The sequence below is a fragment of the Cervus elaphus genome, chromosome 21, assembly GCF_910594005.1.
Source record: "Cervus elaphus chromosome 21, mCerEla1.1, whole genome shotgun sequence".
Classification (NCBI taxonomy): Eukaryota; Metazoa; Chordata; class Mammalia; order Artiodactyla; family Cervidae; genus Cervus; species Cervus elaphus.
The window spans coordinates 33415634-33703991 of NC_057835.1; the positions used below are offsets into that span (position 1 = coordinate 33415634).

The 288358-nt window shown below is 40.5% G+C and overlaps 3 protein-coding genes, 1 long non-coding RNA gene, 1 other non-coding gene and 1 pseudogene across 11 annotated transcripts; 3 read left to right on the plus strand and 3 right to left on the minus strand.

Moving 5' to 3' along the window:
- Window positions 1-1461: 1461 nt before the first annotated feature.
- Window positions 1462-25290, minus strand: ARMC1 (armadillo repeat containing 1). Of its 2 annotated transcripts, XM_043880000.1 has the most exons (7): window positions 25097-25290; window positions 20107-20327; window positions 17607-17698; window positions 9155-9344; window positions 4768-4884; window positions 4607-4681; window positions 1462-3644 (listed from the first exon to the last, which is right to left on the minus strand). In XM_043880000.1, exons 2-7 carry the CDS (start codon window positions 20287-20289, stop codon window positions 3453-3455), a joined length of 849 nt encoding a protein of 282 aa, XP_043735935.1. In that variant the 5' UTR covers window positions 20290-20327; window positions 25097-25290; the 3' UTR covers window positions 1462-3452. The 2 variants fall into 2 exon arrangements, with proteins under 2 accessions (XP_043735935.1, XP_043735936.1); XM_043880001.1 differs by lacking the exons at window positions 9155-9344; window positions 25097-25290 and having other exon boundaries at window positions 20107-20173.
- Window positions 25291-32677: 7387 nt separating this feature from the next.
- On the plus strand, window positions 32678-33836 carry LOC122679380 (annotated as a pseudogene).
- A 2267-nt stretch (window positions 33837-36103) lies between these two features.
- MTFR1 (mitochondrial fission regulator 1) lies at window positions 36104-93891 on the plus strand. Of its 2 annotated transcripts, XM_043879109.1 has the most exons (9): window positions 42637-42845; window positions 43693-43811; window positions 50425-50564; window positions 57292-57390; window positions 66938-67053; window positions 88322-88557; window positions 90509-90776; window positions 91385-91553; window positions 92325-93891. In XM_043879109.1, the coding sequence occupies exons 3-9, from the start codon at window positions 50502-50504 to the stop codon at window positions 92391-92393; spliced, it is 1020 nt and encodes a 339-aa protein (XP_043735044.1). In that variant the 5' UTR covers window positions 42637-42845; window positions 43693-43811; window positions 50425-50501; the 3' UTR covers window positions 92394-93891. The 2 variants fall into 2 exon arrangements, with proteins under 2 accessions (XP_043735043.1, XP_043735044.1); XM_043879108.1 differs by lacking the exons at window positions 42637-42845; window positions 43693-43811 and adding an exon at window positions 36104-36240.
- A 121-nt stretch (window positions 93892-94012) lies between these two features.
- LOC122678944 lies at window positions 94013-98733 on the minus strand. The gene is made up of 4 exons (XR_006336291.1): window positions 98690-98733; window positions 95349-95568; window positions 94999-95167; window positions 94013-94594 (listed from the first exon to the last, which is right to left on the minus strand). It is a non-coding gene; the product is annotated as an uncharacterized LOC122678944 (long non-coding RNA).
- Window positions 98734-99861: 1128 nt separating this feature from the next.
- PDE7A (phosphodiesterase 7A) lies at window positions 99862-204237 on the minus strand. Of its 5 annotated transcripts, none has more exons than XM_043879103.1 (14): window positions 203731-203895; window positions 202724-202843; window positions 142637-142697; window positions 139302-139385; window positions 122406-122557; window positions 120602-120665; window positions 114724-114819; window positions 112357-112457; window positions 110203-110334; window positions 109911-110002; window positions 106973-107117; window positions 105975-106071; window positions 105193-105273; window positions 99862-101685 (listed from the first exon to the last, which is right to left on the minus strand). In XM_043879103.1, the coding sequence occupies exons 1-14, from the start codon at window positions 203842-203844 to the stop codon at window positions 101477-101479; spliced, it is 1548 nt and encodes a 515-aa protein (XP_043735038.1). In that variant the 5' UTR covers window positions 203845-203895; the 3' UTR covers window positions 99862-101476. The 5 variants fall into 5 exon arrangements, with proteins under 5 accessions (XP_043735038.1, XP_043735039.1, XP_043735040.1 ...); XM_043879104.1 differs by lacking the exon at window positions 203731-203895 and adding an exon at window positions 203566-203682; XM_043879105.1 differs by lacking the exons at window positions 202724-202843; window positions 203731-203895 and adding an exon at window positions 203910-204237.
- Window positions 204238-211907: 7670 nt separating this feature from the next.
- Window positions 211908-211979, plus strand: TRNAY-GUA. Its single transcript has one exon. It is a non-coding gene; the product is annotated as a tRNA-Tyr (tRNA).
- The last annotated feature ends 76379 nt before the right edge of the window (window positions 211980-288358 follow it).

Here is a 288358-nt window from a genome sequence, read left to right on the forward strand (position 1 = left end):
GACCCAGCCTCACTGCTTACTAGTTCTGTGACCCAGGACGAATGAGTTATTAGTTTACAACTAAACTAATACTTAGTTCCTGTCTCATTTTCACCCATCTATAAAATGGAGACATAACTATCTACCTCATAAATGTTAAGGATTAAATGAGCAAATATTTGCAAAGCACTGAATGCAGTGTCTGGCACAGGACTCGTTTCTGTGAAACTCACTGCATGCCTACTGTGACCTCAGTTCTAAGAGGGATAAAAATTCTCAGACTGTACATTAGATAGGGGCAGCAAAGGAGAGGGGAGTCTCGGGTGATGATAAAGGAAGACTTAGAAGGTATCCACACAAAGGGACATGGAGACAGAGGTGAGTTCTTCCAGGGACTACCTTTAGACAAAAATCAAATAGCTGATGATTTAGCCTCAAAAAAAAAAAAAAAAAGTCACATAAAGTGTGACTAGAAAGGTATAGTGTTGAGAGAGGAAAATCAAGAAGGAGGGAATATGTGGATACTTATAGCTGATTCACTTTGTTGAAACACAACATTGAAAAACAATTATCCTCCAATTAAAATTTTTAAACAGCTAGAAACTTTTAAAAAATTTAAAAAATGTATGGTGTCTCACTTGAGAATCAAGGACAAGAAAAGAATCATGTTAACCTGGTGGCTCAGCAGTAAAGAATCTGCCTGCAATGCAGGAGACACAGGTTCAACCCCTGGGTCGGGAAGATCCACTGGGGAAGCAAATAGCTACCCACTCCAATTTCTTGTCTGGGAAATCCCATGGACAGAGGAGCCTGGTGGGCTATAGTCCATGGGGTTGCGAAGAGTTAGACATAACTTACCGACTAAACAACAATTTCATCTTATACTTATATCACTATTATATTTAACATTCTCCTAGAATAATTCTGTAAGAACACAAAAATCAAGATACGTTAACTTTAACTTCATTAAACAAAGCATTATACTCCTCTCCCGATTAAAAAATAAAAACCAAATAACAAAATAAAATGAAGGAATGTGCCTAACATTAATCTGTCAGAAGCAAACGGCCAGAAAAGAAAAAAAAATACAGCCTGACATTTTTCCTGTTTGCCCAATGAGTTAAACAGTACCTTCCATTTAGTTTTACTGATTTGAAAAGTTCTTTGTTCATTCTCTTAAATAAATATTTGAGCACTAAATACTAGCCAGGTATCTCTACAGACTTTCTTGGTTCTCAAGGGAGAGACACTGGTACATACCATTTTAATCTAATGTGACACATGCTACAATGCATGTATGACAGGAGCACTGATCCAAATGCAGGAAAAGGCAGGTGTGCTGCTGAGGAGATGAATGGAAGATGCCCAGGAATTAGTCAGGTAACACACCTGCAGAGCGCTAGGAGAAGGTGCCAGGCGTTCTGAATGCAAACAGGTTTTGGAGTAATCAGTAATGCTTATACCACACGAATGCAACATCCATTCAATTTTAATTATGTCACCTTTTATTATTTTACAGCATATTTCCAAAAAATGCCATTACAGTTGCCTTAACTGCTCTATAAGACCTGGAATCAAAGAACACTGAGAATTAGAACACACACATCAAGCTGTAATACCTACTTGTGCTGAACCATTACTACCAAAGGGATGTTGTTTCCTAAACAAGCAGATGTGTGGCAATGCAAAATAAAATACAAACTGGTTAGAACAGTAAACTTTGTTTCAATGGCTATAGAAAGGAGGTGGTTTTGTTGTGTTTTTTTTTTTTTAATACATCTGGTCTGGCAGCAAGATGTAATATGCATTTAGAGCAATACATGCCCTGAAAGCTTTTATTTTCAGTTGTGTGCATCACCTGAACTCAGAGCCCAGATGAAAAAAGTAATCACTCTCCACACCCTCAACACCCCTCCCTCCATAAGGTCACAATACTCCTAAACTTGAGTTTCTTGGTGAACTATTTTACAATTTTTTCTCCAGTGACACTGGATGCTTTTAGTTTTTTCTCTGAAAGAGAAGCAATGAAAATGCAAGGACACCCTCCAGGGTCCAATTTTCACATCACATTCTCCAAGTAGTAAAATAGCAGCTCTCTAACATGGATGAAAAAAGTTTTCAGTTTCTTCCTATTCCTCCTTCAGTTTTTAATCATATTGGCATTAAAATTTATCTGGAGTCAGTGGGCTTTCCCAAAGAAAATTTTTAGTTGCCAAGTATTTTCAGAAATTTATTAAAGCGTTACATATATGTAATTAGCTCTTATCTACCAAAAATATATATATGTATATATATTTGTATTTATCTTACCTTCACTGAAGTGCTGTTTTTTTTTTTTTTCCTGGCTGAACATAAGAACCTAGTGGACGGACAAATGCTGGCTTTATTTCTTTATAAGCAGTAACTGGAGTCTTTTTTCTTTTCATTCAATAGAAACTGCGTGTTCATAATAAACTCACAAAAGGCAATAATAAGGAAACACCTACTGAACAGGCATCTGCCAAACAAGTCATGTTAAGGTTGGACTCTACCAAGTAGCACTATGGCATTATAGGCATTCCATTTTTCTTTTTTCAAGTCTGTCAGTTCTTTGCTAATTCCCACCCCCCTAGCAGGGGATAGTGTGTAATCACAAAGTAAGGCCTAGAAACCATTCATAGTCACTCCCAATATTAGGGTGGACATCATTCTCAAGAGCTGATATAAACCAGACTGAACAGGAAGTACTCAACTAGAACCACATTTGGTCCCATTCAAATAGTCTCCACTAACACTTTGCTGATACACATGTTCCCTTCTCGACTGATTTTGTGTTAACCTTTAAAAACTTCTAACAAGTAAGACTGCAAAGTTTTCATAGAGTTGTAGTCTTAGGGGGACTGCTACATTCCAAAGAATATGTTTTAATTCACAAAATGTCATTGGTAACGTCTTGTCCATAAACATGGCTGGCAAAATTAAAAAAAGGCACAAAAGGGGAATAACGAGAAATGCTTTCCACTTTCAGTGAAGAGTACCAAAGCAAATATCTTTCACGAGAAAAGGCAGAGAAAAGTGTTCAGTACGTCATGCACAACTTGAGCTAAAAAAAAAAAAAAATTCTCTTCTAGGTCCTGAAGCTTGAGAAAATGAGTTTTCCTAATCACGTGCTTCATGTCAAATAAAATGTAAAGCTGCACAAATACATGTTTGGTTTAACAGTGGACCCTTTTTTTTTTTTAAGTGAGGCAATTAAACAAAGGACAACAAAACCAAAATACCTTCATCAACAAAGCAACTCCACCTGTCGCCTCTGTCCCTTTTACCACTTAGTGGGGTAAAATGTCCGGTAGAATGTAAAATGCAGCATTCTCAATCATGGGATCTAGAAACTTTTCATGATAACTTATTGCAAATTGCACTTGACAGTTCACCACGACAATGGAAAACTGGCCCCTTGTTCGCTTGTACAGTCCTTGAGCCCCAGAGGGAAGTCACCAGTAGAATGACCTGGATAAAAAGTTTGCAGCTGTGCTCAGCCAGCTAGCCCCGCCCTCCGGGTGGGAGCCCACCCGGGACACCGCCTTGTCCTGCTCCTTCGTGGGGCTCTCATCCTCGGGCAGGTAGTCAGGCAGCTCCGTGTTCTGCTCCACCTCCACAGGCGTGTCCTGGAACGGGACCAGCATCTGACACAGAGAACACGTGAAGAGTTACTGCAAAATCAGCCTAACTGATGGAAGTGCGTGTCACACACTGAAAGTCAACTTTACTTCTCGTTCTCATCCGTATTCTCGGAGGCTACATTCCTTGAAGAAGTATCTTTTTCTTGTCTGCAGGTAAGTCCAATTAAAGAGCACTATGTAGGCACAGAAGGAAGAACTGCACATGAAAATTCTCACGCTTTTCTCCTGAGGTTCCAGGAATAAATGTTCAACCTCTGTGGTATCTCAGACAGTAAAGAATCTGCCTGCAATGCAGGAGATGCAGGAGACTCGGGTTCAATCCCTGGGTTGGGAAAATCCCCTGGAAAAGGAAATGCCTACCCACTCCAGTATTCCTGCCTGGAGAATCCCATGGACAGAGGAGCCTGGTGGGCTACAGTTTGTGGGGTTGCAAAAAGTCGGACAAGACTGAGTGATTAACACTTTTGTTGATTTCAAGATGACAAAAACAAGTATCTGGCTGCAGTGGGCCCCTAAAGGGTCAATGAATCTCCTTTCTTTGGGAACTCAAGTGAACTAAAGAATCTTTTCCCTTATCACGAAGCTAGTGAAGAGTACCAAGAGGCAAAGATTTTCAAATACGTACTTGCCCAATGATGCAACTGGATCTTAATTTTTTTGGGTTGGCAAAACTAATTAAGGTTAGAAAGTATTTAAAAACCAATGCAAAGAAATTACATACCCTTTCCTTCCACATACAATCAGCAAGACACCTCCACGGAGATCAAGAATAGTCTGAAATCCACAAAATATCTCTCCATATTTCTAAAAGTGTTAAGTGTTAATGAAGAAACACCAGGATGATCTGACTCTGCCACATTCCTACATACTCAGTGGCCATTTGTCTAGAAATACTAGCCATCTGCCAGCCCCAAATAATAGTTGAGAAAGGGTCAAGCAGAAAGCAAACTGAACAGAGCTTTTACCTCTTCTCCACTTTCGCTCTTCACAACTTGCTGAGCCTTCATAACCTTGGTTGATGCTATCGCTGATGCCAACGCCTAGGCCAGGATAAAAAGACAACACTTTTGAACATGGATGTGTTTACCCATAACCTCAAGCGTATTTAGCCATTTGAGATACCAACCTCTGCTTTAAGGTCTGAACGGATTCGTACCACACATCTCTGAACGGCCATTTGAAAAGTAAAGCTAATAACACCTTTAATTTTTAACAAGGCCTCTTCACACAGGTTTCTCCGGGACTGAAAAAGTAAAGGCAAACTGTTATTAAAATTTTCAAAATAATGAATGGCAGTAAACCAAACACTGAACTAGTAACACTGGGGAGATAGGAGGGAACAGGCAAAGTAAACGTCCCTATTTCAATTCTACAATTGCATATTTGAAGGCACATAAAGGGTGGTATTTTAGTTAAGTTTAGGAAAACTTAAGGGCCTTTGCTGAAGGGGAGACATGGGCCTTAACAGAAGAAAATTTGAAAAATTCAGAAATATATGGAAATTAAACTCCTAAATAACCAATGGGTCAAATAAAAAATCACCAGAGTAAAATACTTTGAGATGAATGATATGAAACACCACATACCAAATCTGGGGGGGATGCAGAGACAATAGTAGTGCCTAGAGGGAAATTTATAGATATAATAATGACATTAAAGTAAAAGAGAATTGCAAACCAATTACCTAATACTCCATTCTAGGAAACAAGAGAAGAGCAAACTAAACCCAAAGCAAACAGAGGAAAGAAATATAAAGATTAGAGTAGAGAAAAAAAGAAATAGAGAATGGGAGGAGAGAGAAAAATCAATGAAATCACAAGTTGGTTCTTCAGAAAGAGTAACAAAGCTTGATAAAACTTTAGCTAGACTGACCAAGAAAAGAAAGAAGACTCAAATTACTACAAGCAGGAATATAAGAGGATATATATATTATGACCAACTTTACCAAAACAAAAGGATATGCAAATACTATGAACAACTGTATGCCTAACACATTAGATAACCTCAACAAAACGATAGATTCCTTGAAAGAAAAAACTGTAAAGTGACAAGAAAATATGAATGGACTACAGAACAATTAAAGAGACTGAATTTATAATCAGAACATTTTCCACAAAGAAAAGCCCAGAACCACATGGCTTTACTGGTGAATTCTACCAAATGTTTATAAAGATCAACACCAACCCTTCACAAACTCACCCAGAAACTTCCCAACTCATTTTATGAAGCCAGGATAACACTGATACCAAAACCAGACAAAGACAGCACATGGCGAAAAAAAGGACTACAAACCAATATTCTCTATGAATACAGATGCAAAATACTTCAACAAAACACCAGCAAACTGACTCTAGAAGCATATATGGTAAATAATGCCCATGTGTATTTTAAATACTACTGTTGAAAAATCTAATACGAATCAATAATTTTATATTATGATTTCATAAAATGTACTGGAATTACCTTTATTCATACAGTTGTGAGTTTCTAAAAATTCTGATACACTTTATGTTCCAGTTAGATGCTATTTTAGAACTCTTACTGTTAAACTGGCTATCATAGCACTGTAAGAGCTTAGAGAAAAATTCTGAGTCTGTGTACTACTCCTGATTTCCATTTTTTCCCCTGCCTCAGGAGTCTTAGAGGACAGAGTCCTCTATCACCAGCTTTCCAGCAATAGTTACAGAGTGAAAGTATCTGTGAAGATTAATTTTAGAAATAGTGGCTGGCTTGTATTATAAAAAGGTATATATGACTTTTTCTTTAACCCAAGGGGCTAATTAGAAAATGCTGCATACTTATTTGCAATTAAACATTTGTTCTTCCAACTTAATTTGTATCATTAAAAAGCTTCTAAGTTTTATATACATGTACCAATATTTTTTGAACATTATTAAAGGAATTAACAGGAAAAAAAAAAAAAAAAAGATTTTGCACCATGGCCAATTAGGAACTAGGAATGAAGAGTTGTTGGTTCAATATACGAAAATAAACCTGATGTAATACTTAGATATTAACAGAACTCAAAAACAGAAAGACAAATAATCAGCAATTTTTTTTAAAAATGGGCAAAGAATGAACATTCTTCCAAGAGAAAATCTATAATAAAGATGCATACAATAAACACTACTTAGTGGTATAGTCAACCACTAAAAATGGCCAATAGTCACATGAAAATATAGCACCACTGTTATTAGGAAATGCAAATCAAAAGCACAATAAAATACCACTTCACACCCCTTGGAATAGCTTTTTTTTAACAATGGAAAATAAATGTTGGCAAGGATGTGGAGAAACTGGACTCCTCATACATTGCTGATGAGAGAGTGTAAAATGGAGCAGCCATCGTGGAAAACAGTCTGGCAGTTGCTCAAAAAGCTAAACATAAAGCCCCCATATTATCCAGTAATTCTACCCTTAGGAATATATCCAAGAGAACTGAAAACATTTATTGACACAAAAACTTGTACATGTACGTTCACAGCAGAATTATTCACAAAGACAAAAGGTGGAAATAAGCCAAATATCCATCAATTGATGAATTAATAAACAAAATGCCATATACCCTTACAATGGAATATTATAAAGAGGAATGATGCACTGACACATGATACAATAGGGATGAACAATAGGGATGACAACATCATGCTAACGGAAAGCTTGACATGAAAGGCCACATCCTGTATGATTCCAGTTACATGAAATGTCCAGGAGAGGAAAAGCCATAGACACAGAAGTAGATCAGTGGTTACCAGGGGCCAGGAGGAGTGAGTGCTAACGGCAATAATCAGGCTTCCCAGGGGGCACTAGTGCTAAAGAACCTGCCTACCAATGCAGGAGACCTAAGAGACATCGGTTGAAGATCCCCTGGAAGAGGGCATGGCAACCCACTCCAGTATTCTTGTCTGGAGAATCCCACGGACAGAGGAGCCTGGTGGGCTACAGTCCAAAGGGGTGCAAAGAGTTGGATATGACTGAGGTGACTGAAGCGATTAACACACACACATCAATAATCATATGAATGGTGAATGACCCCAGCACTCCTGATCAAAGGTAGAAATTTTTAGAATTAAAATTTAAAAAGCAAGGTCCAATTACAGAGTGCCTGTCCATGTGAAATACAGACACAAATAGAAGATACACACTATAATTAAAAGAAACCTTGAGCACCTAATATTAAAAGCCGACAAGGTAGAATGAGTTGAGAAAAAACAACACTTTACAACTACTGTACAGTACTTTTAAAAACTGTATAACTGGTATTACTTTTTCCTTAAAACGTCTGGTATTAATAAAATTCACCAATGAAGACACTGAGACCAGAATGTCTTTATAGGAAGGTTTTTAACTGCAAAATCAATTTCTCTGATGGACACAGAGCTATTCATTCAGGTTATACATCTCTTTTAAAGGGAGCTTTGGCAATCCATCTTTCAAGAAATCTTCCTGTTTCATCTATATTATTAAATTTATTGGCATAAAGTTAGTCAAAATATTCACTTATTTTCCTTTCAATGTCTATATTAAAGGATCTATAGCAATGTTCCTTCATTTCTGAGACGGATAAATTTGTGACTTCTCTTTTATTCATGATAAGTGAGGTTTATCAATCTAATCAATCATGTCAAAGATCAGTTTTTTATTTCACGAATTTTTCTCTACGGTTTTCCATTTCACTGATTTCTGCTTTTTTTTTGTTTCTTCTGCTTACTTTGGATTTACTTTGCTCTTTTTCTAGTTTCTTAAGGTAGAAGCTTCAATCACTGAGGCCTTTTCCTTTTTGTATATAATATTCATCTGGTGCTAATGATTTCCTTTCTAAACTCTGTTTTAGCTGCTTCCCCCAAATTCTAACACTGTATTTTCATTTTTATTTAGTTCAAAATACTTCCGAGTTTCTCCTTTCATTTATTCATTGACCCATGGATTATTTTAGAAACGTGTTAAATTTCTAAAATATTTGGGGGATTTTTCAGGTATCTTCCTGTGATTGATTTCTAACTTGCTTTTCGTTGTGAGCAAGGAATACTTTGCTTGGTTCTAATTCTTTTAAGACTTGTATTATGAGACACAATATGGACTGTTTTCATCATTGTTTCATGGGCACATGAGAAGAATGAATACTATATCTTGCTGCTGAGTGGGGTTTTCTATAAACATTAATTAGGTTAAGTTGATTGTTAGTGTATTTGAGTCTTCTATGTCCCTAATGATTCTCTGTATACTTGGTCTATTCATTGGGAGAGTAGTATTCAAACCTCCAGCTCTAGTTGGAGCTTGGTTATTTCTCCTTGCATTTTTGTCAGTTTTTGCTTCACATATTTTGAAGTCACATTCTTAAGGCATACCTATTTAATTAACTGATCCCTTAAGCATAAAATGCCCCTCATTATCAGATAAAATACTGGTATTGGGACTTACTCTTGAAGATTGTTAGCAGGTGACACTGAGGTAACCAGTTAGCATGAGTTCTCTCTCCCATGTTATGAATCATGTGTTTATACAAGCCTTACCGTATCATCAAGACCATCTATATGCAAAACCACTGTTTTGGCACGTTTGTTTGTAGTTCCCAGGAAAAACTGAGCTTTCCTTCGACGTGAATTCATTTCACTGAAACTATCCCCATCTGCCATATTGGAAGATTGAAGAATGTCATAGATTTCAGAGGCTAGCAGTTTTGTTTCCCCTGGAGTTGTAGACCTTGAAAAGAAACATGTAAATTAGCAAAGTAGTCTTGTCATTTCTACTGATTCTGTAATTTTATTCCTCAACTTTGCAAAACCTTGTTTTCCTCATTCTGATGCTTTGTTCAATCTGAAAGAAATACTGGTGAATCCCAGAATAATCAATAATACAAAAAAAGCATCTAGTCTATAATAGTCTTCTAGTTTCAATTTAAACTCATGGTTCATCAATATTTAAAACTCATCACTAGAGTGGTATAAAAGCACATTTAAAGAAATCATTAACTAAACAGGAAATCAACTGAAAAAAAAAATCAGGATATAACATGTCCCTGGATTAACACTAACATTCAACACTCAGTTCAACTTCCAAAAAAATATAACACATAAAAATCCAAAAGTAAAAAGCAAAATTGGAGAGGATCATTTATATTAGTTATCTCAATACAGGGATTTGTGAGTAGAAACAAACACCATTTCTCAATTTACACTTTTATGTACCTTTTACAAAGCAAGTACGTATCATTAAACCACAACTCAGGCAATAGTTTTCATAAAACTTTCAATCCTACTATGGCTTCTCACATAAATGTCTAGTGCCATTCTGTCCAACAGAACTTTTGGCATTGATAGAAATGTCCACTCACCACATGTGGTTACTGAGGACTTGAAATGTGGCAAGCAAAACTAAACAATTTTATTTACTTTTAATTAAATAGCCACACACTGCAAGTGGTTACCATAGCTGGAAGCACACGTTTAATGGTTCTTATTAATCAGTTTAATTGAATAAGCAATAAGTACACATAACCAAGAAAATAATCCTCATTTCACCTATACCTAGGCTCAATTAGGGGGTCTTCCTTTGTAGCTCAGCTGGCAAAGAATCCACCTGTAATGCAGGAGACCTGGGTTCAATCCCTGGATTGGGAAGATCCCCTGGAGAAGGGAAAGGCTACCCACTTCAGTATTCTGGCTTGGAGAATTCCATGGACTATATAGATCATGGGGTCACAAAGAGTCAGACAAAACTGAGCAACTTTCATTTCACTTCACTTCAAACCCTGTAACATGCATCCCAAGGATTTTACAATCTGTCCCCTTTTAGCTTTACCAACATCAGCCAGAAGAGCTTCACCTTGACTGTATCCTTGAAGGCTCAGCTCAACCACCGTCTTCTTCATGAAGCCTCCTCACCCCAATATCCACATTCATTCCTCTGCATTCAAAGTACTATGCTTGTACTTAACACTACTAATTCAAATTTTCCATTTCTCTTCAAGAATAGGGATACAGTCTCTCCAGCCCTCCCACGGAGCCAAACAAAATTCTGTGTAATCCATTTGTTTACTGGATGGATTTTTCCTGATATTCAGACTGTACACATTCCAGCTACACAGACCATCAACTCCTGGGGTACTACTCTGGCAGTTTTCTGGGCCCCCAACTTACCATACCAAGTGTTTTTCTGGGCTACTGTTGACCACAGAGATCAATTACCTTGAATGATTTTGGCTTTGTATTCCAGGAAGCTACCAAAAGGACAATTTTTTTAGGAGATGTCTCAGCACATTTCAGATAGCTGTTTCACAGGCCACTGCAGTTGTGAGGTATTTTGAATACTAGCCAACCAGAAGTTGTAAAAAGTACGAGGATATGGGTAAGAAGCACCATTAATTTAAGTTGAAAAAAAAAAAAAAAAGTCTTTCCTCTCTACTATGAATACTGTTTCTATGCATTTGCATCAAATAAAAGAATCATCATGACATGTAATAGGAGATTATCTAATGGTCTTTCTCATAAAACTTTTTAAACACACACTATTCTAGAACTTTTTTATGTGCTTCCTAACCAATCAGTAGTTACCAAACCATTAAAAGACTAATATCAAATTATCTTTCTGTTCTGCAGAATAGGAACTAGAACTAGATAGCACTGGTTCTTAAACAAATGGGTCTACTAACCCCTTTGAGAAGCGGGTATAAAATAAATACTCCCACCACCACTATTTTTAACTTCCTTTATTTCATAGTTCCAAGTGTCATCATTTTCATACAGTAATAAATTCCTTTCTGGAAGATTTTCAATTTCGATCTACTTAAAACCAAAAGATTTTAAAAGAATAATACAGTCAAATCAACATGATGGTCTCAGTTTGTTTTGAAGCATGTTCTACTGGCATATCTCATAGGACTAATTTTATTGCTGCACTTCCTATAAAGCAGTTGCAGACTGTTTCTTCAGACACAGTTTGAAGAGACACAGTTTAAGAGACACTCTCTCTTAAATGGAGTAAAATTTTGTCTTAGGCAAAATGAACTCTGCAAAAGCATATAAGCAAAAATGAAGTAAAAATTAAGTTACTTCTTGATCTGGGCACTATATAAAGTATCACAAATATCTATGTGTATGTTGCTGTTCAATAAACTATAATTTCCTTTTTTTCCCCTTATTTTTAAAAAATGCTTTTAAAAGCAGAAAGAAAAAGTCAAGATCATCTACAGATTTGGAAGCAAGTAATTTAGTCTTTAAAAAAAAATTACTATTCAAATACTATGATTTAAAACATTCAAGTACAAGAAGTCTATAGAGTTATGTGGTACATTTGGCCATAAATGTAAGAAAGACTGTATAATTAAACAAGTATTAATTGCCCTAATCTTCTTAGACAAATGAAAACTGAAAGAGCTGATTAATGCCCTGGATTTAGTTCTTCAGTCTTTAAAATGTGACATCCAAGAAAAAGACCATCTTGAAAAACTCTTCAAATAATTGGAATTCTGCTCTCAGTAATTTACTGTTCCATAATGAAGTATACTGATCCTTCACCACTTTTTCTAAATAGTTATCTATATTGAAAACACTCAAAATGTTACTCATAAAACACTGAAAAGTGAATTCTGATCTTTATTATATATAAAAAATAATTTTCATTTTGGATATATTTCCTTATTGATCATAAACAGCAATTCACTCTAAGTCTAGATGCTGCAAATAACATTTTATATTACCTATAAAAGCAAGGTAAGACTTTCATATACTTCATGAAAGCAATGAAAATACTATTTCAGTATTAGAAGGCTTGCTATCATCTTTTGAAAAACTTTACAACTTTTCCTTTAGGAGTTGGTTTTACTTTTTTTTCCTGTGTTGCTCATTAAGAAAAAGTGTTCTCGTAGTATTTATGCAACACAGAAAACCATCCTCTATCTTTCCACGCAGAAACAATCCTAACTTAAGGCTTCTAAGAAGAAAGCCAACAGCTCTGCTTAGTAACAGTGAAGTCCAAAGGCAGGAAAACTATGACCCTAAGGCAATAGCCCATCATTTATGTATCACCTCTGGCTGTTTTGACTCACAAGGGCGGAGGTGAGTACCTCAACATACAGACTGTGAGCCCAATGAAGCCTAAAGTAACTACTATCTGGTTTGTTTTTCTTTTTTTACGAAAAATTTGCCAACCTCTGTTCTACACAAATAACATAAAAATCAAGGCAAAATGGAGCAGCATTTTCAAAAATCACAAGAAAACAAAAAGTGAGCCACGAATCTAGTTCAACTGTCCTGTTCAATTTTTTTTAAATGTTAAAAAAAACACACACAGGAAAAAGCATAAAGAAATAAAGCACATATTTTTCATCCAAGATTTTAGCAAGAAGGATAGTCCACCATTACTATGGCACTGTTTCAAAACTAGAATTTTAGGAAGTTCTCCAGATGAAATGAGATACTTTGAAGTTGAAATGCCACATTTTATTAAAGTGACTTATTTAGACCATATTTCATGTGAGATATTCACACATACTTTTATAAAATGCATCTTATATCAGAAGTATTACTCCTGAAATACTAATTAACAAATGTCTTAAACTGAATTTAGATGTTCTCCTAACTGATATTCTGAAACTTTTCTTCACAGAGAGATTCAGGGTTAAAAATAAAACATAAAACAAATTTTTTAATTAAAAAAATAAAAATAAAATGTAAACAGGTTCTAACCGCTAACGATGAGTTTTCATTTACGGAGAATTAAAATTAGAACACAATATGAGATTCATTTTGAGTGACAGAGAACTTAAAATTCTCTTCACAACTGAAGAACTGAACACAACAACGACTGAAGTCAATCCAACTGCTGATCTCTAAGCACCAAAGTGACCTAAACACAAGTCAAACCTGCTTTTGAGTAACATGTTAAAATCTCCACAATTCTGTAGCAAAATATAACTTGGTGATTAAAGGACAGAAATTATAAGATGCATAATTTTCCCTATTTTATAAAACATTCCTCCCTGATTCTCCCTGATTCTCATGGTAAGAACCACCTCTACTCTTCCCACCTTCTTCTGATTTCTGGTTTTCTCTTTGATCACTTAAGAGAGGATTCCTCTTCAGTCAACATGAAGTAGCAGCTTGCCACAAAAGATCTGTTCTGCGGGGTCTTACTAGGATATCAGGAGATCCTTCTGCCTCTTCCTGAGTTGCACAGATTCACAAAATCACAGCTCAATCTCCTCCTAACTCAGTGATCTGAATTCCACCCTGCCTGCCTGGCTGTCAAAGGGCAGCCACATCACTGAAAACAATTAGGGTATCTATATTATATGTGCTCCTGTGCTACGGCTACCAAGATGACCTACGTAAGAATCGAAGAGTGCGCGTCCCTGATGGCCCAGTGGTTAAGAATCCACCTGCCAAAAAAAAAAAAGAATCCACCTGCCAATGTAAGGGACAGAGGTTCAATCCCTGCTCTGAATAGATTCCACATGCCTCAGGGCAACTAGCCCCACAAACCCATGCACTGCAACTACTGAAGCTCCAATGCCTAGAGCTGGCGCTCCACAGTGAGAAGCCTACACATACCACAAGTAGAGAAAGCCCTGGCACAGAAACAAAGACCCAGAACATTCAAAAATAAATAAATATTTTTAAAAAAAAGAATACAAAAAAAAAAGAATACAAGAGTGATAGTCATCTGTACCTGGCAACACAGGTGTGAAAATGCAGAATAATGTCTAAATAACATATGTCTACAGTGTCAAAACAATTATGTATATATAAAGCTCACCCTGCTCTATATGATAAAAACTTTTCATTTTGATTTAAGAATATTTAACACAAGTACCCAAAAGAAAAAAGTAAATGAGAAAACAAAAAGCCAGAGCAATCTAATTTTTTTTAAAAAAAGAGAGAATCATGTCCAAGCCATGAGATAAGTTTACAACACTGAAATATGCTGAACCAAAACCTGATTCTAATACTTCACAGCTTTACATGTTGACAGGCCAAAACACATAGTTTTATCAGCCTTCTGATAACATTCACTGATAAGCTTCTAAAATGATTATTTCAGTAAGCAGAGGTGACTTTTAAAAAGCTTGAAAGCCAACCTTCAAATCTGCGATCTCCACTGGCCAAATGAGCTGAAAAATATATATAAAAATTATTACCTTGTATCTCGACTTTTCAGAGGGGTATAGGACCAAATTATAATGGAGTATGCAATGAGTGTGCATTCGTTTTACTACTGGAGGAGCCAGCAACGATCCCCACACTGTCCAAAAAAGTATACTTTATTTGTATTAAAAATAGAAGCTGCTTGTAGCAACCACGAAGACACACTGCTTGGATCTCCCTTTAAGAAGCCCCCCCTTCGGCTATACAAAGCAGAGTGGTAGAGCCGCCGGTAACAGTGGCCCTGAGATCTAGCACACCACGCAGTCCAAGGCCTGATCCCTCCCGGGGAGACCCACAGTGGGCGCACTGGGGCCTGGCCAGTTCTGCCCGGTGCAAGACTCACCTACAGGGTGACCCTGGCTTTGCACCTCCCTCCAGAGCTTTCTATCAGATCTGCACTGCAGTCTGAGACTCTCCTTGTCGCATCAGTTTCCTCTTCACTTTCCTTTAACAGAGGTCAGGTCTGTGTTGTAATCTAAAGACAACAGTCCGATCCTTCTTCATTCCCTTCTACCTTTACAGACCATATCTCATAGTGAGCTCTTCCAGTTCTAACTCCATCTCAAGATCTCCCTCCCAGATGATCTGTTGTTTAGTCCCTCAGTCATGTCTGACTCTGCCACGCCATGGATTGCAGCTCACTTCCCTGTCCTTCACCAGCTCCCAAAGTTTGCGCAAACTCACGTCCATTGAGTCAATGATGCCATCCGACCATCTCATTCTCTGTCGCCCCCTTCTCCTCCCAGAAGATACTGCAAGATAACGAGCTGACACAACTCTCCTCCTATAAAGACACTAGTAGGGACTTCCCTGGTGGTCCAGCGGCTAAGACTCAGCGCCCCCAGATACTGATCCCTGGTCAGGGAACTAGATCCCACCTTCTGCAACTGAGAGTTCACTAAAGATCCTGCAGGTCACAAACTAAGACTCGATGAAGCCAAATAAATGTTTATAAAAAAAAATATATACACTAATAGTCTCCTTACTATGTTATAGATGGGTCTCTCACATACACACACATACATATATACATATCAAAACCTTAGCCAACCAAGCTCAGAAACTGTTGTAAGTTAAATCTATGGTGCCTCGAAAACTTGCTCTAAAGTTCAAATTCAAAGTATATTTTAACAAAGAAATTTTCATTTCTTACATTTTTAAAATTTGTACCATGTATTTTCAGCTTCAATAAACAAACCTGTTAAAAGAATACACAATCTTAAGTTCATCATGTGAATAAAATAATTGTACAGAAGCATTAATTATTATGTTTAATCCTTTCACTGTTTCACAAAGAGTATGCCAGTTAAAAATAATTATATGGCATTAAAGCCTACTAAGAACAAGAATAATGCAACCTCATATTTTATATAACACTTTAAAATTTACAGAGCATTTCTACACAGATATCCCACTGAATCCTCAAGCACTTTAACCTCAAATCATGGGCAATGATTAATAAAATTAATGCCAGTCAATATTTTCTAATATTTATTTCTAACTGATCACCTGAATTTAAAAGAAAAGAAACCCTTCAGGTTCTAACTTGTCATTATCAAAGATCAAGGGACCTATCAGTGTAGCTCGATTTAAAAAAAAAAAACTATTAATAAAATAAAATTTATCTAGAAGCCAAGAACACTAAGAAAAAAAATACAGTTCCTTGGAAGTCAGTCTGGAAGATTTGCCACTGATATAATTTAACTTAATAGTGTTTGGGAATTATAGATAGAGAGCATTATAGAAATTTCGTGAATGCTCAAGCCAAAGAAATTGCAAATTTTAAAAGCCAGTAAATTAAATGGTTACCTATTACAGTCTTAAAGACAGTCATGTCTTAGGTAAGATCAAGATACACAGTAAACTAAGATAAAGCCTCAGAAAACATAGTTTTTTTGCTTTCAGACACAGGAGAAGTATCAAAACACTTCATCTTCAATTTCTATTCTTTTACAAGGAAATCAGCGAGGCCTGAGAACCGGACGTCCCAAGAGGCAACACAGCTGAAGGACTACAGATAAAAAACCTGGCCTCTAGGTAATTTTCTTACCCATAAAATTTATCTAACACACTTCAAATAGCAAAATAAGATGAATACAAAAATCTTTGTAAGATGAAAGGTACACTTAAAAAAAACATCCACTTGCTAAAATTCAAATTAAATGGCTCTGAGAATTTTCTGGGGGTCCAGTGGCTAAGACTCCACACCCCAATGCAAGGGGCCGGGGTTCAATCCCTAGTCAGGAAACTAGATCTCATATGCCACAAATAAGAGAGTTCACATTACCACAACTAAAGATTCTACATGCCACAACTAATACCTGGTGCAGCCAAATAAGTTAAAAAAAGAAAAAAAAAATTTTAATGGTTCTCAGTCTCTAAGAGACCTCTCAACGATGCTCAGGAAAATCTCACCTAAAGCCCCTTCAGTCATGATACAGATCAAGGTTCTTTTGAGTAAGACTTAGATGGAGTAACAAAAGAATGATGTAGTATAACATGCATATTTTCAAATGTCACTGTGTTGCTCTACTAGCAAATCAATAAACATTTCACAAAACCTCATACAAGGTAGGATCTTCTCTTCTTAGAAGAAATAATATTCATAAGCACAATGTGTATCAACATTTTAAATAAAATCTGAGCATTTTCGTAAGGACTACTGTTAATGTTTAAGAATAATCAGAACACTGCCCATCAGAACAGTTCTGGACATACAACCCACACAACCTACAAAGCTATGCCTTCATTTCTCCAATTTCAGTAAAATAACACGATCCACTTCTCTACCCTACTAGGAGACACTACCTACTGTACTTACTTCTGTATAACATTTTGCAAGCTTAGCATCATTCCCAGCTCTCCTTTCATCTTTTCTCTGTTGGCACGGCACTCTGCCAAGTATCGAAGAGCCTACAGCAAAAACAGGAATAGGTTAATTCACATGTCCAGACAACTCAAAGTGAAACCCTGTGCTCACTGACTGCAAGAGGAAAGAAAGTGGAAAAATAGGTTTTTGTTTTTAGAATCAACTGGTTTTGAAGTGTTTGGAAACTCTTCTTTAAATGTGATCAGCAGAGCAGTCCTCTAGGGGAAAAAAAATAATTCTGAGCTGGACGGAGCTGAATCTGCTCTTAGAAACAAAGGTTCCCAACTTATCTGCAAGGTCAAAATCAGGATGTTCCGGTTTTATTTTCACTTCATCCTAACAAAGATACAAGGAACTAAATTCCATTAATTAATTTCAGAAAGCAGTCCCAGTAGCCATCATTTCCCTAGGTGCTTTTTACATATTAATTAAAACAAACTACCGAGAGGGACAAAACATACAACCCCCTTTATGGAATGGGTGGTTTCTAGCTTTATAATTCACTTTTAAAATGTCTTTTTTTTTTTTTCTTTTCCTTTTTCTAACTGTGGAAAGCCAAACCTGAACTCACTCTCACAGATTTCTATCTTGTGAATTTCACTTTTCTAGGATGCTTCTCTCTTAAGATTTGACGTACATTTTTGCACGTTTCCTTCATGAGCTGATTCTTGGGGGACTGGGCTGTTCTACAGACCTCCTCCTCTCTCATCATATGCTGCAGAGTTCAGTACCTGAGTCGCAGGGGAATACCTCTGTGGACTACACCACCCAAAAGGGCCCTGTCACTCCACTGACCTTCACATTTCCTACCAGTCCTCTCCACAACATCTCCAAAGTGCCTGGTCATCACCAGGAACGGTACCATCTGTGAAATCACAAATCCAGCAACCTGGCTGTGACTGCAATCTCCTATCTTTCCTATAACTCCTTTCACCTAGATTTTTACTTGCACCAGGAGAGGGGTGCCCAGTGAAGGCTGGTGGTCTTGCCCAGTTAGGCAGGCAGAGAGCAGAGTTGGGGAGGTTAGGGTGAACAATATAATTTAAAAATATACATTTGGTCTTCATCTAGTTCCTGGCACAGAGCTCCTAACAGCCGTGGAATTTTCCGACAGGGGTTTGAAGAGGTCCTTTAGACCACACTTGGTTGAGTTTATGTGGAAGAAGTAAGGGAAGCTGGGGCCCCTTGATGGCCTCAGGCTGGGACTAGTCACCAGAAAGACCAAATGACTAGAGGGTGGCACCTTTCAACCCCACCCACCAACCTGGGCTTCCCAGGTGGCACTAGTGGTAAAGAACCCGTCTGCCAGTGCAGGAGACATAAGAGACACAGGTTTGATCCCTGGATCAGGAAGATCTCCTGGAGAAGGGCATGGCAACCCACTCCAGTGTTCTTGCCTGCAGAATCCCATGGACAGAGGAGCCTGGTGGGCTATAGTCTATGGGGTTGCAAAGAGTCGGACATGACTGAGGTGACTTATCACACACACACTGATCTGGGAGGTAGGGGGAGGATGGAAATTGAGCTCTATACAAAGTCCTGAAAAAGGGGATGCAGAGTTTCTGACTTGGTAAATACATCCACCTGGCAAGGTGGTGTGCCCCAACTCCACAGGGACGGCAGTTCTGGCACTCCCCTCCAGATCTTGCTACTAGAGAGGAGCCCCCACCTGCTGCAACTAGAGAAAGTCCGTGCACAGCAAAGAAAGACCCAGTGCAGCCAAAGACTGATTTTAAAAAATGGAAAAACTTAAAAAAAAAAAAAAAATGAAGTATTGACACATAGTACAATGTGGATGAACCCTGAAAACATTATGCTCAGTGAAAGAAACAAGTCACAAAGACCACACATTATATGATTCTATTTATACAGAAAATATATACGCACTTTTGCCAGAGACATCTGCAAATAGAAAACAATAGAGAGTCATGGCTGTTTAGGGAAAGGGCGTGGGGGCTGAGGAGCAATAGAGAGTAGAGCTTCTTTCCGACATGATGAAAACATTCTAGAGTTAATTGTGGTGAAGGCTGCAACTACGAATACACTAAAACCCACCAAACTGTACACTCTAAGTAGGTAAACTGCAAGGTCTGTGATTTCATCTTAAAGTTGTTACAAAACAAAAACAAAACATAAGTGCCTCTTTGAGTGTCTTTCTGTATTGATATAATATAATCCTTAAGATTTCTTCCTCTTCCTTGAAAAAAGGAAGCTGCAGAACATTCCATGCAGGTACTATGCTACCATTTGTGCCAAGAGTAAAAACAGTATTATATCCTACCATTTGTCTAAGAGGACTATACACATTCATATGTTTGCACATACAGAAATATAGTCACACTAGTATCTGCTCTACACTTTTAACTTCTTACCATGTCATCTGCTATTTTTCCAAATTTTCTTTAACTGCAAAATTATAACACTGAGACTAAAATTACTGTAGTCAACTTACGAGCAAAGCTGAGTGGACGACAGGGGGGTTGGGATGGTCCATAAATAAAATAAGGCCAGGCAGACATCCCTGATCCTGGACAATGGCTCGTCGGTTTAAAGGATCTGCGGCTAGGTCTCGGAGCTGGTTAACTACAGAGAGAGCGTCAGGTTCCTCATTCATGGTGGAGGAGGATGAATTCATCTTCTATGCCATACACGTGGACAAAATCTTCTTAAATTCTGTAGAAATGGTTGGCAAAATCATTTCTAGGCTACTGAGCTGTTTTACAGCATTTATTAAACCATCAGAATCACAACACCTTCAGAAAGAAATAGATGTATCTAAATCATATAAAAAACTTAAGAACTAGCAATTCCACAGTCTGGGAACACAGTCAAATGAACATAAGAAAGGCTAACTTAAAAAAAGTTATTTATGTGTGCACAATGTTTAAGGAACATATATCATCTTCATGATTCCAATTAACTTCTTTTTTAGCAATACAAATTTTAACACCAAAGTCACAATAAATAAGATCTTTACAGTTCAAGTTTATAACCCTTGCTACACTTCTCAAGGAGCACTGAAGAACTGATGCTTTCAAACTGTGGTGTTGGAGAAGACTCTTGAGAGTCCCTTGGACTGCATGGAGATCAAACCAGTCAACCCTAAAGGAAATCAACCTGAATATTCACTGGAAGGACAGCTGCTGACGCTGAAGCTCCAATACTTTGGCCACCTGATGTGAAGAGTCGATTCACTGGAAAAGACCCTGAAGCTGGCAAAGACTGAGAGCAAGAGGAGAAGGGGACGGCAGAGGATGACATGGTGGGATGGCATCACCAACTCAATGGACATGAATTTCAGCAAGCTCAGGGAGATAGCTGCAGAGCCTGGCATGCTGCAGTCCATGGGGTCACAAAGAATCAGACAAAACAGTGACTGAAAACACTTCACAAAGTGTAACACTGCCAGTGTTTTCTTCCTCTAGGATACTACTGGAGCCCAAGTGTCTCAGGGAAAAGCTGCTAGCTGACAGCTTTTTTTCTAATTCATCTGTGAACAAAACCAAGCTTACTGAGATTACAGCAGATAAAATCCTCTAAGGAAAGAAGAGAGTCAAAGAAGGCCATAAACACAGAAACCAAGAAGGGTACCTTGCCCTGTGCCTCAGAACAGTGGAGTTTGGGAGATCAGCGTGAAAGTGAAAGTCACTCAGTCGTGTCCAACTCTTTTTGACCCCAAAGACTGTAGCCTGCCAGGCTTCTCTGTCCATGGGATTCTCCAGGCAAGAATACTGGAGTGGGTTGTCATTTCCTTCTCCAGGGGATCTTCCCAGCCCAGGGACCGAACTCTGGTCTCCTGCATTGCAGGCAGATTCTTTACCAGCTGAGCCCCAAGGGAAGCCCTGGAAATCAGGGTGAATCTAAATCAAATCCAAGTACATCTGTCCATCCCTGGGTGGACCATGATCAGAAGAATGAAAGAGAATCTGAGGTGACGTCATTCATTTGATAGGTAGGGAAACAGTCTCTGAGAATTTAAATAATTTGCCCCAGGTGACAAAAGTTACATAGTATAGAACTGAGCTAAAATCTTATCTCGACTTGATGAAAACCAAGCTGGAAAGACTGCCTGGAGAAATATCAATAACCTTAGATATGCAGATGGTACCACATTAATGGGAGAGAGCAAAGAAGAACTAAAAGAGACTCTTGATGAACGAGGAGAGTGAAAAAGCTGGCTTAAAACATTCAAAAACTAAGATCATGCCATCCGGTCCCAACATTTCATGGTAATTAGATAGGGAAACAATGGAAACAGAGACACACTTTATTTTCTTGGGCTCCAAATTGACTGTGGACGGTCACTGCAGCCATGAAATTAAAAGACGCTTGCTCCTTGGGAGAAAAGCTGTAACAAACCAAGACAGCGTATTGAAAAACAGAGACATCTCTGTTTGTACCTTTGTACCTTTGTCAACGAAGGTACATCTAGCCAAAGCTATCGTTTTTCCAGTAGTCATGTACGGATGTGAGAACTGAACCACAAAGTAGGCTAAGCGCCAAAGAATTGATGCTTTCAAACTGACGCTGGAGAAAACTCTTGAGAGTCCCTTGGACAACACGGAGACCAAACCAGTCAATCCTAAAGGAAATCAGTCCTGAATGTTCATTGGAAGGACTGATGCTGAAGCTGAAACTCCTATACTTTGGCCACCAAGAGCCAAATCACTGGAAAAGTCCCTCATGCTGGGAAAGACTGAAGGCAGGAGGAGAAGGGGGTGACAGAGGATGAGATAGTTGGATGGTATCACTGACTCAAAGGACAGGAGTTTGAGCAAGCTCCAGGAGATGGTGAAGGTCAGGCAAGCCTGGTGTGCTGCAGTCCATGGGGTCAGAGTCAGACACGATTGAGCAACTGAACAATAACCATCTCCTAAACTGGTCAGCTCTTTCCACTTCCCATACCTTCCTTTGAAACCCAGCATACCTTTTTTTCCCACAAAAGTAAACAAGATTTCCAGATAATGTAACATGGTACACATACAAGCCAAAATACAATATATCAAGGAATAATCTTCACAAATCCAGAAAGTTAAAAACAGAAACTTCCATTAAACAAATTACACAGTATATTTCTTATTAGGAGAAATATAAAGGTGTAAATACTTACCACAAATTAATGAGTTAGTTTAATGTGAATTCCAAAAACAATGCCAAGTCGGGGGAGGTGGGCTGGGAACAAAATTATTCTGTTAACTCCAGGAAGCCTACTAAAGTTAGTTGGGGACTGGTTGGGGTGGGAAAAGGGAAGGTAATAAACAGCAATAGCCTTCCAAAGTATTGAAATACACAAAGATAGAGTAAAGCCATAGCAGTGGCTGGAGGGGTGGTGGTCAAGAGATACTGCTCCCAAGAAAGCTGTTTATACACCCAATCGCAGGCTCTGTGTGAGTCAATACCCAGGCTCCACCCATTGTTAAATGTGATTTTAGGCAGATCACTTGAACTCTTTGTCTCAGTTTCTTCATATGTAAAATGAAATTAATCACAGCAGCTCTTAAATGCTATATTGTCCAAATGAAATAACAATACACACTAAAAGGATCAGGGTACTCAGCACACTCTAAATGCTCAACAAAAATAACAGTTTTAAGTTACAAGGAGTCAAAAAGCAATTTTAAAAAATACAGTTATTCAAAAAATGGTACTGGCATAACTTCTAAGCAACTTTAAACCAGTGCTAAGGATCTTTAACTCTTAACATATTTTAAAATATCATACCCCAGAAAAAAATTTGAGAAGTTAAATTTCTGAAGTTTGCAAGCAAATACAAAATATAAAACTCAGAGAACACAAGGCCTTAACAGGATAGTACTTGGCAGATAGTTTTCTCATAATGAAAATATAGTTACTTCAGCAATTTTAAAAAGAATTTCTTTTTTTTTTAAACTATAGACTGAATACACATAAGACTAAAGGGTTTGCCTCTTACGTGCTTCTATTATCAACAGCATGAACATCCCTATTTACAAATCAACTTACGAATGAGCTTTATGCGCTGTCACCAGCACAAACCATATCCAAAAACCAAAACTGCAGAACCAACCACTGGACCAACGATCCAGGAACCACACTTAAGAACCAAATATGCTGGGTGATGGCCTTTGGCGTACAACACTGGCCTTGGAACCTGAACCCTCCATCCTCAACTAAAGAGTACTTAGAGAACCACTCAGTGGGAATGACTCGGTTTCAGTGAGCCTCCCCTGTTCCTTTGAGATGAACGAAAAAATCAGAAGAGTTAAGACTTTCAACTGTACCAGTCCATTGATAAAGAGATGGCACAAATTAGGATTTGCCCAGGAAAAGGTAGGAAATAACACAAGGCATACCTTTTCCTTTCTCTCATTTAGTTCAATTCGGAGAAACAAATCATCATAAGACAATGAAGGCACCCCAAACTTTAACATGCACTCTGATCCCCATGTTAAAAAAAGCCAATTCGGTAGGTGGGGTGAGGCCTGAGATCTGAATTCTATCCTGCTAGTTGAATTCTATCCTGCTAGTCAGGGAACCACAAAAAAACAGGAATTAGGTGATAGACGTGAAGCACCTGTAGCTAGGCAGCTGCCTGAAAGACTGTCTTTTCTTTCAGCCAAGACATACCACTCAACTCGAAGATGTATTTAACTCTCATATGCAAAGTTAAATATAAATACACAGAACTGTGGAAGAAACACACCCACACCCTAAATCCACATTCAGCTAAGTTGTTTTTTTTTTTTTAATAACCTCAGGCATTGACAGCAGATCTGGCTTTTCCTCTGCTACCACCTAACTGTAACTATTACTGTAACTATTAGAGAAGCTGGGTTACTACCTTTGAGCCTCAGCTTCCTCTCATAATAATCCTGAGTGGTTGTCAGGTTCAAAGAAAATAAGAACTTGGCATGGTGATGAGTACCAGCAATCACCAAACCACAATCTTTCATCTGTGGGGATTCTGTAAGGCCAAACGTTAGGGTACACACAAGAAAGGAGCCGCCTGTGTGCGCACGTGCCCCCAGCAACAGCTTTTAAAACACAGAGAAGTGAACGCTGGGCTCGCCTGAATGAAGCTGAACACAACCACCTCCTTCTGCCCCTGAAAGACAAGCGCGGGCACAAAACTAATAGAAAGTCGCCAAAGAACTACCTGGAGAGATGAAGTGACGACGACACCCATTAATGCTGCTAGGGTCAAAATAGTGATAATTAAACTAGGGTTTGTAAAACTGGCGTGTAGAGGACGGGGAGGAAGTGAACAAAGCTATCCTTTTCACAGGACACGTGGGAGCAGGACGCTTTACAGAGCCTGGAGGGACGCACTGCTGGGTCCTGCCTGACCTGAAGGTGGGCAGAGCACCCCCGCCCAAGAAGATTCGCCGCCTGGGTGCAGGGGACCGCATTCTGCGGCCTTCCCAGCCCCACCGCTTTGTCTGCCTTCCCCGGACACTACATACCACTCCAGCGCTCTAGGAATTCACAGCCTGCCGCACCATTAGGGCCACATCGACGATGAGGTAGAGGAACCCAGAGGCGCGTAGCAGGGTCAGCGACGACAAACGACCAAGCTGTCTTCTGGAGCCTAGACGCGAAGACGCTGGCGGGGAAAGGCTTTACAGACTCTCCCTCATGACCCAACCACCTCCGCCGGTTCTGCCCTCCTATTGGCTGAGACTATTCCAAAGCGAGGATAACCTATCCAATAAGAAACTGTCTTCTTAGACTAAAGCGTTCATTGGTGACCAAGGGAAATACCCAAAGTGTTAAACCGGAGGACCCAATGAGAACCCGGAAAGAGTGAATTGGCCTAAACGACTCTCCGTCTTTTAAGCGCTAAGACAAGAAAACTTCATTCCCCAGGAGAAACCCTCGCAGTTTCCCGACTACAAGTCCCAGAGTTCCGGCGCTTAAGGAACCTCTCCGCCCCTTCCTTCAGCAATTCAAATTGAGCTTTACTTCTCAAGCAACTCATTCAGTTCCAATAAAGCAGTTTTGTAATGCTTCATTCGTTTCTGTGGGTCTTAATTCAGAATCTTTTCAAATTTTTTTGTTTGTGCCTAAGAACATTTGCACTAGCTTCTTAGCAGCGCGAGGGTTTCAAAGGACAGGTTTTTTGTTGTTGTTTTAAAGGGAAGCTTCTTTTTGGAATGACTTTTTTTGGGGGGCGGGCTAAGGAAAAAGAGACTAATGATGAGATAATTTTCTCCAATTCTTGAGGAAGTATTTTTTTAAACTTTTTTACTATTTAGTTTGTCAAAGTAAGGATTTAAATACTTGTTTAATTCATAGATGTCACTGACATTTTTGTCTAGGTATATATTTTACATTTTTAAATATTTCTCTCAGTTCAGTTCAGTCGCCCAGTCGTGTCCGACTCTTTGCGACCCCACGAATCGCAGCACGCCAGGCCTCCCTGTGCATCACAAACTCCCGGAGTTTACTCAAACTCATGCCCATCGAGTCGGTGATGCCATCCAGCCATCTCACCCTCTGTCGTCCCCTTCTCCTCCTACCTTCAATCTTTCTCAGCATCAGGGTCTTTTCCAATGAGTCAGTTCTTCACATCAGGTGGCCAAAGTATTGGAGTTTCAGCTTCAGCATCAGTCCTTCCAATGAACACCCAGGACTTATCTCCTTCAGGATGGACTGGTTGGATCTCCTTGCAGTCCAAGGGACTCTCAAGAGTCTTCTCCAACACCACATCAATTTTTCGGCGCTCAGCTTTCTTCACAGTCCAACTCTCACATCCATACGTGACCACTGGAAAAACCATAGCCTTGACCAGACGGACCTTTGTTGGCAAAGTAATATTTCTCTAAGTATAATTTAAATCCCACAGGCCAATCTGAGTATAATGATTGCATTGCACTCAATAAACACATTGAATAAATTCTGAATTCTCTTTCACAGTTTCATTCCACCATGTACTAAATATATTAAAGTTCAAAGGAATTCGACAGGCCTCTAATGGAGAAAGTGTGAGTGAAAATAAATATCCCAAGCTGTAGTTTCTGCTAACGCCTCCAAAATTTAATTCGTCTATACATAAATTTAAAAGCAAAATAGATACTTCTGCTCAAATTTTTTTGCCTTCTCTTATCTTTGGTTAGGACTTCACAGATGGCACTAGTGGTAAAGAACCTGCAGGGGAGAAGGCAATGGCAACCCACTGCAGTACTCTTGCTTGGAAAATCCCATGGACGGAGGAGCCTGGTAGGCTGCAGCCCATGGGGTTGCAAAGGGTCGGACACGACTGAGCGACTTCACTTTCACTTTTCACTTTCATGCATTGGAGAAGGAAATGGCAGCCCACTCCAGTGTTCTTGCCTGGAGAATCCCAGGGACGGCAGAGCCTGGTGGGCTGCCGTCTATGGGGTCACACAGAGTCCGACACGATGGAAGCAACTTAGCAGCAGTAGCAGCAGCAGCCAATGCAGGAGACATAAGAGACCCAAGTTCGATCCCTGGGTGGGAAAGATCTCCTGGAGGAGGGCATGGCAACCCACCCTAGTAGTCCTGCCTGGAGAATCCAATGGACAGAGGAGCCTGGTGGGCTATAGTCCATAGGGTTCCACAGAGTCGGACACAACTGAAGCAACTTAGCAGGCATCCACGCATCCTTGGTTATTCTTCTCTTCCTTCTAATTAATTTGAGCAAAAGGAGCAACGTTGAGTAGAAAAAGTCTCTTTCACACCATTTGACCTATATCAAAAATACAAAAACATGTTTGGCTGGTTTCTGCTTCCCTAAGTCACAGAGGGAGTGGTGGTAGTAAGTAAACGTTGTTATGCTGTCGTGCTCAGTAGTGTCTGACTCTGCGGCCCCATGGACTGTAACCCGCCAGGCATCTCTACCCACAGAATTTTTCAGGCAAGAATAGTGGAATGGGTTGCCATTTCCTACTCCAGGAGATCTTCCCAACCAGGGATTGAACCCCAAGTCTCTTATTTCTCCTGCACTGGCAGCAGGCTCTTTACCACTAGCGCCACCTGGGAAGCCCCAGTAAGTGAATACTGAGTCTAAAATAAAAAGGAAACAAAAAGGATGGATAATGTCTGGTAGTAGAAGCACCAGCCTCATTTGTAACAATCAGCCAGACCAAGTAACAGCTAAAACAGAAAAAGAAAGAAACGGGGGAAAAAAGGAATTGTAAATGTAGAAAGATGTGAGAAACATATGTCCAAACAGCAGTCAGATTAAACATAGCCCATTGAGTGAGTAAATGAAATTTCATTTGGTATTGTTATTGAAAACAATAATCCAGGAAAATAAACTTGCTATTTTTGCTAGATTAATCTGCACATTTGAAAGGGGAAAGACATTTGGGGTATTCCCAACTAGTAATTGATATCATAGGTTTTTAGCACCATCCAGAATAAAATGTTTAATAGAGTCTTTGACTTTTTTAAAATCATACTTCTGATTTCATAGTATTGAAAAGATCAATTCTTCCTAGCAAACTGCCATTACGGAGGGAGGGTAGGTGACTGACATTAAAAGGTAGGGCATATAATCAAAAAAACAATTACTAGTTTCATAAGCACCTATAATCCTATAAGCCACAAGAATGTCTTTTGAGATTTTAAGAATTTATGTTCCCATGCTAAAAATGAACTCAACACCAGTGAAGTTATAGCACCTGCCATTGTGAGTCATAGCTTGTGTTTAACCTCAGATGTCTCGCCACAGGACACAGCTGGAATGTCAGGTTCCTCAATGGCTGTGTTGCTTAAGATGTGAATCACACAATGGCAGTTCTATTCATTTGATTCATTAACAACCATTTTTGGAACACATACAACGTGCCAGAGACAATCTGAGCAATGGATTCAAAGATGAGGACAATCATTCCTTTCAAATTGCTCAAGGTCAAATGCAGTGGTTTCTAAAACTTTTTGATCAAGCACTAATTTTTTTTTTGAGCACATAGCTCTGATGTATATATATATATGATTTATTTATAAATTCTATACACACACTATGAAACTACTGTGTAAGACTTAAAAACATGTCAAAATAGAAAAGTTTAAAGGATGAGAAATAAATAGAAGCACTGAAATATAAAATTGTATGAACATTAAAGAGTTAGCCATATATCATTTACCAAAGAATTAAATTCCAGATAGATTAAAAACTCAAATGTAAAAAATGAAATATTAAAAACCCTTTAGGAAAATCTTGGAGACTACAATGAACAAGGAGGGGGAGATCTTAAATAAGAATGGAAATCAAGAAGTTTACAAGAAGAAGAAAAAATGGACATATTTGACTTGTTTTTAAAAACTTTTTTGTATGGTAAAAAGATACATAAGCAAGATCAATAGGTAAGAGATTTGGGAGTAATTTGGTGAGCAAATAGAGAGTAACATTCAAAAACTGATTACCAACTGTCAAGAAGGGTGTTAACAACACTACTGAAATTGAGTGCACCTCTTCTAAACACATCCAGCTTCCCTTTAACTGTCCCTATCATGGGTGTTCATTGGAAGGACTGATGCTGAAGCTGAAACTCCAATACTTTGGCCACCTCATGTGAAGAGTTGACTCATTGGAAAAGACCCTGATGCTGGAAGGGATTGGGGGATGGAGGAGAAGGGGATGACAGAGGATGAGATGGCTGGATGGCATCACCAACTCAATGGACATGAGTTTGAGTAAACTCCAGGCATTGGTGACGGACAGGGAGGCCTGGCGTGCTGCGATTCATGGGGTCGCAAAGAGTCGGACACGACTGAGCAACTGAACTGAACTGAACTGACTGATCATGGGTACTTCACTGTCTTACCCAGTGGTCTTTTACCAGCTAGGTTTTCTTAGATTCTAAAATCAGGAACTCTTGAGGCCTGTTTCAATGTGATATTTTTTTTTTAAGACAGGCAATCAGAGCTGTCAAAAAAGCAAAACTAGAGAAAGGATCTTGTTTATCTATTTATTCATGTATTTTTGGCTGCAGAAGGTCTTCGTTGCTGCATGAAAGCTTTCTCTAATTGCAGTAAGTGGGGGCTACTCTCTAGCTGCAGCACGTGGGCTTTTCATTTTGGTGGCTTAGTTAGTTGCAGAGCCAGGGCTCCAGGCTTGCGGGCTCTGCAGTTGTGACACATGGGTTTAGTTGCTCCACAGCAAGTGGGATCTTCCCAGATCAGGGATCCAACCAGTGTTCCTGGCATTGCAAGGTGGATTCTTCATCCCTAGACCACCAGAGAAGCCCTGCCCTTGGTATTTTACAAACGTTACACAATTAGTCCTCAGGACTACCCTTTGAAGGTGACTCTTTTCCCCACTGTCAAGAAATTGAGGCCCACAGAGGCTGGCTGGCTTGCCCAATGCTGCATAGCTGGTAGTGGCAGGAGCATATTTGTATATAGGTCTGTCTGACTTAGAAGCCCATAGTCTTTCTATCAATACAACAGAATTCTGCCTTACCATCAACCAATATGAATACATAGGAACCTAACCTTTTGTTAAATCTCTACATAGAAACTGGCCCACAACTGGCCTTGGTCACTTTTTTATTCCGTAATATACACTTAATAAGGATAAATCTCCTTGCCTTAATAATGGCATTATAATCCTTTAGTTTCCTGTTAAGAATCTGGAGGCATGTAAAGGTCAAGGTACTTTTTCAAGGCTGCACATTGAGTAAGAATGAACTCTTGTTTTTTTTTTCTCCTCTATTCAATAAATACTTCAACTTGCAGATGAAATTTCAGTTATTCTGGGTTCTGCCAAGAAAGCAAAGCCATTGGGTCAAGAATTCCAGGATCAGATACACTAAAAAGAGGTCTATTTTCTTCTAAAATCCCCAAATGGATTGCCCTGTAACCTTCTACAGTTTTAAACTTACCTATACAGAGCAATCACATAAGAATCTGGAAAGGAGCTTCGGTATATGCATTTTTAAACAAATCCCTGGGAATTCTCTGGCAGTCCAGTGTTATGAAGTGTCCAACCTTCCATGGCAGGTGGCATGGGTTTGATCCCTGGTCTGAGAATTTTGAGATTTTTATCCCATGTGCCAAAAAAAAAAAAAAAATTCCACAGTGAAATTTAAGAACCACTGATCTTATGGAAGAGTCAGAAATTGTATTAGTTATCTATTGCTTTCTAACAAATTACTCAAAATATAGCAACTTAACAGAATAATCATTTATTATCTCGTAGTTTCTGTGCATGAAGAACCCATGTGTGGCTGAGCTGGATGTTTCTGGCTCAGGATTTCTCATGAACCTGCAATCAAGGTGTCAGTGGGGCTGCAGTCATATCAAGGCTCAAGGTGCAGAGGATCCTTTTCCAGTTCACTCACGTGGCTGTTAGGATTCAGTTTCTTAGGCTGATGTACAGGTGGTCAGAGGCCTCCCTCAGTTTCTTGCCATGTGGACCTCTTCATAGAGCAGCTCACATAATGGCAGCTGGTTTCTCAGAGTGACTGAAGGAGACATCAAGAGAGAGCAAGCAAGTCACAACCCTTTTGTAACCTAATCTTGGAAGGGACATCGCATCACTCTTGCTATAGTCTCTTCATTAGAAGGAAGTCATAGGTCCAACCCCACCCTCAAAGAGAGGAAATGACACAACAGCATGAATACCAGGCAGGGATCTTTGGGGGCCAACTTAGAGGTTGCCTATCACAGAGAGGTAAGCAAAGAATTCAAAAACAAGGCAGTAATATATGTCCACTAAGAGAGGCTAGTATCAGTGATATCTCGGGGCAAAAAGTACACCCAGTATCTAGATTTTGGTTCCTAAATACCATTCCAGGACTCCTGGAAGAAAGGGAGAGATGGCGACTCTAATGCTGGGGCAGGAAAAATACAAGATCAGCCTGGAGCTTCTTGTAGTGCAAGAAAAAAAGATGGTGATCAAAAAACAAAAAGGACACAAGAGCCAACCTCAAAGGTTTCAATGGTCAAGATGGAAACATTTGAACTACAAAATTAAAATCATAATATAAAATATAAAGTATTATAAAATATAAAATGAAGTATAAAATATATATGCATATTTATAATAAATGATTGGATATAAATAAGTGGGGGAAGGAGGAAGAGATGAATCTTCTTTACAGAAAAATTCCCAATAATATGCATAAATATTCTACTCCAGGAGGTGAAGCTTAATCTCCTACTCTCCTTCAGTGTGGGCTGGATTTTGTGACTTACTTCCAGACAATGTGAAAAGAAGGGAGAAAATGCTACTTTACAGTGTTGACACTAGCAAACACTACTGTGGTCTAGGTGGTCAGGGTTAAATTAACATCAGCATAATTAAATCATCATGGACCCCTCATATGATATGATGTGAAGAGCATCTAATCCATATGGTATTTTTCCCAAAGCTTATAATCCCAGTCTAATCACAAGGGGAAAAAAAATCAACAAATTCAAATGGAGGAACATTTAAAAAAATATCTGACCAGATTCCTCAAAACTGTCATGGTCATAGCAAGGTTATGAAAAACAAGGAAAGATTGAGGAACAGACCAGGGAGCCTAAAAAGACATGATGACTAAATGCAATGTGGCACCTTGGATTGAATTCTGGGACAGAAAAAGAGTTAGTAAAATCTGAAATAAGTCTGGAATTTGTACCAGTGTTGGCTCCTCAGTTTTATAAATATTTTATGATAATGTAAGATGTTAGCCTTAGGGAAAACTGGGTGAAGAGAACACAGAAACTTTTTGTACTATCTTTGTAACCTTTTCAGTAAATCTAAAGTTATTCCAAAATAAAGTTGATTAAAAATAAAAAATAAAGCACTCTGCTTATAATTTTGAAAACGTGATGACTGCACAATTTCCCCCTAGACTAGCTTCTGGCTGAGCACACTTCAAACCCTCTTTGTCTTCCATCAGCTACATACTTCTAATGGCAGTCCCACAGGACACATCCATTTATGAGAGAATAAAGCATGGTTGGGAGCTTTCCTGGAAGCCATTCCAACACCGGGAGAGTCAGCAATAACTTATCAGGGAAGTGACTCAAATTCATCTTTTTCCCTCACCCAGATTCCCTATGTGCCCAGAGCCACTTACGTGCATCTAGAATGAAGCCAAGTGTGAATGAAATAAAACTGGAATGGAAAAAAGTCTTAACCAATCCCCGTTGAGGAGGTCTTTAAGATATCTTCCTCGGAGCTGGTCGGGATGAGCGGTGGTGGGACGGAGACCCCGGTGGGTTGTGAGGCCGCCGCAGGCACAAGAAGAAGGACTCTCTGGGGTTCGCGGGCTTGCCGGTGCACCTCATTATCAAGGATCTTGGAGAAATTCATTCAAGGCTCTTAGATCACAGACCAGTTATCCAAGGTGAAACCCATTATTTTGTGAAAGAATTTGAAGAAAAATGTGGTCTTCGAGAAATGCGAGTTCTTGAAAATCTGAAGCACATGATCCAGGAGACAAATGAACATACTTTTCCGATGTGTAGAGCAATGCAAGACAACTTAAACCAAGTTCTCCAGAGACTGCAAGCAGCTACTGACTCGGTCTGTAGACTCCAGCAGAGGGAACAGGAGCGAAAAAAGATTCATAATGACCTTTTGATAGCTAGTGAGAAACAGCATGTGACGCAGTGGGAGGATTTCATGAAAGAGCAGCAGGGCAAGCAGGCAGAAGTGGACGGGGAGCACAGGAAGGCCCTGGAGAAGCTCAGAGAGCAGTATGCCGAGGTGGAGAAGGGCCTGGCCAGTGAGCACGTGAGCCACAGCAGTGAGGAACTACCGAGGAAAAACTGACCAAGAAACTGCTCCCACCCAACCAGTTAGCCTCTGCTTCACGCTTAGCAATATATTCAGTGGCACTCTTCTGTCGGAAGACGGAGCCCTCTCCTGGAGCCTTCGCTGTTTCCTAGAGGAGTGCCACATCTTTCCAGTTTCAAGTGCCTCTAAATGATCCTTCGAAGGGGAAGAAGTTGGAGGAAAGCGGTGTCCACATGCTCGTGGTTAATGTGGACCAGTCGTGGTTTCCATTGATTGATTATCTCAGAGAACTAACCGTAAGTACAGACTTCTTAGGGAAGTAATGTAATTCATCCTTCTGCAGGGTTAATGTTAGTTTATCATTGTGGCTTAGAAAGCAGAGATGGTGTCTGCCTGTCATGGCCTCCTTGGCTCTTGAAGGAATGTATATGGTGTTATTCCATGAGTAATGTAGACAGAAACAGCTGTCCCGGGAGCAGAGACCATAGTGAAGAGAGAGGAGCGTCAGAACCGCGTCTCTGCTGTGACATGGGGCCACGCTGGTCTCTGAACAGTTCACTGGGAGAAGTTGTCGTATAATGCCGTGTTTTCGCTGGACAATAAGACACGCTTGTTAAGATTGTGGCCTTCCAACACTTCATGTTTTCAGCTTTGTTTAAAACATGCTTACAAAGAAAAGCTTACCAGAAACACAGTTGACTTTGAACCTTTTCAAGAACCATAATCTTGCCCATAGTCTTTACCTTATTTTTATGTCTGTTTTTGCTGTGGGTAAGCTTTGTAAGATAAATAATGTCTCTACATGTTTCAGCCATTTAATGAGTAATCAGCAAATTCTGCCAAGGCCTCCCTCTGGAACCGTATAAAGATCCTGGCTCTGAATAAACCAGAAGTATTTGCCCACACAGCAAATGATCCATGTTAAATGTAAATCCTTTTTAGTGTTGAACGTCTGTCTGCATAAGCAGGTGTATTATGATGAAACATGTACCAGTTCTGTCATCACTATGATCTTTAAAAATCTGCATTTAACAGTCTAATTGAGGAACTAAATAGATTTTTTTTATTTACCAACCACCAAGCAGAATTTTATGCAATAATTTCAAGAGATTTATGGCAGATGAATGTGAGGTATGGGTAGACCTTTCAGGTGTTTTTCTCGTTGCTCTTCAGTGAAGAAAGGCACGAGGAGGAAAACACCCAGCTCGCTCGTGTTATCTCAGTGTTGCTGCTGCAGAAAAGTGACAATGCCTGCCTGTGCAAATGTATGGCTTACTGTCACGGCTTCATTCTTGGCTGCATGTTGAAAATGTGATTAAAGTTAATAGAGGAGAAAAAAAAAAGATATCTTCCTTTTAGAGTTGAAACTACATAGATCACGTGAACTCAGTGCTAGATGCCCTCCTTGGGTCTTGGAAAGAGCCAGTGCAAGTCACGGGGTTTGGGCAGAAGCTTCATTTGTCATTGTTGTTTACTCACTAAGTCATGTCCAACTCTTTTGCAACCCCGTGGACTGTATGTACCCCGTCCAGCTCCTCTGTCCTTAGGATTACTGGAGTGGGTTGCCATTCCTGTCTCCAGGGGAACTTCCCCACTTAGGAATCAAACCTGTATCTCCTATATTGGCAGGCAGACGCTTTACAACTGAGCCACCAGGGAAACCCTCAAAATGTATTAGCTTAGCACTAAATTCTCCATGGAACGATCTTAGAGGATACAGGTGAACGCTGTCAGAAATGATGCAAAGCTTGCCCCCTGCCCCTTTAGCTCAGGTGCTCCTGCTCTTTCATCAGGTCAGGTCCCAGCTCAAGCATTCAGTCCTCTCTATTGGGTTCCCTGAGAACCCAGGGCAGGTTTAGGTAAGTCTTTCAGGCCCCCTCCATGCCTCAATTGTAACATTTGATTATATAAGTTAAGTGTGTAGTTAGCCTGTAGGCTCACTGAGGGCGTGGTTCAAAGCTTTTTAAAAATCTTTGTACTGTCACAGAGGGCCCCCAACAATCCCTTGTTGAGTAAGTGAATTGATGCTCTTGTTGAAGGAGGGAAGCCCCACCAGGGAGAGACTTGGGCACCCGTGATAAGAACATCAAAGCTCTGATGACTGACCTCTGGGGTCAATTACAATGGGAGGGTAAGAGAAACAGCTCATCACCAACAGCCTCTTCAAAGTTTATACAGAAATAGGTTTCTCATTCTACAAATGAATCTTTAATCAGTCCTACACAGGTTACCAAGCTTAATATATTGTTAGCTATAAATATAATGCTATTTTCATGACAATGATTTGAAATCCAGTGTCCTAGGATATTCAACTATTGAAAACACACCTGTCCCAATGAATCAGACTAAGATGCTGGAACTGAAGACAGTAAAATCCTCATCCATCAGGCACTTTGTATAACCCCACACCCTCACTTCCCCTAAAGACAAACACACCCGAGATATGAAGGCACAACATAGGCTGGGTGAGGACACGTCCCTACAGCGAGATAAGAAAGAGCTCAACATCTGTTAGCTTAATAAGGGCTTAAGATTCACAGCTTCTTTCAAGGTCACCCACATTTGTGGCCACAATCAGAATGTGGGTCTTCCTACACACCTAGAGCTTGAAGTTTACAAAGCACTTCGCAGCGCAAGAAGTGAAGACAAAAAGCCAGGTTCTCGAGAAAGCGCACACGCTGGTCAAGCCCCGCGCGTGCGCACACTGCGAAAGACAGCCCCTGGCGCGTCCCGCCGTCACCTCGCCTTCCGCTCCCGGCTCTCAGTGCCCGCCTTCGGGTCACGCGCTGATTGGTCGGGCTGGCCGGTGCTCGGGGCGGAGACTGGGTGATTGTCAGCAACGCCGCGGGACAGCCTAGCTCCAAGCCTGAGTTGCCGGAGCAGGCTCCTGGCTGCCTCGCGGCCGAGGTAAAGTGGGGGCTGGCGACTCAGGAGAGCGGTTGGGGCTTGGGGGTCGAGGAGGTGCCCCCGGGCCTGACGGTGGTGGGGAGCCCTGGTGACAGTCAGCGTGGGAGATGAAGGAGCGCGGTTCGGGGTTGCGGGGAGGAGGGCGGTTCCACCGGCCGGTTGGGTGCCTGCGCCGCGGCTGATGGGAGAGGTTCTGGGGCCGCCGAGTGGCTGAGGGCTTGGGTGGGGCTGGAGCTTCGGCGGAGCGGAGGGACTTCGGCCGACTAGCCCCGAGGGCTGCCCCCCTCCCACCCGCCCAGTCACCCCCACGGCTGCCTCCTGCCTTCCTTCGTCTTCGGTCCGGTGTCCGGAAGGCCCTTGGCGGCGTTTCCCGTGGGTGTTGCGCGTCCCCCGGGATCGGCGGGCGCACCTCCCCAGCAGGCCTCGGGTGTCCGGAGAGGGCAGCGCACCTCCCGGGCGGCCCCGGGGCTTAACCAACTCAGCTGGCTGGCTTTTTACTGTTTTCGCTTTTCGCCCCCTTGGACTTTCCCACTGTGTGTTCTTGACCAGGGCTTGCAGTAATCCCAAAGGGGGACGGGGAGGGAAAGAATCGACCTTTTAACATTTAAAAACACGTTATATTATGGAAATCTAGTCGAGAGACTAGCGTGAAGAACGCGGTGTACCCATCACCCAGTTTCAACAAGTTTCAGTAAATGGCTAAGCTTGGTCCTCTCTCCGGATTGTTTTGACGTGTATCTGAGACATATCATTATATCTTTCTTACGTATTTCTCAGGATCAATAGTCATCCTTTTCCAGTCATTTGCTTCCCAGAGAGATTGAGTAAAAATAAGGCACGCTTTAAGGCGTAGACGGCGCCGATACATTTTGCGGTAGGAGAATGTGGGCAATTTTCCAACGGTGCAGTCTCATTTACCTGGTGCTCAGGTTTTCGAAATCACTGAAAACAAAGGTGCCAAATAATCTCGTTTTGTCTGTAGCTTTACTGCATTTGAGTGGTAATAATATTTGATTTTTATTTAATAAATTTTGTTTTAGTACTGATAATTTTATATTTACTGAGTCCTTGATGTGTATGAAGCTTTGTGAAATTGTTTTCACCTGTTAGTTCACTGAACTTTTACAACAGCTGTATGAAGTATTGATGGGTATTATCCCATTTTACAGGTGAGGGGGAAAAAGAGCTTTAGAGAGGTTAAGCAGTTTGCCTGAGGTCAGGCTGATGTAAGGGGCTTGTTGTTGTTTAGTCCCTAAGTGTGTCCAACTCTTTTGGGACCCCATGGACTGTATGTAGCGCGCCAGACTCCTCTGAGATTTCACAGGTAAGGATACTGGAGTGGGTTGCCTTTTCCTTCTCCAGGGATGGAACCCAGGGAGGATTCTTTACTGCTGGGCCACCTGGGAAGCTCTGTGTATGAAGCAGGGGGCTGTAATTTAGCTTGCTGACCCAGGTCACTGCAAAATTCTTGCTCTTTTAACCATTATTGAATGTCCTAAGAATTGTGGGGTAAACCTAACTGCTGTGGAAATTTCTGTTGGGCTACAAATCCATAATGGGAAAAAAACACACCTGGATATTTTGAATACAATAGTAAGATAGGTATTTTTTGTCCCTTTGAAGCAATAAAAGGTTAATACAATTGGTTTTAAAGTTATGAGCAAAGTATACAAGTGTAGTTCAATAAATAGAATTAAATTTTTTTCTATAGATATGGCCAGTTAAAGGGGGAATGAGAAGGGAAAAAAATATATCAAGGAATAGTCTCTACCTCTTTTGGCAGTTAGCATGTACTGGCTATGTATACTGGATACTTTAATATGTATCCCTCATCCTCTCAATTTGACACTACTTCTTATCCTCATCCAAGTATTGAATTGGCTGAAAACTTTGTTCAGGGTTTTTCTGTAACAGCCTTTGGAAAAAGCCAAAGGAACTTTTTGTCCAACCTGATAGTTTTTGAGTAAGGACTAGAGAGAGAGAGAGCTGGGCTTATTCAGAGGACAGTAGAGAAGACTTGCTGAGTTGGAGTTTAGGATTCCTACTGTAGGGGAGTAATTCAAAAGTCTAGAAGTAAGGTTAAATTCACACATGAAGGAACTTGAGTGCCAAATTTAAGAAATTTGAATTTTGAGCAAAGAAGTGACATGATCACAGTCTCCTAGGAATATAATGAACTGGCTCTGTCAAAAATGGCTTCACTTGAGACGTGGAAGCAATTAGTGATTTGACCTGGTGAATAGAAAGGAAATGGGCTTTCCAGGTCTTTCTAGCTGCAAAGAATCCACCTGGCAATGAAAGAGGCGTGGATTTGTGGATTTGATGTCTGGGTTGGGAGGATCCCCTGGAGTAGGAAGTGGTAATCCACTTCAGTATTCTTGCCTGGAAAACTGAAGGACAAAGGAACTTGGTGGGCTACAGATCCTGGGGCTGCAAAGAGTTGGACACGACTTAAAGCAACTCAACAACAACAAATATCCATGAGCCCTGTTCAATTTCAGGAAGAAGGAACTCAAGGCAATACAAAATGGCACAGGGAGGGTGGATATACATTCTGTCTAGTGCTCTGCAGGAAGGGGGAGTTCACCTCTAAGCGAGTCTGGCAATGAGGCAAGACTCACGGTGTATTCATTTTCCGGGGCTACCGTAATATGCTGAGTGACCAAGCACACACATATAAAGGAAATAGATTTTGGTTTAACTGGTGAATTTATGGACATAAGGAAAGAAATGGAGGGAAAAAAATAGTCTGTAAAAGAGTAAGAGACAGTGTGGTAGAGTGGTGCATGCAGTAGGTTCTGAAGTCCAGGTAAACTTCAGTTTCTACTCCTTTGTTTTCTTGGGTAATCTTGGTGATATGAGTATTATTACTGTATAGCTGCTTTTTGAATTGTTGACAACTCAGCTGTTCATCTGTTCTTTTATGTTTATTATGTACTGTTGATACGAATTGCACCACTTAGTTTAAGCAACAAAACGTGGCACTATAATCTCACTATGTAATGATACACAAGAAAGGTGGAGAATTCCATCACCTAGCCTCAGACACAGGCAATGTTAAGCTTTGGTATCTTTTCAGATCTTTTCTTCTGTGTATGCGTGTGCATAAAATAATTATTTCACCACCATTTCTATGCTTTATTTTTTAAAACAGAATCACATATATGATAGTCATTTAGATGTTTATCAGATATCCTTTCTTTTTGTTTTAATGGCCATAAACTTAGAATGGGTATGTTGAATTTAACTATTTCCTTATTGATGGACATTTAGTTTGCTTCTAGAGTTTCTCTTCTACAACTAGTACTTCAGTAACTAGGCTTCCCTCGTGGCGCAGTGGTAAAGAATCTGCCTGCAAGGCAGGAGACTGGGTTTAATCCCTGGGTTGGCACGATCCCCTGGAGAAGGCAGTGGCAACCCACTCCAATATTCTTGCCTAGACAATTCCATAGACAGAGGAGCCCAGCGAGCCACAGTCTATAGGGTCGCAACTACCCTTACTAGTTTTTAGAAACTCAACATCTTTTTTGAAACTGACACAACATTGTAAATTAAGTATATTTCAATAAAAAGTAAAAAGTATTGTTAATTTGAAAAAAAAACTTTAATTAAAAAGGTATAATTTATTGACTTGTTCCACAAGGTAATTTTATATATACATAATATGTAGAGGACAGTAATTATTACACAGCTTATCAAAATCACCTTTACAATGAATTTTCATCAATCTGCTTGGCCCAAGGAAGCAGTTTTAGTTAGTGAAAAATATTATTGACTTCCAAGTAATGTGAGTGTTTCTACTGGTGTCCAGGACCACTTAAGATATTTGAGCAGTCTTTTCAAAAGATTGTTTTAAAACTGATGCCAGAATACTTAATTCATTTGCATCGGAATGCTTAAAATAACACTTTAAGGAAATTCCTGTGTCATTCACAATAGGGTTATATCTCAGACTTACATGAAAATGACACATCTTTAATTCAAATGAAAACATACAATTACCTCTAACCTCTTTTATAACATAAGGAAAGTCATCCTCTAAAAATGTTAGTGAAAATGTCCCTCAGAAGTTTAGTTTCATATCTAAAGCTGTTTTAATTTGAAAGAACTTTCATCAAGTTTTAACTAGGTAATGTTCTTAGGCTTCTTATCTAAATAGTTTGTTGTTGAGAGATGTAGTACAGGTCATGAGATTTATTCATTTGTGGACTGAAAAAAGTTTAACTTATTATATGTCAGATTCTGTGATGGGTACTGGGAATGTAGCAGTATATTTAATTTTCTATGACTAGTATAGAATATTAGTTCTAAAATACTGCCAGTAAATCCCATACCCATAGGTTGAATACTATGTCATTACTTAATAGTGTGATAAAGTGTTCTTATTTAAAGTCTCAGCCCAGACTGATGTGGTCACTATAGCTGGTCTATAGCTATAGTGGTCTATAGCTGTGGTCACTAGACTTGAGTTTCTAAAAAGTAGGGTAGGGTGTTGACATATGGTAGACAACTTTTTATTACGGTAAATATTTTTGGGGGGGACGGGGGCTTCCCAGGTGGCTCTAGTGGTAAAGAACCCACCTGTCAGTGCAGGAGACAAGAGATACAGGTTTGATCCCCGGGTTGGGAAGATCCCCTGGAGGAGGGCATGGCAACCCACTCCAGTGTTCTTGCCTGGAGAATTCCATGGACAGAGGAGCCTGGTGGGCTGCAGTCCATAGGATTGCAAAGAGTCAGACATGACTGAAGTGAATTAACATGCACACACAAGCATTTTACGTATTTTTTTAATTAAAAAATATTTAGTTATTTAATTTTGGCTGTGCTGGGTCTTCATTGCTGGGCATGCTTTTCTCTCATTGCAGTAAGTGGAAGAGGGCTACTCTTCATTGTGGTACTCTGCCTGTCATTGCAGTGGCTCCTCTTGTTGCGGAGCACGGGCTCTAGGGCACATAGGCTTCAGTTGTGGCAAGTGGGCTCAGTAGTTGTGGCCTCTGGGCGCTGGAGTGCTGGCTTAGTCGTTGTGGTGCACAGGCTTAGTTGCTCTGCAGTATGTGGGATCTTCCCAAACCAGGGATCGAACCTTTGTCTCCTGCACTGGCAGGTGATTCTATCCCCATGTCCTAAAAGAAAAAGCATTTTCACACTAGAAACATAAGAAGGATATGTTCTCAAAGGACAATAACTTTTTTTTTTTGAGGGGCGTGGTGCCCTGCATAACTTTCGGGATCCTAGTTCCTCAACCAGGGATTGAACCCAGGGCACGACAGTGAAAACACTGAGTTCTAACCTTTGGACTGCCAAGGAATTCCCATCAAAATAAAGGACAGTAACTTTAAATTGATTAAGCTTTTGTTTTTTACTTCATGGCCCTTGGTTGTCTTTTTCATCATTGTTTGCACCCAGAATGTAGATTGTCCTTTGGGGTGCACTGATTTGGCTTACCTGACTTCTTAGTTTTCTGAAAACAGGAAACATTATTCCAGTAATTTAGCCAATGGAATAACTAAGAATGTTCTGTTAATCTTTTTAGGCTCCGGGTATAAAGTGTCACACTCTTCTGTTACATTGTAAAGATAATTAAGTGGCCATTTCTGTGAATAGTTCACAAAGACATTATAAAAATAAGCTCCATGTACTATTGTAGCTTTTAAAGTTTGTAGCATTTTAAATTTACTGATAACTTTGTAATCCCTGCTAGCAGGTTTCTTGTGAAACTGTTGCTAATAACTTTTTAAAAAGTCATAACTATCTCAAAAAACATAAACTGCATTACTTGAAACAATTTGATTTGATTGTGCAATAGCTCAGTTGGTAAAGAATCCCCCTGCAATGCAGGAGACCCCGGTTCCATTCCTGGGTTGGGAAGATCTGCTAGAGAAGGGATAGGTTACCCACTTCAGTATTCTTGGGTTTCCCTTGTGGCTCAGCTGGTAGAGAATCCCCCTGTAATGTGGGAGACCTGGGTTTGATCCCTGGGTTGGGAAGATCCCCTGGATAAGGGAAAGGCTACTCACTCCACTATTCTGGCCTGGAGAATTACAGTCCATGGAGTTGTAAAGAGTTGGACAAGACTGAGTGATTTTCACTTTCACTTCACTTTTAATTGGTCTACCTGTGTGCTATTATATATTTTTGTAGTATTTGTGGAGGGAAAAGAAAGTCTGTTTTCAGTGTTTATCTATTTCTCATTCAGTTTTGATTTTCTCTTCTACCAGCTCTCATCCTCCCCCCGACCCTGCTATAGTACTGCACTGTATTTCTATGTCTAGTCTAGCCAGATTAGATTATAAGCCTATACCATCATCATATAATTCTAGAAATTAAATTTTACACACAGAACCAAACCAACCAACCAAAACAAAGTGCAGTCTGATTCTTAGCCATCTTTTTTAAACCTTTTTTATTGTGAAGTGTAACACAGGAAGATGGATAAACATAAATAATACAGCTCAATATATGATCACAAAGCAAACATCCATGCAGTGACCACCCAGATTAAGAGCTAGAAAGTTGCCCGCCCTCTGGAAAACTCCTTTTGCTGCCTTGCACCTGCTACCCATCCCATCCAAAGGTAACCACCGTGGTAACACCTTACACTACAGGTTTGTTTTGCATTTTATGATTTTCTGCATGCCTTTAAGAGCTATAGTGATGTCCCCTTTTTCATTCCTGTTACTGGTAACGTGTGCCTTTTCTTTCCTCAGTAAATCTCATTTAGAGGTCAGTTCTTTTTACTGCTCTTTTCAAAGCACCGTTGGCTTGGTAATATTTCTCTGCCTTGATAGTTCTCCGATGCTTTCAAATAGTTAATTAAAAAATTTTATTGTTGTTGTTCCCCTAGTTTACTTGTTCTCAGCAGGAGAGTTTGTCTGAAATTAACCTAGTTCACATATAAATAGAAGTAAAATTCCTCTTAAGATATCTGTTTACAATTGAGACAGTATAGAAAAGGCACTGGCTTGGGGCTTAGATTAAAGCCTTTCATTTAATATTCAAGTATTAACTGAGCAACTGTTGTATTCTATGTAGTGTGCTGAGTGCTGGGGTCTTGTGATGAGTAAGCTAGTCTTTGCACTTTGGGTGATTACAGTGCTGTGGAGGAGATAGGCAGTCTAGATACATTGTTTTAATGTGCTGTGTAGGAGAATACACACAGGAGGGCCCCAGTACTGGTTGATCAGGAAAACCCTCTTGGAGGAGGTGAGAGCTAAACTGAAACAAAAGATTGGTAGAAACTAGCATAGTCCAGGAAGCATGTTGAATTTTTATTATCTATGGGACTGAATCAAAGATTAGATTATGAAAAATGCAGAGGATAGGGAAACAGATCAAATCATAAATACTTGGGCATTGAGAATGGATAGAAAGGGATAGTAGAATCAGGGGAAAGGGTGGTGCACATAATCTAGTAATGTATATGTATAATGTATATTTTTTTACAATATACAGACTCAGAAGAGCAGCAAGAGCAATAGATATGGAATTTGATATATACAGGAGGGAAAATAGAACTTGCTTGTAGGAAATGAAACAGAAAGAAAGAAGAACTAGGGATACCATTGTCTGAGGTAGGTACGAACACATTTAGGAGGAAAATTAACATGTTCAGTTTTTGCTTTCTTTGGTTTGAAAGAAAATGGGAGAAACCAGAAGGTAGCATGTGATTGCCATTAACAGGGAAAAGAGAATCCATGTAATACAGGGTATAGCTGATGTCATGAGACCTGTGAGTGGAGGGGTGGGTATGATCCTGAGTACTTGGTTGGAAGGAGGGATAGGAGCGAGTGGGGGAACAGGTTTAGGGGGACAGAACAGGTGTGGATACAGAGGTGCTGCGCTTGTGGCATATGGAGTGTGAGGTCGTTGAGGGATTTCCTGTCAGATGACTTTCCTTATTTGAATAGTAAGTTTGGTCATCTGAGAAATGACGGAGCTCGAATTAGAGAGATTTGGGTAGTATGGAGAATGCTAGAAATAGCTGCCCTGGAGAATGGAGGAGGGGAGAGCAGGAAAAGAAGGCCGCCCTGAGTGCTCGGCAGCAGTGAAGGCCTGGCTCTGTCAGCCCCTGAGTCGTGTCCGACTCTTTGCGACCCCGTGAACTGTAGCCTGCCAGGCTCCTCTGTCCGTGGGATTCTCCAGGCAAGAAGACTGGCATGTGTGGCCATGCCCTCCTCCAGGGGATCTTCACGACCCAGGGATCGAACCCTGGTCTCCCACATTGCTGGTGAATTCTTTAGTCTGAGCCACCAGGGAAGCCCGTGAATACTGGAGTGGATAGCCTATCCCTTCTCCAGGGGATCTTCCCCAACCAGGAATTGAACCAGGGTCTCCTGCATTGAAGGTGGATTCTGTACTAGCTAAGCTACCGGAAAAGCCCCCAAAGGCCTAGTTGAGACCAGAGGTAGTACATTTGTAGCAACTTCAAGATGTGAGGTTTAGTCATTTTTCTACAGCCCAATTTTCGGAAGTGTAGGCTGGTGTACTTACCAAGTTCTGGCTTGTTGAAGAAACAAGACAGTAGAAAAAGGGACTGAAAGTACTAGAAAGCAGTGGTTCAGATGTGGGGCTGCGTGAGGAAGAAGAAAGTGAAGGTGAAGGGATTGACTAGGATGACTGAAAGTTCAGGGGAAGGAGACTGAAGGTCTCCATATATGATGCAAGGCGTGTCTGAGTGAAAGCGGCGATATTTGGATTTTGTGATTTCTAGATTTTGTTTTTAAATGACAAGTAAAACATGCTTTGTAGCATTGTTCTAAGCAGCACAAACCATATAAAGAAAAAATTACTTCTCCCTGCTCTGGCCAGTTTTAAGAGTCTGATGTAAAGCTGGTTGGGTGGTGCTGAATTCTCTTAACATTTGCTGTGTGTGAAGCTTTTGATTTCTTCATCAAATCTGAATGAGTCTTGCTGGATAGAGTATTCTTGGTTGTAGTTTCTTCCCTTTCATCATTTTGAATATACTGTGCCATTCCCTTCTGGCTTGTAGAGTTTTTGTTGACAGATCAGCTGATAACCTTAAGGGTGTTCGCGTGTATTAATGTGTTATTTGTCATTTTTTCCTTGTTCCTTCTAATATGCTATCTTTGTCTTTAGTTTGGTCAGTTTGATTACTGTGTGTCTTGGTGTGTTCCTCCTTGGTGATTATCCTGCCTGGGACTCTCAATAAAACTTGAATCCAATTGTCTGCTGAGGGGTGGGGCTGCACTCCCTCCCTGTTAGTTTGGCCTGAAGCAACCCAGCCCTAGAGTCTATAGGCTCTGTGATAGGGACAGTGGCCACCATAACAAGGGCTCATGCCAGTGGGCATTTCCCAGAACTGCTCCTGCCAGTCCTCTGTCCCTGCTGTGGGCTGCTGCCCCCTCACGTTTCTGCAGGAGACCCTTCAACACTAGCGGGTGGGTCTGGTGTGTGCCCTCCAAGAGTGGAGTCTCTGTTTCCCCCAGTCGTGTGGAAGTCCACAGTCAAATCCTGCTGGCCTTCAGGGTCAGATACCCCAGGGATTTCCAATCCCTTTGTCAGATCTCCTGGCTGGGAAGCCTGATGTGAGGCTCAGAACCTTCACAACAGGGGGAGAACTTCTTTGGTACTATGAAGAATACCTAGTTTTGTGAGTCACCCAGCTGGTGGGTATGGGATTTGATTTTATCATGATTGTGCCCCTCCTACTGTCTTGTTGCAGCTTCTCCTTTGTCTTTGAATGTGGGGTATCCTTTTTTTGGTTGGTTCCAGCTCTGTCGATAGTTGTTCAACAGCTATATCCATGCTTTTGCAAATGAGTGCATGTCCTTCTGCTCTACCGTCTTGAACCAATCTCTGTCAATAGTTTGATGTATATCTTTCTATAAATGAAAAGGTTGAAGATTTTTGTCTTTTACAGAAATGAAATCATAGTATATTACTCTCCTGTATCATACTATCAAGTCATTACATAGACTGTAACTCACTTTTAATAGATGCATAAAGGTTTGTGATATGCATATACTGCAATTAACAGGTGTTTTATTGATGCACATTTAAAGCTGATCCTGATTTTGTGAATAGAAGAAGCACTGCAGAAAGTATCTTTGTGTATGTTCTCTGTGGGTAATGCTTTTATTTCTGCAAAAAATTCCTGAAAGTCACATAATTTAATCAAAAGCTATATGTGTTTTTAAAATTTTATTTGAGGCGTAACTTGCATTACGAGAAGTGTGTAAGTGTGCAGCATCTTGATAAGCATTCCCAGAGTAAACACATCCAGCTGTCTGTCTGTCTGTCTGTCAAGACATACAGCTAGGCCAGCACCCACTGAAATCCCTGTCACTACCTCTGTCTCCACAACAGTTAGAAGAAAAGCTTTGAAAAAGAATTCATAATCTGTGACTAGCTTGCTTTTAGTTTGACCTGTCTTAGATCTTTATGTAACTAGATTCAAACGGTGCTGTATTGGATGCATTATTGTAAATATTATAACCACTCAGCACTGGCAAGAACATGTGTTTATGATGTACTAGTGCTGAGGAGTCCAGAGTGCACAGTTCCATTTAGGGAAGGACTTGGAGAAGAGAGGAGTCAGCTGAAGTCATAGTTGAATGATAAGGAATGCTCACGCGTCCTTCAGTCAGTCCTCATGAGGAACAGACGGTGGTCAAGCAGTGCTTCCTAAGGAGAGCTGCTTTTGCTTGTTTCTTAAATGAGATACAATTTACATACAGCAAAATTCACTCCTTTTGGTAGATTTCTTTGAACGCAGTCATGTAACCACCACCACAATCAAGATAGAGACTATGTCCATTTTTCCAAAACTTGCCTTGTGCTCTGTTGTAGTTGTTACAGTGGAGCTGTTCCTCCACTGACAGTCCCTGGTGACCCCTGATCTGTTCTGTTGTCTCTTTAGTTTTGCCTTTGAGGGAGAGTTTTGAAAAGAACTTAGAGCAGTAATTCGGAGATGGTTGGATAGCATCACCGACTCAATGGATATGAGTTTGAACAAACTCTGGGAGATGGTGAAGGACAGGGAAGCCTGGTGTGCTGCAGTCCTTGGGGTCGCAAAGAGTTGGACGTGACTGAGCAACTACACTACCACCCCCACAAAGAGCAGTGATTGATTGGAAACAGCCTGGGTATAAAGGGAGCAAGAATAAGCAAGTACTGGACCCTTTGACACAGCATTCTACAGGGAGAGCCGAGTTTCAGTTCGGTGAGGGAGGAAATGCTTACCTTCATTCAAACAGGCTTCCAGAGAGCACAGTGGAGCGGTCTGGAGTAAAGGGTAGCTGTAGGAGGCCCCCAGCTATGTGACCTCTCTTCCATGTTTTCTGTTTAACAAGGACCATTCACTTCCCTGGTGGCTTAGACGGTAAAGTGTCTGCCTACAGTGGGGGAAACTCGGGTTCAATCTCTGGGTTGGGAAGATCTCCTGGAGAAGGAAATGGCAACCCACTCCAGTATTCCTGCCTGGAAAATCCCATGGACGGAGGATCCTGGTAGGCTACAGTCCATGGCGTCGCGAAGAGTCGGACACGACTGAGCGACTTCACTATTCTCCTTATTGAAAATTCCTTTTTTTCTTTTTGGTGACAATATCTCTCACATTTTTCGTTACCTCTTTTGAATATTTTTTCCCACTGACCTTTGCTTGATCTTCAGGTATTTCCTGAGATTTCTATCCTGGCTTCATTTCTTACTCTGTATGAGTTAGCCCATTCACTCTCAGGTTGCATTTTCTAAGCCACGCTTCCTAATCTTTCTCTCTAGTGCAGACTCTCTTCCTCGTAAGAATAATTTTTTAAAAAACCTTTCACTTAAAAAATTAGGAAAAAACTTCTCAATGGAAGGTATCAAAATATGCCCCCAAAACCTGTGAAGAACCCCCTACTAAAATTAAAAAGACTGACAGTACCAAGTATTAATCATTGACAGTACCAGGGATTGTTGAACAGCTAGAGCTCTTTTATTTATCTGCTTTTGAGAGTGTAATTGGTATAACAACCTCAGAAAAGTTAGTTTCTATTAAAGATTTAACCATGTATCTGTATATATTATGATCTGGCTATCTTACTCCTGGGTATAAACTCAAGAGAAATTAGTTCTTATGTGTACCTCGCTATGTTATGTGCATGAATTGTTTCAGCAACTTTATTTGTAACAGCTAAAAATAGAAACTACCCAAATGTTCAGGAACAGTAAATCATGTAACAACACTGTAAATTAACAATATACTTCAACAAAATAAAACAAGAAACAAAAAATCCCTATTAAATTGGGTAAGTTAAATTGTGGTAGAGTATCATAGCAAAATACTGCACATCAGTGAAAAAGAACTGTGGTTCCCAAATCATGGGAATAAATCTCGCAGGCAATGTTGAGTGAAAGAAGTCAGACCCAAAAGAGTACATACAGCCTGCAAATGTGATAGACTGCAGAAGTTAGAGTACTATTTAGATGGGTGAAGCATGGATATTGACGGGGTGGAGGCTCACAGGAGCTCTTGGCATTCTTTAAGTGTTTTATATTTTGGTTTGGATGGAGGTTCTACAGGTTTATACCTGGACACACTTACAATTTGTGCACTTTTCTGTGTAAGTTATATCTCAGTTTCTAAAAAAGCGGTAAGGGGAATTCCCTGGCCATCCAGTGCTTAGGACTTGGCGCTTTACTGCTGAGGACTCAAGTTCAATCCCTGGTTAGGGAACTAAGATCCCACAAGCCTCGAGGCATGGCCAAAAAAACCCAGAAAACGGTGATAGGTTTTCAAATCCTAAATAAAACCATCCTTTTTCTCTGATCAGGTTTTTTTTTGGCCAGTCATCTCCAGCTTATTTTTGGCCCTCTGCTCTTTTTATTCCCATTACCTCAGAGTATTCATTCTTATAAGCAATTATAGATGCTGGTAATATTAAAATATATTAATATCTCACCACTGTTGCAGTTGTGACCGTTTCTTAGTTACCAGTAAATTATATGTTCCTGTTAGTGCTTTCTCTTTCATTACATACTTTGATCTGTCATTAGGGCTGGTCTCTTTCTAGTTCATATTTCACCCAGTGCCTGGCATATTTATGTCATCTTTATTCTACCCCACCCACCTCCATTCTTTATAATTGTTCATCAAGTTCTTCTCAGAGTGTAGGCCACAAACTTTATTTCGGGTCCACAAGAGGAAAAACTTCTATCAGAATGTGAATCAAATATATCACAAAGTACACAGTTTTTTAAAGGCTTCCTTGAGAAGAAAGCAGCACATTGATTTATATCTGGTCTACAGTCCTTGTCACTTTGGAGACCAGCTCTTCCAGTAAACTGGTCTATGCCGTATGAGTTCATATCTGTGTCAGATATACAGTGTATTGATGGGGAGAGGAGGAGGTTGAGTGGCAGTGTCAGCGCCAGTGAGTGTGGAAGAACTTTGTCATTTTTTTGACCTTCTGGCATCTGAAGTCCTGCCTTATATTTATGGAGTTCCTTTAGGACTTTGGTGGAAGGTAGAATCTGCTTCTAACTGTAGCCAGGTGTACGCTCAGTCTCTGTCATGTCCGACTCTGTGACCTCATGGATTGGGGCCCGCCAGGCTCCTCTCTCCATGGGATTTCCCAGGCAAGAGTACTGGAGTGGGTTGCCATTTCCTTCCAGGGGATCTTCCTGACCCAGGGATTGAACCCATGTCTCCTGCATTGCCAGGCAGATTCTTTACCACTGCACCACCTGGGAAACCCTGTAGTCAGGTAGGTTTGACCAAACAGATGCCACTAGTAGGCCAGCACCTCAGGAGCCAGATGGAGAAGTGGGACCTGGTAGATTCTGTCCCGTCAGTAGTCACGGTAGCAGCTGTAGAGGTGTCTCCCAAGACAGTTTTGCTGTAATTTTGGATGTCTTTCCTGGTTGTGTAGCCTCTAAGTTTCTTCTAAGATTGTTATCTACTGTGTGTCTTTCCATAAATATATTTTCTGCTTAAGTCAGCCACAGTAGGCTTTCATCGCTTTCAACATAGAACCCTGACTGGAAAAGTTAAAAAATAGTTAGAAAAACAATTGTAATACTAGTTTATATAAAGCTGATCTCAAGCAAAAAACTTTTTTAATTTACACACACACAAAGATTTAAGATGTTGTAGACTAGACTGACTTTGTGAGACGTGTTATAGACAGTAAAGATTCTAAATAATAATAATTTCACTTTAATATTTGCATTTTCAAATTTCAGTTTGCTTTATGGACCATGTGCTGCTATGTATGCCTGAAGTACTTGAAATGCAAATTTGGAGAGACTTTGCCATCTAAATGCTTGGCTGGATTAAAGGCCTAATTAGGATGATTTTTCAACAGGTTGGAAGCATGCAATCGGTGAGTGCTCAAAATTCATTTTTAAAATCCAGACATTGATAATTTTTTTCTGGGAAAAATGAATCTATGTATGGCCAACATATGTAGTGTTTAATTTGCTTGCTATTTAAATCATGGAAATGAATCTTTATCCAGCATCCTAAGGGATGGGTTACATTGAAAACTTATTCAATATTCATGTGACTGTTAAAAGCGATGAATTTGTTATTAGTAAGGAAAAGGCTTAAATACATATATATATATAAACAAACCACTGAATAAAATATGTTTGACTAATGCTTGACAACTCAGTGTTGTATAACTGTTAATATTGGAATATTGAATGCTTTTATTTGGTTTATCACACAACTCTTTACAATAAAAGTCATGTCTGCTAAAATACAACTACAGATACAAAGAAAAAATTAGTGTAATATGGTTATTCTATGCCAAAGATGCTCTAATCTTAACATTTAAAAAATATATTCTACTGATACATAATTTTTTTTTCAGACCCAGTGTAAAGTTATTAGAACAATAGTTGTACCAAGCATATTTTGTGGAACATTTATCATTTTCAAATTCGGTGTTATTGGTGACATGGAATTAAGCTGTTTTCTTAAAAGATATAGGCAAGTTGCATAATTTGAGTATACTTTTAATTGCACTGCTTTTATGTTTTGCTTTTATTTTGTGTCTCTTCAAGTTGAGAAGGTTGAACTTTTATTTCCCCCAAGCTCCCAAAGTTAACATATATTTTCTTTGGAGATAAAAAGCAAAGAACCAAATAAAATTACCCTTTTTTATAGTTGCATAATTTTGAGATTATCATCTTGAGGATAAGCAATGGGAAGATGGTTTGTAAAGTTAATACTTTTGTCTTTTTCAGTTACATATTCTTATGTTTCCAACTTCACGTAGTGCAGCTATACCACCTTTCTTGTTTGCCGCTTACCACTATTTGGCTGCCTGGGGCAGATGAACATTTCAGTACTGACAGCAAGAGAATTTCTTTTCCATTGGGAAGTCAGGAAGCTTTTCTTGCTAATGATTCCCCCAAAGTGAAGCTTTACAGTTTGTGATTCCTTTTCATTTGCAGTTTTAGTAAGAAGTGTGGTTTAGTGGAAAGATCATATATAGGTCTTAGACTCACACACACCTCAGTCTGAAATGTATTTCTGCCAGTTACTTTCTTCATCTGCAGAGTACGGGTGGGAGGAACTGCTGCCGCACAGGGCGCCCGTGGGTTAAGTGGCAGGGTATGTGCAGTGCCTATCCGTGGCTTGTGTGTAGCGTCTAGTCAGTGATGGTCAACCTCCTACCATTTTGCTCTGTCATCCTCCTGCCCCCGCCCGAAGTCGGGCAATGTGACCAGGGCTGATTGAGGCCAAAGTGCAGAATTTTGTTTCAGGAACAGATAACACACTTCACTTAGTTTAATTTGCTTATTTAGCTTTATTCATTTTGAACTCTAAAACAAGTGCCTTTCATCAAAGAATGGACCAGGTAAGAGAGCATTCACTTGCTCCCAATATTTTAATAAAAACTGACAGCCCTTTTTACTAATGGCAGATGGAAATACCATTTTTTTTTAATGTAACATATCATCACCTTTAACCAGTTAACTGAAAGTCTATATAAAAATAAATTTTCTCCTAACATGAAGCAGTATGACCCTTTGGAGTTATTTTCTGTCTTTGTTTCCTGGATCTCTCAGCCTGCTACCTAAGAGTAATCTGAAAATTAAAAAAAAAACCAAAACCACTTTTTAGTTCCATTTTTCAATGATAAAATATGTATTTCTCACTGTTTTGATATACAAATGTACTGTGTTTGAATGTATTCAAGAACAAAAACTGCCTTCATCCTTTATGTATTTTATCTGCCTAAAAAAAAAGTGCAAGTCTGAGATCAGGATTTTGTTTTTGGTGATGATAACCTATTTGTATTTTATCACACAAATCAGCGCCATCATAATAGCTATCATTCATTGGCTTAGTATACCTAGTTCTTTTATGCATATTATCTGTGTTCACTAGGACAATGATTTGTTTTTTAAACAGATGAACACTCTTGAACGTCAGGTTCCTCAACTGAGTTGTCTAAAGTTACCTGACTAATAAGTGGCAGAGCTATAATATGAATTCAGTTCTGATTCCAAAATCCTCTTTTTTTAGTGTACTTGACTACCTCTTATAATAGGGGAAGATGACGGTATTTATTAAATAATACATACTTAAATCTTTTAACTCATTTAATGCTCATAAGCATGAGGTCCCCATTTTATAGATGAGGAAAGGGAAATAGAGAGGGATCAATGACTTGCCAGCTTTATACAGACAGTAAGTGGTATGCCTACTTTTATTTCTTTTTTAATTTTATTTATTTTAATCTTGGCTTTTAAAGCCAGTCCTGCATGCTGTTGAGGCCTCTCTGTTTTCTGTTCATTGCCTTCCATTTGGCCTCAACATTTGTTTGACTTTAAAACCATATACAGCTGACCCTTGAACAATGTGGATTTGAACTGCTCACATCCACTGATATGCAGATGTTTTTCAGTAATAAATACTGCAGTACTGCAGGATCCATGGTTGGTTGAATCCGGGGATGTGAAACCCTGGATATTGGGGGCAACTGTAAAGTTCCGTGTGGATTTTGTCGGGAAAGTGGGGTAGTGCCTGGTACCCCAATTTCAAGTGTTGTTCAGGGGTCTGCTGTATTCATATTTGTCCAAACTTTCTCCTCAGTGTATTATTACTATATTTTTGCCCCTAAGTAAAAATGTTTTTAAACTAGAGAAAGCAAGCTATGAATCTAATGTGATTCTGGTTAATCTCAGTATTTTACGTTGAAAAGTTACAGCAAATATCTAATTTGAACTAGTAATGTATTTCCAGTAATATCTAAGAAGAATTGTACCCTTGTTTTCCTCCTGTGCTTTGGAGGAAGCGTGTGAATGTGGCTAGGAGTTTAGATAAGGAGGAAGAGAACTGAGGGAAGGGTTATCTTCAGTTGGGGAGTTCAAAATTGTTACAGAATTTCATCTTCCTATCTTTACCCTCTTCTCCCCAACACAGACTCGGGTTCCCTTGGAATTAAGAATTTATACCTTGTTGGGTCCTAGACTCCCTAAAAATTTGATTAATAGTATGTCCCTTCTTCCCAGAAAAATGTTGTGTATGCACACAATTTAGCATATAATTTCAGGGATATGTGAACCTCAAAATAAGAACCTTGGGTTAGTATTACATAGTTTTTCTAGAGAAAAAAAAATTTATTTAAAATTAAGTTTATACTTTATCTTGCTAAGTGGTGATTCTCAAATAGAAATACAGATTAAACTAGTCTGTAACAAACAAATTAACATATAAAGCTTGAGAGTAGTCGTCATGATGAGACAGATGACAGCTTCAGATTCCAACCTCACACTTCAGCACTGTGACAATAGCGTTGCATGTTGTTAAAAAAGAACAAATAGCTTTCCTGTTGTCATCCTCCTGCCTTGCTGTCATCACTTTCAAACTCTGTTGCTAAATGTTATGGACTGTCATTACTAGACTCAGATATGCAAACACCCCCACTCCCGATTCATTATTACATTATTTATCAGTAGTTCTTTTGAATAAAGCAAAACAGTTTTTTTACTTAATAATTACATTTATGTAGTTATTCCTTAATGGAATTGAATTCTTATTTCTTAATGAAATGGAATTGTCTAGTAATGACAGTTTTCTCCCTGACCTCTCTCTAACATCTGAAAATATTAACGACAGTTTATCTTTAGAGGAAGCCTTTCCTTCTCCAAACAAGTATCCTGACAAGCCAGTTCAGCCACCAGTTAGGACAGGAGATGCGCTTGGGCCGTGCAGCCTCCCATCGTGCCCAGATGGTGACTTTCCATACCATCTGTTCATTATTTCTTCACAGCCATTTACAACTTCACCCCCTCCATGAGGACTGAATAGAAAAAAATAGTCAGACCTAGTTTTAGAGTTCCTGGAAATTAGCTGCTCTTTCCTCTAACTTTTTCTTCAATCCAGTAAAGTTTATGGCTCCTCCTCTTTCTGAATATCCCCGTCACTAGCTCATTTAGACCCTTGCTTCATATTTTTTGGTGCTAAATGCTATGTAGTTCACAAGTAACAGGAGAACTACCTTATGTTAGTCCACTGTGTATACTTAAAAAAATAATCATGTAAAGCAATCTGTTCTTTTACTTTCCTTAACTTTGTACAAAAATCCTAAATAGTCTACTTAGTCCTTGCAAGTAAAAACTGAGTCTTTGGCCACCTTTTGTGGAAGGCACCTGCTAAGTCTTTCCTTCTGATATTAAGCAGATGGGAAGAGAGTAATTGAAACTTAGTCCTGAAGCATACATAGCAAGGAAAGCTAAAAGCTGACAGAAGTCTTGGTTCCTGACCTCGGCAAGTCCTTTCTGAACTTTTCTTTGTGAGCTTTTCTGTCCTCTCCATCTGCAGTTAAGATCTTTGCTTACTGGAGGGACAAAAGGTTTCACATTAGGCTGTGTAACTGTCACATTGTGATGCATAAATAGTGTTCTACTTGTACATCATAGAAGAGTTTTCACTTGTGGCTAAATAGAAGACACTAGAAATGGTTGACTGGTGTAGTTACTGTTGCCCTATGGTTTGTTTTTTTTTTTTCTTTAAGATCCATGTCTATTAACATGTATAAGGTAAAGAGTTTGCTTAAATACTGTCCATTTTAGAATTACTTGTCCTTATTTTTTCTTGGCCTCTTACATTGAGTTTGTAAGTCTGTGATTCTTCCCTTTATCCTTTGGTCAGGTGATTTTCCTGCTCTTAGTTCTCATGTGTTATTAATACTGTTCATGTGATGATCCTCTGTATGATCATTGGTGTGGATAATTTCCTTTCTTCAACTCCACGTAATTCTCTTCTAAGCTTCACATAGCTTCCTCTCTTGTATCCTTTGTTTAATGTTCTTATTTCAGTATTGATGTCTTTCCACTGACCAGTTTTCCAATCTGTATCATCCTTTTATATTTCTTAAAAAATATTTATGTCTCTAGAGCAGAAGTTAATATAGTTTTTGTTGGTTGAAGTGTTAGGCTATTAGTACTTTCTGGAACTCTCCCAGGTAAAATCATCAGTGAAACGTTGAACGTTGTTTTTATTTTATTTTTTTTAACGTTGTTTTTAATGCCTTGAAAAAACAATCAAAGTATAGTTGATCTGCAGTGTTGTGTGAGCTCACATGTACAGCAGAGTGATTCAGTTAAACATATATAGGAAAATATCTGTTCTTTTTCAGATTCTCTTTCATTATAGGTTATTGCAAGATGTTGAATATAGTTCCCTGTGCTGCACACAGGGTCCTTGTTATTTTTCTGAAACTTTGAACGTATTGATGATGACAATTACATGAGCTGGGGCAGATGCCAGAGGTATATATACCCCATGATCCTCACTTTGACTCATGCTGTTAACCTTAAATTGGATTTGATTGCTAAAATGTAATAGATCAGACTGCTTCTCTGTTCGTTTTACAAGTTATGCATGCTTTTAGAATGGTCTAGAGGTCTAGTTAGGGTTATGTGTGGAAGCCATGGCTCTTTACACGAACACTGCTTGGTCAAACTGTAATTCCATTCTTCAGATTAGAATGGGCATGGAGTGACTTTAAAAAGGGCAGGCAGTGTCCATGGCTCAGAATACATTATTTATGTCAGGATATAATTGAATATTTAAATTGAATGAAGTAAATAGTCACATCATTCTCCCTCTTGTCTTTTAAAATTGCTTTTTAATAGCATACTACCTCTCTTTACCTCTTCTGTCTAGGCTTTCAGGTATAGCACTGAAAACAGATGGATAGTTTTTCTCTTTAAGGAAAGAGCATATACTTGGGGCGAAGTTTCAAGGTACATGTCGTAATGATTTAACATTTAACATGCATTTTTTTTGTTTGCTTTTTGCTTTGGAGGTTTATGTTTGTTTTTGCTTTAAGCATAGCATAATGTCCTCAGTGTATTATGAGTTCATTTGAAAAGTTCTGCTCATTAGGGTTATCACTAGCCTATTTAGTATCTTTGTATAAATTAGGAAAATGTACCTTTCCCCCTAGACAAGGCCTCATGAGAAAATGTAGTACAACTGGATTTTGGCCCCCATTCACCCTTGGCCAGGCCTTCCTGTGTAAGCAAACAAAATGAAGCATCGTGCATGGTACAAATTCAGATTTTGAACTTTGTACTGATTTGCATTTGTTTTGAAAGCCTATTGTAACAAAAGCAACTTGTAGTTTTGAGAGACTTATGCATATATAAAATTCTAAAAATAGAGGAGATAAAATAGCTTCCTTTGCAGAATAGTATGGAAGCCTAATGAAAATAGATGAGAGTTTTTATTCTAAATATAATGTTATTTTACAATTACTCGTAGTTCTTTTTATGGGGTGGGGGCATGCCAGCTTGTGGGATCAGATTCCTGACCAGAACAGGGGTTGAACCACTAGGCAACTCCCACTAATTTTTCTTTACATTTTTATATGATGCCTTACATTAAGCTTTACTGCATTAATAACAGCCTGCTATATATATTATTACATTTTTAATTGAAAAATATTAGCTTATTTCCTGTAACATAGAGCATTCTGATTCCATAATTAATGTGTCAGCTTGTCATGCAGTTAATTGTCTGATGCTTTTGTATGAACAGTTGTGTAAGTCTTGTGATTGAACTTTTGGTCTTTCCTACTTCCTCAGGTTCTTTGGTCTGGGAAGCCATATGGGTCATCTCGGAGTATTGTAAGGAAAATTGGTACCAATTTATCTCTGATCCAGTGTCCAAGAGTTCAGTTTCAGGTACTGTATTTTATATACTTCAGATTTTATATTAATATGTTCATTGGTAATGTAAATAGGCAAGGCAGCTTTAAAAGTACTTTTTGAACCTCTCCTCCCATTGATGCCACTATCAATAAAATAAGAGGATAAAAACCACAGTAAAGTCTTTCTAATTTTAGTTCCTCTGTGAAGTGATTATTCAAGCTCTTTAAGACATTTATCCTTAAGAATACATATTTGAAGACTTAGAAGCATATAGTAAGCCAAGCAGTTAATTCCCAGGTGACCTTGGACATTGTCTTCTAGCACCAAATCAGGAACCACTCACTTCTTTGCTTGGATGTAAAGGTCGTATTTTTTTGATCTGGGCTTTTGTTCCTTACTGTTGTTTTAGTGTTAGACATGTATCACATAGCTTTGTTCTTGTTTTTCAGTAATTCTCTACAACAGTAATAAGACAAAACCTTTCAGTTCAACATTTAAGTATAATATAAAGTTCAGCAGACATTTATACCAATTTTAAATAAAAGATTAGCATGTGAAATGTGGAAGATATATATTTAATTCATAATTCAGAAGCGCTCCTGTGAGCTTACTAGATATTATGTATTACTTAAAAGTTATTCCTCCTTGTAGAGACAGTTAACAGTCTGTTCCTCAGTAAGTGGTAGAAATTAGCATTTGTTCAGATTGACTAACAAGGTTGGTTATTGTGCCCACTAGCAGATTGACTGGCAAAACCCTTGTGCATCAATCTAGACATTGACAAATTGGAACTTTCCAGAAGTAATTTTTATCAAATGATACAAAATGATAAATTTTATCAAATTAAAAAAAAATGGAGAAACCTATGGTAGTAATTCTGTCAAGCACAATATCTGAGAATTCAGTTCAGTTAGACACCAATTGCTGATTTCTTTATTTGACAATTTCCTTCAAATAACTATTGTGTTAACCAAGACTTAGTAACTTTTCTTCTGATTGCACTGTTCCATTTAAATTCTATTTGTCAATCTGCTTAACCTAGTTGCAGGAGAATTTGCTTCAGCATTTGTGTTCACCTAGCTAGATGTGAATGAAAGCAATGGAGATAATCTAGCATTTTCTGGTAGCAGCCCAAATCTGCCTTGACAGTCAGTGGGCTGAGGTACTAGGACCAAGTTCATTTTCTTGGAAGGAGCCTCTTTCTCAATGTTATTAGTTACTTAGAAGGGTCTGAGCAGAAAAAGAATTTTAGGTTTAGTACAGGAGCTACATTTGAAAAGAGATTAACATAAGGAGAGAAATAAGGTATGAGAAATCCTGGTGACCTACTTGAGAGTGTAGTAGAAAACAGAAGACATTTGTTTAAAGTGAGATTTTTACTTCTAGGCAGCTTTGTAGCATGCTGCTGCTTTTCAGATTCAAAATCAATCTTGAAAGTGTTTGTCTGTTACTTAGATAATTTGTCTGCTATTTTTCCTCTATATCCTCTGGTATTTTTGTTTCGCTTTTACCATGTCTATCAGAAATTTTAAAAATGGAGAATCTTTGAAAAATATAAGGGATGCAGTTTAGAGTAATAAAGTTGACAATCATTTTTGCTATTTTTCTGGCTCATTGGGGGTTTGATTGATATGGAATGGGTTTGGACTGTCTAGGACTCCAACATGACTATAGGAAGTCTGAAACTGGGAAGCCACTATTAGACCCAAGGAGAGTAGACCCCTTTATAGGGCCCTATTTAGGAGACAAAAGTTAAAATAGATTAAACTTGAGAATGAAGCATTCATGGGTCAATTCAGAAGCAGTAGTCAAAGCCAGTTCTTTGTCTTCCTGGGTGATTTCCGTGTTTTTGGAAACACAGTTTTGTATTTTCTTTACTTCCCCTACTCTTGTTGGCTTTCACGTCCATTCCTTCCCTTGTGCCCACACTCATCGGCAACACCTCAACTGTGTCGCCCTCACAGCAGTTTTCACCTCTGAAGTCTTAGGCCTCAGTATGTTCCTTCTAGGTCATACCATCTCTTCACTGTTGTCAGCTGACCCATTATCTGGACAAGTAAGACTTCACATAAACGAGGGGCAAGACAGGAATGTTACTTTGTGATGTGATGGTTAGGATAATCTTTAACTCTCAGTATCATAACTGGTACATAATTAGTGCACAATAAAAGTGGTGGGATTTTATTGTTATTGTCACCTTACAGCAGAATAGCAAATTAAACTTATTTGGCTCACTAAGTGAACTCTGTGATTTACAAATTTGATTTCTGTATATTTATAGGGTCACAAATCAGAACTCAGACCAACATGTTTGTTTACACCTGCATCCAGTTAACAGTCACAGGGAATATTGGGCTGGGAATAAAATGAGATAATAAATGTAAAAAAGCATGTAAAAGCACTATATTTTTGCTATATTGTTTGTTGGAATGCGGTTCAGAGGTTTTGATTTACAGTGGTTCTCAATACTAGGTGCATATTTAAATCACCAGGAGCTTTAAAAAATAAAACATACGTGCTTGAGCTCCACCCCCAAGGCTCCACCCCCTCACAAAAACACTTAACAGGGCTTCTAAAGAATATAGATGTCATTCAAAGTTTACTAAATCTGAATTTCATATATTTGACTTTCTTTCATACATTTGTTTTTTAAAACTTCTTCAGGAGCTTTTGCAGCTGGGGTTGAGGACTTCATTTACAGGTTGTGTTTTCATATTTTGCTGAAGAAAGTTTAAAGCAGTATCATGCCTGTCTGTTGGCAAATATGAAAGTAGTCACTAAGGCACCTTTAGGGTCATTTTTATAAATTTAAAATTTTATGAGTTTAATACATGGAATATAAGTGTGGCTTATTGGGGGTAATAAATAAATATTACACTTAAAAAACCTAAGGCAACAAAAAAGTGATCTTGCATGCTATCAGATAAAGGGATGGGTGGGGACTTGGCCCTGTGCTGTAGAAGTTTAAATCCTTGCTCTGCCACGGGCAGACCTCTGGGTAATTTTACCTGGACTACCTTTTTTTTTCCTGTGGAAACCCTGCCCCAGGCTAGTTTCTGGGATGGCTAAGAGGGATTGTTGGAATCGGTGGAGAAGGGAATGTCTGTAACCAAACAGGTAATGATAAGATTCTCACTGCAGTTCTCACACTGTCACTAAATCTGGAAGGAAAACAACCACCTGCCCATTGCATTTAGCAAATAAACTTGAGATCCATGTATTATGTTAGGTACTGTTGGTCAGTGATGAACCAAACAGCCATGATCTTCACCCTTACTGGGATATAGTTCAGTGGAGAGATATTAAGGAAATCAGCTAATAAATGTACAATTGCCATTTATACTGAGTGCCCTGAAGGAAGAGTTAGAGTTCCCATGCTCCATGGGAAGACTAACCGGTGGTCCAGGAGGAATGATAACTAAAGATTAGAAGGAGCCAGCCCTGCAGACAGCCGAGGAAAGGAGTGAAGGTGGGAGCGGTATTGGCTGAGAACAGTCAGTGCAGAGGTCCTGAGGCAAGACTGAAGTTACCGTGTGAGGAGCGAGACCAGGTCCCTCTGTCAGGAACAGGTGAGGTGGGAGACGTGGCGTGTATCGTGGTCTTTGATGTCTCAGCCTTCTGAGGATAAGTACGTGGACTCATACTAAGAATCCTCATTAATCTTAACATTTTCCCCAGTTTGTTGTTGCCGGTGTTGTTCAGTCACTAAGTCGTGTCCAGCTCTTTGTGACCCCATGAATTGCAGTATGCCAGGCTTCCCTGTCCTTCAGTATCTCCCGGAGTTTGCTCAAACTCATGCCCATGAGTCTGTTTGAGTTGGTGATGCCATCCAACCATCTCTTCCTCGGTCACCCGCTTCTCCTCCTGCCTTCAATCTTTCCCAGGCATCAGGGTCTTTTCCAGTGGGTCAGCTCTTCCCAGCAGGTGGCCAAAGTATTGAAGTTTCAGCTTCGGCACCAATCCTACCAGTGAATATTCAGGGTTGATTTCCTTTAGGACAGACTGATTTGATCTCCTTGCAGTCCGAGGGACTCTCAAGAGTCTTCTCCAACACCACAGTTCAAAAGCATTAATTCTTTGGTACTCAGTCTACTTTATGGTGCAACTCTCACATCCATACATGACTACTGGAAAAACCATAGTTTTGACTATATGGACCTTTGTCAGTAAAGTGAAGTCTCTGCTTTTTAATACACTGTCTAGGTTTGTCATAGCTTTTCTTCCAAGGAGCGTCTTTTAATTTTGGGGCTGCAGTCACCATCTGCAGTAATTTTGGAGCCCAAGAAAATGAAATCTGTCACTATTTCCACTTTTCTCCCCCCATCTATTTGCCATGAAGTAATGGGACTAGATGCCATAAATTTCATTTTTTGAATGTTGACTTTTAAGCCAGGTTTTTCACTCTCCTCTCTCACCTTCATCAAGAGGCTCTTTAGTTCCTCTTTGCTGTCTGCCATTACAGTGGTGAAAGTGAAAGTCGCTCAGTTGTGTCTGACTCTTTACAACCCCATGGACTGTCCATGGAATTCTCTAGGCCAGAATACTGGAGTGGGTAGCCTTTCCCTTCTCCAGGGGATCTTCCCAATCCAGGGATTGAACCCAGGTCTCCCGCATTGCAGGCAGATTCTTTACCAGCTGGCTGAGCCACAAGGGAAGCCCCATTATCGTGGTACCTACCATCTGCATATCTGAGGTTGTTGATACTTCTCCTGGCAATCGTGATTCCAGCTTGGTCTTCATTCAGCCCTGCATTTCACATGATATAGTCTGCATTTAAGTTAAATAAGCAGGGTGACAATATGCAGTCTTGATAGCTTCCTTTCCCAATTTGGAACCAGTCTGTTCCATGTCTGGTTCTAACTGTTGCTTCTTGACCTGTATACAGGTTTCTCAGGAGGCAGGAAAGGTGGTGTGGTATTCCCATCTCTCTTAAGAATTTTCCGTAGTTTGTTGTGATCCACATAGTCAAAGGCTTTAGTGTAGTCAATGAAGCAGATGTTTTTCTGGAATTATCTTGCTTTTTCAGTGATCCAGTGGATGTTGGCAATTTGATCTCTGGTTCCTGTTTCTTTTCTAAATCCAGCTTATACATCTGGAAGTTCTAGGTTTACATACTGTTGAAGCCTGACCTGGAGGATTTTGAGCATTACTTTGCTAGCATGTGAAATGAGCAGAATTGTGTGGTAGTTTGAACATTCTTTGATGTTGCCTTTGGGATTGGAATAAAAACTGACCTTTTCCAGTCCTGTGGTCACTGCTGAGTTTTCCAAATTTACATCTACCAGATCTAGTCCCTTGAATCTGTTTGTCTCACTTCCACTGGATAATCATAAGGGATTTGGTTTAGGTCATGCCTGAATGGCCAGTGATTTTCCCTACTTTGTTCAATTTGAGCTTGAATTTTGCAATAAGGAGCTGATGATCGGACCCACAGTCAGCTCCCGGTCCTGTGTTTGCTGACTGTATAGTGCTTCTCCATGTTCAGCTACAAGGAATATAATCAGTCTGAATTTGGTATTGACTGTCTGGTGATGTCCATGGATAGAGTCATCTCTTGTGTTGCTGAAAGAGGGTGTTTGTTATGACCATTGCATTCTCTTGGAAAAACTCTGTTAGCCTATTCCCTGCTTCATTTTGTATCCAAGGCCAGACTTTCCTGTTACTCCAGGTATCTCTTGATTTCCTACTTTTGCATTCCAATCTCCTGTGATGAAAAGGACATCTTTTTTTGGTGTTTGTTCTAGGAAGTCTTACAGATCTTCATAGAATCATTCAACTTCAGCTTCTTTGTCTTTATTGGTTGGGGCATAGACTTGGATTATTGTGATGTTGAATAGTTTGCCTTGGGAAATGAACCAGGATCATTCTGTCATTTTCAGATTGCACCCAAGTACTGCATTTCAGACTCTTTTGTTGACTTTGAGGGCTACTCCATTGCTTCTAAGGGATTCTTGCCCACAGTAGTACATAAAATGGTCATCTGTATTAAATTTGCCCATTCCTGTCCATTTTACCTAGATTCATGAACCTAACAGTCCAGGCTCCTATGCAATACTGTTCTCTACGGCACTGGGCTTTACTTTCACCCCCAGACACATCCACAACTGGGCATCATTCTGCTTTGGCTCAGCCTCTTCCTTCTTTCTAGAGCTATTTCTCTCTTCTTCCCCAGTAGCATATTGGACACCCACCGACCTGGGGAGTTCATCTTTCAGTGTCCCATCTTTTTGCCTTTTCATACTGTTCATGGGGTTCTCAAGGCAAGAACACTGAAGTGGTTTGCCATTCCCTTCTCCAGTGGACCACTTTTTATCAGGCCCTGACTTAGCAGGGACCTGCCCTTCAGCATTATCCGTTACTTTCTGATAATCTGCAGTATGCTAGCATGAAATGTCATACTGTGTGTGATGTCCATTTCTTGATATTAATATTTTTGCTATAAGATGGCCATTAAGGATAACTGAATCAAGATTACAAGTGTTATGTTGTATAAATTTGGTAGCCTGGCATAGTAATTTGAAGCCCAGCTCTGTAAGTAACATTTATGATATTTTATTCTTTCTCAGTAATTGACTTCTTAGAGACTTGTTTCTTTATTGGGGATACTGTTACTTACCTTCCTGGGTTATTATGAGGGATAAACACATTTCTCTCCCTCTCAACTCTCAGGTCTTTTTTCCTTCTCCCTATTTTCCCCTCACCTTCTTCCTCCCCCCATTCTAGGTGTGTCATGAATAGAAAGTGTTAATAAATGCTCAGTTTTTTGTTTTTTTTTTAAGTGACCACATCACTCAGCAGTGTTAGTGCCTGCATTTCAGCTAGAGTATTTGGTGTTCTTTACACAGGCATGCCCTGTGACCTATTGGTGTCACTATATTAAAATGCAGAAATTCTGCTTTTAATATTTTAACTATGACAGGAGTTGGTAGAAAAAGAGGAATAATTAAATCTGTAAATAAAAAAGCTAGATGTTGTTATCAGTATTTTACAGTATTGCTTTGAAGAATATATGTTTTGCATTTAGCTATAAACAACTGGTGGTAAAATAGACTGAGTATATTTACTGTTACACCATTTTTGGCAAGAAACAGAGAATCCTGGTTTCCGGGACCAGTGTGTTTATTTTATGAAAAGTCCCATGAGGACATGCTGAGTTCTTCTAATATTTTAAGTATTTCAATACTTTATATTTTTATTTTATGTATTTTATTTAATAAATCAGTTTAGTATAGTTTTACATTATCAGAATGTTTTAAATCACCTAAAATTACTTTGGTAAAATTCTTGAAATATAATTGAATCTTGGATAATTTAAATTGTATCAAATGTTGATTTGAATTTCTTAAGATCGGTAAAAAATACAGTGCTACTAAATTTTGCTCTGAATGAAATGCTTTTCGTACTTTCTGAAAAGACTTTGGATACTGATAAACACTAATTTTAATTTTAAATTTTATAATCCCCTTGATTTTGAAAAAAATTTTTTCTATCCCTTCACTGTTGTTGTTTTGTTTTTCCCCCTACTAACAATAGCTGTGATAGGACAGGACCTTGCTGGAACCTTCAGTAAGTTGACCTTTACTTTTTCAAACTTCCCATCAGTCATCCATGCATGTCAGTAGTGGCGTCTACATCCTACTTGCTAGAATTCCGTGCCCTCAGACCCTCTGCCTATGCTGACCTCACCTACACTAGCACTTTACTGAGTGAATTGTCCTTGTCATTTCATGCTTATGCTACTGAATGTACATTTCAGCAACAGCGGAAGAGGCCTTTTAAAAAAAGATTAGTATTAACTGTTTTTTCAGTTTTGTTTTTTATTTTTTTGTATGAGTTTGGTTTCCCCAGGGACTTTGTTAGGCTTTTCTGGTGGCATAAATCACTGTTATAATCTAGATATGTAATTTAAATATTTAAACTGCCTTATTTTGTGGGGCAGGATGTCAACTAGAAATGATACAGATATTATTAATTCTGGAGTTGGTGCTTGACAGTGTCAATAACATTTTCATTTCATTGAGTACATGTTGTAGACATTATTTCCGTGGTTACATTTAATCAATGTTTAGTAAGATTACAAACTAAATCCATGGAATAATTTTTTTTTTAAGTTTGTGCAAAAAACAGCATTTCATGTTTAATATATGAAGTATTACAGATGTAAAATTGAGAAGTAGTATATGATCTTTACATTATAAAATACTCTGACAAGCTGTCACAAAACATATTTTTGAGTATTCTTAGAAAAGTATCATTTTGCTTCCTTTTATGAACAAAACTATCTGAGATGAAAACAGCAATTTTTATAACCTTTATGGGGAGGGAAGAAGTCTTCAGGTCAAAACTCGGTTTATCATAAATATACCTTTCTTCCTACCAACTAATAACTGTATTAGAACAAAATTTATTTTCTAAACAAAGAATTATGTAACCAAACTGATCTTGATGAACTAACACCTAAAGGTATTTAAAATTAACCATATTAGTATTATGTGTTTGTATGGTATATTTTACAGTTGAGGAAGAAGTATTAATTCAGTGTAGCTTCCAAAAGCTTCATCTGCAGTGATAGTAAGAAGGTTCAAACTGAGCATGGGTTACAGTAGAAACTTTCTGATAAACCCGTAAATATGTAAATCTCTCTCTTTGGCCTTTTAAGCTTTTTCCTTCAATTAAGTCTGCATTTTCTTTTTTATTTAAACTCTATAGGAAGTATCATATTAATCTGATAACTATTTGTAAGTTATTATTCATTGGCCTTTTGGCTTTGAGGCATTATTCCATAACAAAAATTAAATTTAATTCTTCTTCCAGTTTTTTCAAGGTAAATTAAAAAGCCTGCATTTTCTTTATTTAAACCCTATAGGAAATACTATGCTAATCTGATTACTATTCTAAAATTATTATTATTCATTGGCCTTCTGGCTTTGAGGCTATTCATATTACAAAATTTTAAGTTCTTTTTCCATGTTTTGAAGGTAAATTTCAGAACTTGCATGCTTTTTCTTTGTTATATTTATTTCAGAATATTCTGTTCCTTCATCTCTGTGTTTAAGGTTCGGTAGGGAATTCTACTCTACTGCTATTTGTATTTTCAGTTCTTTAGTATAGTTAATACTTTTATTTAAAAATCAAGAGATTTAATGACATTTAAAAATGTATTTTCATTGTTACAACAGCAATATCCATTAAAAAATATTGCCAGATTTAGCACAAAGCAAGGTCGCTTGTTTATTCTTGTTTCTATACTTTTTTCCTACATCTCTTCAGAAGAGAATTGATTCTAAAAATTTTCTTAATGTTTGAGGATGAACAGAGGTTTGTTTTTTTTTAAGTCAGTCTCATTTGACCTGTAAAATAAAAACTGGATGAGTTAAATTATAATTCAGAGATTGCATACCTTATTAAACAACAGTATGACATAAATAAAGGTCCCTTTTGTGCAGACCTTCAGTGGAAATGTGAGAAACTGCCTGTGTGTTTGTAATGCTAGAGCTGAAGCTTTTCCTTTAGGTAATTAAGTGTTTCATTCTACCATTTTGGTGCCAGATGAAGAATTTCCCCTGTTTGTAACTTACAGCTGACCAGCCCTACGACAGAATGGAGCTCCAGCCCTCCGGGAGAGGATGCAGTGGTGTCTTTTGCTGATGTGGGATGGGTAGCTGAAGAAGAAGGAGAGTGTTCAACAAGACAAAGGTTAGTTTGGGTGGCTATCAGGCCTGAGATGCAGTATTCATTATTTTAGGATGACATGTTTGCAGTATTTCCTTGTTTTTAAACTTACAACTTTTTAAAAACTAGTTTTAGTTGCAGCACACAGATCTTTTATTTGTGGTATTTGAACACTTATTTGCGGCATGTGGAGTCTATTCATAGTTCCCTGTTGCTGTTCAGTCCCTAACTCATGTCCAACTCTTTGTGACCCCATGGACTGCAGCCCGCCAGGCTCCTCTGTCCTCCACTGTCTCCCAGAGTTTGCTCAGATTCATGTCCACTGAGTCGGTGATGCTATCTAACCATCTCATTCTCTGCTGCCCCCTTCTCCTTTTGCCTTTAATCTTTCCCAACATGAGGGTCTTTTCCAGTGAGTTGGCTCTTCACATCAGGGCAAAGTATTGGAGCTTCACACTCAGCACCACTCTTTCCAATGAATATTCAGGGTTGATTTCCTTTAGGATTGACTGGTTTGATCTTGCTCTCCAAGGGACTCTCAAGAGTCTTCTCCAGCACCACAGTTCAAAAGTATCAGTTCTTCAGTGCTCTGCCATCTTTATGGTCCAATTCTCGCATCCATACATGACTGCTGGAAAAACCATACCTTTGACTAAGACATATCACTGTCAGCAAAGTGATGTCTCTACTTTTTAGTACGCTGTCTAGGTTTGTCATAACTTTCCTTCCAAGGAGCAAAAGTCTTTTAATTTCATGGCTGCAGTCACCGTCCACAGTGATTTTGTAGCCCAAGAAGATAAAATCTGTGACTTCTTCCACTTTTTCCCCTTTTATTTGCCATGAAGTGATGGAACTTGATCCCGTGATCTTAGTTTTTTAATGTTGAGTTTAAAGCCAGCTTTTTCACTCTCCTCTTTCACCCTCATCAAGAGGTTCTTTAGTTCCTCTTCACTTTCTGCCATTAAGAGTGGTATTATCTGCATTCCTTGCCCAGGGATCAAACCCAGGTCCCCTACAGGGGGAGCACAGAGTCCCAGCCACTGACCACCAGGGAGGTCCCTGCAGTATTCCTTTTATTAGCCTAATATGATCTCTCGTAATTCAGTTCTCTTTTTTGTCCTTTTTTGGGGGGGGACAGGGGGAGTAGTCATCTTTTCTGTTCATTTTAAGGACTCAGCTAGTATTTGTAAAGTTCTTAGAGACATATAACTATTCTAGGTCTTTAAGAATTACAGAATTCCCTGCCCTTCAGAAGTTTACATTCTAAAATGAAACCAGAAAGACCTTATCATAAATGTGTTTAGATAAGTAGAGTAAATATAATGGTCTTATTAGAGCAAAGGCATCACTGTGGATCATATTAGAAGACTTGTGTGTATAGTCAAGATGAGTTTTGAGTCAAAGGAGACAGTGTAAGAGAGAAGTGCTTTCATTGATTTAATAGAGACTGAATAAACTATTGACTTCTGTTTAATAAACACTTAATCAACTCTTCATTCTTAGTAGGTATCAAGGATACAGAGATAAAGTAAGACACAGTCCTGTCTTTCAAGGAATACTTGGAAATATTTGCTATTTTACAAAATAGCAGATTACAAAATAGGAGATTTGCTATTTTACAAAATAGGAGATTACAAAAGGAAGTAAACAATAGCAATACTGGAAAGACTACTAAATAAATACAGTAGGCCACTGGGGATGGGAGGTTCAGCAGAGCTTCTCAAGGAGGGGATGCCAGAGCTGAATGCTGAGGTGTGACAGGAGCCATTCAGCTGGGAAGGCTGTATTACAGGGTGAGTGAACATGATTAAAGGTACTCATCAGGAGCCCACGTGGCATGTTCGGGAAATTCCAAATAGCTCTGTGAGGCTAGAGAGTAGCAGAGAAGGGTAAGCTGTAGGAGATGAATATGGAAAGTAGGTTGAGGTTTAAAGGTCATACACATTAGGGTAAGAAATTTATACTTTTTCTTCAAAACCATGTGGAGCCTTGGAAGAAGTTGAAGCACCATGGTAATATTACCAAATTTGTATTTTAGTTAAAATTTCCTGTAAACAGTATAAACAGTGGAAGGGAACCAGGCCAGGAAATAGGCTAAATAAGAGATGATAAGAGTTTGACTAAACTAAGAAACTGACAGAACACATGAGAAAAAGGACAAAAATCAAGGGATACTCAGAAGAATTTAAAAGACTTAGAAACTTTTTAGGTATTGGGGTTGAGAAAGGAAGAAACTAGGAAAACTCCTAGGTTTCTGAGTAGGATATTACGAGAATGGCGTAACAGATAACAAGAATATAAGAAAACAGATTTCTTTTTGGTGGACAGGAATAGGAGGTAGTCCAGGATGGACTGCACTGTGCTTGAGTGTCCTGTGGGGCACTTGCTCTGGAGGTGGTTTATGTCGTTAGATAATTGATAAGGACATGTGGATGGAATGGCTGATACCCAGAATGCTCAAGGAGCATATGTAAGACAAGAAATGCTGGCTGGATAAAGCTAGCATTTGGGAGTAAATAAGGGGGAAAAAAAGTGGGGGGGACTTCGCTACCCCCCAGAGGCAGCTGAAGAGGCAGGAGGAAAACCAACCGAGAGTGCTGTCATGGAAGGAGAGGTAGGAGAGCTTCAGGGAAGTGGAGTAAACCACCATCAGTGTCAAATAACTCAGAGGTGAGTAAACCAAAACACTAGCAAGTTTCCATTTTGTTTTGTAGTTGAAAGATGACTTTAACAAGAGTAATTTTATTTGAATGGTATTAGCTGAATAAAATAAGGGCCAAATAATTCAATAGCAAAGAAGAAATTTGATGTGAATGATAGGTAGGAGAGGGGCCATAGCATTAGATGAACAGACCACGTAAAGAGCCTTTCTTTTTTAAGATGTTTATTTTTTGACTAAACTTTTAATTTTGAGATAATTATAGATTCCTCTGGAGAAGGAAATGGCAACCCACTCCAGTATTCTTGCCTGGAGAATCCCATGGACAGAAGAGCCTGGTGGGCTGCCGTCTGTGGGGTCACACAGAGTCGGACACGACTGAAGCGACTTAGCGGCAGCAGCATAGATTCTTCACATGCAGTTATAAGAAGTACAGAAGCACAGACGCTACAAGGGTACAGAAGCATTCTCCATACCCTTTAATCTCCAGTGGCAACATCCTACAAAACGTGTGCATTATCATAGCCAGGATACTGACACTGCTGTAGTCAAGATGCAGAATATTTCTGTATTACAAGAATCCCTCATGTTGGCCCCCTGTTATAGCCACACTCACTTCCCTCCCATCTCCAAACCCTCCTTAATTAACGGCAACCATGTACCTGTTTTCCATTTTCACAGTTTCATCATTTCAAGATAGTTTAAATCAAGTCATGCAATATACAGTCTTTTGGGACTGGCTTTTCTCACTAAGCATAATCTCTAGTGATGCATCCAGATTGCTATGTGTAACAGCAGTTCAGTTTTTTTTTTAAGTGCTTAATAGCATTCCTTGGTATGGAGGGACCACAGTTTGTTTAACCATGCTGGCTGATGGGCATCTGGATTGATTCCAGGTCTTGGCTTCTCTAAGTAAAGTTAATGTAAATGTGTACAGGATTTTGAACCAGCCTGAGTTTTCCTTTCTCTGGGATAAATGCCGGTGAGTGGAGTTGTTGCTTCATGTGAGTCACAAGGTGGCGGCGTGTTTATTTTTTAAGAAACTGGCTGAATCATTACATTCTCACCAGCCAGTTTCTGCGCTTCCTCACCGTTTGATGTTTTCACTCTTTTTTCCTTTTTTATTTTTTGCCATTCTAATAGGTGCATATTGTGCATCTCATGAATTTGTATTTCCTTAATGGCTAATGATGAACATTTTTCTTGTGTTTGCTTTCTTCATATGCTTTTGAATAGAATGTCTCCATGTCTTTCTCCCATTTTCTAATTGGGTTTTCTTTTGAGAGCTCTTTGTATATGCTAGATATGAGGCATTTTTCAGATATGCGGTTTGTAAACATTTTCTCCCAAACGTAGGGCGAGTAGCACAAGTAAAGTAGGACAAGTTAGATTGTCTTTTCCTCTGTTAACAGAGTCTTTCACAGAGCAAAACTTGTAAATTTTAATTCATTCCTTTTTCCTTTTATGGATCATACTTTTGGTGTCACTACAAGAAATCTGTACCTAGTATTAAGATCCTTCAGATTTTCTCCTGTTTTGTTTTTTCAGGCTTATAGTTTTATGTTTTACAGTTAAATCTCTGATCCTTTGTCTGGTTTTGGTATCAGGGTAATAACAAGCTTCAAAAAATGAAGCTTATCTATTTTCTGAAGAGGTTGTGTAGAACTGGCATTGATTCTTTAAACATTTAGAAGAGTTATCCTGTGAGCCATCTGGATCTGGAGATTTCTTTTTGGTGACATTGACTGATTGATTTTTTTTTTCATGGAAAGGCATTTTATTTTAAACATAGCAGTGTGTTCCTGTCAATCCCAAATTCCCTGTCTATCCTTCCCTTCCACTCATACTCACTGGTAACCATAAGTTCATTCTCTAAGTCTGAGAGTCTGTTTCTGTTTTTGTAAGTAAATTCATTTATATCATTTTAGATTCTGCATATAAGCGATATCTGTGATATATGTCTTTCTCTGACTTACGTAGTCTGATAATCTCCAGGTCCATCTGTGTTGCTGCAGATGGCATTATTTCATTCTTTCTGAATAGTATTCCATTTTATATATTTATCATATCTTCTTTATCCATCTGTGGATGGACATTTAGATTTTCCATGTCTTGGCTTATTGTAAACAGTGGTGCAGTGAACACTGGGTGGATGTATCCTTTCAAACCATGTTTTTCTCCAGATATATGCCCAAAGGGGGGACTGCTGGATCATCTGGTAGTTCTAGTTTTAGGTTTTAAGGAACCTGAATACTGTTCTCTATAGTGACTGTGCCAGTTTACATTCCCACCAACAGTGTAGGAGGGATCCCTTTTCTCCACACTTTCTTCAGCATTTATGTTTTCCATATTTTTTGATGAGGACCATTTTGACTGGTGTGAGGCTGTATTTTATTGTAGTTTGATTTGCATTTCTCTAATAATTAGTGGTGTAGATCATCTTTCATGTGCTCCATGGCTATCTGTGCGTCTTCTTTGGAGAAATGTCTTTTTAGGTCTTCTGTGCATTTTTGTAATTTTTAATATTGAGCTGTATGAGTTGTATGTAAATTTTGGTGACTAATCCCATGTTGGTTGCATCATTTGCAAATATTTTATACCATTCTGTGGTTTTTTTCATTTTGTTTATGGTTTACTTTGTTGTGCAAATACTTTTGAGTTTAATTTGTTTAGGTCCCAATTTGTTTATTTTTGTTTTTATTTCTGTCAATCTGGGAGACAAATTGAAAAAGATACTGCTGTGATTTATGTCAAAGGGTCTTCTGCCTATCTGGTCTTAAAGTTAGGTCTTTAATCCATTTTGAGTTTATTTTTGTGTGTATGATGTTAAAGAATGTTTAATTTCATTCTTCTACATGTGGCTGTCCAGTTTCCCAGCACCATTTACTGAAGAGATTTGTCTTTCCTCCAGTTTATAGTCTTGCCTCTTTTGACATAGATTAATTGGCCATAGGTGTAGTTGAGTTTGGTGAGTTTTAAAATTATGAGTTCAAGTTCCTTAATAAAGTTATGTGACCATTTTATGAATTTCATATTGGAAGAGATGTAGTAGATTGTTTTTTTCACCTCTGAGGTCTCTAGTAATCTGTCCCCTGTTTCATTCCTGATATTAGTAATGTATGTTTTCTCTTTTTAAAATATTTGTCCATGTATTAATCTTTTCAAAGAACAAGATTTTTATTGATTTTTCTTTTTTTTTTTTTGAATTTTATTGATTTCTGCTATCATTTTCTTCCTTCTGCTTGCTTTGAGTTTATTTTGCTTTTTTCCCCTAGGTTTCTTAGGTGAGAGTTGATATTATTGAAACTTGCTTGTTTTTAATGTAAGCATTTAGTGCTGTAAACTTCTCAACATTGCTTTTATCTGCATTCCACAAGTTTTGGTATATTGTATTTATATTGTAATTTCCCTTGAGACAATCTCTTATAACTGTTGAAGTTAGAAGTTTGTTGTTCGGTTTCCAAATGTTGGAAATTTTGCTATTTTTCAGTTACTGAGTTCTGGTTTGATTCTGTTGTGATCAGAGGACACAACTGTATCCAGTTGTCCCTTGAGTAACACAGGTTTGGACTCTGTGGGGCTATTTGTATACAAATTTTTTCCATTTTAAGTACTGTAGTCCTGTACAATCCAAGGGTGGTTATCTGCAGAATCTGAGGCACTGTGGATGCAGAGGAACTGCAGATACGGAGGGCAGACTCTAATTTATATGAGATTTTGGACTTTGGTGAGGGTTGGAGCCCCTAAATCCTGTGTTGTTCAAGGGTCAGTTGTATTTTCATCCCTTTAAAAATTTCTTGAGGATTTTTTTAATGGTCCAAGATATAGGTCATTTTGGTTTATGTTGCATGAGTACTAGAAAAGAATGTGTACTGTTGTTAATGGAATGTCCTATAAATGTCAAATATATCCTGTTGGTTGATGGTATTGCTAAATTCTTCTGTATCCTTCTTGATTTTCTGTTCATTCTAACAGTTACTGTGGAGGAGGTGTTGAAGTCTACAACAGTATTTGTGGATTTCTCCTTTCTGTTCTATCAACTTTTGGTTTTCATATTTTGGAATTTTATTGTTTGGTGCATACATATTTAGGATTGCTGTGTCTTTTATCTTCTTATACTTATATAATGTCACTCTCTGCCCCTGGTAATTTTCTTTGCTCTTAAGTCCTTTTAATGTAATATAGCCACAATTGGGTTTTTTTTTTTTTTGGTTGACGTTTGCATAATGCATCTTTTTCTTTTGACTTTCATCCTGCCTTTATAGTCACCTTTGAAGTGAGTTTCTTATAGACTATTGTTGGGTCATATTTTAAAATTTATTCTGTCAATCTGTCTTTTAATTTTTGTATATAAACTATTTAAATACATTTATGTAATTATTATTTTGACACAGTGGTAAAGAATCCACCTGTAATGCAGGAAACTCAAGAGACACAGGCTCAATCCCTGGGTCAGGAAGATACCCTAGAGTGGGAAATGGCAATCCACTCCAGAATTCTTGCCTGGAAAACTGCATGGACAAAGAAGCCTGGAGGGCTACAGTTCATGGGGTAGCATGAAAGAGCGACTGAGCACACATAAAATTATTATGTTAGGCCTTACATATGCCACCCCCCACCCCATGCCTCCATTCTGTTTTCATTTTTTAATGCTTTTCTGTGAGTGACTTATTTTGAAATTCCATCTTCATTTGTGTTTTTGAGTGCCTCTCTTTGTATAGTTCTTTTGGTGGTTAATCTAGGTATTACACTGTGTATATCAACATACAGTTTATCACATTATATTGGTGTTGTCATTTTACCAGTTCAAGTCTTCTTTTATGACCTTCTACCTTCCCTGACTATTACATAATTTTCTTTAAAAACTTCTCTGCAGACACTTTGAATGACATAGGACAATATAATATTTGAAATGAATTTATTTTCTCAAGAGGAGAATTTAAATTATTATCATTGTTTTTTTTTCTGTCTGATGCAGTTCTTTTTTTGTTGCTTTGTTTCTGTTTAGAGAATTTCTTTGAGCCATTCTTTTTGGGTGGGTTCTGCTTGCAATAAATTCTTTTAGTTTTTATTAATTTGAGAATTACTGATTTTCCCAGTCTTGAAGGATATGCTTTTGCTGGATATAAGGTTAGAATTTCATAGAATTTTCTTTTAGTACTGAAAAATGTGCCAGTTTCTTCAAGCCTCCATGGTTTCAGTTGAGAAAACCTCTGTCCTTCAAATAGGACTCCTTTCCTATTAGGGAAAAACTTTCTCTAGTTGCTTTAAAATTTTCTTCTTTTATCTGTTGGTTTAAAAAATTAACACAAATTTAAATTAAAAAAAAATTTTGTCTCACACTTTTGAGAATACTTTCTGACAAAGGCCTTAAACAATGTCTGAGGTCATGTTCATGAAACAACCTCTAAAATAAAATGGACAGTTTTATTTAACTGATAAACTGATTTTTTTCAAGAGCTCCTAATAACATTTGGGGAGCTGGCAAACCAAACTATCCTAATTTAAATAAGGCATGTAAGCTATCAAGACTGAGAAATAGTTCTAATTTATCTGTGTTTAGTGGTGGGGAAATACTATGTAAAGATATCCTTATTCTTTTTACTAAAGTTGCACAATTCAAATTCACGTATAAACTAGTGAGATGTGTCTTACTATAAGAGCATGTCACCTCTCTTCACCTTCCCCAGAAAAGGAATATTAAGTCATTTACAATTCTTTTGCCATTACTACTTTTAATGGGGCTTCCCTAGTAGCTCAGCTGGTAAAGAGTCCACCTGCAATGCAGGAGACCCTGGTTCAATTCCTGGGTCAGGAAGATCCACTGGAGAAGGGATAGGCTACCCACTCCAGTATTCTTGGGCTTCCTGGTGTTTCAGTTGGTAAAGAATCCCCTTGCAATGTGGGAGACCTGGGTTCGATCCCTGGGTTGGGAAGATCCCTTGAAGAAGGGAACGGTTACCCATTACAGTATTCTGGCTTGGAGAATTCCACGGACTCTACAGTCCATGGGGTCACAAAGAGTCGGACACAACTGAGCAACTTTGACTTTTAATATTTACTTTTTGCTGTGCTAGGTGTTCATTGCTTTGTGTGGTCTTTCTCTAGTTGTGGCAGGTGGGGGCTACTCTTCATTGTGCTGCATGGGCTTCTCTCATCGCGGTGGTTTCTCTTGTTGCAGCTCTAGAGCACAGGCGCGGTAGTTGTGGGCTGTGGGCTGTAGGACATGCAGGCCCGGTGGTTGCAGCTCACAGGCTCTGGGGTGAGGGCTCAGTGGTCGTGGTGCACAGGCTTTAGTCACCCTGCAGCATGTGGAGTCTTCCCAGACCAGGGGATCAACCCTGTGTCCCCTGCATTGGCAGGCAGATTCTTACCCACTGCACCACCAGGGAAGTCCTGCCATTATTTTTTTGAGTACTTTTTCAGCCTTGCCTTTTTACTTCTCTCCTCTTAGGACCCTGATGACACAAATGATAGATCTTCTGTTGTTGCAGGTCACTGAGACTCTGCTCATGTTTTTTCCCTAGTTGGTTCATTTTTTTGTTTTCCTGATTAGATAATTCCTATTGTTCTGTCTCTAAATTTGCTGTTAGTTCCTTCTGTCTTCGTTCTGCTTTTGATCCTATCCATTGTGGTTTTTAGCTCTAAAATTTTTATTTGGCTTCCCCCCCTCTTTTTTTTTTTTTGCTGAGACTTTTTTTCCATTTGTTTCAAGAGTGCTGGTGAATGTTCACTGAAGCACTTTTATTGTAGCTGCTCTAAAATCGGTTGGATAGTTCCCACATCTCACCATCTCAGAGTCAGCATCTGTCAGTCGTCTTTTTTCATTGTTTGTGTTCTTTCCGGTTACTGTCATAAGAAGTGATTTTATTGAATTCTAGGTATTTTGAGTATCTGAGACCTTGGATCATTTAAACTTTTTCTTTTACTAATAGCTTTCACTAATAGCAAGGGAAGCGTGGGTGCCACTTTGTCACTCCCAAGTGGGAGCAGAAGTCCAGGTTTCCCATTCAGCCTCCATTCACCCTGAGGGCAGTGATCCTTATTTTCACCGGGCAGCGGTTGGGTGCTCCAGCTCTTCAGGAAGCCACCTGGAACACAATCCTAGCAGATGGGAGGATGCCTCATTACTGCTGGATGAGGTGCAATTCTGGGCTCCCCAAATTGTCTACACTACCCTACAGGGCTTCCCAGGTGGCACTCGCAGTGAAGAACCTGCCCGCCAGTGCAGGAGACTTAAGAGACACGGGTTCAATCCCTGGGTCAGGAAGATCCTCTGGAGAAGGGATGGCCACCCACTCCAGTGTCCTTGCCTAGAGAATCCCATGGAGAGAGGAGCCTGGAAGGTTACAGCTCATAGGGCTGCACAGAGTTGGACACAACTGAAGCAACTTAGCACACACCCACACATTGCTTATTCACCCTTGGAGGTAAACAGAAATGGCCCTCTGGATGATGTGCACACAAAAGGACTGCCTGGTAGAGGAAATGCCTTTCACTGTACAGAAAGGCTTCCCAGGTGGCACTAGTGGTAAAGAACCTGCCTGCTAGTGCAGGAGACATAAGAGACAAGCGTTCGATCCCTGGTCGGGAAGATCCCCTGGAGAAGGGCATGGCAACCCACTCCAGTGTTCTTGCCTGGAGAATCCCACGGACAGAGGAGCCTGGTGTTCTACAGTCCATGGGGTTGCAAAGAGACCGAAGTGACTTAGTACACATGCATCCCACAGGGAGGTGGGTAAGTCCTGGCTTTCTCCGACACTACCTTATAGGGATTCAGGCACCTCATTGCAGCCTGAAAAGGAGGGAAGTTAAGTCTTTGTGGCATGGTGGAGGTAGGGCTACAGTGTTTTCTGTGATGTTTGGCTGGAGCAGAGCCACTGTTTTATGTAAGTTACCTATCGTGGGAGGCTGCCCCTTTCTTGGTGTTTTGGCTAAAGAGCAGGCTTTTATTGGGGCTTTTTTTTTCTTCCCTGCATCTCTTGGCATTTCTGGGTTACCTGTTACTTGAGCACCCAGTCTGCCATATATAAGGCAAAAAGAAAACTCAGGGAACTCACTCCTATGAATTTTTTTTTTTTTTTTTAAATTTCAGGTCCTACCCAGTCTGCCTTCTCTCCACCTGAGAGTCATCTTACATTTGTTGTATATGTGATATCCAGAGATTTTAGTTGTAGTGAGGATGAAGAATAGTGAAAGTTTCATTTGCTCCATCTTCCTCAAGATAAGTCTCTAAAGGGCTTTTAACATAAATGTCATGTTTGTACTTGATGTGACATTATAGGGTAGCTATTATGGGGATTGTGGTTATAGAGTAATTGAGTTGGTATAATGGATCTGGATAATGGATTTTGTCTGTGATGTTGAAAGTAACTGGCTAAAGGATCTTTAAAAAGGTGCCCGGAAGTATTCCAGGCAAAGATCATCTGATTGTGAACAAAGTGAGAAGGAAACAGAGGAGATCCAGTTGGATCTGCCTGGTGCTCTAGAGGAGGAAGTAGACACACGGTGGGCGGTGGTCCCAGACTTCCAAGGTTAGTGACACGGCCCACATGACTAGGAGAAGTGGGTGGACTTTGTTTTGCAGTGTGGTGCTGTATCACTTTTTGCATCAGTTGTGATTAACTGTCATTGTTATTGTTGTTCAGTCTCTCAGTCGTGTCCGACTCTTTGCAACCCCATGGACTGCAGCATGCCAGGTTTCCTTGTCCTTCACCATCTCCCAGAGCTTGTTCAAACTCACGTCCATTGAGTCGGTGATGCCATCCAACTCTCTCATCCTCTGTCATCCCCTTCTCTTCCTGCCTTCAACCTTTCCCAGCATCAGGGTCTTTTCTAGAGTCAGCTCTTTGTATCAGGTGGCCAAAGTATTGGCGCTTCATGTGTATAAATCTAGATGTCTGGGGGAAGGTACTGTTATTTTCCTGTGGCTGAAAAAAAAGTGAAACTCACTCAGTTGTGTCCAGATCTTTGCAACCTTGTGAACTGTATAGTTGTGTCCAGATCTTTGCAACCCCATGGACTGAATTCTCCAGGCCAGAATACTGGAGTTGGTAACCTATCCCTTCTCCAGGGTATCTTCCTGACCCGGGAATTGAACCAGGGTTTCCTGCATTGCAGGTGGATTCTTTACCAACTGAGCTATCAGGAAGCTGATACCCTAATAATTAGGCTGACAGAGTCTCACCATCTTCCCACAGAAGGGAGCTTTGAGGAAGCTCTATTTGGTCAGTTTCATATACCAGATCAAGTGCTTTTTACAGATTGATGAAATAGCAAATTTACCATAGAATGTATTTTAATCAATAGGACAAAATAGAAGGGTGAGAGCTGATGGAATTTTACTTTGTCTTGACAATTACTTAATGCTGATCCTTTTACCAGGCCATCGGAGTCTTTTTTCACCTGTCACTTTGATATTAACTGCATTTCTATGGGAGTTTTTTTATAGCTTAAACTTGTAACTTAACTTAAAACATGAAATAGAGTACCTCTAAGATTCATATATAGCCATTTGAGTGTTTCTCTGCCTCACATTTATATGAAAGCCAAAGCTGTTCAATATATAATTATTTCTCCCTTGAAGTTTATGTTGGCATTTCTATAACAGTTGGTTACAGGGTTATGGTATTCTCTCTCTGGGAAAATGGCATAAGCATGAGTTATTGTACAATTGAATATTTTTTTCTAAATACTCTGAACTTGAGTTTTTCATCTCTAAATTGAAAGTGCTAATACCTACATTGAGAGAATTTTGAAAGACAACATGAGAAAACTTATAGCACAGTGGCACGTACTATGTGTCTTTTTCTCTTTACACATTTTCATTTCCCTTTGAATTAGTATATGTGCTGCCGAAGCGAGCACTTCCCTTTGAATTAAAAGAATAGCCTCTATCGCTTCTTGGCCTTTTGGCTAAGATCAAGTGTAAAAGAATAGCCTCAGAATTGAAAAGAAATCTTCATTTTTATAAGAAGCATTGAGATTCTTAGAAGGAGTCAATATAACTGATCGTCTTTCTCAGATAATTAGGTTGTTCTCTGTCATAATAATAGTTTCTGGAGACTGTATGGTCTTTGGACATAGACACAGCATAACATTTGTTCTCTGTGTGGTGAAATTAAAGACTATAATCTCTGTGGCTTCTAGAAGACATCATAGGCATTATCAAGTTTCTGATTGCTTTTGGAGTAGAGCAGTTGTAAATTTTACTTTTTAATTGTTGTTCATTCACTAAGTCATGTTCAAGTCTTTGTGATTCCAGTGACTGCAGCACGCCAGGCTTCCCTGTCATTCACTATCTCCTGGAGTTTGCTCAAACTAAGTCCATTGAGTTGGTGATGCTATCTAACCATCTCATCCTTTGCCACCCTCTTCTCCTTTTGCCGTAAGTCTTTCCCAGCATCAGGGTCTTTTCCAGTGAATTGGCTCTTTCCATCAGGTGACCAAAGTATTGGAGTTTGAACTTCAGCAGTCAGTCCTCCCAATGAATATTCAGGGTTGATTTCCTTTACGATTGACTGGTTTGATCTCTTTGCTGTCCAGTTTTTGCTATACAGTGAAGTGATTCAGTTATACATATACATACATTGTTTTTTATATTCTTTTTCATTATGGTTAGCACCAAGATATTGAATATAATTCCCTGTGGTATACAGTAGGACCTCATTGTTTATTCATCCTATGTATGAAGTGAAGTGAAGTCACTCAGTTGTGTCCGACTCTTTGCGACCTCATGGACTATAGCCTACCAGGCTCCTCCGTCCATGGGATTTTTCCAGGCAAGAGTACTGGAGTGGGTTGCCATTTCCTTCTCCAGGGGACCTTCCCGACCCAGGGATTGAACCCGGGTCTCCCGCATTGCAGGCAGACGCTTTACTGTCTGAGCCACCGGGGAAGTCATCCTGTGTTTGTACAATGTTTGCCATCTGCTAACTCCAGTCTCCCTCCTTTCCCTCCTTAATCCCTCTCCCACCTGACAGCCGCAGGTCTCTTCTCTGTTGCTGTTTCATAGGTAAGTTCATTTGTGTCATCTTTCAGATGCAGTGCTTAAGTGGTATCATATATTTGTCTTTCTCTTTCTGACTTCACTTAGTTTGATAATCTCTAGGTCCATTCACGTTGCTGCAAATGGCATTATATCATTTCTTTTAATGGCTGAGTAGGATTCCATTGTATATATTACCACATCTTCTTTATCCATTTGTCTGTTGGCATTTACGTTGTTTTCATATGGCTATTGTAAACAGTGCTGCTATGAACATTGAGGTGCATGTATCTTTTTGAATTATAGTTTTGTCTGGATATATGCCCAGGAGTAGGATTGCTGGATTGTATGGTAACTATTTTTAGTTTTTTAAGGAAACTTCCATATTGTTTTCCATAGTAGCTGCACCAGTTTACATTTCCACCAACAGTGCAGGAGGGTTCCCTTTTCTCCACACCCTTTCCAGCATTTGTTATTTGTACTCTTTTTTAATGATGGCCATTTTGACCCAAGTGAGATGGTATCTCATTGTAGTTTTGGTTTGCATTTCTCTAATAAGCAATAAGCAATGTTGAACACTTTCCATGTGCCTGTTGGCCGTCTGTCTGTCCTCTTTGAAGAAATGTCTATGTAGATCTTCTGTCCCCACCTTTTTAAAAATTTTATATAATAGCCAGGGTTTAGTTGCAGCATGTGGGATTTAGTTCCTTGACCAGGGATCGAACCCACGTCCCCTGCAGTGGGAGCATGGGGTCTTAGCCAGGGACCATCAGGGAAGTCCCTTCTGACCATTTTTTAATTGCCTTGTGTTTTTGTTGTTGAGTTATATGAGCTGTTTGTACATTTTGGAAACTAAGCCCTTGTCGGTCCCATCATTTACATGTTTTCTCCCTTGAGTAGAACATTATGTAGGGAATATCTAAATGTTTCAAAGTTAATTTCAGTTTGTTCATTCTTTATCAGTGTTAATTTCCAGTTGTATCTGATTGCCCACATTCATATCAAACTATGTATTAAATAAAAATTTATAAATTCACAGGATTTTAAAGTATTTGAGGTAGCTTTTCTTAATACGTTACCAGAATGTTTGTAATCCAATGACTAAGAGGAACATATTTACAAAAATCTGACATAAAAATAATGAATAAAGTGAGAGTGAAGATACCAAGATAAAATGGAATGTGCTGTTCTTTTTAAAGCAATACTGGGGAAGAATCCTGACCTCAGAGGATGATAGTGGGTAACAAGACTCCAAAGGCAGGCAAGCAGGCTGACTTGCTGAAACTCCATAGTGAGAATGTAGGCCAGGAGACATAATGGTTCAGAGCAAGGTAGTTTCCCATTCACAGCACAACGGACAGCAGATGTTATTCATTCCCATCTTAATCTTATTTGGTGGTTGTTCAGTTGCTAAGTGTGTCCAATTCTTTGTGACCCCATGAACTGAGGCAGCGCCAGTCTTCCCTGTCCTTCACTATTTCCCAGAGTTTGCTCAAACTCAGGTTCATTGAGTTGGTGATGCCATCCAACCATCTTGTCCTCTGTCGTCCCCTTCCTGCCTTCAATCTTTCCCAGCACTAGAGTCTTTTCTAATGAGTCAGCTCTTTGCATCAGGTGACCAGAGTATTGGAGCTTCAGCGTCAGTCTTTCCAGTGAATTTATTTCCAGGGTTTATTTTCTTTAGGATTGACTGGTTTGATCTCATTGTTGTTCAACAGACTCTCTCTAGAGTGCAGCACCATGAATCGAAAGTATCAATTCTTTGGCACTCCGCCTTTATGGTCCAACTCTCACATCCGTACATGACTACTGGAAAAACCACAGCTTTGACTAGATGGGCCTTTGTTGGCAAAGTGATATCTCTGCTTTTTTAATACGCTGTCTAGGTTTGTCATAGCTTTTCTTTGAAGGAGCAAGCATCTTTTAATTTTGTGACTACAGTCACCAAGTGCAGTGATTTTGGAGCCCAAGAAAATAGTCTGTCACTGTTACCACATTTTCCCCATCTGTTTGCCACAAAAGTGATGGGATTGGATGCCATGATTTTCATTTTTTGAATGTTGAGTTTCAAGCCAACTTTTTCACTCTCCTCTTTCAACTTCATCAAGAAGCTCTTAGTTCCTCTTCGCTTTCTTCCATTAGAGTGGTGTCATCTGCATATCTGAGGTCATTCATTTTCTCCAGCTTGTGCTTCATCCAGCGCTGCATTTCACATGATGTACTCTGCATATAAGTTAAATAAGCAGGGTGACAATATACAGCCTTGACATATTCCTTTCCCAATTTTGAAACAGTCTGTTGTTTGATGTTGGGTTGGGTTCTAACTGTTGCTTCTTGACATGCATACAGGTTTCTCAGGAGGGAGGAAAAGTGGTCTCATATTCCCATCTCTTTAAGAATTTTCCCGTTTGTTGTGGTCTACACAAAGACTTTAGCATAGTCAATGAAACAGTAGTAGGTATTTTTTTGGAATTCCGTTGCTTTTTCTGTGATCCAATGGATGTTGGCAATTTGATCTCTGGTTCCTCTGCCTTTCCTAAATCCAGCTAATACATCTGAATGTTCTAGGTTCACATACTGTTGAAGCCTGACCTGGAGGATTTTGAGCATTACTTTGCTAGCATGTGAAACGCATACAATTTTGCAGTAGTTTGAACATTCTTTGGCATTGCCTTTCTTTGGGATTGGAATGGAAACTGACCTTTTCCAGTCCTGTGGCAACTGCTGAATTTCCCAAATTTACTGGCATATTGAGTGCAGCACTTCAACAGCATCATCATATAGCTCAGCTGGAATTCCATCACCTCCACTAGCTTTGTTTGTAGTAATGCTTCCTAAGGCCCACTTGACTTCACATTCCAGGATGTTTGGCTCTAGGTGAGTGACCACACCATCGTGGTTATCTGGATCATTAGGATATTCATTGTATAGTTCTCTTCTGTAAATTCTTGCCACCTCTTAATATCTTCTGCTTCTGTTAGGTCCATACCATTTCTGTCCTTTATTGTGCTGATCTTTGCATGAAATGTTCCCTGGGTATCTCTAATTTTCTTGAAGAGATCTCTAGTCTTTCCCATTCTATTGTTTTCCTCTATTTCTTTGCATTGTTCAGTTAAGAAGGCTTTCTTATCTCCCCTTGCTATTCTCTGGAATTCTGCATTCAGTTGGGTGTATCTTTCCCTTTCTCCTTTGGCTTTTGCTTCTTTTTTCAGCTATTTTTAAGGCCGCCTCAGACAACCACTTTGCCTTTGTGCCTTTCTTTTTCTCGGGGATGGTTTTGGTCACCACCTCCCATACAGTGTTACAAACATCCATCCATAGTTCTTCAGGCACTCTACAAGATCTAATTCCTTGAATCTGTTCGTCACTTCCATTGTATAATCATAAGGGATTTGATTTAGGTCACACCTGAATAGCCTCCTAGTTTTACTTACTTCAATATAAGCCTGAATTTTTTAATAAGGAGCTGATGATCTGAGCCAAAGTCAGCTCCAGGTCTTGTTTTTGCTAACTGTATAGTGCTTCTCCATCTTCCACTGCAAAAAATATAGTCAATCTTATTTTGGTGTTGACTATCCAGTGATGTCCGTATGTAGAATCATCTCTTGTGTTGTTGGAAAATGGTGTTTGCTATGACCAGTGTGTATCTCTTGGCAAAACTGTTAGCCTTTGCCCTGTTTCATTTTATACTTTAAGACCAAACTTGCATGTTACTCCAGGTATTCCTTGACTTACTACTTTTGTGTTCCAATCCCCTATGATGAAAAGAACATCTTTTTTGATGTTAGTTCTAGAAGGTCTTGTACCAGGGCTTCCCTGGTTGCTCAGATGGTAAAGAATCTGCCTGCAATGTGGGAGACCCAGGTTTCCCTGGGTCAAGAAGATCCACTGAAGAAGGAAATGGCAACCCACTCCACTATACTTGCCTCAAGAATCCAATGGATGGAGGAGCCCGGTGGGCTACAATTTTTGGGTCACAAAGAGTTGAACATGACTGAGTGACCAACACTTCCATTTTTCTAGAAGGTCTTATAGATCTTCATAGATGTACATAGTTCAGCTTCAACTTCTTCAACATTAGTGGTTGGGGCACAGACTTGGATTACTGTGATGTTGGATGGTTTGCCGTGGAAATGAGCCAAGGTCATTCTGTTGTTTTTGAGATTGTGCCTAAGTACTGCGTTTCAGACTCTTGTTGACTGTGAGAGCTACTCTGTTTCTCATAAGGGATTCTTGCTAACAGTAGTAGATACAATGGTCATCTGAATTAAATTCACTCATTCCTGTCCATTTTCGTTCACTGATTCCTAAAAGGTTGACGTTCACTCTTGCTATCTCCTGCTGGACCATGTCCAACTTACCTTGATTCATGGACCTAACACTCCAGGATTCCATGCAGTATTGTTCTTTACAGCATAGGACTTGACTTTTATACCACCAGAGACATCGACACCTGAGCATTGTTTCTGCTTTGGGCCTGCCACTTCCTTCTTTCTGGAGCTGTTTTTCTGCTCATTCCCAGTAGAATATTGGACATCTACCAACCTGGAGGGCTTATCTTCCAGTGTCATCTTTTTGCCTTTTCATGCTGTTCATGAACAATATGAAATTATTTGGTACTATCATTAACTATTAATGTACATCAATAAAATACTGTGGTCAAGGGTAATTTCTGCTACATATCACGTATAGGAAGATGTAGCTTTTAAAATACAAAACAGGATTTTGTTGAACAGAATCAAGAATAGGTGATAAATTCCACTAGTCATCTGTCTAGTGAGAAGTCATCTGTCTAGTAAGAAGAGAAGCAAAAAGCAAAGGAGAAAAGGAAAGAAATAAGCATCTGAATGCAGAGTTCCAAAGAATAGCAAGGAGAGATAAGAAAGCCTTCCTCAGCAATCAATGCAAAGAAATAGAGGAAAACAATAGAATGGGAAAGACTAGAGATCTCTTCAAGAAGATTAGAGATACCAAGGGAACATTTCATGCAAAGATGGGCTCACTAAGGACAGAAGTGGTATGGACCTAACAGAAGCAGAAGATATTAAAAAGAGGTGTCAAGAATACACACAAGAACTGTACAAAAAAGATCTTCACGACCCAGATTTCCACAATGGTGTGATCACTCACCTAGAGCCAGACATCCTGGAATGTGAAGTCAAGTGGGCCTTAGGAAGCATCACTACGAACAAAGCTAGTGGAGGTGATGGAATTCTAGTTGAGCTGTTTCAAATCCTAAAAGATGATGCTGTGAAAGTGCTGCACTCAATATGTCAGAAAATTTGGAAAACTCAGCAGTGGCCACAGGACTGGAAAAGGTCAGTTTTCATTCCAGTCCCAAAGAAAGGCAATGCCAAAGAGTGCTCAAACTACCGCACAATTGCACTCATCTCACACGCTAGTAAAGTAATGCTCAAAATTCTCCAAGCCAGGCTTCAACAGTTCGTGAACCGTGAACTTCCAGATGTTCAAGGTGGTTTTAGAAAAGGCAGAGGAACCAGAGATCAAATTGCCAACATCCGCTGGATCATCGGAGAAGGCAATGGCATCCCACTCCAGTACTCTTGCCTGGAAAATCCCATGGACGGAGGAGCCTGGTAGGCTACAGTCCATGGGGTCGCTAAGAGTCGGACACTACTGAAGCGACCTAGCAGCAGCAGCTAGATCATTGAAAAAGCAAGAGAGTTCCAGAAAAACATCTATTTCTGCTTTATTAACTATGCCAAAGCCTTTGACTACATGGACCACAACAAACTGGGGAAAATTCTTCAAGAGATGGGAATACCAGACCACCTGACCTGCCTCTTGAGAAACCTGTATGCAGGTCAGGAAGCAACAGTTAGAACTGGACATGGAACAACAGACTGGTTCCAAACAGGGAAAGGAGTATGTCAAGGCTGTATATTGTCACCCTTATTTAACTTATATGCAGAGTACATCATGAGAAACACTGGGCTGGATGAAGCACAAGCTGGAATCAAGATTGCAGGGAGAAATATCAATAACCTCAGAAATGCAGATGACACCACCCTTATGGGAGAAAGCAAAGAAGAACTAAAGAACCTCTTGATGAAAGTGAAAGAGGAGAGTGAAAAAGTTGGCTTAAAGCTCAACATTCAGAACACTAAGATCATGGCATCTGGACCCATCACTTCATGGCAAATAGATGGGGAAATAGTGGCTGACTTTATTTTTGGGGGCTCCAAAATCACTGCAGATGGTGATTGCAGCCATGAAATTAAAAGACACTCCTTGGAAGAAAAGTTATGACCAACCTAGACAGCATATTAAAAAGCAGAGACATTACTTTGCCAACAAAGGTCCATCTAGTCAAGGCTATGGTTTTTCCAGTAGTCCTGTATGGATGTGAGAGTTGGACTATAAAGAAAGCTGAGTGCTGAAGAATTGATGCTTTTCAACTGTGGTTTTGGAGAAGACTCTTGAGAGTCCCTTGGACTGCAAGGAGATCCAACCAGTCCATCCTAAAGGAGATCAGTCCCGGGTGTTCATTGGAAGGACTGATGTTGAAGGTGAAACTCCAGTACTCTGGCCACCTGATGTGAAGAGCTGACTCATTTGAAAAGACCCTGATGCTGGGAAAGATTGAGGGCAGGATGAAAAGGGGACGACAGAGGATGAGATGGCATCACTGACTCAATGAACATGGGTTTGGGTGAACTCTGGGAGTTGGTGATGGACAGGGAGGCCTGGCGTGCTGTGGTTCCCTCACATGAGACTGTAAGGGAAATTGGGATGTACCTAATTTGGGTGTGGTGATTATTTCAGAGTGTATACACATGATCATATTATCATGCTGTACAGTATTTATATACATACAATATTTGTCAGTGATTCCTCAGTAAAGCTGGAGGAAGGAAAAAAGAGAAAAGGGCTTAAAGACCAGAAAAACCTAATTGTAGAAAATAGGAGGAAATGGGTAAATATACAGATTGACAGTTGAAAAGAAATCTGAATGTTGTTTGCAACCCCAGAATACTTCCATATGGAGCTACAGTGCAGTGCATATTAGAAAACCTTTAAGTGAAAATGAGACCATCTATATAGTTACTGCATGAGTTTAATTATTACCTCCCCCCCCCTCCTTTTTAGTGTCTAATGCTGTAGTTTGGGTCATATTGTTACAGTATGTCTTATAGTTTGGTATGTTTTTATCATATATGGAAAACACTGATGTGGAAATGTGGAAACAAAGACATTGAGGAAGGGTTAATGGACGTCTTTGGACGTCCAAATAAAGGCTTTGGATGTCATTTATAACCAATAATTAGTTTACCATTTTTAAGAGCATTAAAAGTTGCGTCATCTTAGTTCAGGCCACCAAAACAAAACATGAAGTAGCAAAAACATTGTTGGAACCTGTGATGCCTCCTGATGGTATTGGCTTGAATATAAAATGTAGAGATAAAGATTAAGAATGATGGCAACAAGAAAGTTGGCCTGGTGTGGATCTACATCAGGTTGACAAGTGCTTTGTTGTTTTGCAACTTACAGCGGGGGTTTTATGTGAGGTCAGCCTGGTAAGTGGCTCTCAGATGTTCTCTTCTGCTGTGTTCTGATTAACTTTGAAGTGACGATTTTTCATAGCCCTTCTCAAAGCCTGTGACAGCCAACTTCTGTCCTTGCAGGATAGAGGTCCGGTCAAGGCCAACCCTTCAGGATGATCTTCCTTTCCTTGAGAAGCCCCACAGTAGGCAGCCATCCTTACCCACCCTGTCTCCAGAAGAGCCTCCGGTGCAGACCTCAACACTGGCCAATGAGGAAGCGCTGCAGAAGATCTGTGCCCTTGAAAGTGAGCTTGCTGCCCTCAGAGCTCAGATTGCCAAGATCGTGACCCTCCAGGAACAGCAGAACCTCAGTGCAGGTCTGTGAGTCCTCTAGTTGTCAGTCAGCGGGTGGGGGTGGGGGTGGGGGGGAATGCCACTCACTTAGGAAACAAATTATATGTATATATATATATAGTATATATATTTGTGCCATCTCTTCAGTCGTGTCTGACTCTTTGCAACCCCATGGACGGTAGCCCTCTAGGTTCCTCTCTATCCATGGAATTCTCTAGACAGGAATACTGGAGTGGGTTACCATGTCCTCTTCCAGGGGATCTTCTCAACCCAGGAATCGAACCCGTGTCTCCTGCACTGCAGGCGGATTCTTTACCTACTGAGCCCCCTGCGAAGCCCCAGGATGCATGCATATATAGTACACCGGAAACTAACACATTATAAATCAACTGTATTACAATAACATTTTTAAAAGAGGCTCATTAGTAACAGCTGTTGGGCTTGCTAGAAAACTAGCAGCCTGTCCCCTGCATGGCCAGTACAGGACCCAGGCAAGTTTAAATGGTTTTTATTTGTTTTGAACAATCTTAATGCTGTTAGAGGATGATGACTGTATTTTGGAAACACAAAATATATATCCACTGATAAAGGTGAACACTGCTCGTGTGTCTGCTGTAGGAACTTCACTCTCTGTGATAATGGCACCATTCACATCAGACTGGAGGAGGTAACTGCAAAAACAGCCCTGACAGGGTTGAGTGTGTTTACTTACCTTTGTGTCCTGAGGCAAGCATAAGGCCTCGCTTTCCTGCTCTATAACTGGGACAGTAGTTACTTATGTTGTGGAGTTACTGTGGGAGTAAATGTGGAAACTATATATAGTATCTTTAGTGCCAAGTAGCTGTTTAATAGTCATTTCTCTCCCTCTCGCAAGAGTGGAAACTGAATTCAGGGCCTCTGACTCTGGTCTCATACTGTTGCTTTTATTGGTGTGGCGTTGTCACTTTGAAGAAACCACAGTCTTGAAACCCTAGCTTATTAACCTGCTGGCAAGCAATGGTTGTTTTTCCTAGTGTTCCTGAGTCTTGACGAGAGGCAGTATGAGGCAGCTCTAAAGGGTAAAGGATAGTTAGTCCACCTCTAAGTCGCTCAGCTTGTGGTCCTGTAGTTTAATGTGACCCACACGGAAACCTCCTCAAACCTGGGTCAGGCCACAACAGGCAGGGTGAAGGTACTCCAGGCACCTGCTGTTACTTCCCTGAAATCTGCAGGTGACTTTTGAAAACCCAGAGTCCTGCCCTTTTCTGTTTAACCTGTAAGTTATTTCTCTCTGGCTTTACCTCCCTCTTCTGGCAGACTAGGAAAACTGCTGTAAATTGTGAGGTCATCTGGGGATTTCTGTTAGATGTTCTATGTACAACCCAACTCCCTTGAATAAACTAATCAATATAGTTCACGCCCAGACAACTCTCTCATTTCCAGTTATGCAGAAAGATGGATTTTTAGGTCCTTATTTTAGAACCGCTTTAACTCTTAGTTACTTAATTTTTTTCAATAAATCTAAAACTTTTCTTTCAAACACATTGTGGTCAATTTACATTCTCTAGTTCATGCTTATCCTCTATGTAAACATACTTAAGATGAACCCAGAGGTATCCGATAGTTACTTACTCTAGTACTAAACTGTCAGACTACCTGCTGGAGGCAGTTCTGTGTGCAGTCCAGATGCTGTTTCATCTAGAAGTAGCTGCACAGTGTGAAGCAGTGAGACCTGAACATTTGATATCACAAAAGCACCCTGTAAAGTTAAATGGAACATTTCCATCTGGAGACTGTGGGATTAAATGATACCGTGACTGAAATTCAGGCATTTAGATTCCAAGCAAGCAGCTGAAACTTCCTCTTTACTTGTGACTGAGATTCTTTTTAAGGTTACCACTTTCAGGTATAAAGTCCTTAACATAACTCTATTTTAAAATATTTTTATTTGCCTCTTACCACCAGGATTAAATTGCTTTTCCCTCATTTCTGTAGGTGACTTAGAATCCACCAGGCCTGCTGCCACAGCACCACCCTCAGTCCCGCCAGCACCCCCGTTGCCGCCCCCTCCGCCTCCGCCTCCCCTCCCACCCCCGGGGCTCCAGCAGGGCACTTCTGCTATTGATCTGATAAAAGAGCGAAGAGAGAAAAACGCCTCTGCTGGGAAGACCCCGGTCAAGAGCAGTCCAAAGAAAACAGACCTGCCCAACATGCTGGAGATTCTAAAAGACATGAACAGCGTGAAACTGCACTCAGTAAAAAGGTGAGGAGACGTCTGCCTTCTCTCCCACTTCCCTTGGTTTCTTAATGCCTTTTATAAGCTACTGACTAAGCTGCTTTGGAGGAGGAAGTGCCTGGAAGGCTATAGACCACACGGTCACAAAGAGTCGAACACGACTGAGCACACACACATACACTAAGCTTCTTGAGAACCTTGTTTTATAACATGACTACTGGAACAGCTCCTAAGTTTTTAATTTAAAAAAGGTAAGCCCCCCGGGAGCCCTTGTATGCAGTTAACTGAGAGATTAGCAGGACAGACTCACAGGCTGCTCCCATTTCTCCCCCATTGCCCCTGAAGCCCTGTCACTGTGTGGTCCTTCTTCCCTCAGGCTGTGTGTGTGCCTGCTAGGGTAGGGGCCAGGCTTGTGCCGGAGGGAACCCTGCCTGCCTTGGAGGAGGCTGCAGTCTCTGCTTCTTAGAGGAACTGGGGGACTGTTCCCTGGGTACCTTTGTGCTGTTTTGTCAAGCCGTAAATCTAGGGCTGCCACCTCACTGCGTCAGCGTCAGCGTCTCTATCGGGTGTCTCTGCTGCTAGAGCTGTGCTGTCAGCCGTGCAATGCCCCCTTGATTTCTCTGCACTTCTCTAAGGTCAGAACAAGACACAAAGCCCAAGCCGGCAGATGCCGCTGACCCCGCTGCCCTCATAGCAGAGGCGCTGAAAAAGAAGTTTGCTTATCGGTATCGAAGCGATAGTCAAGGTGAAGCTGAAAAAGGAATCCCAAAGTCTGAATCAGAGGCCACCTCCGAGAGAGTGTTGGTGAGTACTGGGCAGCCTGTGGTTCAGTCCACTGCTGCGCAAGACACTCAGCTGGTCGTCTGCAAGATGCAGAAGGGTGTGCTGTGGGATTTAGTCCTTACCGCAGCTAGACTGCTTCCCTCTTGATGCTCTTCTGTAAGTAAAAGCTAACCCTGGGTATCTCCCATGTTAAATTTTCCATGCTGTTTGTTTATATGTAAGCACAGTGAAGTGAAATTCATTACAATAAAATTTACATCTAAGGACAGTGTAAATGTTGTGGTGTAGAAAGAAAAGGTCATTCTCTTAGGGCACCTCTGAGTCTTGTGAAGGGGAAAGAGATCTGACCAGGGCCTTGCAAACTGTGGGCCCTGCAGAGGTGGCACTGAGCAGACTTCATGGAAGCTCTTAAGTATCAATTTAGACCTTCCCTTTCCTCAAGTTACTGTCACTGGGGAGATGTGTTTATCTATCCCAGAGAGGTAGATATCTTAGAAATTCTAGCATCTTTGAAACTCTAGACATTGAAGGGGAAACTCTGTATCTTTCTTCTTTTATTAAAAGAAGTAAAATTGGACTAAGGCAGGGTCTTGCAATGATGACTACAGTTTGATAGGGTGTAATTTTGCTATCTTTCTCACTGTTGATGTGAATTGACAGGTTGTTACAAATGTAACAGTTTTAACACTATCGAGCTGCTTGGTTTTTAATGAACATACCTTGTGGCCCATGGTTGGCAGGCGGCTATCATTACTGTTACATGAACCTGTATCTCTTTTGTTTCTTTTCTAGTTTGGTCCACACATGTTGAAGTCTACTGGAAAAATGAAGGCTTTAATTGAAAATGCTTCAACTTCCTAATAGACAAAGTGCTGAGAAAGACTATATCTGAAGTTCAGCTGTTGGTTTATTAGGGCTGTTCGGCTAGTAGATATCAACACTGTTTGTTTGGTAAATACCTGAATTTAGTACTTATTAGTGGTCTCCTTTTAGGTCTCACTAGAGGATGATGCAATAACAAAAGCACTCTAAGTTGTTTGCTTTTAAGAGAAGGTCAGTTCTGAAGTTTTCCATAGCATATGTACATTCCAGCATGTTTTTAATGTGTAGCCAAGATGTTTAGGTTTCCAGTCTGGAAAACAATTACATAGATTTCAGAACAAAGAAAGGACACTTTGTAGATGTGAGTTTTTAATTAACACTAATTTATCTGTACACATATTTTATATGCATGTATTTGGATATACAACAGGACATAAGATTTAGCAATGGCAGTGACAAGGCTGCTGGTAATCATTCCTGCCCAGTGATGGAGCAGCTGGTATATCCAAATTGTTGAAGTGAAATGTTCGAGTTTGGAATTTCTTCTTGCCTTGAACAGAACTTTTAGATTCTCTCTCACATTTTCTTGGAGATGGGGTTTGAGTAGGAACCAGATAATGTTCGCTGCTGAAATTCCGTAATACTTTCCTTTAAAGGGAAGTCAGGGATCATGAAAACTGTTTCCACCTCAGTGCCATCCAGTTCTGAGGAAGAAACGTAGTTTTCAATAGTGAGCAATCAAACTATTGAATTAAATCTGTTTTAAAGTAAAAACTAGAATGTACCATCTTTTTCTTTCAGTTTAATAAAATGGCATATCATAAAGATGACTTCTTGCTAAGTTAACACTTCTGGAAATGTCAGCATAATGTAGTTAAAAATTTTTTCAAATACTGGTCAAAATAGTAGCTTTATAATGAAACACTGAATAGGTGACAATTTCCTGTAAGCTGCTTATCATCGGTCAGACTGCTGTTCTGCTGAGCCCCAGCATGTAGCAGCATAACCCGTAGGTGCTGTCAGGAAGTGGAGAACCGCCTTTCTCATCCAGGACTTCTAAGGAAGTCTTCATTTCTAAATGCTTCATGTATCTTCATGATTTTCTATACTTCTGTTAAACTCAGCTATAGTTATCCAGAATCTCCTACTGTAAGTACATAGTTGGACTTATTGTTTAAATCTAGTGGGGAAAAAAGTTCCACTTCCCAGGGCAATTAGGAGATATGAAGACAATACATTCACTTTTAAGTTATTGAAACTATGTGCAATGTTCTAAATGATAGCAGCTTTTCATGGTTTGGCTGTTTAGCTTAAATTTGAACTGTGGCTTTTACACATGTTGTTGACATACATTGTTTCTAATTGTTTTCTATGGTTTAAAAATTCTGCCTTTAAAATAAATTCAGGAAATTCACCTGATATACTTAAATATTTCTCAGGAGGTCAAAATATTTGTACCAATAATTGAACCTTTAGCCAGTGCTCCAAAATAAGGAAGTTACTGTTTTGAAATAAAGCAACTTTTCTTTTCCTTGGACCATCATGCCTATATAAATGCTTTTTTTTTTTTCCACAGTAGGCAACATTCTTCTGTGTTGTACATACAACTTTAGAATAATTTTCTTTCTGCATTTTCCAAGTAGAAATATACTGCTTAAAATGTGTCACCTTTTTCATTCATCTTCAGCATTAAAAGAGAAAGGTGTGTGGGTAGGAACCCGGAACAGCTGGGAAAGAATCAAGGCTCAAACCTTTAGTTTCTTATTCCACAGTTTGTGACCTCTGGTCAAACGCAGGCTTCTCTCCGTACTTTAAATACAGGTACTGTATTTATACTGAAAGAAGTCCACATATATGTGGACCCATGCAGTTCAAACCCATGTTCAAGGGTCAACTGTATACATAATGTGAGTCAAAGAACACTGGACTTGGGAGTTAAAACACGACATGTGTATGTGATCCTGACCCAGGCACATCTGTTTTTAAAATGGGAATAATGCTTAGTTCAGGAAATTATGAGGATTAAAAGCAGCATTCTGAACACACTCTATGAATAGCAGAGTACTAAGTAAGTTCTTAACAGTACTTTACACAAGGTTCCCAGCAGACAGTCTTCTAGGAGACGAGGTCCCTGTGTGCGGGCCAGGGTGGAGGGGTAGGTCCTGGTTGTCTGCCCAGTTGCAGGCCCTTCTGCAGAAGCAGCCTGTCCTCTTGCTGTATGAATTCCTGTGAGTCTGCATCTTGGTGGGGAAGGAAGAAAACACGAGGTAACAACTAATGGAAAAACCATCCTCTAGTAACTTCTCTGAAAATAGAAGTTCTCTCTGTGGACTAGATCTGGCAGATAAAAGTTTAAACTTTGAGGTGTGAACCCCATAGCAGCAGCTCTGGGATCGCCAGGCAGGAGGAGGCACTTGGTTTTAGCCAGTATCATTGTTACTGCCTGTTACTGTCAGTCTTCCCCATGACCTTCAGCCTCTCCTGAGTCCTCTCTCCGCTCCTCATCCTCGGGTCAGTATTCTGTGCTACTCCACTGAGCCTGTTTAACATCCTTTTTAGTTTTTCCTTATCAATCTTGTAAGCAGGCTAGTTCTTCATTGATAGCAGAGCAATCACTTAAGGAAAAGAAATAAGAACAGCATACCTAAAGAAGGATCCAGAAATCTTAGATGTTTCCCTCTGAGACTGCTGTCCTTCGTCTGCTTCGTAAGGACTGGACACCTTACTGTTCCTCTGGCTGGAGCTTCTCAGACTTCTTTTCCCTGGGAGGTTCTCCAGCCTCTTTGGAAGGTCAGAGAGCTCCTTCCACAAAGCTGAGAGAGTAGCATGGGTGGGATTTAGATGTGATCAAGATGATCCATATAGCGCCTCCCATTCCACCCCAAACAGCTGTGGCTGCTGCAGGGCAGTCCCGCCCCTCCCAACTGCTCTCTTCCAAGCTGGCAAAAGCCTTAATCTGGGGGAGAAAGACACCCTTCACAACAGCGATTTTACCAGAGCTATGAACAGCCTTCCGCTCACATGGCTTAGGAGCCATCCCTCTTCATTGGCCAGCCACGCCTGCTATCAAAGACGAGAGACGGTGAGAAGCAGGTGCGGCGGCACGTGGCTGCGTGACCTGGTGTTCACAGTGAGGGTGGAGAGCAGGCGGTCCAGGGTCAGTCAGCCTTCCTGAGTTGGTCCAGGTTGTCCCTCGGGAATTTGAACAGGAAACCTGGAGAGAAAGGGGTGCATTTGGTACTCAAGAGCTCAAGTAAGCAGGTCACAAGGAACAGCTGTACCCACGAGCAGTTTATACAAAACACGATGCGTAAATGAAAAAGGACAATGACTCAGCCTGAACTATGCGTCAGTACATTTTTTAAGAGACACACATTTTACAGGTTAGAAAGACACTCAAAAGATGAGGTGACAGAAGACTAAACCTAGTCTATCTAGCCATAAAGACAATGCTTTAAAAATGTTTACCGCCTTTCCAAGCAGACACTCCAAGGTAGAGAAGAGGCTGGAAGAGAAGCAGGAGTGGCAAGAAATAGGTGCAGCAAAAAGCTACACTTAAGTGATTAGTCTGTCTCATGAAAACGGATCCTCAATATAAAGCTCCAGTTAACTTGCAGTGACCTGAGACTGTTCCCTACAGTGGAAAAAGTTAACCCCTGTCCTGTGAGGATTCTTAGATGGAAATTTAAAAATTCTGCAAATGTTCAGCTAGGAATTTTACCACATTCCTTTATGATACTTTCTTCAAAAGATAAAAAGTATCTTGGGATATCATGCACCCTCCTGATTCTTTATAGCAGGGGTCCCCAACCTCTGGGGTCTAATACCTGATGATCCAAGGTGGAGCAGATGTAATAATAATAAAGTGCACAGTAAATGTTATGCACTTGAATCATCCTGAAACAACCCCACCACCACCACCACCAACCCTGATCCGTGGAAAAACTGTCTTCCATGAAACTGGTCTCTGGTGCCAAATGGGTTGGGGACCACTGCTTTACGGCCCAACAATAAACAAACACTTCAAATGTATGCTCAAAGACCTCAAATAATGCATAGCTTAAACATTAATACAAGATGTACTTTCTTCACAAGACTGTTGATGGGACTGGTAAAACTTGCAATAGACTAGTAAGTTTGCTGTGCTTCGGTTTTAAATTAGAGCTAAAAAGAACCTAACATTAAAAATGGGTGTTTCTCTTTCCCCTACAACCTACCAGACTTTAAAATAGGTTCAGGACAATTGAACGCAGCTATGAAAGTAAAAAAAAAAGAAAAGATACTGTGATAAAACCTAGTATTCTACTAAAAGTATCATGCTGACCATCTAAGACATATTTTAGAATCAAATTTGAAAACTAAATTTTACCAGTCATGGATGTTAATAACATTCAGTAATTAGTAGAAATGGTATCATTTTCATTATTATTTTCATTATTACCCAATAAAACCATTTTGTACAGGATAGAAACCCGCCATGTCATACAATAGATGCTTTCCACAGTCACCCAAACATTCTGAGAACAGGGACCATGCTCTGTCACTACATCCCCAGTGCAGCGCCCAGCACACAACAGGAACTCAGGTGCTGTGACCACAGACTGCAGCATGGACTAGTGTCAGCAAACCTGCTCATAAAGATAGACTGATAGCTAAAAAGGAAACAAGTTATAATTAATACCAAGTTATTAATTTGTTCAACATTCATTGATGGCAGTTTATGCCAGTCAGTCCTATGCTGAGCACATGACTGACTCATCAGAAAAGACTGATGCTGGGAAAGACAGGGTAGGAGGAGAAGGGGACGATAAGAGGATGAGATGGTTGGATGGCATCACCAACTCGATGGACATGAGTTTGAGGAAGCTCTGGGAGTTGGTGAAGGACAGGGAAGCCTAGAGTGCTGCAGTCCATGGGGTTGCAGAGTCAGACATGACTGAGCCACTGAACTAATGCTGAGCACAAGAGATAAGAAGGTGCAAGAGACAGCTGTGTGCACCTGGCTGTCCACTCCAAGTAGTGGTCACCCCCCTCACCCCCGCTGGAGGCCACAGACCACCGGGGGCCTTCCAGAAGACACAGCTTGCCTGCAAGTCCTTAGCCAACAAAAAATGTCTCAGGCTAAGTCCTGCACATATCTGGACAACTACCTGTTTCAAATATATGCTGATAAATGGTGATTAATGTCACATTTATTTAAAAACATTACTGAGTGTGTATTAGCCATTGGTCACTGTCCCAAGATGGAGATACTAACTGGGAAAAGATTTAAACAAAATATTTACACGTTAAAGAAAAGTACACATGGAAACACTGTGAACCTCTGATATGAAAATTTTAAAAAGAACTCTTTGGAAACAGAGAGGCCATTACAGGAATCTTCAAAGAGTTACTAGCACCTCTAACCTGCAACCTAAAGTACAAATATATTCCCCAGGCAACGTATGGCAAAAACCACTACAGTACTGTAATTAGCCTCCAATTAAATAAATTAAAAAAAATTTTTTTACTTTTATATTCAGAAGATCATTATAAAGCACCTCATTGACAGAGTACAAGTACTGACCAGAAACCAGCTTGTTTGGTTTTGTTAAGCTGCTGCTGCTGCTAAGTCACTTCAGTCGTGTCCGACTCTGTGCGACCCCATAGACGGCAGCCCACCAGGCTCCCCCGTCCCTGGGATTCTCCAGGCAAGAACACTGGAGTGGGTTGCCATTTCCTTCTCCAATGCATGAAAGTGAAAAGTGAAGTCACTCAGTCGTGTCCGACACCTAGCGACCCCATGGACTGTAGCCTACCAGGCGCCTCCCTCCATGGGATTCTCCTTGTTCTGAGGACCTTGAGGCTATAGCAGAGGTGCCGCCCCCAGCACTAGTTGCCCCAGGGCCCTAGCAAGCTGCTACAATGCTCTAGAATTCTTTGAAGTTTCCCATTTTATCTTAAAAATTCACAAGAACTTTGCACTCTCTTCCATAATACTTATTTAAAATTGTGATCTTCTAAATTACTGTTTCCTCAAGTTTTCTGAATTATTGTACTGTTTCCTTTTTCTAGATTTTTCTAGAAAAATAAGTGTTCAAAGAATACACAGGTACTATGAAGCAGGGCTATCAACGCTCATCCCACATGTATGTAACAACATGTATCTTTGCCATGGGTTTACTTTCCTGTAGGCAGGAAACAGGAGCACACTCAGGTGTCTCCCCCTCGAGAATGGAAACAAGATATTCCCCTGAATAAGGAACCCAAGTCAGAGAAGCAGCAGCAAGCACAGCCTGGCAGGTGGAGCCCAGGCAGCCTCAGCTGATGCGAGGCTGGGGGCCTGACACACCTACCAGACACGCCAGTCACGCGGGTGTGGAGACGCAGCTCCTGGCATAGCACGAGCATCAGTAGGCGCCTCCTTGTAGGATGCCTGAGGGACCTTGCTCCCTTGGCTCAGAGTCCATGCTCAAGTGACCGGCTGATTGTAATTTAGCTTCCCAAGAAGATCTGCCTAAAATGAGAGAATGGTTGATTGTTACCTTTCTCACTGTAAATTAAACTACTAATGGGAAAAAAAACAGTCTCTGAGTTTGGTTACAGTGAGTTTGCCATGAGACAGTTCTGCTCTCCATGTGCTGTCTGTGAGCCGCAAGTTTCCTCATCACACGGGGTGCGTCAGATTTGCCTCCATCAGACTTCAGCACCCAGTGGTCCAGCGTGGTGGCCACGAGCCACATGAGGAGACTGGGCACCTGAGACATGGCTGGCCCAAACTGAGATGTGCTGTAAGCGTCAAGGACACGCCAGATTTCAAAGACTTGGTAACAGAAAAGAATGTAAAACATCTCAATAGTCGCTTTTTTATAATGGCTACATATTTTTTTTTCTCTTGTTTTGTGGCTACATATCTAAATGATAGAATATTCTGGATATGCTGGAATAAATTTCATCTTTTTTAAAAAAATGTGATTACTCCAGAATTGACAATCACCTACTCAGCTCATGCTCTATGTCTACTGGTCCTCACTCTTCTATGCAAATGACAACGGCATGTTTGTGCTCAAGAGTTTACACTTATCTCTTCCAATGAAACAGACTTGGGGGGAGACCAAGGAGAGGCCCAGTGGTCCCTTTCTTTCACTGAAGCCAGTCAAGCAGGATCAAGTGGCCATTTCCTATTACTTGACTTTAAAAAGGCCAACACAAGTGGTATTTTGGTACCTGCACGAGGGTCTGAGGTTCCCACCGTGGGAACAAAGGGCTGTGGAGACCAGCGGGTGGGCTCAGAGCTGACTTCTCCAGGCTGTTAGGACTCAGCCATCCATGCCCTGGGCCTCAGCATCTCACCTGTGAGGTGCAGGTGACAGGTGAGCCCACAGGATGATGCCTGCAGCCAGTGACACCTGAACAAGTGTCCTGTGAGCTAGTGCTAGAATTGAGGAGTGGACGCTTAGTTTTCCTGGTAACTTTGCCTTATCCTTTCCCACAGACTGACTTATAAGGTAAATATCAAAGATAAAAATGTGAAAAGATAGGTTTTATTCATCAAAAGTGAACAGCAACAGGCACATATTAAAATGAGTCTGGCAAAGCCTTTTACAAATGGCTTTACACTCAAGCTTTCTCCCAAGAAAATGGCTGTTGCGACAAACTGTAAACATAATTAATAAACAGTCTTTTACAGTAACAAGGGAAATACAATGGAACTAAAAGAAAGCACCGGTTTCTCTTAAAACTAGATTACAGTTGTGCTTACTATACATAAAACAATTTAAAACAAATTACAAAAGTGGAATGTTTGTTAAATTTAAAATTAGTCCTTAGATTTTTTTTTTTTGTCCTAGAAAACATCTGTTCACATCAAAAGGCCCGTCGAAGGGGAACGTTTCATCAAAGGGAGGGACGAGAAAACAATGCACTTTTTTTTTCAAATCAAAACAAGAAGTTTGGTCACTTAGCTTGGTGCATAGTTAAGGCATCTGGCGTCTGGAGCCATCATCTCTCACAGCCGACCTCCCTTCCCCTCCCATGTGTGGCTGCTCACTACGTCACATTCTACAATAATAAATAAAAGCCGACGTCTCCGGTCCTTGCCACGTGGATAAATAGAACACATGCACAGTCACACATGCACAAGCGTGCCCCAAACACACATCCACACACACACAACATACCTCTCACTCCCTGCAGCGAGAGGGACTTATAGTACCCTTGCTCTGAAGGACACACTGGCCCATCCCACTTTATTTCAGATTGGCAATACCCTGAGCTGATTATGGTGTTTTAAACATTCCACCTTGTTTTTTTTTTTCTTGCATGTGCAGGTCAAGTGTACAGTAGTGAAAACAACATGCAATGTCTTCACCGCGGAATCATAATACAGCTAGGACACTGGGGTTCTGCCCTGCCCGCCCCAAATTAAAAATGAAAGAGTTAAAAAAAAATTGCATTGCCAAACAGCACTGGAGTGAAAGCTTGGCGGCACTCTATGATAAATGCTCAGCTTCCAGTGCACGAAATAAAACCAGAGCAAATGGGAGGCTTTGGTGGCATTCGAAGAAAAAAAAGGCAAACAGGGGGAGGGGGAGAAAGAGCTGCAGTTCTAGGTTTGATCTTCAGAATTCTTAGTGGTTCCTTCACAATCATGCTCCAAGGCAAATTGAGAACCAATATTTCAAGAGTTGGTTTGTAAACATTGAGTCCTGCCAGAGGTGCAGACACTGGGCACTTCACATTTCCATTTTCTCCGAGAGAATCAGTGGAAGGTACAGATAACACACTGTTTGCATCAGGCTGGTTAAATTCCGAAGATTGCTGAAGGCTTCAGTTCAAGCTTCACGATGATGCTTCGAAGAGCAATACCTCCTGCAAAAACTTCCTCGCTTATTCCCTCCGTTTGCTCCTGCCAGGCGCTGCCTCTTCAAGGTCTCCCACGAAAAGCCAAATGCATATTGCTGTAGGTTCGGGTCTTGTCGTTAACAAGTGGGTTCAAATGATCCAACAGAGGAAATCTTGGAAACAAATAATGCTGGCATCATTCATTTCCCTTGGCAGTCAAGAGTAAGTTCTCTCACCTCAAGACCCCGTTTCACATTTCTAACAACCTCCAGGAGGCATCTGTCCACTGGTTCTGGGGGTTAGGATAACCGGTTTTCCTGAGGTAATAACTGTGAGCTCAACTCCTCGAACGTAGCATCAGTGTCCTCGCTGCTGGACTGTTCCCTCTGCAGCCCCTTCCAGCTGGCTTTGTTCAGCCCCACGTGTCCGAGCATCGTCTGGGACAGCCTGGTATTGGAGAACCGGGCCCATTCCGTGAACAGAGGCTCCACGAGATAGGTCATAAAACCTGAGGAAACAAGGAGAAAAGGCCTCTGTGTGTGTTCTGAAACTTTCCAAGGTCGATACAGCGTTTACTCTCTTAAGTCCTATTCCAGTACTATCTAGCTCTTATTTTTCTAGACGTGTGTGAAAATTTACATACCTTCTCGAAGAATCTATGTAAGCAACGTAATGAGACTTGAAGTGAAGGTGAGCTGACAAATGCAGCACATCTCTTCTGATGATTCCTCTCAGCTGCACCAACCACATCCTCCTATTAACGTTTCAGCAAAACCGTGGTGGCCCTGGAGCCGGGCTCAGCGGGTCCGAGGGCTGGTTCCCGCAAGACCGCTAGAGCTAAGGGGGTCTCCTGGGCTGCGGGTGACAAGACCGGAACCGAGGTGCAGCGGCTCTGCTGTCAGTGGGGGGTGATCATCACCCCTGGTCATGAGCACAGGTGGCCTTCTATGTATTCATACCTCAGAATTTATAAAGCTAGAACTCACGACACCATGGCTTCCCTGGTGGCTTGGTGATAAACAATCTGCCTGCCAGTGCAGGAGACCTGGGTTGGGAAGATACCCTGGAGGAGGAAATGGCAACCCGCTCCAGTATCCTTGCCTGGGAAATCCCATGGACAGAGGAGCCTGGCATGATACAGTCCATGGGGCCACGAAGAGGCAGACACGACTCAGCAACGAAACGACAACATGACAGCAAGTACGAGTCTAAGAAGAACACAGACTAATTCAAACCATCACTGAAGCGAACACTGGAAGTGTGCTGGGGCTACCTTATGGACAGCTCATACAAGCGATCTCCCTTAACTCAGAGAAAAGGAAAGGCGATGTCAGGACAGTCTGCATCTCGGGGTTACACAGTTCTCGAGCCCACACTGTATCTGACTTAATAATACCACACGGTATCTTACACAGGGTGAAAGAAGCCTCCTTGACAAAAGCAAATATGACATCATCTTCCTAAACTTTTGATCAAGGACACGAAAATATACATTCAAATTCTATCACCGTTAACAGTTTTTAAATTTTTTTCATCTCTAAAACTTTCTTCTCAGGGAAAGACTCTATGGACCACAAACTACACATGGTCCACTTAGCCAACAAGAAAATCTCACTGGTGGGACTTCCCTCCTGGTCCGTGCTCCCAATGCAGGGGGCCTGGCTTTGAGCCCTGGTCAGGGCAGTAGATCCCGCATGCCACAACCAAGAGTCTGCATGGTGCAAGTAAAGATCCCACATGTTGTAATGAAGACTAAAGATCCTACAATTAAGACCTGGTGCAGCCAAATAATATATATATTTTTTAATGTCACGGAAATAAAGCAGTTAGCACCCACTACTTTTAATCAGAAAAGTCATGTATGGTCTGATGGCTGAATTTTAAGGGTACCAATTCTGGTCTCTGAAGTAGCAGTGACGATACTGGAAACATGGCTTTCTTCCGTGTCTCCCATCTCCACACGTGTTAACTGAGAACGTCCTCTACGCCAGGCACTGCTCTGGGCTGGCCAGGGCTCAGCAGGGAACAGCTGAGATGTGCCTGCCACGAGGAATGTTCTGGTGAGGAGAGGACACGAGAAAAACGTCACCCCTGTGGTGAGAGAGCATTTCGGCCTCTGGCAGCGGCCACCCTCATACCCCCGGTCAGGTCGAGCCTGCGCCAGGAGCCCCGTCTTTTTCTAGGTCAGGTCATGAGCAGCCGGGCTCTTGTACCCAAATGTAGGACCTTATTACCACCGGTTTCACAGGGTCCATTTTCTTTTTTAAAAATGGAATAGCATTCAGCCTTTAAAAAAATTTTTCTTGAAAACAAATTTGTGGCTGTGCTGGGTCTTCGTTGCTGTGCAGGCTTTTCTTCAGTTGTGGTGTGCGGGCTTCTCATTGCAGTGGCTTCTCCTGTTGCACTGGCAGGCGAATTCCTAACCACTGGAAGGCCTGGATCCCTGGTGATTGCCCCACCATTCCAACCGGCTGAGAGCATCTGCATCCTGTTTCTCCCATCCAACAGACTAGCTGTCTCTCCAGGCTCTCCGTTCCCTGGGATTCTCTGAGGTCTTAAGCACCTGGTATCAGCACCCAGGCTGGGGCCACAGACACAGCCGGGAGGCACCCTGGGCTCACGAGCCGTCCACCCACTTGTGAATCCACTTCTCTGTCCCTGCCCACGCGCCCCTCTCTCTCCGTGTCCAGACACCAGAGGGCACCGGGTCACGTGCCTGACCCTCACCCAGTACACGACAGACCCAGGGCTCCAACCACAGAAGAAAGCCTATCGACTCGACATGACTGCTGCTTACTGACGGCACCCTGGCTCTGGGTAACTGCTGCTTAGCACAGAGTTTATTCTAACAGTCCCTTGACTTACCCTAGAAGAAGAATCTCTCCAAGTCCCACTTTTTCTTAGGATCTGAGGTTGCAAAGACCAACACCTGCTAACTATAAACTGGGCAAACTGGAAGAAGAGGAGCCCAGCAGCGCTTGTCTTGGGTGGCTGTGAGTCAGGAGCCACCCAACCACTTGTGAGTCCACTTAACTGTCCCAGTACAGCCCACGTGCCTGGGACTGCTGCCTTCACACGGTTGTGGCTGTGTGGAGCCCGGTGGAGTCTCAAGTTGCTGAAGGTAAATGAGAGGGCGGGTGCTGGGGAGACGACTTGAGGCCAGGTTACAGGGGCCTGTGCGCAGTACTGCAGAGTCAGCTTCAACCAGCAGGTGGCGCTGAAGAGCCTGAGGTCTCGCGTGTTCACTGGCAACCGGGTCTAGTGGTTCCAGAATGATTGTTTCTTTCTATTTTGGGGGGTGGGGGTTGGGGGCTGGGGAGAGGGTGCTGCACTGGATCTTCATTGCTGTGCATTGGCTTTCCTCTAGTTGCAGAGAGGAAGCGCACGGGCTCTGTTGCCCTGCAGCACGCGGGATCTTCCCAGACCAGGGATCAAACCTCTGTCACCTACTTTGGCAGGCAGATTCTTAACCAATGGACCACCAGGGAAGTTCCTTTTCTTTCCATTTTAGAACAAAAGTTACTGCAACCTGCTCTGCTTCTTTTTTAACTATTTAATTTCTGGCTGGGTCGTTGCTGCGCACGGGCTTTCTCTAGTTGTGGTGCGCGGGCTTCTCGTTGCAGTGACTTCTGCTGTTGCAGAGCATGGGCTCTAGGCACACGGGTGTCAGTGGCAGGGCTCAGGAGTCGTGGCACACAGGCCTAGCCACCTCATGGCATGGGATCTTTCCCAACCAGGGATCAAATCTGTGTCCCCTGCAGTGGAAGGCAGATTCTTAACCACTGGACCAGCTGGGAAGCCCTGCTCTGCTTTTTATCAACTAAAATCAAATGAGAGTAAATTATAAGGGTCCAAAAAAAAAAAAAAAAAAAATTCCAGGAATAAGATTTCTTAAAGTATTTAAAAATTAGAAATAAGCATTTTAATATTTATATTTCAGATGTACCTCTCTTCCTGACAAAATTAAAGTCAGTGGCATTTTAAAAACCAGTTATATCTGAGTATGTATAGTTACCAATCTGGATGTTGGCAATTGATTCAGTTTGACGATCGCAGAGTGGACTCACACCCAAATGATACTTTTTTTCTATATCTCCTAGAAATTTAAAAAAGAGAAAGATAATTCTTTATGTGGAATATACCTTATTGGTTAAAAATATAATTAAAGTCTTCATCTTACCTGTAAATTCCTTAGGAAAAATGTAACATACTTAATCCTCATGAGAGGACGCCTTCTAAATTAGTTCTTTTTTAAATTTTAAGTTATTCACACATAGAAAAGGTTGCCAAGCTGATAACCTATTTCAAATGGAGAGGGTGGAAAACTTAACTAGATGTTATCCCAGGATTGTAATTCTGTCACAGCATTTTAGTTTAAAACAAGATTTCTAAAAGGAAGATGCATGGAATGAAGATCTTTATCTTTCTGGCTTTAATTCACAAAAATATGTCCTATGGCCACACCCTTCACATGGGACAAAGATGGAGCAAGGGTAGGACAATCTTTCTGTGCAGCAAAACTTCCAAACTTGCTCTGTGTCTATTCATAAATGCACACACATCAGATCATTTCAAAAGACAACCACTGATTTTCAAAACAGGCCCTCAATTTGTGCATTACTGGTTCTACGTCCATCTATTGTGAACTGTCGCTAAAACTATCAGGCACCTACTGCTAGACTCTACAGTTGTCTAGCCGTTATTCTGTCTAAGTTATTTTAATTGTCTATGTTATTTTATTCATATGATGCTAAAAAATGAACAGATGATCACTCAATACTCAATACTGTAACTTGCCTTGATGGAAGAATTCCTCTGTTACTTTTTCACTCCACTGCTTGCTTAATTCCCAGGTCCGACATGGGTTACAAATATCGGCACACTTCAAAGCCATCTAGCAAGCAAAACATTGAAACTGTCTTAAGAAAAAAAGTAAAATTTCAAATGTACTAAGTTTAAATATACTCTAATAGTGAGGAAAAGAACACCTTAAAAAAGAAAAAGAAAATGTTGCAATAGGACATCTATTATCCTTTACACTGAGTTTGGGGCTTTCCTGGTGGCTCAGATGGTAAAGAATCTGCCTCCAAGGCAGCAGACGTGAGTCTGCAGCAGAGTCGATCCCTGGGTCAGGAAGATCCCCTGGAGAAGAAAATGGCAACTCACTCCAGTGTTCTTGCCTGAAGAGAAGCCTGACGGGCTCCTCTGTCCATGGGGATGAACAGAGTTGGGGTACAACTGAGGGACTTTCATTTTCACACTGAGTTTATGATACTGTTAGTTACAGCAATCATTTTATAGAGGTACTGAAAGCCTGCTAACCAAACTGAACACGCTTGATAATTCCAGAGAGCTAACACAGAACTGTATTAATCAGAAAGCTACAAACCAATCAGTCATTTCTCATTTTTCATATGTGAGAACTTGTTAAAATGCTGTTTGGGACTTCCCTGGCCATCCAGTGGTTAAGACTCTGTGCGTCCAATGCAGGGGCACAGGTTCAATTCCTGGTCAGGGAACTAAGATCCGGTGTGCTATGCGGCACAGCCAAAAAATGTAACCAAAAAAAAAGCTGCTACTGTTGACTGGTACTGCATCTTGTAAACACTGTTTTTGTTAGAAATCTCAAGTGTGAAAAAGACAAAAGTGATGGCCCTTTCCTGAGCAGCCTTCTGCGATGCTTTGCAGACCACAGCTTGCTCTCAAGATTTAACCACTCAGAGAACTACATGAGAATATTTCATTTTTATTAACAATCTGCCCTAGAAATATAATTTTTCCAGGCCACATTTTACCTGTAAGACCAAATGTCTATGCCTGGCATCTTCCAGATGTAGATCGCCCTTGTCCAGATGGGCCCGAAACAAGGACAAGTATTCATTCTGGCGGCTGATGTCTGTGGCCAGTATCAGAGCGCCTATCTGAGCCTCCATCTGTTGTCTGGAAGTAGAGAAACAGAGAAAAACAAGGCTTTCAGTTGAATAGCTACTTCTTAATTATTTTTCCCTTAATCTTAATACTCATAAAGCTTTACTGAGCTCTAAGATATTCTGTCATTCAACTTTTAACCTACAGCAAAACACGGGTTTTAAGGAATGCATTTTTCAGTTCAGTCACTCAGTCGTGTCCGACTCTTTGCGACCCCATGAATCGCAGCACGCCAGGCCTCCCTATTTTTAAAACCTACAAGAATTGATGCTTTTGAACTGTGGTGTTGGAGAAGACTCTTGAGAGTCCCTTGGACTACAAGGAGATCCAACCAGTCCATCCTAAAGGAGATCAGTCCTGGGTGTTCATTGGAAGGACTGATGCTGAAGCTGAAACTCCAATATTTTGGCCACCTCATGCGAAGAGTTGACTCATTGGAAAAGACCCCGATGCTGGGAGGGATTAGGGGCAGGAGGAGGAGGGGACAACAGAGGATGAGATGGCTGGATGGCATCACCAACTCGATGGACATGAGTTTGAGTAAACTCCAGGAGTTGGTGATGGACAGGGAGGCCTGGCGTGCTGTGATTCATGGGGTCGCAAAGAGTCGGACACGACTGAGCAACTGAACTGAAAATGGTCAAACCAAGACCAAGAGAGCTTGTGGGGAAATACCACTAGGCAAACACTCTGAAAGGAAGGCCTTAAGGTGGAATTATGTGCCTTAAAAAAAAAAGTCTATGTACAATTGACATGCTGCTTGAGAAAATTTTTTGCTGTGATGTAGGGAACAACTTTGGATTCTTTGTTGGTGCCTGAGATGCAGGAGGAGGGTCAGACGGAGGAACAGACTATTCGACTGCTGACTTCCGCAGACATGAGAAGATATTTCTGAGTAAACCCTAATGAAGCTCCACCAAGCAATGTAATAAAGTTTAGATTCAATTATATTTTCAGAACCAAATTCAAGAATCAATTATCTGTAAAACTATTCAAATTTTCTGAAAGGGAAAATGTAACATGTTAACAAATATATCATCTAAAAAGCTTTCTCAAGTCAAATAGGAAGAATGTTTAAAAATTCTTTTTGTTTCAATGGGCCATCGCCAATGCTTTCTTTGTATAATGATCAGTAAAGAGCTGATCATTATAGATTAAAAAGTTCACAATATCAAGTATTAAAGCCCTAAAGAAAGAAGACAGAAAAGGGTGCGACTGTGTAGCAGTCCTGATTTTCGGTTTTTATTTGAAATAAATATGAGGATTCAACAGGGTTAACATCAAATGCAAAACATGATAAAAAGGGAATCATAAAGCGAACAATTTAATCCATCTTATTCAAGAAAAAGAGCACTTATATATACTAACAGCAGTTAGTATACGGTGGTTTAAATAGTTTTTATAATATTTGTACGACAACAAGAAACAATTTTACTTACCAGAAGTATTGTCAAACTCCAAATGGTAGCCATGAATACAGACTTAAAAATTTTTTTAAAAGTCCACCTTTTTTCTTATGATCATTACCAAAAACCGTTGTTTTATACAGTTCTTTTAAATTGAGAAAGCGAAAGAGAAAGGAAAGAGCAGTGACAGTAACTTAACCCTTGACATCCTAACACACTTTTACGTTCCCCTTTCTCTAGAATTAGGCAGTTGATATCCACTGACACTGTTTCCCCAGGTCACCTTCTCGAGATGAGACACCATTAAAAGCTTTTGTTGGTGGACCAATGACATAAGATTCTGCTGACAATACCACGATACTGCACTCCTCTATGTTAGTGCTTTATGTTAGCTTTTCACATGGTGTGTGTGTGTGTGTGCGTGCACACATGTGTGTACTTAGTTGGGGGTGTGTGTGTGTGTGTGTGTGCATGCATGCACATGCTTAGTTGTTCATTCAGTCGTGTCCGACTCTTTGAGAGCCTATGGACTATAGCCCTTGAGGCTCCTCTGTCTGTGGAATTCTTCAGGCAAGAATACTAGAGTGGGTTGCCATTTCCTCCTACAGGGGACCTTTCCTGACCCAGGGATCAAGCCTGTGTCTCCTGCATTGGCAGGTGGGTTCTTTGACCACTGAGCCACCTGGGAAGCCCCACTCAAACGGCCTGCTTGACATCAAATGACAGTGATGTCTGAAAAAAAATTAAGTTTTCCATTCTTTCTCTTCATTATTTTTCCTAAAACAGATTTTAATGAATCTATTTCTTATACAGATTGCTTACTTTCTATCCAATTTACCTTTACATTAAGGTTTTATTCAAAAAGAGTATAAAATGGAACTATGTAATTCTATTTACATAAATAAACGGTAAACATGACTGAGCCACTGTGTATCGGAGTGCATTCTGTAATATCTGTGGATTGACCCTTCATAAAAATTCACTGAAAAAAAAAATGCTACTGACTGTACTTCAGAATAGGTGTAAATTACTAAAATTTTGATGCAAATTTGTAAAATAAGATAATTTACCCCCAAACTGGGGCTTCCCTGATGGCTAAGATAGTAAAGAATCCACCTGCAATGTGGGAGACCTGGGTTCGATCCCTGGGTCAGGAAGATCCCCTGGAGAAGGGAATGGCAACCCACTCCAGTATTCTTGCCTGGAGAATCCCATGGACAGAGGCGCCTGCTGGGCTACAGTCCGTGGGGTTGCAAAGAGTCAGACACAGCTAAGCAACTTTCATTTTCACCTCCAAATTGTGGAACATCTGAATATAACATAATCTTAAAAACTTTAAATAACTATTTTCCAACTTAATATCCACAGTTCATAACTAATTAATTTTGTCTTAACCTACCTGCTTTCTAATGGCATATGTGAGAATAAACCGGATTCTCTCAATAACCCCACTGCAGATCTCCAGTGGTGATTTTCCAGAACTGAGGTATTCTACCAAAAAAAAAAAAAGGACAGATCTGAATTAGCAAAGGGTAAGTCTTTTTCTGAACATAGAGCAATATTTCTAAGTAATATCAAGCTGGTTAAAATTCTAACATTCACTGAGAACCGATTTACTTTCACTCCTTTAAAACGTGACCCATTTTCTAGAATACAAGAATATTAAACTTTGAGGAAGAGCTTGCACTCACCTTGTATAAAGTTGCCAGGTAATGGTTAGTTTTAATGAGGAAAGGTTGATTAACACCTGGATGATCCAGATCATGAGTGGCAGCTGCAATTAAGCTCAGCAAGACGTCCCAAGGAGTTACAGAGTTGGCAAGCTAGACAGTGGAGAGGCATAACTGATTACAGACGTGTCTGCAACGACCTGTACCATAACAGCTGTTCTAAACCAGCCCTGAGTGAGACTGTCCACGGTCTCCTCCCCTCATGTTTCTCTGACTGTCCCTCCAGGCCAAGGCGTGCCTGCCACGCGCTGTCCACTCGTGCCCCTGGCGGCAGGCGTGCTGTGATGCAGTCCCTTGTCCACGGGGAGGTCATGGACCCGGCTCACCTTTACACTGCTTCATTTGAAACAAGCCTAACTAAAACGACAGCTAAAGGATAAACCATCTTTTTGAGTGTTTTGAGTGTTTGAGTGGTGACAAGTTTTTAAAATAAGGATGGTCAGGGCTACACAGGCAGACAGTGTTTCACATCACCACTGCCAGACGTGCACGGGTTAAGACAGCGTCTGCACCCCTGTTCACTCCCCGCACACTCTCCCCTCTGGTGCCCGGCATCGCTCCCCTCCGCTCCCCAGCCCTGGCTTCCGGCTGGGCGCGGCCAGTGGGAGGGTGAGGCCCGCAAGGCCCATGGACTAGGTTTACCCCCACTGCTCGGGTCCCCTGGAAGGCAGCACTTGGTTCCATCGGTCCACTTCCCTGGCTGTGTGGGAATGGAGTACCAATTTCTACCACAAGACTGTCAAAGAGAAACTTTAGGCTTGGCCCAGAGTGTTTTTTTTTTTCTCCAGAGTATTTTTTTACAGTTTAATTTAAAAATTAGGGCAGCTGGGTGCACATGCATAAAACATATCCATTTTATCACTGTATATGAATGATGCCACAATAAAATCGGTGTTTTTTAATTGGGGTATTTTCACATATTCCACGATCTCTTGAAAAATCAGAAGAGTGGCACCCACGTTGCTGTCTTCTCGGAGTTGGCATCAACTGGCACAAACTGGCCCTGTCAGCCTGCTTCCCTCCCAACATCTAGCCGGAACTAAGACCCCAGGGGAGAGGAGTCTAGAAGCAGGCCTAAGGGTGGGCGGATGTAATTTCACCAGCTCCAGAACAGGAAACGTCCATGAGCAAACACGGCTTCCCTTACATCTATGGCTGATGACCCCCAACTCAGACTTCTCTGTTTTACTGCAGACTCCTATCCACCTCTTCACTAGATCCCTCCGCTTGGATATGTTGGCAGGCACACATATAACCGCATACATCCACAATGGAGCTCACCATCTCCCCGGCCCTCTCCCCCTCTACCTTCCCTCCCTCGCAGCGATTCCCACCCGCCCCTCTGCGGCCCAGGGCGGTGTCCACCCACCTCTCTCCCGACTTCACCCCCCAGAGGCGTCCAGACACCACATCCTATTCATTCTGATTTCCGAAGACCTCACCAACCGCCCCCCATCTCTCCTGCCCCAGGGCTACAGAAGCAGCCCCCAACGGGCAGCGTCCTGGTTGCTGGTCTTCTCTGTTTTGTTCTCCCTCCACAGCCAGGACGGTTCTTTTAAAGTCTCCCACTTCACTCCCACAGCTCCCTACTCATCATCATTGGACACGACACCAATGCCATCCCTGCCCTCACGGAGCTCAACGTAATCGCCAGATGACTCGGCCCTCACTTGGGCTTTTGCAGCCTTGCTCTTGACAATCACCTCGACTCTCTAGCTTAAAGTGTGATTAAAAATACAGCCACATTTGGAAACTTGATCCAGCTACATCTCATTCCTGAGAAGGAAGCTTCTGAGTCTGATTAAATCACCAACTTAGGGCTTCCCACGTGGCTCACTGGTTTAAAAATAAATCCGCCTGCCAATGTAGGAGATGTGGGTTTGAACCCTGAGTCGGGAAGATCCCCTGGAGGAGGAAATGGCAACCCACTCCAGTATTCTTGCCTGAAGAATCCCATGGACAGAGGAGCCTGGTGGGCCACAGTTCATGGGGTCATAAAGAAGTGGACGTGACTGAGTGACTAAACAACAAAATCACTAACTTAAGGAAATGTTTGAAATTAAATCAAGAGAATTTTCTCAGGGCTTTGGCTGACTGTAAATGTCAGCATCTTACCTTAGGTTCTTTCAGGTAACAGTGCATGGCCTGAGTAACATCGGCAGCGTGGACTGCATTGTGGTAAGGGTTCTGACTGTGGTAATCTTCTTGAATCATCACTGCATCAAAGGAAAAAAGACCCCAAATTTAATTGCAAACGGGAGGCATTTACAAGCGCAAAAACCGCAACAATTATGTATTTCCCACTTACCCTATTCATGTGGCTATCAGCTAACAGTTCAATTCAGAGATGATAACTACTTCATAACTCACATGAACACCACTGTGACTAACTCGTTTGAAACTTTTAAAATGAGAAGGTATTCATGTCAAATTTATAAAATTATTTTCTTCTTTTCTTTTAAAATGTCAGTCTCATTGTGGCAAACTCCTTTGACTGTTGTTTACTTTAAAAAGAATTTCTTAGTTAAATAAACGGAGTACAATTCATTCAACAAATACCTATTGTGCTAGGTGCTGTTGTAGGAACTATGAATTCATTAGAGAACAAAAATCTTTGATGCAATACTAGTACAGACGTTGGGGAATGTGGGTGGATTCCAGGATGCTTCATCAGTGAAGTGAGTTTCGGATCTGGAATTAGTTTTTCAGGAGTGCGGGAAGGATGACCTGTTAGTCCGCCTCCTCTGCTAGTGTTGGTTACGCTAACCATGAAAAAGTAGACGAGGATGAGGGGTCCAGCCAAACCCACCACCATGAAACCTGCGCCAGGGCCCCAGCGGCCCTGCACTCAGTCCAGTGGTACCCGGTGCAGTGAGCCAACCCCAAAGTGGTAAACGAGGACACACAGTGAGGGGCGAAGAGCACTGGAACTCTGTAGTGACTCTGATTCCATCCTTTAAAATAGCTTTTTAAATGCTCTCGTTAACATCTATGTTTGTATGTGCTTTTATAATTTATGTATTAGTACATATTACAGACATACAATTTATAAATAAATATGCATTAGAAGTCTCTCAAAAAGTCCTAGATATCTTCTCTTAGTTAGCTACTTAAGAGGAAAGAAAATAGTCTCTTCTTCCTTAAAAAAATAAGAAAGAATCCTTACGCTAATTTTCTTCTAACACATTTATTTGGTGAAAGACCCCAATTTGTTTCCTGGCACAGTGCTCTTAAATATCACTGTGCATATTAAAACACACTTAAAATAATCCTTGGAGGTTGCTGTCAAGAGATTTCAGGGATCAGGAAAAGAGGAGATCCAAGTGCCACGTACCTGATCATTTAAGGTTTTAATCTTCGAGAAGTGAGGAAAGGACAGAAGTCGTGTTGTCTTTGTGAGACAGTTGTGGCTGACATGGGAGACTGTGGGCAAAGGGGCTCCAGCTCCTCACCGGGCCCCTGGTGCCCCCACCCATGGCACTGGGCCCTCACAGCTTCCCCACCCAGAGGTGCGGTCCCCCCTCCGACCGGCTCTGGCCATAGGGTTGTGGTGGACGGGAAGGTGCCAGCGTCCAGCCTGGACTCTGGGCACACCAGCGGTCTCCTGAAAACTGGCCACAGTACTTTGAATAAGCTCAGCTTGTTGTAAAATAATAATTTTTCCAAAAAAATATTATTTTATTTATTTCACTGCATTGGATCTTAGCTGCAGCATGCAGGATCTAGTTCCCTGACCAAACCCAGACCTCCTGCATTGGGTGCGCTGAGTCTTAGCCACTGGACCATCAGGGAAGTCCCTATTTTTTGTTTTTAATGTGACTCTGTTATGGTGCCAAACTCCGCTGCCTCCCTTTAATTTAACAGCAGACCACAGAGAGCTGAGCTGGGTCAGGCCCGGTGCCCCTGGGGAGGGCCCAGCCGAGGCCCACGAAGCTGCCATGCGGCTCATCCCGTGTCCAAGGCAGGGACGCAAACAAGCTCAGCCAGACCAGGAGCAGCCCACAGACTCAGGGCTCCATACATGTGTGTTGCTCCAAAATACTAACTTTGGGGTGGTTAGTTTTAAAGCCATAGCTGATATAACCGAGAGAAAAGGTAACAGTTCAGTTCAGTCGCTCAGTCGTGTCTGACTCTTTGCAACCCCATGAACTGCAGCACACCAGGACTCCTTGTCCATCACCAACTCCCGGAGTCCACCCAAACCCATGTCCATTGAGTCGGTGATCCCATCCAACCATCTCATCCTCTGTCGTCCCCTTCTCCTCCTGCCCTCAATCTTTCCCAGCATCAGGGTCTTTTCAAATGAACCAGCTCTTCGCATCAGGTGGCCAAAGTATTGAAGTTTCAACTTCAACATTAGTCCTTCCAGTGAACACTCAGGACTGATCTCCTTTAGTTTTAAAGCCATAGCTAATATAACCAAGAGAAAAGGTAAAAAGTTCCCGTATAAATATTACTCTCAAATGGGTTAGAATCACTTACCTAAAAATCTACGAAGTTTCATCATATCTAAATGGAAGTACTCAATTAATCCATGGAGACTAAATAAATGAAAGGTTAAACTTACTAGACTATTTCCTAAAAAGAAAGAAGAGGAGACATTAGTAGGAATACAAGATATTAATAACATAACTGCACTGTGCTTTCAAATAAGGGTTTGAATATACAACATAAAGAGTACTAAGTCCTACTTGTTGTCCATCTAAAATTTACATCTTATCTTACCAGTTTTGAATTTAAACATCACATCTTTTTTCCTATTCTAAGAAAAAACTTTTTTTGGTTTTATTTTTCAAAAACCAAACAACTAGAAGATAAATAATTAGAATTGATAGAAAACTTTGAAAATTATCCACACTGAGTAAGTTTAATCAATTTCCCAAAGCACCTAAAACTTCCTTGCAACCATCCCCCTAACTGAGCAGGCATGTCCCAGAGCAAAGCATCTTGACTGCAAACGCTGTATTATTTAACAATTAAATAGACTGTATATTTAAAGGTGTGTGAGCTCATATATTACTGCCAGCATTCAGACAATAACATACACATGATTCTGTGTTCTCAAAAGAAATCTATGATTCTTCCAAACATATATATATGAAAAAAATAAGACCCAACTAGTTCCACAATGAAAATTTGTAGTCATAATATTTACAAAGAATGATAAAGGACTACTGGGCTAAACTAATCCAAAACTGCCTGAGTAACTGTTGAGAAGCCCATGGCTGAGGGAAAAAAAGCAAATTAACTGGAACAATGTTTGCATGAGCAACACAGGAAAGGATGTGGCTGCCAGAGAGAGCCCTCTTAAACCCCACCTCACTTATCATCTTCAAACAGAAAGAAAAAAGCCATTTCAAATCTTTTACCTTTAAGAAGTGAAAAGTTAAAATGTATTCAAATTTTGGTAACACTCTACTGGTGCAAACATGAGCCCATGTGGTCTAGAATCAGGTGAAGAAGTGGGCTATGGTTCTATTTTTACTGCTCTAACAACCAACTTTTCTTAGGACAGATACACAGATATTTCAGAATGTATCATCAAGAAAAAATCTGATTTTTAAAAACTGAGCTGAGGATCTGAATCAACGGTTTTCCAAATAAGACATACAAGTGGCCAACAGGTGTATGAAAAGCTGTTCACTGATCACCAAGGAAACGCAAATTAAAACCACAACGAGGGATTACCTCACACCTGTCAGGATGGCTATTATAAAAAAGATAAGAGATAACAAGTGTTGGCAAGGATGTGAAGAAAAGGGAACCCCTTGGTGAACTCTTGGTGGGATTCTTAAGCTGGTGTAGTCACTATGGAAAACAATGGAGGTTCCTTAAAAAATTTTAAATAGAACTACCATATGATTGAGCAATTCCACTTTGGGGCACATATCTGAAGGAAATGGAATCACTATCTCAAAAAGATACCTGTACCTCTGGCTTCACTGAAGCATTATTTACAATAGCCAATGGCATCAACCAAAGGGCCCATAGATGGATGACTGGATAAAGAAAACGTGATATATATGCAATGGAATATTACTCAGGCATAAGAAGCAGGAAATCTTGCCTCATGTGACAAACAGACGGAGTTTGAGGAACCGTGCTAAGTGAAAGAGAAAGACAAATGCCACATGATCTCACCTCTATGTGGAATCTGAACCCAAACAACAAAGTCCTGAGTTCACAGATACAGAGAACAGATCGGTGGTTCCCAGAGTTGAGGGTGTGGGAAGGTGGACAAAGTGTACTGCATATTTGAATGTTACTAAGATAACAGATCTTAAAAATTCTCATCATAATAAAAAGTTGTAACTTTTATGTGTGGTGACTAGACCCATGTGGTGATTATTCTGCAGTATATACAAATAGTAAATCACTATGTCGTATACCTGAAGCGAATATAATGTTATATGCCATTTACACTTCAATAAAAAAAAAGGATGTATATTCATTCTCTATATTTAGGTTATCATAGATTCTCCCCAAAAGTGTTTCCCACACCTAATGAAATAAATGACTGATCTCTAGGGTCTAGAGTAAGTTTTAAGGAAGCTGCAGTCCAGTGGTAAAATACCCTCATCTGGAATTCAGGCAAATGGCAGTAAGAAAGGCATGCCAATGTTTTCCCTCCAAGAACCTCAGAGGAATCTGACAAGAACCAATCTGTCAAAGTGCACCACCCATACTAGAATGAAAAACTGCATGCAACATTTTTTCTTACTTTCAGTTCACAAGATACCAACTGACTTAATACCAGTGAGTAAGAATACAAGTCACTGAAATTTATTATTTCAAAGCAAGTGATGCTTAGTTGATATGTTACAACAAGAAATAGGCACTGAAGACATTATTTTATATGAAAATGGAAACAAACGCTTTCTGGGAAAAGAAAATTTATAACTTAGAGAAAAGTTACCTTATACAAAGACATACCAAAGGGCAGGCCTGCCTAAGGCGTTATGGCTCTCAACAGGTTTCTGGATGGGACTCTACATGTAAGGACTGGGCTACGGCAACAACACGGGTCTAGCAACAAGGGCCCTCATGTGCCAGGTGACCTTCAAGGGTGACAAGCCCTATCTTGGTATCTCATGTAACTTAACTCATTCCTGCAAAAGCAATATCTAATATATTCTGTGTGTGTGTGTATGTTAGTCGCTCAGTCATGTCGGACTCTTTACGACCCCATGGACTGTAGCTCACCAGGCTCCTGTGTCCATGGGACTCTGCAGGCAAGAATAATAGAGTGGGTTGGCATTCCCTTCTCCAGCAGATCTTACTGATACAGGGATCCAACCTGGGTCTCCTGTATTGCTGGTAGATTCTTTACCGTCCCAGCCACCAGGGAAGCCCAAATATATCCTACCAGAATATAACTACTTTCCACGTTGCACTGGACAAGCCAGGAGTCATCTGTCTTAGTGGGAATCAGAGCTTCTTCCCTGCCCTCCTCACAGTATCATTTGAAAAATCACCATAAGAAACATAGGGCACACCGGCCCAAGGAGCAAGAAGCGAAAACTATACACTTAGATACCAAGTACATGTAGCATCCAGGATTCATTCCAGGCTAAGCAGCTTTGAAAGGAAAGCAGATCCAATTAAATAATGCAAGTTAAAAAGGAACTTTCTTCTGCCCACTTGTTTCCCAATAATATCTCTTCCTATATAGAATTCTTTAACTTTTGGGTGACTGTAGTGAACTGAGTATGTATTAATAGGTCATCATCTGTAAAACAAGTGGGTAGTTAACCACAGATGGTTTCTACTAACCCCTAACAACTCTAAGAAGAAATCATTTGGCCACCTTCTTCACAAAAAAAGGGGTGAGATGATTAAAGAAGAGCTGGTGTTAGTTGCTCAGTCATGTCTGACTCTTTGCGACCCCATGGACTGGAACCCACCGGGCTCCTCTGTCCATGGGATTCTCCAGGCAAGAATACTGGAGTGGGTAACCATTCCCTTCTCCAGGGGATCTTCCCAACCCAGGGATCGAAGCTGAGCCACCAGCGAAGCCTACAGGCAAGCCAAGCGCTACCTAAGTTAACTCACGTGGACCAGTGGCTAGAACTTCACTGCCACTCTCATTCCACTCCCATCGCCACGCCCCCTGGCTGGCAGGATTCGTTCTTTTTAAAAATAAAATCTAGAGAAAAACAATCAACTATTTCCGTGAGTGACAAAGTGTCCAGGGGACTAAGAATAGGCTATGAGCTGTTAAGTGTTATGTGAGGTTAGACCTTGAAGGTGTTAAGGGCGGCACTGTATTATCTATATTTATCCTGAGATAAGGACTAAAGGAATATTTGTGGTGCACTAGGAAAGGGGAGTTTCCCAGATCTGGAAGAAGCTGAGGCGCCTATATTTTCAAAGAGCGAAGGCTGCATGGAGGGACAGCTATGTAAATGCGATTAGAGCCCTTTCTATGAGGACAGGGAGGGGCAGAAAGAGACAGAACAGGAAGAGAGAAGAAAAACAGAAGGTGGGCAAGTGGGAGGGAGGTTCCACCATGGAGGTGACCTTGACTGTCCTCACACTTGTGCCTGGGATGGTCTAGTTTATTTTCTGTGACAGACACAGACAACTAGAACATGATCACAAAGTTGTCTTCACTATGCCTGGCCCACACAGCTCAGAGGGAACGATGATGTGATACTAAAAAGCTTCTTCGTTATTGTTCAGTCACTAAGTCATGTCTGACTCTTTGTGACCCCATGGACTGCAGCATGCCAGGCTCCCCTGTCCTTCACCATCTCCTGGAGCTTCCTCAAACTCATGTCCATTCAGTTGGACCCATGCTATTCTCAAGATGACTATAGTTTGGTTTCCATATTTGGCTTCCTTGTAAAAAGGAACTTTATTCCAAAGTAAAATTAGGGGGAAAAAAAGGTAGTTTCAAAGTATAGCAGGGAGCCACATATTTATTTCATTCTCAACAGTGAGAACTTCCTCTCAGTGAACTTCCCACTCTGCTTCATTTATTAAAAAGGCAAAAGGGAGAAAGTCTAGTTGCACTATATAGGTACCACCAATTTTTTACGTCAAAAATTTTACACTAAATGAAAAATGATCCTCAAAGGGAATTTGTTCCTGTGCCCAAAGATAATAAAGAAAAATGAACCTTGGCTCAGTTGGTTAAGAATCTGCCTGCAATGCAGGAGATCTGGGTTCAATCCCTGGGTTGGGAAGATCCCCTGGAGGAGGGCATAGCTACCCACCATAGTATTCTGGCCTGGAGAATCCCTTGGACAGAGGAGCCTGGAAGGCTACAGTCCATGGGGCCACAAAAGTTGGACACGACTGAGCGGCTAACACTTTTTTCACTTTCTGCCAAAGCAAAACAAAAACTCAGAAAAAGGTAAACAAATCAGAATCACCTTTTTTTTTTTTCCCCAACACACTCATACTTTCCATAGATAGTGATTAGCTCCAAGCTCTCCCCCACCCCACCCCGCCAGGGAGAAGCAGTGTCAGAAGGACCTGCTCTCTGATCATAAGACACCATCTCTCTAAAGTGTGCATAGAAAGGAGAGCCCGAGAACCACAGCGAGAAGAAAAACCATCTCTCAAAAGGGCGTCCATCTACCACACATCTCGGGGTATCGAAACTGGAATACAAGATTGGAGGATGTCATTGTACATGGCTACAGCACAAAAAAAACCCAAAAAGGAAACATCAAGAGGAATCGGGTGGAGAGGGAGATGGGAGGGGGGATCGGGATGGGGAATGAGTGTAAATCTATGGCTGATTCATATCAATGTATGACAAAACCAACTGAAATGTTGTGAAGTAATTAGCCTCCAACTAATAAAAAAATTAAAAAAAAAAAAAAAGAACCATGAGATACTAATGTTCACGTTGGGTTATTAATTGCAAGAGAAAAGAAGAATAGAAGTGTGTGCTCAGTCGTGTCTGATTCTCTGCAGCCCTGTGGACTGTGGCCCGCCAGGCTCCTCTGTCCAGGAGATTCTCCAGGCAAGAATACTGGAATGGGCTGCCATGCCCTCCTCCAGGGGAATCTTCCTGATTCAGGGATCGAAACCATGTCTCTTGCATCGGCAAGTGAATTCTTTACCAACTGAACCAGCTGGGAAGCCTCTTATTAACAGAAGTAGGTTTAATTAGAGATACCCAAGTGACAATGACAGTGATTACTTTTTATTACTACTAAGAGTGATAATCAAAAAGTAAAATTTTAGATGGATGCTCTAGGCTTACAGATCAGTCACTGAAGAAGGAACAAAATGATGCTCCCTCAGCCAGCAGAGGGCGCCTACACTCAATAAATGAAAGCAGCGGCAATCCCATCAATGCAGCAATCCTGAGAATACATTAGAGTAAGTCAAAGTCTTCACTTACCATTTGTTAGTCTATCAAATAGAAAGATATCAAAATTCCAATTTCCAACTTTTTCCAGCATACACTGAAATGAAAACCAAACATTCCTACTGTAATTTAATCTCAGTAACTTTCTCTGTCTTTTGTAGATAGTCCATAAGGAAGCTAACAAAAACAGAAAGTGGTCGCTTAAGAAATGCTAATTATCACTCTCCTTAATCATGACCTTTCCAAACAACTCCAAAATATGTCCAAAAGGATAAACTCCATTTGAAAAACAAATAATGTTTTCTCAATTGATAAATGTATAGGTAAGGCTGGTGTTCCTTTTGACTTATTCTTATGCTCTCATGAATTGTCAAGGATTCCAACACCCATCACAGAAGTATAGTTCACACATTGCATGGTCTAGAAACTAGATTTTAAAAATCTAATAAAAGTTGTAATAGTTGAATACTTGCTACATTCCAGGTACTATTAAAAATGCTTTATTCTTGACACATTCTTACTATTCACACCAACACTATCATGTAGGCATTGTTTTCAACCCTCATTTATAGATGGGGAAAGAGGGGAAAAGTCATTAACTTGCTCAGCGAGAGAATCACAGAGCTGGGTCTTAAGTCAGGCGATCCAACTCTGGAATTCAGGTACCAGACACCTGTAGTATATACTACACTTAAATTATTTATTTGTCTTCTTAAAACACATTCCCAATTTATTTATTAATATTCCTTAAATATCCTAATAAAATAGCCCATAGCATTTACTACATAATTTTTAGGTTGATGGTTATTTCAGCCAAGCAAATAAGCCCCACAACAACTCTAAAAATCAAACAGATATTTTTACACCATGTCTTTGTAACCTGAAAATTTTGTGGACTTTATTTTCAAGAAAAAATTTGTATTTTGTACCCAAAAGTTCACTGTCATATATACATATATGGCTAAACCAGCATAAGCAATACTAGGTATTACCAGTAGAGATGATAACAGTCCTAACAACCAATGACACACAGACCAATATTCTCATTTGAAAAAGCAGAACTTGTGAACTTCTTTAAAGAAAGTATGAGTACTTTTCCATTCATTTGTTTTATCAAACAGGGAAGCAAATGTTTTCACTTTAATGTAATCGTAGACTGAGTACCCTGGCCCCATCTACGCAAACCTACAACATCTAACCTGTAAGTGTTAAGTCAAAGAATACTTTTACAAATGTTAGAAATGTTGAGATTATTAAAAAATCCTCATTTAGTAAAAAACAACCTCAGCCAATTTCCACCTTCATTAAGATATTTCTTTTAAACTATATTAAAAAAACAATGCTCACAGTCACCGAGTTTAAAAAAACATTTAAATCTTCCAAATATTTCACTCATACAAGAGATTATGAAAAAGCGTGACGGAAAGTCATGAGACTACCTGTGCTGAGTTTACTTTTAAACAACTGGAAGAGATCAACCAAGTACCTTCTTAACTATAGTATAGAGAAATTACGTCAGACAATCCATAATATTCTTTCCAGCATTAGGATCCTTGTGACCTTACAGTTTAATGTTCCACTGATCTACTTGCTGTTATAATAAATGTTATAATGCTATAATACACAAAAACATTTTCATTATTTTAGTTCCTTGCTCTGTAATAACCTAATCAGAAGATGAACAGTTGCTCTAAAGGAAAAACCTATAATAAAAATTGAGTTCAACTGATTTCACATACCAAAAAAAGGCTATATAAAATCAGTACCATATGGGAGAAACAAGGCTTTGTTAAACTTATGTAAGAATCAATGTTTTCTTGAAGAAAGCTATACACACCTTGGCTTGTCCATTATAATCATCATCTAAAATGTTCAGAGAATTTGAAACAGTAGTACCACGAAAAAAGCGTGAAGATCTAAGATACCGCTGGAAACTTAGTAACCTTCTGATATTCCTTGCAGACACAGAAACTTCAATTTCAGATTGAGCTGAAATGAAAGGAGTAAAAAGGTGAGTAGAGTAAGTCAAAACTGTACATAACCTATTAAGAGCCCCTTCTAGTTACATACAAATATTTCTTAAAATTGATCAACTGTCATGCCACATTTCTAGGAAAGAAGAGGTACTTTATTTGATTTTCAATTAAACAGCTAAGAATGAAGGGGCAAATGGCCAATTTTATCAGCATTTAGAAACATAATGAGGAGTGTGGTTGGATTAATCACCAGTTTTTTCTTTTTTTTAACTTCCAAGAATGATCACCTCTCACTCTGCTGCTTCAATACACTACAGAAACACTACCGAGCAGGAAGACAAAACCTAGGTTCAAACTGTCCTTCACACTGAGAAACCAGGTCCCCAGTTACACACGAGACTTAGAACTCGAGCATCTCAAATCCTAACGAGGTATCATTTCAAATTTCTTTATGATAACTTTATTTAGAGGAAAAGGAGGCAGAATGGAGAATAATGTAGTTTGGATACTGACATGTCTTCTTTCCATGAGTGTAACCGTCATGTTTCCCTGCAGTGTGGGAAGGAACCAAAGTTTCTGGGGCACCAGACGAAATAACAGACTGTGGTTAAAAGCTATCTTGTAGGGAATGAAGACTTCAAATTCTATAAACTAACTAAATTCAGCAAAATGTTCACAATATAAAACATGAAAACGAAGGCTAAGGATCAACAAGTCAGCCTCTCTCATCTTAACTTCCATTAACTCTCCAAAGGTCGAGTGACAGGCAATCAAACACATTCTCTAGTGTGTGTCCCATCACTAACTCTTCTGTCAACCTCTATTACCCAGTGTTTTCTCATCTATAAAATAATGGCAATGATATCTAATTCAAACAGTGTTGGATTAAATGAGATAAATATATACACAGGTCAGATATATAATAGGTTTCAAAGAAGTGGTGCCAGTGAAGATGGTGATAAAATTGACGCTGATGCCGCTGCTTAAGAGGTAGGCATGCCTCTCAGTAATTATTCAAAGTTCCAAACCTGTTTCATGTTGCTCTAAATAAAAGTATTCATTGGTCTATCAGCATTTCAAAGTAAACTCCATCTCCTTATCCTCGAGGAAAAGGCCTCACTTTCCAGGTGCTGGCTCTCTCCAGACTCGACTCCGGTGACACCTTCCCTGGGACGCACACCTGGACACCTGCATGCACATCCCCCATCTAGGAGAGACGAGGGCACCTCCTCTGGGTTCTCAAGGCTACCTGGGCAGACACCAGGCAGACTTCCGATAATGTACAAAATTACTTATTTCCCTGTCTGCTTCAACAAATTACGACCTCCAATACAGGCACAAACTACCTTTTCACCTTTGTATTTCAAAGCCTAGCAATGGTGCCATGCAGGTATGCATAACACACACTGAATGAATGAATGAATGACTGCATGTGTGTGCATGTGTTACACTGCTTCAGTCGTGTCCAACTCTCTGTGACCCCCATGGACCATAGCCCACCAAGCTCCTCTGTCCGTGGGCTTCTCAGGCAATAATACTGGAGTGGGCTGCTATGCCCTCCTTGAATAAGTGCATGCTGTTTGCGAAATAACTGATGAGTTCTGAGGTTCCCATACACTCATATAAGCCAGAAACAACACACAGTTATGTGGTTTTTTCATTTTTCATCTCAGTGAATCTAAAATAAAGAGTATCTAGAACAATTGTGGAGTTACCTTCTGATCTTTATCAACATGACTTACATAAAAAGGACTGGAAGCAAAATGGAAACACTATTAAATATCAAGTGATTATGTTTGAACTAGAATTAGTATGTTTGAGGAATGAGGTTAGCTTAAGTTCAGAAAATGTTCCATGTGCTTAAAAAAAAAAAAGTATCTCATTTAGCCCTCTACAGTGTCAAAAAATGACTATTATTATCATCCACTTTATACATGAAACACTGAATCTACAAGAGATTATATATAAGGTTACACAGTCAATACAGGGTGACAACTAGATTTTAAAACAGATCTGCTTACAAATCCTGTGTCCACAGTATTACACATAAACTTCTTACTTCAAATCTACCATATGGTTTATTTTTCTACCATATGGTTTATTGACGGTTTATGATAAAATCTTGCATACACCATCATTCACAATTGTCCTTATTTAGATGAAAGTATGTACAAAAAGACAGACATAGGGGAAAAAGCTAACATGCAGAAATACAAGTATTTAATGTGACCCTTCTAATGTTATTCCTAGAAAAGACTGGACCTGGAAGGGACAGAGTGGAATGACACGAATACGTGGGGACCAGACGAGATCTAATTAATACTAGAACTGCCATCTCTGTGTTTACAAGGCACTTTACCGTTTTACAAGAGTACGTTCACACCTGTGATCCCGTTTAGTAATTACAACAATCCTGTGAAGATGGCAAGGATTATCATTCCCATTTTACAAATATAACCCCAGAAACCAAAGTAGAAATGCTGTATAATTAACGCATTAGAGCCAATACATTTAAGAAAGCTTCTAAAAAATGCTGCAGAAGACACATATTCTATTAATTATGCAAAAGTAATCTAAAAGAGTTCAAGGTCATAAGCATGACTTCATGAGCATTCCCTTCTGTTCAGTATCTTAAATCACACAGTGAAGGTAACAGTTTCTGGCAATCACTTTGCATCTAGACACTGATAGGAAGGATCACTGCTCCCAAATTACACGTCCAAACTAACTCATCCTTGAAGTAAACTTGAGAGTCTCTTTGGGAGGATAATTACATAAGGTCCCAAAACTGAATGAGCCTCCTCTGAAGGGTTCAATCTACACTGTGCTAAGTGCATGCAACAACACGCTAGGATTTGCACAATCAATGTAAAGAGAGCTGGCACCGTCCAGGAGTCAGGGCTCTGCTTTCCTCCTATTTTCTAGGTGACTTCACAAGTTGCAACTTCTTGATGTCTCACTTCCCTTAACTGGGGGAAAAAAAACAGAAAACTAACCATAATTCATGTCCTTTTTTTCCTGCAGAGCCCTGAAGTTGGGACTCATTATCAAGAATTCTGTTTTGACCACATTGAGCATGAATATTAGATATTAGCTCAAGAGGAAAAGCTCACTCGTCATAGGAGCCCAATGCCTTCCAGCAAGACTGCTGCTGCTGCTAAGTCGCTTCAGTTGTGTCCGACTCTGTGCGACCCCATAGACGGCAGCCCACCAGGCTCCCCCGTCCCTGGGATTCTCCAGGCAAGAACACTGGAGTGGGTTGCCATTTCCTTCTCCAATGCATGAAAGTGAAAAGTGAAAGTGAAGTCACTCAGTCATGCCCAACTCTTTGCAAACCCATGGACTGTAGCCCACTAGGCTCCTTCATCCATAAGATTTTCCAGGCAAGATTACTGGAGTGGGTTGCCATTGCCTTCTCCCACAAGTAACATTTACAACAGGGTAAGAACAAGACATTCACTTAATGACAGAACCAGCTCTAACAATTACTGATTATTTCACATACAATCTAAGAAAGGCCAGAGTAGCTGTCCAAATGAAATGGCAAATCATCCAGTGAAAAGAATTTTCTCCACCTAATGGGCAAGAAGCCTATACCTAAGATTACATTCTAGAAAGAACAGAAAATTCCATAAGACTTTACAGAGATGGCAATGCAAACTAACTCAAAGCTTTGCCTGAGACTTAATATAGGACCAGATTGGGAGAGGGAGTGGTATTTTTTTTTCATTATGTTTTTTTCAAATGCACTGCACTCACGTTTTAAAAATAAAAATCAAGGAGGGAAAGAAGGAGAGAGAAAAGAACACAGTGATAAATCCTTACCCCTATCCCATTCCCAATACAATCAACTGCCAGACTCTCCCCTAAAATGATCATCTTTTATCTGAAAAATTTTGTGGGTATGCTTCCTGAGTTTTTGGAGCAAACATGTGCAGACACTGTTATATACTATGTTTCTACTTCTTTTACATAAATGGTAGCATATCATAGTCCTGTTTTGCGCCTTGTCTTTAAATTTTTCTTAGCGTTCTTTCCCTATCAGTACACAGAGACCATCCTCATTCTGAGGCTATAAAGTATTCCACCATATGGATGGCCCATAATCTATTTATCCAGTCCTCTACTGAAGGACATTGCTATAACTCCACAAATTAAAAAATACCTCTGTTTTACTAAGTATACTTGTGTTTCTATGACTTGTTTTGTTTACTACCTTAGATGTCACCTTTTAATGTTGTGTTATTACATTCTATATCCCCTCTTCTTTCCCTTTTCCTCTTTCAATGTCCGTTAGTGGTCAGAGTGTTTCTCCTCCCCTTTTCATTCCAACCCCCATTTTCATTTTAGTTCAGCTCTGGAATTAAATATTCAGGCCCTTTTACTATGGATTCCCCAGTTATCTTTGTCTTTGGGTTTCAACAATTTGGCTTTTTGTTATTTTTATCAGATTTTAGTTGCTTTACAATGTTGTGTTTAGTTTCTGCCATACAGCAAAGTGAATCAGTTACATATACACATGTATCCCCTCTTTCTTAGATTTCCTTCCCATTTAGGGCACCACAGAATATTGACTAGAGTTCCCTGACCTATACAATAGGTTTTCATTAGTTACCTATTTTATACACAGTGTGTTAGTCACTCAGTCGTGTCCGACTCTTGGCGACCTCATGGACTACAGCCCACCAGGCTCCTCTGTCCATGGAATTCTCCAGGCAAGAATACTGGAGTGGGGTGCCATTCCCTTCTCCAAGGGATGTTCCTGACCCAGGAAATGAACCCAGGTCTCCCACATTGCAGCCAGATTCTTTACTGAGCCACCAGGGAAGCCCTTTATACATAGTATCAATAGTGTGTGTGTGTGTGTGTGTGTGTGTACATATATATATATATAAAGCCCTTTATACATAGTATCAAGTGTGTGTGTGTGTGTGTGTGTACATATATATATATATGTCAATCCCAAACTCCCAATTCATCCCCCTACTTCCACCCTTCCATCCACAACTTTGTTCTCTATATCTGTCTCTATTTCTGCTTTGCAATAAATTCATCTGTACCATTTTCCTAGATTCCACATTTAAGTGATAATATATGATATTTATTTTTCTCTAACTTATTTCATTCCGTATGACAGTCTCTAGGTCTATCCATGTCTCTGCAAATGGCACTGTTTTGGCTGAGTAACACTCCACTGTATATGTGTACCACATGTTCACCCTCCTTTGAGTTCACCGAGCTTCCTGGATGTGTATATCCACGTCTTCATCAGCTGCAGGAAGTTTTTCACTGTTCAAACAGTTTTTTCTGCCCTCTCTTCTTTCTCCTGCTGGGTCTCCTATGAGTCACATGTGGTACACATGAGGATTCCTCAACAGGTTTCTTGCACTCTGATCATTTTTCTTCATTCCTTTTCCTTTCTGCTTCTCAGTCTGGATTATCTCAATGTTCTTATCTTCAAATTTGCTGACCTATTCTTCTGCTCACTCAAATCTGTTGCTGAATCCCTCTAGTGAATTTGTCATTTCAGTTATCATACTTATCAGCTCCAGAACTTGTTGGGTTCTATTTTATAATTCCTATTTATTGAGATTCGGATTTTGTTCACACAGCGCCTTCCTGATTTCCTCTCACTCTCTGCCTTGGTTTGCTTTAGCTCGTTGAGCATTAAAGACAGTTGATTTAACCTCTTTGATTAGCAGTTCCCATGTGTGAGCTTCCTCAGGGTGGCTGTTGTGACATTCTTTTGTCATATGTATGGGTCATAGTTTCCAACTTCTTTTTATGTTCTGTAGTTTTTCACTGAGAACTGGACATTATACTTGGGGAACTGGAAATCTAATCTCTCACTCTTCCAGGACTGTTTATTTTTACTTGTTGTGGGCTGAAGCCAACTGTTTTGTGATTTTTCCAAACTGGCCTTTGCATATCTATCTGACTGTTTATTCCTTGCTGTGTGTGGTCACTGAAGCTCCTATTACACAGTATCGCTGAAGTCAGTTGGTGACCCAACACAGATTTCCTTAAATGTCTGGTTCCAAAGGCCGGAGGGGTGGGGGGCAGTACCGATTCTTTAACTCTTCTGGTAGGTGCTGCTGGCCGAAGCCTCTGCAGCTGAAAAGGGATGAAATCCAGGCAAACATCAGTGCTCATGCCTCGGAATCTGCCAGACTGACCTAAAGACGCAACTCTAAATTTTTGGAGGACTGGATCCCCACTGCCCACCCTGGCTTCAGCAAGCCATGACCGGAACAGCATTCCCACAGGCTGAGGGGCCGAGGAGTGGGTGATGATCACGGGTCTGTGCCCACCACACCGCCAACCGCCAGAGAGCAGCAGCCCCTCCCTCATGTCCAGCCGGCGCCTGGAGTCCTGAAATAGTGAATTCTGCCCATCCCCCCTTTAAAGTGGCTGTTTTGATCAACCCCTGGAGCTTCCTACCCTGTTATTTTGAGGCACACCGTCACTTTCTTTTAAAAGGTATGTTTTTCCTGGTCCCTTCTGGGAGGAGCTGCCCTAAGCCTTCTCTTCTCCTCAACCTGGGTTTGAGAATGGGGACAAGCTGCACGGGAAGGCTTAGCAGCCCAGAAACAACAGTGTCAACAGTCTGGCCCTCAAGGTAGTTTTCAATAAATTATTTCCTATATACACGTACACATAAAGTTTCTCTTTTATCCCACACAGTTCACAGTTTTTTTTAATTTAAAAATTCATGAATATCTCTTCAAGTCAGTAAATGGAATTTACATGTGCCATCATTTTTACTAGTTAAAGTATGAAAATCATCATAATTTACTAAATCTTTTTGCTGTTCTTAACTTTCACATTTCTTACCAGCAATTCTGTAATAAACATTCCTGTGACTAAATCTTGGCACCCATCCTGATTCCCTTAGAACAAACCGTCAGAAGTAGAACAAGGACATAGGAGAGAGTTCAATGGAGAACAGGTTTTCTAAAAGAAAATGATAGAGAAATTTCCAGAACTGGCCTAGGATAGCTTCCAAAGTATGATCGAAGAAAAGGGAATCAGTAACTATAAATCAAGGATGAAGCATGAGATATGAGATCATTTTAAGGTGGAAAATTTTAGTTTCTTCAGGTTTGCTTCACCTACCCTATCCTTCCTCCACACACAGATACACACTGATACTTCCCTATAATAAGTAAGAATAAAGCTTCTATATTGAAACAAGCAAGTAGAGGACACATGGGGAACTGCAGACAAGAAAGAGTGATCAGGGATTTCCCTGATGGTCCAGTGACTAAAACTGCATGCTCCCAATGCAGGGGTCACGGGTTCAATCACTGGCCAGGGAACTAAGATCCTGCATGCCACATGTGCAGCATGGGCAAAAACAAATGCAGAAGAGAAAAAAAATATATATATATAGTCATATATATATATATAATATGTATATTATATATATACATGTGCAGCGTGGGCAAAAACAAATGCAGAAGTAAAAAAAATATATATATATTATATAAAAGAAGAGTGATCATGAGAACTTAACTAGTACTTCTATTCAGACAATTACTAAAAAAGCTCACCCCACACCATACTACATAAAATCTGACCCTACTGCCAATATTCTCATGAACTCATTTTGTGACATGAGACATGCCATTATTTATTTCACAGCATAACAGACAACAGATTAAAGGTGTCTTTATTAAAGCCCAGCTTCCACCAGGCTAGGACTATTTAAGTCCTAGGCCTGTTCTAGTTTACATGGTTACTTACATTCCAGTCCAGCTTAGAAAGCCGACAGGGCTCAGTGACTTAATCAAGTTACTATTAAGAACTGTTGGCGCTGCTGGTTCTCTTTTAAAATATCACATTACCTCACTGTGTGACCACAAACAAACTAATCAGCCTTCACCAAAACTAAATGAGCCTTGTTACTTAATGATCATGGGAGTTACTTCCAGTCACCCACCCTTGGCTTCTTGGAGCCAGCAATGAAATGTGGGATAGCAGTAAATTTAGAAGCCGTGTTTTTCTCTTGCTTTTCTCCTTCATATTAGAAAGCAGACTGAAAAAAGAAATCTAGGCAATAGGTTAAGGAAACAGACGGGCTGGAAAATCGACATACCTTGAGCAGTATCATGCCCAGCCCTCCCACAGACCCTCTTCTCTGTCAAACAAATGGCATGGCAGAGACATCACCGGCATTTAGTTATTAGACAAGAAAGATTTTTCACATAAAAAGCTTTTGTATTTTGAGGCTTGATCACTACCTGCTTTAATCGCCCACAAGAGGGCGCCCTGCAATCACTATTATCTGCTACCTTACCACCGTGACAATCATTTAGATGCATGCTAGCATGAGTTCCCCTTGGAGACTGTTTAAAAAAAAAAATTTTTTTTTTTTTTTAATTCAGTGCTGCAAGGTTTTAACTCTAGACTAAAGCAAGGTCATACTGAATGATAATTGAGTAAAAAAATTAAGACATTCTAATCTCTCTTTAATTTTCCTTAAAAAAGAATAGGAGCTGCAACAGGAAGCCTACTGTTAAATACTGAATAAATATATTTAGTTACATCTAAATTCAAGTTTTCTTGGAAGAATTTTTACATTCAGCATGCATGGATAAAGGGGGAAAAGCAGCGAGGCGCTGAGAGCGATGGTCTTTAAGGAGTAGCCTGTACTGATACGGGACGGCAGTGCAGCAAGGGGAATGAACACACGAGCTCTGGAGTCATACCTCCGGGTTTGAATCCCAGGTCTGCCACTCCTACTAGTTTTGTGACATCAGGAATGTTATTTAAGTTACCGAATTGAACCTCAGTTTAATTACAAACGATGGAACAGCCATCTTTGCAGGTCAAATACTGGTTAAAAGAAATATAATAGGAGAAACTATATTTCTAATTTCAAATGTAATTTCAAATTTCCCATTTCCTTGTGAACAGGAAAGTAACGACCAAGCAGTACAGTATGAAAGAGAGCAAGAAAAACAATATAACAACAACAAAGTCCTTGTTTAGTCATTAAGTCGTGTCTGACTCTTTGGAACTCCACGGACTGCAGCAAAGCCAGGCTTCCTTGTCATAGCTGAGGGAAACGCCATGCAACAACTTCCATTCTTAAAGGGAAGAAGCGGTAAAAAGGGTCTGAATTTGCGTGGGAGTTACTGGATACTAAAGACTTAGATAATCCAAGACAATAAAATCAGTATGACATAAGCTTTTAAGCTCAAAATAAACATAGAAACAGATGTTCTTTCTGTTCATATCACTAAGTATCAAAAAAGTTCCCAAGTCTAACAGGGCCCTGTTGGGAAGATAAAAAGCAACCCAAATGCACATGAGGTTAGCTCTAAGGCAAATTTAAAGAGAGTTTTGTCTGTTGTCACTGTAGGTCATCACAATAAAGACAGCATGAGACCTCCGATTCAATGTAAGGGCACTGGCCTGCCTGAATTCGGTTTACGGCTAATACAGATCATACTTAGAGAAATACAAATGGGACCTTATAAAGTCTAACTGATAGAAGATACACAGTTTAGTCAACTTGATGCAACAAGAATATATTCAATCTTTATAATTAATCATAAAGAAGACTGAGCACCAAAGAATTGATACTTTCAAACTGTGGTGCTGGAGAAGACTCTTGCAAGTCCCTTTGACTGCAAGGACACCAAACCAGTCAATCCTAAAGGAAATCAACCCTCAATGTTCATTGGAAGGACTGATGCTGAAGCTGGAGCTCTAATACTTTGGCCACCTGATGCAAAGAGCCGACACATTGGAAAAGACCCTGATGCTGGGAAAGACTGAGGGGAGAAGGGGATGACAGAAGATGAGATGGTAGGATGGCATCCTTGACTCAGTGGACATGAGTTTGAGCAAACTCCACGAGATAAAGAAGGGAAGCCTGATATGTTGCTGACTGTGAGGTCGCAGAGTTGGACACGACTGAGCGACTGAACAACCAAAAATAAGTCACCAGCTGCCAAAAACCAGAAACAAAAAGATTAGTAAGGCTAAAAGCCTTTGAGGCTACAATGTAAATACCTTGAAAGGTTCCCTTGGTATGGGGTGGAATAAAGCACTAAAGTGAACATAAAGGCTCAAGATAACGGGCAAAACACATTTACATAGACTGGAACATTACCATGTGTCAGGAATTAAAAGAAAACGGAAAACTGCATTTGTGTGGACATGAAAGAAACATACTGCTTATATTACATCTTGCCCAATGTTGGCAGAGAGACCAGGGCTTCCAGTCTGGATGACGTCAATAAGCTTTGGTGAAGTCCATGAAAAGAGGGAATTGTCAAGCTGACAGCTTCGGTTACTGTTAAGTAATCATGTCAGAATCTTTCAAAGGAAGATCTTAGATTTTCTAAGTGTACATTATGGAGCAGAATTATAATAATTCTCTTATGTTTAAAGAGATTAGAATTTGTTACTATAGAAGCTAAACAGAAAGTGTAACTAAAAGAATAATTTATTAAATATAGGGACACTGAATTTAGAACAAACATGAATTTTGACAAAAACTCAATATGGAACCCATTAAGTCCACCTAGTTTAAGAGTCCAACATACTATATTTCAAGAGAACAAGTGTATGGTCAATTGGACATAGAAAAATATTTGTAGAAATATTTGGGGCTCTTAATCCAGACTACAGAAAGCTGGTCACTAAAGCCAACTGACTCAAAAGAAGGAAGCTGACAGGAAGGAGGCTCCTTGAAAGCCTGGTGAGGCGCTGTGATGCTCAGGAGCAAAGCAGCTGCATTAGGGAGACACAGCTCGGGGGCCTTTTCAGTTCACACCACTCAGCCACCAGCCTAACATCTTTGCCACTCTCTTGCTCTGTCTAATCAATTTCCCTCTCCTCAGCCTTCTTCTCTCCCCCCACTACTTTTTCCTCCCAATTTTTCTTACTGTACATATTGCTCATTATTAGCAGGTGCTTCCAAACTGTCAGTCTTCGCAACATAAGTAAGGAGACTATACAGTTTAAAATTAGTTGAATGAGGGACATCAAGATCAGTTTATAAATGCCAGAGGACCAGAATTCTGGACCTTAGTGGAAGTAATTCCTAGACAGAGCAGGTCTGAAGGTTGGGGATCTTCTAAGAATAGGATGAATGTCGAAGTTTTTCAGTAGCTGTCAAAGACATGTCAATGCTAACACCCAAGTTGAAATATTTGCCAGAAATGAATCAACTGCCTATTGAGAAAGTGCACCAAGCCTTTAAAAAAGATGTATATTATAAAATGATCACACGATTAGAAGAGGGAACTGCTTTACCTGCGAATAATCCTACCGGTTTCAACATCATTACAGGATTCCATGTATAGCTTTGGGGGACAGACAAGGGACAAACAGGTTAAGTAACAAGCACCAATGTGAGCTCTTTGCTATCTAAACAAGCAACTAGTGATGAGCATACTGTGAATACTCATGGTTGTTATGACACTTTTAAACAGCATCACCAGAAACCGCTCTCAATCAGTAAGCAATCTTACATCTCTTTTTGGGCTGAATAAAAACTTCTGACTAATGTAAGCATCTGAAAATTTCAGCAGTATCTTTAATAAGTTAAGATCTTCCAAATTTCTTAATAAACACAACCCACCATATAATTCCCAGTGAAATGTAAGTTCTGGTAAAGAATCTGCCAGCAATGTAGGAGACCTGGGTTTGATTCCTGGGTCAGGAAGATCCCCTGGAGAAGGAGATGGTAACCCACTCAAGTATTCTTGCCATGGACGGAGGAGCCTAGCAGGCTACAGTCCACAGGGTCTCAAGAGTCGGACACGACTTGGCGACTAAATCACCAACATCCAGAGAAGAAAATATTAGTACAAAACAGTACCCCAAGGAATGTTTCTGAGCATCCTAAAATAATGTCAACAATGACTTCCTTACATGAAAAATCCCTTTCTCAAACTATGCAAATATGTATGATATACATTATCTTTTGCACTATAAGGTAAGTAATAAGAACTCAAACAGAGGCCTCATAAAATTTCTTTCGTGAGAGATGCTACCTGGGAAAATTTTTTGTTTTCTTGTCCCACAGAACCAAGATAATAACACCTGATAAGTTCACAAAGAAGCTAGCATGAACAGTCTACTTAAAGCATTAGAGACCAAGACACAAACAACCAAACAAAACCCCCCAAACAACAAAACCTAGTTAAGAATGAAAGCTTCTGTAGGATACAGCTTCTGTAGGATTCCATTAGAGGGAAGATTTAACTTTTAAAGTAGAATCTGCAACAAACTGATCTTCAACAGATCAGAATCTGAACAGACTAACCCTGACTGCAGATTTACAACACAACAGGTGTTTGGGAAAACACTTCTAGCAAAGAGGATTCTCGGTCATAAAGATCCCTCCACCCTCTGTAATCATGAATACAGGGTAGTTTCAAAATGTCCTCCCAAAGTCTGAACTCTCTCCCTTCTTTATAAACAACCACAGACCTGATCTAATATTGGTTAATAAATTTGCACTCTGAGTATAAACCCCTGATTCTTAATAAATGCATAATTTAATTACTATACTTCTAAAGCTTTTTGTTTGGAGATCACAAAAAGTTGCAAAGCCAAATAGTACAAGGAATACTCTTTATCACATACCTCTTTACTCAGATTTGCCATTGTTAACATTTTATTTCACCTGCTTTACCATTTTGTACTATGTGTGTACGTGTGTGTGCGTGCACTGTGTGGTATGTGACCTGATTCTATTCTGAACATCTGAGGGTAGGTTTTAAACATTCTGGTGTTTATCCTCAAATACTTCATTGAGTAACACCACAACCTAATTAATACATGCTCCTATTATAAATAAGACCAACATGAATGTCTCCACACCTACATTCACATTTGTATAAGATTGTTCCCTTTGCATACATTTCTAGTGTTGAAATCAAAGAGGGAAAAAACATGTTTAAAATTCTTGATGCATAGTTTGTAATAATGTGAACTTCTATCAGTAGCACCTTAGTGGATTATTTGCTTAACTTCCTATATCTGATAGGAATCTGTCTTAAGAGTGAGGCTGAACACTGCTTCTGTAGTTAATGTATTTCCATGTTCAGCTAATTTTTTTCTTTTGCCTCTTTATACCCTTTTAGAAAGATTCAAAGTCAGAACTCTCACTGCATAATGCCCATGGCAAATCCTATTGTGAAAATCCATTTACAGGCCTCATGAAAACAAAAATAACGATTTATGACAAAGGATAATCCAAACCACAGAAACTCAAGGCAGATTATGTGATATCTATGTAATAAAATCATTATTGAGATCCCACTTGTTAACTTGGAGCCTGTAATTGTTCCCTAACTGGCTATGGTAAACCCAAACACTGTTTCTTATGTACCAAGAAATCTTTTTAAGATCACACTTCACCAAATATGCCAAATTAAAATTTTTTCTTTTCAGAATTCTGAGTGGTGTGATAAATAGAGCCTAGTATACCAGCAGAAAAGAATGACTCACTTTTCTCCATCTTAAAAACCCCTCCAAATTAAATGATCATCTTGGCTTAGAGAGACACTCCTGTTTTGCAATAACTACAGGATCAGTTTCATAGTGATAATTTTCAACTGTGGCCCAGAGTCTAGGACATTTGTCACGATGGGGTCAGAAAAGAATCCGCAATCCTCAGAAGCTGTGTGGACTCCTCTGACACCAGACCACAGAGGCTCCACATCCGGAGGTTAGGGTGCAGGCCCAGGTCCCCAAACCCGAGGAACCTCCTCAAACCTGGGACTGCTTCACATTGCCTCTCACCCTTTCTTGTCACGCGGTTTCATTTTTCTCCCAAACTGGGCATCTGTATCTCTGAGGAGTATTTCATCCACTTACCTTACTGCCATCACTGATATCTATGATCATATTTTTGCGTTTAGATTTTATATTCTTTGCTCCTGGTTTCATAATGACTTAGAAGATAAACATCCTATTTTAATTCCATGAAAGATTACTTCCAACAATGTGACCATTTCTAACTTTCCTCTTCCACCAAAAAGTCCCATTATGTCTGTTTAAGATTTCTAACATCTTTTAACAATTATAATATTCAAACCCTCTATTTCACTAAATTCAGTTAAAGACAAGGGGTAGTTTAGGGACTCACAATGCAACTGCATTTTTCTTTAGGTCAATATGGAGACTTCACCATTTATTGATATTCTTACTCAGAGCCAATTTTTCTAATATTATAATATTTACAAAGAATTTTATCTGAACATTTCAATGGGTAATATGTTCACATGCACCAAAATTCAAAAGGGTGTACAACGAAAAGTTTCTTTCTCATGTCCTCAAGCCACCACAGTTTCCCTCCTGGAGGCAACCAATGTTACCAAGTTCTAATGTATCGTTACAAAGAAGAAGTACTCTTCCTTTCCCAAAGAAACCAGCTAAGCTTGGAGTATTCTTTTATGCTATTCGTATACTTTTTACTAATATTTGTTTCCAAAGATTTTTTTATAGATATTTACACAGAGTATTATATGTGCCTCTTGAATACTGTATTTGCCCTACACAGAAATAAATCTGAATGAGTCCTTTTTTTAATCTGAAAGAATTTAAAGAGCTGTGAAACTAATTGTTGTTTAGTCCCTAAGTTGTGTCCAACTCTTTGTGACCACATGGACTGTAGCCCACCAGGCTCCTCTGTCCATGGAATTCTCCAGACAAGAATACTGGAGTGGGTTGTCAGTTCCTTCTCCAGGGGATCTTCCTGACCCAGGGATCGAACCTGTGTCTCCTGCATTGGCAGGCGGATTCTTTACCGTCTGAGCCACCAGGGAAGCCAATAATCAGTCTTTTTAAAAATCCTGAATAATTTGCTGTAAAACCTTAGGATGTCATGCTTTTAGAGAGGTAACTTCAACTTTCTACATGTTGATCCCAGAACTCTTTTACACTCTTAAAATTATTAACTGCCCCAAAGAGCTTTAATTTATAAGAATTATATCCAGTGATATTTTCCATGATAGGAACTAGAACAGAAATTCAAAATATGTAATGTATCATTTCATTTAAAAATAACATTATAGGATTTCTGGTTTCTGGAACTGCATAGAAGGAGGTGAGAAGTTGCCATTCTGTCCTAACAACACACAAGAAGCTGAACAGACTGAAAAGTCAACAACTCTTCCAGGATGCACTGAAGAGGTGGGGACACGAGGCGACTCACTGCCCCAAAGGCTGGAGAGATGGACGAACAGAGGTAACTTGCTGGCGCGGAGACTCACAAACAGAAACCTCCTTGGGAACCAGTGCTGGGGCAGAGGAACCTGAACATAGTTGGTGAGCTTCTGGAGGGTTCCCTGAGAGTTAAAAACTTCAGGGAAATCTAGGCATGGGCTGAGTACAGGAAGAAGCTTGTGAGATTTACCTCCAGGAGCCTGATCAGGTTAATCCCACAGTAAACGTCTGCCAAAACTCACAGAGGAAGAATTGGCCAAATTATATCTGTTAATACTACAGAATCTGAATCATTAATCAGTAACCTTCCAAAACAGAAAACACAAGGCCTAGATGGGTTTCACTGGTGAATTATTTAAGGAAGAAATTATACCAATTCTTTACAATCCCTTTCAGAGGTTAGAAGCAGAGACAACACCTCCTAACTCACTCTAAAGAGATGCTATATATAAAAAAGAAAACTACAGACCATTATCTCTCATGCACATAAATGCAAAATTTCTCAATAAAATATTCCCAAGCCAAATCCAAGAGTCTGCTTCCTCCGAGGTTTAACATTGACTTCTGGCAGGTGACTTAGAGGCTCTAGAAAAATCACAGATCACCTTAATCTAACCATTGACTGAGATACTTTAAAGTTGGGACTTATTTCTAACACACAGCACTTGGAATTTCTAACTTAAGCATAGAGAGTTTACCAGGACAATCCCCCAGCCCCGGTGAGTTATAAACATTTGTTTTTGTTTTTCTAGCCTCAGGTGTTCAACAAAAAGCTCTGCTCAGCTTCTCACCCACTTTCCCAGCATCAGCAGATGCCACTAAGGGGAAAAGTCAGCTGAAATGCCAGGCTCATCTCTGGCTCGATGGTACTCTCACACACTCAAATACATAATCTTTTATATTTTGTCCAGTTTTCTTAACGTTTTTAGTTGGAGTGTTACTACAAATGATCTATCCAATGCTACCAAAAGTGGAACTCCTCCAAAAACAGATTTAATATGTAATATTCAAGGGTCTTTAGAAGTTCTGTTTTTTCCTTTTTCTTCATCATGTGCTAGAACCAAACAATGTTTGTTTTCAAAAACATCTTTCACGGTTATATGTATTTTTTATTTATTTATTTATTTTTTAATTTTTTTATATGTATTTTTTAAAATTCAAAGGATACATCTTCTTAGCGATGAAATACCTTTATAAAATATCATTTGCACAGAAACATTTTATCTACAGTAGTGAAGACAAAACACTTAGAATGAAACTTTTTTGAAAATGAAGCTTTAAAAAAAAAAAGAATGTACCTAAGTAATTTCACATTTAAATTAGAAAGAAGAAAAACTATTATCAGCTTTCATATTTCTATAATTTCCAACTCTACTTGCCTCTAAACATTTATGAACATTATTTAGGAATAAAGTGTCATTTATAATGACCTAATGTTTTGAAAACATTTTGAACATGTTTTTTCTTGTATTCTTTTTCCCCCCTTGGAAAATTACATCATTTTATGAAGACTCGAAGTTTACTGGAAGTCTGAGAGAAACAGTATATCTGCCAACACTTACCGTGAAAAATACGAAAATCAATATATGGATGAGAACCTCGTCTTTCTGATTCAAATCCTGCTCGACTCCTTACACGTACATCTCCTAAACAGAATGAGGGATAAAATGAAAGTTGAGACGGCTGTTATTCAGGAAGAAGCTCCCACATGCAATAAAGGTCTCAGTGGTATCATACTCATAAGGAATGGCCTGCTAATGATATAAATGGAATAGGTAGTTAAGAGCTGATTTATTTGAAGGGGTTTACAAATTTTCAGCACTGAGCTGTAAGGTTAGATGAACAGTTTTTTTTTTTTTTTAACCTCCCTTACAGTAATTATAATCTCTATTTTAGAGTTACCTTCTGAAAGATGACTCAAGTATATGATAATCCAAACTCATATCTTATTACTCACATGGAGTTAAAAAAATCCTGAGCAGGAAACTTTAAAAAGCCACAGTGAGAAGCAAATATTTACCAAGTGTCTACTCTGCCTAGCACTATACTATAGGCCATATGGGATATAAAGAAATAGAAAATATATTACCTATTCTCGAGCAGCTTACATTTTTTGAAAGGTATAGAAAATGAAAACATTAAGTATTTCGCCTGAGACGTTTAATTTGATCAGCCTCTTTTCTCACTGAAAGTGGGTGTAGTCAAGGTCTTCGGTTTTCGGTTGTAAACTTCGTTGTTGATAAGCTCAGTATGTGACTCTTGTATCCATGTGACTCTTGGATCCACAGCAACATAAACACTGCAGTCTTGTGCCAGGTACTCTTTTTGTGCCTTGAAGACATTCTTTTATTTAATTCTCTAACCAACTCTGAGAGACAGGAACCTTTTTCTTTTTAATATTTATTTATTTGGCTGCAACAGGTCTCAGCTGCAGCATGTGGGATCTATTAATAGTTTCCTGACCAGGGATCAAACCCCTTACACTAGGGGTACAGAGTCTTAGCCACGGGACCAGCAGGGAAGTCCCAAGAGATAGGAATCTTAACCCCCATTTTCAGATCCAGTAACCAAGATTTCTAGATGTTAAAGAGCACACACAGGGCCACAAAGCTGGAATACAGCAGAGTCAAGATTTAAACCTAACTCTGCGGGCTCCAAAGGCAGGAGCTTTCCCATTACACTTCCACAGCCTCCAAGTTCATAGCCTTTCAGTCGTCAGTGCCTACACCTGCTTACAACTCCACTTGCCTGGAACGCCTTCCTGCTTATGCTTCAAGGGGCCTGTCGGCCACTGTGAGTCTATCGTATAATGATTAATCACTTCTCTCACGTGGCGATGCCTTCACTCTGGATCAAATGTTTACTGAGCACTTGCTGCACGTCAGGAAATACAGCAGTGAGCAAAATACACAAAGTCCCTGTCTTCATGAAGTGCGTCCTTTCATGCAGAGACCAATAATGGAGCAAATAGATAATTCCACTCTATGGAAGATGGTAACAGCAACATGGAGAAAGGAAACCAAGGAAAGAGGAACAGGGAGGGAGGTGAGGGTGGCCGGGTTGGGAAGCTAGTCATGATGTGGTCAGAGACCTCAGTGAAAAGACAGTATCTGAGCAGGGACCTGAAGGCAGGGAAGCAGCGAGCCTCAGGGCCACCTGGGCAGAGACGGTTCCAGACATAAGGAAGAGCAAGCATGAATATCCTGAGATGGGAGCTTGCTTGGCATGTTCAAAATCAAGCAGAGAGGCCAGGAAGGCTGGAGTGAGGTGAATGAAGGGAACTGACAGAAGGGGGGAGGTCAGAGAAACAGTCGGGCTAGATCATATTGGACCTTCAAGGGCCTTTATAATAAGCTTTGGCTGTTACTCTAAGGTAGAAAACTACTGGAAGATTCAGAACAGAGGAGTGAGATGAGCAGAATGCGGACATCTCTGCAGAGAGATGGAGATGGTAAGGAAGAAAAGGCTCCACATTCCTGGGGGAAATATGTGCTAGAGTAGAATAGAACCAGGCAGGTATGATACACGAGGTAAATTAAAGAGGGAAAAAAAGGGAAGATGACACACACGGGGCACTGGAGAACAAACAGGCTTACGAGGAGGAGGAGGAGTTAGTGAAATGGGGGAAAAAAAAGGCCACCCCAGAAGCAGGTGAAGAATAAGGATGACTCAATATTGTGGAAATTGAGCAAGGAATTCTGAGCATGAGAAGAACAGCCAAGCCAGAAAAGACAGTAAGAAAAGATGAGTAAAGCTGCCTATTGGAATCTTTTTAAAATATTTATTTACTTAAAACTTTTTGGCCACTCCATGTAGCATGTGGCATCTTAGCTCCTGGACCAGGGATTGAACTGACGTCCGTCCCCCTTGCATTGGCAACACGGAATCTTAACCACTAGACTGCCAGGGAAGTCCCTGGACTCTTAAGAGCACGTTTTTAATATTATGAACTAAAGTACAAGGGATCGAGGAGTACGTGGATGAAGGGAAAAAATCTGGCAAAGAGAGGGAGTGAGACAGAAAATTATACACACGCACACACATCAAATCCATTTACCCTCTGGACTTGAGTAATACATTAAAGATTTAAGAACCGAGACTAGGAGAAGACACATGGCCTTCTCACCAGCCAACTGAGAACAAACACATCCAGTGACAGGACTATGAGATCAGGTATTTCATGGTCTCGTCTTTGTTCATGTTACCGTGGACATCTGTTTAGTATTTAGCAACTCTGCAAATCTGAGACTTTTCATGAAGAATCATCAGGATGCATCTTAAAATTGTGTACTGGTAACAGAGTCTCAGTTATAAAGCTAGAGATTTCCTAATTACCTATAATTCTTAAGATACCCCTCCTCTGCACATCACGTTAATTTTGGTTTCTAGATTCAACTTCAAAGTAATAGACATTTATGCTGCTAACAGTGATGAAAAGCTACCTAATGAAAGATAATCTCAGTCCTGAATAACAGCAGATAACAAAATTAACTTATACTAGTGCAAACTTAATTTTTTGATTTGCGGTGCTACAGGAGACTCTTGAGAGTCCTTTGGACAGAAAGGACATCAAACCAGTCAATCCTAAAGGAAATCAATCCTGAATATTCACTGGAAGGACTGATGCTGAAGCTCCAATACTTTGGCCACCTGATGTGAAGAGCTGACTCACTGGAAAAGGCTCTGATGCTGGGAGGGATTGGGGGCAGGAGGAGAAGTGGGTGGGTGACAGAGGATGAGATGGTGAGATAGCATCACTGACTCAATGCACATGGATTTGAGAAACTCCAGGAGACAGTGAAGGACAGGGAAGCCTGGCATGCTGCAGTTCATGGGGTCACAGAGTTGGACACAACTTAGCCACCAAATAACAAAATGCAAAATGAAGAATTCTTACCGAGCATACGAATGTACAGTGCAGTCTGATCCGAGCTGTCATAGGAGATAGCTCCACGCCTCTAGAAGAAAAAACACACATTTTAATGCAGTCAATTTAGTATGTGATATCGAGTTCAATTCAACATATATGTATTTGTTATTTTCTGTGATGCACTGTGCAAGAGAAGTTGGGATACACAAAATGAAATTAAATATGGCATTTGCCAGTCCTGCTGACATCTTTGTCTCAGACTTCCAGCGTCCAGACCTCTCAGTAAGTTCTGACCTTGCCTCCCCACTCTGAGAATCTGCTGTTTAAGCCACCCGGTCAGTGGCACATGTTGGAGCAGTCCAAGCAGACCAACAAATGTAGGTAAGTCAGGGCAGGTGGTTTTAATCCTCTGTGTTCAGGCCAAAAGTGGAGGAAGAGTTTCATTTTTCAAGGTATATATTTTCTTTTTGGTGTGTTCCCAATTTTGGCCCACTTCTTACAGTGTCTATTGCCTATCTATTCATTGGATTTCATTTTCATGTTAGTAAGACATGAAAGTCACTTAGTCATGTCCAACTTTTTGCAACCCCATGGACTATACAGTCCATGGAATTTTCCAGACCAGAATACTGGAGTGGGTACCCTTTCCCTTCTCCAGGGGATCTTCCCAACCCAGGGATGGAACCCAGGTCTCCCGCATTATAGGCAGAATCTTTTCCAGCTGAGCCAAAAGGGAAGCCCAAGAATACTGGAGTGGGTAGCCTATCCCTTCTCTAGCAGATCTTGCCAACCAATCGAACCGGGGTCTCCTGCATTGCAGGTGGATTCTTTACCAACTGAGCTATCAGGGAAGCCTGTTAGTAAGATATACTCACAAGTAATATGTTTCAACAATCCCTGAGTGAAGTATTCGCTTATCTTAATGCTTATTTTGTGTAACTATATATCTGACTTGCATTTGTTGAGTACCAAATACATGTTCCTGGAATGCAAAGTCAAGTGGGCCTTAGGAAGTATCGCTACAAACAAAGCTAATGGAGGTGATGGAATTCCAGTTGAGCTATTTCAAATCCTAAAAGGTGATGCTGTGAAAGTGCTGCACTCAATATGCCAGCACATTTGGAAAACTCAGCAGTGGCCACAGGACTGGAAAAGGTCAGTTTTCATTCCAATCCCAAAGAAAGGCAATCCCAAAGAATGCTCAAACTACCACACAGTTTCACTCATCTCACACGCTAGTAAAGTAATGCTGAAAATTCTCCAAGCCAGGCTTCAACAGTTCGTGAACCGTGAACTTCCAGATGTTCAAGCTGGATTTAGGAAAGGCAGAGGAACCAGAGATCAAATTGCCAACATCCACTGGATCGTCGAAAAAGCAAGAGCGTTGCAGAAAAACATCCACTTCTGCTTTATTGACTAAAACAAAGCCTTTGACTGTGTGGATCACAACAAACTGTGGAAAATTCTGAAAGAGATGGGAATACCAGACCACCTGACCTGCCTCTTGAGATATTTGTATGCAGGTCAGGAAGCAACAGTTAGAACTGGACATGAAACAACAGACTGGTTCCAAAGAAGGAAAGGAGTACGTCAAGGCTGTATATTGTCACCCTGCTTATTTAACTTATATGCAGAGTACATCGTGAGAAACACTGGGGTGGATAAAGCACAAGTTAAAATCAAGATTGCCAGGAGAAATATCAATAACCTCAGATATGCAGATGACACCACCCTTATGGCAGAAAGCAAAAAAGAACTAAAGAGCCTCTTGATGAAAGTGAAAGAGGAGAGTGAAAAAGCTGGCTTAAAACTCAACATTCAGAAAACTAAGATCATGGCATCTGGTCCCATCACTTCTTGGCAAATAGATGGGGAGACAGCAGAAACAGTGACAGACTTTATTTTTGGGGGGCTCCAAATTCACTGCAGATGGTGATTGCAGCCATCAAATTAAAAGACACTTGCTCCTTGGAAGAAAAGTTATGACTAACCTAGACAGCATATTAAAAAGCAGAGACATTACTTTGCCAACAAAGGTCCATCTAGTCAAAGCTATGGTTTTTCCAGTAGTCATGTATGGATGTGAGAATTGGACTATAAAGAAAGCTGAACACTGAAGAATTGATGCTTTTGAACTGTGGTTTTGGAGAAGACTCTTGAGGGTCCCTTGGACTGCAAGGAGATCCAACCAGTCCATCCTAAAGGAAGTCAGTCCTGAATATTCACTGGAAGGACCGATGCTGAAGCTGAAACTCCAATACTTTGGCTACCTGATGCAAAGAACTGACTCATTTGAAAAGACCCTGATGCTGGGAAAGATTGAAGGTGGGAGGAGAAGGGAACAACAGAAGATGAGATGGCTGGATGGCATCACCGACTCAATGGACATGAGTTTGGGTAAACTCCAGGAGTTGGCGATGGACAGGGAGGCCTGGTGTGCTGCAGTCCATGGGGTGGCAAAAACGACTAAGTGACTGAACTGAACTGAAATACATGTTCTACTTTAGTTTTCCATTAAAAAAATACGGCATTTGATTTTGAAATCTATAGTTGTGACGCAGACAAATTATAGTACAATGTGATTAAGCATTTCCATCAAAGTGGATAGGCAGATGCAAATTTAATGTCAGAGATCATACAAGCTCACCTGAGGACAGAGCAGAGGTAGCCAGAACTGACAGAGACACGGTTCAACGACCTCACTATTCTCTTCAATTAAACACGAATGAATAAGACAATGAGAATCATCAGACATGTGCACAAACCCTCCAGCTAGAAATCAATGAAACAAAATGAAAAACCAAATGGCCCAGAAGCTAGCAAGACATAAGAGAATTAAAAACGTTAATGAGCATACTCAAAGAAATGTGAGAAGACGCTGCATCTATTACACCAAAAACATGGAGTGCCATTGAAAGAGCACAGATTTAAAAATACATTTTGAGATTAAAACTGAACAGATATAAAAAGCAACATTATTCCTAACAGCCCCCGAGTGGAAACAATCCAAATATCCACCAACTAATGAACGTATAAACACACTGTGGTACAGCCATACAATATCTCATTCGGTGTTACTCAGTCGCAGAAATGACTGAAGTACTGATGCATGCTACATCATGGTTGAACCTTGAAAACAATGTCGAGTGAAAGGAGCTATCACGAGGCACCACGAAGCCTATGGTTCCATTTATGTGAAATATCCCAAATAGGCAAATCCACAGAATTAGAAATAGACTGGTGGCTGCCAAGAATTGGGAGCGGTGGTGGGAAATGGAAGTGAATGCTAATGGGTACAGAGCTTCAATCTGCAATGATGAGAATGTTCTTAAAGTAACCACAGTAATGACTGAACAACTCTGTGAATACACTGAAAATCACGGAATTGGGGATTATATACTTTAAATGGGTGAACTGTATGGCATATGAATTATACATCAATAAAGTCATTATAAAAATAGCCAGTATTGCAAATATTTTAAATACAATTACAAAAAGGAAAAAAAAAAACAAAACCCTTTGTAAGAGCTGAAACACCCTCAGCAAGTTCTGCCAACTCCACTTCCACAGCCGTCTCCCTCCTCAATCTCCTTTCCTTGTTCTGTCTCAGACAATAGCATCTATCACCTGGGCTCCTTGGTGGGCTGCTGCCCGGCTTTCCTGCTACATCCCTTGACCCCCCAGGCCCTTCACACACAAGAAGCTAAAGTGACCTTGCTTCCAGCTACTGCTCGAAGTCCTCCAATGGCCCCCGTATACCTGGAATGGAGTCCACAGACCAAGCTCTCCACCACCTGCCCACCCCTCGGTTCTACCGCAACTGTCTCTTCACCAGGGAGACCCAGCCCCCCTGGCCTCCCTGCGTCCCCTCAACCACGCCAAACACAGAGCCGTGAGACCTGCTGTTCTGCGCAGGACCGCGGCAGACCGTCTCCTTCCTCTCTCTCAGGTTCCAGACGAAACGTCGTCTCTTCAGAGAGCCATCCCCAGGCTACCAAACCTAAGGTCACCTGAGAGATGCCCTCACTCCTCCTGAAGGCAGGGCTCCCCCTAACCTTCACCTGCCACCCAGCACTTGGCCGACCTATTCTCGTTTACTTGTTCCAGAACAAAGGCGCCACAAGAGCTGGAACCCTGTCTGACTTATTCGCCGCTGTATCTTTGGCCTCTAAAACTACTATTATTTAGCAGATGCTAAATAAATACCTGGTAAATCGATGATTGCGTGCATTTATTGTAAATAAGTTAGTGAATAATTTTTTACAGATTAAGTTGATGAATACATTTGATGGGCAAATTGACAAATAACAACTGAGATGAAGACAAATTAAACATCTAGAAGATAAAATTAACAAAGCCTCCTACCAGACTCTAATCTCTGCAGGGGCAGGGACTTTGTTCAATGCTGTATCCCCAGATTTAGAATAAATCCCAACATTTAGAACAGTGCCTAGCACACTGAAAGAAATCAATAATAGTAGCTGAATAAACGGGCAAGCAAATTCTTAATACAGAATCTAGAATCAAATCCAATAATATATAGTAATTTTATTTATGCTAAAGGATTTAAAAATCTGTGGGGAAAATATTAATTATTTAACTTGCTATTTGGAAAAACATAAAGCTGCATTATTACCTTTCTATCTACTCCAAAATAAATTACACATGGAACAAAAGTTTTAATGTAAAAAAAAAAGCATGAAGGTATTAGAGGAAAACACGACTGTATTTTTAAAAATTTTAAACAACAAAGACCTATAATGAATCACCTTGCTGTACATCTGAAACACAACACCGTAAATCAATTATACTTCAATAAAAAATTTTTAATTTAAATAATGACACTAAATCTTAAATAGGAAAGACCTAATTGTCCTATAAAATCGAGAAGTCATGAAAAACAAATCAATTTAGCCACAAAAAGTTAAATTATGCATGGCAAAAAATACCATGAACAGGCAAAAGACAAACCCCAAACCACGAAAATTAAGTTGAACAGATGACAAAGGGGTAATTTTTCCCTGCTAATCTAAAAAAAAAAAAGTCTCACAAATCAGTTAGCAAATAATGAATAACAATGCATAAAACAGGTAGGACATAAATATACTACTCAAGGAAGAGAAATAATAAATAAACACAAGAAAAGATGCTTGACTTCATTAATGAAAGAAATACACGTTAAGGAAATGAGATGGTATTTTTACATATTAGATTAATGATATTCTGTCTTCACAAAACTCTGGCATGAAATTTACAGTTCTTTAACATACACCTAAAAATCTCAAGGAAAAATAACCATGCTTTTTACTATTATTATAAAGAAATTTTATTGCATTTAAAATCCTCATTTGGATTTAGTATGCAAAGTATTAGTCGCTCAGTGGTGTCCGACTTCTTGCAACCCCACAGACACACCGGACTCCTCTGTCCATGGGATTCTCCAGGCAAGAATAGTGCAGTGGGATTGTCATCCCTACTGCAGGGGATCTTCTCGACCCACGTATAGAACCCAGGTCTCCTGCATTGCAGGCAGATTCTTTATCATCTGATCCACCAAGGAAACAGCTCCCCAAATCATTGTTTTGCATGCGTGCTTAGTCGCTTCAGCTGTGTCCGACTTTTCTCCACCCCATGGACTGTAGCCTGCCAGAGTCCTCTGTTCATGGAATTTTCCAGGCAATACTGGAGTGGGTTGCCATGCCCTTCTCCAGGGGATGTTCCCAACCCAGGGATCAAACCAGCATCTCTTACAACTCCTACATTGGCAGGTGGGTTCCTTACCACTAGCGTCACCTGCAAAGCCTACTATTTAAGAGAAAAACATCAATTAAAGTCATGTATGATTTAATGAAGATGTAAATAAACAAGCAAAAACCTCCAACAGTTCATGAAATATAAAAGGAACACAAGTTACAAGCAAAAATAAAATTCTAATTTTTGACACTGGCTGCCTCCAAGGAAGCTGAAGAACACAAAGGTAAGAGGAGAAATTACCAATGAATACCTTTTGAATTTTGTAGCATGTGGGCTTCTCAGGTGACTCGGTGGTAAAGAATTCACCTGCCAATGCAGGAGATCTGGGTTTGATCCCTGGTTGGGAAGACCTCCGACCTCCTAGAGAAGGGAATGGCAACCCAACTCCAGTATTTTTGCCTGGGAAATCCCCTGGACAAAGGAGCCTGGTAGGCTACAGTTCATGGGGTCTCAAAGAGTAGGATATGACTAAGCATGTTCACACATAGTTATCATATATTCACAGAATAAATCAAATAAAAAATACAATAGGAATCTACTACAAAGAAACCTACAAAGAGGTGGATGATCTCAGATTCTAAGGGACTAAATCATACAGAACACATCCCTGGCAGCATCATGCTTAATAAAGTTAAAGCATCTTCCACCAACAGAAGACCCTAAGCCTCCTGCAGTGTCTCATCATAAACTACTTATTCGGGAGCAGTCACTGTAATCACTGGTATTAAAAGGTACAACTCACACCTGCTGTTCACATCCCACCCCAAGATATTTGGCTCATTAGATTTCAAGCCTCCCCTAAATACCACCATAAGAGAGGAAAATCTAGTAGTATGAAGAGCACAAAGGTGGAAATAAGTATTCCTACCGGCCAAATCAGATTCACGAAACCACAGGTATGATTGTGTAACAGCCTGTCATGGTCAGTACCTATCAACCAACTCATATCCAATAAAACTTGAGTAAACAGCTTGTTAAAACAAATTGTAACCTGTTATCTCTAACAGTCCTCTTCAGGAAACCGGTTGCCTTTTTTTTTTTTAAAGTGTAGGGAAGGGTATTTACTAAAAGAGGCACTAATTGGAGAGGTAAAATCTCATCACTTTAAGGACTGAGAAAGACTAATACCAGCTGTTAAAACAGTGTAAGTGAAAGACTGACTTGTTTGTGGCCAAGTCGTGTCCAACTCTTGTTTGTCCCCATGGACTGTAGGCCACCAGGCTCCTCTGTCTAGGGGATTTCCCAGGCACGCATACTGGAGTGGGTTGCTATTTCCTTCTTCAGAAAAACTGGCTAATGAACATAATCTAGATTATAACTATGACATACTAAACTTATTTTAAGGTATTCACTTTAGACTTATTTATAGGGGCACCAGTTTAGATATTAGAATTGTAGAGTCTGTCTTAGTTAATCATTTTTAAAAATTGGCAAAAAGGGTAGAACTTAATTTTAAATATATTTTAACAAATTACTTAAGGATGTGCAAAGTATTCATTTAATTTGATTTATTGCTAATTTAAGTAAGTCTTAAATACTTAAAGTCCGTAAATACTTAAAATTCTACCCTAAACCACAAGACATAACTCTTATGAAATAAATCTAAATGAGACAAAAGGAAATTTTTTTAAGAATGGACTTAAAAATGTGAACCATCAATGAATACATTCTGAGTGATAATTTACTCATTTACTTGCCTCACAGATGAAGCTTAAAATGAATATCAAATTTGTTTCACTAAGCAATCCAGGAACTCCTTTTGGAAAAATGCACTATAAATTATGAATTATAAAAATCTGATTTCTATGTTAAGTGTTATTTTAAAAAATAATCATAGGGACCTTCCTGGCCATCCAGTGGTTAAGACTCCTGGCTTTCACTGCAGGGGGCATGGCTTTGATCTCTGGTGAGGGGGGGCAGGGAACTAAGACCCCACCCCACATGACACACAGCACGGTCAAAATAAATAAACAAAAATTAATAATAAAAAAGACCTACATTTACTGAAGGCTCAATTAAAAAAACAATAATTATATGTGCTTTATACACCAAGACTGAAGCACAGGCTTAACATATACCTTTTCAAAAAGATTATCACTTTACAAGTCATATAGTTGTAAAATTCTATTTTTAATAAAGATAGTAAAACAAATTGAACCAAAATCTCAAGTCACGCTGTCAGTCATAAAACACCGTGCGCTATCATCCACATTCCTGCTCACCTCACCAGTGAATGGAAATAACTGAGAGGCTCCTACTTGTGACTTTTCTAATTTAGCCATCCTGGGAACAGCTTGTAAAGCGAACCAGTATAGGTCAAAACACGGGCGCGGCTGAGCTAATCCGAAACTGACGGCAGCACAAGCAAGTTAAACAGTAAGGTTCCAAAGAATCTACAGCCACAAGAGTGCCCAACTAAGACACGCACCTTGAATCAGGGTGAACTGCTCTTCCACAAAAGATCTGACTTACAAGGTAGAGGACAAAAGGTGTAAAAGTTGTTTCTGATATCAGTTAGGATATAACTTTTAGAGACAGACATGTTGTGTGCTTTTGGGGGGGGGCAGGGCGCAATGCTGCAAGGCTTGTGGGACTTTAGTTCCCCGACCAGGGACTGAACCCAGGGCCCCAGCAGGGACAGTGAGAAGTCCTAACCACTGAACTTCCAGTGAATCCCCAAGGATGATGAGTTTTAAACGGACGTCCCAGGTGGCTCAGTGGTTGAGAACTGGCCTGCCAATGCAGGAGACGTGTGTTCCATCCCTGAGTTAGGAAGATCCCCTGGAGAAAGGAATGGCAACCCACTCCAGTATTCTTGCCTGGAGAATCCCATGGACAGAGGAGCCTGGTGGGCTACATACAGTTCATGAAGTTGCAAACAGCTGGACACAACTGAGGGACGGAGCACAAGCACGAAAGATATTTTAAGTGCTATGGTTTTTATCTTGTTCAACTTTTCCACTAAAGTAACCTATTGTGCAAAAGCGTGTGTAAGTAATGATACATTAACTCTTTGCTGCGCTCCTACTCTGTGCCAGCGAACGTCAGGTGCTTTCAGACAAAATCTCTCTTTACTGAACAAGACCTCTAAAGGTAGGTTTTATACTCTCCGTCATTATACGCTCTGCCACAGGGCCTAAACACAGTAGCACTGAATACACTTCTGGGTCACATTACAAAAAATGGTAACACAGTACAAAAGATGAAGAAGTCCAAAGTTCTGGAAGCTTTCTCTGATGCAGTAAAGTGAGCTTTTTCAGAGTGTTTTCATCTTACACCTGATGGGAAGAGCCAACTCATTAGAAAAGACCCTGATGATGGGAAAGACTGAGGACAGAAGTGGGTGACAAAGGATGAGATGAGATGGTTAGATGGCATCACTGACTCAATGGACATGAATCTGAGCAAACTCTGGGGGCTGGTGAAGGACAGGGAAGCCTGGCATGAAGTCCATGGGGTTGCAAAGAGCTGGACACAACTTAGCGACCAAACAACAATTCTTCTTACATATGCCAGAAAAGCGTTCCCATCTGAGTGCCTATCCAAGACCCGCATCCATCCATTGAACACTATCCTCCAGTTCTTCTTCACTATATAAATATACCTCTAAAAGTCACACATTGAAAATAACAGCAGTCTGTTGCTTAAAAACTTTTAAAAATGTTTGATTGTTATAACAAAGTAAAAAGTAAAAAAAAAAAAAAAACAACTACAATTCAACTAATCCATTATTAACTTGACCTTCATCCAGTAACTTGGCAAGCTAATCCTCTAGAAACAATGAGTAAATTGGTGTCAGTGTGACAAAATTAATTAATTTACAAAAGACAAAGATTAAAAAAATTCAAACCTATTGTTTTTCTTTAAGAGATTTCTTCAATCATGTTCAGTAAGAAAATAGGACTGCTTCAAGAAAGACACAACTATGCCTAAAACAGTATGCTTAAATGTGAAAACACTACCTTATCAGTGATTAAAACCTCGCTTGAAAAAGACGTTTAACTTTATAGAAGTTTTTGTGTTCCTTACTAGCATATGGTATTGGTCCTAAACATTTTAAGTTTACATTCATACTTTTCAGTTTTCTTAATAAAGGAAGAAAAAAGCTGCATGGTGGGTTAAAGATATAATCATTTTTACACAAGTACAGACAAAATAATTTTAAATAGTATAATCGTAAGTATTTCCTACTTTAGACTCTCAATCAGATGCCAAATGACTAGCATTCTATCAAGCACTTCTTAAGCCTGGTCTTGGGAATCCAAATTTAAGATCAACAGATACATAATACAATAATCTTACTTTTTTCGCTGTAACTAAGACATATGTTTCAGTAGCAACAAGACCTTAAGTGAGAACATGCTAGAAAGTGGTATTTAGTTTTTTTAAAAAGTTTACAATAGCTTAGAAATCTCCAGTAATTATACTTTGAAGTTATAAGTAAAATAAATTTGGTATCTCCAGAAGAGAATGTTTAAAATATGTACACCAAAAGCCTAAACTGTTCAGTAATTTCATAACCTTAGAAGCTGAACTTCTTTAAGCATAAAAACTTGATTTTTAATGGCAATGAAGACTTCAGTTCGTTTGTCAGCCCAGTGGCACTCTAGTTTTTGGATAACTTCACCTTGATCACCCTGGCACAGTAAATAGACATGACATTAACTAGTTTGGAAAAAAAAAAAGAAAACAGACTTCCTTAAAGGCATGATCCTGAGCAAAGCTACTTCGATACCAAGAAATGATCCATAAAAAGCCCTTCAGGAGGAATAGATGGGAGAAAACTGAAAATACACATAGCAACATGACAATAACATGAAAATGACAGCTGACAGGTAAAACCGCAGAGCTCCTGTAATCAGAGGAACAAAAACTGAAGCAAAAGGAGAAGGAACTCCACTAACTAGTCCATTCCTACCAATGTATAAACTAAAGATTCATGTCACCATCCTAAAAATAAAGATGGCCTACCTTAGAGGCGATCCACTTGATGAGAACCAAGGCCAGACACCAGATCAGTGTAATTCCCATTGGGTCTAGGAAAAGTCCTGCCGCATAACCTCCCTCCTCGCCCCGCGAGCAAAGAGCAAGGGAGGCTCGTCAGACCTGACAATAACCAGCTGTCCCGAGGCAGAAGAGAGGGGAATGCCCGCCCTGAACCTCACACAGCTGCCTTCAAACAAGGGTCACATGACTCTGAGAACGCGCTGCCAGCCAGCCTTCCTACCGGCGCGTGGTTACTGCCACAGCCCAGGGCTGGGGTGGGAGAGTCAGCGACGTGGGGAAGAGGAGAGGAGAAACCTTCGCGACAGCCGATTTAACAGTCCCACACAATGGAGGCAAACGAGGTCTCTGGCTGGCCCCAAGCTCGTCTACAACCTTAACATCAGCGCTGCTTTCAAATAACTTTCCCCCAAATGTCTGGCAGCACTAAAAAAGTGCTCATTTCTTCCATAAAGACCAGCTCCACAGGGAGAACTGTCCTGGCGCTTAAAAATATTAATGCATTTTATTCTATCTTTTCAACTTTTAGTACTGAATGTGTTCAACTTTTTCTTTCCTTTGGAGCTAGGATTACTTCACGAATGTTAGGGGCTTTCATAGACAATGTTGTGCTATACAACATTATAATTCACGCATTCTGGATTGATTGACAAAGGCCAGCCTACCTGTGTGTTTTCAAGCAATTATAAGAACATTACTTCCAAGCCCTAACTGCGATCTAGCATCTATGATAATACTTGAGCTCCAGGTCTCACTCACTCTTCCTTCAGCTATGAGTGGGGGGGGTGCGGTGACAGCAAAGTGGGCTTCTGTCCACCTCTGTGATCTCTTACAGCAGCCAGCATGAAAGGAAAAGCCTTTCATGACACTTTCATGCAAGTTACTTCTAAAGCAGCAATCAGGGACCAGGCCCTTGGTGAGATGCCAGGGGTATTCAAATGGAAACAGACTCTGGCTCCTGCCCTCCTGAAGCTTTCCATTTCATCAGGATCTACACGAATCAAAGACTGTAAACAAGCACAACGCTGCAACGGAAACAAGTGTGATGGGGCTGAGGCGGGAACTGCCAACGATGCTTGGATCTGACCTGGTTAAAAGTGAGGAGCTTCTTCCCAGGGGCCCTGAAATACCCCCGAGCTGAACTGAAGGGGCAAGAACACAGAGAGGATGGGAAGACAATCTGTGTGGATGTGACAATGCATGACAAAACCAAGCAGAAGATTCGGGAAGAAGAGTAGACGAGGCTGGAACGCGGGTCACGGGATGGCCAGAGGGGAGATTCTTTTGACTTCATCCTAAAAGCTAGTCCCAACCTGCTGGATACTTCGGAGGTTTTGGTCAAGTGCAGCTCGGTGGGATGAGGCTGGGTGGGCACTCAGGAGACCCCAGCAGAGGGGATCACAGCTCTGGCTGGGGGCAGGGAAGGGGAGAGAGGCTAGACAGGCTGGGAAACACTCAAGGCAGGACTGCGTCAGAGACCGCGGTTCACAGCGAGACAAAGTCATCTGCCTGGTGATGGGACCCACCTGATGGTTCTAAAATATCTGAAAATAGCCCCAATAGCTCAAATACCAGTGCTGTTTTCATTATCCAATCCCCAGGACAAAGAGAGCATTAAAAAAGAAAAAAAAAAAAGTTAATTCTCAACCTGTTAAAACAAGGCATAAATTCAAATTACAGGTGCAAAAAAAATTTTTCTAAATTTAAGCTATACATGAAACACGGCCATGTATTTCTCACTACACCTTATACATATCTCTTCTTTCTTCTGAACAAGCTGTGATGCTAATCTTTGCACACACGGAGACAACGTTTTTAGTCTGTCATGGAGCTAGGTGTGACATGAGACTGTCAGGGGCTCAGGTTCCTCTTCGGGCAGTGAGGTTCCAGCCAGCAAATTCAAAGGATGCCCACGACAAGGACAGAGCAGCTGAGTGGAGTCAGCCCCATTCCCAGGAGAACGGCTGGTGGTCATCATTCATTACCTGCTGGGCTGGCCTGGGTGGCACACACCAAATAAGCCTGCTACCTCCATGCTCAGCCCAGAAACACTTCTTATCCTCACAGTGCCCTGCCAATCAGCTGCTCAAAAAGCTGAGTTCTCAGAGGCAAACACAATACTGCTATTTTTGACACAGTACTTAAACATTTTGATGTATGTCTTATAGGTTAACGGTGAGGTCAACAATCTGTACTTGCATCTTGTCTAAAAGGGAAGGATGGAACACGGGAAGAGGATGAAGATCAGAATTGAGACATGGAGGGGAGAAAAAGAAAGACAGTTCTAAAACTTCTCTCATTGAAAGGAACTTCCGTTGAGATTATTCCACCATCTCCAAACTCTACTGGGTCTGGAGTCAAGAGCCTGGGTTTGCTTCCCAGCTGTGCTGCCAACGGCTGAGTGAACCTGGGCGAGTCACCACCTTACCTGCCTCCCTTCACAGGAGTTAAGCGACATCTGTGCAAGAAGACCTTGCTCAGAGCAGGCTCTCAGAAACACTAAGTCAAGTCCAGATTAAATCAGTAAGGCCCAACCATGGTAATGACCTAACCTCTCCAGCTACACCCCAATTCTGGGCCTAACGGAAACCACACGGTCCAGGAGGGGAACACGTGCGGGGCCCGCCCAGCACCCAGAGACGCTTTTCTGGGTCCTGGGAGGGCCAGGGTTAATTTTTCACACCAGTCAACAGGCTGGCTCCCTACAAGGGTTCCCCAGCAACTCCTTCTTCAATTTCCACTACATATCTGACGCTGAAATACAGAGATAATCAAGACAATCCTCCCAGGTCAGGAAATTTCCTATTTGAATAGAAACAGCAGGGACTTCCCTGGTGGTCCAGTGGGTAAAGCTCTGTGCCTCCAATGTAGGGGTGCAGGTTCCATCCCTGGTCAGGAAACTAGCATCCCACATGTCAAAAAAAATTTCAACAGAAATAGCTACTGTGTTTATGCCTAAAATCATAGCTCCTTCATTGCCGATGACACATGTACATCATTCAAATCTCACAAAAACCTCAGGCAATAGTTTTTTCTTAGTATACTTATCTTTCTTTAATGGCATGAATCTAACGGCTTTAAAACTTTTTCTTCTTTTGAGATATGAAATACTTACTACTAATTTATCTTGACAAATTATAAAGCTTCTCTTAATAATAAAGAAATTTCAGTAAGATGAAATAGAAACAAAAGCTGTTATCAAATTGTATTAATACTCATCTATGATATTACATTACTTATCATAAAATTATCTTAAAAATTAATCTCTCCAAATATAATTTATTTTCCCCTAAAGAAATAGTTGCCTCTTTTACAACAATAACAAATGTATTCTTTTATATTAACATTTCTCACCTGCCTCAAAGCCTGAGTGAAACATGACAGGCTAACAAACAAGGGTCACTTGGCTACACTAGAAAAATTCATGCCCAGGATACAGTGAAGCTTTTGATAACAGAATTTGATACTAGAAGGGGAAAAAAAGGATAAAATCCTTTACCTTCCTGGGGCTTACAAAATATCTGAACAATCAGGGTATTAAAAGCAAATCTCACTATTTTAAGAGCACAATCAATGGAAGGAAAAGGTACAACTTTGATCGCTGTGTCTTAGAGAAGTAATCCAAGTACAAATTTTACCCCTGGGGCTCTTTGCCACTCACAGGACACCTGTCAATCTTGGCAATAGCCTTTAGCTATCCATACAGAGACTCAGCATGTCCTTCTCTTGACCAAATTAGGCCAACCTCATCTGCATTGACATCAGTGTCTATAATTTTGGAATCATGTTGACAGGAATAGTCTATCCCAGAGTTCTTTATACGAATGTAGTGTCTGTTGAAACCATAACCAGATTTATAGTAGAAAAGACGTGAATGCGATAGTCACAATTTCCACTGCGCCCTTGTCATTTTGTATTCCAGCCAACTTTAATAACAAATAATAAATCAGGGTGAGCTTTTTTTTAAACTGATATTTCTTCTACTGAAAACCTCATATCAAAGCTGATTATTTTTCAAATGTTATGAATTTCAAGATCTATGAAATTGGTGAAAAATTAAGCCTTGATAAGTAACAAAAATTATTTTAAAACTATGGTAACATGGGACTCTATCAGTTAAGACCTTTGTTAGCACTCTGAATTAAGCTTTCTATATTTCTGTCATCTCAGTATTTAATGGCAACGAACACATGATTAGTCCTAGTATGAAGGAAGTAATAAAAACACCCTGACAGTTTACAAACATTCAAGTCTTCTGGTTCAGGAAACTACATCTAAAAAAGAACTGAGATTTGCTTATTGAACCATCGTTCACAATATTTTAAAAATATGGGAATCCTGCTCCTCACCACATTTTCTCACAAGATTTCCAGGATCAACTGATTCCTGGCCGAAAAACAAAAGCAGAATAGTCCTATTCCCCAATGGATTCGAACGAAAACTGGTACTGAAATCAGGTACAACTCCAAGAGAAGACGCTGGAGGAGAACCAAGCTGGGTCCACAGGAAGCCTCGGACAACACATGGCACATGGATGGAATCTGAGTCAAGGTCAGCTGCATCTTACACTGAGAACATTGCTACTATTCTAACAGCTGGATATGTTTTATTGGGAAAATGTTTTTTCTCTTTGTGTCAGTGTTTCTGCACTAATGCTGTGGCTCAGTAATAAATGTGAGAACTTTTGTTGGAAAAAGAATTATGGAAAAGTAGAAGTGGCCACAATTACCAGAAGGAAAAAAAAACCCAATGGTGTGGCTCCTACAAGTGTAGAGTTTGGACTTAAGTTGCTAGTATAAAAGACCAGGAGCATGTCACAGACATCGGCCACCTTAATTTCCGCAAGGTTGCACAGTCTCTGGATGCATCCGTAAGAAGAAAGCAGAGCACTGTTAGGCTGACTCCTGGCTGACTGAGCAAACTTAACCAGAGTTCAAGTTCTGGATATGAAACTAGTGGAAGAATTCCAGAGATACCTAACAGAACTCTATATCCGACTCTTTTTTTTTTTTTTTTTTTTTAAGGGCATGGTTTTTCCACTCACACTGTGAGTACATCACTCTCTCTTTTTTTAAATTTCATTTATCTATATATTCATCTGGCTACACTGGGTCTTAGCTCCAGCACGAGGGATCTTCAGTCTTCACTGCAGCATGTGGGATCCAGCTTCCTGAATAGGGATCGAACCTGGGTCCCACGCATTGGGATCTTGGGGTCTCAGCCAATGAACCCCCAGGGAAGTCCCCTGACTTTTTTGTTATTTATTAGGAAGCAGATTGGACTAATGTATATCAAATCTGCATATAAAACAAAGAGTAAACCACATTTTAATACAAAATAACCTGAAGAGAATGGAGTGTGTGTTTTTATGTAAGATAAACTGCACACAGATAGAAGAGTGGAAACAGAGCTTAAAACAGTTTCCTTTGAAAAAAACAAGTCAGGATATTTCAACTCTAAGAGGAGGCAGTAAGTGAAGGCAACCTTAGGAAGCACTGAGGGTCAGGTATTATGTTCAGTAGCTTTAGTTGGGTCCGACTCTTTGTGACTCTATGGACTATAGCCCGCCAGGCTCCTCCATCCATGAGTTTCTCCAGGCAAGAATACTGGAGTGGTATGCCACGCCCTCCTCTAGGAGTCAGATATTAATAGTATCCAAATCAAGGATGCTCCTCTTGTCTCAATACAGGCCACATTTATAAGACTGAATTCAGTTCTGAGTATTACACTGGAAGATGCATTCATACATAACATTTTTAAAAGCACATAAGGATATGACAAACTTAGTGTATTAAGAAGCAGAGACATCACTTTGCCAAGAAAGGTTCTTACAGTAAAAGCTATGGTTTTTCCAGTAGTCACGTATGGATTTGAGAGTTGGACTATAAAGAAAGCTGAGCGCTGAAGAATTGATGCTTTCAAACTGTGGTGCTGGAGAAGACTCTGGAGAGTCCCTTGGACAGCAAGGACATCAAACCAGTTAATCCTAAAGGCAATCAACCCTGAATATTCACTGGAAGACTGATGCTGAAGCTCTAATACTTTGGCCACTTGATGAGAACAGCCGACTCACTAGGATAATATATAAGGAATAGTTGCATAAACTGAGATGCTTTAGGCAAGGAAATAAAAACAGGGTATAAACTGCTATGAGATAAAATAAGCTGAAGAATTTAACTTCAGTCTATGAAATCATAAAAGGTGGAAGCAGGCCCAATGCGCAGAAGTTTGTGGAAATATTGATTCAATATTACTAAGAACTTTCTACAGTCTCTAAGAACCTTCTGCAATCAGAATAATAGAAATTGAAAGAAGCTATCTCAAACTAGCCTCTGTCAAGGAGACTGCGGGCAAAAAGAACAAATGACCTTCAAGGTCTTCGCCAATTCTAAGATTCCACAATACCATGTGTCCTCAGTCGCTTCAGTTGGGTACAACTCTTTGCTGCCCTACGGACTGTAGACAGCCAGGCTTATCCTCCATGAGGATTCTCCAGGGAAAGATACTGGAGTGAGTTGCCATGTCCTTCTCCAGGGGATCTTTGCAACCCAGGGATCGAACCCTTATCTCTTATGTCTCCTGCATTGGCAGGTGAGTTCTTTACCAGTAGTGCCACCTGACTCAATTTCATTTTCAAAGAAGCCTTTCTAAGAAAGCTACTGTTATTAAAGGCTCTTCAATGGCAACTGCATCCCTTACCACAACCCACAGACCTAGCCATACTGACTGCCTCAAAGCTATGAGAACAATTAAGTGGTTACCGGTATTGATCTCAAAAGATAATTTTAAAATGAGAGCTATTTGCAGGTACGGAAAAAAAAATTTCACCTCTAAAAATAATATTGAGTCGAGCGCTATTTGTGGGTAAGTGTATATCAAAATATTTGGAACATAAATACTAAAGAAGAGGGCTTCCCTGGTGGCTCAGTGGTAAAGAATCTACCTGTCAATGCAGCAGACACGAGTTCGATCCCTGGTCTGGGAAGATCCCACATGCTGTGGAGCAACTAAGCCTGTGTGTCACAACTATTGAGCCTGTGCTCTAGAGCCCACGAGCCCAACTACTGAATCCTGCATGCCCCGGAGCCCATGCTCCACAACCAAAGAAGCCACTGCAAAGAGAAATCTGAGCACTACAACTAGAGAATATGCCCTGCTCTCCATAACTAGGGAAAAGCCCCTGCAGCAATGAAGGTGCAACACAACCAAAAATAAATAGAACAAACAAACACTGTTCAAAATACTAAAAAGGAAACTACTGATCTCTACAGAGACTGGTCAAAAATTTTAAAAGGAAATTTCTGAATAAGGATGGCAGCTGTCAATAATTGTTCCCCTCTCCAAACCGATCGGAGTAGAGGCATAAAACACTTCAAAAGCACACTTGAGGCACTGAGTAACACCACCTCATCTCCACATACAGTGGTGCAAAGGAGAGAACAGGACACAGAAGAGATCCTGAGGTTCCCACAGGGCTGGCCGTGAAGGATACAACATAACTGGACACGGTCCTTGCCTTCAAGTGCATGAGAGTTTTGTGGGGACTACAAACGACCACAATAACAAATAACTACAATTACAGGCAAATGTAAGATGAGTATGGGTACCAAAAGGAGTACTTAAGCTATGAGGACCAAATATGACACTTCATCCAGGATTTGGTAGTGGCTAGAAGACCACTGGGGGAAAGTGACATGTAATCTGACCCTTCAGTGATTTCATGAGTGTCATACAGGTCGCAGGGGAAAGAGTTCCAAGCATAGAGAAAGCAGTAGGTACACATATCAGAGGCAAGCAAAATCATGGCCAACTAAGAATATTAAACATGGTTCAATAAATGGCAGGACAACTGACAGTGGACTAGCACTCCCATCAGAAACAACTAGAGAGCTGGGTCTTCTGTATGAGAACAAGAAGTACAGGACACTGATCCCTGAGACAATGGGGGTAAAAACAAGGTGAACCCTATAATTGCCCAGCTTTCCTGAAAGCAGTTACCAAAGCCCAAAGCAGAGCAGGGGAACCACGCAGAGCAAGGAGGCTCACAAAGTTGAGGACACAGGGACTGGAGTTCAGGGAGGGTCCAACACTGGGCTTTTGCAGAGCTGTGAAGATAACAGGCTCCAGGGGTCTGAAACGGGGTCTCCTTGAGCCTGTGGCCGAATACCAAGCTACACATGTGTAGGACAAGCTCCCATGGGGCTTGGAAAAGAACAGTTACCAAGGAAAGAACAACTCAGGGGAGCTGGGAGACATTTCGGTCCCAACCAACCATGGAGAAGAACTCTCACAGGATACCTGGAGTGTCCCATAGAGACCCCAAAAAATGGCCTTTCATTGGAGAAGGGCAAATGAAGGTCATCAACGCAAAAAGTTCTACTGGACAGCACTGTTCTGGAACCACACTAACAATGCTTAAAATATGCCCAAAAGGATCAGGCTGATCCACAAGTAACTAGACTGCTTACCAGATCAAAACCCAACACTCTTTTAAAGATGGTACGTGAGATATTATAAATTAGGGGAATAAACAAGAAAATGTGATCCCAAACAGGGTGGGGGGCATCAATAAAAACAAACTCAGAAATGAATAAGATGATGGAATTAGTAGATAAGGACTTTAAAAATGTTACTGTGAATATATCCAATTATTTAAAAGACAACATGGACATTATGAAAAAAGAAATGGAAACTTAAAAAAAAAAATGGATCACCTATAGCTGAAAAATACAACACCTAAATGAAAAATTCAGTTGGTCTTAACAGCAGAAGAAATGCTATAGAAGAGATCAACAAAAAAATACTTCTAAAATATTTTCCATATTTGATGACAACTACTAATGCAGATGTCAAAGAAGCTCAATGAATCCCAAATAGGAGAAACACTAGAAAACCACACCAAGACACATCACAATAAAATTACTAAGAAAAACAACTGATGCCCAAACCAGACAAAGACATTACAAAAGGAAATCATGGACCAAATAGCTCAAAAACAAAGACACAAAGATCTGTGAGAAAATAATTGTAAACCAAATCCAATAATTTATGGAAAGGAAATGCATTATGATTAAATGGATATTATCTCAGGACTCAAATTGGTTTATTGTTAAAAAAATAAATGTAATTCAACATATTAGAATAAAAAAATCATATAATATTTCAGTTGGTAATAAAATTCAACACTCATTTATGCTAAACATTCTTTACTAGGAATAGAAGGACACTCTCTCATCTGACAAAGGCTATCTATAAAAAACCTACAGCCACCTCATATTTAAAAATAAAAAAACTAAATGCTTTTGCCCTAAGATCATAAACAAGGCAAGGACGTCTGCTCTAAATCTTTAATAGGGTATTTAAAGTCAGAGCCCATGCATTAAGGCAAGAAAAAGAAACATGTGGCATCCAAACTGGAAAGGAAGAAGAAAAACTGTCTTTTATTTGCAGACAACATAATTATCTATATGGAAAATCCCAAAGACTCTACAAAGGAACTACTGAAATTCATAAAATATAGCAACATTACAGGGCACAGATTTGATATGCAAAAGTCAGTTGCATTTATATATATTAGTAAAAAGTGATTGAAAAATGGAATTTTAAAAATAGCATTTCCAACAGCACCCACAAACATGAAATGCCTGAAGACAAACTTTACAGAATATGAGCAAGATCTGTACAACGAAAATTATAAAACATTTTTGAGAGAAATTAAAGACCTAACTAAATGGAGAAATATATCATGTTGCTGTAAGACTGAACTGTGCTTTCCCCAAGAGATCTGCCAAGGTCATAACCTGGTACCCATAAGTGTGACTTTACTTGGTTCCTTGCATATGTAATCAAGCTAAAATAACGATATGCTGGGTTACAGCAGGCTCTATAGCCAATATAACTCATGTTCTCATAAGAAGAGAGAAATGTGGACGGAGATACACACAAAAGGAGAAGATCACATGCACAGGGAGGCAGAGATTACAGATTTACTGGATCTACAAGCCAAGAAATGCCGAGGATGGCCGGCAGCCCCCCGAAGCTAGAGGAGACGAGGAAGGATTCCTTCAGAGAAGAGCCTTCAGAGCCTTCAGAGAGAGCACGCCCCTGCTGACACCTTCATTTCTGACTGCGAGAATAAATTTCTGTTACTTTCAGTCATACAGTTTATAATACTTTGTCTTGGCAGTCCTAGGAAAGTAATACATAAGTTTATGGAAGGCTTGAGGTCGTTTCCAATTTTTCTCAAGTTAATCTATAAATCCAACACAACTGCAATTAAAATTCTAGCATGCTTTCTTTAAGAAAGAAATTCTAAAATCTGTATGGAAACACAAAAGATCTAGGATAGCCACAATATCTTTGAAAAGAATAAAGAAGATTGGAGGACTTACACTACCTGATTTCAAGACTTATTTTGAAACTACAGTAAACCAGACAATGTGGCTTTTACATAAAAGCAGATGTAGAGCATCAGAACTGAATAGAGAATTCAGAAACAGACTCACACTGGTGTGATCAATCAATATTCAACAAAGGTGCCAAAGTAATTCAAGGGCAAGTATAATCTTTTCAACAGATGGCACTGGAAAAACTAGATAAACTTAAGACAAAAATCTCAACATGCAATCTCTTACTATACAAAAAATTATTATATCTAAACATAAAGGCTAAAACAAAATTTCTAAGAAAAAGGATGAGAATATATTCAAGATTTGGGGTTAACTAAAGATTTCCAGATACAAAAATACTAGCTACAAAAATTTTAGTTATGCTTAATTATAATTAAAAACTTCCCTTCAAAGATAGTGTTAAGATATGAAAAAGCAAACCACTGACTCAAATATTTGCAATACAAAAATCTGACCAAGGATTTGATCCAGATTATATTATACATCTACTAAAAACTCATCTTAATGAAAAATAATTCAATTTAAAACACAGGCTAATGACTTGAGCAGACAAGTCACAATGGGAAGATATATAAATAGCTGATACACACATGAAAAGATGCTCAACATGTTTAATCACTGGAGAAATGAAAATCAAAATCAAAGATACCATTAAACACCCAAGAAAAATGGTTAAAATTAAAAAGGCTGACAATATCTAGTTTTAGGATGTGGAGCAATCAGAACTCTCTGTAAATGAAACATATGCCCCCAAAATGATCTGAACATGAATGTTCATAGCTTTATTCTTAATATAAGCTTCCCCAGGAGACAGTACATGTCCAGTTATAGATCACTGCAATAAAGCAAATGCCACAATAAAGCAAGTCAACCCGAAGTCTTTTGTTTCCCGGTATATAAAAAAGTTATATTTACTGTGGTCTATTAAGTGTGTAATGGGCTTCCCTGGTGGCTCAGTGGTAAAGAATCCACCTGTCAATGCAGGAGACTCAGGTTCAATCCCTGGGTCAGGAAGACCCCCCTGGAGTAGGAGATGGCAACCCACTCCAGCATTTTTGCATGGAAAAAAAATGGGGATCTTCTCAATCCAGAGATCGAAACCATGTCTGTCTCCTGCACTGGCAGGCAAGTTCTTTACCACTAGCACTACCTGGGAAGCACTATTTAAGAGTACGTGTATGCTTTAGGAGAGTGATGCATAGGCTATATTTTGGGGGAAAAAAAATACTTTGGTGCCAAGGGATGGAATTGATTAATACAGTGGAAGGCCAGTCTTCAGGAGCTCTGCAAGAAGGCTACTGCCTTAATCCAGAATAAGATGATGGCCAAGATTAGGGATGGTCCATGGGAATGGAGAAAGGTGACAGGATTCAGGGGACTAATTTGTTGTGTTTCAGGAGAAGGCTCAGTGCCCCAGGGACAACTGAGTGGAAGTGTCCATTCAGGAGTCTGGCTTGTGTTGAGCTAGAGAAGGGATCTGGGAGTAATCACTCAAGACCATGTGGTGAGTCAGTCAGAGAACAAATTTATGGCTGCCAGGAGTAAGGATGAGGGGAAGGAACAGTTAGGGAGTTGGGGACGGACAGGTACACACTACTATTATTTAAAATGGATAAACAACAAGGACCTACTACATAGCACATGGAACCCTGCTCAATGTTATGTGGTAGCCTGGATGGGAGGGGAGTTTGGGGGAGGATGATACATGTGTATGTATGGCTGAGTCCCTTCACTGTCCACCTGAAACTTTCACAACGCTGTTAACTGGCTATACTCCAACCGAAAAGAAAATGTTAGAAAAATAATAATAGATATAATTGCATCCCCCCAAAAGAAGACCATGTGGTGAGTAAGATTGAAAGTGAAAGTCGTTCAGTCGTGTCCGACTCTTTGCAACCCCATGGACTGTTGGAATTCTCCAGGCCAGAATACTGGAGTGGGTAGCCGTTCCCTTCTCCAGGGATCTTCCCAACCCAAGTCTCCCACATTGCAGGCGGATACTTTACCATCTGAGCCACAGTGAATCACCAGATTACTCAAGGAGAAAAGATAAGACAGTTAAAACCAAAATCTTAAGACTTACAAACAGGAAAGGCCTGTGAGGGCAAAAGACCAAAATTCGCAAATGGTTAACTATTCAAACTAACCAGTAACACCCCCATGTATTTTTTTTTTTTTCCTTTCACACATGAATACAAATTACATTCCCTCTTCTACCTCTGTCACATTAAAGCCAGTAAGAAACAGCTTTAAGTGCAATACGAGAAGCAAGTGACAAGAAGGCCATCACTCAACAAATCTCTATCTGCATTCCCGGCAGGGCTTATAGCTTCTTTCAGACCTGGGCTAGCGAAGGAACTTTTGGTTCAGACCCTTCCTCCAGTTCAGGCTCTCTTAGTTCCTTTACAAAATGAAAGCAAGATACAGTAGATAATACTAAAAATTCTTCCATCCAGTCCTGTAACAGACACTGATTTGGAACAAGGAGCCAAGAGTAAATAATAGCAAATTAAGACAAAGCCTGTGTTCTAACTTCTATTATTATTTACTCAGTGGCAGTAATCAATCAGTGGCCTCTGAGACCACTTCCATTTTCAACAACAGACTGCTTTAGAGAGTGGACCCTATCACTGAACACAACAGAAAATGCTAGAAAATATCTATAGAAATAAATTCATGAGCTGGTACTAAAATAAAGAATATCTGGGCAAAAACTAAGTAAAGGCAGGGAGGCAAAGAGAGAGGCAGAGCACTGAAGCTGGCTCTAGCATTTAGGTCAAAGTAAAGTGGGTGAACCTGAACGCCGAGTTTCTCACAACCTCCTGAGTACATGGAACAGCAGCAACAAAAAGCATAAAGTCCGTGGTCTGCCCAGAGTAGAGAGAGCACCTCTGAGTAACCACTACTAATGAATACAATGAGCAGGAGTAATTATATTTTATGTATACCTACGGCAGATTCAGGTTGCGTTTTGACAGAACACAACAAAATTCTGTAAAGCAATTATCTCTCAATAAAAAAAATAAAAAACAAACAAAAAAAACCCAGCCTGAGTCAAATCACATCAAATCATGGTGTGATTTGACCAGCATCAGCTAGGAGAACACAATGGACTTACATAGGCTAGTGAAAAGACTGTCATCTTTTGCATTTGCTACTATTTTGATGAACTCAATTGCAAAGGCAGTTAAGATTAATTGATGCTACCTTAAGAAGCTGGAACTGGGACAATGTATTTTAAAAAAGCAACTTGGTAATAAGGTTCAGAAAAAAGAACTATTTTCTCTTACATTAACACCATTTGTTTACATTTAATAAAATGAAAAGAACACAAAGGCTTCTGTACTTAACATATGTAATTACAATGTTTTGGTTAAAAACAATAGACAAAGAAATAAAAAGGCAAAAATAACTTCTAATTTATGGCAAAGTATGTTGTACTTCTCGAAGAAATGCATTCATTATCAACATTCTATAAAGAAACAGAAAACTTAATTTATGCTAACATCAACAAAACTGTCTCACTAAAAAGGAATTTTATCCATAGAGACAAAAAGTAGAATAGAGGTTCCTAGCGGCTGGGAAAGAGGGGACCAGCAATCACTGTTTAATGGGTACCTAGCACCGTGTGACCAATAAGAAAGTTGGGCAAATGGGGAGAGAGGTGATGTGTACCCCACACTGGTGAATAAACTCAATGTCACTGAATTGTACATCTGAAAGTGGTTAAAACAATAAGCTTTATCTTAGGTGTATTTTAACACAGTTTCAAAAATACATAGGCAAAAAAACCCATTTTCATCTAATTTCCCTCAAAGTTTGGATTCTCTTAAGTTTGAAATTCGTGCCAAGGTATATCTTCTTAAAGCTGGACCAGGAGAGCAGAGACTTTGTGATCATGGGTTCAAACCTTCTTATTGTCCAGTTTTGCTACAAATCACATTCTAAAAACCTCTGTTTCTACTCTTCCATTTGGTAACGTACTGTATCACACTGATTGACTCCTGGATACTGAAAAATCCTTGCATCCCTGGGATAAACCCTATTTGATCACAGTATATGATCCTTTTAATGTGTTGCTGGATTTGGTTTGCTAGTATTAATATTTTGAGGATTTTTGCAACTATGTTCAGCTGCAGTTTTCTTTTTTTGTGGTACCTTTCTCTGGCTTTGGTTATCAGGGTGATGGTGGCCCCACAGAATGAGTGCAGGTATATTCTTTCCTCTGCAACTTCTAGGATGAGTTTCAGAAAGGTAGGCATTAACTCTTCTCTAAAGGCTTGACAGAATTCGCCTGTGAAGCCCTCTGGTCCTGGACTTTTTTGTTTGTTGGAAGACTTTTAATCACGATTTCAATCTCACTACTTGTGATTGGTCTATTCATATTTTCTTTTAATTTTTAAAATTTTTTTTCTATTCATATTTTTTATTTGTTCCTGGTTCAGTCTGGGAGGACTGTACCTAAGAATTTTTCTAGACTGTCCATTTTATTGTCATAGAGTTGCTTGTAGTCATCTCTTATGATCCTTTGTATTTCTGTGTTGTCTGCTGTAATTTCTCCTTTTCCATTGTCAGTTTTACTGATTGGAGTCCTGTCCTTTTTTTCTTGAGTCTGGCTAAAGGTTTATCAATTTATCTTCTCAAAGAACCAGCTTTTAGTTTCATTATCTTTGCTATTATTTTGTCTCTCTCTTTCTTTTTTAAAGCCATGCCATGCAGCATATAGGACATCAGATTCCTGACCAAGGATCAAACTCACACTCTATGCATAGGAAACACAGACTGTTAGCCACTAGACTACCAGGAAAATCCCTGTGCTTTTATCTTTACCATTTCTTTCCTTCTTCTAACCGTGGCTAAAAGGCACATGGAAAGATACTCAACATCACGCTATTACAGAAATGCGAATCACCTCACATCACTGAGAATGGCTATCATCAAAAAACCTGCAAACAATAAATGCTGGAGAGGGTGCAGAGAAAAGGAACTCCTATACTGTTGGTGGGAATGTAAAATAGTACAGCCACTAAGAACAGTATGGAGGTTATTGAAAAAACGAAAAATAGGGCTACCATATATCTGATCCAGCAATCCCACACCTGGGCATGTACCTGAAGAAAACAATAACTCAAAAAGACATATGCACCCCAAAGTTCACTGCAGCTATGTTTAAATGAATTTAATCACAGGTGTATTTACCTATATTGGAAAAACAGTTTAATAGGTAAGTCGTGACACTTCTGTGACCCCATGGACTCTCTAGCCCACTCCTCTGTGGACTGGGTTGCCATTTCCTCCCTCAGGGGCTCTTCCTGATCCAGAGATGGAACCCGTGTCTCCTGCATCGGCAGGTGGATTCTTTACCGCTGAGCCACTGGGGAAGCCCATGTCCCTCTCCAGTATTCTTGCCTGGGAAATCCCATGAACAGAGTCAGACATGACTTAGAGAGCAAACAAAAACAACAAATATATGAGTTTTTACATTTACTATTTCAAATACATGTGGGTTCAAGAACCCCTTGCCAATATCCCACATTCTCCTGGGATCTGCCACAATCAATTGGGAACTATTTGTCAGAGGACCGTGAGGTCAGGTGTGTGTGTGTGCATGCCCCTCCCCTCCCCTACCCCAAAGACACCCACTCCTAAAAGAGGTATGTCCCATTCAATATACCACCATATCACTTAAAAAAAAAAAAACACTGATAAAACTGAGGAGGTAAAGGTGATATGAGAAAAACTGATAAGAAAAACACATAGGATCAAGGTTAAAAGGGGGACACTCCAACGAGCACTAAGTATTTAACCCTCTCACCAAGCTGCACACATAGCACCTTATCATCCATCCTTCCCTACCCTGTAGGAGGATATTTTTTATTACCAAGAAGACAGAGAAAATCAGTTAATATTTGTCTTTTATGGCACAAATTTAACCTCATTATCTCATTTTCACCCTATACTTGCTCCAAATAACCTGCTCACGTTTTCCTGATGAGAGCCTGGACCTGGCCACGGCCACGGCCACACCTGCACCCAACTCACTTCCTCCATCTAGAATACATTCCCTTCCACTTGGGAAAGTCACGTCAGTTTTAACACCTCCAATGTCTGGTGTGTAAAGAGAAAAATAAAAGTCAGAGATTTTTGTCAGCCAAATGGCTTATTTCAAGATTTACTGAGGAAGCTTAAAAAAATAAAAAAAGAACTGAAATAGTTAATTTAATACAGCTTAAAGATTTATTGTGTGAACAATTAAGACCCAGTTATATAAAGTTCAGGCAATCTGCAACTGATTAATAAGACTTATTTAGAGAATTTCTTATTTTGAACTTAGAATACTAGATGGTACTATATAGTTGCACTGCTAATTTAAGACAATGTTTCAAGTACAATTGATATAAAAATTATGACTCCTGTTCACTGAAAAGTTTCTAAAGTGTTGAGCAGAAACGATTTTCAAAATTTGACAAGTTAATCTGACAAGTTAAACGCTTATCTGAAAGGCATTAGTATACTTCACGACTTACATGAGTCTTAACATTATTTTCTGAGTGTAAATTAACACACGCTTTCTTGAGGGTAGTTTGGCAATGTTTATCAGAAGGCTTTAAACCACACCTAACATTTTAACGAGTCATACCACTTCCAGGAAATAATCTTTAAGGACGCTACCAAAATGGACTGATTGGTTAACTATTAAAGTGAAATATGGAATAGCCACAGTCATTTACAGTGAGTGGTATACAACGTAGTGTTCTATTCTCAAAAAGATTTAATTCCTGGATACTTTTAACTACTTGAAATTTGTAGTAAAAACAATGCACATATTCCATATGTAAATACACACAGACAGAAAGTAAATGACTAGTTGCAGGGGCTGGGGAGGGGAGTGAGGAGTGACTCTAGTTTCTTTTTTAGGTGATAAAATAGTAGTGAAGGTGTGCAATATTCCACAACTTTGTGGATGTATGAAAAAACACATTACATATTTTAAAAGAGTGAATTTCATAGTATGTGAGTCATTTCTCAAAAAATACACATATCCGAACATTTAATATTTTAACTCTTTGAGCACTCCCACCTCTGGCATCTCTATGTATCTGACTGTTTCATATATGTACTATTGATTAGCAAAGTCTAAATTAACCTTCTTTTTTATCATTTGCTCCTGTGTGTGGTTCCTCATGTAAAACTGTGCTAGATCTACCAAAGCAACTCAGCTCCACAAACAAATGCAAGGCAAAGTTCAGATGCATCTGCTCAGCATATACTGTCATTAAAATTAAGCAGTTTTATACTAACAGATGAATATGCAAGAACACACCGGGGTTGTATGTTATAATTTTTAATGCTTGGTGTGACTTTGGCGTACTTTTCTTACTTTATGACCAACAAGATGGACGGAACTTTAGATATTATGACTGACACCTACATTGAAGCAAACATTTCTGAATATTTTTCCTTCAAAATTCCAGATCATTAATTTTAAAATATTCTGAAACTGCAAGGGAAGCTTTAAATAAAATACTGTTAACTTTTTTTTAAACAGCTTTCTTGAGCTACAGCTCACAAATCCTGTAATTCCCCCATTTGAATATACAATGCAATGGTTTTTACAATAGTGTAGTGACAAATTCGGGCACCCATCACCAGTGTTAAGTATTTTCATCACCCCAAAGGAATCCCCGGACCTGTAAGCAGTTAGTCCCCATTCTCCCTCACCCAGCCCACTGCAACCACCTATCTTTTTATCTCGATTGAAATACATTTCCTGAATATTTTATATAAATGGAATCATGCCCAATGTGTCTGGCTTATTTTCTGTCTCAGCATGTTTTCAAGATTCACCACGTATCAGAAATTTATCTTTTTTATTGTTGAATAATATTTGTCTATTATGGAAATCAGTCCTGAATATTCATTGGAAGGACTGACGCTGAAGCTGAAACTCCAATACTTTGGCCACCTGATGCGAAGAACTGACTCATGGAAAAGACCCTGATGCTGGGAAAGATTGAAGGTGGGAGGAGACAGGGGAACGGCAGAGGATGAGATGGTTGGATGGCATCACCGACTCAATGGACATGAGTCTGAGTAGGCTCCGGGAGTGGGTGTTTAACAGCCTGGCATGCTGCAGTCCATGGGGTCGCAAAAGAGTCGGACACCACTGAGCGACTGGACTGAATTGACTATGGATATAACACTTTAGTCTATCAGCTGATGAACATTTGGGCTATTTTCACTATCAATTTAATAATGCTGTTATAAACATTCATGTACAGATTTTTGTGTGGCCCTGTTTTCCCTTCTCTTAGGTATATACCTAGACGTTAAACTGCCAGGTTGTAGCATAACTCTACACTTAGGGTTTTGAGGAACTGCCCAACAGCTTTCCGAAGTGACTGCACCATTTTACATTCCCACCAGTACTATGTGAAGGTTCTGATTTCTCCACATCCTTGCTAAGACTTACTATCTTGATTTTTTTTTTCATTTATTTTTATTAGTTGGAGGCTAATCACTTTACAATATTGCACTGGGTTTTGTCATACATTGACATGAATCAGCCATGGAGTTACATGTATTCCCCATCCCGATCCCCCCTCCCACCTCCCTCTCCACCCGATTCCTCTAGGTCTTCCCAGTGCACCAGGCCCGAGCACTTGTCTCATGCATCCAACCTGGGCTGGTGATCTGTTTCACTATAGATAATATACATGTTTCAATGCTGTTCTCTCGAAACATCCCACCCTCGCCTTCTCCCACAGAGCTATCTTGATTTTTTAAGTCATGTCCCATTGTGGTCTTAACTTCTATTCCCTGATGGAAAAGATTGGACTATCTTCCATGTCCTTACTGGCCATTTGTAAATCTTCTTGGGAGAAATGACTATTCAGATCTTTGGTCCATTTTTTAATTGCATTGTTTTTCTTTTTATTATTGAGTTGTATGAGGTCCTTTTATATCCTAGATATGACTTCCTTATTAGGTATGTGATTTGCAATTATTTTCTTCCATTATGTGGGTAGTCCTTCACTTTCCTGAGAGTGTACTTTGAAGTATAAAACTTCTCAACTTTGATGAAATCTATCTATTTTTTTCCTTTGTTGCTCACGGCTTTCACACCAAAGAATCCTTTTGGAATCCAAGGTCATAAAGATTCACCCTATGTTTTCTCCTAATTTTGAAAGTTTCAGTTTCTAAGTTTAGGTCTCTGATTCTAAGTTATTAGGATCAACTATCTTTGTGGGGTTCTGGTATCAGGGTAATACTGGCCTCATAGAATGAGCCGAGAAGAATATTATTAATATTTACAATTTTTCTCGATGAATGAAAACTTACTACACAATCAAAATAAATTAGAAAAATATACTGAAGCTGATGATGTGATTGGAAGTGTCATCCACAATCCTGTGTAGACAACACTGTTGGCTGTATATTCAATAGCCACCCCTCCTTCTTCCCTTTCTAAAGCAACATTTTGTTCAGGTGTGTAGACAGCCATGAGCATCAGAGAAGTGTGGGCAGCCTCAGACCTGGACAGTGGGCTCTGACTGGTCCACACCAAATCAGGATGGGCCCATCTCTCTTGCCATGGACCGAGTTAGAAATGGCCAAGTGAAGCAGTCAGGAGTGATGCAAAGTTTGTGGTGGGAAGCTTCACACGATGGGGTTCTTTGCACTTAACATGATGCAAAACCGAAGACTGCCCCTTTCTTCCTCTGGAAGTTGTCCTGCCTGGATACAGAGAACTGTGCAGCCACAGCAGAGACACATCATCATACCAAAGAGGGTAAAACAGAAAGATAAAGCACCTGGGTTAGTGATGGCGATACGGAGCTGATCAACCAACTAAACCTGGAGCCACTCTTGAGTCTTCCTGCTAAAGCTTTTGCTTGCAGAAACTGGAATTAGTTTTTGGCTACCTTCAACTAAGAACTAGCTGTATAATGAGTGGTGAGAGGGAGCCTGTGCACATCAGCTCCAAGCACCAAACTGTGCACTTGTCCCGACAATTCGTCCACTGATCTTACGTCAGCAGCGTCATATCAGCCACGGTAAGGGGAAGTACGACGGCAGAAGCTGGCACACGACACAACTCAGGGTTACTTTTTCCTCAGAGATCCAGTCATTTGAAGCCCTTCTGGATACAACTCGATTTAAAATTTTTCTGTTCATCAAATCAACCTTTTTATTCCCATGATAAAGCTATAAATGAGCATTTACCAAGTCTACCAATAGAATACTGTACATATTTCAGTTTCTAATAAGACTACTCAGAAAAGAAACTCAAGTATCTGAAATACTGCCATAAAATATCCCAAATGAAAAATTACTGATAATGTAAGTTTTAGAAGATTATAAAACATTATGCACAGTAAAAGCCAGAAAGAAAGAATATACCTGGATAGATATTAGGATTGTTGAGTGAAGTGAAAGTTGCTCAGTTGTATCCAATTCTTTGCAATCCCACGGACTATATATAGTCCATGTAATTCTCCGGGCCAGAATACTGGAGTGGGTAGCTATTCCCTTCTCCAGGGGATCTTCCCAAGCCAGGGATCGAACCCAGGTCTCCTGTATTGCAGGCAGATTCTTCACCAGCTGAGCCACAAGGGAAGCCCAAGAATAATGGAGTGGGTAGCCTATCCCTTCTCCAGCAGATCTTCCTGACAGAGGAATGAAACCAGAGTCTCCTGCATTGCAGGTATATTCTTTACCAACTGAGCTATCAGGGAAGCTCAGCTTGACACCAATATGTTCATGCTGCCATCTCTGGCTGGTAGAATTACAGATCATTCTTATATTTTTGCCTGATTATTTTTCCCCTAAAATTTCCATCATGAACATGTATTACCTTAGTAATGACGAAAAATACAACTCATCCTTTAAAAAGGAAGAAATTTAGTGTTTTTTGTTCATGAACACGAGAAGACACTATTTTTTATCTCATTTGTATCCAGAAAGAGCCTACATAATCCTCTGCAGGCAGGAAGAGAGTTCCAGTTTTTAAACTGGGTGATTCTGTGCTACTATCTATAGCACAAAGTCATAACCTGTTCTCTGACACTACCTCAAGATGTTGCAGGCAGAAACTGAATTATAATATGCATTATAAGAAGAGTGGCTGAATTCACATAATCCTTTGAAAATAAAATCTGAACCAAAATCTCTATTTTGAAATATGCACGTGATATGATCTATGAAATTGCATTAATTCTATTCTTAAAGATAATGAAGTAAAGGAGCACAGGTAGAGTGTCAAAAGATTTGGTTGCTAGAGGTCAACCTTATTATCCTTAGGATCTCTGGCAGGCAGGAAAACTCTCTGAACCTAAACCTTTGCACTTGTCAAATGGGGCTAATACCTTCCCATCTCTCTGCACAGGTTGAGACAAAGTAGATGAAAGAACTATTAGGAGAAAGATGGTATTATATGTCACCACTTCATTACAGACACATTTTAAGTCTTGTAACAACTGTATTATGTTCCACTCTGATACAAAAGACAGCAGTTATAACTAACAATGTATGATGCTAGTTTCCCTGGTAACAAGTTAACTTCCTCACTGCTTTAAAAAGCTTTGTATTAAAAAAATCTCTTCTCTTTGCTGCCTTGCCTCAAAAAATATAAGAATGCTACCAACAGGACACTGTTACCACAACACAATATTGGATGGGAAAGAAACCTATAGATCATTTCCTGTAGAGTGCTGCAAAAGTCCTTAACAAAATACTAGCAAGTAGGAATACCAGACCATCTGACCTGCCTCTTGAGAAACCTGTATGCAGGTCAGGAAGCAACAGTTAGAACTGGACATGGAACAACAGACTGGTTCCAAATAGGAAAAGGAGTACATCAAAGCTGTATATTGTCACCCTGCTTATTTAACTTTTATGCAGAGTACATCATGAGAAACACTGGGCTGGAAGAAGCATAAGCTGGAATCAAGATTGCCGGGAGAAATATCAATAACCTCAGATATACAGATGACACCACCCTTATGGCAGAAAGTGAAGATGAACTAAAAAGCCTCTTGATGAAAGTGAAGGAAAGTGAAAAAGTTGGCTTAAAGCTCAACATTCAGAAAACTAAGATCATGGCATCTGGTCCCATCACTTCATGGGAAATAGATGGGGAAACAGCAGAAACAGTGTCAGACTTTAATTTTTTGGGCTCCAAAATCACTGCAGATGGTGACTGCAGCCATGAAATTAGAAGACTCTTACTCCTTGGAAGGAAAGTTATGACCAACCTAGATAGCATATTTAAAAGCAGAGACATTACTTTGCCAACAAAGGTCCGTCCAGTCAAGGCTATGGTTTTTCCAGTGGTCATATATGGATGTGAGAGTTGCACGGTGAAGAAAGCTGAGCGCCGAAGAATTAATGCTTTTGAACTGTGGTGTTGGAGAAGACTCTTGAGAGTCCCTTGGACTGCAAGGAGATCCAACCAGTCCATCCTAAAGGATATCAGTCCTGGGTGTTCATTGGAAGGACTAATGTTGAAGCTGAAACTCCAATACTCTCGCCACCTCATGCGAAGAGTTGACTCATTGGAAAGGACCCTGATGCTGGGAGGGATTGGGGGTGGGAGGAGAAGGGGACGACAGAGGATGAGATGGCTGGATGGCATCACCGATTCAATGGACATGGGTTTGAGTAAACTTCAGGAGTTGGTGATGGACAGGGAGGGCTGGTGTGCTGCAATTCATGGCGTCACAGAGGGTAGGACACAACTGAGCGACTGAACTGAACCAAGGACCATTAAAGGAATAATATACCTTAACCAAGTAAGAATCATTCTAGGAATGTAACAGCTAATTTTAGAACACTTACTAGGATAATTTACCAAATTAGTGGTTCAAAGGTGAAAAACTTTAAGCACCTCAAACAGATGTCCCAAAATGCTTACAAATAAAAGAAACAACCATTCCCAAATAAATACTCCCAATGAAGTAAAGATAAAACGGCAAAATTATCATTATTTGCAAATTCTGCATTACTTGCAGGTGATTATGAAATAAACAAGGTACTGAAAAAACATTAGAAAAAGAAAATTCAGTATGCAGCTGATGACAAAATTAATACAAAAATCAATCGTTTGTCTACTCAGACAGCAAGATCAAAACAGTCAATCCCAAAGGAAATCAGCTCTGAATATTCACTGGACGGACTGGTGCTGAAGCTCCAATACTTTGGTCACCTGATACGAAGAGCTGACTCACTGGAAAAGTCCCTAATGCTGGGAAAGATTGAAGGCAGGAGGAGAAGCGGGTGACAGAGGATGAGATGGTTGGACGGCATCACCGATTAAATGGACATGAGCTTGACCAAACTCTGGGAGATGGTGAAGGACAGGGAAGCCTGGCGTGCTGCAGTCCATAGGGTCACAAAGAGTCGGACACAACTGAGAGACTGAACAACAACTTACAAACAGAAAACATAATGAGAGAAAAGATTCCAATGACAACTGCAACTGAACAGAAGCAAACCTGGGTATAAACAACAAAAATGATAAAGGACTCTACAAAGATAATTTTCATCTCTATTGAGGCATCTCATAAAAAGACTGGACTAGAAAGACTCAGTACTGGGATGAAGCCCAGTATTGGAATGAGAGCAGTTTTATCAGTCAGGCTCCAGGCAGGACACTGATGACATACTTCAAGGAGTAACTGAGAAGAAATTCAGGAAAGAAATATTTACTAAGGTCTGGGCATGGTGAAGTTCTCAGAAGCTAGTAGTAGCAGGAAGCTGTTACTTCTAGATCCTAGTGAGGACGCTCACCATAGGCGAGGAAATACCAGGTAGAAGGTGAACCTTCAGGAGACAAACAGCGCTCAGAGGGTGAGAGGCTGGGAAATACACCCTTAACCTCTCCTTCCTCCCACCGCCCGTCTGCCGCCAACCCTCCCATGTCCAACAAGAAGCCAGGGGCAAGAGACAGCCAGCTGAAGAAATCCACAAAGGTCAGCCTCCTGAGTTGGTGCAAAAAGAAGACCCAGCAGCTTGTCTCTTCTGACTCCTCACTCTATGTTAAGCACTGGTCTAACCAGGTTGTTTGGATGAATTCTAAGAATGGCAGTTTGCCCACACAACAAATTCCAACAATCCCAGTAAAACATACCAATAGGATATTTTATGGGTGTGACTAATCATAAATACTTCTAGAATAATAAACATGCATGCCCAACCAGGTAGGGAAAGAAAGAGGGGACAAGAGTCCTCTCATTATTTTAAAGTATTATTAAGCTACAATAAACACAACAGTTTAATCCTGGCACATCAACAGACTGCTCACTCAAAGAGAATAGGGTGCAGCAATAAACCAGATAGATACCAGAATTTCACTCATGATAAAGGTGGCATTTCAAGCTGTCTATTTAATAAATGGTTTAGGGGAAACCGGATAGTAAGTAAAGGAAAAAAGCGAGATTTGTGCCTGATTTTCTTACACCACAATAAATTCTAGAAGGAGCAAAGATTAAAACATGAAAAACAAACTGGAAATAGAATTATCAATGTAAAAAGACTATGGAAGAATACAAGAAAGCTCTGTTATCTTGAGGCATAGCAGTAAGACTCTAAGTATGACACAGAACCAGAAGCCTTAAAAAGGGGTAAAATGATACACTTCACTAAATTACCACACACAAAGAATTACCATAAAAAGCACCCCAATGTTCATCGCAGCACTGTTTATAATAGCCAGGACATGGAAGCAACCTAGATGCCCATCAGCAGATGAATGGATAAGGAAGCTGTGGTACATATACACCATGGAATTTTACTCAGCCGTCAAAAAGAATTCATTTGAACCAGTCCTAATGAGATGGATGAAACTGGAGCCCCTTATACAGAGTGAAGTAAGCCAGAAAGATAAAGAACATTACAGCATACTAACACATATATATGGAATTTAGAAAGATGGTAACGATAACCCTATATGCAAAACAGAAAAAGAGACACAGAAATACAGAACAGACTTTTGAACTCTGTGGGAGAAGGTGAGGGTGGGATGTTTCAAAAGAACAGCATGTATACTATCTATGGTGAAACAGATCACCAGCCCAGGTGGGATGCATGAGACAAGTGCTCCGGCTTGGTGCACTGGGAAGACCAGAGGAATCGGGTGGAGAGGGAGGTGGGAGGGGGGATCGGGATGGGGAATAAGTGTAAATCTATGGCTGATTCATATCAATGTATGACAAAACCCACTGAAATGTTGTGAAGTAATTAGCCTCCAACTAATAAAAAAATTTAAAAAAAAAAAAAAAAAAAGTCAAAAGAGACTAAATATTAGTAACATTATAATAAGAATTTATTTCCCTAATGTTGGGACACTACTTTTATGATACAATAAGACATTTTACATGTTATTTAAAAATATAAATGCCATTAAAATAAAAATGTGCATAGTATCACTTACAACTAGAGAAGCAAAACATAGCTACATAGATTTACCTTTTTAACCCAGCACACTGTCCAGGACTAAAAACATTGATGACAACACCTCAGTGCCAGTGAGGGTGTGGTGATGACAGAAGAAAGAAACAGCAGGTATTCTGCATTATTCAAACTCTCATCATCCAACTCAGGAATCAGCGTCCGATCAGTTTTCAAATGGCCCCCTCACTGTACAGATTGTCCCTACTCTGGCCATCCAAATCTTAGGAACTAAACAGATTTCAGTAACACCACATCTCTCACTACTTGAACTCACTGCACAAACTCTCACTGTGTTAATTAAGAAAAGATGTGAACAACAAGGAACACACTGTGAAGTATACAGACAGTTTTGCAGTAAGAAAGTCAATTGGTGCAACCCTTCTGGAGCAAACAGAATTGTAAATGCATGTAGCTTTTGACCCTAGTTCTTCCCCTTCTAGGAATGTACGCCATGGATATACTCACGTGGGAATGTGAAAATACATGCACAGGATACTCACTGCAGCGCTGTTTTTAAGAGACACACAAACAAAAGTACTGTTAGCCTAAATATTTGTCTTTTCTTCTTTTTTTGGCCACACCATGTGGCTTGCAGGATCTTAGTTCCCCAATCAGGGGCTGAACCCAGGCCCTGGCAGTGACACCACTGGCCTGCCAGGGAATCGTATACATGTAAATAAATGCTCACTTGTGTCAACTCTTTGTGGCCCCATGGACTGTAGCTCGCCAGACTCCTCTGTCTGTGCGATCTCCCAAGCAAGAATGCTGGAGCGGGCTGCCATTTCCCACTCCAGGGGATCTTCCTGACCCAGCAAATTTCCTAGCCTAAATATCTTAATCAACAGGGACATAAAAGTTAAAGAATATTCATGCAATGAACTCATGAGTTCCCAGTTTTCCAGAGATGACTGATACTGGGAAAAGACCACTTAGTAAAACTAAGGAGCAAAATATCACTGTAAATATTAAAAAATAATTGATTTCTAAGATTTTGACGTGCACGTGCAAAATAAAAAACATAAAAACAGTTATATTTAACAAAATTTAGGTTATAATTTTAACTATGCACAATTCTAAGAATAAAAAAAGAATCAAGTATTGACTATTGACTTTTCAACAAAAATGTGTAATATAGCCTTCATGTTTTCTTCCTCAAATTATGATGATCATCTTTTCCAAAAATACTGAATGGCTTCATCCATTTTTCCTAAGATTCTCTCTTTAATTATTTGCATCAAAAGTCACTGTAATTGGGTTTCCTTAAAAACATCTATAATAGTATGTTATCATCTTTCACCTTCAGTTGGCCATCAATAGTTTTGAATTCTTTAATGTCACACACATGAATCTCATGAAAACCTGCATACTTTTTGCAAGATATACATTTCAGTTTGCAACTGATTTTATTGTATTTGACCCATAAAAATATTAATAATGGACCAAAAGCAATATTTAAGCGGGAATAAATTTTTAAAGTGGTAAATTTTTTTCCAATAATCAATCTAGTAACAGATACTAGATACCTGTGCAAAGAAAACAGTGATCAAATTGCCAACATCTGTTGGATCATAGAAAAAGTAAGAGAGAGTTCAAGAAAAATATCTGCTTTATTGACTACACCAAAGCTTTTGACAATGTGGACGACAACAAACTGGGGAAAATTCTTCAAGAGGTGGGAATACCAGACCAGTTTACCTGCCTCCTGAGAAATGTGTATGCAGGTCAAGAAGCAACAGTTAGAACTGGACATGGAACAAGAGACTGGTTCCAAGTTGGGAAAGGAGTACGTCAAGGCCGTATATCATCACCTTGCTTATTTAACTTATATGCAGAGTACATCATGTGAAACGCTGGGCTGGAGGAAGCACAAGCTAGAATCAAGATTGCCAGGAGAAATATCAATAACCTCAGATATGCAGATGACAACACCCTTATGGAAGAAAGTGAAGAAGAACTAAAGAGCCTCTTGATGAAAGTCAAAGAGGAGAGTGAAAAAGTTGGCTCAACATCAAAAACACTAAGATCATGGCATCCAGTCCCATCACTTCATGGCAAATAGATGGCGAAACAAAGGAAACAGTGAGAGACTTTATTTTTTTGGGCTCCAAAATCACTGCAGATGGTGACTGCAGCCACGAAATTAAAAGACGCTTGCTCCTTAGAAGAAAAGTTATGACCAACCTAGACAGCATATTAAATAGTAGAGACAACACTTTGCTGACAAAGGTCCATCTAGTCAAAGCTACAGTTTTTCCAGTACTCATGTATGGATGTGAGAGCTGGACCATAAAGCTGAGCACCAAAGAACTGTTATTTTTGAACTGTGGCGCTGGAGAAGACTCTTGAGAGTCCCCTGGACTGCAAAGTAATCAAACCACTGAATCCTAAAGGAAATCAGTCCTGAATATTCATTGGAAGGACTGATGCTAAAGCTGAAACTCCAATACCTTGGCCACCTGATGTGAATAACTGATTCACTGGAAAAGACCCTGATGTTGGGAAAGACTAAAGGCAGGAGGAGAAGGGGACGATGAGAATGAGATGACTGGACGGCATCACTGACTCGATGGACATGAGTTTGAGTAAGCTCCGGAGTTGGTGATGGACAGGAAAGCCTGGGGTGCTGCAGGCCACTGGGTCACAAAGAGTCAGACACAACTAAGCAACTGAACTAAACATAGACACTAAGGAATCATTAAAATAACATACCTACTATACTCATACAAAGATGCTCAAAATTTATGTATTTATAGAATAATGCTTATTATGATTTCATGTGCTTAAAAAGGATTTTCATATATATACCTATAAAATGTACCCAGATGTATATGCGAACAAAACTGCAATAAAAAAAACCTTTAAGAAACCACAAACACTACTTATCTCTAGGGAACTGGGAAGGAGAAGTTTCCTTAACTGCATTCAATACCCTTCTGAATTTTTAAATTTCACCACAAAGAAGTATTACTTTTACAATAATGATGGTGATGAGGACACTATGGGCATGTTGTGTGTGGGTGCTGAGTCGCTCAGTTGCGTCCGACTCTTTGCGACCCCATGGACTGTAGCCTGGCAGGTCCATGGGATTCTCCAGGCAAGAATACAGAAGTGGGTTGCCATGCCCTCCTCCAGGGGATCTTTCTGACCCAGGAATCAAACCTGAGTCTCTTACGTCTCATGCACTGGCAAGAGGGTTCTTTACCACTAGCGCCACATGGATGATGCTGTAACTAAGCTATAAATTAAGTACCTAGTAATGATACAGAAAAATCTGTGATTCCAGCTTCCAGGAGTTTAAACTAAGTCCTAACTTACTGAAGGCATTAAATTTAGAATCTCAAAAGCTAGTTAATGAAAAGCCTTTCAAAAGATATTCTTATGCAATACTTGATTACCCTAATAGTTGTTCCCCCCCGCAAATATATTACCTCAGACAGCAAACTTTTTATTCTATTATCCTTTAGAGATAAACAGGAACAATGAACTTTGAAGGAACAAAGTTTAACAATGAATCAAAAAATTCACCAATAGTTTTAGACTCTACACTGCAACTAACTACCCAGAAACTACCACTTCTTGAATTCTGGCATCACATCAAAGAAAAATATCAACCATTATAAGGACAGGCGACTATAATACATCTCTTTTCCAAATAGCAGGGCCGGATTTTCTTCACATACTTCAGCCAAAGCAACACACTGAAACAAGTTCCAAGCAGACTGTCTTCCATTAAGCCAAAACTAATGAGATCTGAAAAGTGTAAGTCAACGACACTCATTAACTTTTGTGCTTTGGAAGACACAGAATTTTTTTTCATTAAAAAACATTTTGTTAACACACAATTGGTGTTACTGTTATTTTCAAATGAATAGTATTTGAATTTTTCTACTTTGTAATACAAAAAAATATCAATAGATAAAATCCATATTTAAAAAAAAGAGCTCTTTAGCATCTTCACCAACTTTGTGAGCGTGGTCCTGAGCCAAAATTTTGAGACCAGTTCAGTTCAGTTGCTCAGTTGTGTCCAACTCTTTGTGACTCCATGGACTATTATGTAGTCCATGGAATTCTCCAGGCCAGAATACTGGAATGGGTAGCCCTTCCCTTCTCCAGGGGGTCTTCCCAACCCAAGGATCAAACGCAGGTCTCCCACAATGCAGGTGGATTCTCTTCCAGCTGAGCCACAAAGGAAGCCCAAGAACACTGGAGTGAGTAGCCTATCCCTTTCCCAGCGGATCTTCCTGACCCAGGAATCGAACTGGGATCTCCTGCATTACAGACAGATTCTTTACCAACTGAGCTATGAGGGAAGCCCCTCCCCCCCCCCCAAAAAAACACATTATGGTAACACACAATTGGTATTACTGTTATTATTAAATGAATAGTATTTGAATTTTTCTACTTTGTAATACAAAAAAAAAAAAAAAATCAACAGATAAAACCCAGTTAAAAAAAAAAAACTCATTTGCATCTTTACCAATTTTGTTAAGAGTGGAAAGTGGTCCTGAAACCAAAAATTTTGAGATCAGTCCAGTTCAGTCGCTTAGTCGTGTCCAACTCTTTGCAACTCCATGGATTACAGCACGCCATCCTTCCCTATCCATCACCAACTCCTGGAGCTTGCTCAAACTCATATCCATCGAGTCAGTGATGCCATCCAACCATCTTATCCACTGTTGTCCCCTTTTCCTCCTGCCTTCAATCTTTCCCAGCATCAGGGTCTTTTCAAATGAGTCAATTCTTCACATCAGGTGGCCAAAGAAATGGAGTTTCAGCTTCAGCATCAGTCCTTCCAATGCATATTCAGGACTGACTTCCTTCAGGATAGACTGGTTGGATCTCCTTGCAGTCTAAAGGATTCTCAAGAGTCTTCAACACCACAGTTTGAAAGCATTAATTCTTGGGTGCTCAGCTTTCTTTATAGTCCAACTCTTACACCCATACATGACTACTGGAAAAACCATAGCTTTGACTAGATGGACCTTTGTCAGCAAAGTTGAGATGGTAAGGACCAAAAGGCAAACAGCTTGGAACAATTTGTGTACAACTAGGATGAATGAGTTAAAGAACTGGACATGGAACGGCAGGCTGGTTCCAAATAGGGAAAAGGGTATGTCAAGGCTGTATACTGTCACCCCACTTATTTAACTTCCAGATGTTCAAGCTGGATTTAGAAAAGGCAGAGGAACCAGAGATCAAACCGCCAACATCCGCTGGATCAACAAAAAAGCAAGAGAGTTCCAGAAAAACTTCTATTTCTGCTTTATTGACTATGCCAAAGCCTTTGACTGTGGGGATCACAATAAACTGGAAAATTCTGAAAGAGATGGGAATACCAGACCACCTGACCTGCCTCTTAAGAAATCTGTATGCAGGTCAAGAAGCAATAGTTAGAACCGGACATGGAACAACCGACTGGTTCCAAATAGGAAAAGGAGTACATCAAGGCTGTATATTGTCACCCTGCTTATTTAACTTTTATGCAGAGTACATCATGAGAAACGCTGGGCTGGAGGAAGCACAAGCTGGAACCAAGACTGCTGGAAGAAATATCAATAACCTCAGATATGCAGATGACACCACCCTTATGGAAGAAAGCGAAGAAGAACGAAAGAGCCTCTTGATGAAAGTGAAAAAGTAGAGTGAAAAAGTTGGCTTAAAACTCAACATTCAGAAAACTAAGATCACGGCATCCAGTCCCATCACTTCATGGCCAACAGATGGGGAAACAGTGGAAACAGTGTCAGACTTTATTTTTTTGGGCTCCAAAATCACTGCAGATGGTGACTGCAACCATGAAATGTAAAAGACGCTTGCTCCTTGGAAGAAAAGTTATGACCGACCTAGACAGCATATTAAAAAGCAGAGACATTACTTTGCCAACAAAGGTCCATCTACTCAAAGCTACAGTTTTCCCAGTAGTCATGTATGGATGTTAAGAGTTAGACTATAAAGAAAGCTGAGCACCCAAGAATTGATGCTTTTGAACTGTGGTGTTGGAGAAGACTCTTGAGAGTTCCTTGGACAGCAAGGAGATCCAACCAGTCCATCCTAAAGGAAGTCAGTCCTGAATATGCATTGGAAGGACTGATGCTGAAGCTGAAACTCCAAAACTCTGGCCACCTGATGCGAAGAACTGACTCATTTGAAAAGACCCTGATGCTGGGAAAGATTGAAGGCGGGAGGAGAAGGGCAATGGCAGAGGGATGAGATGGTTGGATGGCATCACCGATTCAATGGACATGAATTTGAGTAAACTCCGGGAGTTGGTGATGGACAGGGAGGCCTGGCGTGCTGCAGTCCATGGGGTCGCAAAGAGTGGGACACAACTGAGCGACTGAACTGAACTGAGAATGAACGAATTAAAATGTGGTGGAGGTGGGGTTGGGGGATGAAATGTTACAGATACTAAGCTTGTTTTTAGATCTAATCTAATGTCTTCTTTAAAAGTTAAGAAATAGGGGAAATGTATTTAACGTTTTTATATTAACCTTCATATTTAGATTTCCAGTGTCTTCATCTTATCCTGTGGATCTGATTTACCATCTGGTGTCACTTCCTGACAACCTTAAGAACTTCTCATATTTCTTTTAAGGCCAGTCTGCTTGCTACAAATTTCCCTCAGTCTCTGCATAGGAACATATTTATTTCACCCTCATTTCTGAATGATAGCTTTGCTAAATGTAGAATTATTCACAGGCAGCTTTTTTTCTTCCAGCCCTTCAGGCACGTCACCCCATTGCCTGCAGAGTTTCTGAGGAGAAGGCAGCCACTGATGGTAACTGAATTCTTTTTTTTTTTTTTTTTCATTTATTTTTATTAGTTGGAGGCTAATTACTTCACAACATTGCAGTGGGTTTTGTCATACATTGACATGAATCAGCCACGGAGTTACATGTATTCCCCATCCCGATCCCCCCTCCCACCTCCCTCTCCACCCGATTCCTCTGGGTCTTCCCAGTGCACCAGGCCCGAGCTGAATTCTTTTATCTTGCTGCTCTCACGGTTTCCTTGCTGTCTTTCAACAGATCGTCCACACTGCATCTAGGCACAGGTCTCTTTGTATTTATCCACCAAGATTCACTGAGCTCCTGGTGTGTAAAGCTCTTCATCAAATTTGGGAAGTTTCCCAAAATGCTGTTTTCTGCACCTTTCTCTCTCCTTCTGAGACTCCCATTACACATATATGTTTTATGCTTGAGTCTGAGGCTCTGTACATTTTTCTTTTTCAGACTGAATCCTATCTGTTGGTCTGTCTTCAGATTCATTGACTCTTTTTACTAGCATCCCAAAACTGCTGAGCCCGTCTGGTGAATTTTTCATTTCGGGTATTGTAGTCTTCAAGTCTAAGAATTTCCATTTCAACGTTTCACTTTGGAATACACCTAGATTTATTCGCAAAGAAGTTGCAAAGACAGTACACAGAGTTCCTGTATATGCTTCACCTAGCTTCTCCTAAAGTTAGTACCTTACATAATCATGATAAACTTATCAAAAGAAAGTAACATGGATTCAAAACTGTACACTTTACTCAGATTTCACCAGTTTTCCCTCAAATGTCTTTTTTCTGTTACAAGATCTAATGCAGAATACCATATTGCATTTAGCCATTATGTCTCCTTCAGTTCAGTTCAGTCACTCAGTCATGTCCAACTCTTTGCGACCTCATGAACTGCAGCACGCCAGGCCGCCCTGTCCATCACCAACTCCCGGAACTTATTCAAACTCATGTCCATCGAGTCGGTGATGCCATCCAGCCTTAGTCTCCTCTCATCTATAGTAATTTGTTTCTCATGATCTTGACAGTTTTCAAGAGTACCAGTCACGTGCTCATGTAGCATGATCCCAAATTTCACTCTGTTTTCTGATGATTGGACTCAGGTTATACGTCTTGACATCATATCAAGGAGAGGCTTCTTTTTGGTTTTTTGTTTGTTTTTAAAATAATTTTTACACTCCATTTGTTGGAGAATCTCCATCTGTTGATTTACTATTGTCATATTTTCCTTTAATTATTTAAATACAGTTTCCTTTGGTTCTTTTAACATAGCTACAGTAGTTGAAGTCTACTAAATCTAACATTTGGGAACATTCAGACACAATTTTTTGGGCTGCTATGTTTTTCCCCCATGCACTAGTTACACTTTCTTTCTGTTTTCTTCCATGGCTTGTAATTTTGCTATTGCTAAGCCTTGGGATTTTATACAATGTAGCAACTCTGGACTCTGATTCTTTTCACCTTACAGGTATTGTTGCTGTTTTTTACTTTTCTGTCTGGTATCATGCCTGGGCTAAATATGTGAACTCTTGCCTCCCCGAGGTATGTCATCACTGATGTCTCTGCTCAGTCTTGTTTTAAATAGACCTTTTTATTTTCAAGCCTAACTTCCCAGGGCCTGCAGCTTTGCATAACCTCGTGGTCAGCCTGTGACAGGACAGAGATTATGCTCAACTCCTCAAGTCAGTGAGGTTCCCTCCTCTGCTGACCGGTACATGCAGAGGTAGGTGAGCTTATGTGATGCTCAGTCTGTTCCAGTTTGCCCCAGGTTTCCTTTCCTCAGGGCCCTTTCACATCTCCCAGGTGTCTTTCCTGTGTTTATGCTCCGCCTCATCCAGCACCATGTTTACCCCAAACAGCACTGCAATTCCAGGCTCTTTGAGCTCACCACTGGCCCTCCCTACACCTCTGAAAATTCGCATCCACAGAAGAGGTTACTGCACATCACCCATCACTCCAAAGAGCTGAGCCCTCTTCAAGCTGAAGTCTGTATGCCCTGCTTCCCGCTGGCAGAACCTCACGGCAAGCAAGCCAGGACACAGTGGGGTGAAATGGGAGGAGCTCCAATCAAGAATGCCACAGATTTTCGTTTTTCTCACTCCAAGTTCAACGGCATTACACTTTCCAAAGTTTCATGCAATTGGCCTTTGGTCAGTCTCCAGAGTACTAAAATGGTTGCTTTAGAAAAGCAATGTAGAAATAAAAATTCTATTCAAATGTTCACACTCTTTGAACCAGTAATCCCAGTTCTATAAAAACTAACCTAAGGAAACCCCGAATGTAGAGAAAGCTGTGTATAGCACATTCTTTTATTTCTGCACAGAAAAACATGGGATAAAAATGTCTAAAATGTTAACAGCAGTTATCTCTGGATGGTAGACTACGGACGATGCTTATTTTCTTCTTTATAACAAGTGTGTATTAACTTTGGTCCAAAAAAAAATTCAAGTGACTTTTTAGAATTCCTCTTAACAAATATCACCCAACTCTCTCTTATAATGTGTTTGCTGTTCCCAGTCCAAATGGACAGGGCTATTTTAATTCTGGGTTTTTCCTTCCCACTCACCGAAAAAAACTCAGAGAAGCACAATCAGAAAGGCACTCTCAGAAAGAGATCTAAATCCAAATCCTAGAAACACTGCTTACAGCTTTGCTACTCTGGGTAACTTTTCTAAATCTCAATGCATCCTTAAAGAAGATTATGTAATCTTAGAGATTAAGATAGGGAAAAGGCAATGGCAACCCACTCCAGTACTCTTGCCTGGAAAATCCCATGGATGGAGGAGCCTGGTGGGCTGCAGTCCATGGGGTTGCTAAGAGTCAGACACGACTGAGTGACTTCACTTTCACTTTTCACTTTCAAGCATTGGAGAAGGAAATGGCAACCCACTCCAGTGTTCTTGCCTGGAGAATCCCAGGGACGGCAGAGCCTGATGGGCTGCCGTCTATGGGGTCACACAGAGCCAGACACGACTGAAGTGACTTAGCAGCAGCAGCAGAGATTAAGATAGCTCCAGTACCAAAGAGGGCAGCTCAGAAAGGGTATAAAAATGAAGCTGGAACTTTGGGGGGTGGGGGAGGGAAAAGTCTGGGACTATAAAATGAAATTGTCAACGTAAGAATATGGTTTGGGATCCATCCCAAAGAGAGTTGTGGTGACGCATGATATGACATGCTGAGAATGACTCTGACAGAGGAAGTTTTTCTTCCTTCTGTAGTGAACACTTCCTATGTGTTGAAGGAAGGACACAGCAGGGAAGTGTGTGAACAAGGTCCGTGCTTCCTGACCACACCTTCTGTGGTGGCGGGGATGGAGAGTGAGGTCTGGGTGGAAGCCAGACAGAAACAGACAAATCCAGTTAGTGGGTCTGTGTCATAAATAAAACAAGGTAATAAGACAGATGGGGGAGGGGTGCTTTTTAAATAGGGTGGTCAGGGAAGGCTCCTCTGCAAAGGGTGAGCTGAGACTTGAAGGAAGAAGAGGCACAGAAGACCTTGGGTCTGGGGGCAGAGCAGGTACAAGGTCAAAGATGGGAAGAAACCTGACAATGTTCACAGACAGCAGGAAGACCACTGCAAAAGGAAACAAGACTGAAGTTAGGAGGGGCTAGATTTTACAGGGCTGTATGCTGAAAAGGAGTTTGAATTTTATTTTCATTGTGACAAGCACCATGAAACAGGGATTTTTCAGCACAGTAGCATGATCTGGCTGCATTTTTAAAATTACTTCGAGACGTCCCCTGGTGGTCTAGTGGTTAGGATTCAACGCTTTCACTGTGGAGACCTGGGTTCAATGAGTGGTCAGGGAACGGAGATCCAGGAAGCTGCGTGGAGCAGTCAAAAAAAATTTTTTTGGACTGATCTGGCCAGAGAGAATTCTAGCAACAGGATACCACATACCTTGAACTAGTAGGAGTGACAGCACTCGCAGTGGCAGGATCAAGCAGCATTCCCACACAGGCGGTTTCAGCTCTCTCTTTCTAAGCAAGCATAAAGGTCTCTTGTCACACCTTCCTTGGTTCTCCCAGCTTCACTGTGCCCTCACTGAACTTCACACACAATCCTCCTCAAGCACTGCAATCATGTCCTTACACAGCTATCTTTCTTGATGGACGAACTCTAAGAACGGGAAGCAGGAAGCGTGTCTTATTTATCTTTGATAAACCAAGCCAAGTGCCTGGCAGGGTAAAAGTGCTCCAAAATCTCCTGACAATTGCAAGGAGGAACAAACACATTTTAAAACATTCAAAGCTGTGTGTGTTAGTTTCCTAGGGCTGCTGGAGCCAAGAACCACCAACAGGGTGTCTTACACTAACAGGGATTTATTCTCAGTCTGCAGGCTAGGAGTCCAGAATCAAGGTGGTGTGGGCAGGGCTGTGCTCCTCTGAATAAACGAAGGCGCGAGGGAGGACCCTCCCATGCACTGCAGCGGTTCCCCACGCGGCCCGGCCAGCACCGGAGTTCCTGGCCTGTGGCCGCCATCAGTCCCGTCTCTGCTCGCTCTTCACGGTTTGCCTTCTTGTGTTTCAGGGGCTCTCTGGGTCCTTGCCTCTTCTTAGACTCCAGTCTGCCCTAACCCATATGACCTCAACTTGACTGCATTTACAAAGATCCTCGTTCCAAACAAGGTCACGTTCTGAGTTTCCACATAGACGTGAATTTCTGGTGGACTCTATTCAACCCATCACACCTTTCAACACTGCAATGGACTGCCTTAAAAAGCGGTAGTCTTCTCATTCCAAAAGTGCTCAAGCAAAAATGGAGTAGCCACAATCAGGGTGTTCAACTGAAGAGACGGCCACAGTGCCCAGCATGTCCCTAACCCCGTGTTCCAGTTACTCATCTGGACGCCGGGGGGCTAACTCGCCCAGACTCCTCTCACTTTGATGTTCTATGATTCCAGGTCATAAATATTATAGCAGAAAGCTTACCTTCTCAGCTCTGAAATGGGCAAAATATTTTTTGTAGACTATCTGCCTCCAAACTCACTCCGTTTTTCCATTAACAATGTGGTACATTCCTCCACACATCAAACCACCACTATAATTCCATTTTAATAAACCGTTCTTGAATACCTACTATATGCCAGTGAGTAACTCGTTTCTGACCAACCTATCAACATAATAAATTATTAGCTTGTGTATTCCTACAGAGAACAGTAAAATACAGCAACAAGGTACTGTGGTGAAACACAGTCAACAGTGGCTGACACCCGGGGTCACACACGTCCTGAGGAGCACCCAGGCATGGGGAGTTTCAAGGGAATCGATTTTTAGGTGCTCAGCTTCCAAATGTACAACGTTCTAGAACCATTCTACTGACACTTTTCATTTACCTCCTCTCCCCTTTCATCTCTCCTCTTCTACCAGACGTAACTCAACACTTCCTAAAACTTCCTGTGGAGCTGGGGCCTGACAACAGCTGAGGAGCCCAAAGGAGAGTCTAAAGCATTCATGTTGAAAAAGTTAATCACTTTCTGGACTGTGTATCAATTTTTTTTTTTTTTCAAGTCAAGGGTCACCAGCTCCTACTATCATGAAAATGGAAAGTGGATCAAGTCCATTTGCTAAATCTATAAACGAGACTTCTCAATACTTCCACTATTAAAGTAAGAAAGAAGAATATCAATGGAGAACCTCATCTTTTCTAATAACATTTATAAATAGATAAAATCTATTAATAAGATGATTAAAATAAAATTCATGTCCCATTAAATTTTTACTATTTAATACTTATAAATTTTATAACTCACATGTTATTTTGAATGTCTACTGGCTATCATTGTATTGACAACTCAAGCCAAAATAAATTTGACACAGCCTTACAGACACAGAAAATTTCAAATGTTTTACATTATAATTCTTTTTGCATAGAACTCAGAAAAAATGGTGACACTGCTAAAATATTTTCTATTTCCATCTGTTAAATTAATGAATGAATTTACTTTTGTTGTAGAAAAGTACACTGTAACTGATTATTATTCTTTTATACTTGAAAGCATTTTAAGGATAAGCAGGAACAATCAAATAGAAACGAGCTCAAAGAGAAAAATAAGGAATATGAAAATTCTGACTTGAAATTAAGAGCTTGCTCATACCGTGGTTTAAGTAAGATACCAAAATCTATATCATTTGCAAATACTGATACAAATCTATATCATTTACAAATACTTACAAATACAAAGAAAAGTTCTAGATGAGTCAGTCTTTTGTCTGTTTTTTCAAGTTTTTCAAAGGGATGTGAGCAAAAAAATGTTTGAAAACCCTTGTGGTAGAAGTCTAAATATGTCATTAGTCTTAACCTTCATCCTAAGATACTGCCTATTGGACATCCTCACCTGGATGGCTCCCCAAAAACTTGAACTAGACGTATTTAATGTGAACATAAAATGAATGCACTCTACCATCCTTGTCCAGTCCTCCACACACATACACAAAACAGGAAAAGAAGAAAAACAAAATCTGCCTCTTCTTTTGTATTTGTGTTACTAGCCTCATGGTCTAACTACCTGGTCTCCCAAATTTAAAAGGTGCAGAGTTTTTGTCTGTTTGTTTTTAACCTCTCAAATCAAATCAGTTCCTAGGATCTAACTCCTCCTAACTTTCTATTCCTTCCACCACTACTACTGCTCAAAATCTCTTCACAGGCTGTCATCAAATAGCTCTTCTTTAAAACAATAACTATATACTTAAACGTACTTCCCAACACCTCCCATGGAGAGTGAAACCTCTTTATCATTACCATAGCTTTTTATCTGTCAATCATGCAACTGAGCTACCAAATAATCACAGAATCATGAAGTTGGCAGGAACCAGAAGAGTTAAACCCCTACATAAGAACTTCATCCAAGTATCTTTTGGGAATTTACAATCTCACGAGGCAGTGTTCATGAGGTTTTCTTCTCTGGACATCTCAGTCACAGACCCAGCCCAAATACAACTTATTTAAATTTTTCTAGGATTAAGAGATTTGTATGATGCAGGGAGTTCAAACCTGCTCTGTGATGACCTGCTCTGTGATGATGGGGTGGGACCGGGTAGGAGGTGGGAGTGAGGCTCCAGAGGGAGGGGACATAAACACACCTATGGCTGATACCTGGTGATGTGTGACAAAAACCACACAACACTGTACAGCAACTATCCTTCAATTAAAAATAAATTTAAAAAAGGAGATTCATGCTAAAAGAACATGTAAAATTACATAAACTGCTAAACAAAAAGTTAAATTACTTATAATTTCACCATCCGGAGATAGCTTCAATTAGCATTTTGGGATATATACTGGCTCTGCCCCCCCTCCCCCTGCCCTCTTTTGCAAGCATGCAACTGTGTGAATGTTTATGTTTTGTGATCTATTTTTAAACAAATTAAAAAAAAAAAACCACTAAGGTTTTGTTTGCTAGCTTAATATTGCTATAAGCTATTTTTCATGCAATAATCTTCAAATTCTTCCCAGTATTTAAGTAGTACATAATACAGAAATAATAGGAAATACTAAAATTTATTTAGCCATTTGTAAACTGTACTGTATATACTTTAAATTCAATGCATTTTAGTAGTCACACAATGTAAAAAATATCATATACTCACAAGAAGAAATACTATAATTCAACCAATTGTAAATTAGGTTTTTAACTTTTCAGTGATAAATACATGACGAAAATCCCTGAGGATCATTAACCTTTATCTAAATTTCTGGTTATTTGCTCAGTACAGATTCTCAAAGGGAAATTATCAGGCAAAAGTATTAATTTTATTCAATTGTCAAATTACTTTTCAGAAAACTTAAAAACGATTTAGACTCTTACTAGCAGCTTGCATGAGTACAATCTTCAAGCTATACAGTTGCTTTTTAAAAAGTTGTCAATGTGAAAACAAAAATCAGTATCATTCTTTTAACATTAAATATGGACTTCCCTGGTGGCTCAGATGGTAAAGTGTCTGTCTACAATGCGGGAGACCTGGGTTTGATCCCTGGGTCGGGAAGATTCCCTGGAGAAGGAAATGGCAACCCACTCCAGTACTCTTGCCTAGAAAATCCCATGGACGAAGGAGCCTGGTGCCCATGGGGTCGACTTCACATACATACATGGTTAAATATAAGAGCTCCCTCTCTATTTCTATTGTTTCTACCTATTGGTCCTTATCTACCCTCTGAGGTAACATTTTTTTTTTCCATATAGTAAGAGGAAGTAGAAAAGAATGCATGGGCTTTAAGGGTCAGAATGACCCAGAGGTGAATTCTTTTCCAATACGTGGTAGTGTTGTCTTGGACTAGACACAACTTAAAGCTTGGGTCTCCTCCTGTATATTAGCAACTGACCTCACAAAGTAAGGAAAAGGCACTGCAATCGAGAACATACAACCAAAGCAAAACCTAAATTCATCCTTTTCTTCTCATTCACATGGCAATCCTTCAAATACTACAAGACAGCAATGCTCCATCACATCTCAACAGCCACTACCCACCTCCATTCCCACCCCTCCTGACTTCAATCCTGAGTCTTTTCCTCTCCAGACTGTCTTCCACTTCCCCCATCACATATCAAACAATACAGCTTCAAATCACCTCACCACCCTAGTCACTGTCTTCATAGTATGACTTGGCTAAATCTTGTTCCCCTAGAACATGGCGCCTAGGACAAATTATTTCAGATATGATTTGAGAAGACCATAGTGAAGGTTGTCATTTCAAATAATTGTCTCAAATCATCAAATGTTTTCTTTATCCAGATCCGTGAGTCAACAAAATCTATAACCCATAAACCTAGAAGTCTAACTATATTCCACTCACCTTCACCAATGAGGCAAACCAGTTTGAAAGTAAGACTCTGGAATGTGAAAGGCTCTTCTCCAACATCTTGCCTGATGCTTTAGGCAAAGCAAGTGCAAGTACTAAACTCAGTTTATGTGCTCCTTGGTAAAAATGGGATTTAATGTCTCTAAGCTCAGTTTTTACTCACTCAGTAAAAATGGGAGTACTGCCAATTATCTCATAAAGTAATCTTTTATAAAGATTAAAAACATCAGTTACAGTATCTGGCACGTAGGAGGTACTCAGTAAGTGAAAACAAATAATTATAATTAATATTAAAGAGAGATTACTGCCTCTTTACTGAGTGCTGTTTGCCGAGTACTTTACATGGTCCTGAGCCAGAGTTTGGTCTACTCAAAATTCCGAGAAATAGAGTAGATTTGGCCAGTATTCAGTCATCTGATTAACAATTTTTCTTTCCCAAACTATGCCCTCCCTGCCTTTGTCCTTGCCTTCTCCCTCTAGCCATCTTCTGAAAACGAAGTGCCAATCCCTACCAGCAGGTGGAGGCATGGAGCAAGAATCCTAAATTCCCACTCAAAATTAGAAGCAGGAGAGACTCATGTCCATCACAGGATCAGTGGCATAGGTCCCTTCAGAAGGTTTCCTGCCAGCAGCCAAAATGAAGCCCTGCATGCTTAGAAGGCTCATCTACAAATATAATTTTTATTCCTTTCCCCATATACTGATCACATGAACATTTATACCTGAATGCAACCATACAAAAGTATCATTTATGAATAATCTTTTGAAAGGTGTATTTGTCAACAATGTAAAAATTTACCTTAATTTCAGGCAAGAACAGACCATTTCAATGTGGAAGAGAACACTCAATTTTCTCGCAATTCAAATTATAAAATATGAACAATCTGTAGCCATAATAAAATAGGTTTTGAATTTTTTTTTAATTAGAAGAATAAAAATTGTTGAAGTTTTCTGGAGTGGTCAAAGGAAATGTAAGAAGGTCCAGAAAACTCTGACTAAAGATACTGAGTGAAAAAAAGATAATGGGTCAAAAGATTTCTAACAAAATTAGAAAGATTTTACAGAAACACAGCAAATGTGATACACAGTCTATAGTACAGACAAAAAAAAAATTAAATCCATTAAGAGTATCTGCATGCAATGAGGGTTCTTTATCATCTAAAATTTCCTAGGGTCTCTATAACTATTAATGATCCTAGATAAAAATTGAGTCAAGCTAAACTTTGTCTATTTCCCTTTCTTCAGCTCTCCTCTTTCAAGCTTGTCTCTGTATCCATCCTCAGAAAAGAATTCAATTCTCTAAAACTGCTCTAACCCTTTTTGCAAAGAATGAAGGGAAGGAGGGAGGGAGGAGGAAAGGAAGTGTTAGCAGAAGTCTTATCAAACTGCTTCAAAAAGAATGGGTGATACACACCCCTCCCTGTTTCCACCTAAAGTGAGCCCCCTAATCTTCCTAACTCCTGTAAAGGGCTTAATATTTTACCTCAAGCAGGGCTTCCATGTTTAAAAAATAATTTTTGAGTATACAGTATATACAACTGACACTAGGCAACGCAACAAAGCCACAAGATCTGGAAAAAGGTCTAAAACCTCTCAGTTCACATCCCACAGACGACACATGCTCCTGATAACAACGTATAAACCAGCAATTTCAACACCCTAATCCTCAAAACTACAGTCCAAATACACTATAAATTTACATTAATAGTATGTGTGAGCATGTATCTGTAGTATGAATATACATATACACACATATGTTTACTTTGAAGTAAAAGCCCAAACATGGGAGTACTGAATTTAAATCAAATTATGAACCCTTTCTGCAAACAGAACAATGAAACCAAGGTTCCTACCAAAGGAGTGTCTTGGCAGTGGGCAGGGAAGAAGGTCTCAGAAACAGAATCACTCCCTGGTTCACCACTGGCTGCACGACCTCCCTTCCCCCTCCACCACCCTCCCCACTGGCTTCTGAACACAGGCTTGTGAAGAGCCATGCAGCTGTGCTAACATCTGAGCAGTGCACCTTTACCAACTATTAGGTAGGTAACAGCAGCCGTAAATAAACACAGGATATGCAAAGGAGGGACTTTATTTTTGGGGCTCCAAAATCACTGCAGATGGTGACTGCAGCCATGAAATTAAAAGATGCTTCCTTCTTGGAAGAAAAAGACCAACCTGCTACTGCTGCCAAGTCACTTCAGTCGTGTCCGACTCTTGGTGACCCCATGGACTGCAGCCTACCAGGCTCCTCCGTCCATGGGATTTTCCAGGCAAGAGTACTGGAGTCCCAGACAGCACATTAAAAAGCAGAGATAGTACTTTGCCAACAAAGGTCCATCTAGTCAAAGTTATGGTTTTCCCAGTAGTCATGTATGGATGTGAGGGCTGGACTATAAAGAAAGCTGAGCACCCAAGAATTGCTTTTGAACTGCAGTGTTCGAGAAGACTCTTGAGAGTCCCTTAGACTGCAAGGAGATCCAACCAGTCCATCCTAAAGGAGATCAGTCCTGTATATGCATTGGAAGGACTGATGCTGAAGCTCCAATACTTTGGCCAGTTCGAAGAACTGACTCATTGGAAAAGACCCTAATGCTGGGAAAGATAGAAGGTGAGAGGAGAAGGGGACGACGAAGGATGAGATGGTTGGATGGCATCACCGACTTGATGGACATGAGTTTGAGCAAGCTCCGGGAGTTGGTGATGGACAGGGAAGCCTGGTGTGCTGCAGTCTATGGGGTCACAAAGAGTCGGACACGACTGAGTGACTGAACTGAACTGAAGCAAAGGAAATGTCACAAAAGAGGAAATGCAAATGTACAAAAACATATCAGAAAGTGTACTCTTGCTTACTGCAAGTGAAAACAAACTTAGAATACCACAGCACATCTGCTGAAGCAGTAAAGCATTTATATAAGTGTTTATAAAATATTTAAAATGTTTATCTAACATATAGTATAACGATTGCATACTATACAATTGGAAAGAGATATGCTCATTCATCTTTGAACCATAAAAGTGAAGATTCGAGAAAGTCAAAAAGCTTTCCTACCTCCTGACCCAATCAAGTGATTTCACTCTAAAGACTTGATCAAACTTGCATGAAGGTATTAAATGAAGTTTTGCAGATAACAGCAACAGCCCAAAAGGAGCTCTTATATTCAGCATCCAGAGAATGAGCTACTGACAGATCAACACATCACCACTAACCACCATTAACTACAACTACACACCACGTCCGCCAATGCCTGAGCCACTAGCCATATGCAGCTATTTAAACAAAACTCAATTGAAAATTCAATCCCACAGTCAAAACTAGCCACATTTCAAGTGCTCATCCCATGGCTGTGTGTGTGTGCCCAGCTGCTCAGTCATGTCCAATTCTTCGTGCTCCCACGGACTGTAGCCCACCATGCTCCTCTGTCCATGGCATTTTCCAGGCCAGAATACCGGAGTGGGTTGCCATTTCCTTCTCCAGGGGATAGTCTCGGCACAGGGATCAAACCCACTTCTCCTGCCTTGGCAAGTTGATTCTTTACCAATAGCACCACCTGGGAAGCCCTGATAAATGACTGGTGACTATTAGATACTACAGAGAACATTTCCATCATCACAAAAACTTCTTCTGATAGTCTATTAATCTACTTAGCTGCCTGTGTGCTGTCTCTCCTCCTCCATTACAAGCACCCATTTACCTAGAAACATCTTCTTAACCTTAGCCTAAGGCTTAAACTACCAAGTGAGGCTTACCTTCTTGTAGTCTCATGACACCTTGACAGTGCCACTACAACAAATATATCACATATAACCATACCATTTTCCTCACCAAAATCCTGTAAGCTTCTTCAAGGAGGAATCAACTGTTTTCCAAGGGGCTCTGAACTGTCCTGGCACACACAGGACTCTGATAATCTTTCCTACACTAAGAACACTGCTAAGGATGACAGATATGCACACTATGACTACAAGTTAAAAATGTTTATGAATAAGGACGGCAAGACTTCAGAAAGAAAAACTTGGTTAGGCTGGCAGGCTCACAAATGATTTTTTTTTTTTTTTAACTAATTCTTTGCATTTTCTCAGTACCTAACACATTCACAGAAGGTGTTCAGTAAATATTTGTGGAATAGTTTCTGGATTAAACAAAAAAAAAAGATACCAATAATGAACCCTATGGCAAAGGATGCACGCCTGGGTGATGTGCAGAGGTAGGTTCAGCAGTTATAACAAATGTTCCAACTGTAACAAATGTTAAAATATCCCACAGGTGAGAGATAGTGATAATAGGGGAATGGTACATGGGAAATCTCTCCATATTCTACTCAATTGTGCTGTGAACATAGAACTGCTCTAAAAAAATTAAGTCTATAAAAAAGATACAGATGCTAAATTAGCAATCAAATTTAGCTTATTACAGTGCTAAAAGCATATGTTTGCACACTAGATCCCCAAATTTTGTTCAATAATAATACATACCATAGATTTATGATCATTTAAAAAAAAATTAAACCTCAGATTTCTCACCCAAATAAGATTTGTTTCCAGTGCATAGGAAATCTGACTGAAATAATCCCATGTGTGGTGTTCTGGCATGCTACCAATATACTAACTCAACTTCCATGCTTAATAAGCACCTACCTACGAAAAGCACTGTGGCCACAGTGGTGGACAAGATAATTTCTGTTCTCACGTTTTTGTTTTCCAAATAACAAAGGTGTTCTGCGAGAGAAATGTTTAAATTCATCTAACAATAATACATATCCCCAAGATGGCACACACACAAAAAACCATTATCCTTATTTTTCAAATAATTTAAAAATCTCTCATTATCAACCATTCGAGAAAGTAGTACGCGACCTGTTTTAAAACAAAAAATTAATGCTTCATTTATTTACTTGGCATCCTTGGGAGAGCTGGTGCTCCACATAAATGAACTTTCCAGATAACTCATACTTGCCCATTTAAACACCAACACACACTGGAGGTTTTGTTTGTTTTAAACAGAATCAATCTTTCAACTTTTAAAAACAGATTCTATTAAGTACTATTTTGACTAATGTCAAAAACATGATTGTGTTGCAGACACTCAAGATGCCAAACTTTTTAAAAGCTGCTGGTTTTGAAGAGTGTTTCTTGCAGTCCTGAGCTTCTGGTGCATCAGTTGTCAACTTCTGCTGCTCTCAGTGTAAACCTGACTCCAGAAGTCTCCAATCCCCCTGCAAATGTGCCATTACTTGGAAAAGGAGTTTGTCAGAACTCAGAGGATCTCCTTTGGCTGCTGAGTCTTCTGATTTCCTGAATCTGTTAAAAAGTCTACAGTTACAAACTCCAAAGCAAGTTTTGGATAAATGAGATACTGCTAGACCTGGATCAAAGACTTTATGTTGATTTCCTATTTTCAACTGAGGCTCAGTCAGTGATAACTTCATTAGCCATTCACTCATTCAGCCAGTACTTACTAAGTCCCTACTATGAACTGGGCTCCAATATTAAAGTAAAAATTGAAAAATGAAAAGATTGCTAGCTGTGAACATATTTTAAATAGAAGTACTCTAAAATAAATGACTTCTATTTAGTACCCAAGGAGGAAAAAAACAAAACCAGGTTTCCTTAAGTCTTTTCAATGAGACTACAAAACCACCTAAACTTTTTATAATTCCTGTAGCTCTAGACTTAGAAACTCAAGATTCAAGGGTAAACGAAGCTTTTGATTTAACCAAATATTTACTTTAGGAGCTCTGAATAAGATTCCAAGATTTGTCTCTTTTTCAGTCTATTACAAATTCCCATTGGCCCCAAACAAATCACTATGATGTATGTTTTAGTATTAAATAATTATTTAAAAATTTGAAAATGATAAAACATACCCACTCAGCACCATGGTAAGTTTAATGTCACTTTAATGACATCGCTAAGTTGAACACTCAGGAAAACCAGAAGTTTCTATACACATCACTTTGGGGTACAAACAATTTTTTTTTTTAAGTTTTAAGAGTAAGTATAATCATCTTCCCGAATGATTCAGAAGGTAAAACAATCTGAGTGCAATCCAAGAGAAACAGGTTGGATCCTGCGTTGGGAAGATCCCCCTGGAAAAGGAAAATGGCAACCCACTCCAGTATTGTTGCCTGGAAAATCCTATGAACAGAGGAGCCTGGCGGACTATAATCCGAAGGGTGCCTGAGAGACGACTGAGCGACTAAGCATGGCATGGCATTACAGTGTGACTATCCAATATTTGCTTTATCTTCCACAATCAATTTTAAAATTCCATTACCCATTTATACCTAAAGCTAGGAACTGAGTTAAGAAGGAATGGGCCTTAAAATTGGTCTCTGAGGATTAATTAAGGCATCAGGTAAAACCCCTGGCATCAGCCTTACTTGTATTAATTCCCTTGGAATCTCCGATATCATTCATTTTCTCCTTGGGGAGCACAACTAACCTTATTCACCTTTTATAATTTTACAAGTGATAACTGACTGCCTTCATTATAACATTTAGACTGAACCGGAAATGAGTATTAGTCATGCGCTGCTGATATGAGAAAGGGAAAAAAGTTACTACCATTAAAAACCTTTTTAATCCATTAATATCTTTTCAATTTTAAATTTGGAACCTGAAAATGCTTGAAGCAGTACTTTAAGGGCAGATCATGGACCTAACTTTCAAAGTTACTACATAACATTATTTTAAAATGTCACAGTAATCTTTATAAGTTGACTCGGACCTCATTAGCATACTACTTTGTCCCGTGAAAGAAGTCTGATTTTAAATAAAAACAATTCAGAGAAATCCAAATATAGGCTTCTGCTCTCTCTCTCCAAACTATTTAGGCAAAGAAGCAAATGACGAATATTTACCGGACACACCTACTCTAAGAAATCTCTGTTGGGTGCTATCCACTGTACCAGTAAAAACAAAAAGAAATACAGACCGGGCTCAAGTTATTTACAATATACCTGGGGTGGGGGGTGGGGGGGATATGCTCCCATAAAAGAAGCTAATACTAGTCAACAGGAAAAATAAACATATGTGACAAAATGTGATCATGAACATGTAACGTTCTGGCAGCAGAAATGGACGGCACTCAGTTCAAATGTAAACAAAATTCTTTTGTACTGCCTATTTTAAATCTGGCAATCAAAATCTGCCAGAAATAAGAGGCTGTGCCAACAGAATCAAAAAACCGAAATTCTCAGGAGCAACTGGTACTGGACCATTCAAAACAAAGTCTTCCTGTGAGTACTCCATCAGTAGTTTTTCTCTTCATAATCTTCTTATCAAATTAAAAACAAAACTGATTCCTGGCTATCAACTTTCCGGAAACCGAAGCTTTGAGGAGGCACTCCGAATACTTGTTTCTCTGACCTCACTCAGGGTCCATCCACAGAATGGAATAAGTAGGGAGACGAGCAACCGAGAATCGGCCTATTGTTCGGAGAACTGCAGGACCATCCCAGCACCGCGGGGCGCGCGGGAGGCGCAAACCCAGCACAGGTGTGTAGGGGTGAGGGGTGGCCAGGTGTGCCCAGGACCACAAGTAAGGAAGAGAGAGGCCCAACTTCCAGACTGAGACGTCGAGAAAAGGAAGACGACTTAAGTCATTCCAGACCCTTAAGCCGCTGAGCACAGAGTGGGGCGCGCCTGGGGAGGGTACGAAGGGGCTCCCAGAGCCCACCCGGCTCCAGCCTTGAGCAGGCCGGGGTGGGGGGTGGGGTGAGGCTTGAGTCCCGAGGATCAAAGAAAAGCCTCTCGAATCGAGGGGGTCAGCCTAGACATCCCCAAACAACGGGCAGTGCTGGTCGTGGGGGTGAACGGCGAGGACTGGGGAGTAGGGGTCGCGGAGGTGAAGCCAGGTGGAAGGAGAGAAACAAAAGAGCAGCCCCCAAGTGTGGGGCCCCCGGCGGCGGCGTTTACCTGGGAGAGCTGCCGGGGATTGGGGCAGCCGAAGAGCGCGGAGCTGGAACTGAAGCTGATGGCTCCTCGGCGGCTGAGGACGTGCTGGGGGACCGGCCTGTCCAGAGGCAGCACCGGCAGCTGGTAACATACTTCCATTGAATACGCCCGCCCTGCCCCCGCGCGGCGCCCGCCCTGCCGCGGCCGCCGGCCCCTGCGCTGGGAAGGGGCCGCGGCTCGGGGGCGCCGGGCCGAGGCAGGGGCAGGGCGGGCGGGCGCCGACCCCGGGCCGGGAAGCCGCGCTCACGCCTCCCCCACCCCAACACTCCGCCTGGGCCGCCGGCGGGAAGGCGCTGCGGCGGCCGCGGCGACAGTTAACGAAGACCAGCGCGCGCCCGGCTCCCGGGGTGCAAGCGAGGGCAGCACCCGCCAAGTCGGAGGGGGAACCCCGGCGTCCCCAGGCTGTTCGGCCCAGAGGAGAGGGTCCGGGGCGGGGGGTGGGGGGTGGGGGGGCAGCGGAGCAGGAGCGAAGCAAAAACAGAGCAAAGCGGTGCAAAAACACACAGCTGGAGCCAGCAGCGAGACCCAGCGCGCGCGGGGCTTGGATGCAGGCACCAGCTCCGGCCGCGGTCCTGCCCCCTCCCCTCCCCTCCCCCGGAGCCTGACTTCACTCCGCCGCCGGAGCGAGCCCGGCGTAATTCACACTTTGCAGCCGCGGACCCTGCGCCAACCACGGCCGCCGCCACCGTGACGTCACGACGCCGCGCCGCAGGCCCCGCGCCGCCGCAGCGCCCAGGGAGCCGGGCTAGCGGTGGTGGGGTTGAGCCGCCCTCCCCCGGGGCCGTACCTCGGGGCTCACTCACCGTTCCCTCCCGCTGCCCTCCTCCCCGACCCATCCTCGTCCAGCAACACGCCACCGCCCCGGCCAAGGCGCGTGCGCACGAGGCCCCACCGTGTGGGGACATTCCCCCTGATCGCTAAACTCTGGTGTTGGGGCGCTCTGAGGGTGTGGGGTGGGCTCTGCTTACGCGGGAGGCGCGATTCCGGCCTTTTCGCTTCGGAAACCCCAAGCACGCGGCCCAGTCGCAGCGCTCAGCCCTGACCGCCGGGTCACCGCCGTGTTTCCCTCCTTGAATTCCCATCCTTGGGCTTCGTTGGGAACCGCTGCGGCAGTGACGTCGGCGGGCCGCGCGGGCCCCGGACTCACCTCTACGTCACTGTCAGCACCCCGGGAGGGTCGGGGTCGAGCGCTCCCCTGGCAGGTGCGGGCCCCGGGGCCGTCCCGGGTGGAGGGGCGGAGAGCAGAGCCCAGTAAAGCGGGCGTGAGGAGGGGGCGAGGGGTTGGAGGAAAAACACCCGAGACTGAGAAAGAAGAAGTGAGAGTATGCATTGGAAAAAATGAGAAGAATGAAAATGAGAAGACAAAGGGGGAAAAGAGACTGCCCGCCCTTTACCAAATGTGTTTGTTTCTTGGCTTCGATTTTTAGAAGGCAGGAGGAAGAAAACTCTTGACCTGAGTTGTAGACTGCAGGTTTATTTTGTCACGTTTCTCCCCAAACCATGAAAGCTTTTCAGCTTCAACCCTTTGTTTCAAGTGCATTCCAGCCTCTGGGACATCAGCCTAAACCAGCTCTCCCCGGTTGGCAAAATTGCTTGGGCTCTGCTCTCAGGGGACCCACCCTTCCACTTACGTGCTATGACCAGCCACTGGCAAGGTGGCAGGTCTTTGAACATACTGGATAGCCCTTTCGGATGAGATCAGATATCATACGCTCATGATTTCATAAATCAACGGAAGTCTGCAAAATCTTTTATCTTTCTACGGCATCTGTTTCTTTTGTATCACTTAAAACTTTCTACCATCTTTGCGGGTGTTTTTCGACTTGTCTGCTTTCTACTATTAAAAAGACATCACTTCCACTGTTGTTTCATGGATTTTTTTTTTTTTTTTTTGTCTTCACTAAGTGGAAGCTTCCCTTTAGGGCAGCTTTTACCAACCGATGTCTTTGGATTTATGGATAGGAGCCAGATGAAAGTTCAAGTAAGGCTTTATTGGGCCTCATGATACTGCAGGAGGGAGTGAAAACTAGCAACAGATCTCCTTGCTAGCTCCCTGGGTGAGAGGGGGGAGGGGCATGAGCCTGTCCCTTAAATGGAGTAAGGGTAGGGGTCCTGAGGTCATGCTGGAGAGGTGGCCTAGGTAGTCTACCCAGCCCTTTGATGATGTTGTGTGCAGAAATAATGCACAGTACCATGCTTTTGCTCCCCACATCTCAGAAGTGGCAGTTGGGCTTTTGGTCTTTTTGTAGCTTATTGTTCATAATTTGCACCAGCTGTGCCTTCATGCGTGTAGTTTATTTTAGCCCCTTATTGTTTCTTTGTATTTATTGCTGGAGGAGCCCTCTGTTCAGGTGTAAGCACTGCAGCAAAGGGTCCCAGGTCCCAGCTTGTTTCACAATGACTAACCCAAGTTATCTTTGAAACCCTAGTTACTCCCACAACATCTCACAGATGCATTGAGCACCTTCTGTACCTCGTGATTAAGCTCAGTACTCTCTTGCTTACTTCTGATGAAAACCCCATGAGGCAATAGTTTCTAAATTGGAATGACGCTCAGGTAAACATAACTTGCCTAAGATCTTCCACAGATAAATGGCAGAACTTACCTCCAATAACATCTGAATTCTGTGTTCATCTAAACACCCAGAAGGCAGTATTGGTGTGATATCAAACAGTATATGCCAAAATAACTGTCATATTTAGTGACATCTAAGAGATGGGGAAACAGTGTCAGACTTTATTTTTTTGGGCTCCAAAATCACTGCAGATGGTGACTGCAGCCATGAAATTAAAAGACGCTTACTCCTTGGCAGAAAAGTTATGACCAACCTAAACAGCATATTAAAAAGCAGAGACATTACTTTGCCAACAAAGGTCCGTCTAGTCAAGGTTATGGTTTTTCCAGTGGTCATGTATGGATGTGAGAGTTGGACGGTGAAGAAAGCTGAGCGCTGAAGAATTGATGCTTTTGAACTGTGGTGTTGGAGAAGACTCTTGAGAGTCCCTTGGACTGCAAGGAGATCCAACCAGTCCATCCTAAAGGAGATCAGTCCTGGGTGTTCATTGGAAGGACTGATGCTGAAACTGAAACTCCAGTACTTTGGCTACCTCATGCGAAGAGCTGACTCAACTGGAAAAGACCCTGATGCTGGGAGGGATTGGGGGCAGGAGGAGAAGGGGACAACAGAGGATGAGATGGCTGGATGGCATCACCAACTCGAAGGACATGAGTTTGAGTAAACTCCAGGAGTTGGTGATGGACAGGGAGGCCTGGCGTGCTGCGATTCATGGGGTCGCAAAGAGTCGGACATGACTGAGCAACTGAACTGAACTGAAGAGACTCAAGTTTGATTAAGTCATTTGAGAAGACTCAGATCTCCCTTCAGAGAGGGGAGCTGACATTTACTATGCACCCACTGAGAACCATGATAAGTAGTCTACATACAATGTTTAACTTAACCCTATGCAACAGCCACATAAGTAAAAACTTGATCCCAATTCTATAGATGGGGAATCAGGTTTGGGACCATAAATCATTTGTGCCATTTAACTCTGTTCTGTATGATTTCAGAGCCATGCATTGGCACCACACCATGTGCTTTTTGGAGACCAGAACTTCAGCTGTTTTCAGTGTTCTTGACTATTGGAGAGTGTATTCTTCAGAAAAGCAGAACCAATAGGGAAGGGAGAGAGAGAGTGATTGATTTGCCACATCTGTGTCTGGTCCAGGAGGCAGAGAAGCTGGAGGGGCTGCAGGCTCTGCTGCCAAGGAGAAGAGTTAGCAGGCCATGTGCCAAATCACAGTGGTGTCTGGGACCCTGCACGGATCTTTCAAGTGTAATGGCTGCTGCTTCACTTCCACTTTGTAATTCTCTCAGAAATTTCTACTGTGGCCAACTATAACCAATACTATAAAAGAAAGAGAATTCTGGGAAATCCAGTTCCAGCTTAGCTAATTCGTGAGTATAAAACCTCTCCACTCCAAATACTCACCAACTTGACTCCACACACGCTCTTTTAATCATATTTAATTTTCAAATAAAAATGATAGCAAAATCATGCCTCTGTCCATATAATGTAACTTTCATATAACCCAAAACAACTCCCTACTTCCCTCAAAGAGGACAGAACCTTAGAGTGATGTTAATTCCTCTTCTTGACAAGTTATAGTATACCTTGGCTATTCTGTAACTTATATATTAAGATACAAGTTTACCTACTATTAACACATTCTAAGGCACTTATCTCACACACTAGCAAGGTAATGCTCAAAATTCTCCAACCCAGGCTTCAGCAATACATGAACCATGAACTTCCAGATGTTCAAGTTGGTTTTAGAAAAAAGGCAGAGGAACCAGACATCAAATTGCCAACATCCGCTGGATCATCAAAAAAGCAAGAGAGTTCCAGAAAAACTTCCACTTCTGCTTTATTGACTATGCCAAAGCCTTTGAATGTGTGGATTACAATAAACTATGGAAAATTCTGAAAGAGATGGGAATACCAGACCACCTGACCTGCCTCTTGAGAAATCTGTATGCAGGTCAGGAAGCAACAGTTAGAACTGGACATGGAACAACAGACTGGTTCCAAATAGGAAAAGGAGTACGTCAAGGCTGTATATTGCCACCCTGCTTATTTAACTTCTATGCAGAGTACATCATGAGAAACGCTGGGCTGGATGAAGCACAAGCTGGAACCAAGACTGCTGGGAGAAATATCAATACCCTCAGATATACAGATGACACCACCCTTATGGCAGAAAGTGAAGAAGAACTAAAGAGCCTCTTGATGAAAGTGAAAGAGGAGAGTGAAAAAGTTGACTTAAAGCTCAACATTCATAAAACTAAGATCATGGCATCTGGTCCTATCACTTCATGGCAAATAGATGAGGAAACAGTAGCTGACTTTATTTTTCTGGGCTCCAAAATCACTGCAGATGGTGACTACAGCCATAAAATAAAAAGATGCTTACTCCTTGGAAGAAAAGTTATGACCAACCTAAACAGCATATTAAAAAGCAGAGACATTACTTTGCTAACAAAAGGTCCGTCTAGTCAAGGTTATGGTTTTTCCAGTGGTCATATATGGATGTGAGAGTTGCACGGTGAAGAAAGCTGAGCGCCGAAGAATTGATGCTTTTGAACTGTGGTGTTGGAGAAGACTCTTGAGAGTCCCGTGGACTGCAAGGAGATCCAACCAGTCCAACCTAAGGGAGATCAGTCCTGAGTGTTCATTGGAAGGACTGATGTTGAAGCTGAAACTCCAATATTTCGGCCACCTGATGCGAAGAACTGATTCATTTGAAAAGACCCTGATGCTGGGAAAGATTGAAGGTGGGAGGAAAAGTGGATTACAGAGGATGAGATGGTTGGATGGCATCACCGACTCAATGAACATGAGTTTGGGCAAACTCCGGGAGTTGGTGATGGACAGGGAGGCCTGGCATGCTGTGGTCCATGGGGTCGCAAAGAGTTGGACACGACTGAGTGACTGAACTGAACTGAAGGGAATGAGAGAAGAGCAAAAGAAAATAATTGGTTAATAAATACACAAATTCATATCAAAATTAGGAAAAATGCTCAGAACTGTTAAAGTCTTTGTAGCTGGAATTGACAGCATGATCATAATTACTATATATAACTATTTTCTCCCATTACTTGTCTCATATCCCCTTTGCCTTCAGCAAGAATCTCAGCTGAAAATGATTCCTGGCCTTGTTTGGGGTGACCCACACCTTCATTTCTAAAGGATCTGGCCAGCAGAGGTTCTAGTTCTATCTAAACGTATTCTTGGGTTGTAGTTTTCCATTGCCATAACACAAAGCATTGGAGTACTAAATACTAAGAGACACCCCAAAGAGTCTCCTGCATTCCAGCCATACTATCTACTTAGTAGTCAGGGTCAGTCACCCCAGGCAGGTTTCTTCGCCTGTTGGTTAACTAGCACCAGGATCCCCAAATGGCCAAGGGGCAGTCTCAACTTCCAGTTTAATTGAACTCTTGCTGTGTACCCTGATGCAAACATTCTTCCTTGAGAACAGAGACCTCTGGACCAGGAGAGCCCAAAGTTGCATGAATGGAAAGCAAAATTTTGCACTAGGGGTAAAAGTAACTTCTTAAAAGTAACTTCCCACTCCCAGTCCCACTCCTTGATTCCTGGATCATGAATATACATTTTGATTTAGAGCATATGCCAAGACCTGGAGAATATTATCCTAGCCACAGGAAGTGCTGCCACCCAGTCGGAACCATTATTGAGTCTTCAAAAGGCCATTCCAATGAACCTTAAAACATGCTAAGTGAAGGAAGCCAGATACGAAATGCTAAATATTGTATGACTTCATTTATATGAGATATCCAGAACAGGCAAACCATGGAGACAGAAAGCTAATTAGTAGTAGCCAGGGGCTAGAAAGAGGGAGGAATGGGGAGACTGACTAATGGGCATAGGGTTTCCTTTTGGGGTAATGAAAAGTTCTGGAGCTAGATAGTGGTGACAGTTGCACAGGATTGTAACTGTACTTAATGCCACTGCATTATACATTTTAAAATGGTTAAAATTGTAAAATTTTATCACAATAAAGAGAAAGGCCATTTGATCATCCTATTAAGTCAGCTACTTCAGGGTAATAGGCAACATATTAAGACCAGTAAATTCTATGAGCATGAACCCATTGCTTTATTTGCTGTACAGTGAGTTTCTTGGTTAGAAGTAATGCTGTGTGGAATAGCATAATTGTGTTAAGTCCATATGTGGTAGTTTTGATAGAAGCATTGCCATCAGGGGAGGAAATTCATTTCCAGAATAAGTATCTATTCAGGAAGAAAAGAAAAAAAAGACTGCTTCATCCATAATGGAAGTGGCTCAAGTGCAATGTACTTGATGGCTAAGTGATACCTCCAGGAAATGAAAGCTTAGTCTTACACTCTGCTGTTGGCAACTGGAGCACTTAGCAGTTGCTGTAGCCAGATTGGCCTTGTCGAATAGGAATCGATCCTGCTAAACCCATATCGAACCCTCATCCTGCCACCATGGTCACGTTGTTCATGAGTCTGTTGGGCAGGAACAGGGTTCGATGAAGGAAAAGGCGGACATACACAGAATGTACCATCTCATCCACCTGATTATTATGCTTATCCTCTGATGAGATTCCTCTTTGGAAGCCCATGAGACACAAATATATTCACACTTTGCTCATCCAGTCCATCCACATATGCATACCCCCTTTCCCAGGCCTCCTTGTAATCAATTGTCTAATTATATTCCTAAGTTTCAGACCATACAGCCTGTTGGTCAGACACTGCCCATCAGCATGATCTGTATATCTAGCTCTCTTTCCTCAGGGGAGGAAAAAAAAATGAACAACCAGGTACACTGCTCCAAGTTCTCCCACTGGGAGTATTTCTCTTCACCACCTTCAGGACCACCCCCAAAGAGTGATCATAGTGCTGTAGCTATCCACGTTTCTGCACCATAGAATACAGAACTACTTGTAAGTCAATCCCAAGTCAAATATTTTTCTTCTATCACTCAGTAGGAGATGGGGGCTCCCCATGATGCCTTATACGAAAGTTGAGAAGCAGGAGACAAAGTTTTAATAGTAGTAACAGGACTGATGGCCATCAGCCCACAAGCTTATATTTATGTGCACCCTCCTTGTTTTATGTCCCTGGATATGTTCCAGTGTCTCCTAGTTTGCAGTCTGTGGGAACTTGAATAGAATTTATATCCTACTGTTGTGTGAAAATTGTATAAATCTTAATTATGTCAAATTGGTTCACAGTGCTTTTCAGGTCTACTATATCCTTCTGTTTCTCTGTATATTCATTCTATTAATTTTTGAGAGCTTGATATTGAGACTCCAACTAAAAATCTTAATTTATCTACTTAAAAAATAATTGCGATATATAGTGGAACTATATGCAACTTTGTTCTGTATTTTGCAAATCTCCTGTAAATGTGTTATCATACTTTTATTATATACAAAAATAAAAATTAAGTCACATGTCAAGGGGCAACTAAGCCCACACACTGCAACTACTGAAGCCTGTGAGCCCTAGAGTCCATGCTCTGCAACAAGAGAAGTCACTGCCGTGAAAAGGCTGTGCACTGCAACTAGAGAGTAGCCCCCACTAGCTGTAGCTAGAGAAAGCCCATGTGCAGCCAATACATTAAAAAAATAACATCTATGATACAAATTTTTCTAAAAAAAATCCTATAGAAAGTGGAAAGTGTAGTTATAAACCATCAGCATGATCTGTATATCATGATCTGTATACAATAATAATAACAGCCAACTATCTCAGCCTTTGTAGATAAACTGAACCAAACAGTCTCTGGACTTGGGTTCACAGGCAGAGCTGAGAGTAGGGTTAGAGTGACATATGAAAAGTGGTGGGATAAATGAGACTCTGCCTACTTGTTGACAGCCAAGTTTATATCCTTGAGGCAAGGGGTTTGGAGAGTCCTCTTTTAGAAAATTAGACCTATCTGGGACTTCTCTGGTGGTCTAGTGGTTAAGAATATGTATTCCCAATGCAGGGGGCCTGGGTTTGACTCCCGGTCAGGGAACTAGATCCCACATGCTGCAACTAAGAGTTTGCATGCCATAGCTAAAGATCCCAAGTGCTGCAACTAAAATCCACTGCAGCCAAAATAAATAAATAAACAAATAAATATTCTTTCTATTTTTTAAGAAAAATAAAAGTGAACCTATCAAAGGCAAAAGTTTTACAGGTTCTATCAGTTTGGGGTCTTCCAGTCAAATAAGTAGGTCAGCTCACAAATCTAAGATAAGTCCTTCCTGTGTACATAGAGTTAGAAATAGCATATCAGTGTCTCATTCTTAAATACGAAAGAACAATCAAGCACAATCAGAATTTAAATAAATCCCATAAAATGAGAGACAATGAAATGAAAAATGAAAAAACAAACAAGAGGAAACAGAAACAATAGAGAGAATCCTTTTTCAAAAAAAAACCCCAATAATATCACTGGAGAGCTGAGGATTTATAATATACAAAAATACGATATAACAGAAAAACTGGAATAATTTTTAAAATTAAAAACTGTGATAGGAAAAATTAAATATTTAATGGATGTTATAGAAACTAAAGTTGAAGATATCTTCCCAAAAGTAGTTTCCCTGGTGGCTCAGACGGTAAAGCATCTGCCTGTAAAGCAGGAGACCTGGGTTCGATCCCTGGGTCGGGAAGATCCCCTGGAAAAGGAAATGGCAACCCACTCCAGTACTCTTGCCTGGAAAATTCCATGGATGGAGGAGCCTGGTAGGCTACAGTCCATGGGGTCGCAAAGAGTCGGACATGACTGAGCAACTTCACAGGTTCGCTGGCTCCCAAAAGTAAGACAAAAAATTAAAGATTCAGATAATGGGGGCTTCCCGGGTGGTCCAGTGGTTAAGAATCTGCCTTGCAATGCAAGGGACACTGATTCGATCCCTGGTCCGGGAGGATCCCACATGCCACATGCCACAGGGCAACGGAGCCTGTGTGCCACAGCTAATGAACCCGGGTTCTGGAGCCCCAAGCCAAAACTACTAAAGCCCGTGTGCCCCTGGAGCCTGTGCTCTACAACAAGAGAAGCCACAGCAGTGACAGACCCTCAGCGCCACAACTGGAGAGAGCGCGCCCACTCCCCACAGCTAGAGAAAGCCTGAATGCAGCAACAGAGATCCAGCAGACCCCAAATAAACACCATTCAAAAAAAGATACTGACAGTGGAAGAAAAGATACTGATATGGGAGTCCCAGACCAAGGTATTTATCATCCAAAATGAAAATGGTCGGGAAGACATGATTGAGAAAATTACAGGGAAGAAATAATTCAGGAAAATCTACCTGAACTGAATTTCCAGATGGAAGCAGCCACATTTGTGCCTAGAAGAATGGATAAAGACCTACACCAAGGTATATCGTGACATTTCAGTATAATGGGGACAAAAATAAAATCTTAAAATCTTCCAGGGAATGGAAATAAAAGCAGGTCACATAAAAAGTGCCATCTCAATAAAGAGAAAGTGTTGAAAGTGAAGTGTTAGTAGCTCAGTCGTGTCTGACTCTTTGTGACCCTGTGGACTGTAGCCCGACAGGCTCCTCTGTCTATGGGATTGTCCAGGCAAGTATACTGGAGTGGGTTGCCATGCCCTTCTCCAGGGGATCTTCCTGACCCAGGGATCAAACCTGGGTCTCCCCACATTGCAGGCAGGTTCTTTGCCATCTGAGCCACCAGGAAAGCCCAAAGAGAAAGCCAAGAGAGCAACCAGGCCATGTAGGAGCCGGAGTATGGGGGCTCTGAGATGAAAGTGAAACTAAGAGATGACCTGAAGAGGCTGAACACAATGACAGAAGCTCTGGCAGAGTTCTGGAATAAATTTATTAATACTACATAGAACACTAAGCAAAAGAAAAATACAATTATTAACACCAGGGGGAAAAAAATGTATGAGAATATAGATTTAATCATCATATACTATATGGGTCCCCTATAAATAATAGTTACATATTCATAATAATATAGGCCCTGAATACTGATTTAACAAAAATATGGTGTTATAACTAGACTGACGGATGGGAGGGGATGAATTGTGTTTATCTGGGTGGTATTAGAAAGATAAATTTTCACCTTTCACAGTAGAATATTAATAGACAATATCTAAAATTGATATGTGAACTAATAACAGGGAGCTAAATATTGTAAGTGCCTGTCAGTTGCTCAGTCATGTCTGGCTCTTTGTGACCCCATGAACTATAGCCTGCCAGGTTTCTCTGTCCATCGGATTCTCCAGGCAAGAATACTGGAGTGGGTAATCATTCCCTTCTCTAGGGGATCTTCCTGACCCAGAGATGGAACACGGGTCTCCTACATTGCAGGTAGATTCTTTATAGTCTGAGTCACCAGGGAAGCCTGTAAGGAGCATTTAAAATATTAAAATATTTTAATTTTTTACAATATTTTAATATTTGCAGTATTAAAATATTGTAAGAAGCAATTTAAAACAGTTAACATTCTTGCCTCAGCAGAACAGGAATTGGTAGAATACTGAAATGGAACAATATGCTCCTGGGTTTATTGTAATATAGTACAACTACTGAACTCTAAAAACTATGTGTTATTTTTCTCATTAAAAATTAAAATAATTATAGTGAGTTCAACTATGTTCCCCTAAAGAGATGTTGAAGCCCTAACTCCTGGTACTTATGACCTTCCTGGGGCTTCCCAGGTGATGCTAGTGGTAAAGAACCCACTGGCCAATGCAGGAGATGTAGGAGACACAGGTTTGATCCCTGGGTCGGGAAGATCCTCTGGAGAAAGAAATGGCAGCCCACTTTGTATTCCTGCCTGAGAAATCTTGTGGACAGAGGAGCCTAGTGGGCTACAGTCCATGGGGTAGCAAAGTGTTAGACACAACTGAAGCAACTTACTGAATACCAGACCACCTGACCTGCCTCCTAAGAAATCTGTACACAGGTCAAGAAGCAACAGTTAGAACTGGACATAGAACAACAGACTGGTTCCAAATAGGAAAAGGAGAACATCAAGGCTGTATATTGTCACCCTACTTATTTAACTTTTACGTAGAGTACATCATGAGAAACGCTGGGCTGGATGAAGCACAAGCTGGAATAAAGATTGCTGGGAGAAATATCAATAACCTCAGGTATGCAGAAATGACACCACCCTTATGGCAGAAAGCAAAGAAGAACTAAAGAGCCTCTTGATGAAAGTGAAAGAGAAGAATGAAAAATTTGACTTAAAACTCAACATTCAGAAAACTAAGATCATGGCATTCAGTCCCATCACTTCATGGCAAATAGATGGGGAAACAATGGAAACAGTGACAGACTTTATTTTGGGGGGCTCCAAAATCACTGCAGATGGTGACTGTAGCCATGAAATTAAAAGACACTTGCTCCTTGGAAGAAAAGTTATGACCAACCTAGATAGCATATTAAAAAGCAGAGACATTACTTTGCCAACAAAGGTCCATCTAGTCAAAGCTATGGTTTTTCCAGTAGTCCTGTATGGATGTGAGAGTTGAACTATAAAGAAAGCTGAGCACCCAAGAATTGATGCTTTTGAACTGCGGTGTTGGAGAAGACTCTTGAGGGTTCCTTGGACTGCAAGGAGATCCAACCAGTCCATCCTAAAGGAAGTCAGTCCTGAATATGCATTGGAAGGACTGATGCTGAAGCTGAAACTCCAATACTTTGGCCACCTGATGCATAGAACTGACTCATTGGAAAAGACCCTGATGCTGGGAAAGATTGAAGATGGGAGGAGAAAGGGACGACAGAGGATGAGATGGTTGGATGGCATCACCGACTCAATGGACATGAGTTTGAGTTGGTGATGGACAGGGAAGCCTGGCATGCTGCAGTCCATGGGGTCTCAAAAGAGTCAGACATAACTGAGCAACTGAACTGAACTGAACTGAACTGAAGCAACTTAGCATGCATGACCTTGTTTGGAAATAGAGTCTTTGCATGTTTAGTCAAGTTAAGATAAGCCCGTACGGGATTAGGGTGGGCCTGATTCCCGACAACTAGTGTTCTCATAAGAAGACGAGAGTTTGGAGGTCCACATAAACACAGGGAAGAAAGACATGTGAAGACAGAGATGGAGATTGGAGTGTTAAGTCTACAAGCCAAGAAACATCGAGGACTGCCAGTGACCACCAAAAGCTAAGAGAGAGGAATTAGACAAATTCTCTTCCAGAGACTTCAGAGGGAGCATGGCTTCGCCAACATCTTGATTTTGAACTTCAAGCCCCTAAAACTATGAAAGGAATATGTTTCTGTTTTTCTAAGTCACCCAGTTTATGGTAATTTGTCACACAATTTATCGCAGCCTAAGGAAACTAATACAATTATGTTCTTCAATTTCTGTGTACCTTGAATTGAAGTAGGAGATGTTTCATGGAAGGCCAATTCTTCTAAGTTCATGTCCACACTTGAGGTTAAAAAAAAAAAAAACAACTAATCAAGTTAGCTGGGGAATTTTTTATTTTTTGTTTTTTTTTAAAGGCACAGTATAAAACCCATCTGTTCAATTAAGGGACGTGGGAGCACTGGCAAATGTGAAGCACAAATTTTGGTCTCTAGTTACAATATAAATATTTAAGAGTATGCCTCCCTGAGATTAACTTTCTGTTTTTTAAAATATTACCATTCTCTCTTGCTATCTCTGAAGGAGAATAGTTATAAAGAATAGGCCCCTTTCCTTCACACCCCATACAATAATAATGTAAAATTTTGAATGGAATGAATGTTATTCAGAACAGCAAACTCTTTGGGGGCTTCCCAGGTGACTTAAGTGGTAAAGAATCCGCTTACCAGTGAAGGAGACACAGGAGACACAGGTTCAATCCCTGGGTTGGGAAGATCTCCTGGAATAGGAAATGGTAACCCACTCCTGTATTCTTGCTTGGAGAATCCCTGCAAGCCTCCTCCTGCAGGCTGGCAGGCTGCAGTCCATGGGGTCACAAAAGAGGTGAACATGACTGAGTGACTGGGCACACAAACCTTTAAAGTGGAATTAAAATTAATTACTAAATGTTTCTCCAACTAAAAAGCATCTTGGAACTTGTTAACTATCATTTTTATATGAAATAATAACAGATTTAAAGAAAGCTCTGGTATTATTATTAATTCCAGTGTCTTGTCTTAGGGTCCAATATCATCTTAAAAATAATGAGATATCTCAAGCAATGAGATATTTAATATCTTAAAGCAGTTAGTTGCAGAGTATTATGGTTGAATTATGCCAGCTCCTCCCTCCTCCTTGCCCCTCTCCCTCAAAAAATACATTGAATCATAACCTCCAGTACTTAAAAAATGTGATCCTTTTGGGAAATGAGGTCAATACGTGCTCAGTCGTGTCCGACTCTGTGTGACCCCAGGGATTGTAGTCCGCCAGGCTTCTCTGTCCATAAGATGTTCCAGGCAAGAATACTGGAATGGGTTGCCATTCCCTCCTCCAAGGGATCTTCCCGACCCTGGGATCAAACCTGTGTTTCCTGTGTCTCCGGCACTGGCAGGCAGATTTTTACCACTGCACCACCCAGGAAGCCCCAAGGTCATTACAGATATAGTTAAATTCAAATTAAAATTAGGTCACAATGAATTAGGATGGGCCCTTAATCCATTATTACTGGTGTTTTTATAAGAAACTCTGCGCTCCCAGTGCAGGGGCCAGGATTCCATCTCTGGTTGGGGAGCTGAATCCCACGTGCCACAAACTGAAGATCTCATATACTGGATCTAAGACCTGGTGCAGAGAAATATATAAATATTAAAACGAAGAAGAAGACAGTCATGTGAAGACACAGGTACAGGGAGAAGGCTGTGTGAAGATGGAGACAAAGGCTGGACAGATGCCTCTACAAGTCAAGGGATGCCGAGGATTACTGGCTGTCACCAGGAGTTCCTAGGTAGATGACATGGAACATCCTAGGATGGAGACATGAAACGGATTCTTCCTCAGAGCGCAAGAAGGAACCAGCTCTGCAGACACCTTGATTCTGGACTTCTGGTCTCCATAACTGTGAGAAAATAAATTTCTCCTGTTTTAAGCCACCCAGTGTATACAGCATAACATAAAATTTACCGTTAGTCACCCAGTCTGTGAGACTTTGAGTGGCAGTCTTAGGAAACAAATATTCAGGGCTTTTATCAAAATTATAATACTTGGGGTGGGGTAACGGGTCCTTAAAAATGTTTTCAGTTCTAGCTTTTTCATTCATTTGTTTATTCACTAAATGATGGTTGGGTGACTATTTTGTGTTAAGCCCTCCTCTGGTCAATAGAGATAAAATAAGATAGAGAAAGGTTCCTGTCTGAATGAAGTGGAAACTCTAATGGAGAAGAGTGATAAATAAATACATAACACAAGATAACAAGCTAGTTTTAGGTGTGTGAAGAAAAATAAAACAGGGAATGTTTTAGAAAGTGGTATAAAGAGACTTATGAAAGGCATCTTTGAAAAGATGACATTTGAACTGAGTCTTAAATGAAGTCAGGAAGTAAGCTAGGCAAGGATTAGTGAGTACAGAGAGCTTTCTTGATAGAGGGAACCAGGATAAACACCTAGCACATGAATAAGGCCAGCCAATGTAGAGGGAACACAATGATTGGGAAGCAGGGAAGGGACATGAGACCAAATCAATGTAGGCCTGGTTAAGGATTTGGATACTATTCTAAGTGTGATGGGAAACCATTGGAATGTTCTATTGTTTTGTTTAGTCAGGGCGGTGATATTCTCTGATTTATATGTTTTAAAGATCTCTCTGGCTGCTCTGTAGATGATGGTTTCTAGATGAAAAGTGGAAGCAAGGAGATGGATTAAAAAGCTTTTTAAAAAGCCCAGAAGAAAGATGGTGGTGCCTTTGAGCATCTCTGGAGGTGTTGCTATGCAAATTTATGTAGAGCGAATTTAAAGATAACCATCTAAGCCTGAAAAACGCCATCCCCTTTTCAAGTTAAATATCATACAGTCATGGGTTCTCTCACATTCCCTGAACCTTTTTTTTGACCATGCCATACAGCTTGTGGGGTGTTAGTTCCTTGACCAGGGATCGAACCTGGGCCCACGGCAGCAAACTTCTAACCACTAGACCACCAGGGAATCCCTCCTCCCCTGAACTTCTTTAGAGCAGATACCAGCCAGAGTTTCTGAATCAACTAGTTAACATCCATTTAGAACATCTTATTCATAGCTCAAATCCTAAAATAACTCTAAAGTTGAGGAATGAAATTGCTATTGAAAAATCTCAGGATTAATTTTTTTAGGTAAGCAACTTATATAATTAAGTTTTTATAAGGTATAACAAAATGTTATGTATGCTAGCAGTATCAAATCAATTTTTAAAATGCAAACAAAATAATTATTCTACTTATAGGATTTAGAAATCTCATATTATTTAAGAATTAGTAAAACTTCACAATTCTTAGAGTAAAAGAAGTCAGTATTCAAAATTCAGCTAATTTTAAAGAGACATCTGTTCATTTGGGAGTAAGTGAATATAATTAGAAATAATGGTCATTGACTTTAGAAAATGAAATGTATTTGCCAGCAGGCAAAATACTATAATTGCAATGTCCCTACTGGGCTTCCCTAGTAGCTCAATGGTAAAGAATCCACCTGCAATACAGGAGATGCGGGTTCAATCCCTGGGTTGGGAAGATCCTCTGGAGAAGGAAATGGCAACCCACTCCAGTATCCTTGCCTGGGAAATCCTTTGGACAGAAGGAGCCTGGTGGGCTATAGTCCCTGCAGTTGCAAAAGAGTTGGACACGACTGAGCCGCTGAATGACAACAAAATGTCCCTACTGGCAATTATGATAAAACATACAGTCCACAAATCAGCACAAGTAGACTGCAGTATGCATACACATGGGAAGACAAAGGAACCAATTATCTGTAAAGCCAAACAAAATACTAATAAAAGCTTTAAACCAAAGGAGCACTTTACAAAAAAAAAAAAAAAAAAAAACACCTCCCCAAACAAACAACCAAAGGTTAAAAAGAAAAAAAAACCTCTGGAGCAAAGCCACAAGAAACAGGTTGCTCTTATGTTAGACAAAGTTCAGTCTCATGAAAATCTTCCTCATGAATAAAGACTTCCTCTGAGAAAGTCTTCCTCAGTTGGAAGGAATGTTTTCCTTAATCTGTGGAGAGCTTCACCTGCCAAATAAACCTAAGTCGTCCCTCCTCACTCCATCATGTTTAAATGAAATCACACTCTTCAGGCTTATAATAAATGCAGCAATGATGAAAATTCTCAAAGAAGTAGAAATTAAAAATGTTTTACATAGGCATGAATAAATGTTATCAGAGAAAAAAAATACCAGTTGTTCTGGAAAATAAGTGACTAGAAATGACAGTGAGAGAAGAGAATGCTCCCGCTTCAGTTAAACTCACAGGACTTTGGAGTAACTGGTACCCTCAGAGCCCTCGTTCTAGCATTCTAAACTGTTCTTCCCACAAGCACCTTGCCCTTTTTTCTCCACCTCTTTGCTCACAATATTCCCTCTGATCTGAGCACCCATTCCTTCCCACCCGGTGGCTGGAAGTTTGAAGGTTCCCCAAGTTCGAATCCTACACATCAGATGATGCAGTTTACATGTCCATCTTCAAGGAAGCCTTTCCTGAACTTCTCAGCTGGAAGCAATCTCTCTTACAAGGTCCTGTAGGACCATCCGTGCTTCTCTTAAGGCATTCCCATTTGTGCATGATGCGATGTTTATTTATGTACATAAGTGATCTCTCTGGATTCCTAAACACAGATGTTCTGCAAAGATCTCTGTTGGACCCTTTTCTCATCAGTCTATATGGTAGCCTAACACACTCAGACAACACGCATCCCTCCACCATGGCCATTTCTCCACTGCTTTGCTCTGTCTTACTTCTATGAACATGACGCCAAAATCTCTACTCCCGTCTTCCGTCCTACGGTTCTCTCACGTTTCAGCCCCTCGTTTCTGACTGCCTCCGAGATTTCTGCAGCAAGTTGCCCCTTTTAACCTTAAACTCACTAAATCTACAGTGGAAATGGTCATCTTCCCCACCCAACTTTCTTCCTCTGTTCTCCTTATGCTAAAGACACCACTGTCTTGCTGGTCATTTGGGTGCAAAACCCTTTGCTATCCTCACTGTCCAGATCTAGTTGGTAACAAAGCCTTGCCAATTTCATTTCTGTAATATGATTGTTGCTTCAACCTTTTCTTCTCATCCCCTTTCCCTTTCCCTAACCAACTCTTAATAATAATGTCTTATGTCATCCACTACTGTAGCCACAGTATCTCGAATGGTGTCTTACCTAAAGTGGAAAATCAGCAAACACACACTGAAAGATTAAATGAGTGAATTTTCCACCCCAACACCTTTGCTCATGCCATTCTCTTCTCTTGAAGTGTCCTTGTACCCCACAGTCAGTATCTTCACTATACAAGGCAATTGCCATATCAGAGGGCAAATGTCAGATTTCAGACTTCTGAATCAGTCATGACTCTTTTCAAACAAATTTGACTATTTTAAAGAGAACAACAAAAACAATTTTTCGAATGATGTGATGGAGACTTACAAAATGGAGGGGAGCCTGGAAATGGGTAGGGTAACCTACAGGCTAGACAGAAGCATTTGGCATGGATGCCATCACCTTTATTACCACTATACTCCACTGCTGCTGAACTAACAAGCCAATACAATCTCTTCATCTTAAGTTACTTGCTCAAGGTCTGAAGTCTCAGGTAGGTATGTACATTTGGCTATTCCCGGGTTATATGCAGGGTTCAAGGTCACGGGGTACTTGCTCCTTGACTTTCATAGGAGGTGGCAAGACTGCCTCTCCAAAAGACTAAAAAATGAAAGAATACCTATATTTATAAGAGGATTCAGACGCTGGGCAACAAAACAGAGCAACAAATGTCTACTACCCTGTGCAGTGGCCATGCCCAGTGGCCATGTTTCTTCAAGGAAAACAACAGACAGTGTTTGTTGTCAATGATAAATTTCAAACTTTCAAGTGAGTATTAGAATTTTGAAAAATTTTGTCCACCATCATGAGCTAATCCTGAAAGATTTTTTTTTCTTTTTCTTTTTGGCCACATTGCACAACTTGTGGGATCTCAGTTTCTTGACCAGGGAGTGAACCCAGGGCCTCGGCAGTGAGAGCACCAAGTTCTAACTGTTGAATCATCAGGGAATTCCTCTGTAAAATTTTTTTAAATGAGATCCATGGTGATATTAATGGATGTATTTTTATTTTTCAGCAATAAAGTATATATATTGACATGTAGTTGATGTACAATTTTATATAAGTTGGGGTTTCCCTAGTGGCTCACAGTTAAGAATCTCCCTGCAATGCAGGAGATGTGAGTTTGATCTCTGGGCAGGAAGATGCCCTGGAGAAAGAAATGGCAACCCACTCCAGCATTCTTGCCTAGGAAATCCCATGGACAGAGAAGCCTGGCGGGCTATAGTCCATGAGGTCACAAAAGAGTTGAACACGACTTAACGACTAAACATCACCAACAATTATATAAGTTACAGGTGAGCAATATTTAAAGGTGCAATTTTTAAAAGTTATAGTTGTTATAAAACATTGGCTGTATTCTCTGCATGGTACAATATATCCTTGAGCAATAAAGTATTTCTAATTAGGGTATGTACTTTGTTTTTTTAGACACAATGCTATTGCACACGTAATAGACTACATTACAGTTTAAACATCACTTTTATGTGTGCTGGGAAGCCAAAAATTTGTGTGACTTGCTCTGCTGTGATATTCACTTTATTTCGGTGGCCTGAAACCCTAACCCACAATATCTCTGAGGTATGTCTGTATTTGGGCTTCCCAGGTGACACAGCGGTAAAGAATCTGCCTGCCAATGGAGGAGATGCCAAAGACTTGCTCAGGTTCAATCCCTGACTGGAGAAGATCCCCTGGAGTCGGATATGGCAACCCACTCCAGTATCCTTGCCTGGGAAATCCCATGGACAGAGGAGCCTGGGGGGCTACAGTCCATGGGGTTGCAAAGAGTGGGACACAACTGAGCACACACACACATGCCTGTATTTACATGAATATTTGTCATAAGCTATTTCTTTTATTTAAGATGTTTATGTTTCCACATAGCAGTAAAACCTTTACGTTTCCTAACTCAAGCCTTTAAAATTTCTCAATACCATATAAACTAATCCTGTTCTGTAGTGTAAATCAGGGGTGATTGTCAGCTTGTTTCATTATGAGACATGAAAGAAAATAACATTTAATCCTAAAGAGATCCACATAAGCATAATGGATGTATTTTTAAAATATTACATAATGAAATGTTCCACTATTTGGAAAATTTGTTCTTTTTTTCCCCCTTCAATAATTGAAAAGAATTGAGATATAATTGACACGTTACATCATATTAGTTTCACATGTACAACATCCCTCTATCTGCCCCTCACATCTGATGATCTTGGACTCCAACCAGGTCACATCTCTGAATAGCATTTATTTCCTAAGGCGAAGCAGGAGTCATGTCCAGCCATGTTTGATCGTCAAGCTTGTATACACAAGCCCACACCACCTACCCACAGTACCTTTGGGCATAGTCTCGGGTGTTCAACTTGGTCAGGGAATTTGGGTTCATTGCAAAATGATCACCACAATTAATCAAGTTAACAATACTCAAGATTTTTTAAGAGTGTAGAAAGGGGTCCTGCGGTCACAACATTTGAGAACTGCTAAGTGTTTTGGAATGAGCATGGTCTTTGGAGCCATGTGGAACTGGTTCAATTCTGGCTCTATTTTTTTCTATTTTTTCACTTGTTTTCTCTATTACCATGGGTAAGTCACTCAAGTTTTTTCAGTCCAGTCTGCCTGTAGGTAAAATATAATAAAAATAATAACTATCTCATAGGGTTGTCTTTAGGATAAATCTGGTAATATCTGAAATACCTAAAACAGTGTCCAGCACACAGAGAAAACATAACCTACAATATCTAAAAAAATACTCATATTTTTTTGACCTGATAATTCTATACCACAGAATGAACTACAAGGAAATAACTTCAAAGGTTGGGGCAATATTTAAACAAAAGTGTTTATATTAGCACTTTCAACTATAGTGGAAAACTGAAAACAATAAGAAACAAGATAAACACATGATGCTCTTACAATACAATGGATTATATAATCACTAAAATGGAAGAGTATACAGGTTAGGTTGATTCATGCAAATCAACACATGAAAAAAATTTAGGGGAAAGATAATATTGTAAACAGTGTGTAAATGCATTATAACCGTAACAAACGCATTTTATAAATTGAAAATATTAGGACTTAATTTGAATAAAAAGTGAATTTAAGATTTACTAGCTTTTTCGCCTGTAAACTTGCTTACATTCATGTTTTTTAAATTATAGCAAATTCCTTACTGTTTAGTATTTTGGGGGAGCGTCTGATAATTACCCTAAAGTGTTTTGTTCATTTAGTCCTTAAGTCATGTCCAACTCTTGCAACCTTATGGATTGTAGCCTGCCAGACTCCTCTGTCCTCAGGATTTCCCAGGCAAGAATACTGGAGAGGGTTGCCATTTCCTTCACCAGGGGATCTTCCTGCCCCAGGGATTGAACCTGTGTCTCCTGCTTGGCAGGTGGATTCTTTACCACTGAGCCACCAGGGAAGCCATTCTGAAATTTACATAAGTTTATGCACACCTTTTGCACTGAGGCTATACAGAGTTATCACTGCAAGTTAATCATATATACCAGATGTCCATCTTCTCTTGTAAATTTACCAAGTCTCACAAAATCCTTGAATTTGCGGATGACTCTCTAAAACTTGGAATTAAGGCCCATGTGACCTTTGTCATGAGACACGGGAATTGCAGTTTCGATCCCTGGGTCGGGAAAATCCCCTGGAGGAAGAAATGGCAACCCACTCCAGTATTCTTGTCTGGAGAATCCCATGGACAGAAGAGCCTGGCGGGCTACAGTCCAAAAGGGTCAGAAAGAGTTGGACACGACTGAGTGACTAAGCAGAGCACACAGCACAGCCTCTGTTACAGAAAACTGTCACTAGGAGTAGGGGAACGTTCAGAGCTAACAAGGGAAAAGAAACCTCTGGAGCAGGGGGAAGGAGCGGACTCAGCCGTTTACTGTCTTAGCTCTTCGCCTTGAGAGGTGTTACGCTAATAAAGTGATTTCTGTTACTGCTTCCCTTACACTGAAGTATGGAAATAAATTCTCAGATTTAGTCTTTCTTTGGATAGCACTTACCGTCTTGTTCCAGCACTGAGAAGTTCCAGCCAGCAGAGCCAGACTATAGACTTTCTTTTACTAACCAACTGATGTGTCCATTATTCAAGTCATCGTTATGGAGATGCTGAGTGAACAATGAAACTAAAAACTTTTTTGAAAAAAAATTTACTCTCTCGCACCAGGGATGGTAACTCCTTTCAGGATTTGCTGTCTTCATACCATAGAGTTTTCTCATTATCATTCCAGTTACCAGACTGACTACTTTGTGCCTAGTTAATTATTCACTGGGGCTTCCCAGGTGCCACTAGTGGTAAAGAACTCACTTGCCAAGGCAGGAGAGGTTAAGAGACATGGGTTAGATCCCTGGGTCAGGAAGATCTCCAGAAGGGAATGGCAACCCACTCCAGTGTTCATTATATAAAATTTCCTCTCTTCAAAAAAAAAAAAAATTACGCTCTCACCCCTGAAGCATTCCAATTCTTTCCATTTTTACATTACTCTTCAGTCTTGTTGATAGAGAAATATATATTTATGTAGCTGCAATTTCAGATTCCCTTTCTTAAGACAATGGCATTATTTAAAAGCTCATTTTCCAAAAGCCACTGTTGCTGTTTACATCTGTGGCTGACATCTAACTAAGCTGGTGTTCATAAACATCAAGTATGAAGGGCCGGAGAAGACAGCGTTGTCATTACATAATCTTAGCGCTGATTACTGAAATCTCTAGCATGTTATCTGACCTTTCCAGTTTGGCCTCAATTTTGTCTTCTGCTCATATTTTAAGGTATCCTGCCACAATATTTCATTCAATTTTGTGGGAAAATAAAGATATATAATATCTGACATTTTAAGGAAGCATATTAAATTTTTTTAAAGGGAGCCAAGAGTTTTGTAGCTTATTTACAATAGACTGACAAAGTGTTGCCATGGAAGATGTGACATCATCAGGACAATGAATGTGAGAAAATTGTCAAGAGTGTTACAGTTACAAAGGAGAAATAAAAAGGAAAGGAAAGCTTGAACTTGCCAGGAGGTCAAATCTCCTAGGAAATGAAAGTATTAGGTACAGTTGAAGTCCCATGATTTTTCTAATTTAGTGTTCTAAGGATCATTAAAGACGTAATTTTTATCTAGAGAGACTGCTATGAAAGAAGTGTTGGTTTTCATAGCTTAATTGTCTCATGAATTCAGATGTTATATATTACTTAAGCATACCTGGAAAAATTGTTAGATTCCTATTCAAATAGAAATGGAAAAATTAATTGAGAAGAACCTAAAGAAAATACATTAGAGGATAACGTTTTGGTGATTTTTCTATGGTATTTTTAAGGCACATTTAAAACCATCTCACTGCTTCTTTTCTGTTTTCTCAAGTGGGAAAGTTATACTGAAAGGTTAATAATAGCCTATAAGATTTATAGAGAGCATTGAAAGGATAGTTTTCAAATCTACATGTCTGTCATTCATCTTTCTCTGAGAATAAATTTTCATCCTTCTTTCATATGATGTCATAGATTGATGATGAATGCCCTAAGAAGTCATCTCACCACTCCTGCCTTCAGGTAAAAATAAATCTTGATCTAATCTGGAGGGGAACATTTTATTGTAGGGAGCTAAAAGACTTTTCTAAATGTTGCCTGTTTTCCTTCCGGTTGTGTCAACTTGCTGGGATGGCCTCAGAGTCTGCCTCTGGATTTCTTTTAGGGCGCCAGGTAAACCTGCCCCAGGTATTAACTCCAGAGATATCACAGTTCATCTTTCATATTTCCCATTTTCCCTGTTGGGGCCTCTTTTCTCCCAGGCCCCATCTGGTGCCTTGCCTGTCACACACCTGTAATAACAGCCCTAGGCCAGCGCTGCAGGCAGGATGACTGAGCTGGCACTCAGAAGAAGATTCTCCCTGATTGAACCTGGGCTTCGTTTCCATTAATATTTGTTCTTTCTTCTCTCAAGTAGGCAATTTCCCTTTACTGACCCCAGAAAATTCAGTTGAAAATCCCTGAAGTCTCAGAGGAATATGGCTTCAGTTAGTTGTAAAGTTTATTTACTATGATATAGGAAGGAAATTTGTTCCTCCAGAGAAGCAGACTAACTTCCTTTAAATCATGATTTACTTCTGCGTGGCAATGTGCTTTTGCATGTGTGGCTCGCAGGGTGAGAATTCCACACGTGAGATAAAGTGGACTCAGGAGCAATGGACTAAAGTAGGGGATGCTGAAGTTTCAGGTCTTTTTTTGCGTAGCTCTTTCTAAGGCTTTGGGAAAGGATTAAGCAATGTGTTCATGTGCCACATGTTTTTGCAAAATTTGTGAAATGAGAGATATTTAAGCTACTCTCAGTTAACAGGACTCTCTTGCTCCTCTGACTTACCCCGTGAAGGCTTGTCCCTGTGTGGTGTGTTAGAGTAGCTACAGATAGTATAGGATCCTGGTAAGCACGAGTTAAGTTGGTGATACACTAAAAGTCTCAGAGGATATCTTTACATAGTTTGCAGTCATTTTTGTGACAAGTTAAGTTATATCCATGTGTCCTGGTGAAGGAACAGCCTCCAGGAAAGCTTGTAACTCCCACTATGTTGACCCACCTGGCACCATGTCATAAAGCTGCAAAGCCAAGGTTTACACAACACGAATTGGTCCTATCACACCTCTGACCAAGATTGTGTAAGTAAGTGGTGGAGAAACATGTTTGAAATGTCCTAAGCTAGCATGTGAGAAATTCTTCCAGTCATCAGATGTACAAATCCGTAAACGGAAGATTTAGTTTGCCTCCAAGTCTAGGCAAAACCATGGCTTTCCAGTTGGAGCATATATGATGAGGTAGCACATACAATTATCAACAGGTCTTTCTTTTGCAATGGGAATTGTGTGAAACAGAATTGATCAAGATTCTTTAGATTTTAAGACACAAACTTGAAGCAGTATCAAAAACAGCAAGTAGGTCTGTGTATGAGGTTGTGAAGATTCCCTAGTCCCTAGTACCTAGTCCCTAGTCTCAAAATGTGAAACAAACTTTGATCAACTACTGCAAGAAAGACTGAATTACTTTTATATTTTCTTTACAGAAGATGATATTACAAAATAGCTGTTGCATAAAGAAGATACTGAAGAGCATTAAGCCAAAACAAGTAGAAGAAAAGTATGCTAATAGTATGTCATGCATTTAATTATCAAAAATATCATGTATTTTTTCTGAGTTTGTATTATTTACAGTATTCATCAGCATTAGAATGTTTTTAACTTATTGTAATTTCTATTATCATTCTAACTTTTAACCTACTTTTGCAGTCATAATTTTGTATCCTTTTCTTTAAAGAAGGGCCCCCAATTAAGTAAGCTTTCATCTGTACAAAACTTGTACCTGCCTCTAAATGAAATGAGATGATCTGAGTCAAGTTGATCCCTGGCATCTGACACAATGGGCTAATCAAATAAAAATGAACTTAGTAAGAAAAGGTAAGAATAGTCAAGGTGCTATAAGCTAGACAAGAAGTAAGATATATCTTTAATAAAAATAAAAACATATTTTCTGTCAGCGGATATGATGGTTTAGATGAGATTACATATGGGAAGGGGTTTCCCTGGTGGCTTAGATGGTAAAGAATCTTCCTGCAGTGCAGGAGACGCGGGTTTGATCCCTGGGTCAGGAAGACCCCCTGGAGAAGGAAATAGCAACCTATTCCAGTACTCTAGCCTGGAGAATTTCAAGAACAGAGGAGCCTGGTGGGCTATAGTTCATGGAGTTGCAGAGTTGGACATGACTGAACACAGCACATTGGAGGGATATTAATGGTAAACATTTTTTAAAACTTACTTTTGAGGGTTTTTTGCCACCAGAATGTTTTCTTTTTTTTTTTTAATTCTTCCATTTATATTAGAGGAATTTTCTCTAAATGACACAAGTCCAAAACATACACCTAAGGTATTCAATGGATTATTGAACTGAATTGTCTTTTCTACCTTCATAAGCAGGCTTCTGTCCAGGGGAGACGACTCTTCATCTCAAGTTTATGTACAAATTCAGCTCCAAGGAAAGTGAAACTAGTGTTAGTGACAGGTCAATCCATAGATGATTACAGCGTCCTGGAACCAGTTTTCTTGGTGTGGCCTCTATAAATTCCTGTTAGGATGATTAGTTAATTCTTACTCTTCATTCCAAGGGTCTAAATTTCCGGGGCAAGCAAAGGCACATTGTTGGCGGTAGATTCTTGCCTCTGGAATTTACATTCCTTGTTATCCTTCTGAGATCTGGGAGTTTCTGATCCTATCTCCCAAATACCTGCCCAAAGCCCTCAACAGTGCTCTTCACTCTGGGTTTCTCATTGACTGACCTTCCTAATGAAGGGTAATGGTGTTGCGGGAAAGGCTGGAAGAAACTCTCTTCTACTTCCACCACTGCTTCAATTTTTATCTTTTCATTCTGGAATTAAATCCTTTTTTTCTGGAGTATTTACTATCAGGTTTTCATTCTCTAGTATAAATCTTACAGGTAGGAAGTAGTTGATTAATGATAATAACTGGGTTGAGAAACTGCTAGAATCCGGCTCTGGCTGCTTCTCTCTCTTTTGCTTGAACTCTGCTTAAAAAACAAAACAAAACTAGACAGTTTTGCTCAAACAGTGAAGGAGCACAACGAAGCACTTAGAAAATCCAATGATGGGAACCAGACTGCATCTGTCATGCTTTCTGCACACCCTAACGCAACATGGATATATAAGAAATATCAAATTTAAAAAGTTTCCAGAGGATATACAGAAGTTGCATCAGATTTCATTTAAAAATTTTTTTTCACAAATTGTATCTACTTGAGCTATATTTTATCCACATGTTTTTATTGCCATTAAGTATTTGAAACTAGTTAAAACTGCTGTGTGTTTCCCTGGTTGGTAAAGAATCTGCCTGCCAATACAGAAGATGCGGCTTCGATCCCTGCATCGGGAAGGTCCCCTGGAGGAGAAAATGGCAATCAGTATTCTTGCCTGGGAAATCCCATGGACAGAGCAGCCTGGAGGGCTACAGAATTGGACATGACCTAGTGACTGAATACACATATCGTGTTCTTTGTGTTGGAAGAATGACTCAACAGAAGTTTGTGAACTGCTAAGCCAGGATGAGTGATTTTCTGGAGCTTGTTGTACCAGGTCAGAAAGATCAGCCTCCAGAAGGATGGCGGCAACCTGCCAAATGGCACATGGCACAAATGCCAAATGGCGCTTACTTGAGCTGATCAAGTCATGAGTCTTTTCTGTTTATTAGACTGTGTTCAAGAATTGAGAGGAGAATATGACCCATTGTCTCTTTACTGCATTTTAATCACACACAAAAAGCAAATTTCTTTCAGGCAAATGCTCCATATTCTGAAAATACTAATAGTGTAACACTTTTATTCAAATATTCCAGCAAATCATTAGCCACTGTGTTAACACTTGCCACAGAATACTCAGTTTCTACTTGGCCAAGTGTGACCTTGCCAGTATTTTAGGTAAGTTTTTATATGTGTCTATTATTAAATGTATTATCTGATATCAATATCATATGATTTATATATGTATATTGGTAATCCTTGTGCACAAAAAGACTTTAACTCAAACCCCCAGAGAATTAAAAGAAGAACTGGAAATCAAAAGTCATGGGTTTTCTCATTTTGTGTTCTTACATTGGTGCTGTTTAGACGCTAAGTCATGTCCAATTCTGAGACCTCATGGACTGCAAGGAAAGCATGCCAGGCTTCCTTGTCCTTCACTATCTCCCAGAGTCTGCTCAAACTCATGTCCATTGAGTTGGTGATGCCATCCAACCATCTCATATCTGTCACTCCGTTCTCCTCCTGCCTTCAATCTTTCCCAGCATGAGGGTCTTTTCCAGTGAGTCAGCTCTTTGCATCAGGTGGCAAAAGTATTGGAGTTTCAGCTTCAGCATCAGTCCTTCCAATGAATATTCAGGGTTGACTTCCTTTAGGATCTCTTTGCAGTTTGATCTCCTTGCAGTCCAAGGGTCTCTCAAGATTCTTCTCCAGTGCCACAATTCAAAAGCATCAATTCTTTGGCACTTGGCCTTCTTTACATTCCAACTTTCACATCTGTCCATGACTATGGATGTACGGAAAAACCATAGCTTTGACTATGTTTGTTTTCTTATAGTTTTAATTATTAAAGTAATATTGATCTCTAAAATGCTTGTTTTAACAATAGATGAACATAAAGAAAAAGGTTAATAGTCTTTCTGTGCTTCCTTTCCTAAATTGCTGCCTTCTAGTAACTAAGACTAACAGTTAGCTAGGTGTTTTCTCATATCTTTCTCCAAAACAACACAGCTCTGTAGATCCTATTTTGCCCCTGACTAGCTGGGAAACAAACCATGAGACTCAAGACTTCAGTTTCCTCTTGTAAAAATAAGGATGATTCAAAACTACAATGAGATACTACATTAAACTCACTAGGATCATTAAGAAAGGCAGGCAATAACAAGTGTTGGCAAGAATGTAGAGAAATTGGAAACCTAGTATACTGCTGATGGGAATGTAAAATGGTGTAGCCATTTTGAAAAATAGCAGTTCCTAAAAATATTAAATATAGGGTTAATATATTTAACTTAGGTACAGTTTTTTAAAATATATCCTTTATATATATTTGTGTATATCATATAGCATTTAATATATGTTAGTTTATGACCCAGTCATTCTACAAGGGTATACATATAAGAGAAATGAAAACATATGCCTACACCAAAATGAATGTTCTTAGCTGCATTGTTAATCATTGCTAAGAAGTAGAAGCAACCTAAATGTCCATCAGCTGGATAAATAGAATGTAGCATGTCCACACAATGAAGCATTATTCAACCATAAAAAGAAATAAGATACTGACATGGATGAAACTTAAAAACATATGATTCTATATGTATGACAAATGTCTAGAACAGGCATATTAGAGACAGAAAGTAAATTAATGGTGTCAGGGGCTAGGGTATCAGGCTTCTGCGAGCCCACAGAAATGTTTTCTAATTACATTCTGGCAATGGTTACACACCTATGTGACTACACTAAAAACCACTGAGCTATAAACTTTAAATTGGTAAATTTTATGGTACTGATATATGAAGTATATCTCAAAAAAGCTATAAAAAAGAAAAGTGAGGAAGTTTAACTTTGTTGCTCTACAACATATCTTTAGATAACAGAATTTCTCTCTTACACAACACAAAGACACTTCCACGTTCTTCCTTATTTGTTGCAAATCAATTTCAATATCAAGTTCTTTACCTGTTTATTGGATTCACTCCATTTCTCCCATTCTCTTAAAATAGTTTTTCATATAGACTTAACATGAGCTTTTACTTAGGACAATATAGAATACAAAATATCTCGGTCAACAGGAAAGGAAAAGTGAGTTGTCGTAACTAGTATTCTTTTGGCTTTGTATACACAGTAGGGTCCTTTATTCATCCGAATAATTGATCAGAGAGTCAAAATATTGGACTGGTCCTATTGATAAAGGATATCAATTTTTAGTTTCTAATATTTCTAGTATAGTTATTATATTTTTAAGCCTCAAAATAACCTTAATTTAGTTGTCATTTGGCCAAGGTGAATGTCCAGCACAGGAACCATCTCTATACAGACCTTCAGCGATTGCTCCAGGATATCTCAGAAGGCAGGGGCTTCTGATCTGCACCCTACGGAGGTGAGGGAGGAGACTAGAGACTATGTTTGCAAAAGACTGAGGAGGCTTCAAGTGACCATTTAGGTCTGTATACGTTACAGAAAGATGTATGAAAATTAGGGCAGATCAGGGGAAGGGGGTAAAGCCGTTCCCCTATCCTTTTCTTGGTATAGGCACTGGCTTAGCAATTTTCTTAGTATCAGAAATAACTTTCTCCTTGCCTGTACTTCCAGTGTAGAAAACTACTCTATTCACACTCAGAGAAGGCAGATCTGAGCATGACCCTGACTCCTATGCAGTAGCCAAATAGACCAGAGTTAGGCTTTTTTAATTTAAAATAAATTTATAGCACTCTCACTTCTTAGAATTCTGTGAGGTTATATATTTTACTAAAGTAAGTTACAACTTAAGGGAGACAGAAAATAAGTTTGGAAAAGTAAGTTGAGGTCAGATTATAGAAGGCACAGAGCACCCAATTAAGGAGCTTGGATTGTATTTTAGGGGTGAAAGGAGAAATGAAAGGTTTGGAACAGGAGACTGACGAAAGCAGAGAAATGGTGCATGGGAGGAGCTGATGGAAGACAGACACTGAAGGTAAGTCTTTGAGGACCTCTTTGGGGAGTAAACTTTTAGACTAGAATGTCAGTGGACAGAGTGAAGAGGGAGGAAGACGTTTCTAAGGCACTGAGGCGTAAGAGTCAATGGAAGTTTGTGGCTGATCAGATATGGGAGAAGAGAGATGAGGACAAGGAATTATCAAGCATGAGGGGGGTGTTAGGGGCTTCCCCGGCAGCTCAGAGGTAGAGAATTCACTTACAATGAAGGAGACATGGGTTCGATCCCTGGGTTGGGAAGATGCCCTGGAGGAGGGCATGACAACCCACTCTAGTATTCTTGCCTGGGAAATCCCATGGACAGAGGAGCCTGCCGGGCTATAGTTCCATAGCGTCTCAAAAGAGTCGGACACAACTGAAGCTACTTAGCATGCATGCACACATGAGGGGGATGTTAAATCTCAGAGCAGTGAGACTGCTGATGCCATAATGTAAATAGGAAGTCTGGAGGGGGAGGCACTTGAGGACCAGGTTAATGATTCAATTAATAAGATCACTGGTGGCCAGATATGTGACATGAAGTGTCCAACAGGTCACTGAAGCCAGGGAACTGGAGCCGAGGAGTGGTCCTAGTCACACTCTGGGTCATCATAGCGTGACAGCTGAAGCCATGAAGATGGACAAGATTTCAGAGGGACTGTTGGGGCGGGTGATGGAGCAGGTGTCCGACAGCTGATCCTTGGGGACCCGCCACTGTCTTGGGACTGGAGATGTCCAGGAAGCAGCTGCCAGAGAAGAAGGGGGTATGCCAGAATTTCATTGTTTCTCTTAACACCAGGAATAAAGGGGTTTTGAGGAAGAAAGCGGGGAGTAAACTATTTCAAAAGCTGCTAAGAGAATGGGAATGGAATTTAGTGAGAGGTTGAGTTTAAGTACACAGTTGCAGTGGAGGCCTCGGACCAGAATTCATATAATAAGGGACTAAAAGGAGATCAGTGGAGAAAAAATAGAAGCAGAAAGTAGGATCAGTCTCTATGAAAATTAAGCAATGAAAGAAAATAGAAAAACAGCAAATTATCTGGGGGAAGCAGGAGGGGTTAAATGAAGAGTTGCCTCGTCCCACTTTCTGTCCATCAGAGAGGAGATGGGCATGTATGAAGATGCCAGGAGAGAGCAAAAACAGTTAAAACTACGTAACAAGAAAAAAATGAGAGAGAAAGCAAGGTCCACGTATTTTGATGGTTTTCAATTTCTGTTAGAGCTAATTCCTCCAGCCAGTCTCACAGGGAAACCTAATGTGTAAAACAAATAGAAGGGGAGCTGCTCTACTGCAGGTTACTCTGTGGTGTGTGAGTTGGGAGGTGTTGCCTTGCGGTTCAGGTTCTTCTATGAAAACCAATGACATGCCTGATCTCATTTGGCCTCCTTATCAGTGGTGGTGTTGTTTAGTTGTTAAGTTGTGTCTGACTCTTTTGTGACCCCTGTGAGTCCTGGTGGACTTCAGCCCACCAGGCTTCTCTGTCCATGGGATTTCCCATGTAAGAATACTGGTGTGGATTGCCATTTCCTCCTCCAGAGCATCTTCCCTATCTAGGGTGGAATCCGTGTCTCCTGCATTGGCAGGCAGATTCTTTACCACTGAGCTACCAGGGAAGCCCTCCACTTCCTGGGGGAGGCATTTTTATTGTTCTCGGTTACATTTGAGGAAACTGGTGTAGAGTGGCTTAGTGACATTAAAAAATCACACACGGGGGATGGGGCAGAGTCAGGGTTAGAACCCACAGTACACAGCCCCAAATCTCTGTTCTTCCTGATACAGCACTGAAAATGCCTTTTTCTTTCTGCTACAGTATACTCTCTTCCTTGTCAAAAGGATATCCTTTGAAGAATCAGGAGGAACAAAAAGAAAATAAAGTTTTGGGGAAAATATGCAGCAAATAATAGCTCAGTAAAATCAGCTCCCGTGTCTTACCAGAGACTCTAAAAGGTAGTGCATTATAAGAGGGAGCTATGGTCCCATGGCACCTTTTAAAAAATGATTCCTTACTGAAAAACATGATTGTTCTTCTTTTCAGAAATGCCAGGCATTCCTGATGGAAAATGTAAAATGGTGCAGCCAATGTGGAAAACAGTATGCTTGTTCCTCAAAAAATTAGACAGAATTACTGTGACCCATAAATCCCATTCTGGGTATATACCCATCAGAATTGAAAGCTGGACTTAAAAAGATATCTGTACATTAGTGCTCATAGCAACATTATACACAATAGCCAAAAGGTAGAGATAACCCCAGAGTTCATTAGTGGGTGAAAGGAATACACAAAAATGTGGCAAATACATACAGACAAATGGGATGTGTTATTCAACTTTAAAGAGAAATAAAATTCTGATACATGCTACAACATGGATGAACCTTAAAGACTTTATGCTAAATGAAACAAAGTGAGTCACTCATTTGTGTCCGACTCTATGACCCCATGGACTGCAGTCCATGGAATTCTCCAGGCCAGAATACTGGAGTGGCTAGCCGTTCCCTTCTCCAGGGGATCTTCCCAACCCAGGTCTCCCGTATTGCAGGCATCTTTACCAGGAGAGCTACCAGACACAAAAGGATAAACATAGTATGATTCCATCTGTATGAAGAACCCCAAATAGTCAAATTAATGGAGTGAGAAAGAATGAACAGTGGTTATCCGGGCTAACAGAAGGAGCATGGGGAGTTAATATTTCATGAGTACAGTTTCTGTCTGGGATGATGAAAAAGTGCTAGAGATAAAGAGTGATGATGGCTGCACGGCAAAGTGAATACTGAATGCCAGTGAAATTCTACTTTAGAATTATTAAAATGGTAAATTTTAGGTTACATGTATTTTACCAAAATACAAAAGAAGAGGAATTCTGTCCTTTGTTGCCTTCTCTGCCATATTTAATTTCTTGGCTTCCATAATAGTTGCTAAGTCGTGCCTGACTCTTTTGGGACCCCTTGGACTGTAGCCCGCCAGTCTCCTCTGTCCATGGGATTCTGCAGGCAAGAATACTGGAGTGGGTGCCATTTCCTTCTCCAGGGGATCTTTCCATCCCAGGGATCGAACCTGCGTATGCTGCATTGGTAGGCAGGTTCTTTACCACTGGGAAACCACCTGGGAAGCATTCCTGAGAGACTCTCCAAATGAGTGACCAGCAAATCTGTATATTAAGAATGATTCTGGGACTCCCTGGTGGTCCAGTTGTTAAGACTTTGCCTTGAAATGCACAGGGTGTGGGTTCAATACCTGGTAGGGGAGCTAAGATCCCATATGCCTCACAACCAGAAAACCAACACCTAAAACAGCAGCAATATTGTAACAAATTCAATAAAGAGGCTTAGTGAAAGTGAAGTCATGTCCGACTCTTTGCAAAGCCTGGCTTTGCTCTGCACTATCCGCCAGTCTGTATTAATTTACGAGGTCCTGTGATCAAATTCTCAGAATATGGTAGTCTTCCAAACTCAGCATGTTGTGAGCACTAGTCTCCCGGCCTGTTCTCTGCTTACGTGACTTGTCTCTGGGGTCTGGATGCCCAGCTACCCTAGCGTCCGCTCATCACTTTCTAGAACAGACGGCACCCCTTCCAAACTCACGTCCTTACACGGCTATCTCCTTGGCTTCTAGAGCTCATGCTCTTCTTTGCTAACATCAACTCATTCACTCTTCAGGTCTCAACGTTCCTGTCACTTCCTTGGGGAAACTTTCTCCAACCCCCTGGTACAGGTCAGGTTTCCCTGCTGGAGACTCTCCATCATGGCACTTGAAGGTGTGAAAGTGTTAGTCACTCAGTTGTGTCCAACTCCTTGCAACCTCATGGACTGTAGCTTGCCTGGCTCGTCTGTCCATGGAATTCTCCAAGCAAGAATACTGGTGTGGGCAGCCATTCCCTTCTTCAGGGGATCTTCCTGACCCAGGGATTGAACCTGGGTGCTCCTGCAGGCAGATTCTTTACCAGGGAAGCCCCATCATGGCACTTATCACAAGTGGAATTTATTGATTATTTGGTTAATTATTTCTCTAACGTATAACTTCCTCCACTAAATGGTTAGTTCTGAGAATATAAGAACCATGTTGTATTTTATACTATCCTTTCCAGGCACAAATACCTAAAATATAATTTCCAATAAATGTTTGTTGATTTAATTAATGGATATTCATAATGTCTGTGAAAATATAAAGTTTTATAAATGTGGTATTGTTACAACCATTATTTGTACTCTACTTAGAATTTATATTTTAGTGTGATTATGATAAATAATAAATGTGTATATGTTAAATTAACTAACATATTTTCTCTTATTTTAATACTTGAGTCTAACTTTGGTCAATCTTATGGGTTTATATGGGGGCTTCCCAGGTGACTCCGTGGTAAAGAATCCGCCTGTCAGTGCAGGAGCCACAGGAGAGTCAGGTTCCATCCCTTGGTTGGCAAGATACCCTGGAGGGGGAAACAGCAACCTGCTCCAGTGTTCTTTTTTTTTTTTAATATTTATTTATTTATTTGGTTATGTCAGGTCTTAGTTGCAGTATGTGGGATCTTTAATTGAGACATGCAAACTGTTAGTTGTGGCATGTGGGATCTAGTTCCCTGACTAGGGATCAAACCCTGGCCCCCTGCATTGGGAGCACGGAGTCTTAACCACCAGGCCACCAGGGAGGTCCCTGCTCCAGGATTCTTGCCTGGGAAATCCCATGGACAGAGGAGCCTGGTGGGCTGCAGTCCATGGGGTCGCAAAGAGTCGAACGTGACCGAGCACACACGCACGCATGGTTTAGTATGACATGCACTGCAAGGGCAAAAGTTAACCAAGCAACGGCAGGCAGATTTTCATTCAGCCGTGATGAGAGAATCCTAACTGGAGACAAGGCTGTAAATTTCACACGTCTGACCTTTTGCCAGTAAGACAGTAAGTCAATTCTAAAAGATTCATAGCTCCAATCAGAAGAGTTTTGGCAATCTTGCTGGTACTGCTTGTTCCCAGGAGAAAGCATGTGTTTGCAGACAAACGTGTTTGGGTTTTTTTGGTCAGAAAATGTAGATCATGTTACACAAGATGCTTCCAACTTTTGTCATAGTTGCCAAGATAGTAAAATAAATCCAGTGCCCAACTTTAACTCTTCAAAGTCTGGCATTCTTTACTTTTCTGCTCTTTTTAAATGACTTCTGTTCTATATTTATTTCTCATTGTGCTGTTTTACATTGTATTAGGAAGCCCAGAGCCCTTTGGGGCAGTAGGCATGACAGTTACCAGCAGTTCAAAAAGTAAGGGTGTTTTAAAGGAGGAGCTGGCAAAAATAAAGCTATTATCTTTACTACAGTAATGGAATATAGACACTGTGCCATTTGCACTGGAGAATTACACTGTGCATTAAGCCTTCTTTGTGCGTGTGTGTATAATGTACTTCAGTCGTGTCTGACTCTTTGTGACTCCATGGACTATAGCCCACCTGGCTCCTCTGTCCGTGGAATTCTCCAGGCAAGAATACTGGAGTGGGTTGCCATTTCCTCCTCCAGGGATCTTCCCGACTCAGGGATTGAACCTGGGTCCCCGCATCATAGGCAGATTCTTTACCGTCTGAGCCACCAGGGAAGCCCCTCTAGGAAACCTAAGATTGACCAGTTAGACTCAGCTATTAAAAGAAAATGTATTACAGTTAATTTAACATATACAAATTTATCATCAATCTCACTAAAGTTTTCTTTAATGTTCCTCAAATCAAAATCATATATAACTCCTCTTTTAACTAAGAGAAGGTAATCTTTAACACAGGATCTCTAAGACTAGCCACTATTTTTTAGTTCACGGTATTAATTTAATAATGTGTAAGAAAGCACTTTGTAAACATTATTTAGTAAAGGTTTTGTGCTCTGTTCCTCAGTCATGTCTGACTTTTTGCAACACCATGGACTGTAGCCCTCCAGGCTCTTCTGTCCATGGGATTCTCCAAGCAAGTGTACTGGAGTGGGATGCCATTTCCTCTCTACCCAAGAGTAATTCTACAGTTATAATTATATAATTATTCTTACTCTTATTACATAAAAAAATCATTTAACATGTTAAATGTTTTGAATCTTGAATATTGAATCTGGGCATTTTGAGCATCCTAAATAGTTGTGCATTGCCTTCTGTCATTTAAAGAAAATAACTTTTTGCTAGCAAAGTATTAATAGTTAACATTTTTAAGAGTTTATTGTATGCCAAGCACTGTGTTAAGTACTTTATGCAAATGATCTCATATAATCCTCACAATCCTAAGAACAGAACCATTATTATTTTCACCCTCATTTTAAGATGAGAGGAGAGGTTAGTAACTTATTAATATAAACCAGGGTGATTTTCATAGCCTCTAACAGTAGTTACGGCAAGGAGACCTAACAATCAGAATGGACATTGTCTATAGCCCTGCAGGGTCTAGAAGTCCAGTAAATTCCATTTAGCTCTTGCATTACTGGCTGGACCCGAGGTTGTGGTTGTAGGATTGGATAGACTGGGAATTCAGCTGAACACCAGCTCTGCACATAAAACAAGACACTTGCATGGTGAGTATTAGACTGAGAATTCATTTCAGCAGAAAACTAACTCTGTGCCAGACACTAAGAAGTCCCTCAATCAACAGGACTGAGGAAGATGTGATGTAAAACCAAGGAACTTGGAATTGGAAGACCTGAGGGTTGGTCTTGGACCTGATTTGGGGAGCTGAGTGATTTGGGAGCTGAGTCACTAGCTTCTTGGAGCTTCTTAGAAAACGGATTAATTTTCTAATTAGTACAACTCAGGGTAGGCAGAGGGCGATTGATTTTTTAGGAGCCTAGATCATAAGCAACCATTTCTTAAAGATTTGCAACTGCCTTCACATACATGTCAAGTAACATTTAGCTGATGTTTTCTTATTTGGTGGCACTGTGATAGTCTGCATTTGAAACTCTGCAAGGCAGCAAAATTGATTGAAATTGTTAAATAATTTAGACCAACTAAACCCTGTACACAAATGTGTAATTATGTAAATTGCTGTGACTGATGTTGGAATGTAACTGTTTACCCAACGAAAGCTAAAGGTGTCCTCCAATTAAAGTCTTTTAAATTCATGCTGATATTTGTACAGTTGAAATGCCATAATTGGGTTCAAATGAATTCTTCAGGGAACATGTGGCTGTAGAAAATAATAATCTTGCCATAATTATTTTCAGTGTATATTTAACGATGTCATGGCTTATGCAATGGTAATGTTCAGACACAACGGATTGTTAATGATGTGATTAATGAAAACAGTTAAATATGTCATCATTTAAAAAATCTGTGACTATCTAATTTTTGTTATATTATGCTAACGTGATTTTTTTATTCACGTGTGATAAATATCACACGTTACTTTCTTACATAGTTTATTTACATAAATCTGCTGGGATAGGACTTTACATGGTTCACACTTACTGTGTACTTAGAACACACAGACTCCGGTATTTATCCATCCTCATGCATGCATGCTAAGTCACTTCACGTGTATCCAACTCTTTGGGACTCTATGAACTATAGCCCGACAGGCTCCTCTGTCCACGGGGATTCTCCAGGCAAGAATACTGGAGTGGGTTGCTATGTCCCCCTCCAGGGGATCTTCCTGACCCAGGGATGGAACCTGAGTCTTTTCTGTCTCCTGCATTGGTGGGCAGGTTCTTTATCATTAATGCCACCTGAAAAGCCCATCTATCCTCATAGAAACACATTTCTGAATGTTGTCAGCAACTGACATTCTGGTAAGGGAAGCAACAGAAACTAGGGAGATGGGTAAAAAGAAGCAAAAGGTTGACATCACATTTCATCTTACAGGACCAATTCCTTTCCTGCCTCTAGCACTGAGAAAGCATGTTGTGCCCCACATTGGTTTTATTACTCTAAGACCTGAGTGGATTACATTCAATGAATGTTTCCATAAAACAACTACACTGCTTCAACTAACAATCAAGACTGCATTGTCCAAATCACCAACACACTGGTCGCTTTGAGCTGGACATTTGTATGTTCAGAGTTATGAGACTAAAGAGGGACTTCCCTTCTGGTCCAGTGGCTAAGACTTGGAGCTCCCGATGCAGGGGGCCAGGGTTCAGTCTCTGGTCGAACTGGCTCCTACATGCTGCAACTAAGAGTTCAAATGCCTCAACTGAAGATCCCTTATGCCACAACTAAGTCCAGGCACAACCAAATAAACAAATGTCAAAAAAGAGAGACTACAGAAGTCCTCATATCATTGTGTACAAATACATCCATGAAGGGGCCATTCAGCTTTGTTTGTCACAGGACAATTGATGGTATAGTGCTGCATGTGGCAAAGGTGGAAAGGGTCTGAGATTCACAGTCAGGGGCGGTGCTGGTTGTTAAGTTGCTCAGTGGTGTCTGACTCTGTGACCCCACGGGGTGCAGCATGCCAGGTTCCTCTGTCCTTCACTATCTCCCAGAGTTTGCTCAAATTCATGCCTGTTGTGTCAGTGATGCTATCTAACCATCCCAGGTGGACCTGGGTTTAGATCATGGCTCTGAATCTTAGCTGTGACTAAGATACTTGTGCTCTCCAAGTCTTAGTTTCTTTTGACCGGGGTTTCTCAACAGTGGTGCCGTTGACATTTTGGTAACTCTTTGTTGTGGGGGAATATTCCAGGCATTGTAGGATGATTGGCATCTCTACCGACTGGAGGCCAGTAGAAGTTCCCCCTAATCATGACAATCAAAACTGTCTCCAGACATTGCACATCACCCCTGCTTGGAAATCATTGTTTCAGATGTTAAGTTGTGAATTATAGGTGTGGTAGGCAGAATAAACAAATTGTAGGTGTGGTAGGCAGAATAATAGCCTCTGAAGATGTCCATATCCTAAGGCTTGGAGCCTATGATGATGTTACCTTACATGGTAAAGGGGAGTTACAGTTGCAGATGGAACTACGGTTGCTAATCAGGTGATCTTAAAATAGGGAGATTATTCTGGATTGTCTGGAGGGACCCAATATAATCACAAGTGTCCTTGTAAGTGAAAGGGCGAAGCAGAAGAGGTCCGAGTGATATGATGTGAGAAGAACTGTGAGTTTGCCTGTGCTAGCTTGGAAGACAGGTAGAGGTCTGCAAACCAAGGAATACGAGTGGCCTCTAGATGCTCGGCAAGGCAAAGAAAATGGACTCGACCAAGAGTGTTCAGGAAGGAACACAGCTGGCCAATGCCTTACATTTATTCCAGTGTCGCACTTCTGACCTACAAAACTGGAAGATAATAAGGTTGTGTTCTTGTAAGCCATTGAGGTTGTGCTAACTTGTTGCAGCAGCAAAAGCTAATACAGGAGACTTCCCTAGTGGTCCAGTGGATAAGAATCCACTTTCCAATGCAGGGACTCAGGTGTGACTCCTGGTCAGGGAACTAAGATCCCACATGACATGGGGCAACTAAGCCTGTGTGCTACAAATACTGAGCCCACACACCACAGTGAATGAAGATCCTGTGTGCTGCTATTAAGACCCAATGAATCCAAATAAATAAATATTTTTTTAAAAACTAATACATCAAAAAATAAATAAATAAATAAAAACTAATACAATAGGGCCACTGGGAAAATTATGAGAATGCAAGTATGTTACTACTGCCTGACCAACAGTAAGGGCTCAATTAATGTTAATAACTTTTTTTTTTATTATTTCAGGGAACGTTTAGGTCATAATTCAATAATATGCAAACTTTAATGGTGTCCTTGGAAGGACTGATGCTGAAGCTGAAACTCCAATACTTTGGCTACCTCATGCGAAGAGTTGACTCATTGGGAAAGACCCTGATGCTGGGAGGGATTGGGGGCAGGAGGAGAAGGGGATGACAGAGGATGAGATGGCTGGATGGTATCACCGACTCAATGGATATGAGTTTGAGTAAACTCCGGGAGTTGGTGATGGACAGGGAGGGCTGGTGTGTTGCGACTCATGGGGTCTCAAAGAGTCGGACACGACCGAGCGACTGAACTGAACTGAACCGAATGGTGTCCTAGCCCTTTTAAAAGTATCCATGGATTTTCATGCAACATGCAATCTGAGCATGGCACTTGCTCAGCTATAGCAAGAAATCTCTCATGCTACTGCTTGTGTCTGTCAACCTACAGGTCTATGCTCTATGTTCCCAGCTCTCTGAGTCTTTGACTTCCTTCTCTAAGGCCTTTCTTCCTGTGGCCACTATTCTGGACATGTACCTTTGGCTCTGGTCCTTGGAGCTCTCTCGAGTGTGGTATCTTTACTTGTCTTCCAGTCCCTGCATGGCAGCTGTGATAAGGCACATGAGACTTTGTCCTAAAGTCACTGTAATTACACAAGTTGCCCTAGACCACCAGCCAACCCCTTTCCTGGGGTGTGTATAGGACAACTGGGATAGCTTTGTTTTACGTATTTTGATGCCTTGTTTTTGATGCTGTTATATTTGGAATCATTATGTCTTCCTGGAAGATTGATCCTTTTATCATTATAACATGTCTCTCTTTGTCTTCAAGCATTTTCTTTTCTCCAAAATCTACTTGATATTAAAGTAGCCACTACTGCTTTTTTTTTTTTTTTAATAATGCTTATGTGGTATAAGCATCTTTCCCCCTCCTTTTACCTCCAACCTATTTATGTACTTGTATTTGAGGTTTTGAGGTGAGTTTCTTATAGACAGTCTATTGTTAGACCACTTTTTTTTTTGAGGATGACCTTTATTTTTTATTATTACTGTTTTTAATCAATTTTATTGGAGTATAGTTGCTTTACAATGTTGTGTTCGTTTCTGCCGTACAGCAAAGTGAATCAGCCATAAGCACAGAAATTCTAGGTAAAAGGACAAATCTGAAAACCAGAACTGGTCAATTTCAATTTCAATGTATTAATGATCTCTTCTCTACAAAAGAGTTGCATGTTCCAAGCATGTTTCAGGTAGTAACTTCCCAAAAGGAATGATAAGGTTTGAAGTTAAAAGGTGTACTGAACTTCATTCTGGACCCGGAGACAGCAGACTCCAGTGAGAACCTTTTCTGTGAGCTGTATGCCTGTACAAGAGAAAAGGTTTCAGGATGCGGACTCAGAGAAGTAAAGAGTCCTGCTTCACTGAAGGTCAGAACATGCCTTAAAGATGCTCACAATGTGGACTTCCCTATTGGTTCAGAGGCTAGGACTCTGCACTCCCAGTACAGGGGGCCCATTTCTATCCCTAGAGACATGACTTGGCTTGCAAAGGTCCGTATAGTCAAAGCTATGGTTTTTCCAGTAGTCATATACAGATGTGAGAGTTGGACCATAAAGAAGGCTGAGCACTAAAAAATTGATGCTTTTGAACTGTGGTGTTGGAGAAAGCTCTTGAGAGTCCGTTGGACTGCAAGGAGATCAAAACAGTCAATCCTAAAGGAAATCAACCCTGAATATTTGTAGAAAGGACTGATGCTGAAGCTGAAGCTCCAATATTTGTCCACCTGATATGAAGAGCCAGCTCATTGGAAAAGACCCTGATTTTGGGAAAAGTTGAAGGCAGGAGGAGAAGGGGATGATAGAGGATGAGATGGTTGGATGGCATCACCTACTCAATGGACAATGAGTTTGAGCAAACTCCAGGAGTTGGTGATGGACAGGGAAGCCTGGCGTGCACCATGCAGTCCATGAGGTCACAAAGAGTCGAACATAACTTAGTGACTGAACAACAGGGAATTAGATCCCACATGTCAGAACAACAACAACAAAAAAGACCCTGCATACCGCAATAAAGGTCCCACGTGCCGCACCTAAGATCTGATGCAGCCAAATAAATATATATTTTTAAATGCTCAGTCTGGAAGTCTCTGGACTGAGCAGAGAAAAACCTGTAGGACAACAGAGGGTGACAGGAAAGTGAGACCCTGGCCTGCTCCTTGCTGTGGGGGGCTCTGATTGGCTGTGTTCTCTGGCAACCCACTTCAAGTACTGTTTTCTCTGGATTCTGGCAATGCTGCCCTCCGTGACTACAGGTGGTAATAGCTTCCTGCAGTTGCTAGCACCAGGGTTCTTCCCCATCTTTCGTTAGTTTCCCTAAACCCTGCTCACACCTCTATAAATAGACTAATTATTAATTCTCATTAATTACTTAGTTGAGGGGCCCTGTTTCCCACCGGAATCTAAGGGATATGCCCATTCTCTTGTGAGAGTCTCCTCACAGCCTGTGGGGGAAGGAGAGTGAAGATTAATTTACTGCTCACCCGTGCTCTGGGGCATGTAGACTTTTGAAGTCTCAATTTGGCCTGAGAATTCTTTTATCAGCTCATTTGCGTGTGTGTTATGTCACTTTGAGTCGTGTCTGATTCTTTGCAACTCTATGGACTGTAGCCCACCAGGCTCCCCTGTCCATGGGATTCTCCAGGCAAGAATATTGGAGTGGGTTGACATGACTTTCTCCAGGGGATCTTCCCAACCCAGGGATCAAATCCACATCTCTTGTATCTAATGTTTTGGCAGGCAGGGTCTTTACCTCTAGTGCCACCTGGGATTAAGTCTTTTAAAAAGATGACGTTTTACCTTTTATCCAGGTAAACTTTTCAGCATACAACCACCATATCACCACAGATGAAAATTCTTTGTTACTTTTGTGTGTGTATGTGTATGTGGCAGGTGAGAATTTTTCTTTCTTATACCCTTTTCCTTCCTACCCTCTATCCTCTTGGTTTTGTACAACACAGGGGTTTTCAATTTAGTTTAGCTTTGTTTTGCTTATATATTCAATGTTTTCCTGCTTTGACTGTAAAATCATTCAATGTTGAATTAGAAAAATAGACTATGACTACCTTTCCTTATCTATTTTTCCAGTTGACAATCAACTCAATTTTTAAAAAAATCTATGACTAATCTTTCTGTGCCATACCTATCCTAAATATCTTGACTGATAAGTTAATTGGATATAAAATTCAGAGATACAAATAATTTACCAAAAGATTTTTAAATGCATTGATCCATTGTCTTCTTATTTTAACACTGCTATAGATAAGTTGATGTCATTTTGATTCCAGATCTTTTGTATGTCTGTTTTTCCTTTCTCTGGAATGTTTTAGGATTTTCTTTTTTTTCCCTTACAATTCAATATAGTGAAGTTGATATGGGTGTTCTTAAAATCTACTTTACTAGGCATTTAGCCACCAATATCTGGAAATTCTTATCCTTCAGTTTTAGACAAATTTCTCAAATTATTTGATACCCTTCCCCCCTTAGTTTTCCTTTTCTCCTGGAATGCTTATTTGTTAGATGTGGTACCAGTTTTCTATGACTGGTTCACTAATATTCTTATGTTTTATGTTCAATCTTTGTCTTCTTTTATTTTTAGTGAGATTTGTTTAACTTTTCCTTCTAATGTTTCTAATCAATTAAATGAATTCTTCAATGATATTTTTATTTTCAAGAGTTCTTTCTGAGAATTCCTTGGCAGTCCAGTGGTTGGGACTTTACGTTTTCACTGCTGAGGACTTGGGGTTCAGTCCCTGGCCAGGGAACTAGGACCTGTTGGCCACACAGAGCAACCAAAAAAAAAAAAAAAAAAAACCTAACCAAACAAAAGGAATTCTTTCTTATTTGCTGTTCTTTCATATAACATATCATTCTTGTTTAAATATGAAACATCTCTTATCTCTCTGGGGATATTAATTACAGCTTATGATTTGTTTTGGGTTTTCCTGGCCAAATGGCTTGGTAGTGAAGAAACTGTCTGCCAAGCAGGAGATGTGAGTTTGATCCCTGGGTTGGAAAGGTCCCCTGGAGAAGGATATCGCAGACTGCTCCAGTACTCTTGCCTGGGTAATTCCATGGACAGAGGAACTTGGTGGGCTACAGTCCATGGGCTCTCAAAGAATCGGACATTACTGACTGACTAAACATCAACAAAATGGTTTGTTTTGGTCTCTATCTTTTGTGTCAGAGGCTGTGCTCAAAGAACTGGAGATACCCTAGAAAGCAGATTAGGATCTCTGTGTAGAGAGTGGCTTGCAGACTGATAAGCCTCATTGTTGGTCGGTAGTTTCTCCATTAGCCCTTCTCTTGGCCCACCCTCCTGACTACCCAGAGACATTTGACAGCAGCCTCCCCTCTTACCCGCCCATACCCCCAACAAAGAATTATCTGGTCCAAAATGTCAACAATGCTTAAGTTAAGAAACCCTCGTGTAGCGGCAAGGCCAGCATGCTTTCTCATTGTGGACTCCCTATGTCAACAACTGAAGGATTTTCCTCTGGTGTGTGCAGTCAATTTCTTCAGGGAAGAATCTTCTAGTCCCTGTTGGTGTTGTTCAGTCACTAAGTTGTGTCTGACTCTTTGCGACCCCGTGGGCTGCAGCACTCCAGGCTCCTGTCCTTTACTAGTTCCCTGAGTGAGTGAGTGAGTGAAGTCGCTCAGTTGTGTCCGACTCTTTGCAACCCCATGGACTGTAGCCTACCAGGCTCCTCCTTCTATGGGATTCTCCAGGCAAGAATACTGGAGTGGGTTGCCATTTCCTTCTCCAGGGGATCTTCCTGACTCAGGGATCGAACCCGGGTCTCCTGCATTGCAGGCAGACGCTTTAACCTCTGAGCCACTAGTTCCCTAGGGGAAAGTAAAAGCCTGGATGCTCAGGTTTAGAATGGGCAAGTGTCGGGGGAAGAAGGAAGGTGCTGGCAGGGTTCTTAAGCTTTGATATGCAAACTTTTGCTTATAATCCAGGTTTTACTCCTGTTCTCCTGACCATTCTTTTTGTTAGTCTCCTTTCTAGTTCAAATCTCTCCAGAGGGATGGTCCCCAGGCTGAGAGAGGTGGGAATGAAGATGTGAGCATCCAATTTTTCCTTTTACAAACTTCTCAATGACCTTCTTCTTATTAACGCTTCTTATTAATATCCTTATCTTTCAGGGGGTTGGTGTCTCTGCTTTCTGAGCCATACTGGCATATCCTGTGAGTCAAACAGGCTTGCTTCTAGCCAGTATCAGCTCTGCAGGCACTTAGATGTTCGCTCCCTGTGTTCTGCTAAGTCATTTATCATTCCTCCGCCTGATTTCCCTCCTAGTATAATGTGGTTTGGGGTTACAGATGTTTCCTAGATCAAAGATGAAATTTGAGTTTCTGCTTCTTGTTCTCTATGTGAGAAGAAGGCATTGGAAATGTCTTTAAGAAGGAAGTAATTAGAACTTTATACCAAATTGCAGAAAATTCATTCTCCCCACATTACTTATTAAAATTTCTTTTTGTGTATATACTTGCTTTTTTATATATTTGTTTGGCTGTGTTGGGGCTTAGCTGCAGCATGTGAACTCTTAGTTGTGGCACATGGGATCTAGTTCCCTGTCCAGGGATCAAACTGAAGTCTCCTGCATTGGGAGCTTGGAGTCTTAGCCACTGGACTTCCAGAGAAGTTCCTCTTTCCATCTTTAGCTATTTTCAGTTTACTATTTAAGCATAGTGTCTTCCTTTACAATGTGCTGAAAGATGATCTTTGAACCTCTCTTTTCTGAGTCCTCATGCCTCCTTCACAGTTGTGCTTGCTAAGTCGCTTCAGTCATGTCCGACTCTTTACAGCCCCATGGACTGTAGCCCACCAGGCTTCTCTGTTTACGGGATTCTCCAGGAAAGAACACTGGAGTAGGTTGCCATGCCTTCCTCCAGGGGATCTTTCCATTATAGTTGTACTATAGCTGTTTTTTTTCTTTTTTTATGAAAAGAGGACAAAAGTAATAGATAAATGCTTTGGAGGCCCAGAAGAGAAATGAATACTTTGGTAGAATGCAGGAGGATTTGAGAGAGGGGAGTCTTTGGTCAAAATTTAAACATTGTTGAGCATCTGGTTGTCAAAGAAGGTAAACAAAGGAGAGGGAGCAAAGTGGAGAGAATTCCAGATACAGCAAAGTACGAGTAAAAGAAGTGTGGCAACACGAAAGAATTGTTAGGGAGAATAACAACCTGCTGATTGTCTCTGGAAGGATCAGAAGATGGAACAAAAATCTAGAGAAATTTATAGAAGCAGTGTTTATACACTGGTATTCCTTGGAATGTGGAGCAATTTCTCATTTCATTATCAGAGACTGACATGCAATGGGATCATTAAATAATTAATGGTCATGGATATATTTATATAAATATGTTACAGTTACAGTGACTTATGATATTAAAGTCTCTTTTCATCAAAGTGCATTACAATCTTTATGCTGGTAGAAGATTTTGAGCCTATGTGCTATTAAACATGTGATAAAAAAATCAATAAACATGATTGAGCACCTCCTAAAGGCTATGGGAGACACAAAGAAGTATCAGGTATTGTCCAAGACCTCAAGCAATCTGTAATCTAACCAGGTGTCATCTGAGATGGTTTTGCATACATTTTTGTTTGTTTCTTATTCTTCTTTCTACATCTCAATTATAAACTGCTGAAGTAAAAAGCTCCTGCTAGATGTTGGTCCTTTTATCAGACATTCATACATTTTATGACACTCAGCACAGGGCCTGGGTCATAGCAGGAACTTCATCATCATGGCTTCCTTTTTCATTTGCTGCTTCGGTACCTTTCATTGTTTTCTGCATTAAGGTAGACTCTATATTGACATCAATAGTGGAAGACTTAAACATCTCTTATTAGTATCATTTATTTTGGGATATATACTGTATTCACCTAGCTAATTCTTTCCAAGCCCATGTAAATGTAAATAATATAAAAGCTATACTTTCAATTTTCTTCTTTTTTAAAAATAAAATATCTATTTATTTGGCTGTGCTGCGTCTTAGTTGTAGCACACAGGATCTTTCAGTTGTGGCATGTGGGATCTAGTTCACTGACCAGGGCCCCCTGCATTGGGAGCTCAGAGTCTTAGCCATGGAACCACCAGGGAAGTCCTTTAGTTTTCTTCTGATTATAAAAACAATACAGTATAGAAAGTGGAGAAAAGTAGAAAAAATAAAAATTACCCATAATTTTCCCACTCAAAGATAAGATTGTTAATATTATAAAATATTTGCAGATTTTTATCCTGAGAAAAGCATCAGAAATGATAAGGATCTTTTCATCCTTTAAGCATAAGGGTGCTTATTATAACATTATTTATCACATTTAAAGTGAAAAAAATATAATTGTTCAAAAGAGGTAAATAATTTTGGGGAAGAGTTCATAAAGAACTGGTATTAGTTTTTCATTGATAGAATCCAGCAGTGAAGTCAGGGTCTGGATCCTTTCTGGGCAGCTTTGATTCAATCTTTTATTTGTTAAAGGTCTATTCAGGTTATCTATTACTTCATGAGTTAGTCTTAGTAGTTTGTGTTTTTCTAGAAAATTTTCCATTTCATCTTATTTGATGTTCAGTCACTCATATTTTTTTACAATCCATTTTATCTCCCTATGGTTAGTAGTAATGTCCCGTCTTTGATTTCTGATTCTAGTGTTAATCATTGAGTCTTTACTTTTTTATTGGTCTATCTTGCTAAAGATTTGTCAATTTCGTAGATATTTTCAATGAACCAGCTTTTTGCTTCTATTGCTTTTCTATTCTCTATTACATTATTTTTTGCTCTAATTTTTATTCTTTCATTTGTTTGTTTTGCATTTAGTTTGTTCTTTTTCCAGAGTCTTAATGTAGAAGTTTAGATAATGACTTGAGATTTTTCTTCTTTTTTTTTTTAAATTTTTCTTCTTTTTGAATCTAGGAATTTATAGCTGTAAATTTCCTCTAAGCACTCTTTAGCAGCATCCCTAGAGTTGTGGTTCACGACTCAAGATACCAAAGAGTACCACTGCTAGATCATATGATAAGAACATGTTTAGTTTTATAAGAAACCTGATGTCAACTATAAAGAAAGCTGAGCACTGAAGAATTGATGCTTTTGAACTGTGGTGTTGGAGAGGACTCTTGAGAGTCCCTTGGACTGCAAGGAGATCCAACCAGTCCATCCTAAAGGAAATTAGTCTGAATATTCATTGGAATGACTGATGCTGAAGCTGAAACTCCAATGCTTTGGCTACCTGATGCAAAGAACTGACTCATTGGAAAAGACCACCCTGATGCTGAGAAAGATTGAAGGTGGAAGGAGAAGCAGACGACAGAGGATGAGATGGTTGCATGGCATCACCGACTCAATGGACATAAGTTTGAGCAAGCTCCAGAAGTTGGTGATGGACAGGGAAGCCTGGAGTGCTGCAGTCCATGGGGTTGCAAAGAGTTGGACATGACTGAGCAACTGAACTGAATTGACCAGACTATCTTCCAAAATGGCTATACCATTTTGTATTCCCATGAGTGATATACAAGAATTCCTGTTACTCTACAGGAATTTTCATTCCATAGTTATTCCATAGTTCTTTTTCATTTATCTCATTGAATTTTGTTATTTCCCTGATGTATTTTCTTTGACCCATTGATATATCTTTTTCCAGTCTTTCAACATATTTGAATCTAAAGTGTGCTATAGGCAGCAAAAAGTTGGATCTGGCTTTATAAATCTAGTTTCATAATCTCTGCCTTTGGGTTCGATTATATTTAATCCAGTCACATTTAATGTTATCATTGATATAGCTGAATTTATATCTGCCATTTTACTTTGTTTTCTTTATGTCTTAAGCCTTTTTTGCTCCTCTATTTTTCCTTTCCTGCTTTCTTTTGCATTAAGTGAATATTTTCTACTGTAAGATTTTAATTTATTTAATTTTTTCAAATTTTTTGAGTTATTTTCTTAGTAGTTGCTCTATCTAGGACTTATCATATGCATCTTATCATAATCTATTACAGATTTACAGTAACTATTCCACTGAGATATAGCAATGTTACTCCTATTTAACTGTAGCCCTTCTTTCCCACCCTTTGTGCTATTATTATTTTCTATCTATATATATTACAAATTTAATAATACAGCTATTATTATTTTATATAGTTTAATATCTTTGTAAAAGGTGGAAGTAGACACCCACAAGAAAAAAAAGAATCTAAACACAAATTTTATATTTTTTGCAAAAACTAACTCAAAATGGATCATAGACCCAAATGTAAAATGCAAAACTAGAAAACTCCTAGAGGATAATATGGAAGAGAAAACAGATAATTTGGAGGTACAGTGATGTCTTTTTAAGAAAGAATACCAAAGGCACAATCCATAAAAGAAATAAATTGATAAGCTAGACTTCATTAACGTTAAAAAATATTAGGAGAATGAGAAGATAAGACACGGACTGGGAGAAAATACTTACAAAGGACACATCTGATAAAGGACTGTTATCCAGAATACACTAACTCTTTAAACTCAACAATAAGAAAACAAATAACCCAATTGAAAAAAATGGGCCAACGGCCTTAACAGACACCTTATCAAAGAAGGTATAAAAATGGCTAGCAGACATATGAAAAGATGCCTCACAATGAATTATCATCAGGGAAGTGCAAATCAAAATAACAATATGCAACTATGCAACTATTACAATGGCCAAAATCTAGAACACTGACAACATCAAATGCTGGTGAGGATGTGGAGTAATAGGGATTCTCATATATCACTCACGGGAATACAAAATGGTATAGCCACTTTGGAAGACAGTTTGGTGATTTCTTATAAAACTACACATGTTCTTACCATATTCTAGCAATGGTGCTCTTTGGTATGTAACCAAAGGAACTGAAAACTTATATTAAACAAAAACCTGCACGTGGATATTTTTAGTACCTTTATTCATAGCTTGGAACCAAGAGATCCAAGATGGATAAACTTTTGTACATCCAGACAATGGAATATTATTTAGAGTGAAAAAGAAATGAGCTATCAAGCCATGAGAAGACAGGGAGAAGGAATCTTAAGTGCATATCACTAGTGAAAGAAACCAATCTGAAAAGGCTGCATACTGTATGAATGCAACTATGAGACATTCTAGAGAATGCAAAGCTACGAAGACAGCAAAAAGATCAGTGGTTTCCAGGGTTGGGGTGGGTAAGAATGGGGAGGTAAATAGGTAGAGTATACAGGATTTTTGGAGCAGTGAAACTACTCTGTATGCTATCATAATGATAGACATAAATCATTGTACATTTGTCCAGACTAGCAGAATGTATAACACCAAGAATAAATGTTAAGATAAACCATGATTTTTGAGTGATTATGATGTGTCAATATGGGTTCATCTTTGGCCAAAAAAAAAAAAAAAGTACCATTCTGGCTAGTAATAGAAACAACAACATCAGAAGGAAAGAAATCTTAAAAATCAGGGCGGAAATAAATGCAAAAGAAACTAAAGAGACCATAGCAAAAATCAACAAAGCTAAAAGCTGGTTTTTTGAAAAAATAAACAAAATTGACAAACCATTAGCAAGACTCATTAAGAAACAAAGAGAGAAAAACCAAATTAACAAAATTAGAAATGAAAATGGAGAGATCACAACAGACAACACTGAAATACAAAGGATCATAAGAGACTACTACCAGCAGCTCTATGCCAATAAAATGGACAACTTGGATGAAATGGACAAATTCTTAGAAAAGTATAACTTTCCAAAACTGAACCAGGAAGAAATAGAAGATCTTAACAGACCCATCACAAGCAAGGAAATTGAAACTGTCATCAAAAATCTGCCAGCAAACAAAAGCCCAGGACCAGATGGCTTCACAGCTGAATTCTACCAAAAATTTAGAGAAGAGCTAACACCTATCTTACTCAAACTCTTCCAGAAAATTGCAGATGAAGGTAAGCTTCCAAACTCATTCTATGAGGCCACCATCACCCTAATTCCAAAACCAGACAAAGATGCCACAAAAAAAGAAAACTACAGGCCAATATCACTGATGAACATAGATGCAAAAATCCTTAACAAAATTCTAGCAAACAGAATCCAACAACATATTAAAAAAATCATACACCATGACCAAGTGGGCTTTATCCCAGGAATGCAAGGATTCTTTAATATCCGCAAATCAATGTAATACACCACATTAACAAATTGAAAGATAAAAACCATATGATTATCTCAATAGATGCAGAGAAAGCCTTTGACAAAATTCAACACTCATTTATGATTAAAACTCTCCAAAAAGCAGGAATAGAAGGAACATACCTCAACATAATAAAAGCTATATATGACAAACCCACAGCAAGCATCACCCTCAATGGTGAAAAATTGAAGGCATTTCCCCTGAAATCAGGAACAAGACAAGGGTGCCCACTCTCACCACTACTATTCAACATAGTTTTGGAAGTTCTGGCCACAGCAATCAGAGCAGAAAAAGAAGTAAAAGGAATCCAGATAGGAAAAGAAGAAGTAAAACTCTCACTGTTTGCAGATGACATGATCCTCTATATAGAAAACCCTAAAGACTCTACCAGAAAATTACTAGAGCTAATCAATGAATATAGTAAAGTTGCAGGATATAAAATTAACACACAGAAATCCCTTGCATTCCTATATACTAACAATGAAAAAACAGAAAGAGAAATTAAGGAAACAATACCATTCACCACTGCAACAAAAAGAATAAAATACTTAGGAGTATATCTACCTAAAGAAACAAAGGACCTATACATAGAAAACTATAAAACACTGATGAAAGAAATCAAAGAGGACACAAACAGATGGAGAAACATACCGTGTTCATGGATTGGAAGAATCAATATTGTCAAAATGGCTATTCTACCCAAAGCAGTCTATAGATTCAATGCAATCCCTATCAAGCTACCAACGGTATTTTTCACAGAACTAGACCAAAGAATTTCACAATTTGTATGGAAATACAAAAAACCTCAAATAGCCAAAATAATCTTGAGAAAGAAGAATGGAACTGGAGGAATCAACCTGCCTGACTTCAGACTCTACTACAAAGCCACAGTCATCAAGACAGTATGGTACTGGCACAAAGACAGAAATATAGATCAATGGAACAGAATAGAAAGCCCAGAGGTAAATCCACGAACCTATGGACACCTTATCTTTGACAAAGGAGGCAAGGATATACAATGGAAAAAAGACAACCTCTTTAACAAGTGGTGCTGGGAAAACTGGTCAACCACTTGCAAAAGAATGAAACTAGAACACTTTCTAACACCATACACAAAAATAAACTCAAAATGGATTAAAGATCTAAATGTAAGACCAGAAACTATAAAACTCCTAGAGGAGAACATAGGCAAAACACTCTCCGACATAAATCACAGCAAGATCCTCTATGACCCACCTCCCAGAATATTGGAAATAAAAGCAAAACTAAACAAATGGGACCTAATGAAACTTAAAAGCTTTTGCACTACAAAGGAAACTATAAGTAAGGTGAAAAGACAGCCCTCAGATTGGGAGAAAATAATAGCAAATGAAGAAACGGACGAAGGATTAATCTCAAAAATATACAAGCAACTCCTGCAGCTCAATTCCAGAAAAATAAATGACCCAATCAAAAAATGGGCCAAAGAACTAAACAGACATTTCTCCAAAGAAGACATACAGATGGCTAACAAACACATGAAAAGATGCTCAACATCACTCATTATTAGAGAAATGCAAATCAAAACCACAATGAGGTACCATTACACGCCAGTCAGGATGGCTGCTATCCAAAAGTCTACAAGCAATAAATGCTGGAGAGGGTGTGGAGAAAAGGGAACCCTCTTACACTGTTGGTGGGAATGCAAACTAGTACAGCCGCTATGGAAAACAGTGTGGAGATTTCTTAAAAAACTGGAAATAGAACTGCCATATGACCCAGCAATCCCACTTCTGGGCATACACACTGAGGAAACCAGATCTGAAAGAGACACGTGCACCCCAATGTTCATCGCAGCACTGTTTATAATAGCCAGGACATGGAAGCAACCTAGCTGCCCATCAGCAGATGAATGGATAAGGAAGCTGTGGTACATATACACCATGGAATATTACTCAGCCATTAAAAAGAATTCATTTGAACCAGTCCTAATGAGATGGATGAAGCTGGAGCCCATTATACAGAGTGAAGTAAGCCAGAAAGATAAAGAACATTACAGCATACTAACACATATATATGGAATTTAGAAAGGTGATAACGATAACCCTATATGCAAAACAGAAAAAGAGACACAGAAATACAGAACAGACTTTTGAACTTTGTGGGAGAATGTGAGGGTGGGATATTTCAAAAGAACAGCATGTATACTATCTATGGTGAAATAGATCACCAGCCCAGGTGGGATGCATGAGACAAGTGCTCCGGCCTGGTGCACTGGGAAGACCCAGAGGAATCGGGTGGAGAGGGAGGTGGGAGGGGGGATCGGGATTGGGAATACATGTAAATCCATGGCTGATTCATATCAATGTATGACAAAACCCACTGGAAAAAAAATAATAATAATAAAAAAAAAAAATTAAAAAAAAAAAAAAAGAAACAACAACAAAAAACTTCCCCCAGAATATCTTCCTTGTAAATATTTCTCTTCATTGACAAGAACTGTTTTCATGACCACTGTTATCTTCAAAAGAGTTTGAAAGCAGTATCTTAGCCTTTGTAGTTGAAAAAGACAAGGGGAAAGAATATGAATGGCTTTGGGTCATCAACTCGTTATGTGACACACCCCAAGTTCATTTAGCTAGTAAATTGTGTAGATCAAATCTCTTAGCCTAATAGCCTGCCTGCAGGTTTCAGAGATTCTGTTTGGAGTATACATATGACTTGTGTCACATTTTGCCATTTTATGACTTTCAGATTTGTAGTCACAGAGCTACGCAGAGGATTGAGAGAATTCCTGATCCATGAGACGACATTAAGAAGGCTGGAAAGCTGTTGCCTGAGAAAGATCTAAAAGAAGGTAGATTCAATCATGCAATAAAGGGGTCAGTTTAATTCAATTAGGGTTAACAAAAGGAGGGTGGAAAGTGGTTTGTAGAATTCCATCTACCAAAATCAAGGTACAACAAATAAAAAATAGAGGTCTTCCCTCCTATAGAGGTTGGGTGAACAAGACCCCATGCTCCCAATGCAAGGGGCTTGGGTTTGATCCCTCATCAGGGAACTAGATACCACATGCTGCAACTAAGAGTTCGGGTGCTGAAACTAAAGAAAAATCCCACATACCATAACGAAAATCAAAGATCTTCCATGCCTCAACTAAGACCCAGTACAGCCAAATAAATTTTTAAAAATTTTAATAAATAATGCAAATACAAATTAAAAATAATTGTAAAATAATAAAGTTGAAAAAACAAAAAGGTAGAATAAACCCAGGGAACAAACTGCTCTCTGCAAGTAAGTATCCTCAAAGTAGTGTCCTGCCTGGAATTCATAAGATAAGCAGCCATCTCAGGTCTAATGATCAGCAGTCACCTCAATTTGCCTGGATGTTCCAACTTCACTTCTGTGCAGCTAAGTGTCCTTCCAACCATATTGAGTTTTAGTATTAAATTTAAATATAATAAATTTAACCAGCTCACAAATAACACTTTGGTGTAAAGTATAGGAGTAGTCATTGGGATACTCTACTATATTTGTTATTTAAAGTGTAATGCTTAAAGAATCTGACATATCATGTGCTTTCAGGTTTACTTGGACTATTGATTTCAGACTTATAATTTTAAATTGATACACATAATAATTTGACTAGTTTTATGAATCATTCTTAAATTTTTAGGATAACTTGAGGTTCACTAAAGTAGTATTAAATTAGCTCATGAATTGTTTTGCTTGTAAAGATTATTTAGTTTACCTTGTCAGGCATTTGAAGTCTTAGAAGAGAACAGTCAATGTGTGATATTTGCAAATGTAGTTAAAATACTTAAGGAAGTGACTAAAGAACTTGGGAAACTGGTAAATGGGAATGATTATTAAAAGGAATTTAGCTTGTTTAGTTTGAGTTAATCAAATAATAAAAGAATGAACAAAAATATTCTTATCAGAACTATAAGTCGAAGACCATGACTCATAAGTTGCACTTAAAATGTAAGGGGATTAGGTTTTAAATTTTGTAATGTTAATAAGTAAATCTTAATTTAAAACTAAAGGAACTGTGAAGAGTCCTTTCTCTGAACAAAGGCCCCTCTTGGACTTTAGAGGCTACATGTTGACACATTTTCACTCTGGATGAATAGAGGCTTTATGTAGCAATTCAGTGTTTATGCAGCCCATAGCACTTGTCTAGACACGGACAATGAGTTGGTTAATGCCAAATATGAAGGGAGCAGCAGGTTCCAAGAACTCGCTGTGCACTCTGGTTATTGCAAAGGATCTTGCTCCAAGATCCCAGCCATTCTAGCCCTTGCATGACATTCTACAATACGCAAAAGCCACTTTTTCTAACTATGAAGGGAGACCTGACCTTGGAGGAAGGCAAACCAAAGATGTCCCATTCCACAGGTTTGATGATTCTGGCAATGGAGCTAAAGTTACACTGCTCAGAGAATTCCTGAATACATGGTTTTGGGCCTGTGTTCTCTTGGTGAGAGGCTCCAAAATTTTCCAGAAAAGGAAGAATTTGATATTTCCTGTAGAACAAATGAGTGTAGACTATATCAACATCCTTCCCTGTTTAATAGAACTTCAGTTTATTTATCTTGGTGGATGTCAAAATTGCTGGATTGAGAATTCATCTGCTGAAGTATCATTCAGTTCACTGTCCTCTGTGAAGTATTTTCCTATTTATGTGCCTAAATTGATTATCAGTAGAAGTCCTGTCTTATAGGGTTTTGCTGGTGGCTCAGACAGTAAAGAATCCACCAGCAATGTGGGAGACCTTGGTTTGATCCCTGGGTTGGGAAGATCCCCTGGAGGAGGGCATGGCAACCCACTCCAGTGCTCTTGCCTGGAGAATCCCATGGACGGAAGAGCCTAGTGGGCTACAGTCCATGGAGTCGCAAAGAGTTGGACACAACTGAGCAAATAAGCACACACCTGTTTTGTCAGGAGGAAGGGAAGTCTTTCTTGTTGTTCTTCACGGCGTCTCCCTGTCATGGAGCTGTAGGGGAAGTCATTCACTAACGAGCTTTTGTGAGTTTGAGGTGTTTTGGTAGATGCACCCCTTGAAGTAGGCAGTACATATCTATCTTTGATAATGAGTCACCTAATTCCTTGATGACAATCTGCTTCCCAAGTAGTCTAGATCCCTCTAAGGCACTCCATCCTAAAGTCTCTATTACTTCAGCAAAGCTGCCTTTGTCAACTGGCTTTATTTTCATTTTTAAAAGTTCACCCCCAAAAAAAAAAAAAAAAGTTCACCCGACACTTTCAAGAGTACCTTCGCAAAACCCTATTGTGTGAGCTTGCTTATGCTTGTGCTCCATCTCTAAGTCATGTCTGACTCTTTGTGACCCCATGGACTGTAGCCCACCAGGCTCCTCTGTCCATGGGATCTCCCAGGCAAGAATAGTGGAGTGGGTTGCCATTTCCTTCTCCAGGGGATCTTCCCGACCCAGGGATCGAACCCATGTCTTCTGCATTGTAGGCGGATTGTTTACCACTGAGCCACCTGGGGCTTCCAGAGGTGATTTGTAGTGACAGAGTCCTCAGGGCGGCAGGGACTTAGGATTGGTTTCTGGCCACGTCCTCGGACACAAGCCACAGTCCATGGCCCATGCCTCCGGGCAGACCTTCCACCAGCCACAGCGCCTAGTCTGGGCCCTGGGCCCGTGTCATCTCTGAGCTCTGTTGACATCCTTGCCTCCTGAGCCTGCCGTCTGGACGGGGCTGTCTCCTCTTCCTCCAGCTGGGGCGCCGGGTCCGATTGTGGAGGACAGTGTGGCTGAGACCCTGCCACCCTCTGGAACTCAGAGCTGCTCACTCTTTACTGAGCTACAGACCACCTGGAGAATCTGACGAAAATGCACATTCTCATCCACCTTCCTTCCTCCTGTCCTCCGTCCCTCCCTTCCCCTCTTTCTCTCTCTTTCTTTTCCCCTTTCTCCCTCCCTTTCTTCCTTCCTCCCTCCCCAATCCCCCCTCTCTTTTTGTCTCTTCCTTTCTTTTGTTCCCTCTTTTGCTAAGAATCCTGTACTTAATTAAGGTTATGTGGCTTTTATCTCTTCTATAAACTTGAGTTACACTTCAAAACATCTCCTTCTACACCTATACCAGTATTGGGGGAAAAGATCTGTGGTGGTGGTGGTGGAGTGCTGAAAACTCATTTTGTCATTCAAAGGGTAGCCTTTTAAAAATGTCCTTCAATTAAAAAATGACTGCCTAGATTCACTGTGGAGACTTGTTTATAGTGTGCCAAATAAGGCTCTGAAGATAATTCTCTTTCTATCTCTTGTCTTTACCTCCTTTTGAAAAATAAGGTTAGTTATTTTTAATTCACTCTTTGGGAAAAAAAAACTATGTTCCTATTAAATTCTGGTAATATTACTGCCATTGAATCTCAGAATCCCCATCAGTAGTTGTCACTGATTTAAAAAACTTATATTTCAAAGTGGCTTGCCCATTATGCAAAAAAAGGGGGAAACTATCTTCTATAGTTAATTTAAAAATCCCAAATCAAGAGGTTATTAAGTTTTGTTAAAAAACAGAACTGAACTGAGTAAGTTTGAAGATCCTATTGGTCTTATTCAGGGATTCACGAATCAGGCAGGCAGCATTCCATCTAGTAAATACAGACATACCTTGGAAAGTATTTAGTGGTGGTTCCAGACCACCACAGCAAAGCAAATATTGCAATACAGTAAATCATGAATGTTTGTTTCCCAGTGCATATAAAATTTTTGTTTCCCAGTGTTCACACCACTGTGGTCTATTTTTTTATGTACACACTTACATTTTTTATTTATTTATTTGGCTGCACTTGGTCTTGGTTGTGGCACATGGAATCTTTGGCATTCAAACTCTTAGTTGTAGCTGTGAACCTTTACCTGGGCCACATGATCTAGTTCCCTGACCAGGGATCGAACTTGGGCCCCTTGCATTGGGAGCATGGAGTCTTAGCCAGTGGACCACCAGGGAAGTCCTACTGTGGTCTACTAAGTATGCAATAACATTATATCTAAGAAAAAAAAAATGCCCGTACCTAAATCAAGGCTTCCCAGGTGGCTCAGTGGTAAAGAATCCCTCTGCCAATACAGGAGACATGGGTTTGATCCCTGTGTCCAGGAGATCCCCTGAAGAAGGAAATGGCAACCCATTCCAGTATTCTTGCCTGGGAAATCTCATGGACAGAGGAACCTGGCGGCCTACAGTCCATGGGGTTGCAAAGAGTAGGACACTACTTAACGACTAAACAACAAATACCTTAATTAAAAAATACTTTATTGCTAAAAAATGCTAACTACATCAGCGAGTCATAAATTTTTTGCAATACTACCATCACCATAGCAAATATGATAATAATGAAAAAGCTGGAAATAATTTGAGAATTACCAAAATGTGACACAGGGACAAGAAGACAGCAAATGCTGTTGGAAAAACGGCTCTGACAGACTTCTCAATACAAGGTCGCCACAAACGTTCAGTTTGTAAAAAACACTGTATCTGAAATGCACTAAATTGAAGTAAGCCTGTTGAGAGACTATACAAAATGGAGGGTTTTTATAGGCAGAAGGAGAGTGGGGCAAGAATATATTAGCATAAGAAAAGAAAGGATTGTTTCAGACCTGGCCTTCTTTGGAAGGAAAGGAATGGCAAGGGTCTTTATCCTGCAGATTACACCATCAGTGTTGACCAGGAAATTTCAGATTGACTCCTGCAAAGGTCACATTTCTGGGAGGGACTGAAGTTGCAATTAAGTCTTAGTTTGGTGTGAAGTGTCAGTCGCGTCTGACTCTTTGTGACTCCATGGACTGTAGCCCAACAGGCTCCTCTGTGGGATTTTCCAGGCAGGAATACTGGAGTGGGTTGCCATTCCCTTCTCCAGGGGATATTCCTGACCCAGGGATCAAACCTGGGTCTCCTGCACTGGAGGCAGACTCTTTACCATCTGAGCCACCAGGGAAGCCCCTGCAGTTTGGTGTAGCTGGGGGCAAATGACTGTTTGGGGCTAGCTGCTGCTCTTTCTTTTTTCAAAGAAACAACTTCTAGAACTAAAGACCCTGTAGTCTTATTTTGTATGGCATGTGCTCTGTACTTTATACTGGCTTGTGTATTATTTCCTATTTTCTTTTTTTTTTTTTTAAACTCTTGTAGCAGTAGCTGGTCTCATACACTTAGCAAAGGCAATGGGTTTCCTCCCTGTGTTGTCACATCAGATGTGGTCAATGATATCCTGTTTCTGCAGGAACAAGTACAACTTCCTGCCTGCTGCAGAAGCAGAAGCTGCCCCTGAGAATGAATAAATGTCACACAGAAGAGTATTCTAAAAATTATCATCACAAACTCACTTTACGAGAGAGGAAGCCCTAGTGACAGCTAAACATTGTCAATACCACTCCGTGTGCACTTCCAGTTTCCCAGCATTTGCCAAAGGATCAAGAAGATGCTGATAATGTTGTTGAGACTGGTACCCAGTACACCCTCTGGGTGCTGTTTGGCTGAAGGGGACACTTCAAATCTGTGAGGCTGACTCCTGTTAATTTCAAAGATGGACAGGATATTTGCTTGGGTGTGGATGGTCAGTAGCAGCAGCGGGATGGGCCTGGGCCCTTAGAGGAGCTCACAGTCACCAAACTGAAGCGGTAGGTCAAAAGTGTACACTGCACTTTGTTACACTCTCTTCTAAAAAAGGACTCATGTATCATGCTGCCAGTTTCTAGTTCTGCCAACTTGATTTCTATCACTTCCCTGGCATCTAAAAATCATTTAAATATGAATACAACACTACCACTGCTAAGCATTTACTATGAGCCAAGGGCAGTTTACTTCATTCTTTCAATGACTCCTTGAAGAAATTATTATCCCCATCTTGCTAATAAGCAAACTAAGACTCAAAGAAGTTAAGAAACTTGCTAAAAGTCCAGGAGAACATTAAGAGGTGGGTATGGTTGTGGTTGTCCTGAGTTCAGGCAATAAGGAGGTGCACTGGCTGCAGATAATTTAAATATAATGTGGCTCAGATGGTAAAGAATCTGCCTGTAATGCAGGACACCTGGGTTCAATCTCTGGGCCAGGAAGATTCCCTGGAGAAAGAAATGGCTCCCCACTCCAGTATTCTTGCCAGAAGAATTCCACGGACAGAGGGGCCTGGGGGGCTAGAGTCCATGGGGTTGCAAGGAGTTGGACACGACTGAGCAACTAACAAAAAAAAGTCAGACTAACTTTGTTTTTCCATTTATTTTTATTAGTTGGAGGCTAATTACTTTACAATATTGCAGTGATTTTTGCCATACATTGACATGAATCAGCCATGGATTTACATGTATTCCCCATCCCGATCCCCTCTCCCACCTCCCTCTCCACCTGATCAGCATTTAAAAAATTTGTGGGTAAAATATATATAACATAAATTTACCATCTTAACCATTTTTACATGTACAGCTCAGTGACATTAAATATATTATTGTGCCACCATCACCACCATCCATCCCCAGAACTCTTTTCATTTTGCAAAACTGAAAATTTGAACCAACTAAATGATAATGCCTCAACTACCTCTCCCTCTAGCCCCTGGCAACAACCATTCTACTTTTTGTCAAAAGAGCTTTGACAAGTCTAAGTACCACATACAAGTGGAACCACATAGTCCTTTTGTGACTGGCTTATTTCACTTAGCAGACTGTCTTCAGGGTTTATCCATTTTGGAGCATATGTCAGAATTTTCTTCCTTTTTAACAGCTGAATAATATTCCACAGCATATAGGTAACACATTTTGTTTGTCCATTCATCCATCAATGTACACTTGGGTTGCTTCCACTTTTTAACTATTATGAATACTCTCCAATGAATGTGGATATGTGTGTGTGTGTATGCACAAGTGTGTACATGCATGCATGTGTGTGTTTAAATCATTATGTACCAGAAATTCTAGATAAAGTCAGGGATAAAATATTCCTTCCTGAAAAAATCTTTTGTTGGTCACATTTTAAGCAATTGTTGTAGGTACTAATGAATTTGAATAATATAGTATATGCCTCAAAACTAGCACAGTTCTTTTTTTTAAACTAGCACATTTAAGAAATTACTTTTCCTTTACAAAAGAAAAACAACACTGGATTCTACACGGATGTGAATTCTGAGAACAAATTAGAGTCTTCCTCTATTTATTTAGAGAATAAGTGTGTGATGGGTTGAAATTGAGCTTGCTTTGTGAAAGTGTTAGTTGCTCGATTATGTCTGACTCTTTGCAACCCCGTGGAGTATAACCTGCCAGGCTCCTCTCTCCATGGCATTTTCCAGGCAAGAGTACTGGAGTGGGTTGCCATTTTCCTTCTCTGGAAAGGAGATTGAATCCACATCTCCCAAATTAGAAGCAGATTCTTTACCATCTGAGCCACCAGGGACCCAAGCTTACTTTGAGTGTAATCTATATCTTGAACCCCTGTGGTACTACCCATTCCTATGTTTACATAGTAAATTTAAAATAAGCAATGATAGCACATGATTGTAAAGACAAAGAACAAAACTTGAGTCACTTTAATGCTGTCATTCTATGTGAACAGTTTGGAGTTTTCATTTTTCTTTAAAAATCTAAAGTAATAAAACAACTGCCAATGCAAGGTATACTTACTTGTTTAGTAAGTATAAATAGTTCACTCATTAAATATTTGGATGATTCCGGGTATCTTTAGCTTCAAAACGTACTTTTTAAAGACTGCTGTTTTGAAACTAAAGAATTAATCAAGGAAATAATGACCATTTACTGATTATCATATGAGTATTACTGAAAAAGTTCTGTTATATAGAGGAGAGGACATTAAAAATAATGGTCTACTTGGATGTCAAATATTCTAGGTACATCAAATCACAAGCTTATAAGGGGCATGTGTTCAAATCCAGATTTGTCAAATTCTAAGCTTTTTACTCCTATTCTAGGCTATTTAGGGCTTCCCTGGTGGCTCAGTCAGTAAAAAGCCTGCCTGTGATGTGCAAGACCCAGGTTCAACCCCTGAGTTGGGAAGATCCACTGGAGAAGGGAAGGGCAACCCACTCCAGTATTCTTGCCTGGAAAATCCTGTGGATGGAGGAGCCTGGTGGGCTACAGTCCATGGGGTCACAAAGAGTTGGACATGACTGAGCAACTAACACACTAGGCACACACAAGCGTGCCCATTTCTAAAGAGAGTTTCCTGTCTAGCAGTATAATGTAATGCTTCAAACACCTACTACACAGCAAGTACAATATCGTGGTGAACCCGTGCATTCTCCCTCTTCTCAGTGGGGAGGAAAAACTGTGTAATAAGTGGAGGGTTTTTTAAAACAGATTAACTGGTATTTTGGCTTTTATATTGCTTTTGTTTTGCTACTAGGGGAGTGTGGAGCAATGTACATCCAGATTTTTTTCTGTTTCTAGCTAGATGTAGAGTCCTGCATGGTGCTTGTGAAACCCAATTACCTTTTACCCATCCTACCCCACATGGGTGTAAGGCTAGCCCCTGAGTCTGACAGTGTACATGGGCATGGGGGGCAGAGGGGTGGAGGTTTCCTTAAGCTCTAAGTGTTAGCTGCTCAGTCGTGTCCAACTCTTTGCGACCCTATGGACTGTAGCCCACCAGGCTCCCGTGTCCATGGGATTTCCCGGGCAAGAATACTAGAGTGGGTTGCCATGCCTTCCTGCAGGGGATCTTCTCAACGCAGGGATTGAACCTGGGTCTTCTGCATTGCAGGCAGATCCTTTACCATCTGAGATTTCCCTAGATATAAATAAAAGGACTTTGAGGGGTTCCTGTTTATGGTGGGGTGCATAAGGGGAGGTGAACTCTGCCTTACCAGGGAACCAAGCCTGACTGGCCGTTGCATGCTGAGGCTTTGTGCAGCTGTGAGGGCGCTGTGTTTTCCTGCCATTGGTGGAGAGGCGTGCTGGGGTGAGGGGCGGCCCCTGAGTCAATCAGACAACCGGCACCCAGCTGTCAACTGCAGCCTCTTGCGGCTGGAGAACTAGCGTTTTGGTGTTGCATGAATTCAGAAATCTTGGGAGTGTGGGGCAGGGAGAAAGCGCAGAGATTGAATTCTTATGATTTAAGAGGATGAGAAGGAGAAGCACAAGCTTTAGTTTTGATTTAGTAATCATGCAATGTGACATTTCTTGTACCTGAGTAGTGAAAGTAAAATTTCTTGCTACCTAAATAAACAAACAAGTGCAACCCAGGGAAGAGCAATGTTGGGTGAAGCATGGGGCACACAGGGAGCACTTGGGAGGGGTGGGGAGGCCTCCTGTGGGAGAGGTCCACGCTAAGAATGAGGAGCATCAGCCAGGAGAAGGGGTGCTGGGATGCACCAGGGGAAGGCAGGAGGAAGCATGCTTCAGGCAGAGAGAACAGAGGCACAAAGGCCAGGCGGCAAAAGAGCAGGAGTCCCTGGAAATGAAGGGTGGCTGGAGAAGACGCTACAGGAAGGAGGGTTGGCACCAGCTGAGCTAAGCTGGGGACAGGTCAGGAAGACCCCACTCTGGGAAACTGGGGCTTTATTCTGGGGACCATGGGGAAAACCATTACTGTGTTTTATGCAGAGGCATGAAGCTTCAATACTTTGACCACCTGATGTGAAGAACTGACTCACTGGAAAAGATCCTGATGCTGGGAAAGATTGAAGGCAGCAGGAGAAGAGGACGACAGAGGATGAGATAGTTGGATGGCATCACCGTCTCAAAGGACATGAGTTTGAGCAAACTCTGGGAGTTGGGGAAGGACAGGGAAGCCTGGCGTGCTGCAATCCATGGGATTGCAAAGGATCAGACACGACTGAGTGACTGAACAACAACGAAGGGATGAGATGCAGGCTTTGGAAGATCACCCTGGTGGCCATGGGGAAAACAGACCACAGTGCAGCAAGACCAGTCCAAGGGAGGCAAGTCAAGAGCCCCTATCTGGTGTTGCGCGAAGCCTCATCAGAATGCTATGAAGACTTCCCTGGTGGCCCAATGGTTAAGAACTCTCCTTCTAATGCAGGGGACATAGGTTTGATCTCTGGTCCAAGAAGATCCCACATGCTTCAGGGCAACTAAGCCTGTGCACCACAACTATTGAAGCCTGTGCTCTGCGACAAGAAAAACCACCACAATGAGAAGCCCACACACTGCAACGAAGAGTAACCTCACTCAGAGCAACTAGAGAAAGCCTGTGCATAGCAATGTAGATCCAGCACAGCCAAAAATAAATTAAAAGAAAAAGAACTCTGTGCTGTGTGCTCAGATGCTCAGTTGTGTCTGACTCGTTGTGACCCCATGGATTGTAGCTCTCCAGGCCCCTCTGTCCATGGGGACTTCTCCAGGGAAGAATACTGAAGTGGGCTGCCATTTCCTTTTCCAGGGGATCTTCCTAAACCAGGGATCGAATTCCAGTCTCTTACATCTCCTACATTGGCAAGTAGGTCCTTAGTGCCACCTGTGAAGCCTGTAGGAATATATCTCTAATATATGCTAAGATGAGTACTTTAGCATTTCTCTTGCTTTTGGTAAGGAGTAAAGCACTTAAGCCTTATTGTTTTCTCTGTAACTTCAGATCATGCTGTCTACAGTCATCAAAACTACTTTAAAGACTACACACAGAGAAAAAAAAAAAATTCAAGGAGCCTCGGCTTGTTTTTCTGGTCTGTGAGGAGAACTCCTTTTGGGTCTTGAATCCGTCGTGAAGCATTATGTGCTTATCTCGTCTAATGAGAAGTTACAGTTTATGAGACTGCCGTTAAAGCTCTTGTCTAATTTGTTCATAAAAGTTCACAGACTGATGGCCTCACACACTTCCCTTCAGCTTTACATCCTTTGGTGAGCACCATCAGCCACATGCAAACCCGCTTTGCTGAGCCATCACCAGGCCTACCCTAGTTTTCCCAAATGCCTAATGGTGTGTTATGGGAGACTATGCTGGGTGCCTTGCTAAACCCACTAGTGTTATGTTTACCTTGTTAGTAACTAAGTGTGGGGGCCATGCCAAAAAAGGAATGAGGCTAATTATAGCTGATTTGTTAGTGAATATGTTATACCGCTCCTCATGGCCACATCTTTCCTTTTTAGGCAAAACATTATTTGACAGTTTTTGAATCTTGGATTAACGGTAACTATACATAATTTCTAGATATAATAATAACCCCCATCATTGCCATTATTGAGTGCCTACTCTGTGCCTGGCATTGTATTAAGTGCTTTATTTATGTTATTCCATTCGATTTCTACTACAAGCCTAGGAGGTAGACTTTACCCCCAGATGGAGAGTGAGGGCCAGTTGTTTAATTGCTTTTCCAGATCCACATGGCTTTTATGAGACAGCTGGTATCACCTGCACATCTAATTTGTAAGCTCATACACATCACCACAACTCTGATCGCCTGATGATATCCTGTGCAGATCAATAGTGCACTTTCTAAATGTTTACTGTGTCACGTCACATGCCTCCCTTCTCCAGGAACCACATCTTATTTCTCTTTTTACCCCCAGTGTACTTGTTACTCAAGAAGGTTCTCAATAAGATTTTGTTGAGTAAATACATTAAAAACGCCTTTCTGTAACCCACAATGTTACTATGTCTGAAAATTAGAAGAACTTTTCCCTTATCCAACACTCTTTTCTTGCCCACAGGGATTATAGACAGTGGCACAATTTTCTCTGTGTTTCTGGCAATCAGGGCTTCTCATAATATCCTGTCTATCCAAGGCTTAAAGAGAGGAGTTGTCTTAACTTTTTTCAATCTGATGATCGTTACCTGTGCAGAGAACACAAGGCAAAAGGCAACATGGGTAGTTTCCTTTTCTTTCAGGGCCATTAACTTTTCACCAGTTACCAGATATGAACTGATGCTTACTATATTCTTTGTCTTTAAACACAAATTACTTCTCCTATTTCCTTTAACCGTATTCTTTATGAAATGGGCAGCTATCTTTTTAAAACTTTATTTATCTATTTACTTTTGGCTGTGCTGGGTCTTCGTTGCTGCTTGGGCTTTTTTCTGGTTGCGGAGAGCGGAGGCTACACTTCGTTGTGGTGCTTGGGCTTCTCTTTGAGGTGGCTTCTCTTGTGGAGGAGCACAGGCTCTAGACGCACAGGCTCAGTAGTTGGGGTGCACAGGCTTTAGCTGATTCACGGCATTGGGGATCGTCCCAGACCAGGGATCAAACCTTGTCCCCTGAACTGGCAGGCCGATTTTTAACCACTGGACCACCAGGGAAGTCCTCAGTGGCCATGTTTAAGTCCATAATACATTGCGGCGATGCATTTAAAACTTTGAACACCGAACACTTCTAGGCCTAAAGTCTCATTCTTTTACTTATTCATGAAATAGCCTTTTTAAAATATAATTTTAATGATATTCAGAAGAGTGGGAAAATAATTTGATAAATGCTACCTAATACTTTAAGAATTTTTGAATTATGTGTATATACAATCTTAAAAATGGAGGAAAAAAGAAAAAATGATGGTTTTAATCTTTAAAATAGAAATATATTCTATTTTGGCTTTAACTAACATCTACAAATTTTTTGCCTCCCTGCCTTTTATGAATAACACACACACACACACACACAAGAATACATGCTCAGCCAGTATGCTTTTCCAGGAGATAGTGGAGGACAGAGGAGTCCAGCATGCTGTAATCCAGGGGGTTGTAAAGAGGTGGACATGACTTATTGACTGAACAACAGTATGCTTTGATAACTATCTCTTCCCAGATAGGAATTCTACGTTTTGGTCAGTAATTTGGAAACTGTTGACATTCAACGTATGTGGTCCCTCCCTTATTGGTCCCCAGGGAGGAAACTAACTGGCAGAAATCAAGATCTTCATCTACTCAAGAGTTGCACACATCAAATAGTAAATAGATGAATTTGGCAAATGCCAGAAACAACACTGAACTCAGGAGAGCCAACTAGGAAGAAATAAGGCTGGAGCATCTCCAAATCATAGCGGAGCCAGAAGGAAGTCAGACATGAGGTGGGAGTGGATGGGATACTTGGATAAAGGAGGTCAACTGGATGGTGATGAATGGAAACAAATTTTTGATGGTGAATACACTGCAGTGTAGACAGAAGTAGAAATACAATGTTGTACACATTAAACTTTAAAAAAAAAGTCAGATGTGAATCTGGGCTAAAGAGAATACCATGGCAGACAAATGGAAAGAGATGTTTCTAGACAAGGTCTGTCCACGGATCTCATCAAGAAGATTTGTCCATATTTTTTATCTCCCTTTTTGTCCATGTTGTGTCTCTCATAAAGTGGAAGAAGTTCATTGCTCCTCTAAATGCTATTTATACACCTACTCAATTCATTTCATTAATTCACTCATTAACCACCATTATTAGGAACATTATTAGGAACATAGTAGATGTTAAGGATGCAAAAATGAGTTAAGTCAATATTTTCAGAGTAGCAAGTGAACCAACCATGCCCATCAGTACACCTGTTCTCCATCATAACACAAATCCAAGCAATTAGAAAGCTCTAGCTCTGAATCAATGTTACGTGCTATAAGAAAAGGGATACATTATTATGTGGTGTGTATGCTTATCAAAGTGCATTATAAACATATAATTAAATATTTAAAATATACAATGTGTATATCTCAAGCTTTACCAAGATATGATTACAAAATAAAGTCACCTGAATGTCCCAGACCTTACCAAGATGTACTATTTGATACACCTAAATAAAGTCACTGGTGGCTCAGACAGTAAATAATCTGCCAGGGTTTGATCCCTGGGTCAGGAAGATCACCTAGAGAAGGGAATGGCTACCCAGTCCAGTATTCTTGCCTGGAGAATCATGGCAGAGGAGCCTGGTGGGCTATAGTCCATAGGGCTGCAAAGAGTCAGACAGGACTGAGCAATGGAAGGGGGAAATAAAGTCATGCTTCTGATAATAAATTATTACATACTGAGTGCTCACTCATGAAATTAACTCTCTTTAGTGTCTCTTTTCTACCCCTTTCTATATACACACACATGCGTACACACACATGCACATATATGCATTATTAGTACTATTATCTTTTGATTAAACCATTTGAGATAAGTTGCAGACACCATGACCTTTCACTTCTAAATACCTGGTCATTTATCCTAGACAACTAAATACTGAAATACCTCCTAAGGACAAGAACATTCTCTTACATAACCACAACTCAGCAATCAAACTCAGGAAATTGGCAACAGAGACATATTACTATTATCCAAAACACATCCCATAGTCAAATTTTACCAAATATATCAATAATTAAATGTCCTCAATGGCATTTATTCCTTGCATCCAGGGGTCAACCCCAGATCACACATTTTATTTGGCTGTCGAGTCTCTTGTCTCCTTTACTCCAGAATGACTTCTCAGTCTCTCCATGACTTTTATGAACTTCACATTCTTGAGAACAGGCTCATAGTCTGTGGAATGTCCTCTGGTTGGGTTCTCTCATTATCTTCCCAGGGTATTTTTTAGAGTTTCCCAGGGCGCTGCCTCATGTGTGATGTGGAGCCGGTCCTTCTGGTTCTTCCGTCTGGCTGGCTGACTTCACTGCCCTCCACGTGGCTGCTGCCACCTCTACCCTTGAACTTTAAGAGGAGGCTGGGTTGCCTCCTGCTGATGCCACCACTCAGATCCTTGCAGACCTCCAAGAAAGAACGCTGCAGGTTCTAGCCTCTCACTCTAAACCCTGGGTAGTGCGTAAGCTGTGCATAGTCATGTCAGACTCTTTTGCGAGCTCACCAAACTCCTCTGTCCATGGAATTTCCCAAGCAAGAATACTCGAATGGGTTACCATTTCCTACTCCAGGGGAATCTTCCTGATCCAGGGATCAAAGCTGTGTCTTCTGCGTCTCCTGCATTGGCAGGCAGATTCTTTACTAGTGCACTAGTATAGAAGCTGAGGGAAACCCTTGAAGATGCTTCTTAACTTTTCACAGCACACCTAAGGCCAGGATATAACTTTTTAACAGAATTGCTTTCAATGCCTGAAGGTATCACAAGCATGTGTGTTAGTCACTCATTCGAGTCCGACTCTTTTGTGACCCCATGGACTATAGCCCACCAGGCTCCTCTGTCCGTGGGATTTCTCAGGCAAGAATACTGGAGTGGGCTGCCACGCCCTTCTCCAGGGGATCTTCCCAACCCAGGGATCAAACCCAGGTCTTCTGCATTATAGGCAGATTCTTCACCATCTGAGTCACCAGGGAATCCTGTATCACAAGCATAACACAGAAAATAATGTCAAACTGCTACTGAGAAGTCAACTATGCTTGGGACTTCCCTGGTGGTCCTGTGACTAAGACTCCAAGCTCCCAATGCATGGGGCCTGGGTTCCATCACTGCTCAGGGAACTAGATCCCACATGCCTCAACTGAGAGTTTGCATACGGTAACTGAAGATCTCTCATGACACAACTAAGACCTGGCGCAGCCAAATAAATAAATAAATGAATTTTTAAAAAAAAAAATGAAAGAAAAGTTACTGTTCTTAGAGCTCACAGACTAAAACATGATCCCAGAGTCGTTAAATAAGGTAGTTCCCACCTCCATAGGGAAGGCTCAATTCACTCCACCACAAACGCCCCCATAATGTCCCTGCTAGGAAGTCCAGACTCAGCAATGTGCCAGGCCTAGAGGGAAAAACACTGTCCTCAAGGCCCTCACTTCCTGATTTAGGTGGACTGTCTTCCCAGGATGAGTAATGCTAAGGAGACCCCCTACCTTTACCTGGGAAAGTCACTTTTTTTTTTTTTAGGGGGGGGGAACGTCACTTTTAAGCACTAGTTAGGCTCACCTAGCTCGGTAGGTCCCACCCTCCCACACCATGTTTATTAAAATTAGGCTGTCCAGTTCTATGCAACACTAAATGTGGCCACCAAGAATCCAGCCTGGAAGCACTACCACAAGGTAAATACAATTCCTTTATAGCCTTTTTTTCTCCATCATGTGGTGCAGAGTAGTATGGTCCTTGAGAAACCCCTACTACAGCTGGGTTTTCATTCCTGATCTCCCGTAAATAAATGCTTGGGTGAGAACCCATTGACGCATCTCCCAGGAACAACCAGCAATTTTCAGACATAAGAAATTCTAAATCTAGATTGAGAAAAAAAAATTATAACCCTGTAGGAGCATAATTGAGCTTAAGATACACCCAATTTACATGACTAAATAGCTGTTCAAAGCATTTGCATTTGGGTTACTTCATCCCATTTTGGCCTTCTTTAAGAAAAACAGTGAGTACTTACTTGCCCTCATATCTACAGAATTAAAAGGCCCATTTAACTTATGTTTACAAAAACTGATTTAGCAGTTTGGCCCCAAAGGTAAATTCCAGTCTCTACCAGAGAGGTTGAAATGGCTTATAATTTCAAGACTGAAAGGTTTTCTAGCCTAAACTATTTTTACTATTTTAAGTCAAATTTGCAGCTTCTTCAAATATGCCCTACCTTTCCAGCTTTGTCACCCCAAATCCTCTCCCATCTTGTGCTTCTGCCAAGAAAGCATACTTTGCTGATTTATGATTCCATTCCTCACCTTTGTACTTTCAGACTCTTGCTTCTGTGGGTCTCGTGTCTTTAATGATCTCCCTACAGTGCTTCCCTGGTGACTTGGAAGGTAAAGAATCTGCCTGCGATGCAGGAGACCCCAGTTTGATCCGAGTGAAGAGGATCCCCTGGAGAAGGGAATGGCTGTGCTAAGTCGATTCAGTCATGTCCGACTCTTCGTGATCCCATGGACTGTAGCCCACCAAGATCCTCTGTCCACGGGGAGTATTCTTGCCTGGAAAATCCCATGGACAAAGGAGCCTGGCAGGCTACAGTTCATGGGGTTTCGAAGAGTCAGATGTGACTGAGTGACTAACACTTTCATGACCCCAATCTCTTAAAATTTTACTCAGCCTTCAAAGACCTACTCAAATGTCATCTCTCAATCTTCCCGACTGGTTATGATATATCTTTTCTCTTAAAATCCCACAGCAGGGACTTCCCTGGCATTCCAGTGGTTAAGGCTCTAACTGTCCACTGCAGGGGGCAAGGGTTTGATCCCTGGTCAGGGAACTAAGATCCTGCATGCCACGCAGAGCAACCAAAATAAAATAAATTAGATTGTGGTGATGGTTGCACAACATTATAAAAAAAATAAAAGAACTAATGTTTAATACTTAAAAAAAAATCCCACAGCACAATATTCACATCTTCTTTCTTACAGCAGTTATGTTCTACCTTATGCTGTAGTTACTAGGTTCATGTCTTATCTGTTCCACTTGATTTTTTTTGAGGCTGATGAAAAATCCCTGCTTACGTTTGTATATCCCCTGTTGCCTCTCACTTGTAAACAGTAGGCACTCAATATATTTTAGAGTTGAATTGAACTAAAACCCAGTGAATACAAGATCTCACAGAAAACTGATAGCTCTGACCTAAATTACGTCACATGGCAAATCTGAAAATATCAGTTTAAGAATGAAAGATGAAATCTGTTGTCAATTTGCCAACCACAACTTTGGCTAAACACTAACAAAGACAGGCATTGTAAATAAAGCCCTCTTCTAGTCAAAACTAATGGACATTTGATGACAGAGTAGAGCAACTGGATAGTAATGACTCCTGGGTTGGCAAGTTTGAGATTTATGAGAAAAGTATAATTCCCGCTAAATGAGCAATAAATTGCTTCTGCTTTCCCTGCTATTTCGTTGGCTCTACTGAAAGGTAAATAAAGTAGAAACAAGAACATAATATACTAAACGAAGATCTTTACAGACGCATATCCAGTGATGTATTGGTCATTCAGTTCAGTTCAGTCACTCAGTTGTGTCCAATTCTTAGCGATGCCATGAATGGCAGCACGCCAGGCTTCCCTGTCTATCACCAACTCCCGGAGCTTACTCAAACTCATGTCCATCGAGTCAGTGAAGCCATCCAAACATCTCATCCTCTGTCATCCACTTCTCCCACCTTCAGTCTTTCCTAGCATCAGGGTCTTTTCCAATGAGTTAGTTCTTCACATCAGGTGGCCAAAGTACTGGAGTTTCAGCTTCAGCATCAATCCTTCCAATGAATATTCAGGACTGATTTCCTTTAGGATGAACTAGTTGGATCTCCTTGTAGTCCAAGGGACTCTCAAGAGTCTTCTCCAACACCATAGTTCAAAAGCATCAATTCTTCAGTGCTCAGCTTTCTTTATAGTCCAACTCTCACATCTATATGTGACTACTGGAAAAACCATGGCTTTGACTAGATGGATCTTTGTTGGCAAAGTAACATGTCTGCTTTTTAATATGCTATCTAGGTTGGTCATAGCTTTTCTTCCAGGGAGCAAGCACCTTTTAATTTCATGGCTGCAGTCACCATCTGCAGTGGTTTTGGAACCTAAAAAATAAAGTCTCCCACTGTTTCCATTGTTTTCCCATCTATTTGCCATGAAGTGATGGGACAAGATGCCATGATTTGAGTTTTCTGAATGTTAAGTTTTAAGCCAGCTTTTTCACTCTCCTCTTTCACTTTCATCAAGAGACTCCTTAGTTCTTCTTCGCTTTCTGCCATTAGGGTGGTATCATCTGCATATCTGAGGTTATTGATGTTTCTGCTGGCAATCTTGATTCCAGCTTGTGTTTCATCCAACTCAGCATTTAGCATGATGTATTCTGCATATAAGTTAAATAAGCATGATGACAATATGCAGCCTTGACGTACTCTTGCCCAATTTGGAACCAGTCTGTTGTTCCATGTTCAGTTCTAACTGTTGCTTCTTGACCTGCATGCAGATTTCTCAGGAGGCAGGTAAGGTGGTCTGGTATTCCCATCTCTTTAAGAATTTTCCACTGTCTGTTGGGATCCACACAGTCAAAGGCTTCGGCGTAGTCAATAAAGCAGTAGATGTTTTTCTGGAACTCTCTTGCCTTTTTGATGATCCAGTGGATGTTGGCAATTTGGTCTCTGGTTCCTCTGCCTTTCCTAAATCCAGCTTGGACATCTGCAACTTCACTGTTCATGTACTGTTCAAGCCTGGCTTGGAGAATTTTGAGCATTATTTTGCTAATGTGTGAGATGAGTGCAATTGTGCAGTAGTTTGAACATCCTTTGGCATTGCCTTTCTTTGGGATTGGAATGAAAACTGACCTTTTCCGGTCCTGTGGCCACTACTGAGTTTTCCAAATTTTCTGACATATTGAGTGCAGCACTTTCACAGCATCATCTTTCAGGATTTGAAAGAGCTCAACTGGAATTCCATCACCTCCACTAGCTTTGTTCGTAGTGATGCTTCCTAAGGCCCACTTGACTTCGCATTCCAGGATGTCTGGCTCTAGGTGAGTGATCACACCATCTTGGTTATTTGGGTCATGAAGATCTTTTTTGTATAGTTCTTCTGTGTATTCTTGCTATCTCTTCTTAATATCTTCTGCTTCTGTAAGGTCCATACCATTTCTGTCCTTTATTGTGCCCATCTTTGCATGAAATGTTCCCTTGGTATCTCTAATTTTCTTAAAGAGATCTCTAGTCTTTCCCATTCTATTGTTTTCCTCTATTTCTTTGCATTGATCACTGAGAAAGTCTTTATTCTCTCTCCTCACTATTCTTTGGAACTCTGTATTCAAATGGGTATATCTTTCCTTTTCTCCTTTGCCTTTAGCTTCTCTTCTTTTCTCAGCTATCTGTAAGGCCTCCTCAGACAACCATTTTGCCTTTTCACATCTTTTTCTTGGGGATGGTCTTGATCACTGCCTAATGTACAATTTCTGGCACCCTACCAGACTTATTTTGAACTACCAGACTGGTTCAAAACTGGGAAAGGAGTACATCAAGGCTGTATATTGTCACCCTGCTTATTTTACTTATATGCAGAGTACATCATGAGAAATGCCAGGCTGGATGAAGCACAAGCAGCAATCAAGTCTAGGTTTGTCATAGCTTTTCTTCCAAGGGGCAAGCATCTTTTAATTTCATGGCTGCAGTCACCATCTGCAGAGATTTTGGAGCCCCCAAAAATAAAGTCTCCAACTGTTTCCATTGTTTCCCCATCTGTTTGCCATGAAGTGATGGATGCCATGATCTTCGTTTTTTGAATGTTGAGTTTTAAGCCAGTTTTTTCACTATCTTCTTTCACTTTCATCAAGAGGCTCTTTAGTTCCTCTTTGCTTTCTGTCATTAGGGTGGTATCATCTGCATATCTGAGGTTGTTGATAATTCTCCTGACAATCTTGATTCCAACCTGTGCTTCATCCAGCCTGGCATTTTGCATGATGCACTCTACATATAAGTTAAATAAGTAGGGTGACAATATACAACCTTGATGTACTTCTTTCCCAGTTTCAAACCAGTCTGATAGTTCAAAATCAGTCTGGTAGGGTGCCAGAAATTCCACCTGGTCTGCTCTACTTAAGAACTGTATGCCTGAATGGCCCTCAAATTCCCCTGCAGTTTTAAGAGTTCAAGAAGTTGCATCAGATTGCTGGCAGAGCACTCAGACAGACAGAAACACGGGTCAGGAGGGAGAGCGAAGAGACAAGACAGGATGTGCTGTCAAATATGCTTAAGCGCCAGATGTGGAGGTATGGAGGGTCTGGTTCCAGGACCAGGAACTCAATCTATGCCTCTACCCTCTGACTCATCTGAGCTCTTTCCACAACACTGTAGTGGAAAGTTTAGAGATCACACAGTTCTAGGGAGCCCTGCTAGTGCATCACTTTGGGGACCCCAGGCTTTTGTATTAACGCCCAAGAGGGTGGGATTTATAGAGAAAGAAAGCATTATTCATTTGTCTGCCTTCAGCTGCAGGGACAAGAAAGCAAAAATACAAGTTATTCACCTACAAAACTGAATGGTTTCAGGGTAGAAAACTTCAAACATGAATGAATTCCATAGTTTGACCCTCCCTGTCAAAAGCTAGCCTCTTTCTTTCTCCCTTGGGTCTGACTTCATCCTCAGGCTGACTCTATGCCCAGGCAAACTTCCTATCTCTAAGTGGAGAAAGAGCTTATTTCTCAGTAATTCCAACAAAGATCTCAGGACTGGCTCTGTTTGGACTGATTTAGTCATATGTCTTGTTGTTATTTAGTTGTTTAGTCGCTAAGTCAGGTCTGACTCTTTTGCAACGCCATGGACCATAGCCTGCCAGGCTCCTCTGTTCATGGCAATTTCCAGGCAAGAACACTGGAGTAGGTTGCCATTCCCTTCTCCAGGGGATCTTCCCAACCCAGGGATTGAACCCACGTCTCATGCATGTCCTGCACTGCAGGTGGATTCTTTAACACTGAGCCACTGTGGATATAACTATATGCATATATGTATCTATGGATTCATCAATATATATACACTGTGTATTGATCTGACATTGCAGATGGCATGTCACTCATAATTCGGGGGGTTGTAATGATTATAATGTTAAACTGTAGCCACTCATTCCTTGTAACATTTATAACTAACAATCATGTAGCATTTACCTGTCTCAAGCCTTGTTCTGAGTATTTTGCTGATGTTGGCTCATTTAATTCTCACAGCAATTCTATGAGATAGTGCAGAGCTCCCCAAGAGATCTTCTTTGGCTCAACTGAACTCTCCAACTCACCAAGTGACAATGGCCTGCCAGCGTATTCAGGATACAGGAGAGGAACCAAAGCTCACCAGCTGGGTGCTTCAGACACTTCTCTTCCAGGGCAGTTCTTGAAACAGTCTAACAACCTGGGGGCAGGAAAGAGTCCCACATGGGTTCAGTGCAAGATCTGCTTGTCTTAGAAGCCTCATTCTTCACCAGAGCCAATACCTCTGGAATGGCTCCCCCCGCCCCTCTTTTAATTAATAGATGTATTTTAGAGCAGTTTTAAGTTTCAGAAAAATTGAGAGGAAAGTACAGAGTTCACATGTACTCAGTCCTATATACACATAGGTAAGTAGGTAGGTTTAGTCCCTAAGTCGTGTCCAACTCTTGCAGCCCGTTGGACTGTAGCCTGCCAAGCTCATATGTCCATGGGATTTCCCAAGCAAGAATACTGGAGTGGGTTGCCATTTCCTCCTAAACCTGGGTCTCCTGCATTACAGGCAGACTATACCAGCAGAGCCACTAACGAACCCCATACACACATAGTTTCCCTTACTGTTAACATCTTACATTAGTGTGGTCCATTCATTACACTTGATGAATAAATGAAGACACATTGTTATTAACTGAAGTCCTAGTATATTATCAGGGTTCACTCTGGGAGTACATTCGTTGGGTTTGACGAATGCATAATGTCATACATCCATCATGGTAACCTCATACAGAGTAGTTTAACTATCTTAAAACCCCCATGTATTCCACTTCTTCATCCTTCCTTCTTCCTTCAGATGCCTGGCAACCACCGATGTTTTCATTCTCTCGATTTTGCCTTTTCCATAGTGTCATGTAGTTGCAATCATATAATATGTAGCCTTTTCAGCCTTCTTTCATTTAGCAATATGCTTTGAACATCCCTCAGTGTCTTTACCTGGTTAATAGCTCATTTCTTTTTATTGCTGAGTAACATTCCACAGCACTGAGGTACCACTGTGTGTCTACCCATTCACCTACTGAAGCATTTGATTGTTTCCAAGTTTTGGCAGTTATGAATAAAAGCTGCTATAAACATTCATGTATAAGTTTTTGGGTGGGCCTAAGAATTCAGCTCATTTGGGTAAATACCAAGGAGCATGAGCATGATTCCTGGATCATATCCCCTGTAGGATTTTTATAGACAGAACTACAAGGATCCTGAAAAGTACAAGCCTAGTTTTAAGGACCACCCTACTCAGGGAAGCCCAGAGTTTGGCATGCCCATAAATGCCCACCAGACATTCAGAGATTTTTTTCTACTTCATCCCAGTCCGGATGCATTTTACCATTCAGGGTTCATTGTTACCATGAAGAACAATGTCTAGTAACACAGTTGAAATTTCTACTTTCATCAGTTGGAGAGTCAACTGAGTCTCACAGAGGGATAATAGGTTTTGTTAAACCCTTTGCTCACAGTTATGTATTTTTATTTCCTCCACTTTTCAAATGAAGAAACCGAGGCACAGAGAGTACCCAAGATCACATAGCTGGCAAACAGTGAAACCAAGAATTAGATGGAGGCAATTGACCCCAGAGCCTGTGCTCATGAACACTGTGTTATACTGCCTCAAGCATTACTTGTCTTTCTTACAAATGGAGGTAGTGTTTATGTAAATAAGTCATGGGTTAATACCCCTAGAATATTAGATTATGAGCCTGTGACCATGAAAGTTGCCCTGATACTGATTTTATCTAAAGGCCTTTCTATCCCTGTGCTCCGGGGGAAATTTTTTTCAAAGCCTCTCATTTTCAGAGGGTGGGGAAGTCCCCAGGGTTTCTGGGGACTCTCACCCACTTGAGGCCTCCAGATCTCCTCTGACTCAGGCCCCAGCATCAGAGCTCATTGTCTCTATTTTATTTCCCACAAAAACCATGATGCAGAATTTGGCTACTTTACTGGTTTTCATAAGAAATGCCGTCTCGAGCATTTGTGATTTTGTAAAATTTCCTGAAGGTGTATGAGGTCACCGAGTCACCTTGCTTAGTTCATCGTATTCCAGAAAACATGACTTTTGCTCAAGTTCATTTCCCTTCTCTTCCTTTCCCTCCCTTCTCCCTCTGCCTCACCTCAATTGCAAATAAATCTCTTTTGACTCTTCTTTCCTCAGAAGACTTCAAAGCACCTATACCCTCCCAGGGAAGTACTGCTTTTTCTTTACAGGCTTCCCAGGATTGTATCCATAAGAAAGGATACATGTTATATAATAATTTCCCCCATCTCATTATATTACAATCAAGTTAGCTGATTAGAAGTCCATTCTGATAGGGCTTCAGTGACTCTATTTGATAACAATGATACAATGACCAAAACATCTGGAAAAGAAGAGAAAGCCAAAGGCAAAGGAGAAAAGGAAAGATATACCCATTTGAATACAGAGTTCCAAAGAATAGCGAGGAGAGATAATAAAGCCTTCCTCAGTGATCAATGCAAAGAAATAGAGGAAAACAATAGAATGGGAAAGACTAGAGATCTCTTTAAGAAAATTAGAGATACCAAGGGAACATTTCATGCAAAGATGGGCTCAATAAAAGATAGAAATGGTATGGACCAAACAGAAGCAGAAGATATTAAGAAGAGGTGGCAAGAATACACAGAAGAACTGTGCAAAAAAGATCTTCATGACCCAAATAACCAAGATGGTGTGATCACTCACCTAGAGCCAGACATCCTGGAATGCGAAGTCAAGTGGGCCTTAGGAAGCATCACTACGAACAAAGCTAGTGGAGGTGATGGAATTCCAGTTGAGCTCTTTCAAATCCTGAAAGATGATGCTGTGAAAGTGCTGCACTCAATATGTCAGAAAATTTGGAAAACTCAGTAGTGGCCACAGGACCGGAAAAGGTCAGTTTTCATTCCAATCCCAAAGAAAGGCAATGCCAAAGGATGTTCAAACTACTGCACAATTGCACTCATCTCACACATTAGCAAAATAATGCTCAAAATTCTCCAAGCCAGGCTTGAACAGTACATGAACTGTGAAGTTGCAGATGTCCAAGCTGGATTTAGGAAAGGCAGAGGAACCAGAGACCAAATTGCCAACATCCACTGGATCATCAAAAAGGCAAGAGAGTTCCAGAAAAACATCTAACTTCTGCTTTATTGACTACGCCGAAGCCTTTGACTGTGTGGATCACAACAGACAGTGGAAAATTTTTAAAGAGATGGGAATACCAGGCCACCTGACCTGCCTCCTGAGAAATCTGTATGCAGGTCAGAAAGCAGCAATTAGAACTGAACATGGAACAACAGACTGGTTCCAAACTGGGAAAGTACATCAAGGCTGTATATTGTTGCCCTGCTTATTTAACTTATATGCAGAATACATCATGCTAAATTCTGGGTTGGATGAAGTACAGCTGGAATCAAGATTGCTGGGAGAAATATCAATACCCTCAGATATGCAGATGATACCACCCTAACGGCAGAAAGCGAAGAGGAACTAAGGAGCCTCTTGATGAAAGTGAAAGAGGAGAGTGAAAAAGCTGGCTTAAAACTTAACATTCAGAAAACTCAAATCATGGCATCTTGTCCCATCACTTCATGGCAAATAGATGGGGAAACAATGGAAACAGTGGGAGACTTTATTTTTTAGGTTCCAAAATCACTGCAGATGGTGACTGCAGCCATGAAATTAAAAGACGCTTGCTCCTTGAAAGAAAAGCTACGACCAACCTAGACAGCATATTAAAAGCAGAGACATTACTTTTCCAACAACGATCCATCTAGTCAAAGCTATGGCTTTTCCAGTAGTCATGTATAGATGTGAGAGTTGGACGGTGAAGAAAGCTGAACACTGAAGAATTGATGCTTTTGAACTGTGGTGTTGGAGAAGACTCTTGAGAGTCCCTTGGACTGCAAGGAGATCCAACCAGCCCATCCTAAAGGAAATCAGTCCTGGGTGTTCATTGGAAGGATTGATGCTGAAGCTGAAACTCCAGTACTTTGGCCACCTGATGTGAAGAACTGACTCATTGGAAAAGACCCTGATGCTGGGAAAGATTGAGGGCAGGAGGAGAAGGGGTGACAGAGGATGTCATGGTTCGATGGCATCTCTGATTCAATGGACATGAGTTTGAGCAAGCTCCAGGAGATGGTGAAGGACATGGAAGCCTGGCGTGCTGCAGTCCATGGGGTCGCAAAGAGTCAGACACGACTGAGTGACTGAACAACAACAACCACCAGACTGAAGAGACAAAAGCGAGTCTCCAGCAGCAGGATGTGGGGGAAACTCCCAGCCTGACCATCCAGTGCCCTCCAAGGTCAGCTCCTGTTTACCGATTTGATTTGACTCATGTTCTTGTCTCTCCTAACTCTTGGTTCATTGCAACTCTCCTCTATTTTAAAAAAATATTTATTTATTTTTAACTGGAGGATAATTGCTTTACAATATTGTTTTGGTGTCTGCCCTACATCAACATCAATCAACCACAGGTATACATATGTCCCTTTCCTCTTGAACCTCTCTTCCACCTCCCACCCAATCCCACCCTTCTAGGTTGTCACAGAACACTGGGTTGAGCTCCCTGAGTCATAGAGCAAATTCCCACTGTGTATCTGTTTTACCTGAGTGGTGTCTTATGTTTCCATGCTACTCTCTGAATTCGTCCCACCCTCTCCTTCCCCTACTGTGTCCACAAGTCTGTTCTCTATGTCTGAATTGCACCTCTCCTCTTAATATGGTTTTGCTCGTACACTTCGGCACATACTCTTACACTGCCCTGGGTAATGATTTTTTAAGCCTCCCCTAATGCTTTGGACCCTCTTCATTCCTTTAAGTTGTCCCTGGAAGAAGGCAGGTCTTGTACATTCTGTTTCAGCCTGATGCATGGGACCTGGACACTGGTGAAGTGTAATTACTACGAAATAGAGCTACTTGCTTTACTCTGACCCAAGCTCACAATGTATCAGTGTGTCTGTGACCTACACCAAAGGACCACTTGGGAATTCTTTCCCTCCCTTGCCAGGCTTCCAGTCGACCACTTGAGTTTATGCATCCTGCTCAGAGGACTGTCCTCACGCAGCGATCAGATGTGTACTGGGCAAAAGTCTAAAGCACATGCAGGGGATGTCTCATTTTGATGAGGAATGAATGGCTGATGGATGAGATCTTGAAGCACAAACTGAAAAATATTTTTACCCATGTAATGGAGCAATTTTCTTTAATATGTTAACCTGTTTAGTCCAGCACACTTTCTGGATATTTTCTTGGTGTCCCTTTCAGGAACCATACGCCTAGTCTACTGGCTGGACACACTCTGGGCAACCAAGTGATCTTTTAGATAACCATGATGGTAGAATTCAGGTGTAAGATACATGAAACAAACAGGAACAGCAAAAACATACTGAATATCTTCTATATGCAAGGCACGAGAGGTGCTAGGGGTTCAAATCGTAAAACATTGAATTAAAACATTATCATATGCTATGTATAAAATACATAACTAATGAGAACATACTGTATAGTACAGGGAACTCTACTTAATGCCCTGGGGTGACCTGAATGGGGAGGAAGTCCAAAAGGGAGTGTATATATGTATATGTATATGAATAGTTGATTCACTTCTCTGTACAGTGGAAACAAACACAATATTGTAAATCAACTATAAGTGTTAGTCGCTCAGCTGTGTCTGACTCTTTGCAACCCCATGGATTATATCCTGCCAGGCTCCTCTGACCATGGGATTTCCCAGGCAGGAATACTAGAGCAGGTAGCCATTTCCTTCTCCAGGGAATCTTCCTGATCCAGGGATCAAACCCAGGTTTCCTGCATCACAGGCAGATTCTTTACTATCTGAGCTGCCAGAGAAACCCGTAAAGCAACTATATATATATATTCCTGTAAAAGTTAATTAAAAAAATAAAGCATTATCACAAATTGTGAAATGTTCTTGGAATGAAAAGCGCAAGAGGCAGACACAGAATAATAGGGGAGAGTGACCACCCAGGGAAGGCCTTTCTGAGGAGGTGATGTGAATTGGGAAAAAAAAAAAAACAGAAGACAGTAATCATGTAAGCAGTTGAAGGAAGGGAGAATGTTACAGCCAGAAAGAATAGCATATGCAAACTCCCTGTGGGAGGTATGTTGAAGAAACAAAAGAAAATCAGAGTTGCTGATGGATAGTGAGCAAGGGGCAGAAGAATACCAGACAAGAAGTGAGATATGGTTAGTGGCAGGAGGGAAGGCTATAGAGAGCTCGCATATAACTCTATATGAAATAATGAAGCCACTTAAATGGGAGAATAACATGAAATGATTGAAATTCCAAGTCATCCTTGTTTCAAAGTGCATGAAGAATAGGTCATAGGACACAGAAGAGAAAGTGGGGTTTCTCATCCTCTTGGTGGTTGAATCAACATGACTTCCTATTGGATTCTGTCTGAGAAGTGAGCAAAAGAGGAAGCAAGTATGACTTAGATTTCTCGATTGAAAGTCTTAATTAATGACACCATCATGGGGAAATCTGAGGGGAGAATGCACTTGCGAGAAAGAGCAGAAATGCATTCAGGTTTTTAAATTAAGTTTCAGCTGTGTGTGAGACAGACAGAAGGGGAAGTCCAGTGGGAAGCCAGAAGATACACCTAGAACCTGGAAGGGGAAGTTTGATCTGGAGGAAGGGATATGGGGGTTATCAACATACAGATGGCATTTAAAGCTGTGGGATACAGAGAAATCTATTTCATTTCTATACACTAATAACAAAAGATCAGACAGAGAAATTAAAGAAATGCTCTCCTTCACTACTCCATCAAAAATAGTAAAATACCTAGGAATAACCTACCTGAGGAAGCAAGAGATCTGTACTCCAAAAACGACAAGATGCTGGTGAAAGAAAGCAAAGATGACATAAACAGATGGAAAGATATACCATGTTCTTGGATTGGAAGAATCAATATTGTCAAAACCCAAGACAATCTACAGATTTGATGCAATCCCTATCAAATTACCAATGGCATTTTTCAAAGAATTAGAACCAAAAAAAAATCTTAAAATTTGTATGGAGACATAGAAGATCCCAAATGCCAAAGCAATCTTGAGGGGGGGAAAAGGGAGCTAGAGGAATCAGGCTCCTTGACTTTAGACTATATTGCAAATCTACAGTCATCAAAACAGTATGGTACTAGTACAAAAATAGAAATATAGATCAATGGAACAGGACAGAAAGCCTAGAAATAAACCTATGCACCTATGGTCAATTAATCTACAAAAAAGGAGGCAAGAATACATAATGGAGAAAAGCTAGTCTCGTCAATAAAAGGCGCTGGGAAAACTGGACAGCTACACGTGAAAAAATGAAATTAGGACATTCTTTAACACCTTACACAAAAATAAACTCAAAATGGATTAAATAAAAATATAAGACTAGATACTATAACATTCTTAGAGGAAAAATAGAGAGAAGACCCTTTGACATAAATCACAGCAATGTCTTTTTTGATCCATCTCCTACAGTAATGGAAATAAAAACAAAAATTAACAAATAAAAATAAACAAAACAAATAAACCACAAACAAAACAAAAAGGCAACCCACAGAATGGGAGAAAATATTTGCAAATGTTGAGACTGACAAGGAGTTAATCTCCCAAATTTATAAACAGCTGAATGACTCAGCAGGTAAAGAATCCACCTGCAATGCAGGAGACACAGGAGACATGGGTTCAATCCCTGGGTTAGGAAGATCCCCTGGAGAAGGAAATGGTGACCCACTCTAGTATTCTTGCCTGAAAAATCCCATAGACAGAGGAGCCTGGCGGGCTACAGTCCACGGGGTGGCAAAGAGTCCAACACAACTGAAGCGACTTAGCACACCTGTGGTTCAATATAAAAACAAACAAACAAACAAACAACCCAATCAAAAATTGAGCAGAAGACCTAAACAGACATGTCTCAAAAGAATAAATATCGATGTCCAAGAGACACATGAAAAGATGTCAGCATCACTAGTTATTAGAGAAATGCAAATCAGAGCTACAATGAGATATCACCTCACACCAGTCAGAAAGGCCATCATCAAGAATTCTATAAACAATAGTAAATACTGGAGAGAGTATGGAGAAAAAGGGACCCTTTCATACTGTTGGAATGTAAATTAGTATAGCCATTATGGAGAACAGTATGGGGGTTCCTTAAGAAACTAAAAATAGAGCTACCATAAGATACAGCAATCCCACTCCTAGTCATATATCTGGAGAAAAACATGGTTCGAAAGGATACATGCACCCCAATATTTACTACAGTGCTGTTTACAAAAGCCAAGTCATCGAAGGAACCTAAATGTTCACCAACAGATAAATGGATAAAGAAGATGTGTTACATACATACAATGGGATATTATTCAGCCATTAAAAAGAATGAAATAATGCCATTTGCAGCAACATGGATGGACCTGGAGAGTATCATACTAAGTGAAGTAAATCAGAGAAAGGAAAACATTGTATGATATTGCTTACATGTGGAATCTAAAAAAATTATATAAATGAACTTATTTACAAAACCAAACAGACTCATTGACTTAGAGGATGAATTTTTTGGTTACCAGGGAGAAAGAGCACAGCGGAGGGCAAGGAGGAAGTATAGATTAGGAGTTTGGGTTTGACATGTCTACTCTGCTATATTTAAAACAGATAACAACAATGGCCTACTGTACAGGACAGGGAACTCTGCTGAATACCCTGTAATAACCTAAATGGGAAAGGAATTTGAAAAAGAATAGAAACATGTGTATGTATAAATGAATCACATTGCTGTACGCCTGAAACTAACATGGAATTGTTAATCAACTATACTGCAATTTAAAATAAAAAATAAAAAAAATAAAACCATAGTAACAGGTGAGGTCCCCAGGAGACCGTGGTAGGAAACTAGGAGAGAAGGGCCCTTGACCCCAGCCCCTCCCCCAAGTCTTTCCCATAGTTCCTAGTCCTTCCCTCCTTAGGCTCCTCGGTAAGCAAAAGATAGAGTGCCCCTCTTCCCTCTCACTAAGGAACCTAATGACCTCTCAACAACTGAGCCAGTCCTGGTCATCCTCTCAGAAAGCCTAGGCCTTAAGCCTGGCCTCATATTCTGTCTTCTACTCTTTGAGATAAGTTTCTTTCCCAAGCTTCTAGGTGGACGAATGATCTTCACGCTCAGAAAAGAAAAGAAGGAAGGAAGAAACCCCAAACAACACTGCTATCACTGCCCAGCTAAGCAACTACACCAATGAACAAACTACAGCCTGCACTCTCAGAAAGGAGATTACTTCACTGGCCAAGTCTCGAGGGATCGTCTGCCGTACCGCTATTCGTCTTGGGGTGAATCATGCTTGCAGACTGCTCTGCTGCGCTGGGGCAGTCAGTGTTTCAGGGTGTAGCATGGATCGCATGCAAGGCTGAAACAAGATATCTTGACTGGCTCAGGGCCAACCGCAACCACCATGGATAAGCGTCTGTTCCACTGAAAGTGGGTCATGGAGCTGACGTGCACCTGTAAAGACATCACGTATCTTTCCGTATGGTGTGTGAGCTTCAAAGAGTCCATTGTGTAATTATCTGCTCTCCTTATGTGAAATGGTCAGGATCTTCTCTTATCTCTCTGTGGAAACTCCCTCCTCCTGGCAGACTCACCCTCTTGCCTTCTCCCACCAATAGCTCCTGGACTGAGCCGGGAATGAATTCCTGTTTCAGAAAGAAGCAAACAGGAAGTGTCCCAGTTGTGGCTGTGGATTACCCGCAACACTGGGGTTTCCTTTCGGTGTTCCGAACCTCAACGTTGTTCAACTTGCCCTGCCCCCCTCCTTCCGGTGCAACATCAAGCCACTCTTCTGGCCTTTCTCTGCAGCGCTTAAGGCTACTTGTTTCTGTCCTTCCTAATGGGTTCCTACCCTACCATCTCCCCTGACCAGTGTTACTGTGCTGCTCAGATTAGTGGTCTGATTCACAGCTTTGTCACGAGTCTTTACTCACAGGAGCGTCCAGGCCCCTGGCTCCTTATCAGGTTGCAGACCTGCTGTGCAGTCCAGGTCTACAACCTGGACCTGCTTTTTGCTCTGCCGGCCCCAGCTTCCTGCCTGTCTTTCTGCTAAGCCACCAACCCTACAGTTCCTCTGCTGACATGCAATGCATGCGTGCACACTGCTTTTTGTT

Coding starts and splice junctions, on each gene's coding strand:
- ARMC1 (XM_043880000.1), bottom strand. CDS start 20,289: ATGAATTCATCCTCCTCCACCATGAATGAGGAACCTGACGCTCTCTCT. Junction 17,699..20,106: donor TCGTCCACTCAGCTTTGCTC/GTAAGTTGACTA, acceptor TTTTTGCTGTAG/GCTCTTCGATACTTGGCAGA. Junction 3,645..4,606: donor AGAGCGAAAGTGGAGAAGAG/GTAAAAGCTCTG, acceptor TCTCTGTGTCAG/ATGCTGGTCCCGTTCCAGGA.
- MTFR1 (XM_043879108.1), top strand. CDS start 50,502: ATGCTTGGCTGGATTAAAGGCCTAATTAGGATGATTTTTCAACAGGTT. Junction 88,558..90,508: donor ACAGCAGAACCTCAGTGCAG/GTCTGTGAGTCC, acceptor TCATTTCTGTAG/GTGACTTAGAATCCACCAGG. Junction 90,777..91,384: donor AAACTGCACTCAGTAAAAAG/GTGAGGAGACGT, acceptor CACTTCTCTAAG/GTCAGAACAAGACACAAAGC.
- PDE7A (XM_043879103.1), bottom strand. CDS start 203,844: ATGGGAATTCAAGGAGGGAAACACGGCGGTGACCCGGCGGTCAGGGCT. Junction 120,666..122,405: donor ATTATAATGGACAAGCCAAG/GTGTGTATAGCT, acceptor TTTTCATTTCAG/TGTATGCTGGAAAAAGTTGG. Junction 105,274..105,974: donor AGAGGAATTCTTCCATCAAG/GCAAGTTACAGT, acceptor TTAAATTTCTAG/GAGATATAGAAAAAAAGTAT.